Source organism: Ammodytes marinus (assembly GCF_949987685.1).
Source record: "Ammodytes marinus genome assembly, chromosome: 13".
Lineage (NCBI taxonomy): Eukaryota > Metazoa > Chordata > Actinopteri > Uranoscopiformes > Ammodytidae > Ammodytes > Ammodytes marinus.
The window spans coordinates 17160393-17448750 of NC_137217.1; the positions used below are offsets into that span (position 1 = coordinate 17160393).

At 41.1% G+C, this 288358-nt stretch overlaps 18 protein-coding genes and 2 long non-coding RNA genes across 24 annotated transcripts in view; 15 read left to right on the top strand and 5 right to left on the bottom strand.

Annotated features, from left to right (window-relative positions):
• Window positions 1–9340, bottom strand: part of hdac9b (histone deacetylase 9b) — a 22452-nt gene extending 13112 nt beyond the window's left edge. The window contains exons 1-4 of the mRNA XM_080040163.1: window positions 9221–9340; window positions 1747–1988; window positions 1175–1346; window positions 1–8 (exon numbers count right to left, since the gene is read on the bottom strand). The exon at window positions 1–8 is cut by the window's left edge and continues 116 nt beyond it. Of these exons, the coding sequence (XP_079896289.1) occupies window positions 1–8; window positions 1175–1346; window positions 1747–1988; window positions 9221–9329 (531 nt within the window). The 5' untranslated portion in view covers window positions 9330–9340. The remainder of the gene's footprint in view (window positions 9–1174; window positions 1347–1746; window positions 1989–9220) is intronic.
• A 23403-nt stretch (window positions 9341–32743) lies between these two features.
• LOC307259382 lies at window positions 32744–35227 on the top strand. The gene is made up of 3 exons (XR_013845154.1): window positions 32744–33128; window positions 33486–33551; window positions 34068–35227. It is a non-coding gene; the product is annotated as an uncharacterized lncRNA (long non-coding RNA).
• Window positions 35228–36455: 1228 nt separating this feature from the next.
• Window positions 36456–57152, top strand: ankrd28b (ankyrin repeat domain 28b). Its single transcript, XM_080039898.1, has 28 exons — window positions 36456–36605; window positions 44030–44113; window positions 44553–44631; window positions 45243–45313; window positions 45411–45611; window positions 47149–47236; window positions 47382–47524; window positions 47702–47914; window positions 48615–48693; window positions 48829–48943; window positions 49077–49159; window positions 49513–49576; window positions 49700–49768; window positions 49875–50015; window positions 50325–50436; window positions 50544–50570; window positions 50871–50945; window positions 51051–51252; window positions 51534–51621; window positions 51739–51856; window positions 53084–53303; window positions 53613–53700; window positions 53795–53878; window positions 53991–54136; window positions 54250–54332; window positions 54498–54580; window positions 54749–54840; window positions 55498–57152. Exons 1-28 carry the CDS (start codon window positions 36579–36581, stop codon window positions 55797–55799), a joined length of 3177 nt encoding a protein of 1058 aa, XP_079896024.1. The 5' UTR covers window positions 36456–36578; the 3' UTR covers window positions 55800–57152.
• A 649-nt stretch (window positions 57153–57801) lies between these two features.
• On the top strand, window positions 57802–67263 carry hacl1 (2-hydroxyacyl-CoA lyase 1). The gene is made up of 17 exons (XM_080039162.1): window positions 57802–57979; window positions 58363–58467; window positions 58572–58612; window positions 58728–58808; window positions 58921–58993; window positions 59075–59152; window positions 59248–59342; window positions 59478–59590; window positions 59671–59806; window positions 60301–60406; window positions 60612–60695; window positions 60845–60946; window positions 61076–61230; window positions 61901–62059; window positions 62159–62266; window positions 62392–62578; window positions 67095–67263. The coding sequence occupies exons 1-17, from the start codon at window positions 57929–57931 to the stop codon at window positions 67125–67127; spliced, it is 1707 nt and encodes a 568-aa protein (XP_079895288.1). The 5' UTR covers window positions 57802–57928; the 3' UTR covers window positions 67128–67263.
• LOC307259386 lies at window positions 63093–64041 on the top strand. The gene is made up of 2 exons (XR_013845156.1): window positions 63093–63454; window positions 63677–64041. It is a non-coding gene; the product is annotated as an uncharacterized lncRNA (long non-coding RNA).
• Window positions 67264–68036: 773 nt separating the features above from the next.
• Window positions 68037–78995, top strand: colq (collagen-like tail subunit (single strand of homotrimer) of asymmetric acetylcholinesterase; the record flags this gene model as incomplete). Its single annotated transcript, XM_080039163.1, has 17 exons — window positions 68037–68133; window positions 68724–68833; window positions 69344–69451; window positions 70232–70276; window positions 70474–70500; window positions 71327–71398; window positions 71708–71770; window positions 71880–71906; window positions 72005–72049; window positions 72152–72187; window positions 72284–72364; window positions 72712–72808; window positions 73723–73847; window positions 76535–76654; window positions 76760–76901; window positions 77016–77118; window positions 77232–78995. The coding sequence occupies 17 exons, from the start codon at window positions 68037–68039 to the stop codon at window positions 77299–77301; spliced, it is 1368 nt and encodes a 455-aa protein (XP_079895289.1). The 3' UTR covers window positions 77302–78995.
• Window positions 78996–80649: 1654 nt separating this feature from the next.
• Window positions 80650–88730, bottom strand: plekha8 (pleckstrin homology domain containing, family A (phosphoinositide binding specific) member 8). The gene is made up of 13 exons (XM_080039050.1): window positions 88594–88730; window positions 88031–88147; window positions 87747–87902; window positions 87513–87637; window positions 87047–87205; window positions 86880–86920; window positions 86496–86614; window positions 85404–85785; window positions 84498–84583; window positions 83381–83439; window positions 82790–82991; window positions 82616–82677; window positions 80650–82520 (listed from the first exon to the last, which is right to left on the bottom strand). Exons 1-13 carry the CDS (start codon window positions 88631–88633, stop codon window positions 82323–82325), a joined length of 1746 nt encoding a protein of 581 aa, XP_079895176.1. The 5' UTR covers window positions 88634–88730; the 3' UTR covers window positions 80650–82322.
• Window positions 88731–88993: 263 nt separating this feature from the next.
• On the top strand, window positions 88994–90903 carry fkbp14 (FKBP prolyl isomerase 14). The gene is made up of 4 exons (XM_080040232.1): window positions 88994–89330; window positions 89524–89675; window positions 89803–89930; window positions 90116–90903. The coding sequence occupies exons 1-4, from the start codon at window positions 89128–89130 to the stop codon at window positions 90272–90274; spliced, it is 642 nt and encodes a 213-aa protein (XP_079896358.1). The 5' UTR covers window positions 88994–89127; the 3' UTR covers window positions 90275–90903.
• Window positions 90904–96546: 5643 nt separating this feature from the next.
• Window positions 96547–120626, bottom strand: chn2 (chimerin 2). 2 transcript variants are annotated; one of them, XM_080038939.1, is made up of 13 exons: window positions 120023–120626; window positions 112567–112605; window positions 110786–110841; window positions 108527–108558; window positions 108134–108247; window positions 107720–107990; window positions 102682–102765; window positions 101545–101629; window positions 99441–99614; window positions 98825–98902; window positions 98517–98654; window positions 98313–98418; window positions 96547–97817 (listed from the first exon to the last, which is right to left on the bottom strand). In XM_080038939.1, the coding sequence occupies exons 1-13, from the start codon at window positions 120069–120071 to the stop codon at window positions 97646–97648; spliced, it is 1398 nt and encodes a 465-aa protein (XP_079895065.1). In that variant the 5' UTR covers window positions 120072–120626; the 3' UTR covers window positions 96547–97645. The 2 variants fall into 2 exon arrangements, with proteins under 2 accessions (XP_079895065.1, XP_079895066.1); XM_080038940.1 differs by lacking the exon at window positions 110786–110841.
• Window positions 120627–122231: 1605 nt separating this feature from the next.
• On the top strand, window positions 122232–127663 carry cpvl (carboxypeptidase vitellogenic like). Its single transcript, XM_080039859.1, has 13 exons — window positions 122232–122340; window positions 122508–122686; window positions 122790–122911; window positions 123875–123989; window positions 124143–124201; window positions 124327–124406; window positions 124534–124600; window positions 124703–124825; window positions 125059–125190; window positions 125360–125458; window positions 125581–125754; window positions 125939–126121; window positions 126220–127663. The coding sequence occupies exons 1-13, from the start codon at window positions 122336–122338 to the stop codon at window positions 126316–126318; spliced, it is 1437 nt and encodes a 478-aa protein (XP_079895985.1). The 5' UTR covers window positions 122232–122335; the 3' UTR covers window positions 126319–127663.
• Window positions 127664–127801: 138 nt separating this feature from the next.
• creb5b (cAMP responsive element binding protein 5b) lies at window positions 127802–168645 on the bottom strand. Of its 3 annotated transcripts, none has more exons than XM_080039857.1 (11): window positions 168547–168645; window positions 162830–162907; window positions 162277–162370; window positions 160516–160637; window positions 158580–158722; window positions 148101–148227; window positions 146043–146156; window positions 134063–134395; window positions 132541–132747; window positions 132159–132267; window positions 127802–131163 (listed from the first exon to the last, which is right to left on the bottom strand). In XM_080039857.1, exons 1-11 carry the CDS (start codon window positions 168574–168576, stop codon window positions 131012–131014), a joined length of 1509 nt encoding a protein of 502 aa, XP_079895983.1. In that variant the 5' UTR covers window positions 168577–168645; the 3' UTR covers window positions 127802–131011. The 3 variants fall into 3 exon arrangements, with proteins under 3 accessions (XP_079895983.1, XP_079895982.1, XP_079895984.1); XM_080039856.1 differs by having other exon boundaries at window positions 132541–132768; XM_080039858.1 differs by having other exon boundaries at window positions 132541–132768; window positions 168603–168642.
• A 6217-nt stretch (window positions 168646–174862) lies between these two features.
• Window positions 174863–191676, top strand: jazf1b (JAZF zinc finger 1b). The gene is made up of 5 exons (XM_080038899.1): window positions 174863–175046; window positions 187003–187075; window positions 187782–187978; window positions 189063–189232; window positions 189828–191676. Exons 1-5 carry the CDS (start codon window positions 174932–174934, stop codon window positions 190002–190004), a joined length of 732 nt encoding a protein of 243 aa, XP_079895025.1. The 5' UTR covers window positions 174863–174931; the 3' UTR covers window positions 190005–191676.
• A 98-nt stretch (window positions 191677–191774) lies between these two features.
• On the bottom strand, window positions 191775–213046 carry tax1bp1b (Tax1 (human T-cell leukemia virus type I) binding protein 1b). Of its 2 annotated transcripts, none has more exons than XM_080040212.1 (18): window positions 212942–213046; window positions 206740–206933; window positions 203678–203780; window positions 203233–203423; window positions 202901–203059; window positions 201856–202004; window positions 200361–200451; window positions 198411–198596; window positions 197956–198198; window positions 197017–197187; window positions 196497–196569; window positions 196197–196315; window positions 195974–196099; window positions 195319–195405; window positions 194041–194230; window positions 193365–193525; window positions 193117–193205; window positions 191775–192825 (listed from the first exon to the last, which is right to left on the bottom strand). In XM_080040212.1, exons 2-18 carry the CDS (start codon window positions 206914–206916, stop codon window positions 192627–192629), a joined length of 2514 nt encoding a protein of 837 aa, XP_079896338.1. In that variant the 5' UTR covers window positions 206917–206933; window positions 212942–213046; the 3' UTR covers window positions 191775–192626. The 2 variants fall into 2 exon arrangements, with proteins under 2 accessions (XP_079896338.1, XP_079896337.1); XM_080040211.1 differs by having other exon boundaries at window positions 197017–197190.
• Window positions 213047–213630: 584 nt separating this feature from the next.
• hibadhb (3-hydroxyisobutyrate dehydrogenase b) lies at window positions 213631–225875 on the top strand. The gene is made up of 8 exons (XM_080040071.1): window positions 213631–213730; window positions 214685–214845; window positions 214950–215059; window positions 215139–215260; window positions 223131–223264; window positions 223474–223550; window positions 223661–223817; window positions 224298–225875. The coding sequence occupies exons 1-8, from the start codon at window positions 213661–213663 to the stop codon at window positions 224460–224462; spliced, it is 996 nt and encodes a 331-aa protein (XP_079896197.1). The 5' UTR covers window positions 213631–213660; the 3' UTR covers window positions 224463–225875.
• Window positions 225876–228550: 2675 nt separating this feature from the next.
• On the top strand, window positions 228551–230553 carry hoxa13b (homeobox A13b). The gene is made up of 2 exons (XM_080040308.1): window positions 228551–229221; window positions 229444–230553. Exons 1-2 carry the CDS (start codon window positions 228588–228590, stop codon window positions 229680–229682), a joined length of 873 nt encoding a protein of 290 aa, XP_079896434.1. The 5' UTR covers window positions 228551–228587; the 3' UTR covers window positions 229683–230553.
• A 5954-nt stretch (window positions 230554–236507) lies between these two features.
• Window positions 236508–239129, top strand: hoxa11b (homeobox A11b). Its single transcript, XM_080039492.1, has 2 exons — window positions 236508–237250; window positions 238252–239129. Exons 1-2 carry the CDS (start codon window positions 236647–236649, stop codon window positions 238482–238484), a joined length of 837 nt encoding a protein of 278 aa, XP_079895618.1. The 5' UTR covers window positions 236508–236646; the 3' UTR covers window positions 238485–239129.
• A 3872-nt stretch (window positions 239130–243001) lies between these two features.
• Window positions 243002–245389, top strand: hoxa10b (homeobox A10b; the record flags this gene model as incomplete). Its single annotated transcript, XM_080039514.1, has 2 exons — window positions 243002–243779; window positions 244699–245389. 2 exons carry the CDS (start codon window positions 243002–243004, stop codon window positions 244971–244973), a joined length of 1053 nt encoding a protein of 350 aa, XP_079895640.1. The 3' UTR covers window positions 244974–245389.
• Window positions 245390–247444: 2055 nt separating this feature from the next.
• Window positions 247445–248658, top strand: hoxa9b (homeobox A9b; the record flags this gene model as incomplete). Its single annotated transcript, XM_080038936.1, has 2 exons — window positions 247445–247967; window positions 248419–248658. 2 exons carry the CDS (start codon window positions 247445–247447, stop codon window positions 248655–248657), a joined length of 762 nt encoding a protein of 253 aa, XP_079895062.1. The 3' UTR covers window position 248658.
• A 22313-nt stretch (window positions 248659–270971) lies between these two features.
• hoxa2b (homeobox A2b) lies at window positions 270972–272717 on the top strand (the record flags this gene model as incomplete). The annotated part of the gene is made up of 2 exons (XM_080039508.1): window positions 270972–271350; window positions 271992–272717. The coding sequence occupies 2 exons, from the start codon at window positions 270972–270974 to the stop codon at window positions 272714–272716; spliced, it is 1104 nt and encodes a 367-aa protein (XP_079895634.1). The 3' UTR covers window position 272717.
• A 3239-nt stretch (window positions 272718–275956) lies between these two features.
• skap2 (src kinase associated phosphoprotein 2) lies at window positions 275957–287281 on the top strand. Its single transcript, XM_080039495.1, has 13 exons — window positions 275957–276046; window positions 276487–276592; window positions 276741–276766; window positions 277097–277195; window positions 277963–278043; window positions 278445–278528; window positions 278692–278816; window positions 279162–279225; window positions 279422–279538; window positions 280665–280742; window positions 281907–282019; window positions 286854–286957; window positions 287094–287281. The coding sequence occupies exons 1-12, from the start codon at window positions 276007–276009 to the stop codon at window positions 286944–286946; spliced, it is 1026 nt and encodes a 341-aa protein (XP_079895621.1). The 5' UTR covers window positions 275957–276006; the 3' UTR covers window positions 286947–286957; window positions 287094–287281.
• The last annotated feature ends 1077 nt before the right edge of the window (window positions 287282–288358 follow it).

Below are 288358 nucleotides of genomic sequence, written 5' to 3' on the forward strand. Positions count from 1 at the left end.
CACTGCACCTGTGAGACCAACAGACAGAACCAAAGGGATTGGGGTTACCCTACGGCAGTGACTCGATGATATACTATTGCCTAGAAAATATTCCATATCGAACTTAAACCCTATTGTCACTTGCAGGTTTTTTATCACAGATTGTTTAACTACCTGGAATCTTTTTTTTCTTTACTCTCTCTCTTATTTCTTAAAATTAAATTTGAACTATCTTCCAGAGCAGCCACACAACTAATGTAGGAAGATCTCCCCCTAGTGGTCAACGAGTACTATATTAGTTTCAAGCTCTTTCAATTGATACTGCAGAGAGATGTTCTTTCCCATTGGAGGGTTACAGTTGCAGGGCAAAGTTTCGAATTACCTGACCTGACAAAGTCATAAATCTCCACTATTATTAGATGTTTCGTAAAAACAGAAATGAAACACTATATCTGAAGCTATTTTCATCATGCTACAGACGTCTTCTCCTAAATTCTAAGCTTAAATGTCACTGGACACCTTATGTCATCAGTTGGATGTACTGGTTAAGTACCATGTCATCGTCATTATATTGATGGATATTTTTCTTTATCTGATCACTAAAGTCATTTTTCTACTTTGTTATTTGCCTTGTTATTATGCATCCTACAGAACAGTCAGGTCTAACGCTGAGAAATATTTTCTCCAGTAGCCGGAAACATGAAATCAGAACAGTTTGCCCAGCCCAAGAAAATAAATGACATTTTCTCATGCAATCAGAACGATAAACCATTCATGAATTTTTTAACATTATTGCCATACGGTTGAATAAGATCTGACTCAGAGTGCCTTTGGTGCGGGTTGAATACGAGGAGGTGGTCACACTCATGCATTGCTTCATCACACAAAATATTTTTTTTTTGCACCAACTCACAGTACTAGCAAATAGTTCTGGTTTTATATACCCAGCCGTTGAGCTATCTGACATGATCAAATGCAACTTCCATCAAAATATTATCTCTTATTCTTATCACTGTCAACAGCATTTTTCTTAGGCACCAGTCGAGGTAATGCATAAAAAAAAATATTGAAAAAGGGAAGGAGGGGGTTATGATATCAGGCCCCCCATGCTTGCTTTTGGGTTGGGCCCTCAAAACAAACAAAAAACACTAATTTAGAGGAGAAGGGTGATAATGGCTGTGTGTCGAGCTCTTACTCTCCCGGGAGCGCTCCTTGCCCCTGAGGATCAGGCTGGAGACATGCTGCTCTCGTCGATGCCTCTCCTGCTCCTTCTCCTGCTGGCTCTGCTGCTGCTGCTGCTGCTCCAGACGCCGCTCCTTCTCTGCCAGTTCCTGCTGCTGTTTCATGGCCTGGAGCTCCTGCTGAAGCTGAGATATAAAAAAAACACGCAGGCCTCAAAGTCAGCATGAAGACAACAGCACACACCGATACATTTATTTTGAAAAACGACAGCGTACTTCTTTTGCCTCTTTTTCCCTGATGACTATTCAGCACTCGTCTGTAAAAACTGTAAAAACACAAAACCCACTCATGCTGTTCTGTAATGCATTACTCAACAACAATGCTTTGGCTGTGCTAAGTTGTCTCTCCTTTTCTTTTCTTTTTTACCCCCTATAATGTTGTCATGAGCTCTTATAATGCTTTTTCTACTGATAGATGCACTAATGCCACGCTGCGTTTGTTATCTGCCGTCTGGTACACTGTGCTGTGCTGTGCTGTGCTGTGTTTACTGTGTACAACACTGATGCTGCTGCTGCTGCTGCTGACCTTGAGGTGCTCCTGGAGCTGAGCCTGGTGCTGACGGGTCAACTTCTCGTGCTGCTTCTGGAACTCGCTGATCAGGAGCTGCTTCTGGATCTGCTGCTGCTTCTGGATGAGCAGCAGCTCCTGCTGCAGCTGCCTCTCCCACAGACCTGGGTCCGAGCCTGGCCCCAGCATCCTCAGGTCTGTGCGCAGGTCCAACGGGGACAAGGGCTCCACAGTCAATGGCACGTCCTGCTTAATATCCACTGTGGCCCGCGCAGAAGGAAGGGAAAGGGGGAGAGAGAGAATAAAGGGGGGAAACGATATTTGTTAGTCATTTAACATCATCTATACACGTACTGTATATATTAAAATCATGCAAGCAGAGGTGGCTTTGCATAGTAGCTGTAGAACAAAACATTCACCAGCAGCCTCCTACCACCAGAGTAGGAGGCATAAATAAAGATCACTGGGGGAGAGAAATTAGTTCTCCTGTGAGCCTCAGAAACCTCCAATTATAATAGTTTTTATAAACAAACATGGGATCACATCCGTCAGCAACAGAGTCTACTGGGAGCTGCTGTATAACCGACCCAATGGGCATTTGGCACGAAATGTTGGAAGTGGTCATTTAAGGTATTTACATAAATCCTATCTTCCCACCGTTTGTTAAATAAACACACAGAGTCCTTCTCCCCATCTGTTCCAGAACATCATGCACATATCCCTTCTCGACATCAATGATTTAAGCTAAAGTACATTGTGGGACTGGAACCTGCATGTTCCTGTGAATTAATGTTCCTGTGAATGTTTCCATCCATCTGTTCTTGGAGTGTGGACGCTGCAGTACGAACTACCTTTGACAACTACCTCCATTATAAGTAATTGCCAGATACAAAAGTGAGAGGGCATCCCTTTGGTCTCCGAGCTCTATATATAGGTTGTTCCACAGAGAAAATCGATTGCCATTTGAGAACATAGGAGACAAGCCTACCTCATCTTTCTATTCCATAGAGAATGATTAGTGATGGTACAATATTTTCATTGGATTTTTCTACGCTTTGGTTTTCATTCTCACAACTGTATCAATTTGAATCCTCGCTACAGTAAGAAATATTTTTTTGCCAGAGATTTAAAACTTTGAATAATTTTGAGATACTAAATAAAGTATTAACATCTATGTGTTATTATCAGTGAGTAGTACATAAAAATGTCTTAATCTTTGAAAAAATGGAATGGAACAAATGTTAGTTATGCTGATCATGATGTGACATTCAACAAAGGGCACGCATTGTCCAGACTGTAAAAATCTCTCATCCATTTTGAGACGAGAGAAATGTTCAAACCTACTTAAAATTCCAGGGCTAAGGGAGATTTATTGAGGGCATTCATTGCCGTAATCCTCTCAAGGGTCAGATTTGAGGGAACGAATACAAGCAGTGTATGTACATGGCCCGAGAGAAAACAAACGTGTTTCAATTCATGTGTTCACGCAGTCACATCAATAATCTTGTGCTGGTCCTGTTGTGTATGTATCCTAATTAACTATAACAATTAAACCAATCAAAAATTGTTTAAAACCTGCTGTCAGCCTACAGTGGCCATCAATTAAGAAGCAGTGTCGTCCTTTTCACTGATGCTGTGAAGAGCACTGGCGCCCATTTGTTTTTGTCATGTAGCCTGTTTCCCATCGCCACCATTCCATGTGTATGCGGCGCAGCGGTGATGTTTATAAATAGAAACATAAAAGCAAGTGGCGCAATCCTGGTCTGTGACAACCCCCACACCCTAGTATCATCACCACCCTAACTTGCCGCTGCCATGGCAACGCTGGCGACATAATTATGTCTCCCCATCCTGCAGATATGGAGTCTCGCTGCATGTCATCTCCTGCCTACAGTGGCAAATGTGACATGTTGGCTATTATATCAGCCTTTCAGCTCTTATATAAGAAAGGAGTCCCCAGCAGAAGAGAGACAAAGAAAAAGCATTATGAAATTATCCAAACACACACACACACACACACACACACACACACACACACACACACAATGAAGGGATTCAGTGGCTATGTGATCATTTGTCCTAAAATATGTTCAAAGAGTGAAGACAGATAACAGAGGGGACTCCTGCGCTGTAAATTCTTCTGTTTTAAAAACAGCTCCGGAAAGAAAATGAAAGAGGAGGGCAACAGCTCGGCAGGCAGGCACCTGTAGAACAGAGCCGTCTCTCCTGACAGAGAATATTAATCTTAGCTTGTAAAGTCCTTGACAAAGGACTCTTTTGTAGACGGGCGCTGTTTCAGGAGCAGCCGAGAACCTGTGAACCATTGAAGGGGCTCAGAGAGTCAGACAGTCTTAGTGCTACTTTTGCCTAATGGGTCTAAATATAGCCACACACAAAAATAAAACACCTGCTGCGTGCCTGGGAGAATTCACCACTGAGATATCTAATTAATCTCATATTTCATTCTGTATCACCACTGTGACTGGCATTAAGGATCTCCACTTTGATCAGCACATCAAGCTGTGCTTCCAACAGAAAACCTCATAGTGGTAGAACAGGACGGGGAGGGGAAGAGAGGAGGGGGGAGAAGGGGGCTGTGCGAAGGCTTACAGTAAGCCGCCTTTGATAACCAAGACTGTATGAAATGGCTCTTGAGGAAAACCACAACAGCCTCATGCACCCGTTCGGCTCTTGTCCACATTGTTGGCAAAGAATAAACGGTGGATGGAATGACAATGGTGATGGAACATAATAAGTTCCTGAAAGGTAGGTAGCCATTGTTCGAGCTTGCTGAAGCCTCCACCTTATGTATCATTTACATTTTAGATTCCTCATGATTGACATCATTCTCTGTTCTGATTGAAACAGAGAAAAGGTTGGAAAATATAATATGTCTCTGTTTCTGTACTTTACTAAGCCACAGAATACATTTGACTTATACCTTATCTACTGCCACAAATTTACATTTAATATAACAATGTCAAATGCACCCTGAAACTACCACCAGAAACTGAAATCTGCTGTTTCTGTATTACAAGAATAATCCTTAGACAGAAGAGAATAAGGAACCACAAGTAACTAGGGCTAAATATAAATGCATTTCTGAGCAGGGTCTTAATATAAACAACGTGTGAAAGGCTGTCACAGAAGTGAGGACGCCTGCTCAATTTAAACTTGCAAAAATAAAAGCGCAGTGTTGCATTTATGGAACTTTAGGGTCACTTTTTTTTAAAATGATCACTCGCAAAGAATAGCCTGCCACTTCTGGTTCGGTGGTCCGAAAGGCCCATTGGTAGCCATTATGACCCTTTTTTTTTCCATTGCCTCCTGATTGGTGGAAAGTGCACAGAAGTGTCTCCAGGCCGGGTAAACATGAGATTTATGAATGACAGGTCCCAAATTTGTTTTTAGCACAAGGGAGCGACAAGCACCCTGCCCCATGCCCACATTCCTCTACGTGGAGGGCCTGCCAAGAGTGGGGGGGGGGGGGGGGGGGGGATTGGGTGACGCATGGCCTGTGACCACACTCCCACTGCACTGTCACACTGCCAGTGTCCCCAAAGTGTTTATTTCGATAACCGATCTGCCTCTCATTAGCCATGGTGGTGGTTAGAGTGACAATCACAGCCTTAATTTGAGACGTCGGATGGCTGTCTTTTTTTTTTGCCTCAGGCCACATTAGCAGCCTTCCCACCCCGAAGAGAGAATAGACACACATCAGCAGTGACATTACTATTACATGTGAGAAGTCTGAAATACATAAGACACATGTAGTAAACATTATCAATTGAAGTCATTATGAGGGCGGCTCATGTTGGACCTCCATTACCAGTTGAAAAACAAGCGCTTTGACATTTCACTGTAATCTTTTTTAGTCACTGCTGGCGCGCACGCTGACAACTCACGTGAAAGAGGAGTTAGTAATATCGTAAACAGTATCTGCTGAATATAAATGGTGCAGCTATTCTTACACCTAATAAGTCAGTTAGAGCCCTGAAGAGAGATGTATGCCACTGGCTGGGGCTAATCACATTCAGATTTAAAACAAGAAATTAACTTAAATACTACAGTACGAAAATTAAAAAGTTTCACTTCGTGTTAATGGTTTCTTGTGTACAAAAAGAATTGTGTTTACATTCAGTGGAACTCATCAAAATAAAAATTCCTGTATTATTTACATCCAATCTTACTAGCTAGCAAGTCGTCTTCATTCCCTGTCTTTGCCTGTGCATCGCAACATATCTTGACGTTTTACGGTCATGAGATATAAAACAAAATTGGCCAACACATGGAAAAGCATCTGTTAACTGTTACTACAGGTGAAAAACTTTAAAACAGGACCTTTAACATTTATTAGTTTTTATTCAAAACATTAGGCTTGGCTTTTTTATTTTTTTCAATATTTATAATGTCAAAAAAAATTCTGTGAAAGCAAAATGACTGTAAATTCTGAAATATCCAAATCCAAATTATACTAATAGTGATTGATGCTACTGTGGTTACATCTTTAAAATTTTCAAAAACAACACTTGAATAATAAAACATAACCACAATTTAAAGTGGAGTGGACCATAGTAGTGCAGAACCCGTATTGTGGCTCCATTTGTTTTCCGGTCGACACATATAAGTGTGTGTAAAGGATAGGTGTTGAAAAGCATGTTGTATTGCATGCTTTCATTGTGCACTATATAGATGGTTGCTGATCTAAATTCCCTGTCTGAGAGTATAAATAGAAACCAGAGACACAGAAGATGTTTGAGGGCAAAAATAAGTTGATGCTTGGGACTGCAATGTGGCGCTGGATCTCTCATTAAGTGCGTTGTTATTTTGAGCAGCTGGCATGTCTAAAGCAAGAAACAGGTCTTTATTTTTAAGACTCAGGCTTGTCCTTGCAGCTGAGCCAGAGCTGCGGGTTGCAGACTATCTGATAACAAAGAGAGCTGAGCAGAACCACCACAGGGCCTTTTCACTCAAAGGGGAGCCAGGAGTCCAGCCGTCCACTGTCTTCGCCATCATGCCAAACTGTCTCGCAAAACAACAAGAACAACACACAAAATTACATAAACTCTATTTCTCAATAAAGGAGAAAAACCAGGAAACTTACGGTGATAATTCGGCAATTTCCATTGTCAAAACTTTTAAAATCATTTTCCTATCCACTGTGGACAATATTGGCACCGAATCCTACAGTCAATAAAATCACAGATAAATATATCACAATTGTGTCAATTGTCCTAATGCCTTGAGCCATAGCAACAATTCCAACCAGAGGAAAAGCAACCCAGGAACAATTTTTCTGACTTATTAGAAAAAAACTTTCATATTAGAAATGTTTATATATATATATAAATAATAAATCTTTATATATGAGCACTTCTAACACACTAGGTGAGGCAACCTGAATGGATACAGCACACAGACAAGTGGACTTGAAAGGTGCCGCATTGTTGTCGTCTGAAAGGTCCCTTTTGAAGGGAGCTTGCATGATATTTTACATAATATCTTGCACTCATGGGGGAACTAATTAGTTTTCCCTTGTTGGAGGGCTCGTCTGAGGACTGTCTTTTGTCAGAACTTTCATGTTACTGACACTAATCAAAATCAAAATGGGATTTTGCCCTTTATCTTCCACTTGAAATGTAACAGCGGAGAAGCAGAGCATTATACAACATATCAAGAAGTTTGCCTATAAGAAAACAATTCACAAATAACTTATTCATCTACCACAAGGATCATTCACAACACTATTTTTGACAATAGGTTAACATCGTAACAAAACAACAAAAAAACACAGAGCACATAAACCTGACCCCCGGGTCTGTCGTTAAGGGAATGTGTCTGCTCTGCAAGCGACACTTACATGACATCTATTCATGCACCCAACTCATACAAAGGCATCTTGGGGTTGCATGTTTAGCGAGATAATGTTAGGCACTGTCATGTGATTTACTATAAAAAGTAGAAGAAAACTAATTAAAAAGGCAAATGACAGAATTCTCTATAAATATCTGTTCCAAAGCGCTGTTATATCGGGAGCATGCTGAGATGGAATGATAATGCACAGACGCCTAATCTTAGCAGGCTAATGCCATAAGCTGAAAATAACTAACCTAAGAATAGCTGACCCACAGAATAAGCAAGGAGCCCGATTTCAGGCGCTCGGTGTATCTGTTGTTACTAGGCTCACAGGCCACTAAGACAGAAGAAGAAGAAAGCCCTGCTCTGATAGTCAAATAACCTGCTCTATTGACAGAGATGGAATGTGTCATCCTCCTGTCACCCTGCAGTCTTATTTATAAATCTCCTCACGTTCAACCCCCTTGCCTCTGGATGTTTTCAGGCAACCATTTTTAAACGCCCGAAGTAAGACCTAAGGTGTTTTTTACTTTTTTTTTTTTTTTTGGAAGTGAGCGTTTTGGAATCTCACATCAAAAATGTTAGATACATAAAAACAAAATGCACATACAACAGTTTGTTTAAATGTCTCAACAGCATCATTATCCCATCCTGTTGTCGGCTAGTTGTAGATAATGTAGTGACAACTCAAAGGCCATACTTTTTAAGCACTCACGTGAAAGATGATCTGCACTTTCCCATTACACATGCTTCCCAGCAAAGCCCAGATGACAATGTTGTCACAGAGCATATCGCTTCAACTCTGAACCGACCTTTTTCAAATTTGATCAATAAGCACATGCCGAAAAAAGCACCCAAGCAAACAAGGCGTGACTCATCTTAAGTCAATAAAGTGAATAGACGTTAGTCATACTGATGTCAGCCATGTACTCGTCAATTCAATTCTCAGCTACAAAAATAGAACAGTCAATGTCTGTGGTGAATATCCTGACCAAAACCTTTCAGTTGTGCCCTCTGTATTTCTGTCACAGTTTTTTCTGTTCCCCGATAAGTGCACTCTGGCATGGAAGCTCGCAAAACACAACATCCCTTCCATGTTCACAGTGACTCATTTCAGGTGACTATAGAGCATGGGAATGGTGTTAACACAAATCCTCATTTTAGTACAAAACAACAACATTCCATGCATGTTAAATATCTAACAGCACTCTTTAGCTCAGTACAAGAGGTTAAGACAGGTTAAGGATAAACAATGCCACTTGGAAATACAAATCATAAAGCGGCGATTACCATCACACAAGAGCAAAAATACCTTCAATTCAGGAAGAGGTCCCTGATCCTACCACGTTGCTTTTGAGTTCTCTTTTTCGCACAGAATGAGAGACCAGCTGAGCGCAGAGAGTTTAGAGTAGGTGTGTGAGAGAGAGAGAGAGATGGAACAGAGTGAATGTGTGCGAGAGAAGAACGCACAGAAAGATAGCAAGAGAAGGAGGAACAGATTCAGAGATAGAGGGAAAAGACAGAGGAGACCGGAATGCAAAAAGAAAAAGAAAAAAAAGACGGATAATAGTATAAAAAAAAACTGAGATTCCTCAAAGGGGTTGGGAGTAGAAGAAACACCGGGCTGCGTGATCACCTGAGTTGTTCACGTTGTGCATCTTGCTCTGGCCAAGGAGCTGCTGGTGTCCAACGCGCTTCTCTGTTGTGGGGAAACTTGACTCGCCCTCGTAAATCGTCTGCAGCATACTCCACTCAGCGCTCAGGTCTCATTGCAAGCCTTGCGTTTCCTGTCACCAAGAGCCACCCCTCAGCCACTCACAGGGGAGAGAGACCACGACAACAGCAGGCAACAGCCTTTCCTCTCTCTGCCTCCTCCTCTGATAAACCGCCCTTGCTGTGTGTGTGTGTGTGTGTGTGTGTAGCAATCGCAACAAACTAATGCACACTACTGTCTTCGCAAGCGGCTGGCTGCCACTCTCTCATGCTGCCCTGATTCAGTCTACTCCAAAACACTGACCAACACAGTTTTAGGAGAAGATGACAAGTCCAGTTTTGTTTTTCTTATCTTCCTTCTCTCTCTTTCTCTCTTTCTATCCAGTCTGTGGCTTTGTGGATATTTCTCTCCTCAGCAAAGTGTCTTGAGCAGAGACTGAGGAAAAACATGTGAAGCTGAGTTGCTATAGGAAAGCTGTATACTGAGAGCTCGCTGAGGCAGTAATGCAAAGGCAAGGGAGGAGGCGAGCTTCATTTGCATGTGAATCAACAACTGCGTGGCCCACAGGTGACAGAAATAGAACAATGGCCAGCCCTGGCTAAAAATAGGTCAGGCGAGGCGCGGGGATTGGAGCAGCATTGATGCGTTTAAAAATACCACACCAAACACAGCTGTCTTCTTCAGCTCCCTGCCAGAAGGCATGTCTCCTGACTCCCTCTCTGCAGATGGAGGCTTGGTTCCCCTCACTCCCTCTCTCACTCTCTCTCTCTCTTTTATTCTGATTTGTTGAACCAGTGTCTCTCTCTCACTCACTCCGTTTATGTCTTCATTTTGTTCTCTCAGGTTCATGGGTGGAATGATCCATTTCTGAGTCGATGTTCTAAAAGAGGAGAGTGCAAGGTTTATCTGTGGAATATAGCAGCCGCTTGTCTTTTATGTCAGTCACAACAAAATCAAAATAAATGTTTCGCTGCGGATAGTACAAAAAATATTGATGATATATTTCAACCAACGTGATCTAATTCAAATTCAATATGATTCAAGCGAAAAATCTGCATGTGTCAATAAAACCCAACACAATGTGTCAAGTCAAGCGAGACCCCATTTGAACACTGTGTTCATTTAAGACTCAGTGTATGTGTGTGGTTCAGTCAGTGTGTATCCAGGGCAGTACTGCTACTAAGGAAGCATGCTTTCAGCTAGCCAAGGAAGCCAACTGCGAGATGCCATAACAGGCATGATCGCAATTACATAAACCTCTCAAACTGTGTCAAGAACACCTCTCCGGGATTACACCTCCCATTTCCTTGAAACACCCCCCCCCCCCCCTGGATATTGCATAATGAGTAGATTAGTAGATTACAAACAAAGAATTACAGTACACACATACACATCTCAAGAGCTCGAAATGCTGATTTAACTTTTTCAATTAACATTACATTGCATACAGGCAAAGACCCGTAGTTAATAGGATCTGACTCCAGCCCATAAAAGTCAAGTCAAATGTTCTATCTGACCACTGATGCAGGGCTGGGTTTGTGGCCAATGCTGCCTGTGCCTTTAAATTTTTCATCTTCCTTCATAATTTGACCTGTCCCCCAGCCAGGGGCGTGGAGCCAGCACGGCTATTTTTAGGCACTGAGCTCTGACGACTCGGCTGCAGAGACACAGAGAAAGAGTTTTACTGTGTTGTTTCAGCTGGACAAACATTTAACCCCCTCAGCCCTTTTATCACAGCTCAACTAAGAAGCCAAGAAAAAGGAAATGCGCGGCTTGCAGGCTCGCCCTATAGACATAAAAACAACTCGGACGCAAATGCATGCAGTCGTGTTGTGCCATACTTGATTATTCGCAAAGACAACAAGAGGACTGTGCATTCATTCATTGTTATTCCCTATACTACTTCTCTGTAACCTCCAACCTCAGATTGACTTAGTCAATAAAACATTTCTTTTTTTCTTTGTAATAGCTTATTACAAATATATTCATAGATGGTTGTAAATCTAGACATGATTACGCCAACCTCACGTTACAAAATGAAATATTATAGTGTAACAGATTTGGCAAGCCCCTGGTCTTGGTGAATACGTTTTGGCATTCAGGTTGGGAGAAAAGGGGGTGAAAGATAACAAGCCTTCAAGTGCAAGGTAATGATGGCCAAAAGACCCAGAGCTCCAATGTGTCATAGTGTCATAGTCAGAGGCAGGCGAGCTCTGGCCCTGTTGGCTGACCTCGGCACACAGGCTGAGGCATAATTGACCAGAAAAGGAAGTGAGGCTGTCACATGAATGGCAAATCATGACAATGGAATTACTATTTATATGACATGACAATATGATTTGGTCTGAATCCTGCCAAATCACACTGCAGTGTACAGATACACACACATAATTGGCAATGCTCCGGATTCTGTGATTTTCCACTGTTACACAATCAAAATACAATACGCTGCTATGGTTCTGCCATCATCATAATTTGATTCTTCTTATTTTCTCTATTAATTGGTTGTTTAAAGTGAATTATTACTTGCCAGTATGTTGGTCAAACCTTGGACAAACTGCCCTACTGGTCCACAGACAACAACAAAAAAAAGCTGAGACATTTTAGCGGGCATATTAGCGGCGATTAACCTACTCTTTTTATTTATAACTAGCTTCCTGGGGCTGATTAGGGATTGTGGGATTGGAAATAGCTGTCCAATACGCAGGGTCCAGTAAACCTGCAATGTGGCAAGCCCATTATAGCTCCAACTGCGTCACCGGCGGCCTTTGTCTACTTTAGTCCTATTAAAGCATTTAAGTGTGAACGTCAGTGTCCCTGCTGGAGAGCCACTCCACTCTTCTCTCTGGGGCCAGGGCTCGATTGTCTGTCACCTCTCTCGCATCAAACACAAACTGTGTGTGTGTGTGTGTGTGTGTGTGTGTGTGTGTGTGTGTGTGTGTGTGTGTGTGTGTGTGTGTGTGTGTGTGTGTGTGTGTGTGCGCGCATGCGTGTGTGTGTGTGTGTGTGCGTGCGTGTGTGTGTGTGTGTGTTTTGACATCAGAGCACTGACGGAGTGGGGGAATATTAGAGACGAGGGAACAAGTGGGCCAGACCAGTGAAGTGCCCCGAGCCCTTTCCAAATATAAAAGAAAGGCCATTTTTGGAGCAAGAGCAAGAGATGTCAATACACACACACATAAGCATGGATCCACACACACGTCATCATTATGCTATTTACCCAAACTCAGTGAATTTAAATCTATTTTGGCGACAAAGAGATAATATAACAAAGAGATACTTCCCGCCATGGCTTTTCGGCTTCTATTATTTCCGTTCTAATTCAGGAAACTGTGGTCCGTTGTTTTTTTTTCCTTCTCTTACAAAATAGGTTTACTCATATTGCCACAATTACTGTACCAGTTCCACACTAACTCTGGAGTTCTGTGGCTCAATCACCACAGCACGGCTGCCTTGTGACACACTGAGCATGATGAAACCCAGCAGGGAGCCAGATTGGAGAGAAAAAGTGAGCTGAACTTAAGTGTTGTGACACATGTGAAATATGAGGATTGGACAAACAACACTCCTTACAACTAATTTGATCAGGCGAGAAAATGTTTTGTTCCCCTTAATAGCAGATGATCCGTGTGTGTGTGGGAGGGAATGAGTCAGGCATGTCTTGTTTTTCCATGTTCTCTACAAACTTCAAAGCCCTTATGTATCTCAGACGGGGGTTGTCTACTGTAAAATAGACTAATCACAGAGGAACTCTTGCAACCCTCTTACACAATCTTATTTAAAGGTGCAATATGAAGTTTAAGGGTATAGGGCGATTTGTTTACATTCGCAGAGCCTGCACAAAACATATTTTCTATCTCTACATGTAATTCTTAATATGATTGAATAATGATATCATCATAATTCAAAACAAATTAATTTTGGAGGCACCTGGAACCAAATGTAAGACTAGAATATGTTTGTAAACCAAACTGTGGCCTCTGCTGCTGTAAACAACAACAGTGAAACAGTGACTTTTAATGTAGCTTTCTAGCGTCAAACAGTGTCCCAGGGATCCAATTTTCCTGTGAGTAAAGCTTGTTTATTGTGTTATGAAGAGATATACCATAGAAAGATTCACTTCCCTGATGCAACCTAAAGTTGCACGGTGCACCTCTAATAGATATGTTTAAAAATCAGTTTTAATTAAAGTTATGATATGGCTTCCTACCTATTACTCGTCTTCCTTCTTGTGTGGATGCAGAGTTTCATCATGCTACCCTTTAGAGGACTGTGGCGGATGTGATCATCAGGTGCTAAGTTCTCCCAGTCAGAGGGGATGTTCGTCCCAAGAGATGGGCTGCATACTAACAGCAACATCTTACGTAACCGTGCCCCCACTTCCCCCCATTCGTTCCCTGAGTTTCCTCTCTCTTGTGGCCACCCCACAGCTCTTGGGGGCGGCCGTGGTACAGGAGGGAAATTACCTCTCCACACCAATTACCTCAATGGCCGCCATGTTACTTACATCAGCCCTCTTAATGAGTCAACATTGCTAACTGTGCTGTGGAAGAGTTCCCGGAACAATTTAGGTTTTGATGCCATGGCACGTTGCTGCCCTAGTCTTTGCATGTGTGGAGTACAGTGTGCTCTAAATTCGCTAAATGCCATGGGTAAAGTTTATGTCACTTCAAACAACCCATTTTCCCTTTACCTTGCGGTCAGTCTCGTAAAAGCACAAAAGCATTACAACTGTTGATTTGATGGTAAAATCCAATTAGCCTGTACATCTGGATGTGTTATGCGAGCACGTTTCCTCACTAATGATTTGGGCGCTCTTGCTTTTATTGGGTTACTCTGTCTGGCGTCCTGTGGTATTTCCTGTTGGACGTTCAGGGTGATATAGAATGCACTTAACAGGTTGGATCAAATAACAGGAAAAAGCCTTTAAAGGCAGACATGTTTGGTACTTCATCCTAAAACCATTGCCGACAAAGTTTTGCAATGCAGCTAATAGTAGCATGGTCAGATGGAGCTCATACAGCTTTATGTGTTTCTCTGAAGAGAGAGCCTGCCATGGACATAAAACAAAATACAGCGATGATGCTATTCAAAGAGGGATAAATCAAGAAATATCCCTAAAAGTGAAACACTTTGCAGAAATATCTGTTTATTCGCCTGCTGTGAGCATTCTATGGGAGATGTGAGAGACAGGAAGAAGCATAACGGACTTCCATGAAGGCAAAAACACAATTTTAAGGCATCCAGATATTGTGCACTGACCTTGAGGTCAGTTTACTTTCTAACTCTGAATAGGTCCCTGACGCCCTCCCTTGATCCTCTGCCATAGGCATTCTAAAAATACATGTGGAGCACAAAGGCACACTGGAAACAAAGGGCAGCTCTCAGTATTTTTACTGATCAATGTGCTCATCTCTGCTGGAAACCATTGATCCACTGTTTGTATCAAATTGACCATGTTGTTGTTGTAGAACTTCCACCCTGCATTCAAATTATGACAAGCCCACATTGTCCCCCTTTTGCCAAACACCTTCTCTCATAGCAACACAAACGATTGATCTTCAAATGTTATTCTAGCACCAAAAAGGCTTAGCATTGATTAGAGTCTTGAAAGATCATTCTTAAAGTCAGCAGAAATTTTAGTGAGCTATTAATTAATGAACACTGGAACGAGAAAACCTTTCTACCGGAAACCACAATGTGGAGAATCATTCAATCACACTCTCTCTCTCTCTCTCTGAGACCTGCATCATTGAAATGCCCGCAAAAGTCCAATGCCTCATCTGTATCACACAAACACAGCATCCCAAACATACACCTGACTTTGATGGAATTGAGCCAATCTTAGTTTACCTTAGAAAATGCCTGAGGGATTACAATTTTTCTCAAATGATTTGGCACAATTCTCAAATCATAATGCATATTTTTTTATGATCAAAACTGATTAATGTTTGATTATCAGTTGAAATAACCAAAATATGTATACATTATTTAATTATAATTTATGTATCAGCTCCACAAAAGTCCATTCAATTGTCCAAATATGTCAAATGGAGGCATACAGGTCCTTCTCATATAATTAGCATATTGTGATAAAGTTCAATATTTTCTGTAATGTACTGATAAACATTAGACTTTCATATATTTTAGATTCATTACACACAACTGAAGTAGTTCAAGCCTTTTATTGCTTTAATATTGATGATTTTGGCAAAAAAGTAAAGAAAAAACAAAAATCCCTATCTCAAAAAATTAGCATATTTCATCTGACCAATAAAAGAAAAGTGTTTTTAATACAAAAAAGTCAACCTTCAAATAATTATGTTCAGTTATGCACTCAATACTTGGTCGGGAATCCTTTCGCAGAAATGACTGCTTCAATGCGGCATGGCATGGAGGCAATCAGCCTGTGGCACTGCTGAGGTGTTATGGAGGCCCAGGATGCTTCGATAGCGGCCTTAAGCTCATCCACAGTGTTGGGTCTGGTGTCTCTCAACTTCCTCTTCACAATATCCCACAGATTCTCTATGGGGTTCAGGTCAGGAGAGTTGGCAGGCCAATTGAGCACAGTAATACCATGGTCAGTAAACCATTTACCAGTGGTTTTGGCACTGTGAGCAGGTGCCAGGTCTTGTTGAAAAATGAAATCTTCATCTCCATAAAGCTTTTCAGCAGATGGAAGCATGAAGTGCTCAAATCTCCTGATAGCTAGCTGCATTGACCCTGCCTTTGATAAAACACAGTGGACCAACACCAGCAGCTGACATGGCACCCCAGACCATCACTGACTGTGGGTACTTGACACTGGACTTCAGGCATTTTGGCATTTCCTTCTCCCCAGTCTTCCTCCAGACTCTGGCACCTTGATTTCCGAATGACATGCAAAATTTGCTTTCATCCGAAAAAAGTACTTTGGACCACTGAGCAACAGTCCAGTGCTGCTTCTCTGTAGCCCAGGTCAGGCGCTTCTGCCGCTGTTTCTGGTTCAAAAGTGGCTTGACCTGGGGAATGCGGCACCTGTAGCCCATTTCCTGCACACGCCTGTGCACGGTGGCTCTGGATGTTTCTACTCCAGACTCAGTCCACTGCTTCCGCAGGTCCCCCAAGGTCTGGAATCGGCCCTTCTCCACAATCCTCCTCAGGGTCCGGTCACCTCTTCTGGTTGTGCAGCGTTTTCTGCCACACTTTTTTCCTTCCCACAGACTTCCCACTGAGGTGCCTTGATACAGCACTCTGGGAACAGCCTATTCGCTCAGAAATTTCTTTCTGTGTCTTACCCTCTTGCTTGAGGGTGTCAATGATGGCCTTCTGGACAGCAGTCAGGTCGGCAGTCTTACCCATGATTGCGGTTTTGAGTAATGAACCAGGCTGGGAGTTTTTAAAAGCCTCAGGAATCTTTTGCAGGTGTTTAGAGTTAATTAGTTGATTCAGATGATTAGGTTAAGAGCTTGTTTAGAGTACCTTTTCATGATATGCTAATTTTTTGAGATAGGAATTTGGGGTTTTAATGAGCTGTATGCCAAAATCATCAGTATTAAAACAAGAAAAGACCTGAAATATTTCAGTTGGTGTGCAATGAATCAAAAATATATGAAAGTTCAATTATTATCATTACATTATGGAAAATAATAAACTTTATCACAATATGCTAATTATATGAGAAGGACCTGTATATGGAGTTATTCATAATCATATTATAGTATTCCAGCAATACAGCTTAATTAAAGTTTTTAAAAAACTACAGTAAAATTACATACAATAAAAGCCGTAATAAAAGGTCAATGTATTTCTGACTCATGTTGTAGAAAAAACTAAAGGCATACAGTAAAGCACAGGACAGTGCATTAAAGTACAGTGAATGTGCTGTAATCCTATCTATTTGTGAATTCCAAAGTGTAAGACTAGATGTCTACCTTGTACTGATGACAGAAAAGCAGTTTCTAAAGCGCAAGAGCAAGAGATCTCCAACATAGTGGTAGCAAATAATGCTATGACACAGAGAGAGATCAAGAGTGCAACCTTAGAGGACAACGGTGTCTTTAAAAATATCAATTCTCAATAGATTTAGTGTTGAAAAGACATTGGATGACCATGAAATTAATATGCAAGGTGCCATTTGAATATACTGTGACAGGGAGCAGTGGTGTGCACTACACCTAATACAGTATATCGTACAATATTTGGGTTTTCCCTTTATTATTGCCTCTATATACTATAGAAATGCCGAAAGAAGACCCCGCGCATTTTTACCTTGATGTACTTCTATGATTCTATAGTAAAAGTGATGTATTAATTTTGTTGTTCATTGTCTTATTGAGAATAATGGAGCTGGAAGGACGTGGGAGAGATACCTCATGCCTATACAGAGGTTTGCTACTTTTGTAATTGAGAGGGATAATGCAAGCTTCCACCATATTAAAAAGGATGCTGATGGCGACCATTCCACAATTTCTTACTGAATCCAATTGAGGAATTATTTTCTGCATGGAGGTGGAAAGTGTTAATTTGTATCAAGCTCAAATGTCTCTGATTGCTGCAATGCATGCTGCTTTAGACAATTACTCAACATCAAAAGTTAAAAATAATTATAATGTGATGTCAATGAAAGTCTCTAGCCAGACAGACATGACGTCCACTGAGGTGAATCTTTATAGCATATATATATATTGTTGTATTACCATAGCTTTTGAGAAAAACACATTTTATGAGGCTTGTTTGTCCTTGGCAAAACACCAGCATTGTGATTTGAGTCGGAGGAAAAGTACAGGCAGTTTTTAACACAAGTTCCAGATTTTCTTCTTAAGGAACAAATCTCCCTTCAGAGACCTGTATATGGTTTAGCACCATTATCAAGGAATATTCCAACAACGTAAAAAGAATGTACAAAAATAGGTTTGCTTACTGCTTGACTGCTACTGTAGATTTGTCAATGACCTTTAAAGACTCAATAAAAGCCCCATTCATGGATTTTAAAAGGTGCAATCTAAAAAAGTGCAACAGGAAATCAAGTGTTGTATGGGAAGGGTGGGCTGACTCTTTTGTCCAAGCCACTTCCACCTACGCCACCATTTCTTTACTTGACCACAGCACAGTCACAGTACTCTCCCTCTGTGGTGTCTCAAAGGTCTCAGACGCAACAATACCACTGAAAAAATAGCTCTTCCTCTGATTATTAAGTCAGTGCTATGCATATCCGGAAATGTCCCACAGTGCACCCACCACCTCTGTTACAATGTCAATGTCTGGGCTACTCCATATGCATAAGCCTGGAGGGGCTCCAGATGTATTTTTAAACGCCTTGCTAGGATGCCCTTGAGTTTCTGGATCTTATTACTGCATCATAGTAGTACACATTTTTCCACCATAGTTACAGATTCACCCTGACTAGCTTTCATATTATGCGGTGGAAGTAAAGACAATGTTCTACTTTGGCAACTCCTATGAGAGTGCCTCAACAAATCAAACAACTCCTTATTTCCTTACATCGCGAAGAGGCAAAGGCACGGTTTAGGGGTCAAAACTCTGTTGCCATCTTTTTGTCTCCACAATAAGCTCTCGTATTTGTCAGTTTTGTCAGCTTGACTGAGACTGGAAAGCATAGTAAAGTAACTAAGGCTGCAGGACTTGTAATTGCAGGACGCTGTCCAAGCGGGGTAAAGCCCCTGGTGGCTCCTTCAGCAACAGTGCACCCTGCAGGTTGATTAAAACAGGAACAAGACGTGAAAAAAACAAGAACAGCTGGAGATGTAAGAGATATTACTATGAACGTTCCATAGCAAACTCAAAGGACAGAGAAGACAAATACACACAACATACACAAGAAAAGAAAATGTTGCAAATGCACTGACAGTGCAGAGGTCCAAGGAGCAGATACAGCAGCTATACAAATACAAACAAACTCACAAACAAACACATCACAAATATATTGCCATTGAAAACAATATATACCCCACACACATGTGCATACTCAGACAGACAATCGTACACGTTGACACATTCTACATAGAAATGCTACCATGCTGCGCTTGGGAGTGGCGGCAGCAGCGTTCCTGACCTCTGCCTTTCAACTCGTATCCAGTAACCAAACTGACTCTTGGGCCCAGCCCCATCAATAACACAGAGCCTAACAAGCTTTGACTGTCTCTTTTTATGAAGCGTGTAGAAAATACCAGCACAAAAAAAACAAAAATCAACTGTGTGATCTCCTCAAAGCTGTGTGTGAAAAACCAGAGGATGAAATGGATTTGAGAAAACCTTATGTTTCCTTTTGAGCAACAAAGTACAAAGTTCCGACCTGTGAAAAAGCCAAATAGAAGTTATAATTGAATGAAAGGGGAAAGTACTCCAGGCATCCCAAGTGTCTTCATTCTTTTTCTGGTCTGCTCACAGACACAAGATGCCAATCACTGATGTTATTCTGGGCTTTTAAACACATCTAGAGGGCACGATTAAAACTTCCTTTTGCAGATGTGTTCTCTCTGTTCTAAAGATAACATGATGTAGCTTTCAAGCCTCCCTTTTTGGAAAACTTAACTTCAGTCAGCAGCTTTGCCTCTCAAAGCTAAAAGGGAGAATTCAGAGAATGCTCTAATGTTGTCACCTCAAGGGGTGGTTTCTGAAACAGATGGGCCAGTAACCCCTTTCACACCTATCTGGCCACAGAGACCTTTACAAGAACACTGCTCTTAGATATCCAGCCAGTGTGTCCAATCGCTGTGTAATTCCTGGATCCGTTTGTTCTGCACATTTCACGCCAAGTGGGGAGGGGTTACGGCCATGACCTCCTGCAGTCCAATAACTCACAGGATTGGACTGGCAAGTACCCACAGATGAAAGCTAACAACAAAGAGATGTTTGGCATGACGCATGGCAGCACAGTCGGGGGCCCGGAGGATGATGGGATGCCATGGAGTGACAACCAGCAGGCCTGTGAAGTCTGAAGTTTGTCTGTTTCTGCCATCAGGGAAAACTGCCCCACCCTGTGACAGCCAAGTGACAATCTGCCCGTTAGGCTGAGCACGCCAAGAACTCTGGAACACAGCTCATTTATCACCTTAACTGATTTCACCCATGCAGATTTGACAGAACAGGTTCAACAGGGGCACCCTCCGTTGGGGCCTGTCAATGGGCATGCTGACAGACAGATATGCAGATGGGTAAAAACTAGATAGGCAACAACACTTGCATATTTCAGGTAGAAATCAACTGTGAAAATAGCAAGCCCTTAACAGAAAATCTGAATTATAGAATAAAAAAAAGCAAATGGAAGTCTAAATGTTGATTAATCAAAAGACATTGCATACTGATCTATCTTGAATTCTGGAGGCAGGACCGTTAAATCTCCTCATTTTTCATCCACACAAGGGCCTCTCAAAGACATGAATGATTCATCTCTCCGACTGCATGATTTGGACAGGAAAGTGAAAACAAATGGAAGTAGGTCCCCCCAGAGGGCTCAGGTCTACAGTGGGGCTGGATGAACAACACTATGAACACAGACTAAACCCTCCAAACTCTGTATCTCAGCTGCAACAGGAGCCAGATTCCCACCCTGGGCCACATGCTACGCTCCTCCTGCTATCTTTATAGAGAGAGAAAACTGTGCCTCAAACAACAACACACCACTGCCTACTCCTTGATTCACCAATGATGCACTGTGAGAACACATCTGACCTGCAGGAGAGATACATCATCAGGTTGGTTTGAGGATGGATTTGAATGTTCTCTGTGTATGCAATCATGTGACTGCCTCCAACATACAGCAGATGCTTATAATGACCTGTAACAAAAAAATGAAGTAGAAAACAAACAAGTAACACAGAGAGTTTGAGTGAGGGAGAAATTACTGAAGTCAAAAAGATTTTTGTGGCACCCGGCCACATTCAGATTGTCTGCACAATGTCTGCTATAAGGCCACACACTTTTGCTTCAACTGGAGCAGCAGCGGCCAAGAACAGCAAAATAAATGGAGGTGTGTGAACATGACTCTCCATTTCTTTTTCATGACAACACACTGATTAAAAGCCACAGGACTGCACTTAACAGGCTTCTGTTTAATCTCCAAACACTTACAACAGACACAAAAGAGACTTATTAAAAACAGAACTTTGCTTCAATTTATAGTATAACGTTATGTTTCTTACATTACAGAGTAAAAAAAAAGTATCTGCCCGGTAAATTGCTTAAAATAAAGATAAGCTTTAGGTCCATAGCTTCCTAATCAGACAAAGTGATCGTTGACTGAGTTCTAACATCACCTGCAAGACCTACAAGGCCCACCACAACCCATGGCATGGAGTTATACGTATAAACCTAAAAGATTAGAGAATTAGAGATTAGAGAATCTTCTCAAAGCAGAGAAAAACATGCATTATTTTAACCAAACTTACAGATAAATGTAACAAAGCTTTATCCTGCTGGTAACAACTTTTCCTGTCCTTATGTGTACTTTGAGTGGATTGCAGGAAAGATAATCGGTTAGCATAAAAGACCTGACAGCCTTTTATGTAACATACACATTGCTGTATTTCAACACATATAATTGCTAGTTTTATCCTGTCGTTTAAGATCCCTGTACCGATGGAGAGCACATAACAATGAGCTACTGAAGAACAAAGACCAGCACCTTCCTCTGGGCATCAACAACACCCCTCCTCCCACAAAAACCCACTGACCCAAACCCATTTGTTTTTAGTCGAAGAGAAATGTCAAGTCCAGACCTAGAACTCATCTCTTTGAAGGGAACATATCAGCCAAATATAGCCTGCTAGCCTCTACGCCTCCTGACATACATCAGGCTCTATGGGTTCTGCTAACAGTGGTTAATTTTGGCTGACTGCCATGCAGTCACTTACTATTAAACATCATAACTATACAAAGAAAATGATATACAAGCAGTGGAGTGTACACTGTTGCCTGGTAACCTAATGCCATGTTGGGAATTCTACTTGTTATGGAACAGAAAACACTTACAGCCAGAGCCAATAATAGTTCCTGGACCACACAAAAAATTGTTAAAGGGTGTCAACAAGTGTTACAAACACACAGCTGAAAAAGGCATCATGAGAGATTTGTATTGAAGAAACAAATCTCACATCTTTGTGTGGTTTTTTAGGACTTTTGCAAGTGTTCCTACAATCGCAATCACTGGGGGATTTATATCATTATTATGAATCTGTCATTTTTCAAATGAAATGATGGTTAGAGAGGAGAGCTTATTTCCAAGTGTGAAATCCAGCTGAGTAATTCATCATGCTGACTGGCACTAGTTTATGGATACTCATTACCAAAGCTGTTTCTAAGTCGTTTGAATCATATAGACTTACAGAAATTGCATTCACCCTAGAAATATATTTATATAAACTTCAGGAGCATATCCAGATTTTACATGATACTTCCTAACAATATCAGAAAATGTCACAATAGGGTTTACATTATGATGTTGGTATTAGGGATGGGCATTTTAAGAAATTTCAATTAACGATCAATGATGGAGTAATCGTTATCTTTTTACATATTGAAAAATGCAAACAGAACATCCAAAATACAGCGTTTTTACCAGACTGACTGTATACAAGAGGTTTTTACTCAATTACATATTTATTCCAAGATCTTCTAGGCAAACAACAATCTATTAAGACAAGGCAACCTTTAAAAATAAAATAATAATAAAGCTGCACTCTGACGCCTTTACGCTCACACTGCCACCAAACTATATTTCCCTGTTCGCCACTTCTCCAACGGGTACTTCGGCGTGACCGCAGTGATCTACACCGTGTGGAGTCCATTTTTCCATTTCCCTTTCAGTCGGCGACCACTACCGCCTTCATGCACTCAGTAAATGATATTAATTCGGGCGTGTCGATGACTATGTATGGGTAAATATGGGCGGTACGTGAAGCCCGCAAAGGCTGCGCCACATTTAGAGTTGATTGTGATTTATAAAGGGAAACAGGTGCGCACTGTTTTATAAATCCAAATATTTTTGTTCGCAAGTACATCCTACATTTCTTCCGTACGACAGCTTCCACGTGAATCCCACGCAAAGCTTTATAAATGAGGCCCCAGACAACTTGATTTCTTCGGCATCTTGTCATCAATCAAATAATCCCATGCATTGCTTTTCTATCATATGAATGATAATGTAATTTCCTCTATTTAAGTTTTAACATCTTGCTACACTGGCACACCTGAATACAGACATATGTACAGTACCCACATAGACACACAGGCTGATATTTTTATTTGACCAACAATTCCTTTGTTATCATTTAACCCATTGATGACGGCTGCTGCGCGATGCCACATTGGCTCTCCTGCCTGATGCTGCGTCGCGCAGCATTATTACTTTATCTAATTTTCATGGCATTCCCAGCATAGAATGCACTGTCATTGGTTCAAATACACATGAGGTGGGTTTTGTTGATTTTTTTAAGACCACGTGACCACCCAAAAGTTGTGTGGTTTGCCGAAAATCATGTCGATCAAAAAAAATAAAAATAAAAAAATAAAACAAAATAATAAAAAAAATACGCCAGCTATGTCGGCGACAGAACAGTTAGTGGCATTTGGTGCGCAGAATCAAGGTCTACTATAGACTACTGACGAAAATCACACAACACATTGCATCTATTTATTAACAATATTTAATAATTTTCTAATTCATCTCATTTTGACGATTTTTAGAAAAATGTGTTGGTTTGTAAGCGTTAAGGGAGCATGTTTAAATAAAACCTGTGAACCTTAACTTTTAAATGTATTTTATTTCACGTTTTTATGTGCTACACAGGCTTAGATATTAAGGTTTTGGTAGACTTGACAATTCGTACTATTTTTTCAGAAAACCCTCAGGCATTAAGGACATGCATCCTAGATTGCCATAGTCATCAATGGGTTAAGGCAGGAGATTGTCTCAAATCATTTTGTCATGTTATAATTTACGTCAGCCGAAACAAAACACCATGGCATTCTCTTTTTTCTCTATAGGAAGTGCAATTTCTGCTGCGTGACTGACATGAGGACACACTATCACAGTCAGTCAAGGATGGCACACAAACACAGGAACTAAGTTCACAGTGACAAATTAACATGACACAGTTGTGTAAAAAAGGGAAAAAGGCATTGTGTTCTTTTCAGTTCGATAAACAAGCTCACCCTTACTTCTTATATCATCTCAGCTATAGTCGTTGACTCATTTTTCTGTGGATGGCTACCGGGTATTTTTACTGGTACAAATCTGCCAGGCGCAATCTTATGGTTGATAACAACAATCCATATAGTTAACATGCTTTACATAGCAGGGAGGGATGTCATGCAACATGCTGCTTCTGTGAATGCCCAACATGCCAATTTATCAAGTCTGGTGAATAATTCACAGACGCCTGCCAAGATTTGTTCCATCGAATAACATTTGGTCTCATTTACACATTCATTGGTACTATGAAATGATGTGTGAGGTTAAGTATACAGTGCTGTTGAAATGACTTTCTCTCCCTGACACAGTTCAGATGGTACCTGCCCCCTCAAGCCATCTGAGCAGAGCAGACATCTGTGAGCATTAACATGCCAAGAACAAGTCTAATGTAAAAAATATTAAAATTATTCTGAAATGGAAAGACAGCTGAGGGGTCATTTGGAGTGGCTGTAAAGGGCTTTCATGTCAAGAATGAGCAGTGTTTTTCTTGTGTCACTGTCTAAGTGAGAATGTCATTTGTACACAGGAGGGTCTGTGCTTATTATGTTTTCTTACCTTGCTCCGGAGAGATTGAAATGCTGCCACCGAATGACACCTGTTGAAAGAGCACCAGTGTGACCATTTTAAAATGTAACACATCTGCTAAAAGTTTCTGTTGGAGTGGCATGGTGGCCAGAAAAACAACTAAGAATCAGACCACCTTTATAACCATCATTAGTACAGCTGTACTCAGCTGTTAGCTGAATGGTTCTTTTAGCTAACTTCCTGTCAGTTACTGCAGTTAGCAGTCCCCTTGCTCGTCCCTACGTCACCACATTAATGCACTGCGGTCTTCAAGCAGCAAGTTATCTAGCATCATCTCAGATCCATAAGTGTGATAAAACATGATAAAAACCATCAAAACAGACATTGGGAAGGATTTTTACCTGCTCCGCCATTGTAGGTGCATACACATTCACCCATCTGTTGCTCTGGCGTGCACCGGCAGACATGGAGTGTATACTATATATGAGTGAGACGAGTGTCGATTTGTAGCGTTCTTTCTTCTGATTGGATAAAAATTTCGGGATACTCCAATAAGTTTATTTGACGATTACATGCAAAGCAGCTGACTGAGAGATCGGCTTAATGAAACGCGCATATTATGTAATTGATCACTGTATGAATAAAGAGCGATTTTACACTTATATTAACATAAATAAACCGCTTACTTCACCTTTAAGTTACAGGAATGTAAAAAAGATTTAAATAATAATTAGCCCCTTGCTTTTGACTCTACCTCTGCATGTTCATGTCCTCGTCTGCCTGAGTTTGCCGTTTCAGTTCTTTAGTATCTGTAAATACAAAAAGTGAAGTAAGTAGCAATAGATTCAAAGATGTCACCTATATAAGCATACCCAGTACAGTTAAACAATCATCTCTATAGACTGTGCATATTGCAAGTATATGAAGTAGAAACATTTTATAGAGGAAAAAATATGTGGGGGGGGGGGGGGGGGAAATGGTTACACTTTAGAGTATTTTCATTTAATGCTACTGTCCTGCTACACTTCTGACAATGTAGCCTACCTGTTACTCCACTACATTCATTCAATAGCTATGTAGGCCTAGTGAATTTACATCTTTAACATGGAGATATGTTCAATCAGTAGCCTACATAAAATGTGATGCACTGCACTAGATTAAACAATCCAACAATGTATAAAGCAGTTACAATCAGCTCCACCTGATCCAAATACAACCTTAAAGCACTGGTAACATTTATAATATTGATTTATATAAGGATAACACTGAAAGGAACAATTATGCATGAGTAGGCTATACATTTGCTTTTGATAGCCTACATTGTGTGGCTTAATCATAGGGTAGGCTGCTTTTACTTGATTCTTCCACCACTCTATATTATGTAGGCCTAGTGCAGGCTAATGTAAAGCAGCTGTGATAATTATGTAGCCAAAGTAAAGGTTCATAGTTTGCCCAGATCATTCTTATTTTTATTTTATTTTATGGAATTAGTAGGCTACTCATAATATAATGGCCTGCATCACACTGCCAACAATCACACAAGATTGCATTTTCCTATTCAGTTTACCCATTTAATGGCAAAATATAAATCAAATCAATCCAGGTGTAGGCTGTCTGTCTGTGATGCAGACTAGCCTGGTTTATTGAAAATGTTCTGAACGCGGACTATCACCTTCAGCCAGGCTACCTACAACCAGGTTCGGTGAAGTCGTACAAACGTAAGCACGCGCCTAAATAGCAACGATGGTGAGGTCTGTCAGTTGTTTGGCAACACACATTTCATAATATTTTTTTTTTTTTTGCGCCTGAGTTTGGCAAAAGTAGCCTAGCCCTAGCCTAAGTAACTGTTCAATATAGGCAAAATAGACTAAGGCATTCTAGGCTCAATATTAGCTAGCTAGCAGTCATGTTTCCTGAAATATTTCATTAGCGCAAAGCTAACCTACAGTATTTTTTTAAACACGCTGTTGTAGGCCTATGCATGTCTAATGTAGGCTACATCAAGTTTAAGTAGGCTGGTTACTCACATAGCCAAGGCCTTCTTCAACACAGGTAGGCTGAAGTTGCTTTATAGTCTATCTTGAGTGAGTATGGCTACATCATCGCTTGTAGTAGACTGAAGGACATGCCACATGCGTGCGTGATGCGACCTGTGTCTGTATCGGGATGACGACTGAGATATTATTAGTCGAAAGAGGGGACGATAAAAAAAAATCTCCAGACAAGGTAGAAGCAGACTGAGCGCTCTGTCCCCTCACTGTCCATCTCTGTGATGGGGAGACAAGGGCAGCTCCGGCCACTGCCTGTCCTCAACAAACAACAGCAGGTGCACTCTTCTTACAAGATCATCAGTCATTTCCCTTGAGGAAAATAACTGAATCAGACTAATCTGCTGATAAACAGGGATTGTATGCAAATAAGTACAGCCTTTACATCTATTCTTACAGCATTTTCTTTGTTTTAAGGATTTTAAATGTTGTGGTGTAGGTAGGCCTAATTAGGCTACATTGTAGGCTAATATTACGAGATGAAGGCACTGTAATAGGCCAATAGGGGTTAGGGACACTGAAGTAGCTCACTGCTTGCTTGTAAATAGGCTTTTATTTGCTTTTTATCGCATAACAAAACATTTTCAAAATGTGAATGCAACGTCAGCTGCATATTGGCTGAGGACTACAGTTTACAGTGGGGGACATTCTAAAAATAGCACCTGTGGCGCCCACAAGTGCACAACGAGATCATTAAAATGTAAACGGTGCCATCTACTGGTCAGCCTAGTCGTTGTCATCATCAGCATGGGTTACTGGGACTGTGTTTGGCCCATAGACTGATTTGGGTCTTTTCACGAGCTGCTGCTATGCAACAACAATAGCCTGCTATATGAATTACAAAATGTATTGATGAATCCATTTGAATATGCCCAGTGGTTCAGATTGGGGCCGGCTTTTATCAAAAAGCAGAGATGTACAGCAACTGTCTGTCACTGCCCTCCCCCCCCCCAAACACACACACACACAGAGGGAACAATACGCTGTGTGAACCTACCAACTGGGCACTTTCCCACTGTTCTGGTGACATAAATACTCAGTGGCTGGAATTTGGGTAAAAGGAGGAGATGCTTTTATCTCAAGCAGGAGCGAGGCCTGTGTGATTAGCACAGATTATATGCAGATTTGTCATCGTCGTAAATCTACAGCTGTCCAGGGTCTCAAATTTTTATTTGTCACTTCAAAGGATTTTTTTCAGTGCTTCCCCTTTAGTTTACTGTTTCGACGGGAGGAACGAATGTCTTCACTTCATTATAGGGGGAGAAAAAAGTATCTACCTCTCGTACCTCTGTTCACCTGTTTCCCACAGCCCTGCTCATCAAAAAGCACAATGTGTTTTGATGCATTAACATCCTGTTTAACCTTTTTTTTTTACTATAGAGATTAATGCCTCTTGAAATATTTTGAGCCTTATCTTATGTTTTGCTCTCCTTACCATGCCTACTTCATCCTTTTAGACTTTCACGAGACGGTATAAATGACAGGGAGTTTGATTTATCTTCTTATTATATTTTCTCTGGCTCTTAATCGGCCTTCTCCAGGAGCAGTGGTGGGAAACGGTGATCTGAAATCCTCTCTCCTCCTATCTTGCCACTGTCCCGCACAGCAGCTGGGATTGACCCTGTGGCTGACACCACTTTCATCCCGGGGACCCCTACTGTCCAGCTGTTTGCTATCCCTCATCCTGAAGGCAGGACAGACGGAGGCACAACGAAGGCAGCAGCAACCAACCTGTGGCCTGATCTTTGCATGTGTGTCACTGGTGCCGTCTCATCTCTGTGCAGGACCCAACAGCTGGCACCTGGGCGCTATTAAGGACCATGTCATTTTTCAGCACGAATGCCAGCTAAGACTGTCATGAGCTTTGCAGTCTTTATTTATTTTTTGTAATTGTGCATTTGCTCTGGTCTCGTGGGGTATACACTTGAGCAGAACAGCTGTCCTATAAAGGGTTAAAAAAGGTTGATTAAAGTGTATGGATCAATGGTTATTCTCTGTGACACACACAGACCAGGTTGGGGACTGACATTCTCCTTTATCTTTTTAAAACCTGTGCATACTTGGGAGGACAACTCCAAGTGTTTTTCTATAATACAAACTGCTGTTCTGGACTGACTCAGTTGTTGCTTTACGCTGTACAAGAAGCCCTTATTTCTTGTGTAATTAAAGTGAGTAGAGTTAGGAATCCACCTCACAGCCAGAAATGTCAAAAACAGAAGTGGCACTAATAAAAATGTTGCTGTCTTTCTAAATGGTTTTCATAGAAATAGCACTTTCTGCCCCAATAATGACTGTGCATGAAAAAAACGCATAGGTCTTAGGGTGGCCAAAACATCCAGCATTTGATTTTTTAAATGTAGACCTAAATGCTACAAAGACACACTGGTTATATTTTTTTATTAATTAATACATCATTATTAATGGGCATAATTTATTCTGTTTTGGTCAGAGTTGCTTTTATTGTCTAGTAAAAAAATATTTAATATAAAAAATATTTGTCTCTCTCTTTCTCTCCCCCCTCCCACACACACACGCACACACACCTGGTCCTGTAAACAAGAAGGGTGTAAACATAAGGTCAGCGTGCAGTTTTTAAAGAGGGGTGGGGAGGTATGCGGGTATGCATCTGTTTTCTCCATTTATGCATGTAGTCCTTTGTCCCCTGTCCCTCACCACACCACCAGTAGGAAAGTGAAAGTATTATGCTGAGGTTACTGTGGTCTTCGCGGGGGGCTTAGGGACAGATTGAGGAGGATTACCCCACAGGAAAGGTGACCAGCCTATACACCCAAAATCATCAACATTGCTGCGCCAACCTTTTTCTCTCTCCCTTCTCATTGTATCCGATGTCTTGAAATGTGAGACGACCCTGGAAAACTGCCTGGTGGTGAGTATAACCCACATTCCTTTCACAAGACCCCCCCGCTACCTCCCTTGCTCCCGGAACTGTACTACTTTGCCATACTGCTTTTTCATTTCTTAGTGGCACAGATGACACTAGATGGAGAATAATTACATGGAGTCGCAATCTATTTTGAACAAGTTGGTGTAGGGGAAGTGGCATAAATATTAATAATTAACACTAAACGGGACAATTGTCGGTCACACATCTATCTAGTGGTGTGAGCAGAAAGTGAATCTGCTCTGGCGTCATCATGGCTCTTATTTCTTTAATATTGTGGCAGTAAGATATTTGTATTTTGCTGTTGTTCTTGTTTAATTTCTACACTGAACAATTGAAGCTGAATAGCTGTAATGCCAAAATCTGACTGTATAGTACAGTGTAACTTATTTGTAATATATGGCAGCAGATCTTATTGTTCTGAATTTCTACTCTGTGAACTTTTGTAGACTCAATGTAGGCCTACTGCCTGTCTCTGTGATATAACCACTGAGTCACTGAGCGCACCACATACAGACAGTTTTGTGTCCGAGCCTTTTGGCACTCTTCCATAACTTCATCCCCGCCTGTCCTGTCTGTGGTAGGCCTATATATTCACCATACAGAGGAAATTACTGTCCCACATCATCAGCTGTTGTGGCTGTAATATTTCATACACTATTCAACCTTTTCAGGAATAGACACCAGCATTTTCAGGGTTGTTAAATGCATGGATGTTTTAAATAAGATTTTTTTTTTACCAAAAAGAAAAATTGACACTTGAGTTCACAAGGGTTTACATGTTGTATTTGTATTTTCTCGTGTAAGCGTTTATCCAATTTGATGCACATCAGCTACTTCCAAAGCATGCTTGTAGTTAAAGGGTTGGTCACTAGAGGGCCATATTCCACCACATGTTGATGTTAGGTCCGAGCACGGACCTATAGGGTCAGAGGACCCAAAATACACTGACATTATATGACACTAGACTGTCACATTATCTCACAAAAAAACACACAATATGTCAAATATGTATTTATTTATTAGTCAGAATATAGTAGAAGCACATGGTCCAAGAGTTATGCATGTGAAACACAGTCCAATTATTTTGTCAAATCCCATTTTTAACATGTTGGGTTGAAAGAGGAAGGTAGAGGACTTTGGGGAATTTAGAAAACAATATCTGAGAGACCAATAACCCAGGCCAAGAACCTCAAAACAGAAGAGAAGTTCTGGTGATGTGTAGGTTACACTGTTGCAGGCTGTATAGCCTAACTGTAGGCCTATCTGTGCCGCCTTTTGCCTACTTTAGGAGTTTATTCTGTTTAGAAACAGATGACAGTTACCGCTACCCATTTTGTAGTGTAGGAAGATTTAACTTTTTTAGGAATTGACAGCAGGAGTCAGTGTCTTTAAAATAGGCATAGGCTTTTACTTTATCAGCAAGGATAGAATTAGTCATACCTGCAAAAACTCAAAACGTATTGGGTTGTCTTATTAATTATGTGTGCTTTTTGTTTCAGAATGTCTAGCTTGCTGTAGAGTGGGTCAGTGGGCGGACCGTCTGTCCTCCTCTCTCCCAATGGCATTGCCCCCAGGCCCAGTAGACTATCCAGTAAAAAGTTGTTCCGCGGCCAATGGTCGCGTAGTTCTCGTTTTTTATGCAACTTAAAGGGTAACTGCACCCCCTGTTTGAGCTACTGCACGATTTTGAAAAATGCTTTCAGACCATGGATTCTGAATTCCGTTTGAGAACCTTTGTTTTTAAACATTCCGACATCAGCCGGTCGACTTTCGGGAGGGAGGGGGCCGCGCGGTGTCTGTGAAGGAGGGGGCTAGCTGCTAGCTGTCACTCAGGAAGATCTGAATGACATGACTTCATTGAAATATCGAGTGACACAAAGTCTAACGGCACTGTCGCTACACAGTGAGCTCATATGCCACACAGATGGGTCGTCTGAGGTGGAGGACTTTTCTTATTCTAAATTGTTGGCGGGTTTTTCTATCGTAGTGTTAGGAGACCGAGTAGCGCAAGTGAACGAGCGGCAGTGTGTGTGTGTGTGAGCGAGGAGAGCGAGCGGTAGCGTGTGTCAATAAAGTGAAACAATGAACGAGTCCTTGTCTGTGTGTGTGTTCGCGCAAGCGAGATATTGCAGACACACTGTCGGTAGAAGTGAAGGGTGTTAACCCCCGAAATAACATCCTTGGAGGGACAGTATAACAGTAGACGCTTATGGACCAGCCATGGACCTGTGAAGAGCGTGCCTGGCTTTGCTGCGACGTGATGACGTACATGGGGTCAAAAAAGTCCCATGTACGTCATTTTTCGAATCCGAAGGAAAACGTTTTTTTCAAATCTTAGTAAAGTTCTAAAATGATTTACAATACAAAACATTTCTTGAATTGCCGATATTTAACATATTGCAATTTTTTTCAATATTAACACCAGCATATATGTGTTCCTTAACAACATAGTGATTTAATTCAGCTTATATCTCAAAAAACAAGTAAAAGGGTGCAGTTACACTTTAAATATGAGTCACGGTTCGTAAATAGAATAGGCTATGTTACTAAAAATAAAAGATAAAGAAAATAAGCCAAACCAAACAGAGCCATATGACTATATCCTGTTATTCGAAAGAGCAAAGCATAGCTGCGTATAATGCCAATTCATTTTATTCCGGGTATACCATATACTATAGGCTATATTCACCTTATTTTGGAACGCCCCGTTTTCCACTTCCGATTCTAGCGAGTTTATCATGCGACTTCCGGTTCAGCGCTGCAGAGCCGCGAAATAATGTAAACAGCGGCAAACAATGAAGCACAATTGAATCGTAGGGAAGAAATATTTGTTTACAGAAAGGTTCTAAACGTAAAAGTAGTACGTTTAGTAAGTTAAGTACTAAGCCATTTGTCATTTAGTAGTTTGTTTTCGATAAACTAGCTTACATCGCTAACATCTACACACACCGTGGTCGCATCCTCTTATTACGATGCGGCAGTCAGACGCCCGCAACGAGGATGACATGAGAAAGTGGCTAGATTACGGTCATATTTAGCTGTCCCTTGGAGAAGATGGAGCCATGGTGAAAAATGTCAAGAGCACTGAGTCAGTACCTTCAGAGGGGTAAAGCGGGCTGTACTAGGCTACTCCAAGTAAAGCAGCTTCAATTGAGGAAGGTAAGACAATATGTTTTTTTGTTTTAAACCTACAATGATTGTCAATCATACAAGGGCATATTTCTCTATTCTAAAGTGTAATCTCAAATTATATCATCTGATAATCTTTCCCAATATACAATTATGTGATTAAATTAAGTTCAAATGATCAGTTTTCTATGTTTTGTCTAACCAGAAAATAGAAATAACATGAAAAATATCGACTCATGTGAAGTAGCATAATAAATGTTTGCAGCTACTTTAGTTAAAATAGCCTCTGACAACACTAAAACTTTGCGATTACTTATACAATCAATACCACTTCTATTTAAACCTAATCAAATTTAACTTGCTAACATGCTTTTTCGTGTATCACAGCACAACGAGAATAAGAATCGGCAGAATCTGGCAGAGGAAGAAAGTATGTACGTAAATGGATTTGAGGTAAGTGTGTACATCTTCTCTACATAAAAACAAAATATATCCCATTTGAAATGACTCCATACACAAAGACATTATGGCATTGGCAATACACCATGTTTAGTAGTTGCTCGCTCCGTTTAAGTGGAACACTGTGCAAGCAACTATTAAATGAGATGTACTGCCATCTCTGTGCATGGAGTCGTGTTTTACATTTACACAGTTTAATGCAACTCTTTTCCACAAAATTATTTGGAATGAAATAAGATTGACTAAATCTTACATAATCAACACATTTTAATATCAGTTCTGAGACTTATTCAGGATAATCTGTGATATTCAGTCTACTTCTATGTCACAGAAAGTACAAGTCTAATAATAACACTTTGATTCAAAGTAAGTTGTTTATTATAATATTCAGATGTCTGCCATCATTAATCAGAAATATTTAGAACTGCTGTAGGCCTACATGTATATTGATTCAACCACTCGATTGCTGCTTGACAAAAAATATATTTTTTCTTTCTTCTTTTTGCACAGTGGTCAGCAGAGGAGCCATGGCTGTCGGGAAGCCCTGATGGAGTGATGAACACTGAGTACTGTTCCAAGTGTCCAGCCTTGGAGAAATCCTCTGACGTCTCAGGAAGACCACTTCAGTAATAAGATCTCAGATGTGAACATGGGGGGCATTAAAATCACAATCACATGGGCCGCATGACTATTACATGAAGTGGTGGACAGTAAATAAGTTAAATTATTGAGTTCCAACTTTTTGAATGTCTGTACTATACTTGAGTATCTGCTTTTTTGGAAACTTATGACTTTCACTTCACTATTTTTCTAAGACATACATTTTACTTTTGAGACCACTACATTTCTGAGGCTAACAAAGTAAAACTTACTTTCAGTCTAAGAAAAGCTTTGAACTCAGCTGTGGATTGAGAGACAGCGAGATCCTCCCATGAGGCAGTTCTCCCTTTACTCACTGCCAATAAGGGCAGGGACACATTTCCTGGGAAAACCCACTGGTCCGTGTTTGTTGTTACGACAGTCACTCTTCTTTCAGGTGATTGTGCAAAATGTTGTACATTAAAATGTGTAAAGAAGTTGCTGTGTGGATTTTAGATTTTTTTTTAATTGCAATTGGCCAGACGCTCTGTCCCTCACGTAAGGAAACCGATTACAGTTCAGCGGGTACTGTAATCGGTTGCCTTACGTGAGGAACAGAGTGTCTGGCCTCAGCTGGTTTTCACAAAGTATAAGGAGAGTGTTATCAATACTTAGAAAAACAATTAAACTGAAAGAAGCAGAGCAGTGGCGTCTTAACGTGACGGGAGGAGAGTTTACCAACAAGACATATTTTCAATTTCCAGTTGGTGTAACCCCATCCCAGCAGCAATATTGCTGGGTGTAGCTAATGATGCAAATGTCTGTACAGAAATTGTGCCAAGTCTAAAGGCTTTCTATTTTAAATATATGCTACCTCGTATTGCAAATGAAATTCAGGCAGGCAGGTTGTCACTATATGAAATACAAGCAGCTTTGTAAAAACTAGATCTAAAACAGCTGTTCATTTCTCCCATCTTGCCCTAATGTTAAACATTCTGTTAATGTAGTTAAAATGTATTTCAAAGAAGAAAAAGTTTCCGGTAGTATGTTAACAATTGTTTGTTTTCACAAAAGCTGCTTCCAAAATTGCTTAATTAATATAATACATTTGAGGAATTAAAACAAAATATTTCTTTGTTGAATGCTGTTGAAATAAGTATGTTTTTAATAAACTTTGTGGCACTTTACTGTACATTTTGCATGTCTTTTGTAATAAGTACAAATTTAAAATGTTACTGTACATTTTGCATGTGTCTTGTAATAAGTAAACCAATTGACATTTAACTGTACATTTCTTGGGGGAAACATGAACTGTAACTATGGTCACAAAGGGTCCAGTCCTCCTCCCACTGGGTCACAGCATCTCAGTGAGTTTGGCACATCCACATCCATGGCTCGGTGCTGGGTGTTGCATTGTCACCTAGTAAAATAGAAAATTGTATTTCATTAATGCAGCCTACAAACAAAATAATAATTTCCCCACTGTAAACAACTCTTAGATAACATGTGCATTTACTATTTCCATAATCCACAATGATTGCAAATATCTGATCTGTAGGCTACTCAGCCTGATTGTGGTCATCATAGGCCTATTCGGCCCAATCTACATTAGTAGGTAGCCTATATTATTATCTGGTTTAACTGTTAAATAAGCAAAATATGTATGTTTACATAGAATTGAATGCAGAATTAATTAGGTAACACACGTTACATGATACATAATTTTCGTTCCGCCATAGTTTTTGTTGTTAGTAGGCTACAAATTGTTCACAAACTTTTTAATCAAACCAGTAAACAGAGGAGGCTGTTGATAGTTTGACATACCTGGATAGCACCCGGAGTGGTTTCTTCAACGTAGCTTCATAGCCAAGTCACTTCTCCGGGTAGGGATGCTATTCAGTTGGTTTATTTATATATAAAGTGGACGGAACAAACAACGGGGCTCCGCAGGTATGCTATACTAAGATCAAGCTAACCGGAAGTTCGATGACAGGATCAACAACAATGGCGTCTTCCATGGTTACGTTCCAAAATAAGGTGAATATAGCCTACTATATAGTTTACGCGGTCAGTTACAACAATATCTAGGCTACATTTATCGAGAGTGGACAGCAATGCAACACAGTGCGTCTGTCACAGAGCAGATGTTAATAACAACCAACCACTAATTCCGTTACTAGGACGTCCCCGCGCGTCGGACCAATAGAACTGCGTCTTTTTCGGGTGGGGAAGTATGGTGGCGGCAATGTTATGGAGTTTCCGCTACTGCTTCGCTTCCATGCCATCAGGTTAGGAAGCTAGCACGAGAGCTAAGCTAGCGTCACGCAGAGGCCTCCAGAGGACCAGCGGGAGAGCCAGACCCACATGAAACCACACTGCTATTCGGCAGGAGACGAACATACCCGTATGAATCTGCATGAGAACAGTTAAAATCCCAGAAATATGGTGGTTCTCAAAATTCGAGACCAGGTAAGCGTCCATTGTGTCAAAAGCTCACCCAAGTTGAAGCTACTGTGGGCTGGCTAACGTTAGCCTAGCTGCCCCGATTACAACATTCGCCTGCGGAGTATAATTCGAGTTTCTAAAGGTTATTCTCTGAAACCGAAGCATTTCCCTGTGCGTTTCGCGTGAAGCTATGTGAAGAAATAATGAATTCCACGTAAGAAGTGAAAATCAGATACAGTACGGTGTGTTTGGTGAATCACATCATGTCATGTTTTATTTTGGCGATAACAACAGGCATCACATTTACAGGGACACACATGCTCGAGCGGTTGTTGAGCTGGAACCAGCGTTATATCTTTGATATTATCTCCAGCAATTAGCGAGATCCAGCGTGATCATGGGCTTCTCAAATGGGTAGTGATTAGTTAGCATGTTGTGACCAAACAATACAAAACCGGGCTTGGGTCTTCGCTTCCGACTGACACTACGATTTGATATGAGCCACTAAGTATCTCTGTAATGTTGTGCAAAATGAAGACCATACCAGCGAAAGCAATCTGTTGATTGTGTCGTTACTGTGACAACTGGATGAGTGGGCCACCTTTATGTTAGCTTCCTCAGCTGGTGAAGCTTTAATTGTAGCGATAAGATTGGATAACGTGTAAACTCCTAAATAACGCTATCTCACCGCGTTCAACGATTTCCCTAACTAAACGCTTTTGTCTTGTTCGAATGTCACCACTGTGTTGTGGAAGTGGGAATCTGTCACAGGTTTTGTGCCCTGATCAGTTTGGTTATTTCCTTAAGCGGGTTTATAACAGTGTTATAATCAGCCTTCCGTGTTGTCCCCTTGCGGGTGCTGCTAATCATTAAACCATTCCTATTAGCTATGCAGGAAGACGTTGTTTACTTAAATGTAGGCCTATGTATAATGTTTTACTATCTGAATGGTATGCATGCAGATAAACTGCTGTGTAATGGTTATGATAGATATATTAAGCGACTGGTAATCTATCTATAAGCAGAGTCCCCTAATTTAAATAAACACTTGCCACCTACTTGTGAAAACAAGAATAGCTTGTTGTTATCATTTAAGGGCTGTGTGTTTTGGATATCCCTGCTATTCCTGTACCATAGGCCTTCATACATGCATCGTGTACCTGGGCTCAATGGAGTTGCCAAAGAGCTGTCTCCATGGTGATTGTATTAACTAGGCTGGCTTGGAGAGAGGTGGTGCAGTCGTGCAGCCACAGAAGCATAGCAAATCTCCTTCACCAATTGTGCAGGACTGGAGAACTGTAAACAAACCACAAAAAAATGCTCAATTCCTTTTCATGGTGGAGGAATATACAGAAATCATGGAATTGAAACAGTTTAAGAAGCACAAGTGCCTGCTTGTTTCTCTGAATTTATCCCCAGTAACTCTAACCATGCACTATTACACCCTGCAGAAATTCATGGGCGTCATAATAACTGAATGGAAGGATTGTCTTGTGTTTTTAGAAATGCGACTGTAAGCCACTTGGTCCCTAGATGGTAATGGCAGTCTGTGTCTTGCTTATTCTAAATGTCTATTGAGCATCAGTTCGACCACTGAAAAGCATCATGTGGTTCAAATGTGTACAAGGGCATATCTTATCTTTTCCTGTGGGTTTCAGTTAACTTCAAAGGAGATAATGTGCCAGGGTACTGTATGTGTGGCTTATATTTTGATTTAGCCACGGCAAATTGTCCAGAATAGATTTTTCCATCAATAAACTAGGTTTTATGTTTGACCATTGGGTTTGTTTAATCCTGCTGTTTATTGCATAAGGACATGCAGTAAACATGTTTTATTTTCCTTTGGCTTAATGCGAGAAGGCTTGGCTCTCTGCTCCACTTGCATCAAACTTAAAGAGTAACATGTGAGTGACACTGGATCAAAGTGTGGTTGTGAGACATTACAGCATATTTGGGAGCACTACAGAAAGACCAGTTGGAAACAGTCAAAGCTTGTTCTTTATGATATGGTTTGTAAAGTACTATATGCCTGGCTCTAACAACATATTAATAGGCCACACGGAGGTGGATCGTGCCAATGAACAACTTAGGCTATGTGTACAGAGTTCCTCAACCTGCAGAAATTTGACATGCATCACATTAAGGCCATTCCTTATCAATAATATGATGTTATGAATGGATGTAGAGCTGCAACGATTAATCGACGAATCGATAATTAATCGATTATTAAAATAATCGCCAACTATTTTGATAATCGATTAATAGTTTTGAGTACTTTTTTATTAAAAAAATTCCAAATTCTGATTTCAGCTTCTCAAATGTGAATATTTTTTGGTTTCTTTAATCCTATTATGACAGTAAACTGAAATATCTGTGTGTTTTGGACATAACAATACATTTGTTCGAGAAATTAAACGACAGATTAATCGATTATCAAAATAATCGTTAGTTGCAGCCCTAAATGGATGTTGGTCATCTGAGGGATATGGGCTGATGCTCAATAAGAAGTGAACCAAGGAACAGCACTATTCCTTTAGACCTATTAACAATAATTTATATTTGAACCTATGTCTATTAGGCCTTTCACACCGCCGCAAAATCGGCGCTAGTTCTGGGCTTGTTCGGAGTTAGAGCCTGTGTTTTGGTTTCACACCGCCAGAGAGCCTGCTCCGGGCCGTAAAAACCGGGGGAACTCATACCCCAGGATTGAGCAGGGTTTGATAAGAACTGCTTGCGCGAACGGTTGGGGGAGGGATTATCCTGACCAACCAGAGCAACTCAAACCTCATGCCCGCCATATTTAAAAACACCGCTACTACGAGACGTAAACATAACATAATTACCGAACGTAGCGATCAAATTGACCGGCGAGAATACGCTGTATGGGTCCCAGTGGTTGACACTAAGGGTTGCCCGCTTGCCCGGGGCAACTGAAAATAATGTTTGGGCAAGTTGAGATTGCTTCTTGGTTGCCCGGACGGGCAAGTGGATTTTAGAGGGTTTGTCTGTAGTCTAGGCTATGTAGGCTACATGTTTTACAGTCTGCAAAACATTTTTTCTTTCGCTAACTCACACAAAATAGATCGGCTATATTCGCAATTGAGCAGCTGCGCGCGGCAGCCAGCAGCATCACGGTCGCTCTTTCGCACTCGATCTCTCTCTCTCTCTCACACACACACACACACACACACACACACACACACACACACACACACAGCCTGTGTGCGCGCAGTTTCGCTGTCTACGTTCCGAAAGCCGGCTCTATCCTACGGACCTGGTTCCGCTATATTCAAAACCCAGAAATCAATAACGTTTGAGCTTATCGATACCGCTATGGAGTCCAGTAGGCTAGGTCACATATAATTTTAAATATCGAGTCGGGTCATCTTCATCTAATTAGGCCTACTTCAGCGTATTATTCCATCACTGGACCGCATCATGGACTGTAAAAGTGTTCTACCTTCGACTGTCTTGAAGAAACTCCTTCAACCCGCTCCGTCTCCAAAAAAAAACTCTTGTCTGCTGAGCCGCTGCCGCCCATGCTGCAGACGGGCTCGTCTCATCATTCATTCAATGCAGCGGTGATCAACAAACGAGAGACTGTAGCAAGTCCCGCAGTTAAAAAATCGGATAGTTTTTAAATCCATATTAAAATCTGCAGGATAAGACCTAGTTAGCTAAAAAAAATCGCAAACGGTTCAAATGTGATGTGTTCAGGTCGGCTCAGTAAAATGAGTATTAGGCAAAGGTCAATAAAATGACATCATGATGTGTTCAAATGTAACATCAAGAAAATAAGAAATTTGAGTTTTTCGCGGGAAGCTTGAATAATAGCCTACAGTTTGGGTAAAAAACTTGTTTTCCCAGCAATATAAACTAAATAGTAGGCCTAAATATGGAATTATGACCTGCTTAAAGTCCTATCCTGAGCTCTGCTCATCTTATAAGCAATTAAAGCAATAATACCAGTTCTCTTTAAACAAAATAATAGAAAGGTATCGATAAAGATTTGGATTGTGGAATCTTTATAATGGTATCATCAATATGAATAGAAATGAATGATCCCCCTCCTTACTTACAGTATAACTGGGCAATAGCTTTAACATGGTGGACTTTAATAATTTTTTGGCACACGATCACTTTTTGGCACAATGTGACCGTTTTAAATAAGTAAAATTTTTCTGTGGAAGCTAACATTCAGCTTGACTCTGAGCTAGACTGAGTTTTCTGAGCCCCTGGGCAAGGTGCATGGCAAAAAGAGGCCCTTTCACGATGCTGCAGCAGGACCAAGCGCTTGGTGTAGTGTGATGTCATGATATATAGGCTTATATGAATTGTTGTTGGTTGTATGTGGTCAGGATGAGACTAGTAAGCTGTGTTTGCATTTAAGAGATAAGAGATCACTAAAATGTATAATTCAATTAGCCTATACTGTATATATCATTGTTTAACAGTTTTTTGGGCAAGTGAACACAACATTCGGGCAAGTAAAACATTACCTGTACTTGCCCTATGGGCAAGTGCATTTGAAACCTTAGTGTCAACCCCTGGGTCCTGTTTGCTTAAGAAAGCAAAGCGAGAGCCAACAAGTGTAAAAATAAGACGTATTCGCCGCTGTTGTTGTGCTTAAAGCTAGCGGTAGCTTTAGCGTTAGCCACAAGAGCAGCGGCGTCGGGTGACGTACACACACGTTTACAGTGACGTCATGACGTTGCTCTCTTGCCGGCTCCATGGCTGTCTCCGGTCGATGTGAAACCAACCGGTTCATAACTGGGATAAGGCTGTAACCAGTTTTGAACTGACCCCAACACCAGCCTGGAACTGACTCTTGGTTCATTTTGGTGTGAAAGGCCTATTAATGAACTGACAAAATGGCTAAAGCTGAAATTTAATATTTGGTGCACCCTAAATATATGCTGGTGCACCTAGCTGAAAAAGTTAGGCGCACCAGTGCAACCAATGAAGTGTGGAGACCTGCAACTAAACATTAAATAATTAGCTCGCCAGGCAGCCTGGTGGGTAAATGAGGGCTTTAAGTCTTATTGAGCAAATGCACTCTGCGTTCTACATCATTTTAACTGTACTTGGGGAGAAATCCAGCTCATGAAATGTTGTATGCAAAGAGACGGACTGTTCAAATAAAATATTTGGTCAGTGTTGTGTTTCTTCTAAAAAAATTAGGCTTACGCTGATGCTTTACTCTTTGCGGGGTTTCCACCATAGTCGTTTTTAAGGCAGATAAAAGCAGGACAAGATAACAAAGGTAACACTCAAGCAAAACATTTCAGCAGGTGACTTTTAAAACCTGCTGACTCTTGGCACTCTTTTTATAACAGGTCCCCCGTGCTTCCTCATCTTACCTTTTTGTTTTGAATACCCATGGTCAATGCACCCATGTAAATGAAGTGCTTGATAATAGCTATCATGACACACAACATTCAAGTATCGTGACATTTCACAGCTACTAGTTTTGGAGAAAAAACAGCAACGCTTAACTGTGGTTGTAGCTGTGAGCCCACTTGCATTTTTTAATTAAAAAAAAAATAAAAGTCTGGTAAGAGTTAAGCTTATGTGGAAGGCAGAAATGTCCCATCTGGGTATTCCATGGGTAACCAGTTGCAGCCTCTGGAAGGGATCCCCTGCCCTCACTGTTCTCCCCATCCAGTCTTCTCACTACCACAGGAAGTGAGAAAACTGCCCGATCAAAGACTCTGCTGGTGTCAGATCAGATGGAGGGGTACAGCAGTGATTATCTGTCCAACTTGACCCACGAGGGTCCATTTGCTCACATAAGTATACAGTGTGTGCCTGTTGATAGAGGTCATTCGTCTCAGCATCACTTTCCAAATCCATTATGAGTCATAAAGTTATACGCTGTGAGCAGGCAGTTGGTGACATTGTCACAAACAAGCATTTGACTGTAAAATGGCATGAACAGTGACAATCAGCTACTCTGTCAGACCACGCCATGGGTCTGACAGAGTAGCTGTGGAGTATGGTGAACATGATTGGGCTAAAAGGACTCTCTATTGGATTCAAACCGGTCATTTATGGTGCTGCAAAATGATGCTTTTCCAATCAGTGACCTGGTCTTTACTAGTGTAGAGGCATCACAATGACTCGTACTTACAAATAATGCATTCAATCCTGAATATCGGTTTAGTTACATGTTTTCAAGACACTACTCACCTGGGTAATCTTTGACTTTTTTGTGAGGAGTGAAAGTTAATATATGAATATTTTTGCAAACTGGAGATGGGAAAATATCATGTAATATTTTGCTTTTATAGCACAGCTCATGGTTACACAGGAGTACTTTCCCTGTGTATACGCTAGGTTTGCCCTCTTATAATCGACCAAACGTTAGTCAACCAGAAAGGGTAATGGGTCGGACCAGATTTCATTGGTTGCTGATTGTTAAAGAATATCAAATCCTTATATCCAGCTTGTAGACCTGATCGTCCGCAAATGCCAGTAAAAAAAACTAATTGACGACTACTGGTCAGCAAGAAAATGTCTTTGTCGGGGGCATCCCTAGTATACGCCCCTAAGAAAGGCGGAGCCATTTTAACTTATTTTTAAGAAGCAAGGGAAGAAATGGAATAAAGAGTCAGACTTCACAAAAAACTTAAAAGAATTTCTCCCTTACTTGAGTTTTCTTTTTACTTTGGAAACTTGGTTTACCTCATCATCTTTGCCACCTCTTGTCACGTTGTGAACCAGAAAAGCTGTGGACATTATTATCTTTTCTTTCTTCTTTTTATTTTTTATTTTTAACTCCGAAGATGCAGACAGTCACAGGAAGTTAGTTTTGCTATTTAAGTATGTCAGGAGTTAAAGTGAAGATGGACACCAAAACAAAGCCGGACTTGTATTTATTGAAAGTTTGTGATATTTCTATCCATGCCTTGGGATATATGTGGTTGTGTTTGCCAACAGACTGCAAACACCAGAAGGAATGAGAAAGTGGTTGTCGGTATCAATCCTGTCAGTCTCTCTCGAGCGTCCTCCGATTTGTGGAGTCATCATTTTGTGACATGTCGTCCATTTTAATTACAGCACCAGCCTGCTCTAGTATATATTTTTTTCTCTTCCTAAAAATGTAACAAACTTCTCAATGCTTCATTCTGTTCCCTTTTAAAAAAAAGGATTTAAAATAATATTAAAGGGCTTTAGTTTCTAGCAGCCTGATTGTGTAATCCCCAAACAAATGAGTCTTGTCTGTATTGTGTCTCTTGACAACAAGGACCCTGAGGTCTCTAAGGGCTGAATGGTTATTGTTTTGCTCAAAGTTTGACCTATGCTGTTGGTGTTTCCAAGGGTTTCACTCCTTGGGTCTTACATTAAATCTGTAACTCTGTAATAATGAATGCTGAGCTTGGTTTACAAATAAACCACTGAAGCCTTGAAATTAAGTGGATTTTGACACATTCTTGTTCTTTTTGCAGCCTTCTTTGCTGAAAGCGATTTTTAATGTGGACCCAGATGAAGTACGCTCGCTCATATTCAAGAAAGAGGATGTGAATGCACAGGTAATACCAACTCTCACTCATTTCTGCATCCGTTTCCTCATATTATTGCTATATTTAAAAAAAAACATCCCAGCAACACTGGATTTTAAAACCTCAAACGTAGAATTGTCCTTGAACAGCCCCATATAACTCTTTCAGTTTAAAGTTCCTGAGTACAATAAGTGCATAGTTTTTTTTGCAGTTCCCAATGCATGGTCTATTATTGCATTCCTCACCATTTCTGCTTTGGTGGAGGTAAAAAAGGCTGGTTTGTACCGACTTGTTTTTCCGGCTTTTTAAGTTCACTTCATTTTGCCCTGCTCTTGTAATTTTAAAGACAAAGTTACAACCCATCTGCACTATATGAACCACAAAAAAGTAAAGAAGGGAAACAAAATGAAGATGTTAATTTAGTCTCTATATTCAGTCCAAGTAATGTCTTTGTGTTCACTTATTACAGGACAATGAGAAGCGAACTCCTTTGCATGCTGCTTCCTATCTCGGAGACGCAGAAATAATAGAGCTGCTGATTCTTTCAGGTATGTTTTTCTCGTGAGAGGAGTAATAAAAGAGTACAGATGCTGTTGATGTGAAATACAACCATGTGAATTTCTGTAAAACCTACATTAGCCGCTCATTTGTTAAATATGAAGGGGCAGAAATGACTCTACTGCTTTCAAAAATTGACCATTGTCAATCAATATGTGACAACACTGGTCAAAGACATGATATCAATTGGGAAGTATGTTTCTTCATTATGTCAGCATCGATGTAAACCTTTTGAAAATCTCTTTGGAAACATAATCACCTTACTCCTTCTTCGGGGTCCTGACCGTTTTTCTTTCTTGCTATTGAGGGGAATGGTAAATGATTGCAGATGTTAACCTGAGCATAGTGACATATTTCAAATGTGACACAGAATGTTGTCAAGCATGTGTGGCCAAATGCTACATCTTCATCTAATATTTTTTAAATATCTCAACGTGCACTCTTTACAGTGAGTGTGGCCTATTCTAATGCAGATTATTATAAAAATTAGAAAAAAGATTTCAAAGTGGATGTGGTCCTGTTGTTGAAATGTTGCACTAGATGTCATTGTAACTTTATGACCTTTAACAGTCTTAACAGCCAGTGTCCTCTTGACTTGTAGGTGCCAGAGTAAATGCCAAAGATAACAAGTGGCTAACTCCTTTGCATCGGGCTGTGGCCTCCTGTAGTGAGGTATGTGAATGTAAAACACTAGCTGTTGGCACATTGATTTGACCAAACCCAAACGGCGTGGAACCCTAAAGCGCATATATTTCACTCCTCTTTGCAGGAGGCTGTCCAGGTGTTGCTGAAACACTCTGCGGATGTAAACGCCCGAGACAAGAACTGGCAGACGCCGCTTCACATCGCCGCGGCAAACAAGGCGGTCCGCTGCGCCGAGGCCCTCGTCCCACTGCTCAGCAATGTGAATGTGTCTGATAGAGCAGGCCGCACCGCGCTGCACCATGCAGCCTTCAGCGGTCATCTGGAGGTAATATAGAAAGCTGAAAGAATTGTTTGATTCCACTGTTTGAGCCGTGCTTGCTGTAGTTTTAGGATGCCTTATTAATATTTGTTTTGCCCTAACAGACAGAAATGGCATGACTTATGTATAGAATTTGCTTTGAAAAATAGAACTTGTGTTAACTGTGAAGAGGCCGTGCTCACTATGTGGCAGCTACAGTCTGTCCTCCTGACCCTGCTGTGTTTTAAGTAACCACCTCTGCACTGCTCACATTAACAGAGTAAGTGTTATTCTCTCTGGAGAGCATGTACCATGTTCGCCATTTTTGTAATTTATTGGTGAAACCGTCACACTAGGCTTGCTGTGGGGTGTGTTTAGCTGGCAGTAAATGTAAGCTCCTGATCCTGAGCTTCTCTCAATGAAAGGAAGTGTTCCTGCTTGCCTCCATAAATGTATAAACACACAGTGGGCATTGTACCATGTACCACAGAAATAAGTACCAACTGAACAACTCGTTGGAACATTTATGAGGTATGAGGTGACACATTTAACATCCCGCTAAAGTTTGGCTACTACCTACTGTTACTCTCTACCTACTGTAGCCATAATAGCTGTGTCCTATATCATTTCAGACGGATCACTGAACTGACCTTCTGTTGTATTGGTTTATAGTGCAGTTTTGATTGGACGATTGGTTAATGATAATCAGCTTTTTGATCTGGACACCAGGCCAAACTCTCGTATTGGAAAAGCCACAGCTCAACCAAGAGGTCATAGCTTGTTTTTAACTACAATACATTTTCAGTCTACTTTTTCCCCACATGGATACAGTCTGTTATTCATAAATACCAAATACATTGTGGTGCCACGCACAAGGACACTAGGTGCACAGTCTGTGTTTGTCCAATGTCGAGTGCATGCAAATTCATTATTGCAATGACCTACTCTCATGCAAATGACTTATCTTAAAGGAAGGAAACGTCTAATCAAGTGTTTATGCAAATGCATAGTGCATAAAAGCTGACCAGAAACCCTTTTGGTTAAGCAAAAATGTTCCAGTGAAACACGCAACAAATACCAAGCTGAGAACACGCAGCTGTAGCCTATGCTTAACTTAATAACAACCCATACATTTACTTCTACATGGGTTCATTGTGATGATTGACAGTTTCCTTCTTAATGTCTTCTTGTTCTGTTTTGTGTACATGCACTTTGTGTAAGTAAAAGGTCAACATGTTTTTCAACCCACATGTTAAGCAAATTAAGAGGTAATTTAATTTAATTTAAGAATTATTTAATTGAATAATGTATAGGCTTGTGTGGGCTCATCAAATTCATTAGATTAAACTGGAGTAAGCTGTATGTATTAGTGTATGTGATAAGGGCCAGGTGCTGTTAGCCGTCCTTTAGCCCTTGTACTAAGACATTTGAACAACACATACACTGTAGCTAAAGGAGTTGCCCCACTGGTTGAAATAAAGCCGAATTAGAAGTGTTCATGTTGCACTTTCCCCTGACACATTTCCTGATTGCCCTTCTTTTTTTCCCCCGGGGCTGTGTTTAGATGGTGAGGCTTTTGCTCTCCAGAGGAGCAAATATTAATGCCTTTGACAAGAGGGACCGCCGTGCTATCCACTGGGCAGCCTACATGGGTAATAAAGCACATTACTCATATACTATGTCATTCTAAGAGTGATTTAAGGAAGATGGAAGATGTTTGAAAGATAAGCATTTGGTGATCTTTTGATCAATCACATATTGATGATATATCTTTTTTTTTTTTTTTTTTTTCTTCAGGGCACATAGAAGCGGTGAAGCTGCTGGCGTCTCATGGAGCCGAAGTGGCCTGCAAAGATAAGAAATCTTACACCCCCTTACATGCAGCGGCCTCCAGTGGAATGATCAGCGTTGTCAAATACCTCCTGGATTTGGGGGTGGATGTAAGTTTCACTCACAAGCTCATTGTTGTCTGTAGACTAAAAAGACAACTGAAATTGAATAACTCATAGCACATAATTATGTGTGTATATAAAATTTAAAAAAAGTGACAGTATAATAACCAGTTTGTCTCCATTGTAAGAGTTTCATGACTACTCTCTGTTTATCTTGTTGACTAGATCAATGAGTCCAACGCGTACGGCAACACGCCCCTCCACGTGGCCTGCTACAACGGGCAGGACGTGGTGGTGAACGAGCTGATTGAGTGTGGAGCTAACGTCAACCAGGTGAACGAGAAGGGCTTTGCACCTCTCCATTTCACCGCCGCTTCACGCCACGGAGCGCTCTGCCTGGAGCTCCTAGTGTGCAACGGTGCTGATGTCAACATCAAGGTGGGTAAACTCCCGCATGTCGCTTCTCGTTAACTTAACACTGATTACTTGGGGGGTGAAAACATGTCTCGTTGTGGTCTGGGAAAGGTCTTGTGGAATAACTGGAACCACCTGATACATCCAAGTCATTGGGAAAACGCCACACCTATTAAAGGTGTAGTCAGCGATTCTGGAGAATGCTTGTTGTCAAAATCAGTGAATATCTCCTTCAAATGCACTGTGTGCACTGAAAAATTACATAATACACAGCCTATGGCTCTGTAAACTGGTATGTAAACAAAGGCAATGTATACAAAGGGGAACCACTGTAGCTTACAGAGCCTAGGCTGTGTATTTATACATAGCATACAGTACGGACAGGTTGCAGATCATGAGATATTCACTGATTTGGAACTGAAGTGAATTTGACAACAAGCATACTCCAGAATCGCTGACTCCCCCTTAACCAGTCGAAACGAAAACCAAATATTTGTGGTTAAGAGTCTGTGTTTGAACAGTTTCACTTGTTCCTTGTGGGTGAATCCAAGTGTTTATTTGTGTTACTAACATAATTGCACAATAACTTTGCTGTGACCTTTTTCCTGCAGTTGATAGTTGCAGCTTGATGTCTTCTCGTTGTGTTTTGAAGCTTGTTGTTAGGGGGAATACGCTTTTAGTAAAGGACCTACATTGTGACACCATTTAATTTGTTTTACTCCAGAGTAAAGATGGTAAGACTCCCCTCCACATGACAGCCATCCATGGGAGGTTTTCTAGGTCTCAAGCAATCATTCAGAATGGTGAGTTCCTTTTTAAAACTTCTGCTAAACTTAAGTTTACTTCTCACGCTGGATTGTAAAACCAGAACGATTTCCTAGTGTAACACCAGTTATGTGCATATTTTGATTTTATTTTTTGATTTTATTTTCCTGAAGGAGCTGAAATTGACTGTGAAGATAAGAATGGAAATACACCACTGCACATCGCAGCTCGATACGGCCACGAGCTCCTCATCAACACTCTCATCACCAACAGAGCGGACACAGCAAAGTAAGTGAGACTGTCTTCAGAGCTGTATGTTTTAAAGTTTTTCCAAAGCCAAAATGTGATACTGCCTCCCCCTAAGATAGCACCAGTGATATTTGGGTGGCACTGGCTTGATTGTGTATTTTTATTTTTTCAGACGAGGGGTCCATGGTATGTTCCCACTGCATTTGGCTGCTCTCAGTGGATTCTCTGACTGCTGCCGAAAGCTCCTCTCTTCAGGTGAGCAACTATTCTTTCATTTGGTGTGGCTAACCACAGTAGTATTAAAGGTGGAGTCTGCAATTCTGGAGACCGCTTGTTGTCAAAATCACAGTGTTAATACAGAGCCTAGGCTGTGTATTAACAACAGATTAATTTTTTTCAGCGCACACACAGTACGAGATATTCACAGATATTGAAAACAAGCGGACTCCACCTTTAACTACATCTAGCCATTGTATAAAATAACACAAGCCTTGTTTTACATTTTTCCTTTTTTCACTTTGATATTCACTATTTTCAAACTGTTCAATATCTTTTGCTGTATAGCCTCACGTGCAGGATCTTGTTCACAATCCTTTCTTCTGATACAGGGTTTGATATTGATACTCCTGATGACTTTGGAAGGACCTGTTTACATGCTGCAGCTGCTGGAGGGTGTGTACAGCTGAATAGTAAAATATATATTAAAAAAATAATATGTGTTTGGATGTAGTTCATGAGAAAAACATATCAATATATGTGTTAGTTCATCAACCTCTAAATCTCCTCAATCCTCAGAAACCTGGAATGTCTCAACCTCCTCCTCAACACGGGGGCAGACTTCAATAGAAAGGACAGCTTTGGCAGGTTTGTCATTTACTTGTGGATTTGGATCAAGAGGTTTGTTCTCTCCTAGCTTCTTGGTCAAATTTGAGCAGGGAAATGATCTAGGTTTGCTTTTATTCCCCCCCAGGACCCCTCTGCACTATGCTGCTGCCAACTGTAACTACCAGTGCCTGTTTGCTTTGGTGGGCTCTGGGGCCAGTGTCAACGACTTAGACGAGCGGGGCTGCACTCCTCTCCACTACGCCGCTGCCTCTGACACAGATGGAAAGTCAGTAATACTTTTGAAAGTGCACTTTTTCTTAAAGGAGGGGGTGGATGTGCTTGGAGGCGGTTACGCTTGAGTTGCCTTATTGGTTTTGCTGAAGTTAACAGTTCAGTTAACAGTGCTAACTCGTCACCTTTCGGCGAAATTCAATGTTTTGGATAAAAATATGTCATCCATGTGAATCATGTAGATCCGAAGTGTTATGTTTTGTGGGGGAAGGAGCCTCATTCACTAGTTTTAGTGCATATGGCACTGATGACTTAAAAGACGATTTTCTCGGCTTGAATACAGCCTCTTTTTATGTGTCTGCAGGTGCCTGGAATATTTACTGCGAAATGATGCAAATCCAGGGATCCGGGACAATCAGGGCTACAATGCTGTGCACTACGCCTCTGCGTATGGACATCGCCTCTGCTTGGAGCTAGTGAGAACCTTATTTTAAACTCTATAAACTGTCAGCATTTCCATATTTATGTATTGTTACTATATTGTAATGATGAATTAATCGTTTGCCCCCACTCTGTTTTACAGATTGCAAGTGAAACCCCCCTAGATGTGGTGAGTTGAATTTGTACATTCCTTCCTTGTGTGTTTTTGGAGTTTTATATGTAGGAAGAATCGGCCTGAGTGTGGGACATACACATAAAAGAAACGCACTGTATTGCTAGCTTGCTCGTATCTATCTACCCAGCAGAAGAAGAAATATCAGTCTGTCTACTCTCAGACTATAATCTTTTGTCTGACTTTTGCTTTCAGAGTAGGCCACTATGCCATGTAAAACTGTTGAACTAGTATTCACAACTTAAGCAAGTGATACTATCTGCAGTAGGTTCTAAATTGTGTACCTGGTTTGTGCAGCTAATGGAAACCTCAGGGACAGACATCCTGAATGAGTCTGATGTCAGAGCCCCCGTCAGTCCCCTGCACCTTGCTGTGAGTAATGAGAATAACCCATATCCTATTATACTTATAGTGGCATTTCCTCTCTCTACCTCAGTGTATCTATCTTAACACATTCACGGTAAACTAATCTTTCAGGCATACCACGGTCACCACCATGCTATGGAGGTTCTGGTGCAGTCCTTGCTGGATCTGGATGTGAGAAACAGCCAAGGGCGCACACCCCTAGACCTGGCTGCCTTTAAAGGCCACGTAGAGTGTGTGGATGTCCTAATCAACCAAGGAGCTTCCATCATGGTCAAAGACTACACCCTGAAGCGAACCCCCATCCATGCAGCAGGTATGGGCCTAGAGTTTAAGGCTCATAGATTTCCCTACATGTGACCAGTAGACAATCCAATATACTATGATAAACTGGCTATTTGATACTATTTTTTCCACTGTACTGTATGGATTTTCTTTTTGTGGTGCAAAGTTCTTTCTTGTGAAGAAATGTGTATCTTTGTATTGAGAGGTGCCAAATAAATAAAGTGTATTATTATTATTAGTAGTAGTAGTGTTGATGTTAGTAGTAGTAGTAGTATTAAGAATGCTAAAGGGGTGTTTTTTCTTTTCCTGCAGCTACCAATGGTCATTCAGAATGCTTGCGTTTGCTGATTGGAAATGCTGATCTTCAAAGTGCAGTAGACATTCAAGATGGCAATGGACAGTAAGTTAAAAAAAGAATGGTTTTGTTTGTATTCTGTTTTTGTTTCTCTGTTTTTTTATTTGTTTATCCTCTTATGTTTTGAATCATTTCTTGACACTATTGACTGTTATCTTTTAGAACCCCTCTGATGCTGTCGGTCTTGAGTGGACACACAGATTGTGTGTATTCTCTGCTAAATAAAGGATCCAATGTAGAAGCCAAAGATAAGTGGGGCAGGACAGCCCTACATAGAGGGGTAAGAAGATCTTTCATACATACACTTACACATTCTGTACTGTGGGTAAAGTAGTTCTTGTACACTAATTCTGAGTGTTTTGATGTTTTTGTTTTTTTCCTTTTAAATATACATATTAACTGCTGTTGCTGATGTGACAAATATACTAGGGCTTTCAAAATTAACGCGTTAACGCAGGGTGATTAATTTCTGGAATTAACGGCGTTAATTTTTTTAACGCATGCGCAGAATGATCCGCCCCGTATATCCCACCGGCTCTGTACTACAGTCGCTCTAACGTTGTGGCTGACCCAGGATCAGTAGCTGCGCGCAGCCAAACATAGCAGCACGTTAGCCCGTGCCGTGTTTTAAAGTTTTAAACTGCTAACGGTCACTTCTGTGTCGGGGGCATAGATAGTATATAAAATCAACTACCGCGGCTGGCAGTTGATGTCGGGAGCTACAGGAGGAGAAACATTGTCCACTCTGTTCAGAGCCCGCAAGGACACAAACGTCTGCAGTTTTCAGAGGTGTGTGTGATCAAACATCAACATAACGTCGGCTTCCTGGTACACATGAACAGTCCCCTAGGACGTGGTCGCGTCTACAAACGCACGCACGCACAGACACACACACACACACACACCGCGGACTGTAATCAAGTTGTATTTAAGAATGCACAACCTATAGGTTCACCAAATAAATGGCATTCTATAGCCTATCCTATATTTACCCAAAGACAATTGAATTATGGTTTGGTTTAAATTTATTTTCAGTATTAAAACCATAATTTGGATTTTCAATTAATAAACATAGCCTACTAATTTTAAATGTACATATCCACCTTCTGTCATTTATCTTTCCGTTCATACAACAATATACAGAGAAAATTAAATTTTTTCGGGCATATTTCGAATGGTAAAATTAATCGTGATTAATCTACAGAATTCTGTGATTAATCTGATTAAAAATTGTAATCGTTTGACAGCCCTAAAATATACAAATATATATATTTTTTTTTCTCTCCAACGATCACTCAATAAGCGGTTAACTTTTGTTTTAGGCAATGCTGCCCTCCCATTTTGTCTGTTGAATAAAGTCCATTCACAAATAGGAGGGCATAAATAAGGAATACTTTCAAAAAACATTGGTTAGCTCTCCCTAAACTCATTTGAAATTAATGATCTTTTAAGGATATAATCCATCAACAGCTAAAGCACTAACTATCTACTGTATTATGTCGCACAGTCGGTGACCGGCCACGAGGAATGTGTGGAGGCCTTGCTTCAACACAGCGCCAACTTCCTGGTGCGAGACTGTAAAGGGCGCACACCGGTCCACCTGGCGGCAGCGTGTGGACACATTGGAGTACTGGGAGGACTGATGCATGCTGCCCAATCTGTGGAAACACTACCCATCCTAACAGACAACCAAGGCTACACCCCACTGCACTGGGCCTGCTACAATGGTACAAAGATGAGTTTGGAGACCTTTTAATAAAAAAACAATACATTTAGTAATGGAAAATAAACTTAAATTAAATACAGGCAAGTTTCCAAGAAATAAATCAATAATGTATTTGAAATGTGCATAGACAACTTAATTGATACTTGTCTTACTTAGTCTAAATGCAGTTCTTTCATGAAATTCCCTTATGGACCCGAAGGTCTAAATTTCAATAACACACTGGTATGGATAAATGTCTCAAGAGAGCCCTGATAGTGATCGCGTCACAGAGATGAGGGGCTAATGTGGTTGATGCTTTCTTTTCTTGCAGGTCACGATACGTGTGTGGAGGTTTTGCTTGAACAAGAAGTTTTTCACAAGGCCGAAGGCAATTCTTTTACCCCCCTCCACTGTGCTGTGTAAGAATTTGAGTCGTCTTCTGTTCTGGATCAATGCAGAGGACTAGAACCTCCCACAGAAGAAATAATAATGCTCTTCTTCTCTCTCCATTAGGATCCATGACAATGAAGGCGCCGCTGAGATGCTGATAGACACTCTGAGCCCTACCATTGTCAATGCCAAAGACAGTAAAGACAGGTATTTACGCTCGTTAGCGCAACAGGAAAGAAGAGTTTTTGTGACATTAGGTGTGTTGTCTGATGCTAGGCCAACCTGTGTGATCAATTATTCTGTACAATTTCTTTTGCAGGACTCCACTACATGCAGCGGCCTTCACTGATCATGTAGAGTGTCTCCAGCTGCTGCTGAGCCACAACGCTCAGGTCAACAGTGTGGATGCGGCAGGGAAAACCCCGCTAATGATGGCTGCTGAGAATGGGCAAACAAACGCTGTTGGTAAGAATACTTCTCCACTTGAACCACTTCACTGGAAAAATATCAATGTGGCATGTAGCAAACCAGTTCTGTATTTAAAAAATATATATATATTTTTTTTTTCATATTTTTAGAGCTGCTTGTGAGCAGTGCGAAAGCAGATCTCACTCTGCAGGATGCTGTGAAGAACACTGCACTTCATCTCGCCTGCAGTAAGGTTGGTATTGCCATACGGTGGCGCTGTTCTAACATTCCACAGCAGCAAATAAACAGAATGTTACTGAAAACATGTGTTGACATCCTATTAAAAAAGTGTTTCCCTGCACATTTATAACTGTGTGCTGTCGTTTTTTTATATTTATCATATACCTGTTTTCTACAGGGACATGAAACCAGTGCCTTGTTGATATTGGAGAAGATAACAGACAGAAACCTCATAAATGCCACTAACGCCGCCTTACAGACGTATGTATCACTTGTATAACATTACTGTCTTGTCTCTAGCTGCATCTGAGTGATGGAATGGAGTGGTAGTGCCTTACTGTGGGGATTTGAATTATTAATGTAGAAATACAAATAGTAAAATATTGACTTACCTTTCGGCGCAACCATGTCTCATCTTTTCTTTTGAAGGCCTCTACATGTGGCTGCAAGAAATGGGTTAACTGTAGTGGTGCAAGAGCTGCTTGCAAAGGGAGCCAGTGTACTTGCAGTCGATGAAAACGGTAAATTCATTATATTTTTCTTCTATTTACCCTATCCTTTATGTATTTTGGGCTTTTATAATACTTTAGGAATTGCCACCTAAACATTCATTCTCAAATGATTGGTTACCTACAGCAAAAATACCCTTAAAAATGTTTTAATCTTGCACTAAAATCAGTAAAGTATTTCCTAATACTGAAATACAGTTCAGGTAGCAATATTCAGGTCAGAATACTACTGTAAAAGAGGAAATTCAGTCTTGCAACTATTTTCACAAAAACATATTTATTGTTACATTCATCTTGCACAAATACCAATAATAACCTAATTTCTGCTTCTCAAAAGTAAGGGTTAAGAGCTTTTCTTTGCCTTACGTGACGCTAACACAGTATGGGGACTGTTGGACAAAAAAAAATTAACTATTTATTTCACGCATTCATACATTCGTACATTTATAAGACGGACCAAATGATGGATCAATAAAGCTATAAAATAATCTCAATAATTACAGTATTTGTTAGTTGAAGCCCTAATACACACACAGTCACATATCCTGGCCTGTTTAAGATGTGTTTACTGCTAAATCATTCCATAGAAATCATACCAATTGTAGAAACTTTGTAATGCATTTGTTGACAATAGTTTGTCTAACACCGGAGCACTGTCATTGTTTTCAGGTTACACACCCGCCTTGGCTTGTGCCCCCAACAAAGACGTGGCGGACTGCCTCGCCCTAATCCTGGCCACCATGATGCCTGTGTCCCCCTGCACCCCAGCAGCTCCCGCCCTCCCCTTCAACTCCGTCAACCACTACACCACCACCACCACCAGCCCCTCCAAGAGCGTCACCTTGGACAGCCTGCCCGCGCTGCGCAGCGAACACAGCTCCTACTGCAGCTTCAACAACATCAGCCACAACGACGGCAGCGGCTTATACAAAGAGGAGGAGCTCAATGACTCAGATTCAGAGACATACTGAGGGGCAAGTAGGAGCCAAGAAATGCATAAACAGAAACACACACTGTGTCTTAAATATCACCCACCGCCAGCTTGGGAGGGCCAGAGGAACGGGGGGGAAAAGCCCCAAAAGGAGCCTTAAGAGATCACCCAACCCCGACCACTACCAAGAGAGGGAGGAGGCAGCAGGCTGGCCCCACACTCATCCCGACCTCATACAGCACCAGGTGTCCTTCAGCTGATATACTGGACCTCAGTATAACTGCTGCTTTACCAACACTGACTTCTTGAGTGCTTCAAACTGTTGCTTGTTGGGGCCGAAACAGCGACTTTTGTACAGCAATAAAGATGCTGAAGAAGGGGGATGGTAGCACTTCACAGAGAGCTAAACCGACAGGGACCAAAAGACATGGATGCATTTTTAACCCAGTTTTTAACTGTGTACATGAGTTTTTTTCTTGGGTTTATCAGTTAGTAGGCGGTGTGAAAGGAGCCAGTTTTCATTTTCTGAAATTGTCTTGATGAATTAGAGAAAGTTGATCTCTGCGCACACTACATCTGTGAGAATGCACTTGTCCTTCAAGTCATACATGGGAGGAATCATTTATTTTTTTGAGATCAAAATTTTAATATAGCCATGTTCATGTCTTAAAACTCCTTATCCTGTAGAGAAGAAAATCTGATATAATGAACTCGGTAATTTAAAAACATTTGATATGTGAACCAGGCTAGTTTTAAGTTGATCAACCTTACCTTTGTATATTGACCTGTCCAATGCGGTTTAGTCTTTCAAGAATAAATTATTTGTGTACTTTCGGTTCCTATTTATGTGTTCATTTTGTGCCTTCATTAGTTACTGAGAAAAGATGGGGTTTATAGAGGCAGCTTTGAAAGTACAGTGATGTGCACTAGGTAAGTAATAAAACATTTCTAAGAGGCACTGATCCAGTACTGAGGTAACTGAGGCTCCGCTTTGTGAGAAGAAACACTGTAAACCAATGACAAGACAGCGTTTGATTTTCTGTTTGAATGACATTTCTGCTCTTATATTAGTCATGAATGTTGACAGGTTTTGCTTGACTTCACCTTCAAAAAATAACAAAACAAAAAAACCACTTGATCCTACCATGATTCAAAACTACCCTTTTTCTTTCTGTCGGAAATGGACTTTTAACTGGAAAAATGTGTATAATACATTTGCTAGCTTCATTAGAACGGAAATGATTTTTCTTCTTTTCGTTGATTTTTCTTTACGAGGGACGAAACTAGCATGTATATAGAAATTATGACTGTGAATTCAACGCTCCAATGAGTTCTTTCAGTACTGAGATTGCTGTATATTTTATGAGTAATAAAGAAATGAGTTATTTAACAATGAACCTGAGTCTTTTAATGGAGTATTGCTTTCAATTAGTTAAATACGAGCACACACTTTAAGTTTCAGCACACGCTTTTAAGTTTCATTTACAGATTCAGTTTTTGACATGTCACAGGAGGAAAATCACAGATTGAAATAATAAAAGTTACAGCTTACTTCCATGTAGCTGTTTCAGTGTCCCTGTGTTGTGCATGCTGACAAATATGTCACACTAATACACTTCAATAGGACAGACATTAATCATGTTGGGGCATTTAAAATATTCAACAAGGGCATAATTTATTTGTTTTATTCTTGAAGGTTGGTGTTGAATTGCCTTTAAATACCCAATTGTTGCTATAAGCACATAGGCTACTTTTCTACAAATTTAACACTTTATTAGTGTTGCTCCCTGCCCTGCCACCAAAAACATCTCTGAAACAAAAATAAAAACAATAATTTACTTAAATGTTTCATAATAAATTAAAAATTTAGATATTTAACCAACACTGGTTGATATCAGCATAGAGGTTTCTGGGGGGTAAAAATAAAAATGGCAATGTTACTTTTTCTGAGGTCACACGTTTTGGATCCTGTGATTGGCTTGCAACCCGGAAGTGGTAGAAAAAGTTCAGAGCTTCAGAGGCAAGTAGAGGATTGTATGCGACCAAGGTTCAATAACTGGGTCGTGTTGTTGTAAATTGAAAGTTGAAACAGTTTATGTCAGTTTGTCCTACTCTGCAGGCACACAGCAGCATTGTAACAGTTTGGAGCTAACTCCACCTCGCGACAGCATGGAAGAAGTGACGGGGGCTCAGCTGATTGCTGAGTCTCTAAAGACTCAGGTAAGAACGATTAAGAAAAAGTATGATAACATGTAGCCTTAGTCAACATGTGTTGCAATCTAACTGAACAACTGCTGCAAAAAAAGAAAAGAAAAAAAAGTGTGATAAAGTTCAAGCGCCGCTCTGTGAAGCTTAAAGGTGCACTCTACTTTAGCAGAGCCTGCAGATAGTACAAAACATATTTTCTCTAATTCTTAGCATTGAATAATTCTATCATAAATCTAAATTAATTTATTTTGAAGAACCGTAAGACTAGAATATGTTTGCAAACAAAATTGTGGGCCCTGCATGCTGAATGGAACAACAACAAGAGTATTTTAATAAAGTCAAATGGAGATAATAGCTGTGCAGTTTGTCAAAGAGCAATTTCTCTCCCCCTGCAGAATGTGGAGTACATGTTTGGGATAGTTGGTGTTCCTATCATTGAAGTAGCCATGGCTGCTCAGGCTGCAGGGATCAAATATGTGGGAATGCGCAACGAACAAGCGGTAAAACACTTGTGCTGCTACACTGCTGTTAACCTGCTCTCATAATTCATACATAAGCCATTACAATACTATTTTAAGATGCAATCAATTCTGTCACACTTCAGGCATGCTACGCAGCATCTGCAGTTGGCTACCTCACTGGCAGGTAAGATATGATTCAGTGACAGGCAGTGTGCAGAATCATGTGAGCAGCTAAGTCAGGGTCAGTTTAGTATTTAACAGTGCATGTTTTTCTGTCTCTTGTGGTGATTTGTATGCAGACCAGGTGCCTGCCTGGTGGTGTCTGGACCTGGACTCATTCATGCTCTGGGTGGAATGGCTAATGCTAACGTGAACTGCTGGTATGAATATACAAAACTGATGATGCTTTTTTTTTATGTCAGTCAGTGTACAATTTTAACTAGGGGTGCACTAGGTGGAATCATTTATAAAGACTGCATTGCCTTTGCACAGGCCGGTGGTTGTAATCGGGGGCTCCTCGGATCAGAACCAAGAAACAGCAGGGGCCTTTCAGGAGTTTCCTCAGGTACTGCATGCCTCCCTGAAGATGTCTAGCCTGTCCATGCTTCACTATAATGACACTGCTGTTCATTTGTTATTGCTATAGGTGGAAGCGTGTCGCCTTTATAGCAAGTTTTCCGCTAGACCCAGCAGTTTGGAGGCCATCCCTTCAGTGGTAGAGAAGGTAATAATGTACAAGCGTATTGTTACACTGTCTGAATGATGTTATTATGATATAAAACAAAGATGTGAAGTTGTATTGTGTTTCTCTGCTTATAGGCAGTTCGCACAAGCATTTATGGGAGACCAGGTGCTTGTTATGTGGATATTGCTGGGGACATGGTCAATGCCAGAGTGGACAGGAGCAAAGTCAGGTTTGCTGTCATTTTTACCATATTTTTTATTTATTTTAGTTTGTAAAAAAATATATTAATTCTACATAGTATCACCTTTTGGAATTCCATGTGTGTAGACAGACATTCATAGAAATGAGTTGATTTATCCTACAGAATTGTGTCCTGCTGTCCAGCTCCTCCAGTGAGTTTGGCTGACCACAGAGCGATCGCTGAAGCCGTCTCTGTCTTGAAAGTGGCTAAAAGACCTTTAGTCATAATTGGCAAAGGTAACGTCAAAAACATTCCCTACATTGCTGTTGAATCGTTACGTAAGTCATGGTGATATGAGTGTTATTGTGCCCAACAGGGGCAGCCTACGGCCGAGCAGAAACAGCTTTAAGGGAGTTTGTGGAAACAAGCGGTCTGCCGTTTCTGCCCACCCCCATGGGGAAAGGGGTCCTCCCTGATGATCACCTCAACTGTGTGGCTGCTGCCCGCTCCAGGTCACCAGAAAAATATACAATGACTTTAGCCAATATTTTTATTCATACTATATGCAGTATTTGCATGTCTGAAACATCCTGAACATCCATTTCTTACTCATGAATGTATATAAAAATACATCTCGTTACATCATAGATATAAATACTTACCAGGTCTCAAGGAGTGAATGAATGTTTTGTTAGGATTAAAAAACTAAAACATACAACATTCTACAAAGTCTGCACTTTTCCAAAAACCCGGTGTATTCACTCGAGTTTCTAACGTCCATTGCTGTGATGGACATCAGTAGGAAGTCTCGACCTACAATATCTGCTTCAGTGTCAACTTTTTAAATTGCTGCTAGTACACTCAGGCTGAGTGGCAAGGAACGAGAAACATCAAATGTTATAGCAGAAATTTCTGTTACAGTTGATGTGGAAATATATCTAATGCTATTTATTCTATATCTTTTTTTCCTTTTTGTCGTTGCCCCACCTTTGTTCCTTTTACCCAGGGCTCTTCTCCAGGCTGACGTTGTGCTTCTGCTCGGAGCCAGGCTCAATTGGATGCTGCATTTTGGTCTGCCACCTAGATTTGACCCTAATGTTAAGATCATCCAGGTATGTAAATGGCCGTGCAAAGTGTTTAGGTTTTTTGAAAAATCACCATTGCCTTTTGAAAATTTTCTAAATATACTCTCACTAATGCCTCACTGCTATAAAACTAATGATATGTCATTGTCAGGGCAGTCTTTCTCTCCTGAACTGTGTTTCAACGTTGCTGCAAATGTAACACTGTGATAACACGATTGTGCTCTGTGTGCAGGTTGACCTTTGTGCTGAGGAGATGGGGAACAATGTGGGGCCTGCTGTTGCTCTCCTGGGAGACGTGAATGCTATTGTCAGTCAGGTAACCGCAACCCAGGCAGTCGGCATGCAAACTCTCTCCTTGTGGTGCTCTGTGTGCTTCTGTCATAATAACCTGATGTGCATTAAATTGTAAACAGCTCTCGTGTGTGTGTTTGTAGAAAGTCATTACGTCTCCTTTCTTTTTTCCAGCTCCTGGAGTTTGTCCGTAAAGATGGCTGGAAATATCCCTCTGATTCAGAGTGGTGGAGCACACTGAAGGACAAAATTGCTGCTAATGCCAAGATAACGAAGGTGGGTTTCAACTCACATTTGAACAGCAATATTTTACTGCTTTCAAACTGATGTCACTAATTTAATAGAGTTCTGTATTTTTATTATTTTAGATCTGGCATAATTTTCTTTTTTGCCTTTGTCCCTCAGGCGCTATCTGTTCAGTCAACAGTGCCCTTGAACTACTACACAGTGTTTCATCACGTTTCCCAGCTGCTGCCACATGATTGTATCATTGTCAGTGAGGGAGCAAACACTATGGACATTGGACGCACAATGTTGAACAACTACCTTCCTCGACACAGGCAAGGCAGTCTCACCTAAGCAGCACATAAAGGCGTACCGCTCAGTTGTGTCAAGAGTTCAACTCAGTTTTTCTGTTTTGTAACACAACTTTTGCACAGAAATACATATTTTATAGGGAGGTTAGAAAGGAGCACAAGTCCAGGAGCTTTAGTTTAGAGACTGTGATGATTTTGGGCTGGTTGAATAATGACCAAGGCTTCTTCACATATCGGTAGTCAAACTTGGGAAGTATAAATAGTGAAAGAAAACACTGAGCATTTATTATTGATGAAAAAACATCCTTGTTTTTAAAACCGATTCCCAATGCAAACTTAGCCTTGTTAAAACTAAACCAACTAAATGTTCTGTCTCGTCCAGTGCTATCTCCTGCAAAAATAACAACCCTTTCCATAAAATGTGTAAACATTTGTATAGAATTACATCATTTCATTGCCAATGACTGCTGCTGTAATTGTTTTGCATATGACAAAAAACACTCTTGAATCTTGAATCCAGTTAACATTGCACCCCATATTAATCCGCCCCTCCCAATCTCTAACCTGAAATATACATTTTACAATAAAACAAAGTCTACTAAGATCTAATGTTGACACATTCTGGAGCTGCCGTTAATTAAAGTTAGCTTTAAGTGTGAGTAGATTGTTGTAGGCTAATCCTGACGATATGCAGGTTGGATGCTGGAACATTTGGAACAATGGGAGTAGGCCTTGGTTTTGCTATAGCAGCAGCCGCTGTGGAGAGGAGTGGGAACAAAGGCCAAAGGATAGTCTGTGTGGAAGGAGACAGTGCCTTTGGATTTTCTGGCATGGAGGTTGAGACCATGTGCAGGTGGGTTGGTAGCCTTCCTTTCTATACAATATATATTTATATATAACACCATACTGCTACTTAATTACACACAGTCTTTTTTTTTCTTTTTTTTTACAGGTATAATTTACCTGTGGTCATCATTGTGGTCAATAACAACGGTATTTACAGCGGAGTGGATCCTGAGACGTGGAAAGAAATGGCGAAAATGGGAGATCTGACCTCTATGTGAGTTACACATAATTGGGCAAATGATAATGAAATATTCACTATAATAATTGTTTCTCCTACATGTAATCAGCTTTGAATGTAATAAAATATATCTCTCATCATGTCAATGTGTTGCTTGTCAGAGCCCCTCCTGTGACACTCCTGCCTGAGGCGCGCTATGATGAGGTCATGACAGCGTTTGGAGGTCAGGGGTTCCTGGTGAGGACGGTGGAGGAGCTGCGCAGGGCTCTACAGCTCAGCCTGAGTGACTGGGAGAGGCCCAGTCTTCTAAACGTGCTCATTGATCCATCCTCGGACAGAAAACAGCAGGTAACTGGCATCTGTCTGGAAATACATATGAATAGGCTATAATGAACGAATGAATAAAATGCTCAGCATTGATCCTGTGGAAATGCCCCCTGGTGGTCAAGAAATGATCCTGAGAATTGATGATGCTCTAGGCTAGGGCAATGTAGCAGTATGAGTACACTCATTTTTCTCCCAACATTTCCAGTGCCTTAACTTAATTTGGCAAAGGTGAAATTTGAACAGTCAAGTAGGTCTTCAGGTCCTCTTAAAGGATTATTCCCCCGGTAGAAACATGAAGGTGTATTGAACTCTATGCTCCTATATAGTATAAATGTGCAAAAATTTTAGAAATCGGTTCATCCTAGCCTGAGAAAAGGCAAAAAGAGTGTTTTTATGGTCTCTCTGGCTGTCTCTAGCTCTAAAGTCAGAAATCCTACTACTACCACAATGCACTGCGCTCGCAGTCCTCATAGGCCCCGCCCACATTTCCCTTGTAGTCTCGTCTCGTCCAGGTCTCGTCTGACTCTGATGAGAGTTGGTAAACAACAACTTCCAAATACAGTTGTGCGCGATACCTCGACAAATACAGACACTATTTAGATTCCACAATGAATGAATGAATGATTTTTTCTAAGTGGGAGTTTCCGGTTTCACTGTAAAATGGAGTGAAGGAAACGCGCACTCGGCTAAGTTTGCTAGTTTCAAGATAGTTTTTCAAATGCCTGCAGCTAGACCCACAGACAAACAAAACTAGCCTAGCTTCAAACCGGAGGTCTCTGAAACTAAATATGCTGGGCAAGAAGAGGAAACTCTGGACGGGAGGGACGTATGCGGACCGGGACCCTGTCCTACAGAGCTACTAATGCACCACCTCCTGCAGAACGCACTCGCGTACAGGTAAGACTTTCAACCTCTTAGAATACATTTCTGTTCACATAGTATGCAATTATAGCTGCTGTCAGGTGTGTGTGGGGGGGGGGGGGGGGGTTGCTAAACTGTTTCAGAAACAAACTAATGTAACAACCGTTTGTGTGTTTGTAAAGCAACTAAAGAAAAAAGTTTTCATCCGCTATGTTTCACTTATGGTCCTAACTGTTGTATTTTATGGTGAACTTTCAGAATCCGATGTCTACACCCTCCATGTCAGCTTTGATAGTGGGGTTTAAAGTTGATCAATGGCTGTCTCCCACTCAACTGCAACCAGTGCCCACATCAAAGAGGCTGCAGTGAGCTTCACAGAGAGGATAACAGCCCCCTACATCAAATTCAGCAGCAATACTAATACTATGTCCTCACACCTCTAGACCTATTGTAAAATGTTTTGTTCATAGCTCATCCTTTATATCTTATCTTTATCATGTTCGTATATTGGACGTTTTACTTTTAAGAATTGTCTCATTGTGTGTTACCTGGTTTCTATAGCATTGATTTGCCACAAGATTTTGCTTTGTAAACAATAAAATATCTTATGTTGTTGTACCTTACCTTGGGCTCCTGTCTACACCATGGACCTATAAGGTCTACACCCATGTTCACCATAGACTTGCTGGTTGGAGGCTGAACAATAGTAACTGATTTTGATGCACAGATTACTGTATGTCATATTGTTTTTAATCTACAATCTATGAGGTAAATGTTATAAAATCACAAGGATGCAAGGTAGGTTCATCATACTGACAGGATCACAGGAAAAAACACAGATAAACCAGAAAAATAACTAAGCTATCAGTGTTGCTTCCAAAGCTAGCCAGAATATATTAGTAGCTGTGTATCTGTGTATCTGAATCTTATGGCAGTGGGGGCGGGACCCGATAAGCCTTTGGCTTCTCCTGCTTCCCTTCGGACGATAACACAAAGTAATATGTATGAATATGCAATGAGAAAATGATGTATTATGTGTAATTGTCCGGAAGAATAATAATAAAAAAAAAAATATATATATATTAAAATGAAGTACTTCAGGTCACATTTCTATATTGATAGCATAAAAAAACATTTGCTTATTTATTGAATACAGTAGCTCAGCATCTGAAGATTGTCCTCAACCTTTTTCCCCAGTAGAAATTTGTATTTCTCTAATAGTACTCCAGTTGAACAGCATTCTGGTTAGTAGACAAACCACATCAACCAACTTGAGTTCAAAGTTTTAATCGCAAAAATATGAACAACTATTTATAAAAGTAAAATGTGTAGTGTGTTGGTTCTGGTCACAGCTGCTCGATCTTGTTTCTTGATAGCCACGGTACTGCTCATCACGTGCATGGTCAGGTGCTGGGTCTCTCTCTTTGCATGATTCACGCCAGGAAACTGCATGAATCGGCGATATTGTCTATAAAACATTGAGCAAAACATTAGTAAGACAAGCTCATTTTAGCCTGCAGTAGCTCGCATACATGAAAAAGAACTGCAAGGTTACTTCACGTTGGCTTTGCTGCCCATGTTACCAACCACAGGAAAACGCAGTGCCAATAAGACATTTTAGAACATGATTCAAAACTTTAATAATAAGATATAACACTTGTGCTGTGTTTACGCCCGGGTCACATCCTACGTATGTGCAGTGTATCTAGCTCGCATCCCCCCCCCCCCCCCCCCACACGCACACACACACAGTCAGTGTCTCACTGCTGCAGCGCTGCTTTTACCAGCCTGTTACATGAGTTTTTCTTTGATAATTCCCATTAATGAAGCGCTGTGTAGCTGCTCTGATCTGCTAACACAAGCGCCAGGGGAAAAAAGAAAGGCAGGCGCAAATGCAAGATGTGTGGCGGAGAATGAGTAAAAATAAAAACTTACTGTGTTGTGGTTGACGTCCGTCTCTCCCCGCGGCCTGTGGCTCGTGCCTCCAGTTCACCGTGTCAATACTGAAATATGTATCCAGGGTCCCTCTGTCCATAATTGCTGCAAAGCTACGGTGACGTTTCTAACAGTGAACGCAGGGAACACACCAGGCACAGCGGCTGGAGCAGCTGCTAGTGTAGCTACAGCTAGCTTCTCCTCTTCCTCCTTACGACTAACACCTCTCTTCCTCGCTGTAATCCGGTTTATACAGGTAGACACGAATGTCCGTTCACTGCAGTTAACATTAAAAATCCCCTTCAGGCGTTACAAATGGAAAATGTCCTTGTGCCATCATGGTCGGAGTTTCTCGGGAGTCGGCTTCTCTAAGCGGGGGAGAAACATGGCGGACGTTGTGTTTACATCTCGTCCGTGAGCTCCCGCCCCCCTCATTCCTTATTGGTGGGCATAAAAATGTGCGGAACTAAAGGCCTGTAGTCCTCGGGCCCTCTGGCACGCAAACCACGTTCCAATGGATGACGCAAAATACGTCATCCATTGGAGTGTGTGGGGTGTGGAATATCAGGACAGCTGGGCCAAGGGAAGACTGAGTCAAGACAAACCTCTTTCCTTATATTATAATAGCCATTTTATAATGATAGAAAGCAGGTTCTGTATCGGTGAAGTAATCCTTTAAGGAGTCATCGCACTTCCAACTGTTAATCTCAAATTGTACTAAATCAATATTTAAGTGCAAGACAGCTTTAGCTTAACAATAGTAAGTGTTCATGGCTCAATCCGAGTGTTCAGAATGATATGCCCTCGCAGACATGCTAGATTTATGGGCCAATCTGGAGGGCCAAAAGATGCTCTTATCCACCACTAATGCTACTTTTATTGCAGCCTCCCAGAGAGCCAAGCTTAAAGGGTCTAGAACTTTGCACTGGTCATAACAATTTTGATAATACATCTCGTGTCATATCGCATGTTATCTCCCTGCAGCCAACCTTTCACAGACATGACATTATGACAGTTAGCACCTCCCGACACGATGACAGTATACAGTATCTGACCCAAAAGGCTACCAGTCACATTCAGCCATTGTTTCATATTTTACCTAGTGAAGGAGAACAGAAGGGACTTGACTTGAATGACATTGACAGTCGCCACAGTAAAGCCAGGCCTGATTAAAAAGCAGCACATGATTATTAGCTTACAGCAACAAACGGCTTGGTGTTTACTCGACTTGTCATGACGTCTCATTCTTTAGGAGGGGCTATGTGACTGACATGCCTCTCTGAACAGTAATCCGTACACTCCAGGTGCACACAGCAGAACTGATGCACTCCACTCACAATCCCCTCCACCTCACACCAACCTGACCTTTCTATTTCAGAGACCCCATAATTAGAAAGCGTAGCCCTCTGTGTTTATGTTGAATGTATCCACGCAACCCCTTTCACAGACATGTTTGAAGGTTGTATTGAGGCCCTGTTTCCATGGTGCTAAGCGTCATGGTTTGTGCACTATTTGACCAGCAGAAAAACATGTTCCTTTTTATTTTGAGGCGTGCGGCCCCTCATTGTTTGCTTCTTTAATATTATCAGCATTTAGGTGTAAAGTGTAGTCTTTACGTTGAGTAACAATGGATTAGATGAAGAATTTATTTTGTCAAATATAGTGAAGTATTTTTAAATGACTGAATAAAACTAATACTAAAACTACTTCTAATATAATGCTGTGTTGTCTGTGTTTGCAGGAGTTCCCTTGGCTCACACGGTCCAATTTATAGACTGAAAGAGGGATTGAGTTCGTCCTCCGTCCGCTAAATTATCATCACTGATAGTTTTCCTTGGGAAAATGTAAAGCTGTTTTTTTTTTTTTCTTTTTGATTGTTTCCATGAAATAACTTTTTACTGATTCTTACTACACAGATGTATACAAATTAACAAAATAATGAATACAACAATAAACAATTTTAAAATTTTAAATTAATGTCAAGTCACTGTTTTTTGTTATTCTCATGTCATGAATCTAAAAGGTGTCATGGACAACTGGATAGAAGATTGTTTTTCTTCTTTTTTATTTTTTACTCATTCTAAAGCTTTCACATCCCCCAGAGAGCCTCTTTGGAAATGAAGATGCTTAATTTTGTGGGACAGACGGGTCAATAAAACCAATCGGGTCTGGACTTGCATAATGCAATGGGGGGTGGGGTGGATTTACATTGTTCTGCATGCAAAAAGAAAATGTACAAATAAATACAAACAACCAGAAGTACTTATACACTTTTGAGCATTGTATCAGAAGGTATCAATGACACCATCCACAATGATATTTTAATGTCTTGCAGAATAATCGGCCCATAGTGAGCGAGTCATGAGTCAAGTCTGTGTGAGAGGAGTGGAAACAACAAAAGGCACCCCCTGCAGTAGTAGACATCTAATATTGGCACCCGAAGCAGCTGGCTGGCTGTCTCCTGTAATTTTAGCGCACACTGATGCAGAGGAAAGATTTAATGGGCATTGGTTGCCGTACCCTCATCTGAGGGCGTACAGGAGGCAGAGCGAGTAGAGAGAGAGAGAGTGTGTAAGTGTGGAGCAGAGAGAGAGAACAGCCAGGAGAGAGGGAAAGAGAGAAAGGCAGCGCGCAAGGGCTGCTGTGGCTCAGAAATACAAGTGTTGCAACTATCTGGAGCAGCATGACTCCTCTAACCCTCGGACTCTATCTGCCTTTGTGCTTTTGTTATGGCCTGGCAAAATCCTCTTCCCTGGACAGCTTTATTTTATTCCCAGCAGGTAGGAATATTGTGATCGTGTTTGTGTGGGTGTGTACTGTACTTGGCTGTACATACAGTGCTATGCTTGCACTCGTGTTGGGAGAGTTGAGTTGTAAAAGCATGGAACCTAAATGTCTAGTTTTTTAGGATTCATTTGGATTGTATACTTGTAAAATACACTTGAGGTAGACTGGAAATGCCTCTATAAATAGCGAAGATCAGCTCCAGTCCTTCAGTGAGAGGCACAGCCAGGCACTACATTGCCGTGTCCAGTCATGATTTGATAGTTTGCACCTGTTTCCTTGTCGCTTATGCTGCCCTTGCATGTTCTAACCTCTTTAACTTGTCCAGTTTCTACTGTACTAGATATTTCTTTGACACTGTCTCAAATTATATGTTTATTGATTGCTTGTGCATGTTCCTTTTGTCATGAGCTAAGCTTTTTACTCTCCACATTGTGGGTTTCCAGGATTAGGAAGCATGGAGTTATAGGAAGACACACATTAACATGATGTCTACTGACTGTTTTCCTCTACTTGTGACACCTGGCATCATTACCTGTATGTGTGACTGACTGACTGACTGACTGCATGCACACACCTTGCACAGCTCTCAGATCCCAGGAGCAGCCGAAGAGATTCAGCCCATGCTGTTTACTGAGTCCGCCTCCACCCCCACTGTTTCCTCCACCCCCTTCACTTTGGCGCCACCACGCTCATGTGAGTCAAAGTCATGTGACTTTTAGTATTGTAGAATATCTGCTTGTTGACATGTCCTTGGGTGATGTCCAAACGTCCCCACACTCACTGTCGTTTGACCCCTGAATCACACCGTTAAAAATATTCCGATGGTGGAATGCGAGTCTGCAAGAGGAAATGGCTCAACAAGTTCTTCTCTGCAGGGTTGATAATTGTTTATTTTTATTTTTATTTAAGATAATTTTTTGGGGGCATTTTTGCTTTATTAGACAGATTGGTGAGACAGTGTTGAAATGGGGCAAAGAGGAGAGGACATGCAGGGAACTGACCCGGGCAGGATTCAAACCCGGGTCCACTGCGGCCTTGGCGCGGGGCGCCCACCGGGTTGATAATTGTTATGTAAAGAATGGGATGAATTTCAGATGTATTATTAGCCCTAAAGAAGACCCCATCTCATATCCAGCATTTAAGAGCATTTGTAAAAAGTTGTAAAAGAAATGCAGACTTTTATTTTTATTTTCATTTTTACAGAACGAAGATGTTTCAAATCCCGGTGGTGAGTCCGAGCCGGGCGGTGAGGACAAAGGTTCTGCCTGTGTCCAAGGCCCCCGTGGGCCGGCTGGTTCCCCTGGTCTTCAGGTAGGAACCAGACTCTTCCGCTCATAGTTATCACGGCATTAATACAATACTGGAGATTTGGCACACCTTCTCCTAATTTGAATTACACTGGAGTCACTGTCAGTATGCGTAATGTTTCCTCCTGTGGCCTGCATAGTTCCAAGGTGTTAAGAATTAGTACTCCAACACTATAACTTCCATCTCCTCTCCAACTTGAGAGTTCCTGCAGTGCAGGAGATGGGGATTTCTCTGGCCCATGCAACACAGCAGCATCCCATTAACGCTCTACATTTAGCCCGGACACAAATAGCCTTTTTCCATGTGCCACACACATCATTCTCAGAAACTGTCCGAAGAGTTGTCTGCATGGAAAGGCATACTGGGTCGCGTAAATTCCAGAGATTACCGACACAAGCGTGTGTCCCTGTGTTTGTGTACTCCGGTTGATGAAAGATATGAAGACGTTTCAGGTTCAATAGGTGCTTGTAAAAGCTAACCCAAGTCCTCCACCGTTTGCCCAGCGTTTCATATGTGAAAAGCAGTTTTTTCCAAATGACTGATTAAGCTGAACCCAGCTGGGGCTGCAGCAGCGCCAGCCGGACTGCCGCAGGGTTTCAGTAGGCTATATCAAAAGAGACCCTCAGGGCGCTTTTTAAATCAATAGTGGCCACTCAGCCTTTAGCTAATTGAAACTGCCGCTGTGGGCCTCCCGTAGCAGACATGACTGTGGTGGGACGTTGTGGACAATACAATTAATTAAGATAAATATCTCTATGATGATTTGTTTTCTTTCTTCATCAGGGTCTGCCTGGATTACCTGGGATTGGAGGGCCCAAAGGAGAAAAGGTAAGCATTTTACCACCCCATGCTCTAGCCTTATCTCGTTTTATTTTTTATAATTTCTCTGTATACATTTTACAAGCTGCTCATTATTTTGTAAGCTTAAGTGGAGTTGACCTGTTGCATCGACTTGAAAGATGCTTGCTGGAAGCGTGTATATAATAACTACTGTCCTTGTCCCCTCCTCCGCATCCTGTCGTCAGGGAGATATTGGAAGACCTGGGCAAAAGGTGAGAGTCTCCATTAATCACTCCTTATTCACCGCTAAGTGGATTTACTCAAAAATGATATACAGTGCCTCCGCCCCCCACTCGCTCACTAGCTGTAACTCAGAGCGCTGCCAGTTGCCTGGGCTGTGAGTATCAAGAAATTGTGAGCAAGCGCAACCTTGACAGGAGACAGGAAACAGACAAGCTGCCAGGATGCAAGGGATGCAGAAATGCTGAGAGGGGCTTGTTCTAATGGCTAACACGCTGCTAGTCTCCTCTGTTGACCCCTCAAAGACAGCCAGCCCTCCCTCTACTATTAGAAACAGCACACACATCTGTACTGAAATCTCCTGACACGCTGTTTGATGAGGGCAGGCAGAAGAGAAGTGACCTCCCTAAACGATCAAGTCGCTGTGTGGGTTTGAGCAGTGAAAGCGGCCCCCAGTGGGAGAGCTTTCGCTGGCTGGTGGCCTGACTGAGCAGCTTTGCAGCACTGCAGTGCAATTTAGCTTAGTGCTTCAGCCAGGTCATAAATCATTTCATTTCCCACAAGCACGGGGCTCTTGTTCTATATACAGCCCATCATTTAATTTAAGAGAGCAAAGTGACAGGGCTTGTTAAAGTCATTCTTCAGACACTGCTACATGTGCAGCAGCTCTAAACAATGTAGCTAAACAGGCTTGTAAGCTTATGCAGCAAATCTTGCACTTCCGTTTTTTTATTTACTTATAAGGCCAACAGGCATAACGAGGTATTGATATTGAAAGAATATAACTTTTTTTGCGGTCTCTTTTCATTTGTAAATCCGATGTTCATGTGTATGGTTAAAATCTGCGTCTCCTGATAGGGTCGGACAGGTCCTCCTGGGCTTCCTGGGAAACAGGGAGCAGCTGGATGGGCAGGACCAAGTGGGCCCAATGTGAGTAAGTCAGATCTTATAATGCAGATGATATGGGATGTGATTGTAACATGAGAGCAGCATGTGCCAATATAACATAGTGTAGACTAAGTGTTAGCTATTTGTTTTCTGTGCCATTTGTACGATAAAACAATGTGTCAAGTAACATGTCATAACCCCTTTTTTATAAAGATGATTAATTTAAATAGTACACAGGAACCTTCTGAATTGTGCACTCATAATTTCTATTTTGCGGTGGGGTGATATTTTTGGGCATGACGAAAAGAAGCCAATCCACCATCATAGTGCTAATGTTTTCCTCTGTGTCAGGGTGAGAAAGGTGACATGGGGCTGATGGGTTTGCCAGGAGCTAGAGGACCAATCGGGCCACGGGTATGAATGAACTGCATATAAACAAATAACTCTAATCTAGGAGGATCTTGACTTCACACACTACTTTATTTCATCTTGGATATGTTGTACCTTTGATCTTTATTTCTAGGGTTTACCTGGGTATAAAGGGGAAAAGGTACGTGAGTGTTTGAGTAATTATCCTTTGGCAGAAAATGAGACATAGAGAGCAAAATTTTTTATCGTTCTTACACACTGTGCAATGTTCTCCGTCAGGGTTCTCGAGGTGATCGCGGCGAGAACGGAGTGAAAGGCGACAAGGTTGGCAGAGTTTGTTGCGAATGGAAATAAGTCGCCATACAGTGCCTTTGCTGATGTATGTAATCTGAACTGATATTATCATTTACTGTTCTTTATCAACAGGGTGGAATGGGTTTCCCAGGAATGCTCGGACAAAAAGTGAGAAACACAATCCATTGTCCATTTGAAAAGTACAGACTTTTCAATTTGTTCAGGTCAGACCAAATTGTCTATTTGATATGTTCTGTTGCGCAGGGTGAAATGGGTCCAAAGGGAGAACCTGGAATCTCAGGAAACAGAGGCCCCACTGGCAGACCAGGGAAGAGAGGCAAGCAGGTGAGGAGTTCTGTGATATTAATTTGTTTCATCCCTTCATGTCAAATATAAAACAAGTATGCAGACAAACTTGAAAGCACAGGGCAGAAATGTCGAAGTAGTGCCCAAGAGAGAGGAAGATTATTACTGTGCACTGAAGTGGTAAATAGCGCACATTCACGGAATTTATTTAAATCAACATATTTTTGTTGCTCAGATTACATCATCATTTGTGTATTAATAATTTATCTTTTTATATGTACTTACATTTTCTCTTCTTTCAAAATGTTGCTTTTTCACACATGATTGATTATCAGTTATCAGTTCTTAATCTGACCACAATGTGTATTCCTTTGACTGTGTTACAGGGAATGAAAGGAGATCTGGGCGGTAGCGGTCCAATGGGACCTGCAGGCCCTCAGGGACCTGGAGGTCACCCTGGTCCTCCTGGTGCACCTGCCACAGGTGAGAAATTGTACCTATTGTCTTTTTACAACAAAAAGAAACAAAATCTCCACCAGATTTAAAACATTTTTTTGTCAAAAACAATGAATATCAAACCCGTCCTAAGCTCTGTACACGGGCATGTTGCTAGGTGGGCCCTCTTTATTTACATATCCTTTGTTTACATGCGAGTTTACAGAGCCTAGGCTGTGTATGATTTTTTGTTCAGCACACAAACAGTATGGACAGGAAGCAGATCGTGAGGAGATATTCATGGATTTTGACAGAAAAGTGATTTTGACAACAAGCATTCTCCAGAATTGCTGACTCCACCTTTAAAGACACTGAATTCAAAACAAACTTAAATTGCTCAGTCAGGAAATGAATTGACGAGATTGGTCTGTGTGTGGTTCTGCACTGTCTCTGCTCCCTCAGTGTGTCTGAAAAGCTGTTTTTCAAATGTGAGGACAAGCAAACACCCCTGTTGGCAAAAGGAAGCACACTTAAGACGATCTGAATTGTCACATCGGTATAGTCTTATTTAGCACCAGAGAAACTTTATCTCCCGAGTTGAAACAAGATGCTGCTGACATGACATAATGTGGTTAAAAAGTATTCACAGATGGCGAGCCACCCTACAGTTTAACAAGTATTGTGTTGCCAGATAATTAATGTGGCATTTGTTTTCTGGATCCAAGTGAATTAAGTTAATTGGGTCTGCTTCTTGATAGATACATCCCAGATATTACAGTTCACGACAAACATGTATGTCAGCTACTGTAGCCTGTGATCTCAATAACCTTCACTTTTACTCACTGAGCCAGAAAACATGGGCTACTTGGCAACAACCTTGTTGCCAGAGTCATTTGTTTTTTTTATCCTTTTCGTTCTTTTTGACTTTTCATATATTTTATTTCCTCTCTGCCTATTTTTAGGACTTTACATGGTTGGAACAAAGGGTGCACGTGGTCCACCAGGGCCTCCTGGAAAGTGTAGCTGCCCCTCTAGTTCTAATTTTGATGATCATCCTTCCAGAGGAAACTTTCCCAAAGTCCCAGGGGTAAGAAACAAATAGTCTTGTGCAATGCAGTCTGTTATCTACGGTATGTTGTGATGGTCGTAAATCAATTGTGGGCCTTTTACATCCGATACTGAAGGATTTGACACACCCTCTGCCCTTAGACCCTAGGCTCGAGTGAGAAAAAACTCCCGGCCACTTTATTAGGTACACCTGTTCAATTGCTTGTAAAAACAAATAGCTAATCAGCCAATCACATGACATCAACTCAATGCCTTTAGGCATGTAGACGTGGTCAAGACAACGTGCTGAAGTCAAACTGAGCATCAGAATGGGGAAGAAAGGGGGTTTAAGTGACTTTGAAGGAAGCATGGTTGATGGTGCACGGCAGGATGGATCTATGCTTTCATGTTGGTTATGCCAAATTCTGACCCTTCCATTTGAACTTTGTAACTGAAATCGAGACTCATCAGACCAGGCAAGATTTTTCCAATCTTCTATTGTCCAATTTTGGTGAGCCTGTGCAAATTGTAGCCTCAGTTTCCTGTTCATAGCTGACGGAAGTGGCACCCGGCGGGGTCTTCTGCTGCTGTAGCCCATCTTCTTCAAGGTTGGTTGTGTTTTGCGTTACATACCTTGGTTGTAACGAGTGGTTATCTGAGTTACTGTTGCATTTTCCATCATCTCAAACTAGTCGGCCCATCCTACTCTGACCTCTAACATTAACAAGGCATTTTCGTCCTCACTGGATATTTTTCTTTTTCGGGCCATTCTCTGTAAACCCTAGAGATGGTTGTGAGTGAAAATCCCAGTAGATCAGCAGTTTCTCAAATACTCAGACCAGCCGATCTGGCACCCTCAACATTGCCATGTTCAAAGTCGGTTAAACCCCCTTTTTTCTCCATTCTGATGCTTGGTTTGAACTTCAACAAGTTGTCCTGTCCAGGTCTACATGCCTAAATGCATTGAGTTGTTGACATGTGATTTGCTGATAAGTTATACGTGTTAGTATATGTATATATATATATATATATATATATATATATATATATATATATATATATATATATATATATATATATATATATATATATATATATATCAGTGATTCTTGAGAACCGGGACAAAAGGCCATCTTCCATATGTAACTGCTGTTATCTTTAAAAATAAAAACAGTTCAAATTGTAGATGTTATTAGGGATTAAGAATAGAATGTCTGGAGCACAATTATCAATAAAAACTGTTTTTCTTCAATACATTCATGTTTTATATGGTTTCAAAGTGGTGGGACACTTTTTGTCACCACCGTCAGACATTTCATTAAAGTGTAATAAAATCAGGCAATATGAGGGGCAGCTGTCTCCGTGAAGGACCTATTGTCACAAGCTATCTGTGCAGAGTACGTTAGAGTCAGACAGGCTCTGATAAGTGTTGTAGTTTTAAAATATTTTACATTCCAAATCTTGAAAGTCATGCATCACAACCATGATATGTCAACACCGACTTACAATTTCTGAAGAAGTTATTTGAAATGTTTCGATAATTTTATATTCCTGAAGTAGTTCATACTAGCACCAATCATCAACAGAAAAAACAAATGGCTAACTAGATTAATTCAATTTATTTTATTTAAGAAACGTTAAATATGTCAACACCGTCAGATGTCAACTCCGTCAGATTTCCTGTCTGACGGTGGTGACAGGCCAATGACGGAGTTGACATTCAGTGTGATGGCATCATATTTGGGTGGTTTTCAAGTTATTATAATTATATTAAATAAAGAAATGGGGTTTAGTTGTTCTAATACTGTATTTATGGAAACTCTCACAATCTTCTTTGGTCATGGATGATTCTTAAAAAAGTACAGGGTGATATTCAAAATGAGGCGATTTGGTCTGAGTCTTTTAGAGCAAGTCTGACTGAAAGACTGTAATGTGAATCTTGAATTAACGCTCAACCAATGATATGTGTCAGATTTATATTATTATGATAACAATACATAATGATATTTCATAGTTGTTGAGGAATGGTTGGTCATATGTGAAAATCTAACCAGTCACCTAACATGAGAATGTGTTTTGAAATTTGAAACACATCTTGATTGCTGTTAATTTTAAAGTAAACATAGTTCAACTGAAGAACATAGAGGAAAATCGATATAAAATATCTATAGTCATATACATTTTGAAAATATTTTTTGTGGCCTCTGTCAGTCTTGGTGAATACTTGTGATCACAATTCTTCTCATTGGTCTAGCATAAATTGAGGGAAAATTAATTTGTGTTTTTGGTGTCTGACGGTGTTGACACATAATAAGGAATGGCAAGGTAAAAAGCCCATTTTGATTAAAAGGATAAAAGCTGGGAGGTTGTATCAAAGTGTAGCTCAGTAGCTTAGTATATGTTGGATACATACATGTAATTTAATTTGCCTAAACATAGAGTTTGTATTTTTCCAACATTGCACCCTGTTTTGTCCCACTTCTCAAGAATCACTGATATACTGTATATCTTTTGATTTCATTGTTTAAAGTTGAAAAAAGACAATGATATGTCTCCTCGGGAGATGGATAGTGCTTTGAGTCATGGATTGTATGGCAGGTTGGGTTAAATCATTTTGTAAGCTCCATATCTCAAAGTTGCACTCGAGAGCCTCAACTTTCTAACTACAAAAATGCATAGAATACAGAAAGCATGACAGTAAAATTCCTCACTTTGCATTTCATCCAGATATTCATTGTCAGCAATGAGGAAGAGCTGGAGCGCCTTCAAATAGATAACGCTATTGCATTCCGCAAAGACCAGCGATCTCTTTATTTCAAAGACATTGATGGCTGGCTGCCAATCCAGGTATCATTGCATGCAGCAACATCCGATCACTTGATCTTGTTTTATCCTGTTTCACACAATTCTCTTTTTTTCTGTTAAAGTGTTTAGTTTTTAACTCCGTAAAAGACCTTTCCATTCCAGCTGATGCCGTTCCAGTCCATGGAAAACGCCCCTGACGATGAAGGTTACTGTGGCGACGGGATAGTTCAGATTTCCACCGACGAGGAGTGTGATGACAGAAACAGAGTGGTTACAGACGGCTGCGTCAGTAAGTCAAGCATCCATGTCACGCGGTCTATAGTAGGCCTATAGCTCCTTAGTTGTTCTTTGCTGTTCACATGTAACGTGGCCCCTTCACCCATGCTGTGTCCCCTTTGCACAGAGTGTAAACATGCCTACTGTGGAGACGGATACCGCTATGAGGGGGCTGAGGAATGTGATGGGAAGGACTTTGGATACCAGACGTGTAATTCATATCTTCCAGGGTAAGCACGCTGTACGATTAGATGTTGAAACAAAACTATCCTCGCTGTATTGAGTGTAATTCTTTTTGGACGTGTTAGACTGAACGAAAGGTTGTTTCTCCTGTTTCTCGCAGGTCATACGGTCGCCTCAGGTGCACACCATACTGTTCTATTGACTCCACTAACTGCAAGTACTTCACTTGATGAGGAAGCTGGACAGTGCAGCGGGATCCTCTGTGTGTGTTTTTTTTTTGCGTGACACATAACGGGAATATTTTCATGCAAAAAAAGAAATAATAATAATAATGATTATACGGCTCCATGCAAGTGACTCCAAGGCAGCCTATGACTCTATGATGAAAGAAAAAAAAAACTAATATACATATTTAACTCCTCTGTATTGCTGCTGAGATGCCACTTGGCTCCCCAAGAGTGACAGTCGCTCAGTGGAGGTGAAAACATTGCCCACACACAGGAGATGCGCAAGGACAACTGCGCTCCGTCTTAACAAGCAAGACTGGCCTCCTCACCACGCCCTGATTGGACCGGACTCAGCCCTCTGGAGGCAACAGTTGTTGCAGAGACTAAATTAAGTGCCCCTGAAGTGGGAGATGTTGCAGACGAGCAGTAGCCGGGCCAGAGGCGTTTTGATCTTGACCCAGTTACTGTTGAGAGAGAGAGAGAGAGAGAGAGAGAGAGAGAGAGAGAGAGAGAGAGAGAGAGGCAGTAGAACATCCAGAGCCAGGGCCTCAGGTATTCTACTGCACTGTGAGTGACAGTGGGATTACTGTGACCATGACAGCAGCTGTCACTATCCAAGCATGTAACCCGACACTTTACTTATTATTGCCCCAAACGAAGGGTGGAACTGTGTAGGCTCAAAATCACATCCGGAGTTTCACCGGGCATATAGCAAGATCATTATGGGTTAGGGATGGAAGTAAAGGTGGATAGGTCTATAGTGCATAGATCATGCATTTGTAATATATATGTGAGACTGTTATAAACTTCAGAGGCTGACTTGGCTTCATTAGCTCGTAGTGGTACCGTACTTGACAGGGACACTCAGCACGGACAAGGTTTCGTATATCCAAAAATTATTATATTAAAAAAGAAATTCTCAGGAACCAACAGGTATAATGCTCCACACAGCACCTTACACATCCATCCTCCACTACTCTCCTTTTAAATGAAATGGCAGTGACTGTACACAGAAGCACACGGGTAACTCAAACAAGAGCTTTAAAGCATCAATGATGTACAGTCCTCTCAACACCATCTTGTTTTTTTCCCTGTGCTTCAGTGAGAATCACACAAATACCGTATGTGAAGGCTTGAAACTGTTATGATCTTAATTTTTTTTCATAGGAAAGGCTGGAATCGTCTGTCGCTGCTAAACGGGGGAGGAATTTCAATTCTGGTCTGTCACATATGGTCATTACTGTATTTACTCTTAATACCTCTTTATCCAGTCGTTATGTCTTACAGTGTACACAGCAACAGAGAAAGTCAACAGTAAACTTAATGTGTAGATGTAGTCTGCTGTGTGTTTGTTAGGCGCTAATTGCGAAAAATGACGTTTGTCGATATAAGCTGACATTTTCCATAAGCTACTATATGAGTCACTGTGCCAAGGGAGAGCTTTGTCTCAGCCATACTTAGATGTAGTCGGGTGCTGTAAAAGCTGGGACTTACAGCTAAAGACTGTTACTGTGTCAACTCTGCATGCTTGTGATGCCGTGCTAAGCAGTGTGAAACTTCCCTTTCCACTTTGTCCAAAAAAACTTTGTTTTGTAAAACATTGCATCGTCAGCATAGCAGGTGTCTTAAGAAATACCTGTCTTGCTCTCTCCAGAGTGTAGCTGCATACTGTATGTATGACACACCGTATATGATGGTGATGAATTGTGCCATGAACAAACTATGTTCTGTCTGTGGCCTGTGCTACTGTGCCGTATCCTGTACTGTGTATGCACAACAAAGGTGAAACATAACATGCATGTGGTAACGTACCTTAAGGCTTTTAAGAAATGTAATAGCACTGTGAATGGGATAGTGAAAGTTTATTTTGTTTTATTATTCTGATATGATATGATTTATACAGTTAGCTGTGGGTACTTTGAAAGAAAATGAAAATAAACCAGGAATTTAAATCATTAAAAGCTGTTTCACTGTCTCACACACACACACTCACACTCTATTGCACATCTCTAAACCTAAATCTGGTTACTTTTTCGGCAGCTGAGTCCTGTCTGTTGTGAGCAAAGCGGTGACAGTGATTGGCCGCTGTGCAGGAAGCTAAAAGACAGTGATAGAGATGCTATTGATGTTCCCTCAGAGCATTCAGTTAGAGAAGCAGATATTTATCAAGTGGAGAAAGAAAAAGAGGCTGTCAGCAGCTCCCTGCAAAGTGCTGCGTTGGACAAGAGTAAACAGACCATACTGGAAGCCGTCGCTGCTCTCTCAGACATGGCAATGGGTCCTAAGCTTTTCATTCTGTCTCGACAAAACCCCTCGGAACTGAGTCAGTGCCTGGAGATGTGGCACAGCGATACAGGTTGGGCATGGGCAGCCAGCCAGCAGTGCAGCAGAGATGTTTGAGGCCGGGCCCGACCCTGTAACTCTATTAGCAAGCCGTATTTATTTTCCTTTTTTTTTTTTGAACAATCACATCAGGACAATTTGTCTGCTCAGATGCCCCGAGTAAAAGCTTACCTTGTCGTATTTATCCCATCATGTGCATTCCCCTGACCAGGCCAATCAGATTTGTACCACAAATGTCTCAGAGCAGCAATAAAAGTCGGCCTGGAGATGCACTGGCCAACCTGATTCAACTGCCCATGTAATGAAAAGATCTTCAGTTCAGAGAAGAACCCCCTCCCCCCATGTGAAGTTTACTATTTGTGGAGTTTGGGAAACCTTGAACACCGGTCATGGAATGGAACATGCAGGAAACACCGAAGCAGGGTGTATTTTGAGCTCTCGCCGGTATTAAGTCGATGAACTGGACACTTTTTCCAACAAAAGAAAGGTTATTTCAGTGCAGGTTGAGTGGCGTAGCATCACATTACTTGTGTGGCAGAAGGGGCAATGCAAAGGAGCCCATGGGGACAGAAAGCAGGCAGGGACCCAGCTGTTGGCCAAGGCCAAGTGAAAATCCCTGACCTATAGGTAGGAATGGGTGGCATGCAGGATGCGCGGTCCTGGCAGACAAACTTCTGCTGCACATGCAAAACACTTGTTTAACCCAGACCTCAAGGTATGCAACAGTGTTATTCAGGCAGAGCCACTGTTGTTTACAAGAAGCAGACAGACTGCAGATTTATTATTTATTTCTTACTTGTTGATTTGTTTTGGTTAACAAGGGGAATGTAGAGGAGTGAGGGTAAATTCTACACTCAGCTTTGCCAAGGGAGACAGAACCTGGCATAATAAATAGCTAGAAATGGTTATATACCTCTGATACAAAACATAAGACAATGTTTTTGATTACAACAGGACAGGACACACATTAAGACAACTTCATTATTTATTATGTATCAAATAGCATCTTATATACAATCATAGAAAAAGCTCGAATCAAATGTGTACATAGTATTACAATAACACATTTTTAAGATTAACATTGGAATTGATCTGCAACAGGAAAGCAATCTGCTGCCAATGATTTAGTTCAAGAATTGTTAATTTATGTATTTCTCAAAACAAAAACAAAAAAGTCAGAGTAAAGTTAAAAATACTATCTGGTATGTAATGGGTAAACAATAATAATCATCTTAAAAAAAGCCCTATGAGAATGTTCCTTCTTTGTTCAAATGGCTCAGTGGATCTGCAGACAATTGACCTGGAGTTGGCATCTTACATCTCATTTTTACATTGTTGAATTGACATCATTAAGTATTAAGTACGGCTGGTAACAACACTCATGGACAAATGCATGGAGATGGTGAAACAATGTCTGTTGTGTAGACTTGACGAAGGTTGCTGTTCATGATCAGTACAGAGAGGAAGGAGAAGCAATGTATTGTAACTTTCATGATCCATCCCCTTAAGGATTATTTATTTCCTTGGTTAATTCAAGGTTTTGGCCTATATTTAGTGTTCTATTGGCACCTACTTTAAATACATAAAAACATGCAATCAATAAACATGCCCCATGGATACAAATGTCCACAAAAGCTGGACTTAAAAAGTATCCCCATGACATTAATATGAACTTCATAACTTAAGACATAATAAATAGACATTATGAAAATACGTATTATGCATATGTTTGTGCAAAGGGTGTCCACATACATATTCAGCAGTTGCCATTAGCCTACTTATACAGCGAGACTGTTATTTCATTATGTGTGTGTTGCCATACTGTAGTCAGCAAAGTCTAAAGCCATTCACATGACAGTTCCTTTTTGGTCCCATGGGAAGTCTCTAGAGCAATAGCTCATACATGTTAACGATGTTAAACAAAAACAAAAAATACATTGTCAAACTGTAAGATTGATATTAAAATTCAAACAAATATAATATTCTTCCACTTAAGTTACAACAGTCAGTGAAATAAATATTTTTTACTAATCAAATAAAAGCTAGCCCAGTATGCAGTCCCATCACATACTTAAGGCATTACAACAACGTGACATTGTTTCTGTCAAAATAGTGCTTTCTGTAAGTTAGAAAGATTGCCCTGTTTTGTTCATTGAAGGAAACAGGAAAATTGTGATTAAATATGTCTTTGCATTCAAAACAGATCAAAGCGAATCACAAATGTAAGTTACTTCAGGGAAGTTACTAGAGCCCAAATTCCCTGTCGTTATGTACCTCAAAACACCAATAGTACATAGAAAGCCACAATACAGCAAAACAATGCACCAGAAACAAATGTCACCATGAATCGTTAATGGTTTGAGTGTGCATAATAGGACTTAAAGACCTACACTGTCAAAGGTCTTTTAAAAAGGTCTTAGAAACTAAATTGTCAGACCATAATAATGTCTTAATTGTTCATTTTCCGCTTTGCCCCTTCGTGGGGTCTTAAATACAGACAATAATACTGTCTTTACACCAAGACCCTCTACCATCACAGAGTTCAACAACAACAGGAAACACCTCACACTGACACGGGACATCCCACACTATTTTGTACACAGGATGCACTTGATGCATGCGGCACCTTCCTTCATCTGGTTAGCCACCTCTCTCTCAGCTTGGGCTCTCTGTTCAGGGTTTCAAACCACTTCGTCCGACTCCAGGTTGTATTCTTCATAAAGGGCATCTAGGATGGCCAGCTGGTTCTCCATGTCGGGCAGGTACACTCCCAGGTCCCTGTGCACGCCGCTTTTGAAGCCGCTCTTCAGTTCGTCGCCTGCTTTTGTCACCAGGGCGGCGCTGAAACTCTGATAAGACGGGGCAGCTCTCAGCGCCAACTGGGGGAAATAGAGGCATTGCAATTGTCAGACACCAAAAACAAGTGAACCTCATTAGGAAAATAAAATCACTAGTGAGAGTAAGAGATACCTACAGCGAATACGCCTCGCACAACCCATCCGTGGTACTGCCGAAGGGTCTTTCCATAGGCATTGTCTGTGTAAAGAAAATAAACATCACTTGAATAATCCGGAATGTGAACATGCATTATTTTCCCGTGTATTTGTATTTTTTTGCCTGTAGCCTGTCTGGGAATGCTCTGACTCACTTAGTGCTCCCTGGATGTCTTGTTCTCCTGCATTGACTCCCGACAGAAACTCCTTGAGGAACTTTAAACCCCGCCTGAGCCACAGCAGGGCCTCGGTGGCAGAGTTGCGTACCTTGGCCACATCCGTCTGGACTTCATAAAGCACGATGGACTGCAGCGTGGGGAAGCTGTCCGGGTCCGACATCAGCTTCTGCTGGATTTTCTACAGCGGTTATAAGAGATGGGTTGATATAGTGACATGGACAGGAAGGACATCCTGATTCTATTCTGCCATCATTCTTACTCTGATTGGAACTAAATAATGACCCAACTGAAAGGAAGATCTTGTCAGCTCAATACAGTACTTGAATAATCTACATCGACAGAGGCGGAATATTAGGAGTGACAAACCATATGTCTGATTTTGAAGTCAAGCAGTATTGTAAACAGCAATTGTCTCCCTGTGGACACATTTAATTGCAGGTAAGGAATCAATAGTGTGGCTTTAATCCGTTTGTCACCCTACATTTAGTACAAGATTTAGAACCAATTTTGAAGAACAACTATGATATAATTTTTAGTTGAACAGTGAAATCTGTTTTGTGCACTTACCTTGATGTTTCCAACAAAATCCATTTTAACTGGTGCAAACACTGTGGACCCCAGCTTGTCTGAGAAAAGAGAATCCAAGATCATTTCTTTGTTGCTCATTAGAGAAAAGATTTCCCTGTTTAAGTCGTATTTTACTTTACAATGTTGTAGCTATTAAGTCCGTGGTGAACAATTCTGCTACCTTGATTTCCTTTATTTTTACCTTTTGCTGAAGAGTTGGGGATACAATTATGAAGGTTTTTGACAAACTAGAAGACATAAAATCCTGAAAGCATGCTGCATTATGTACAGGATATCAAACACAGAGTTCACTGGCGTCTGGATCTGTGTCAAGATTTGATGGGACTGTTGTCGCTGATGTGGGCTTGATGGGACTTTTGGACAGTAATGTAGAGATTCACAAAGAGTTTAAATGTTGAAGGTTAAAACCGTCTTTTTACAATTACTTCAACCTTTCAACAGATAACTTAATCTATACGTCACCTCACTCTGATGTTGGTTCATATGCAAAATAGGCTAAATATAATAACTGTTGTGTGCAAATCCATTAGACAGTTTTGGAGAGACAGATGGGGCAGAGGGGGATGACATGCAGAGAACGACCATGGGCCGAATTCTAATTCTTGATGACCTACAACCCTTATCCAAATATTGGGCCAGGTTTATCACTTTTTTTTGGCAACTGTCTCACAGTACTGAGAACAAAAAATTTAAAAATCTTGCACTTATCCATAACATCACTGAGTGAATACCTCATATATGTGTAGTGCACTGTGTAGATGTGTACTACTCTGAAGGACACATACAGCCATTAAAAAAAAACATACAAGCAAATGTCATACAAACGACAGTGATACCACAAAGAATAAGAAAATACATAAAAAAAGCACTGAAAGACAAATACAGGTGCAGAAAGAAAGAATGGAGTGCACAAATGAAAAGGGATGATGATGAATGCAATCCTCTTCGTTAGTGACAATGTGAACAACAGAGCATGCACCAATGACGGGAGGAAAAGTAGGAAGAAGTTGGAAGTTTTTCTTCGACATTCATCACATGAGTAAGAGGAAGAAAGTGGCAGATTAAGATGAGGAGAGACTGAAAGTGACCGGCCTACCTAATACAGGCACTATTGCATAGCATGAGTCCAAAAACTCTTGAGTAGGGATACCATTGTCGTCGTCCAGTCTTATATCACTAAATCTAAAAAAAGAACATAAAATAGAACAGATTCAAACGGGAGAATATATTAGAGGTAAGTATGCCATCTCAATTTTTATTTGATCAAATCAAACAGAAAAAAGGAGTACAAACTTCCAAAAAACAAGCCAGAGAATTGATTCACACAGTATCATGCAATTCTATGCCTGGCAATACCTGAGACTATTCTGCTAGCTTGTCTACAATTTAACAGCTTTGTGTTTTTTTAATCTTTTTTCTCTAAAAACTCCAAAATGTGAATCTTGCAGTTCAATATGGGTTAAGCGAGACATGGATTAGCTCCATTATAATAATACTTCATAACAGAATAATATTACATATACGAGAATGAACACTATAGTCAATTTGTTCAGTAACACCCTTCAAAATTTGAAAACAGAAACAAAGGAAAACTAAAAGTACGTTTTATAATACAGATTGAAACAAAAAAGCTTTACAAACCCAAATATGTGATGAGGGCCTCTCTGTCATGTGATCAAGAGAGAACACACTAATATAAAACACGTATCACGACATCTCCAAACGGCTGTAGTTAAAAGTTTCCAAACCAGTCATTATTATTATTATATATTTATTCTATGTAACACGGTAATACAATTCATATATATTTCCATAAACTAAGTAACTGTGTAGTAAAAAGTGCAGTGCCTCAAAGACAAAAATACTACATATATAGCTTAGATTTTGTTAATCCTAACACTGTCATAGTGAAATATCACAAATAATATTTTTATAGTATCTTCAATACAGTAACTATTGTGCCCTCTAAAGGATGTGACCTTCCTGAGTAGCATTTTCATACCTGTGACTCATTGTGCTGAAGAATGTTTCCACCTGCTCTGTGTCTTCTTCTGGCTCCGGTGAATCTCTAGAGGCGTGGCCTTCCCCTTGAGCCTCCTCTTGGTCTGGAAGTGCTTCCTGTTGGTACCGAGGCTGGACAGTGCTCACTTCCTGCTTGTTGTTGTTGTCATGCTCTAGACTTTGGCCCGCTTGGTGCGTGGTCTGCTCTTGTTCCAACGCTGTCTTTTGATCATCATGATCATCACTGGCTTCCTTTTCCTCTCCCCCCTCTGCTGGTTGGTCGTAGTGTTGGATCTCGGGGCTATCTTCCTCCTGGGCAGTGTGTGAAGCGGCTTCTACTTGCTCTTCATGGACTGAGCTGCTGCCGCTGGCTGCATCAATGTCTGTATTAACACAGTGGTCAAACAAGTAGATGAGTGCAGTGTGCATGAGGGGTTTGAACAAGTTAACAAGCATATACAGAATATGGTTCAGTCATCACAGTATATCAGATTTTTCATCAGACTGACTGCGCGTGTATATATATATATATATATATATATATATATATATATATATATATATATATATATATATATATATATATATATATATATATATATATATATATATATATATATATATATATATATATATATATATATATATATATATATATATATATATATATATATATATATATATATATATATATATATATATATATATATATATATATATATATATATATATATTCTATAATAGTACATTATTTTTTTATTATTATTATTTTTTTTAAATAATGAATTGAACAGCTAAGTAGTATATGTATGCATTATACATAACCTAAAACAATAAAGTGGAAAAGACTGGTCTTATTTTCCATCACCGGCATTAGCTTTCCCTGTGTCCCACTGCTAAGGTGAATGCAATAATGTAACTGGGCATCCATCACTGTCTGCTCACTAAAAGGCAATAATCTATCCACATCAGGTCAGATGGTGTACACACAATTACAAGGCTGTACTGTTGTACTGTGTGGTCTTTCCTTTATGAAATGCAGTATTTGCTTTCAGCTCAGGATTGTAAAGAGTGGTTTGGACAGCCGCCTTACCTGACTGGGAAGAAGTGTGTTCTGGTTTATCTGGCTCTTCTGGTCCCTCCGCTCCAGAGTCGAGGCTCTGGTTGTCGTGTGCAATCCCTTCTTCTGAGGTTTCAGCCAAATCTTTCCATCTGGAAGGAATTTTGAAGTGAACCGAGTTATTTACAAAACTTGGGAATGCGTATCTTTTGGGCAAACTGGTGGTTGTGTCTAGTGCTACAGCCAAGCAACATTATTTATATTATTGTATCAACTGAATTGAAAATTAGTTTTCTTTTATGTTTCACTTCGCTCAGTGCTAGTTTGAACATTTACAGTATGTGTCAGTTAATGATAGATGGAGAAGCAGAGTAGGCATAAAAAAAATGATGACCGGGAAAAAAAAAAGCAACCTACTTCTCTCCAAGGTTCTGGTTTAAATGATTGACAGGTTTAATCTGTTGGAGAGAGAAAAAAAAACGACATTAGGGGACATTAAAAAAAGAAGAAAAAGAAGCCATATAGTTTAAACTTTATTTCATTAGGTTATCTGATGATGAGCGACAGAAGTAAGATAAATATACCTTCTGAGGTTTGATGGCTGCTACTGGAGGAGATCCTGGTGGACTATGCATCGCCACATCCGTCCTGAAAGAACGGTTTGCTATCTGCATGCATTCCTCTAGAGTCTTAAGGAAAGTGGTGCATGTAGACTTCACCATGTTCCCAGTGTCTAAGCCGGTCTGGAAAAGCCACACACACACACACACACACACACACACACACATACAGAACACATTGGATAATATACTGCCACAACATCACCCTAGATGAGCCAACAGGTTGTGTTTGGCAGGAGTAAACATGTGCACAAATCTATAAAGCCTAGATTTATGAAATAAAAGTTCTGTGATCAAATGTGCTTCCTGCCTGATCTATTTATAAGCATACAAAAACTGCTAGTTGCAAATGGGCCAGCCGATACTGCAGTTTTACAAAAGCAGCAGCAGCTTCTCTTATTTCATTGGCTCATCCAAACATAAACCTTACCTCCGCTTTGTCGTCTCCTGGGTCATCATTTTCCTTGATCTTGTTTACTTGTTGTAGGAGAAGGTCACAGTACAATCTGAGTTCGGACATCTTAGTCTTCAATGCATCTGTGTTCTCCTGGAGCTCTGTAATAGCGACAACAAATGAGCCAACGTTTGGAAAGAGGTTCACAATATTTAGCAGTAGGATGCTAACTATGAAAATGCATTCCATCATGTCATGGCATCCAAATACCTTTTTCTCTCTTAGTCCGGTTGTCCGTAAGGCAAGCTTTGGCGGTTCCCAGTGCCACCAGCCATTTCTGCCTCTCTGCTGCATTAATGGCTCTGAGGTAAAAGTACTGCTCTCCTGGTATGGTCAGGTCAACCCGTGTGGAATCAGAGGAATTAACTGAAGGGAGAAAAAAAAATCACAGTAGCGTACACAGCGTGAGCTTGTCGTGCAGACATCCAAGAGGCAATATGAAGCTTATTACACTGTGATACATAGCACGCAGGGAGTGAGTGAGCCATACATACCTTGGATTTCACAAACTGAAATTTTAATGCTGCCCTTGCAACCTTTCCAGGCATCTTCCTGGGAGTCATAGTAAGACAAAGTTCCCCCATCGAGCACAAACCAACGAGGCTGCCAACCTGAAATAAAGGAGTTATATTGTTGCATTATTTCTGTAACGTTGCTGTTTAATTGACACGGGTATTTCATTTGTCAATATTAGAACTCACAAATTCAATATTAAATATGTAGCTTTGCCAACTTGGAGAGAGTTAACCGCTCACGTTATATGTTAGCAGGAGCTAAGCACTGAGCAGTTAAATGAGATTACAATTACAGATGGTGGGAACTATGTGAATTAGCTCGCGCTACCAGAAAAGACTTCATGAATAAGATTAACTTCAAATACGGCTCACATGGAATTTAGCAAAGCCAAAAAGAACACGGTTAATTTAGAGTAACGTCAGATAGTTGCTAGCGTTAGCTGTTTTACGAAACTCCATACCAGTGTTAATGCTGTCATGCTAGCTAGCTGCCTTAAAACGAGCACTCAAAACCGGATACGACGGCTGTGTGAAAAGCTTACCACTTATGTAATTGGTCCATTTATACAGCATTCCTTCCATTGTTCGATTATGTGTTTTTGCCGTTCATTACTTGTTTAGGCTATCATAACAAGATATGATGCACAGCTGATCGTAAAGACTCCATCGGGACCCAGAGCACGATTCTTGGAGTAACGTCCTCGGCTAAACATCGCCACTACGTCGACAAAAGTGCGTAAACTTTTCCGTGAATGGAGCCCTGAGCCGAGAGGCTAAAAAGCCCCTCCCATTTACATCAGAGGGATTTAAGTACTGAGGGTGTGGATCGTAGTGATTGACGCAGAGGTCACGCAATAGAATGAGAGATTATGTATAAAGGGCGGGGCTATTGGGTTAAGTCATCCAATTGCAGAAGGAGGTGGGCAGACAGCTGAACAGTGGCTGCGTTCATTGCAGAAGTTTGGCTGCCACGTAGTTGGCATTCCTGCCATGTATTTATTTTGAGAACTGTAGAGGTTTAAATTAGTTTTTTTTTGTACATTCTATGAGTAGGTGAGCCTTTTTAGTCTTACACAATGATTCTTTTTTCCATTTGTTCGATATTGCCCTCACTGCTGCTTATAGTGTTTGTCACTGGGGGAAAACTCCCCGAGCCAGAAGTGAAAATTGAAGTTATACATAAACCCTTCATGTGTTACCGAAAGTCAAAATATGGAGACATGCTTCTCGTTCATTACGACGGATTCCTGGAAAGTAATGGCAACATCTTTCATTCCAGGTAACTTATCGTTAGCCTATGATACAAACTGTTAACTGCATTTTGTTGTGCAAAATGTGTTAATACTTGTAGCCTACACGAATAGCATTCTAACACTTGCTTATATAGCTGTAAATACAATCATAATATATATCTAATGGAAGAATTGGCCCATGGATAAATATGCTGGATGGATGTTTGTGACTCTTGGCAGCCGCAAAGATGGAGATACAAATCCAGTATGGTTCACTCTTGGGATCAAGGAGGTGCTCAAGGGCTGGGATAAAGGTCTGAAGGACATGTGCACAGGAGAGCGCAGGAAACTGACAGTCCCTCCATCTCTGGCATATGGCAAAGAAGGACAAGGTAACACACACAGACATAAAGAAACACGTTCAAGGTGGCCTGTTGCTTCACATGCATATTCTACCCTCTTCCTGTGTTCTGCTGTAGGCTATTCTTTACATGATCCTTATTTATTTTGTATTAACAGGTAAGATCCCCCCAAGCAGTACGCTCATTTTTGACATTGAGCTCATGGACATCCAGAATGGCCCCAGGTCGCATGAGTCATTCCGGGAGATGGATCTTGATGATGACTGGAAGCTCTCCAGGCAGGAGGTGTGAAATTAATTATTTATTTATTTTTCTTTCTTTCTTTCTTTCTTTCTTTCTTTCTTTCTTTCTTTCTTTCTTTCTTTCTTTCTTTCTTTCTTTCTTTCTTTCTTTCTTTCTTTCTTTCTTTCGTCTTAAGAGGGTGAAATGATTGCTTCAGGTGAATGTTTGTTTTTTCATCTGCACTACAGGTGAAAGAGTACCTGAAGAAAGAATTTGAGAAACATGGCTACTCGCCCAATGACACACATCATGAAGTGATGGTAGATGACATCTTCAAAACCGAGGATGAAGATGGAGACGGTTTCATATCTACGAGGGAATTCACCATCCAACACGATGAACTCTAAAAGGATGGACTTCCTAGACTTTATTACACACCGTGTTTGTTTCATGAATTTCCCCATCAATAAGTTACTGAATTATAGGACACACTGGGCTGTTTCACATGAACTTCTTCCGTGTGTTTTTTAAATTGCATTTGAACTGTGTTGTCTAACTTTTTGTTAAACTTAAATGCATCCACTCCATTTCAGTAATTTTATAGAAACTTGGATCCATAATTTATTTCGACGTTCATGCTACATGCACTGATGCTGCCTGCTGCCACAGATTTATTTAGGCGACAGTGTTGAATTTAGTATACTATTTTCTTTTGTAAGGACAAAAATGTTTTGGGAAAAATCTTTTTGGTCAATCGTGTTCATTACCTTTACAATACATGTGCTGAAAACTGAACCTGTGTATGCTGTCAGCCTCGGTGCTGTGCTAGGATGATGGTAGTGTTGTTACGGTGCATGTCTTCTTCATTGATCACTAGAGGGCACTCTTGCCCTAGACTCTTGTGTCAGAAGGACCTACCAATCTAGATTATTCAATCAAATATCCATCTGACATCATGATGTGACCCATGTCAAACCAATAGTTCTGCAGGATTGTAGGTTTGTGAAAATAAAAAGGTCCTATCATTAAAGTTAAAGACAAAACAACTGCAAGGTATCTATTATTCAGGAGATCACATGTTAAATACTGTCTGTCTCATACACTAGACGATATAACAGGCAGAGCAGAAGTGATCTATCAGAAAGCAGTAGTTAGGATGTATCTCACTGTTTCAAATATTAGAGAAGGCATTGAGGAGTGTGATAGCCGCCACGTATTTTTTTTCTTTAAACCATACATCTCTACCTACCTACTTTTTACTTTCTAAAAGCAAAGCAAACAAGTGTGTTGCAAGCATGAGGTGTTTCACAGATAATCTAGATGGAAGAATAGGTCCACGCGCATAGCGTGGCTTTTTTTTTTGCAACCTGTTTTTTTCTAATCCTTGAAGTGTCTATTTATAGATTCTGCCAGGCAACAGGCTGAACTAAAGGGTTTTGTGGTTTATTTTTAACAGTTTATTACACATTTACCAATTTCGAAAATGAAAACAGCAAAATTAAAGAAAGCATAACTTTTGAAGAAAAAAACATACAGAGGCAAATTAACACATTTTTCCATATAATTCTGACTCAGGGAATTCAGTAAAATAGTTATTTTTAACATTCAAGTAAAAAAAACAGCAAAACAAATTTCATTACATCTATATTTTCTTTTTTTATTATTAAATAAACTAATAAATGTAGTACAAATGTAACTATTTAGCAGTACCTAACTATTAAACTAACTAACTAACTAACCTAGAATTTTGATAAGAACTACATATTCCTACACCCTACAGTCCAGGGAATAGGTATATGTAGTTCAAATTTAGAGTCTTGGGCCTGCCATATAGTCCAGCAGATAGGTGCAATATATGAAGGAATTGTGCTTTTGATGATACAAATATGAGCTTTGGCACACTGTTAGCTTTTTGGCTATAGGGCCATCACCAATTTTTCCTATGGCACCAGTGATGGCCGCCGCCGGTTGTTATTTTTACACTTAGGTTCTAGACCAACTAGGATCTTGGTTCTGGTGGCTAATCCTAATTTTTTAAGGATGAGGAAGACAGTGGCACTATGTAAAACATGCTGGAAACTACTGAAGTACATGTACATGGCATTCAGGGAACACAATTATGGTAAAACCATCGAATATTAGCGGAATTTAACATATTTTCCAGAATCAGGCAAGGTAAGTCGCGAGCAGAAACCTTTACTCACATAAAGTTTTAGGTAACACCCCAAATACGTTAGCATAAAAATTAAAAATGGACCTAATCCTACTTTTACAAGAATGAGGAATGCGGAGGTTCTATGGACAATATGCTAATAACTAAATACGAACATATATCTGGCAAACAAGGAATTCAATAACTATAGTAATTGACAGATTTATAATTATTTTTGAAAAAACAGCCCACGTCAGTGGCAGAGGGCATTGCGCTGTCCACTGCACCCCTTTGTGAATCCACAGCAGAGGAGTTCACAACAGGCCTGTATCGATCTGCGGCCCAGTGAAGTTCCCATCCACCTGAGGCTTTCTTGAACTTGCCTGATGCAGTTACCTCTGCTCTCCCATGTGACTTTAGTGACATCTGACAAATATTTCTGGTGGGTTCAGCGTATGGTGGAGTGGTGGTGCTAGAACTAGTACATTGTCCTCAAGTAGCATAGTGCATTGAGGGACCATGGCCAAACTATTCAAGGTGGTGGATCCTAATGAGCAAGAAAGATCAGAATGCCTGGCCAATAACCTGGAACAAATGTGTTCCGTTTCAGGAAGACATAAATTATATGCTGAAATGTCCATCTAATTTTGCATGTGGCACAAACCCCTACTTAACAAACTTTGTAGACCTCTTTGCCCAAGAGGCCAAGTACCAAACTCAGTGTCTTATCTATCTGTACAATAGAGTGAGAGCCAAGAAAGCAAAACAATATAACAGACAATGTTAACCATGGCATTACATTCACTGCACTTGTCTCCTATATTGAGGTGTACATGGAGAATCCCCTGTAGCACCAATGTGCAGGGTTACCAATTAGTGTTTTTGCCTCAACCAGCCCCTCACCCTCTCACATACAACAGTTTGGAAAGCCAGAGGGAGATTTCCAACCAATGTAGGCCTACCATCAGGCACAGCCAAGACCGGGAGACACCATTGCCCATCTACCTGAGCATCATGATCCATACGAGGACCTGCAAACCATCCCTTGTGGACATCCTTTTTGACCTAGTACTGTGTGCATTTCATATGATCCGGTGCTAGACATCTCCACAGAACTTGTAAATGTGGAGCTTGCCAGCAATTCAAGGTGAAGATCACTTAATTGTGATGCTTGCTGGATTTCACATTGAGATGTCAGCACTAAAGGTAATTGGCGACCTCTTGGAGGGTAGCTGGGGGACAGAAGCACATGTACAAGTTGGAGTTGCTACTGCTGGGACAATAGATCTCTTTCTGAAAGCCTCCAAAGTGACACGTACCTGACATGCTCATCAGGTCAGAGCCAGCATCCTATATCTGGAGGAGGGAAACAATCATACATCCCCGGAAGACAGGTGCACTGAAAGAGATGTGATGGACCAGTTTCACTTCTGGTCCATCACCCTGCAGCTGGAAATGGTTGATGAACTATGTTTGATCAATAAGAGAGGCCAACTTCCTACTCAATATTGATGCCCTGACCAAGATTGTGCCTTAGTTCATTGCTTTGGGACACAACCACTCTGTCAGATGGATAACAGTCTATTTGCTTGATATGATTACACTGAAATATACTCATCCAGGTGTCAATGGGCAGTTTCTGAAAGGAAACTTTGCCGCGAAGAAGATGACATGCAGCTTCTCAGCCAATGCCATTGACTAGGCCCACAGCAGAGTATTGCCTCTGTGAAAGGTGCCGGTAGTATTGTAGGCCTGATGGAGAGAGTTTTAGGCCTACACTAAGACGAGAAAGGAGACAGCTGGCACCATGAGCAGACCACACATGCACTGATGCCGTTTGCACGCAATGTTAAAGCACTAACTAGTGCCATAACAGACACGGTCAACCAGCCTATCTAAGATCCCATTTAAAGGAACAACCTCCCTCTATTCGGCCAACCTCCAGTCTGAGAGGAGTCCAGGTCCCAAGTAGCCTGGAAATCCAGACCTGCCGCTGGCAAATTAAATTTGCTGCGCCTGTTGGTCTGGACCCTCTCCATTGAAGCTCATTAAATATGTCAAGAAATCCTGAGCTACCAATCAAATCATTCTTTCTGATATGGGCGGGCCAGAGCCCTATGTATGGTGCTCTGGGGCGCACGTAACCTGATAACGACAGTGCTGTGCATGCGCCACCGAAGCCGTGATAGTAAACATCAGAGATGGCTGTGGATATATTGTTTGAGTTTGAGACGGCTTTGGCTTAAACCCTTTACAATTTGGAAGACAGCACTCAAATCTTTCATTAGCAAGTAAGAGGAATGTTCTGTTTTGCCGACCGACCACGGCAAAAGTTTAATTTAACAGTTAATCCCGTTGTTCCCTAAACGAACAGGGCTTAATAAGTCACCTTGTTCATTGCACTGATAGGTTGTAGTGCTATCCAATTGCATACAGTGACATTTGAAATGCACGAGTAGGAGCCGCACCTTGGGTTGGGAAGGTCTATAAGTGACGGAAGTCTGGATCAGTTCTATGAGCATGAAAACCAGGCATATCCACGGATATCTTCTCGAAAAACATATCAAACCCCACAGTACAGGCCATCATCCATGGAGGGGCTGCTCTTGTTAACATGCTTACTTACAGAAAGTGTTCTCACCATACCGCATGTCTCACTGATTCAACACAGAAAGAGGGCTGCCAGTGCCTACCAAGCTAGCCAAAGCTTGGGAGAGATGATGGTTGCAGCCCCTGATCTCCCATCACCAGTTGACTGGGAGTGGAAGTGGAAGGCCTCAGGTGGATGGGAACTTCACTGGGCCGCACTACCAGGATCGATACAGGCCTGTTGTGAACTCCTCTGCTGTGGATGACGTGGGCTGTTTTTTCAAAAATAATTATAAATCTGTCAATTACTGTATAGTTATTGAATTCCTTGTTTGCCAGATATATGTTCGTATTTAGTTATTAGCATATTGTCCATAGAACCTCCGCATTCCTCATTCTTGTAAAAGTAGGATTAGGTCCATTTTTAATTTTTATGCAAATGTATTCGGGGTGTTACCTAAAACTTTATGTGAGTAAAGGTTTCTGCTCGCGACTTACCTTGCCTGATTCTGGAAAATATGTTAAATTCCGCTAATATTCGATGGTTTTACCATAATTGTGTTCCCTGAATGCCATGTACATGTACTTCAGTAGTTTCCAGCATGTTTTACATAGTGCCACTGTCTTCCTCATCCTTAAAAAATTAGGATTAGCCACCAGAACCAAGATCCTAAGTGGTCTAGAACCTAAGCTACATGTAAAATAACAACCGTCGACTGGTGCCATAGGAAAAATTGGTGATGGCCCTATAGCCAAAAATCTTCCTTAAGGCATGCTCTAACAGTGTGCCAAAGCTCATATTTGTATCATCAAAAGCACAATTCCTTCATATATTGCACCTATCTGCTGGACTATATGGCAGGCCCAAGACTCTAAATTTGAACTACATATACCTATTCCCTGGACTGTAGGGTGTAGGAATATGTAGTTCTTATCAAAATTCTAGGTTAGTTAGTTAGTTTAATAGTTAGGTACGGCTAAACAGTTACATTTTTACTACATTTATTAGTTTATTTAATAATAAAAAAAAGAAAATATAGATGTAATGAATTTCTTTTTGCTGTTTTTCGCTGTTTTTTTTTCAGAAAAACAGGGAAATGTACTTCAATGTTAAAACTAACTATTTTACTGAATTCCCTGAGTCAGAATTATATGGAAAAATTTGTTAATTTGCCTGTGTGTTTTTTTCTTCAAAAGTTATGCTTTCTTTAATTTTGCTGTTTTCATTTTCGAAATTGGTAAATGTGTAATAAACTGTTAAAAATAAACCACAAAACCCTTTAGTTCAGCCTGTTACCTGGCAGAATCTTAAAATAGACACTTCATGGATTAGAAAAAAACAGGTTGCAAAAAAAAAGCCACCCTATGCGTGTGGACCTATTCTTCCATCTAGAATAAGGCCATTATTGTTTTGCAATATCTCCTTGCTAAAATAGCATTCTGATGAAGGCTGGCATGCACCACCAGTGATATTCCTAGGAACCAGAAACAGAGTTTAACTGTGTCAAGCCAGAGTGTGAATAGTACACTGTTGTACACCTACAGTATGTCTTTTCCCACCAGTGAAGTTTATATGTTACCTTGCAATGCCCTGCTGAACAAACTTCCATGTAAAACTAAAGGAGTGGCAAGACAGAGATTGAATATTAGATAAGGCCTTCAGTGTAAAAATACCTGGCAAGTAAAAAAGCAATAGTTGGCACAAGATAAAAAAGAAAAAAGGTTGTCAACCATATTCTTGTGACTAAGCATGCTTCAGGCTATACTAAATCATTGCCAGCTTAGGGCTGGGCCTTTCTTCTGAATAAACCTCTGGCACAGCTAACACACTGTGTTAAGATTATGTGTACTGGAGACCAACACTGTGAGAATCAGGTCACACTACTTAAAACCTTTAATAAATCATCATTTGATAAATTACTTTTTTTAATTGCAACCGTCACAAAAATACATTTTGATAAAAATGAATTTGTTGAAAGGATTTACTCAATCACAACAAACCAAATGTGGAAGAAACATGCTCGGTACAGCTATATTATGGCTATTAACTTATATGGCATGGTGAAGTGAACGGCAGGTAAGGCTGCACCGAGCGATGTCACTGGCATATAAAAAGAAAAGAAAAATGGGCCCAGACAATGTTTTTCACTTGAAAATTTCCCAAACAAACAGAAATATTGCAAAAATGGCAACAACCATATGTCGAAAAGTTTCGCCCACATGGTACACAGTCTGCAAAATGAAATGTGAATTAAAATGACAGATGTTTGACCCCCCCTCCCCAATGTATTTCTCCCAAAACTGATGCATTGAAAATGAAAAGGGAAAATCCATTACCTGTTGATCTTCTGAGTTTTTTTCAGTTTTGTTTTTGGACATCAATTCAACAAACGTCATTCTCAACAGTATATATTATTGTGACAAAGGAACATGATGCAATGTAAAAGACAAAAATAAACATCTTTACAAAATAAATCTTTACACTTGTTGCAAAAAAGTGCTTCATGAGCGCACAATTGTCTCATTTCTCATATTTTAGTAAACACAGTTAATATATTGATCATTAAATGATCAGATTGTAATTAAAATTTTACCAGCGTTCCCATTAAAATCACAATATGCCAACATGTCATGTGGAAATGTCAACTTTGCGGCTGCCTTCAGTGTTTGTCATTCACTGATTGACAGGCAGATTTTACACACGCATTCATCATGACTGAGTCTACACCAGGTAGGTACAGTCTTTAAATTAAAGAGATGAGGGAACAGCACCGTAGGTAGTTAAAAATACTGGACCCTCTCTTGTTATAAAAATGATGGTCATGGCTGACTATGAGAAGCCAAAACGTACAGTAACAAGACATTGTTGACACTAAACCAACTTCAACGAAAACATGCGAGAAAGTAGAGTTTCAAGTTCCATTTGATTACAAACTATTTGGAAACTTCTTTAGAATCGATTCGGCTCTAATTTCCTCTTTGAAAATAATAAATAATCGTCCTTCGTTTCTGTAATAAGGCCTGCATGCCTCAGTCCTTAGAACAAGACGTCTTCATGCTCTATCATAAGCTGAATCACTAGTTTCTGCTGCCTCATGTCATTCAGGGTGGTCAAGGCATTCAGCTCCGGCGGTTGCATAAGTGTTGGACCAAAGACAATCCCCAGGTTCTCAGCATTCATTAAATTGTCCTTTCCGAATTGTGTTACCCTGTAAAACAATAAAAGAAAGAAGATGACTACTCTGGAAGGCAAACTGAATCGGGTGAAAGACAAAAACAAGCAAAAAACGTTTTTAACATATTTGAATGTGGTTTCCATTTTGGGTCATGAGGTGATTCACTTTAGGAAAATTAAATTCAAGAATAAGGGAGGTCATATTCTTTAACTCTTTTATTTTCAAAAAAATCCCATGAGAAAACAAAACTAATAATGTGCTAGCCAATCCCTCAATGCCTTTTGTCTTCTGAACTACATCTTTAACGACTTTTTCTTGTAATCTTTAAAAAGAATGTTACGAATGTAATTTTGTAAATTGTAAGTATTTTCCTGAAACAGTTCTTGCAAACATGCATGCACACGCAATACTCGCAATTAATTGTTCATTGGATTTGTAGCAATTATGAAAAATATAGAATGTTTCAAGCCTTATCCATTAAATTATATTACAGGTCCTTGTATTGACTTGCTGGGTGTATTAACCTACCTCTTTAGGTGAGCCATCAGGTAACGTAGCGTCTCATAGTGAGCTGGGGGGAGCTGCAGTAAACTCTCATGGATGGCCTCCAGACGGGATTCAGCATTTGGAATTTCTACATTACATCAGTAATACGATTAGTATCAGAGCGCCACAGGGTACCAGTAATTCAGCAATGACATGGAAAAAAGAACAGAGAAAAGGAGCACTTACTTGCAGCTTGAATAAATGTTGAGTACAAGTCAAACGTGATGATCGGAATGGGAAGATCTCGTAAGTAGAGCTTCAAAGCACCAGCAATGATATTGATGTCTGCATAGGCACTGGCACTGATGTCGGTCTTTTCACCATCTGATCACACACACAAGGAAATATAGAAATGCAATGTCATTTTTGCAAAGTAATGAACTATACTTTATTTGTGCTACTGCAGCGGATACAAGCACCTTATTTAAAACTATGAACCCGTGAACTAAAAACCTCAGAGGCCTAGATCCTTAAGAAATCTGTTGTCAACAAACCTCGGTCAAAGGAAAGCCTCACGTCCTCTATGTGCTCCGAGAAGCCAGACACTCGGTAGAGACCTTCGGAATTCATACCTGCAACAGAAAATTGAAAAGCTTGTCTCAGTTTTTTTTAAGTTATTTTTTTTTTGGGGGGGGGGGGGGGGGGGGGCATTTTCTTCTGTCCCCTCCTTCCCCTACCTACTCGTCTAAAATGTGGGCCTATGTTCTAACAAAAATGACCAATGAAATTTCTGATCATTGAAATCTACAAACTGCAGACTATTTAAATGTTTGATTTAAAGATGAAGTCAGCAATTCTGGAGAACGCTTTGTTTCCAATTTTAATACACAATTCAAGGCTCTGTAAACGGGCATGTTGCTAGCTATGGTGGGTCCCCATTGTTTACATGTCCCTTTGTTTACACACCCATTTACCTAAGCTGTGTATTAACAGCAGATTTGTTTTTCAAAGCACACAAATATGGACCGATAAGCGGATCATGAACAAGCTTTCTCCAGAAATACTGACTACACCATTAAGCATTCAATTAGCAAACTTTCTTATCCCATTTTCCTTTATCTGATGTGATTGATGGGGTTTGACGTGAAGACTGAAATAACTGAAATCTACCTCTCAGCTCTATCTCTTGAATGCACATGTCCACCACCATTGGTCGTGTGGTGTTGTGGGCTTTGACGAGCGTGGTGAGGTCACAGCTAAACACTTTCTTTATCCTGCGCAGGTCCGGCTGGCAGTCGCTGGGAACCAGTTTGGAGCACTGTTTGTGTACATTCAGCCCACAATCTAGAAGAGCAAAAAGGAGATTAACAGAAAGAGAGAGAGAAAGAGAGAGAAAAAGAGGGATTAGTTTCAGACTGATGATAACAGAACCAATTGCAGCAGGCTCAAGACAGCAGTTTGAAAAGGTTTCCCAGACTCGCTGATAAACAGCACTGTCTGATAGCAAAGCAGCAGCTAAGCTGTCTTGGTGCACTGCCGCAAAGGTACATAACAGCAGACATGGTAGCATGGGTAAGTGGGTAGGTGGGCGGCAGGGGGGTTCTTGTAGTATAAAGTCTCACCGAGTGTGCTTGACTGCCGTTTGTGTGAGAAGTACGCCTGTTTTTGTGGCAGCCGAAATGTTAAAGAGCCGTACTCATGGACAGACTGACTGACTGATATCATTTATCACAAAGACGTTTTTACTGCCTGATTGGCGTCAACGCTGGTTTGTTGAATGGGGTCTTCGCTCTGAGTCATCGCAAGCAGAGGGGGGGGGGACGGGGGGGGGGGGGGAGAGAGAGAGAGAGAGAGAGAGAGAGAGAACAAAGAAGTATCTCCTGTTTGCTATAGCACATGAGGTATCTGATGATACCAGTGTTTGCCTCTGGCTTATCAGCGTGGCAAGTGTCACAACAACAAACGCTCTGTTAAAGCAGAAAGCAGCCAAATCCACTGATGCGAACATCGGTTTCGTCTGTGCAGTCAGTGGATCTTGTGACCATGGAGGACTGGAAAAACATCCCCACTGAACGCCAATATGCCATCAATCACTTAGTTCTGCTGCTATATTTGGTCAACATGGCAGTATACCTGTACTATGCAACCGAAACATACGTGACAAGGCAGTAGCAGCCACAGGTCATACACTACTTGTGTAGCAGGGCTGTACAGTGCGACAGTTTTGATCGCATTTGCTACTGAAATTGATCACGTGCGATGATGAATACGAATCCTATCGCACTCGTGCGACAGGTTGATAATGAGGAGAGGCTGTCTTTGAAACACAGAGGAGAGATGCACAACACTGCTTAGAGGGCTCTACATTAACACTGCGGGTAAATGAGTCTTAGGCAAGTAAGTTATTAAGTCCACCCTCCACTTTGGCTGGTGAAAGATGTGTGCTCGGGATCTGTGCTCGTGCAACGATTCTAGGTATAAAAACTTCACGGCTGCATCTAGACCATATAGGCTTCAACGGCAATTGCCGGAAGGAGACGGCACATTACCGCAGTTAAGTTAGCGCGTGTACAAACAGAACATTTCCTGTGCGCCTTCACATTAAAAGCCTGTTACTAGCCAAACGTGAGTTGACTTTTATTTTGAAGCCGGTAAGAACAGGAAGTTAGCGCTTTTTTCTAGCTTGAAAGTCAACTCCTTCAGCTGCAGAGAACAGTCAACAGTAGCCTAGTTAAACAAAGTTTTAAATAAGCCACTGAAAAGCTACTCCCAACACATTCACAACAACCTATTTAATTTATCCTAAATTGTACCAATGTGTATACTTATTTATTTAATAGGCTATGTTTAATGTTTTAAAGTTTGGTTTTAATTAACAGAAGGACATTATAATAATAATACTGAATCAGCAAAAAATTGCAATTGGCAGGTTAGATTCTTTTTTCTAAATCAGTGCACCCCTATTCATTTTTCTACAATTATTACTGCACACACTAGGATATCATATTAATTGTGAATCTCAAATGAGACCAGGATGACATGCTCAAAGGTAATTAGAGCAAAATGCAAGGGTTAAGGTTATGCAAGTTTTCAATCATAGCCTACTTTGTGTGCTACCAAATTTATTTTTGTGCTACTGAATTTTTTTGCTTGCTAGCACCAGTGCTACCACCTAAAAAAATAAGCGTACAGCCCTGAGGCTTCTGTACTGACTTCTGAGACATTGTCTGTGTAATCTACAATGTGCGATTTTGATGCTGGAGTGTATAGTTACCTGAGCAGCGCACACCCTGGGCGATGAGGCCCCACATGAAATTGGCGCAGTACTCGCACCAGTGTGGCCCTCGAAAGGTGTGTACCTGAGGTTAGACATGACATGGTTAAATATACTATAAATATACACACACACACACACACACACACACACACACACTCCCATCACATGTTGCATGTCGTGGCTACATCCTCTCTAAAATTAAGACCCTCCCTTTTGATGTACTGGATAGAGTTTACACTGCTATCACAAGCTACAGTGGACAGGACCCCTCGCCAAAGAGGGCATTTGTATATACAAGGCAGATTAAAGGATTTACTACAATGTGTCTGGCATCTGCTCCCGGGCAATCGGATACATACAGGCAAGTAAGCATTCAGGTCAAAATAGCAGATGTGCACCCACAGTGCACCCTCAAAACACCTGAGTGCACACACACACACACACACACACACACACACACACACACACACACACACACACACACACACACACACACACACACACACACACACACACACACACACACACACACACACACACACACACACACACACACACACACACACACACACACACACACACACACACACACCGTCATTGGTACTTTGAATAGGTAGTATCCAACTGGTGAGTGAAGAGGGCATAAGGCAGGTGGGGAGTGGACGGTTTTTGTTCTGTTTCAAAAGGGGAGTGCACAAAAAAGCTGGGGGTCACTATAACCCGCCTGTTTACTGAAACCCAAGATGCAATTGCAAGAATGTTGTGGGGCCCAGAGGCAAAGTATCCCTAAATTCTCTTTTGTTTATGTAAAGAACCATATGTCTACTTTTCACAATGTACTAAGCTCTTACACTATCCGACCGAGAGTGGAAGACTCCTGCTATACTTTTCAAATCTATAACTTTTCCATAACAAATTCAGCAAAATCAACAAAGAGGAATATACAAGCTTCAATCAACGCTAATCAATGTAGTGCGCTGTTAATGGGTTGGGGTAAAGTGTGTCCATTAGCTCCCCTCAGTGCACATCGGGGTCAGCTGCACGTGTTCTCACCAAACAGCAAACACACACACACCTAAGAAGCCAAAACCCCCATGCATCTATCTTTTAAGCTCACCAAAAAACCTCGCTCACCTTGAAGTTGTGTATCTTCTCGTAGGAGCACTGCTTCTCCGGCGTGTCTTTCAAGGCACTCCGACGTGCCAGAGGTGAGGAGATCTGTGGACAGGAGGCCAACAGTTTAATAGGCTTCCACAGAAGGGTTCCCTTGCTCCCCAGTTTGACTCCCAGAGCCAGAGCCAGCAGCTGCTCCTGACGCTTCCTCTCCTGCCTTTTAGCCTTGTTGTGGGCCATCAACTTGTTTTCTTGGGCGTCCATGATGCCGGACTGGTCGGGAACTTCCCACAGACACTGCGTCTCCTCTGGGGAGAGATGTGGAGGGGGGACCTGGGTGGTGCTGTGGAGCCCCAGACGTTGCCGACAGCAGCCCAGAGCGGCAGACACGGCAGCCACACTCCACTCCCCTCTGACCCGGGAGGACTGATGATGGCAGCCGGCAAGACCCTGTTGATTTTGCATCTGGTGTGTGTGTGTGAGTCCAGTCAGTGGCAGCAACAGCAACAGCAGCCAGCAAGAGGAACAGGATCGGTAGTGGGCGGCCTGAGGGCAGGAGCGTGCCTCACACACAATGGCCCTCTTTCACACGCCCCAGAAAGGAGGGAGGGAGAGAGAGAGAGAGAGAGAGAGAGAGAACAGGGTCCCTGATAGAGGGGGGGGGGGCAGGAGGTTGAGAGATTGTGAGATTGTGAGGGTGGTCCGGCGCTGTCAGGACCGTTTCACACAGCTCAACAACTTTGTAAAAGCCAGATCAATGGTGCAGACGCTCTCTTTTGTGGCACAGAGCACACACTCCCATTAGCACTGCATGCCTTCCGGGCACACTCCACTTCACTTCACTTAACTGGAGATAATGCTCAACGTGCCAGCAGCTCTCTCTCAGTCAGTTGCTGGTTTCTCCTAAACGGGTCACTCACTCCACTGACTCAAATGAAGAACCCAACCCCAAGATTACTCTGGTCTGACAGAGCATGTGTGTGTGTGACTGTGTGTTCCTCGTAAATTCAGCAGATCTTGACCTTCTTCAGCTATGTCAGTCACCTCATGGGTGGAAATCCCCCCACGCACACACTGCCGTCCAGACTGAAGCTGCTAGACACTCCGATTGCAGACTACTCCCGCCAATCACCCAACATTTGTCTCAAGAAGACCAGCAGAGACAGACCATCAACTGGGATTGGCAAAGGGATTACTGCCATAATCCTTTACACAGGGAGTAATCCCACAGTGGCCAAATCCAAATAAAATCCCATAGAGGGCTTATTTGCAGGTCTGCAGAAATTTAGTTTTTTTTGCCAGTGGGGGGCTGTTGCTACGTTCATGCTGAATTTGTCCCCATTAGCTCTGCTTTTAAACCAGTGAACAGCAGCATCAGGCCCCCGTGCTTTTCTAATTAATCAAGAGGCTCCAGAACCGAGTTACACAAAGCTGACAGCAGGGCAGACTACATGCTAGGTAACAAATATCTGCGGATACAACTATTTTAAAGAACAGCTAAGCCCAAACATGGGCAGACAGACATAATGGAAAAAATAAGATGGAAAAAAAATGTATTGAACACAGGGAGGGAAGGTCAGGAAAAGCCACAAAGCATTTGATTTGTGATGATGAGAAGAGCTGGAGCAAAAGCAGGGTGGTGAAGCGGAGAGCAAAAGACCCCGAAGGGCAACTGCCAAGCTGAGATAAAATTAAAGGGATTGGCAGCTTACAGAGCCAGAGGAAAACTTAGAAGAAAAAAAAATGCGGTTGGCCTTATTGTAAAAGCTATTTTTTAGTCTGTTAGTTTTTCGACTCAGATGATGTAGGGGCAACAGTTGACTGTCCAGTAGCTGCAGGAGTGACAGGACAGGTGAAGAGATTTGTGATTGTGGTTGTGACATTCTTTGAAAAAAAGACCTACACATACCACACCATAATAATTCAGCTCTACAGCTATAAGTCTGAGGGGACAGATGAGTAATAGACCCCTTGGAGATATTTTAGCCTTGCGTGGCGAGACGGGGGGGGGGGGAATGTGGTCTTTGTCTGCAGGCAGATGGCTTCTTGTCTCTTAAAGAAGAGCTTGGAAGAAAAGGACACAAAAGGTGGTAACACAACAAGCTCTGCTTTCTTTTCAGTGGGCCAGGCTCTTTTATTTCTGCAAGGCTTTGTGAGAGCAGCTCAGCTGAGCGGACTCTGTTGTGAGCGAGCACTTGGAATCGCGGGGCAAACAGCACAGTGGGGGCTGACACAGTGAGACGGAGGGATATGACTACTATCCACATCACTGAACAAAACAGCCCTAACAACATCTCCAACAAAACAGAAAAATAGACATACTGTGAGGGGTGCAGCAGTCAAAGATAGCGGCCATTATTCCAAAATAGAAGAGATTGCCACTTTTGTCCTCAACAGCAACAGTGAAAATGTATCTATTTATCTATGTCTGAGGCAGGAAATAAATAGCCACTTCCACAAGTTTGAAAATGTTCACTTCACAATGCTGTGTGAAGGGCATTTTTTTATTTTTTTTACAACATAAATGTAAACGGGTAACAGTTTCTTTGGAAATCTTTCCAGGGCATGCGAAACCTGTCGAGATCAAACCAGCGTGGTTGGGAATATCAGGAGAAATGTGGCAGAGGGGTTTGGCCACTGAGCAAATTCCTGCACATGCAAAGAGGAGGAAACTCAGAAGGGCTGATCTACAAGTCAGAGTCAAGTATCCCCCACTTGCCTTCTAGGAGCATTTTTAATTGCACAAGAATTTGCAGCTACTGCAATAAATATGGCGGTATCAACCTGACACCGAGTAAATACACGTGAATGTTGACTATACAGTGTAGCTACTGTGGCTTCAGTGCCTCAGGGCGTGGCTGTTTTAACATGGTAAACATATAGTTCAAAAGGCAGCCACAGATTAGAGACATCGAGGCCCGGTCTCTGCATGCTGCACACAGATTTTTTTTTACGAGCAAAACGTTTTCTCCCTTCTCACTCTTTTTGAAGTGACTGACAGGTGGTTCTTGGTCTGAAAAAGCCTGCCAACATCACAGCTGTCACTGACTCAGATCCTCATGTACGCAATTTGGCAGGAGGAATATGAACACTGGTTTTGCAACAAACAAAAAAAGTGCAGAGATCACTGACAATTAGACATAAGGCTAGAGACGTGCCCCCAGAATTTCCACGCAAAATTGAGTTGGCGCTCCACAGGATTTCAAACGTCATAGCTGCAAATCAAAGTGCAACAGGGCTCAACACTGTTCAATAAAGCACTGTGTGTTAAGCAAACATAGGTCAGTCTGAATGTCTCAGAGCACTTGTGAGGGCAGCTCTCTCTTCCTACAGGTTGGGAGTGGCATATGTAGCACCAAGCTTATGTGTAATCACTACAAGTCAATGGGCTACTGACTGACCGACGGCCATTAGTAGGCTAGAAAACACTGCACCAATGGCTTGTGTCTCAAGTTACTAAACTAAACTGAAGACTGACATATTCATACTGCAACTGATGCTGCTGACAAGGCTGTCATGTGTCTGCCATTGACAAATCTGTCGAGCTGAAAAAAGCGAAAGGCTGACATCCCCCAAAGCAATAACTCTGGCCTTTAAGATGGCTGAGAAACACATAAAACATGCAGCTCCAAAAGCACACAAACAAAACAATAACAAAAGAGCCATGGAACCATTAATACTGTACATAAAAAGAGCTTGGTTTGAATCCAAGCTAAGTCACCAGGTCAATAAAAAAGGGGGTAATAAGACAAGATTGCCACCTAGTGGAAGGATAGTTACTGTGGGACTATTCTCCATGATACCTCATTGATAAATCATTCACAGACTTTGATCCGACAACGGCTCACGAATGCCAATGGATACAATGTGATATCTGTCCCGCCCAAGATCAGTGTGTCTGATATGCACGATGGGCCTTAACAGCCCCTGTCCCCATGGTCATTATTATTACTACCTTTCAGAGGACGCAGCAAAGCATGGAAGCACTGCCAGGGGCTACGGGGGACTAATTTACGTCTCACTCACAGGACAAAGTGTCCCGTCAGTGGCTCTCTCATCGTATTGGAAATGGACTGGAAGTGTTCAGCAGCATGGAAGTAGATCTAGATTATATACAGTGTCCGTCACAGAGGTGTGGAAAGTGTACCAGATCATTTACATGATGTACTGAGATGATGAAATAACTGAAGGTTTGAATGTTTTGCCTTAGTAAAATGAAGACATCTAATGGTGAAATAATAATGGCGTATAAGGTCTCTCAGGACTGTAGGTATATATGACTACAGATTTAAATTTAAATAGTTTTTAAGGGAAACAGCTTTTAATAACACATGAAAAACAGCTTGGTTTTGGTTGTATATTGATTTTTAAGTATATAAGGAGAACTTCGAAATGGCGACTGTTATTGTTGTAAGTAAAATTTTAGGGGGTAATTTGCATGCTTTGTCTAATAAACAGTCCAAAAACTCAAAGAGAATACATTTAAAGAAATAGTCTTGGAAATACGCCTGATTGTTTCCTAGCAGAGAGTTAAATGAGAGAATCGATATTGATCTGACAGAGATTGCCTGGCAACCTAATGTTGACAAAACTCAAGGAAATCCTAAATTAAGCTGTTTGGCGATAAAAGTATTGATCTACTCATCTAACTCTCTGCAAGAAAATAAATGAGCATGTTTCCCAGTATGTCAAATTAAGCCGACATAAAAACAGACAAGAGCAGCACTTATCTATTTCTTTTTAAAAATGTTGGGCATGTTTACTTTATTAAAGATTTGGAGAGACATAGATGAAATGGGGCAAAGAGGGGAAGACATGCAGAGACATGGATTCGAACCCGAACTACACCATGAGCGCCCCCCAAGAGCAGCACTTTTTGACAATGTTAGCATTCAATTCATTCAAACGTCAACCTGACTTCAGCTCTAGATAGAGAGCAGGTCGGCCGCACATCAGCATCCGTACAAAAAAAAGTACAGCATACTTTAAGTAGACGTTCAACACATGAATGTGTACAAACATGTATGACCATGTATTCCCTAACAGCCCTAAAACTCACCCTGTCGTCTCTCTGAAAGGTGACCCTGCGTGGTTCTGTGCGCCCGCGGCTCAGCCGGTGCACCGTCTTGTCCTTGAGCAGCGAGGTGTAGCCCAGGTGTTCGTAGATGGGGTTAGTGGTCATCTTGGCGATGTACTCCGCAGCCTTGGTCTCAATGTAGAGAGTGATGAGAGCGTCTGTCACCAGGTCGTGAACCGATTCAAACCTCTTCTCCCCAACAAAGTGTTTCCCATCGTAGAACAATCGGTAGTTGAGCGTCTGGTGCCCAAACCTGTTTGTTTGTTGTTCGATACAGAGACAAGGATGTTGGACAGAGGGAGTAAAAGAGGAGCAGAGGTTGAATCAGTTGAGTGGACAAACAGAAAGGGGTTCAATGTGTATGGGCAGAGATTATGTGTGTGTTGGTGTCGGTACCTTAAGGCCAAGGTGTGTGTCCCTGGCTGTCTTTGGCTCTCCCTGATGAGGTAAGCTCCCTCCAATCCCACCAGCAGCTCATCTGCATATTCTCGAGAGATAATGCCATGAAATCTGCAAAAAAAAAAATGCAATAGGTATGAACTCTTCCGCATGTCATTTTATCGTCAAGTAAACAGAGATTGACAATTCAGATGTTAAGCTCAGGCAAAGACGCACGCATGCACTCACGCATGCACACGCAACTCACACTTCTAAAACAAAACTAACTCACCCATCCACTTCAATAATAACCACTTATAAAGAAAGGCAGTAATACAAAATAAATAAAACCATTCTCTGCACAGTAACATTTGAAAAAAAAACAGATGACAGTAATCAAGTCAGACTCACTCTCTGCCGTAGTACTTGGGTCTGCTCTCCATCTGTAAGGCAGAAGGGGGACATATTGGCTGGAGCGATGTGATATGAAAGCTCAATTAAATGGCTCTGTGAATTGTTCTTGCAGCCTATGTGAAAAGATAAAGGACTCCACTCCGCGGGACAGATTACCTCCATATGTGCCCCAAGTCTATTCTCAGCTACCAAAACACATGAAGCCGAATCACACAGTGTGGAGATGGATTTAGAGGCAGAACCAGAAAGAAACGGCTTGTGATGGATGGCCAGCAGCAAATAATTAATATATAGTGTGTCACTGTGTCACACAAGGGTGTGTAGTGTGCCTGCATCACATATCAAAGTTTATGGTTCAAAATAAAAAACTTTACTCCTCTTTGGATATAAACAACGTCAAACATTATTAATAGTTTTAGATCCATTCTTATAACCTGATGTGATTGTTTGACCTTTTATTTTAAATAGGTGTGAACCAATCTGAATGAGCAAGCTCTCTTCCCATTAGCATTGACAGATGACAGGGTAGAATCACTTTGAAAACTCACAGTCACGATCCTATTGGATTGGATAATAAGTCAAGTGTCAATTTGTGCTTTGAATTAATGGGCAGCCACTAATCTCACAAAGCCAGCCTGCAAATTTCACTTTGCCCATCCCAGCGTGGCAAGACTCAAAATTGGACGAGACATGCATCACTTCAGTATGGCTTGACAGTTCTCTCTCGGTAAGAGCGGGTAACAAGTATAGTAGCTTGTTCCATTAGTTGTATTCACATAGCTGAAGGGAATATAGTGCCCGATGTCCATCTAAAGTGTTCCTGTCACTCGCACAGATGCTGTTCTTGCTGTAAACTGTTAGGTCTGTCTTAACACAATGGTCAGGTTGCATTATGAAAACTTAAACAAGGTAGTTCTTGCTTTAATCATGACCTATCTTTATACGTCAAATAAACCTTACTAATATGCTTCCAGTGTAAGAGATGGGGTACAACATCCACACTCATCTTTCTGTAGAAAAGTGTATTAAGCTTAGGCCTATCTGAAGCCAAAAATTAGACTTCAGCCATTCGAGTCAGACTAATTCAAGTGAATATCACCCACGGTTACACTCTTTTTAGCAAAAAATCCCCTCTTTTAAGACATACTTGAAAAGCTTGTGAACCTACCCTAACTTACCCAAGTATTTTAGATGAAAACATGCTATCTACATGACAAATTATTTCTATCTCCTTTATATCCTACACTACATTGTGCATTCAGAATACACCTGACTGAATGCACACACAAACCACTTGCCATGCCAATCAATGCTAAGTGTTCTGATGATGTCACATTTCTCCCAAACTCTCCACTACAACACATTCCTAAAAAAATCAATTGAAGGAAAAGATCAAGCCATGCTGTTGTAGGATCATGATTAATTTTATAAAGTCCACAGTACCACAGGGTTAAACCAGTGAGTCACTGTACCATAGGTTACTAATTGGTCTGGCTTCCAGCTGCCAGGCTCAATCAACCCCAGTGAATGTTACACAGAGTGAAAACTGTGTTTGCGAGATGCAGTGTGTCTGAGGTCTGGACAGTTTTTTTTTCCTAATAAGGGAAAATTGCCTTGGAGAAATGAATGGTGGTCAGCAAGTGGTTCGGTTTGCTAAGGTGCCTAGCCACATGTGGTAATGCTGTTGAACTTAGTATATTCATGTAACATATACGACATTATTACAGGGTGGTGCTCGCTCATTATTTGCACATGACAAGATTAACCCCCGGTTGAGATTTAATCAGAACCTGAGAAGTTCAATGTCACATCACATGACAAAAACTATTTTAATGGTCGTATTTCTTGCATCTGTCTTTTACTGAGCAAGCATTCCTTATCTTATCGTATTGCATGCATACAATATGCAAAAGAAATAAGTTAAATTATCTTTAGATATTTTGTGTGTGTGTTTTCTTTATTTGAACCCTAAACAATCATGTAAATGAAAGAATTAAGTCAATGAATGATGCATTTGATAGAACTAATCAATAGCTGTGTAAATAATCCACCAATTGGTTGATTATTATTTTCAACTGAAAAAACAAATCTGCTGTCTTTTGTAGTAGCCATGTAGTTTTTCTTGGTTGATTCTGGTGACTCTCTGTTGCTTTCTGGCTATTTACTGGCATTGGCTATTATATTCATATCTCACTAACTAAATGGTTAATGCAAAAGTGTAAAACTAATCCTTTGAGCCCAGTACAATGTACTGACCTCCTGAGGACATGTGATCCTCTTTGGTCTCGGGGATTCCTGCTGTAGCTGGTACACTGTTAAGAGAAACACATGCATGTTAATTGATGCACTCTGGCTCCTTCATGTGACCATTCACAGTTCAATTAAAGTTGTTATAACACACATATTGTAGACGTGTTACCAAACACAATAACCCCGAAACACACTTAAGATGAAGGAAGCCAAATGATGATGCTGTGCGACTTTTAGAGACTCTAATGGACATCAAAACAGCATTTAGTACCACTTCTGACTGCGGCTCTCACTCAGAGCAAAGGTAACAAGGTAGAAAAAGGAGCCATTGGTTTATTAATGCAAGGCTAAACAGTCAGTGGAATACATAATGACAGGAGCTAATATAGCTGTGATGCATTTGTGAATTTGTGATGAAGACCTGTCATGCACTCACCTAATGTGCAACTACACACGCTCAATATCCCTTTTGACTGGAAAAAACTAAAACATATCTACACTTATGAATACAAATACATGCAGCAAATCCATGCTTCTCTGCAGTATTGGGCAGATGAGTGATCACCATAAACACATCAGCAGCCTCGCAGAATAAGTACATTACAATTAGTGATCAAACAGTGAGAGAGGCCATCAAAGGCTGCTGCTGTTTCAGCTGTCTCGCGGGACAGAAGTATTTCCACAACAGAAGAATACGTTAATATGTCTAGAGCTAAGGATTCTCTTTTATTTGAAAAACTGGCATATTCCTAAAACAGGAATCTATATAAAAAACTATACTGTTTCATACTGTAATGCATGCGGCTCCAAGGCAGTAATTAACCCTGTGAGATGTGGTATAGGGACTGAAGGCTGTAAGAGTGTCCTCATTTAACAACCGGTGGCACAGCAAAGAAATCGCTGTGTGAGGTTACGTAAAGTCTTCACCGAGACAGATTCTCCAGGCAGGGGAAGGGAGATTCCTGACTGAATTTTCATGTTTTTTTGTCAAGCCGATTTAAGCCAACCTGGAAGATCTGGACTAGGGATGGCCATTTAGAATTTTTTCTTTAACCGGTTAACCACAAGAATTAACGGTTATTAACCGGTTAACCGTTTAATAACATCCCTAATCTGGACATCATCCATTCCTGTGACATACTGGGCTCTAAAAATACCACAGCAGAGGACCAGCGAAAGTCAGGAGAAGATGGACGACTTCAGAAAAAACTGCATTATTTGGGAAAAATTATACAGGAAAAAATGTATATAAAAGGCAAAGCTATAAACCATAATTAGTTCTCTGTAAACACTTTAGGGACGGACCCAGTTTCTTTCCAGCAGTACATTTCTGCTTTAAAACAAATGCATCACAGATATAATCCGCAGAGTCAAGCCATTTTTTTCTCTTCCACATGGCAAAAAAACATTGTATAATGAGGTGGGTGTTCTGAGGCCCCCATTTCAGCTGAGCCTCCTCTGCAGGTAGAAAATCATATTTTCCCCTGTGACGATAACCTATTTTAGTCAGGCATCCGCTGCTTTGCATTTGTGCATGTGTGAATGGGTTGTGTGGGTTGAGTGTGTGTGTCCCTTTTGTGCATGTGTGCATTAGCTTTTTGGAACCGGCAGTGTATCGAATTGTACCATGTAGAGCGAAACCCTACTTCTCCATGGATAGAAAAATGTCCCTTTGTTATTTATAGATCAAGTCAATGCGCTTTTATTTAGAGAAACACACTCAAAAAAAGGCCAAAGTCAGGTTAAAACATAGCTAATAAGCGACAAAAAATTAATTCATTACTCACAGTAGGACTTCCATATGGGTGGTTGGTAATCCTCAGGGTCTGTAACAAACAAACAAACAAACAATAAAGTAGATTTCTGTTAGGAACTGTTAGTAGACTGTTCCCTGTTTTCTCTCATTAAAAACCAAATTTTTGTACTGAGACTGTGAGCCCTTCACCCCAGTTATGTTTATCTCTCTGTTATAACTATGTATATGGCTTCACACTGGGCACCTGCCTCTTGAGATGCACATGTGAATACACTTCCAATCAGTGCATCTGCTTCAAGTGCAATCAATACAGATGTCCACTTTCTGCTAAGCATCGTGTCGGCACACACCTGATCTATATTAAACGCCAGTCACACACACACACACACACACACACACACACACACACACACACACACACACACACACACACACACACACACACACACACACACACACACACACACACACACACACACACACACACACACACACACACACACACACACACACACACACACACACACACACACACACACACACACACACACACACACACACACACACACACACACACACACACACACACACACACACACACACACACACACACACACACACACACACACACACACACACACACACACACACACACACACAATAAATGGAAAAACATAACATTACGACCTTTCGCCACCCACAGGAAGACTTTCCTCTGGGAAATAAGCCGTCTGATTTATGACAATGCGAACATGCTGCTGGAATATATGATGGAGTGTGCCGTTATATTAGCTTGATAAGACTTAAGAGAGGTGATGAAGTTAACGCCTTGCCTAATTTACTGTAGTACCCACAGGATAAAGTAATGACTTGTACTAAAACGTGTCACTAAATGAATCAAGAAATGGGGCACAATTTGCTATTGTAATAAAAAATGTCAGGCCCTCATTATGACATAATGGTGCAGCATATTTTTTACCCATAATGCTATACTGATCCACATCTCCACAACACATCAATTACAAAGAGTTGAGGAAGGCCAAGAGATGTGGTTAAAAGTCTTGCAAACAAATACATTTGAGAATTTCTCATGTCAAGCTACTATTTCTGAGGTCAAGCACAAACCAATAGACCCAAAATACTGACGTCTCTTCTGTATTATGTTAAAACAACCTATAATCACATTCATTTGAAGGTAATGGGAGCCATTACATTGCAATTTTTCCTGTTAACTCGTCAGTTGGCACATGGTACAAACAACTGACCCATTTACAGAAGTAACAGCAATTGCTTCACGCCAGTATCCCTTACGCAGTGATGTGCCAGAAAGACCCGATCACGTCACTCATTGGGGTCTGCGTCCATCACAAAAGCAGATGAGACTGCATGCCAAATGCACAAAGAGGCCGCTGCCTTGCGACAATTAATGATTCATTCCCCCAGTGCAATAACTCTCATTGAACTCTCAGCGCTGATTCTGAAAGACTCTCTATTGACTGTGTGAATAATGAATCATGTTGGTCCAGAAGATACATGTTCTTCATTTCATTCCTCTGCACTCATCAGAGCCACACCTCTCTGGCCAGAGGGAAAGACATACAACACACCTGCATGGGCGTGTAAACCAGTGAGCACTTGTTGGATGTGGGCATTGAGATACTGGCAGCAGAATTGTGAAACTGAAATGGCATCTATGTGAAAAACTGCATCACTAGTTTTCTTTGGAACCGCATAAAGTCCCTGCAAATTATTGTCCTATACAGTATACTCCAATTGTTTGACTGATGACACTTAAATTGTAGGCAATCCAAGTATTTCCTTCATGCTGCTTTTAGGATTTTGACTGGAGTCTGGTTACTCATCATTGCTTTTAATCATAACAGCAAGGTTACTTTTGGGAAAACAACCTAATTAATTACACTGGCAAGACGTGCAAAGAGGTGCATATGATCAAATGCTGAATTTGCTGAATTATGTAAATGATGACGAAGCAGCTCCACTGTGAATTGAAGTGGATGTTTCTGGAAGCGAATGTTGTTGCTTGAGCCCCACAGAATGTCTGCCTCCGAATATAAATATACAGGCTTCAGACTCCCGTTTGCTGCTGTTTGGCCAAGCTGACATGGAAAATGTATTGTGCTGCCGTTGAAGCTTTGTCACTGTATATTGCACTGGCAATATTTTGAAAGATTTATCCCACTGCGGCTTGTTTAAGGAATGTGATTTCTTTTGGTTGGCTGCCAAATATTCTCTTTTCAATCTGATTCTTTTTAATGATGAATGGCATTTTAAGTCTGGAATCCAGAGCAGCAGCTTCAGCTCAGGAAAACACAGCTCTTAAGGGTCGATTCTGCTGCAAACACTGGCACAGACATACACACTTGTGCAAATGCATTAGGCCAAGCTGCACATGCCCACTCTCAGGCAAACACCCAGATATGAGCAAGCGGCCACGTAAACATACATCAAAAAGGTACATCAAAAAGATTGCCTTAGTAGCTCGGAGTTAATGCAGTGTCTGATGATAAGGGAGAATTTAAAATTCTGGAGCAGCCGGTGGGCTCTTTCCCCAAAGAAACAGCTATTAATTGTGTTGCACTCCATTACACAGCCGCCAAAGGCATTCAATAAGATAATTACCGGTGGGTGTTTGCTTTGGTGTCAAAAAGAATAAGTGATGAATAAGGATGCCTAAACTTTTTATCCCCGGAGATAAAGTCTGCTGTGTAGAGTTTGTGCACATGCAAAAAAAATTAAAAAAATAAATCCACTTCAGCTTCAGCACATAAAACAACTTGTGCTGCGGTATAACAATTACATGGCTGACAACAGCCTGACAAGTTTATGATTTGTGCAGAATTGTGTTAGACATCTCTCATTTTAGTTAGAAAAGGAAATGTCACATAAAAAAGGTGCAAATCCAGCTATAGAATATATATCCACCAAAACCACAAAACACCAGCAAGAGTGTAAGTGACTGCTTGGTGTAATGTTACAAGGCTAGTTATTTGTTGCATGTGGATAGTGAGTCTGTAGTATACAGTCGTACTATAGATTGGATCATGCTTCACTTGCCCTTTCCCAAAAACAGAGATTGATTGGTGGTTGTGTATTGTACATTTAAGCAGGGCTGCTTGCTTCCTTTACAGGCCGCCAACAGCCAGGTAAACGTATTGACATAACAGAATACAGATCATCTTCAGGGCTTACTTTTGACTACCTGAAATGCTCAGCACATGATACCATGGATTTCTCTCCCAAGCTGCATTGTGCCAAAGGGAAAGAATATGAAAATGACTGAAACACCAGGATATATTGGACACAGTTAGTGGGCAGATTTTCGTGTAACACTGCAGACAGAAATCTTATCACATAATATACCTTGATACCATAAAAGCCTTGAGTCGTTTTTCTATTTTTCAGCACTTCAAATCTTCAGCGGATACATTTTTTTTGACAATATGTAAGGAAGATCAATACAAGAAAATGTATTCTGGACTTGAGAGAAAGAACATCTATCCTCATCGCTGCTCTCTTTAGTGGTAACCAATTAATATTGGATATGACTTCAAGGTGCGCCTGCAAACACATCAAATGCTTCCTTGCAAGTTGCACAGCTGTCGCTGCATAATCTTCACCTGCGTATTCTATTTACATGCCATTAACATGTCTATCCTAGCAGACATCTCATCCATGCTGGGTTCGTGCTGTATGACTGAGTGGCTTAAGGAGTTTTTGGTTTTGCTTTTGCATTGGTGCATGTCTAATCTTTTTCTCATTTACAGGCAAGATCATTGTCTCTTCCAGTGACATGAGGGTCATTGTTATTGTAACATTAGGAAGCAAAGATGATGATGACCAAGTTGGTATTGCTGATATTTCTTGCTGCCTTTTCGCTGTGTTAATCAAAGGTCACCTATAATGAAAAATGCACTTTTTAGACCCTAGTGGGTCTACACTACAGACTCCCAACATATGAAAAAAACAACCCTCTCTTTTTTCTCCAACTTTCTGAAAACCTGTGTTCAAAAACCCCACTCAGATTTCTCTTCACAACCCCCCATTATCAACCTAATTTAGCAGCACTACCTCTACCTGTGATAAGCACACCCACCCCAGTGCCAATCAGAGCAGCCTGGGCTTTTTGGAAGGTGGGGCTTAAGTGTTTCAGGCTTGGCTGAAAGAGAAGATTCAGCAATGGCACTGTGATTTATAAAAGGGTTTTTTTGACACTACAACATGCAAACTATTTCTAGTAGCAATACAAATTTGAAATTTGAAACAGAAAATTTGCAGAATATGTGACCTTGAATAGTTTTTTTTATGCTCTTCTAGAATTGAACATGTCATAATTTAGAAAAGCTTAAAAATAAAAAGGTCCACAGGCTGCTGTTTAAGTGATTGAACATTGGGTTATATGTAGTGGACTCTACTGAGCTCATTTGTGAAAAGTAATTAGAACCTTGTTGCTGTTATTCCATTTTCCATACTCAGGTTTCCTTGAGAAAGGATTGCTTCCTGCCAAGATCTACCATTCTTTCTTCAAATAAGGTAAGATTTCTGTAATCTTAATTGACTGTTAAATGATATTGTATGAAATCCTAGTTTCAAAACTGTGTTCTACACACACACACACACACACACACACACACACACACACACACACACACACACACACACACACACACACACACACACACACACACACACACACACACACACACACACACACACACACACACACACACACACACACACACACACACACACACACACACACACACACACACACACAGTGTCAGTAGGAAGCAGCAGAACTGCAGCAGGGAGACCATCTGTGTAGTATACTTGTCCAAAACGAGCATGTCAGCACTGCCTTATAGTGCTTACCACATAATATGTGACAGGTAAGAGGGTGGCTCTCTGGACTGTGTTTTGATGCTAACAAGATTTGTACACGAGTTTAATTGAGGTAAAAAGTGAAATCTAGTAATCTCATCCAGAATTACATTTTGGTCTGCCACTGTACAGCTGTAACTACAATACCTGGGGGATGAACTTCTCTATTGTGCCTGTAAAAACATGCAGATAATGACAAAAAAGTTGACACAAATCCAGTCCTACATGACTTACATGGGTAAGGAGGACAAGCAAGAAATTCTGCAGCATCCGCCAGCTACATGTACAGGATCGGGTTGAGCCTTTCTCTAAAATACACCGCTAACTCTGCCTTCCTGACCAATTTCGTAATTTAAAAAGGCCCGGAGCTGAAGGCATACTTGCATGCACCATCCCTGCATTTATTTTCAAAGCTTCATTTCCTGGAGCCAATGGTGTGCTTCTGGTACTGCAGTCCATGCTTACATGCCCGCCTGTGCCAAGAATGTGTAGGAATCTTCCTGTTCAAGTGAGGAATTGTCTTTCTAGGCAAAGGAAGAGATTGCAACATACTGTCTTGTCTGGTGCAATCGTGTTGCAATCCTTTCAGTTTGTCTGTCATCCTATTTTGACTGCCATCGAAAATGTAAAGGTTCATCTGCTAGCTAGTTTTCACCTATGTATTAAAGCTACAGTTACGGATGGTGTGTGTATGTAATGCAGACCACACATCATGGGGCCAGTTGGCAACATTGTTCCTCTACACATCAATCATGTGAATCAATTATCACTATCATGGATCAGTACAAAAGCTGTCATCTGTGACATTCTGATTTGTTCACAACAAGTTGGATGAACTTTATGTACACACTCTCCCCTAACATAACAACCTCCAGGCAAGATAACCAGATAGATAGACTTATCATTGGAAGCAGCTGAAATAACTACACCATGAGCACTTTTCTTTGCAGGCAGAACATGCAGCCTAATTTGGAGCATAAAATTGGGCTGAGAGATTCCTTTTGGAGTCATATGCCTCATAGACAAGACTATTCAAATGTTGTGTCTGACTGCCAAAGAGCCTCGGCATGAAAATAATAATACCCTTGTGACAACCACTCCATCCCTGGCAGCAGCGCAGCTTGTAACCTCTGATAATTATATTGAGAGCCCGGCAGTAATGACAACCCTCCCATGCCACAGAAAGAAGAGACTTTCCTCTTAAAGCAGCAGTGGTCAAACAGTAAATCCACTGCTTTCTGAAACACACACACATGAGATAATGCCTTGTGAAGCATGCGGTTACCGCAGGCTATATCAGCTTGGAAAACGGCAGCCTGTCCCTCCCATTGGGCAATACCTTGGCAAATGTGACTGCTGTGCGGTGGGGATGATGCAGAGAGAGTAAGAAAGTAAAAAAAAAACAGTGTGTTAGGCCTACACCATAGCCCTGTAATAAACCTATACCTTTGCAGTGAGCTCTTTTTTTGAGGAGTAACTCTTTGTGGTACAGTGCTCAATTATTGGTATAACCAGCAGAGCACTCAGCCTGGTTTTGTAAACAGCCTCTCCCTCCCCGTGTCACACATACGCCTCTGGCTGCTGGTGGAGCTTCCACATCAAACAGCAGTGTCTGTGATAGTGGAGTTTGTACTTTACACCCCTGGCAAACACCAGCAATGCGCTTCATCAGCACATGCTGGGAATCTGGGATATACACTGAGACAAGCATGGAGCTGCTACTTCATTCTGGTCTTGTTTGAACAACTGCTGCTGCTGCTAACCCACTTTCTGTTCTGACTCTGCATTAAAAAAAGGAAAGCTTAAATTCAAATTTTCACAAACACATAATAGGAGCTAATCACTGAGCTAGGCCTATACCTCATCATTATACGCAGGCCGGGGGATTTGAGTTGAGTTTTCTGCACACTGTATCCCTGTAACATTTTATATTCTTAGGACCATAGTAGGCTATATTAGGATATATTTTTACAATGTCAGAAAATGTCCTAGGCTTTTGGAAAATGGTTTATTACACAGGCCAAAGATAATCCTTAAAGCCAGCCAAGTGGAAAGTCAGTAAAAGGAATTATGGAGATGATTGGCAAACTAATGATAACATCCAGAAACCTAAGGTCAGACTGACGGCATGTCACATTAAAATCCCTTTGCAGGCAAAACCCGCTCCCTCTCTTTTGTCACCACTGCGTCCAGACATAACAGATGGTGCTGTGATGCTTCTCACCCCACGCTTCTCATTTAATCCTAAATCACAGTAGCCACTGCAATAACATAGGGTTTCATGTTAACACACGTGGGATGCAGATGAAGAAATATAAAGATGTCTAGTAATGTGTTTACAGTGAGCACATGTTATTGATGGCAAATTCATGAAGATAAAGTTTGATATAAGCCTAATTAAAGCATAGCTTATACATTCTTAAAAGCAGACCGTCATGCACAATTAAAAACTCTTCCACAAATGAATTCATATTATTATTATTATTATTATTATTATTATTATTATTATTATTATTATTATTATTATTGATTTTATTTTGAGCGCAATGCTCCAGTGTCTAGTTTGAGTCTGGGTTACGTGAACTCACCAGAGGACAGAGATGAACCTGAAAGGCTTGAGTTACTGGATGCTGCCATCCCAACCCGTTTCACGGCGCGGTCACTCCCGTTTGGCCAAGGTGCGCTCGCAGCAGCTCGTCCCCGGCGGTGCCTCCATTTCACTCACACGCAAATGTAATTCACCTTTGGCGACTCTGCCACAGACTACTTCATCATGTCTCGTCCCCACTCCACCACCACCCGTCTGTCTGTGTGAATCCGCCGATCCTTCCGTTCCTTCGGCTCGCTGTGCTGTGCGCCTTGGTGTGGCGCTCACGCTGCCGCATACGATGAAGGTGCCGCCACAGATTAAAAAAAATTGTCAATACACGCTACAGGAAAATTCACCGCGGATCACTTTCTCCGATTGATTCTTCACACAAAATCTGTAGGAGTCTAGATGTTTGCCATGTGGCGATCATCAATGGTTTTCCATGTGCCACTTTAAGGACTGTTATAAAAACACAGGGCTACACTGCAGCGCATGTAGACGCGCCTTCTTAAAGTGAAAGTTTGGAGCACGGTTGCCAGATGTAAGCAATAGCAATCCCGACTGCAAAGAGAGAGAGAGAGAGAGAGAGAGAGAGAGAGGCCCGGCAGGAACAATCGACTTTCAGTTATGTTTGCATAATCCAAAGCAGACCCGCGGTTATATGAGATTCGTGCAGAGGCCCAACTGGCTAAACCACATTATTCCAGCTTTGGCACTGCATATTTTCACCAGTCATGTTTTGTCATGTTATGAAGAAGGAGCCAGAATGAATGTTAGTGTTTTTTTGCGCCATCTGGTGGGGACGCTGTCCCAATTAAGCCTATCGCTGGGATCATAGACTATAAAAAACATATGGAATAACCATCTTTGTGACAGATAAATGGAGGTTTTGAAGCATATGCCTCCCTGCTTTATTCACTGTGTCTGTTGGGAAAAAGCTTGGTGTGGTAGCTGGCGTCTTTATTTTGCTTGTGGCCAACAGGTTGCTGGAGTGGTAGGATTAATCGGGGCTTTAAGTGAAATAGCAGCACATCCTTCTCTGTCATGACACTGCTGAGATGCCCTAGAGAAAGACACTTAGTCGATAAGTACAAATGTGCAATCAATGGTCATCAGAAGATCACACTGAGTGGTTGTTTACTGGGTAGCTTCCAGATCAGAATGTGTGGAACTAAAATGTAGGCCTAAGCAATTAAGAAAATGAATAACAAGGAATAAGGTAAAAAAAAATGAGCTGATGTATGACAAGTCATCAAAACTGCCTCAAAACACCGTAAATCCTTAGCTTCTAAAAACACCACTTATTGAAATAGAATAAGTGGACCCAGCTGTCTGATGCCTGAGTTGCAGTTTCCGTCTCCTCACCTTTTCACCTGAGCTTTAACGTCAGTTTTCTTCTCAGCTGTAAGGAGGAACGCCTTCATTCCCACTGTATAGGACAAAGGAAGCTGTCAATATATGTATACTTATAGGCAATACTTAGGCTACTCAATAAGTTATTCTATATAGGTTTCAATCATAGACTGTATAAAAAAGGTTTCAATATAGCAGTGTGTGTCAGCTTATTTACAGAGTCTGCCATCTGCCGAGAAAATACAAAAGAAGGCCTGAAAGATGCCAGTATTTATACTTAATGAACTATATTGTTGTGTTGGACATAGCCTACTTTTATAGCTTTTTCTTAAGCATTATGACACCATAGCAGGAGACACATGCAGGTATTCATAATTTATGACTTGACTTCAAGTAACAGGGCCCTGCTGTTGTGCATTCTGGCATAGGCTATTAGTGTTTTTTTTTTGGTGAAAATGATGAGGAGGAATAAAGGCTGAATTCCATTCCACTGCTTCCGGGTCCTGGTATTCTGCATGCTTGTGTCCTGCTTGTGCTACTGTGCTATTATACAAACCTGTGATGATATAACAATAATAGGCTAGCCTACTGCTGTAGCCTACAGTCTATACTTCTGAATTGGAAACATTGTATGCCAAGTTTGTTATTTTCCACGTGTGAGTAATAGGCTCACCAACACCAAGTTAAAGTATTTACTGCTACTACGACTAATGTGGTTTACTTACCCAGTCAGACTACATTGCCCCTGCAAGACCGCGCTGAACGCAAACATACCAACATGCCCATTTGAAATACAATGATCACGTGATCACACCTCCCACGTGACTTCCGCTGAGCTGATCATGTGACTCATCTTTACAGATTCGCACTCGTTCGCACTTTTTCCCAGTCCGTCCACAGCTGACCGGCCTAAACAGGTGTCTCTGGACCTCCCATAGCCACAGAAAGGACGGTGAACATGAGGTGAGAAAATATAAAAAAACATCCAAACTTGCTTTTATTCACTTACATCGCCTGCAACCGGACACGTGCCTTATTGGTCGGTCTGTCTCAGGAATATAAGTGACTTGCCGTGTATTCGGTTCTTCCAGGGCCTGTATTCTGATATGCATTTTGTAAACACTTGGCAGGCTGTGGAGAGAAACTCTGGGCGTCCTGTTACTCTGGTTCTGTGTGGGCTCTGTAAGGTCACGGGGCTGCTCGTCGTTTTTCTGCCGAAAATCCCACCGTGTCAGCTTCCCGAATGGAGTCGACCCCGGCTCCCCTCTCTTCCTCACCCCTTACCTGGAGAAGGGCGCCATAGATGAAGGTACAAGTGCCAAAATGCTGCAGCATTGAAATGTTTATCTTTAATAATTCTGATTATCACGTTTTTTGAGCCATCAATCTGGCGTGTTTTCATTTCGTGGCAGCCAGGAGACTGAGTCTGGTAGGAGAGCTGCCTGGTGCAAACATCAAGAGTTACGCAGGATACCTCACTGTCAACAAAAAATACAACAGCAACCTCTTCTTTTGGTTCTTCCCTGCACTGATGGTAGGTCCAATCTTCTCCTTTTCCAACAGGGTCTTTCCAAAAGCAAAGGGAAAAAAACGAACAAAAACATGTTATTGTATACTGTCAGTTTATTGCTTGTTTATTTGATTGTGGGCCATGTATGTTTTCGAACTGAGCTTTGTCAATGTGCATGTGATAAGAAATTGAACCTGTCAGTCTGTGTATTGATTCAGCAGCAGTACAGGAACGCCAGCTATCATGGTACAAAAAAGTCACTTTTTTCTAGTTATTTTAGGGAACCTGCTTTTTTCTCTTTTTTTAAAGCTATGTGACTAAGTCTAGTTTGTATTTCATACTTCGGGGTAATAATGTCACATGCCAATTGCATGACTGTCACTTCCAGTTCCGCCACAGTAAAGATGGTATGGCAAATGCTACCACTAGCCTGCATACTTATATGCATACTGTATGAGAGTTAATATACAGTATCACCCATATATTAGAAGTTTTTAACACATGTCTGAGACACCTTAGTCCCAGTGGACATTTCTACTGTGATCTTTTGTCAAAAAAAAGGTAAAGTTGTTAAATGTTGGTAAATTATTGTTTTAAAATAATACTTTAGCCAAATCTTCAAACGGTAAGCATTGTCTCCAATTTGTATTTGACTTTAAACTAAAGCTTACATTACATTCCTTATTGTTATCCCCTAAGGCAAATATCTATTTATCCTGATAGTCCAATGTTGATATATTCCTATATCGAGTGATGAAATACATTTGTTGAAATTCTACATTGATTACATGTCACAAACATTTTTAACCTCAACCTGACCACTTTATAGTCTCTATTTGTATCACTTGTGAGGAAGTGGAGTGATAATGTAAGTCTGTCAAAAATAAAGTGTGGTTGAAGTTAATTTTATTTATTTATTTACCATTGTCAACAAACTGAAGTGGCCACTAGGTGGTGCTGACATCTTAACTTTCTGCATCCCCTCAGGCAGGTCAGGATAAAGCTCCAGTCCTGCTTTGGCTGCAGGGCGGCCCTGGTGGCACCTCCATGTTCGGTCTCTTTGTGGAACACGGACCATATGTGGTGTACAAGAATCTGACTGGTAAGAAAGTGATTTGATAATACGCAGCAGCTCATATGAACAGTAATGCTGTGAATCTTTTTTTCATCTGATAAACCAGAGCCCTGTATAGTTTGCATTTAAGAGAACTGTTCAGCTTTTTCTGATCTGCTAATGTTTTTTTTGTTTTTGCAGTTGGTTTCAGGGACTACGCTTGGACATCGAGATATTCAGTTTTGTACGTTGACAATCCAGTATGTATTACATTAATTATCCTCAGACAAAAAAATACAAGCCACAGACTGGTTGCATTAAAAACACCTCTTATTCAGGCTTTTCCAAGCCAATAAGACCAATTGTAAGTTTATTTTTTTTCTAGGTTGGAACAGGTTTCAGCTTCACAGATGACGACAGAGGTTTCGCTCAGGACCAGGATGACGTGGGCAGAGATCTGTACAGGTGAAACGCCGCCATTCAACTCGGAACATTAACATAGTATTCTTGTTCACTTGGGGTCTAAAGAGTTGGATGTTTTCTTGTGACTAACTGTTTTTTAAATATTGTCCATCTCTTCCCCTCTTAATAGTGCCCTAACGCAGTTCTTCCAGCTCTTTCCCGAGTATCAGTCCAATGAGTTCTACGCAACTGGGGAGGTGTGTTTTTCTCTTTTTAAGCTTTTGAAAATGTAATATTAATTACCGCCTTAGAATATCTTCCTCCTAACCCATTTCAATTTTCTCTTGTCCCTGTTGCAGTCTTATGCAGGGAAGTATGTTCCTGCCGTTTCTTACTACATCCATAAAAACAACCCCAGTGCCAAAGTGAAGATAAACTTCATGGGAATGGCTATCGGTGACGGGCTGTGTGATCCAGAGTTGGTGCGTTTCTGACAAAGGGTCAATTTTTTTTCTTTGGACATAACTTTTTAAACTATAGAACATCATTTTCCCCCAGGTCTCCATAGTGTAACTGACATCCAATCTTTCATCTGATAAACACGTTTTGCTCTCTTGGCTCGCACGGTTTAGTTTCAGTATAGTATTCCACAGTACAGTCATGGTCACTGTAGAAATGAGATGACTAAACTTTTGGTTCCTTCTTTCCCTTTCAGATGCTGGGTGGTTATGGGGATTTCATGTACCAAACAGGCATGATAGATGAGCTCCAAAGACAGTATGTCATCAAGCAGACAGACCTGGGGGTTGAACTCATCCACCAGCAGAAGTGGGTGGAGGCTTTTAAGGTCAGAGATGCATTTTGTCGAAGCAAAACTTGGTGTAAATGATCATTTGTCTAGATGTACACTCATTTTTAATTAGGAACGGGTGCCATTTTATGCATTATCATGTCTTTCTAACAACAAACAACATTTACAACATTAAGCTTGATATTTTGTTAACACCTGCCTTCAGGTGTTTGATAGTTTGCTGAACGGGGACATGGACCCCTATCCCTCCTTCTTCCAAAATGCAACAGGCTGCACCAACTACTTCAACTACATGTCATGTCAGGTACTTAAATACACTGGCAAAAACTCAAAGATGCCTGTGTGAATTCTTAGAGCAAAATATTCAAAATGGTTTATACAAAGAAACAGCTACAATTTATTTAATTTTTTTATTGTGCACCACAGGCGCCTGGAGACCAGGAGTACTTCTCCCAGTTTGTGACACTGCCAGCGGTGCGGCGCGCCATCCATGTGGGGAACCTGACATTCCACGACGGCTCAGAGGTGGAGAAGCATCTCGTCCAGGACGTCATGAAGAGCATCAAGCCGTGGCTGGGGGTGCTTATGGATAACTACAGGGTGAGGGGCAAAGGATTAGGGAAAATACAATGTACATTCCAATGGGTCAGTTGATATCTTCAAGCTACTTATAGAAAGTAATGACAGCTTTGGTCTTGTTTTTGCATGTATACAATGCATTGATTTAAAGAAGATAAAGTTGAACAGTCTTCTCCAATCTGGCACCATTTTAACATCCATCCAGGTCTTAATCTACAGTGGTCAGCTGGATGTGATTGTAGCAGCCCCACTGACTGAGAGGTTCCTGCCCACTGTCAACTGGAGCGGGGCTGCAGAGTACAAGACCACCCCTCGCTTCCACTGGAAGATTCAGCCCAGCGACACAGAGGTGTCGGGTTACGTGAGACAAGTGGGAGAGTTTTACCAGGTGAATATACTGTCAACAGCAACAGTAAAAACAACAAAACAACAACTCTGTGGATATCCGTTTTTTGATTCTGCTCTTCCCTCCTACTTGTGACGAAGGTGATAATCCGAGGAGGGGGACACATTCTTCCTTACGACCAACCAGCGAGGTCCTTCGACATGATTGACAGATTCCTTTCAACACGGGGCTTTATATAAAATAATATTTTCACAGTGGATTAATGCACATCCATTTCAGAGAGGTATTGTTGAATATTGACTGTTGATTTCAAGAGACTGTTAATTATCTCAGCCAATGTAAAACAGCACATTGTTGGATTTCAGCATTTGGTTTTCAAATGAAATCATTTCTCTAAGCCTACAGTACCGGACAAAAGTCTTGTCGCTTGGGTACAAGTTGACCTTAAGTGCCCCTCAAATATATGTCTAATCCATTTTTTTTAACAAGAAATGGCTCATTTCAATCCCCACAGCTTTTGAAATAAATGTGTTGGTGCCTAATGAAACTGCTGAAAAGCATTCTAACGTTCATAGCTTGGTAAAGTCCACTGAGTCAGTTTTTGCAAGGACAAAAGTCTTGTCGCCTTGTCACATGATTCACCCAATCCTAGAAAGTTCCTTAAGGCGAAGAAGATCAAGGTGCTCCAGGACTGGCCAGCCCAGTCACCTGACATGAACATCATTGAGCATGTCTGGGGTAGAATGAAAGAGGAAGCATGGAAGACCAAACCAAAGAATCTTGATGAACTTTGTGAGGCATGTAAGACTGCTTTCTTTGCTATTCCTGATGACTTCATCAATAAATTGTATGAATCATTGTCGAACCGCATGGATGCAGTCCTTCAAGCTAATGGAAGTCATACAAGATATTAAATATGGATCTCACAGCAACACTACTTAATTCATTGATGTTATGCAACATATTTTTGTATTTGAAGTAAATTATTTGTTAAATTTTCATAATACTCTCTGTAGGTGACAACTTTTGTCCTGCCAACATCTGACCTTTCTGTGTTCATTAAATGATCAATATTTCCTCAGTAAAGCTAATTTATTTTAGTATATCAAAAATAATTTGGGAGGGTTTTAGCTTTCATATGAGCCATTTCTAAAACCAATGGATTTATTGAAAGTTAGGTTATAAGCTGTTTCTACAAAATGGATAAGCGACAAGACTTTTGTCCGGGACTGTAGATCCAGACCTGTGGCTACATTTCAGTGACTCTTACAATAATAATTCGGTCCAATTACCAGACTTCCGTTCAACTGAAAAATCGTTTCATGATTATTTTTTGTGTGGGAAATACAGTTTATGTTGCACTGAATCACTACATGCTTGAACATGAAATGTAATGAAAGAACCCTGAAACCATAGCAGAATTGTATTGAAATAAAATGTTCTTTTTTTTCTAAATGTTAATCAACAAAGAAGACTGCAATTAATTTTGCAGCCTGACAACCTTTTTCTGAAGGACTTCTGTCCCAGGGTTTTACAGATAATAATGGCACCTGCACCTGTTGATAAATGGTATTTCTACTCTGATTTACTGTTTGGTTCGTCAATTAAATCCACACTGGAATTTCATTGGATACACAGCTAGAAAAGAAAACACAAAACTCATTCTTTGTATTTTGAAACACGCGGTTTATACTATTAGATATCTACAGTAATTATATGAGCTTTGGTGGTTAAAAAAAAAATGAAATTAATATCAAAATCACATTGTAGGGACAACTTTGCATTTTGCAGCAATACATAATGCATGTTAGTGTAATTTAATAATTTTGGGCTTGGTGGCTCTAACATCTACGTATTTGATAGGCTGCATGGTTCTGCAGTGATTTTGCCACAATGCCACAAAGGTGTTTGTATAGACTGAGGTTCCCTGCCATCTTATTTCATCAGGCAACTATCAAGATGTCTAGACATTTCAATAATTAATGAGTATTCTAAACCTTTAAAGCATTTCATTATTTAATGAGCATTTACTTTATGTATGAGAAGGACAACCATCAGGGAAATACCGTTTAAGTATTTGGTTTAAACATTGTTTTTGTTTGAATGGAAATTGTCAAATATTCAATTGATGTCTCTTCAGTTCATGTTTGCACTGTGGTTATCTGTACGGGAAATACCCATGTCACTAGATTTCAGGCAGTTTTGACATCCAATCAAATCAGTTAGTTGTATGTTACAGAACAAGTGCTTTATTTTCATACCGTAATGTAACTGCAGTGATAACTTTAACATCTGTACAAATGGAGATACTGTCTTGACAGACACAAATAAATGTACAAAGTTATGCAGGCAAAAAAATAATAATTGATTCACCAGTTCATTACATATAAACAATGTATTTTAAGCGCTGAAATGAGCCTCGGTGTACAACAAGTGCTATGCAAAGATTATTTACAAACATGTACCACACATTTACTCCCTTCAAAAAGAAAGGTGGTTGCATTACATGTACAGGATTACAGACATTATGACATTATGTACAATATTTATAGTTTTTTAGATTTAAAATAATACACTTAAACATAAACGTGTAGGAATCTCTTTCTCCACCTCTCCAAAATGCACAGAGACACACTCACACTGCTCTTCCTTCTGTCCTGTTCGTCTGCCTCTGCAGGAACAAATGTCTTTTTTTTCTGAAACCTTGATCCACTGTCCAAAGAATCCCAACTACTGTAGAGACTTGCGAATCTCTAACTCTAAAATGGCATCATCCGCCAAACAATTCCAGTTGAGAGTAATTTGAGTTCATCCCCATATTTCCATATACAATAGGTTAGTTTGGAATGATCTCACAACCAAAATATGGTTTTAAAAAACGACCTAAAATAAGGCAAGCTTCAGTTCAAAGGGTTGGCTTTTTTTCTCTGCCTCATCAACACACGTATCAAACTACACACAGGCAGACTCAAAGATTAAGACATGACATAAACAGTGCGAGTGCTTTCAGCAAAACTTACGATGTAGAAGATAAGGACTTGTTAGAAAAAATTCACATGTAAGCTTCCTTCATATTTGACAATACTCGAGCTGGAGTTTTTTTTTTCCAGAATAAAAAGGGGCACTAGTTCCTAATTGAGGCTCATCCCCACACCAGAGCTCTTAAGTCCCCTGATATCTACAGACATGTGAGGCATGCCAGGCACAGCCTCTCCATAAAGCCAAACACAGTTACGTTGCTCGCTGGTGTGTGAACAAAAAAAAAGGGTCTCGCTGAGAATTACACAGACCTTAATATGGCTATTCTACCCTCTGGCTAGACAGAGGACAAAGTGCATAGACTGCTTCTGCGATTGCTCCACCTGTCAGTGGAATGTATTTTATCTGTCCTACTGTAAAAACACAGTGCATTGTGGTCATCATGCTAATGAATCAACATTCCTGCTCATAAGTGAAGAGAGAAAAAAGAGAAGGCATGAAGTTTTCAAGGCTGGAAGGGAGATAAGAAAAAAAATCAAGCCTATATCATTATCCATACATTCGTCGCCAAATCTGAACTGCAGAGGCTGCCTGAGAAAGGGAGGAAGAGAAATTGATGAGGTCGGAGTTCAAATGGAAAATGGCTCCTTGGTCATTTGGTTTTGCCCATAGCACGTCCATGGCAAAGTCAACAATAGAAAACCCATACATACTGGGAATACAAATGATTTTGATTGGTATCGGGAAAAGAGGGGCAGCAACGATTCAGGCACATTGTGACGTTTTGGAAAGCACAGGCATTACACTGTAAAACATTTTGCCAGTTGTGGGATGCCGTCAAAACAAAAACAATCATGCACACAGTCTCTTTCTCACACGCTTTGGGAGGGGGGGGGGGGGGGGGAGGGTTCTTACTTTTCACTCCTGTTGAACTTTGTTCTGCAGTGGAAAGAAGACAAAACACAAAAATAATACACATGCACACTCCATCTAATCAATGTTATCATTGTTTGGGATTTGATTCCAAAAAAACATGAATCCAGATGCTCAAAACGCATAAAAAAGGAGTCCTCAACAATTAAAGGGTAAGTTGGTCCTGGAGAGCGGAGGAGTTTGTTTCACACCCCCGAGCTGCCTGACTGGTATCACAGTGTACAGTTCTGTAGCTGTAACAGCATCGTATGTCCTTGGGAACCGGAGTGGCTTGGCCACGCTGATCAAAGTGTGGACACACAGTAGAAGAGAGGATCAATACTGCGACGTATTGCTTCCATTTGATCATGTTTTCACTGACATGCTGTACTCAAATAACACTCTTTAGGAATACCGCACACAGGGAAAAGGTTAACAGTCATATACGGTTCTAGGAAAGGAAAGGATCATTACACCTTGTTTGCATATTCCTGTCTTCAAGACATCATGGCGACAGTTTGATTTTTTCTAAAAGACAACTTAAAGGCAGCAACATCCCACTCACTTACTCAGAGTTTGTTTCGAACACTCAACACACTGTCCACCAGTGATATATATAGTGAGAATGATCAGTCTCATTTTTCAGTCCATCAGGCAGTTAGAGATGTTAGTTTGCTTGAAGAGATGACAAGTAGGAGGCTTTTGTCTCTTATTCCTATGGCTTAACGACCACCGTGGTCCATTTTGTACCATTACACAACAGGAGAAGTCACTGCATGATATTAGCAACATTTTTGCTAAAAGCACACACAAAAAAAAGTTACAAAAGAGAAGCAACAAATCATAGAACATTTACGCGATAATAGGGTTGGTCTATAAAAATACATAATGTGGCTACTGTATAAAGAACAGCCTCACAGGCCGTTGAGTTTTTCTTGATGGAGGGGGTGGGGGGGGGGGGGGCAGCAAGTGCAGCTGGCAACCCTCAGAGAGCACAGGGCAGTGAAGGGGGGAGGTTGGGGGCTACAGTCTGTCCCGTCCCTAGTGGATAGGGTTAATGTCTGTGCGGTGGTTGGCCTGTCCATGCACACTGCTGCCCCCTATGGTCGTGGTGGAGGTGGTGATGGTGTTGTGCTGGATGACCTGCTGCTGCTGACCTGCTGCTGGACTGCCCGCCGGACTGCTCTCTGGACCTGAGAAGACACATCAGAGACATCAGTGAGGATGGACAACATGTGTGCACCGTGTGTGTGTGTTTGTGTGTGTGTTGGTGTGCATGCGTGCGTGTGTGTGTGTGTTGTGTGTGTGAGCAAGTGAAAATACTGTGATCTTCAAGCTCTACACAGAGGCATCAAAATATAATGTGTTTTAAATAAATAATAATCAAAACAAACACAGACCAAATCTCCTTATTGTATATAAAAATAACAGCTTTATTTACAGATCAATTTAGACTCAGTAAATTCACACCTAAAGTGTCACCTGTCATCCCTAAATAGACCATGAATGGATAACACAAACACGGCTGCTGACTTTTGGACACATTGAAGGTGACATCTGTACATAAGCCATAGACTCATCGATGAAAGTCTCTCCCTGCCCCGTCTGGGAGTTGGCTCTCCTCTGTATAAAAGAACCATTCAGCCAAGGGGGATGTGAGCCTTATTTTCCTGCGCTAAAGCCACACAGGGAGGTGCCTTTATCCTAATTACATGGAAATGTCACTTGTATCCGTATCAAAAGGGTGGGGCTCTGATGTCATGCGCGGCAGAGCCCAGGCCACGGCTCAATAATCAGTGAGATCCTGGGGCATCCACGAAAGTTTGGAAGCCAACGTGCCGACCGTGACGTCTTTCTCACGTCGAGTCTCGGCTGCTTCTGTGCTGTCGGATGGAAAAACAGTTCTCATACGGTATTCAGACTACCAACTCCCAGTCCAGGGCCGGCTACCAGAGTGTGCAACACCCTCATGTGAACGGAAGAGTTCTGCTGCGAGCGTGGGAGCTGGATACCAGCACATAGGAGCGAAGAGTCTTGGCAGTCACTATGTGTCCATCATAGTTCAGACCTTTTCCTCCGGCAAGAACATTAAGAGGCTTTTTCACAGCAGTGCTATCTGCACCGTAGAGCTAGGCATGCAGATGAAAAGTGTGTGTGTGAGTGGGTTTGACTTGATTTAGCTACTCACTGAGGTAACCTTGGGGATCTTTCTGCATAGTGGTGATGGGACAGTCCTTGTGTGTGAGGAGAAGCTGCTTGAGTTGGGTCACCTCGCTCTTTAGCATGGTCACTTCATTCTGCAACGCAGGAAAAACACAAAGACCTATCATGCAGGGAATTCACAAGTAAAGCAGGCTAAGCTATTCTCCTTAAACAGCTGATAACTACTATGAGTGTATTGATAACAAACAGTGCCTTTCTATAATACCTATAATATATTCATATGGTCATCAGGGTCTTGGATTGGGCTTTCACTTTCATGTTTCAAAAAAACGTTTTAAACATTTTAGATAGTGTAGTTTGAAAGAGTAATTGCAGCCGCGTTGAACCCCTTGAAATGAATTGTGTACCTGAAGCTGCATGTTGGTTTGGGTGAGCTCTTCGGCTTTCTTCTCCAATGATACCACCCAGATTTTTCTCTTCTGCCGGCATCTGGTCGCCGCCGCTCGGTTCCGCTCCAGGAACTTCCGCCGGCGTTCGTCCGGGTCCTCGTCCATGACTCTCCTGCGCCGGCCCCCGCTGGCCGGAGGAGACTGCAGCGTCTGGCTGGGCTGCATCTGCTGGGTGGCAGGTGACATCTTAAAGACGGGGGCGAGGAGAAAGGTATATCAGCGTCAATGAGCTCAGGCCATCATCCAAGCACACATCTAACCATTCCGACACACCTGGAGAACAGCCAGCCAGCCACCTGCTGCTGTTATACCGCTCCACTACCCCTCGAAAGCAGCCAAACAAGCATCTATAAATTACCTCCTGCAGCTATTCCATGCCTGGCAACTTCCACCAAAAACAACACCTGGCTGTGCCCCGTGCCCCCATGAGCAAGGGGTTTGGGGAGTGACACAGTGAGTGTGTGACTGAGCTGATTCACCAGCCTGCCCACCTTGTTAAAGAGGTGTCAGGAGGCAGTTTTCCACCGCCCACTTCCACTCAGACTAACACCACCAGACGCAGTCAAAAGACTTGTTTCTAAAACCTGTACATGCACTGACATCTTGACATATACTTGGCAAGGTCAAGTGTTTTTCAGTCTTTAGATCATTACCATTTTTATGAGAACCATGGAAAATACAAGCAGCTTTAATGGCGGCTGTGCATACGGAGAGTGTTGTTTTAATGCCTTAATGATACATTTGGAACATGCTGTGAATTGCATTTTCTTGATGTCGGACTGTCATTCATCCAAGATGCCTGGCAATGCAGGAGGAGGTAGACAATGCAAGGACAAAGTGTCTCGCATCAGGGTATTTTTAAAGCTGTGAGCAATACTTTCAAACTTTTAACTAAATCTAAACCAAATATATTCCTAGTTTAGATATTCCAGGACCTTTGGCCAAAACTGTCCGTTCATCATCGGGACCGGCATTTATAACCCTAGTTCTCCACCTGGAGCATGTTGTGGTCACATAATGGCAGCTTGGCGGTGAAGGACAACATCTTTTTATAACGGCCACCTTGAGGCCTCTCCATGACCCCTTTCCCTCCATGGCGGGCGTCTGACACTGTCCTGTATCTGACCAACCACAAAGGAAAAAGTGACCTTTGAGATTGGTTGCCAGGAAACTACTTGGCATTATGGCTGCAAAGTGGGGGGAAAATGTGTTTGTCCACTGTGAATTTGAAGCATCATTCCAGCTATACCTACCACCACACTAAACCACTAATAGCTGACTTTCAAAACTGCTCAACGGCTACTAAAGCGATGCCTTGTGTTGCTAAATTGCTAATGGTACGCACGGTGTGGCTTCTAGCGAACATGAGAGGTTTTAATGTGCAGTGCAGTTAATGTGTTATTGAAATTATTGTGGCTCTGCATTTGAGCTGTCTAAAAGCTCTGGATTCTCTTGGGGGGTATATGAGATGTTTGCTTACATGTGAAGAAGAGTGCATTGGAGGGTGAGGTGAGGTCTGGTGAGGGTGCCCCGGATGGAGATGGGGATTGTGGGAGTTGTGATGGGGGTTGTGTCCCTGCTGCGGGTGGTGGTGTCCTCCCTGGCCGTGGCCCTGGCTGTGGTGGTGATGTGCGTGGTGCTGGTAGGCGTGTGGAGGGCCTTGCAGGTGCTGGTGCGGGTGCGAGTGCATGTTGTGATGGTGGGTGCCGCCTTGATCCTGCCGCGATGACATCATCTCCATCATGTGGCCCATGGAGTTCATGTTGCCGTTGGCGATGGCACCCGGGTGGTGTGAAAGTGCAGCCTTCAGCCTCTGAGTAGACAAAAAAAGGACACCAAACACAACGTTTTTAACAGGATTTCCTGAGAATATTTCAAAAGAAAAGTTGGTTCAAGCTTTTATCTATCGGTGTGCCGATAGTTACAGTTGCTGAGTGCCGACTTAGGAGATGATGAATGGCACCATAAATCCATATGTCAGGAGAACAAATCAAAGCCACTGTCCTCTGTCTCTCCTTCAGTCTTGTCTTGCTCCCGCTTTCCCTTCTGTGATTGCCATCCAAGCAGTCCCTCCTTTTCATATTCCTAATAGCCTTTCTCTGCTGTATGTACGTGTGCGTGTGCGTGCGTGTGTGTGTGTGTGTGTGTGTGTGTGTGTGTGTGTGTGTGTGTGTGTGTGGGTGTCTGCTCGTGAGTTGAGCAGTGGAGCTTGCAAGGCGCGAGCCTCAGACTGCTCTCGTGCTGTTGACCCAGCAGGGGGTTGTTGCTTTAACCGTGTGGTCTACTTAGCCCTGCCTGAGGTGGTGTCTCTGAGCGGCCTGAGAGAGAGACCAAGAGAGGCTCTCTGAAGGGTCGCCTGTGTTCATCGTGTTTACTGAATGCACCTCTCCTCAAGAGTGTGTTTTTCTAGGAATCACATGAAGACGACTGCAAGACCAGAGTAAATCCTAATGCAAATATGCTAGTGCCAAATTATTTCTTTAAGCCTCCTCTGTTAAACCTAGACGGATAAAAAGAAAATTATGTCTGAATCCTTTCATGACTTGTTCACGTTTGAACTGCTTTAGGATAAACAGGTTGAGAAAGAGAGTGTGTTGAGACTGTTGTACTATGATTAATTCACAGCTTTTTTACCAAGTGCAGTGCTGATGTGTTAACACACATAAATAAATACTCAAATCCAGTATTAGATCATGTCTATAAATCGTCCACTTCTCTCCACCCCACTTTTAGCAAAATGTTAGCAACAAAGTTGAACAATGGCATTCATTTCAAGGCTACTGTTGTGAATTCCTCAAACGTTTTCTATTCTCTTTCCCAGTACTCTCTTTCCACTCTCTTTTCTCCCTTCCCCCATCTCCCAGCTGCTGTCAGTAAGTCCACTCCGTGTCCAGGGCTCCATATCTTTTAACAACCTTCACATTCATGATTCCCAGAGGGAATGGCATCCAGCTGGCCTGGATCACAATGCTATGACACCACCAGAGCACAACATCAGCCCTTCACTCCTTTCTCAGACTGTCTGTGAGTGGAAATCTTTCATTTACTTTTTTTCCCTTCTGTTTACCAGGAAGGGGGAGACACATTCAAATCAATCATTTTAAAAGTGGGACTGTCAAAAAAGGAGCATACCCTTCTGGTGTGTGTTATATACACAAATTACATTTATGTATTTGTGAAAAGATTTACTGGTAGTCTAGCTGTCGTTGTCTGGCTTTCCATACACAGCACATGTTATACAGAGAAACATGCACATGAAACCGGCACAGTGAAATTATGACCTCGCCGAGCCTGTTCTGTGAGTTCAGTTTCTGCTCGTCGAAATCGGGGATTCCTGACATAGTTAAACGGCACTACATTTCTAGAGCTGCATGATTCCGTTTTCATCTGTCGCCTCTCGAAGTGAATGTTATTTTAAATTTGCCTTATGATGTTTATCTCTAGCTGATCACACCCTAACTCCTGCTAACCACCGTCACCACAGCCACACCAGCACACCTCTCAAAGGCCAAAGCCCTTCTTCTTTTTGACAGGGGTTAAAATACCACAGAGACTGCAGGCCTGCAGCTGTCTACAGCATCACAGTCAAACTGACACTCACCGACGGTAACGAGAGGCGGTGAGAAGGCTGTGACTGAGTGTCATATATTGTTACTATCAACAGTATAGGTTACAGAGTGTATATCTATATTGTTCTATCTATTAAAACATGCAGAAACAGCTAATTGGCATGAAACTAAAATAGAAAATAAAAGTTAGGTTACAGATATCAATCATAGTCACCGGTGTTGACGACGTCTTCCGTGAATGAATTCTGACAGCCCTGACTAAACACCTTCCTCTCAGCCTGTCAGTCAGCACCACAGAGGTGAGGCCCACCCCTCTTGTCGAAGAGAAAACCAATAAGGATTTGACAATCTCCTGCCACCTAACCGCATAGCAGGCAATCACCTGAAGGAACGTAAGGCGGAGGAACGAGCTGGCTGCCTCTGTATACTGTGTTTTTTGCCGCCCTAGTAAAGTAGTCTGTTTGTGGGTATAAAGATGCTCAACCGGGGCTGCCTCACACCCCTGCAAACAAGGGGCCAGGGGAGAAGGATGGAGATAGTAGAAGGAAGGAGGTGAAGGGGGACAGTGAGAGAGAGAGAGAGAGACCAGGGGTGGGGGAGATTAGATGGCTTCTAGTGTCTCCTCCCCACACACCATCAGCCCAAGACAGCGGGCGCTCATTTATCAGTGTCTCTGAGAGCTTTCCAGCTGGCAGCGCAGCGCTATCTGTTTATTAATTGAATTAGCCTGCATCCGAAGAGGCCCAAGAGTGTCACAGTGCAGAGGCAGGTCAAAGAGCCAAAAGCCTTAGTGGTGTTGGTTATGTACACAAGAGGGGTTGCTGTGATAAGAGGACTGCACACAGTGAAGCTAATGCCAATTTTCCAAAACAAAATATAGAAGGAACACAGGTTAATATTTATATTATCATATCTGAAACAAACCCTATTCCACGCAACCATCATCTCCACGAGAGATGAAGTGGGAAAAGACAACTGTCTTCTTAAATTAGCAGCACTGATCAAAGTATACTCAAATTAAACTGTAGCGTTTAAAGAAAAGCCACGGTTCACATGGTTTCATAAGAGAAAAAGCCTTACCGTGTCAGAAACCTTATTCCTGGAGCCTATCTCTGCACAAGTGACTGCTACTGCTCCATCTGGAGTTGCGTGACTCCGTCTCAGTTAAACCCCGCTCAGCCAAAACTTAAATCTCTGCATCCAGAACCAGAGTGACGCAAACATGGGACGTTAGCACAGCGATGATGAGCAGGCTGTGATTCCTAAACACCTTCATCAGCTCCCTAATGACTCTTTAACACATGGTTGTTTTTCCTCAGACTGTGCTGAGCGCAAGACCTTTAACCACCACTTGCATTTCACTCTAATAACACACACACACACACACACACACACACACACACACACACACACACACACACACACACACACACACACACACACACACACACACACACACACACACACACACACACACACACATACACACATATACAATTTTCCTGCAGTAACATGGCTGCTATATGGAAAACAGTCATTAAATCAGTGCAGGTGTTAGCCTTTGGCGGTACAGGGCGCTCGCAGATGGGATGGCACTTGAGTCTCTCCAACCACTGTCTGCCCTGCTGATCACGAAAGTAAAAAAAAAAAAACACAGCACAGACATGCAACAAGGATGAGTAGTCCCTGACACCGCAGAGACCTGTCACCAGGATACATCGATAAACTATCAGCCTGTATAAATGTAATCACATGCATTTGACACCACATTTCATGCATTCTGTAAGTGTACTGAGAGTAGTAAGCCTATTGATTTTCCATTGTTAAAGCGCAGTCCCTGAATCAGCCATCTTTTTGCCCAGAGGTCAGCTTTCTCCTCTCAGACCTTTGCCCCCTGACCTCTCCACTTTCACTCCTTTATTTTAGGCCTGTGTCATTTATGTGGTTTCAGGGATACCAGGTGATCGGCCATTAATGATATTTATTAATGGCCGCTTCCTCTCTGACACGGGGCGGCGTTGAGTGATGTCCCTGTGAGTGCTCCGGGCACATCCTGAGAACACACTTGGGTTTCTCCTGGCCGTGATGACTTCATATCTATTAACCCTGGGAGGAGGAGGCAAGAGCACGGAGCAGGTACAAAAGGCAGGAGACCACGCCCGCCTCAGGATGGGTAAATCAAAGCCACTGAGGTCGGGGTGAGCACTTTTATTCCCCTTAAAAGTGGAGCAGTGTACTATCAAGGGGACCTGTGGCCCTCTGGCGCCTCACAGCAGGTTAGAAAGATTCAACCAGTCTGCCGAGTCACATTTAAGTGCAAAAAGATCACAGTTTGAAATGGAGATATGCCGCTTCACCTTAAAGAGTCCGCAGAGAAACATTAAAACCTTCTGTCTGTCTCCATCAGCCTTTGGTTAACGCCACCACACCAGCGCAGTGTAAGACACAGAGTATTTCTGATTGCATAATACTCATCATAGTTGTGATTTTCTTTAGTTTTTTTTAGGGCCTAGGCCCCCCGGCCCCTTAACTAACGCTCTAAACCCGGCATGGGTTCACCATCTGCAGTTTGAAAGCAGGAGTTTGGCTCTGCCGCTTCGCCAAGCACTCAGAGGATCTTATTCCACCCTCCTCATCTCCACCACCACCACCATTACTACCCACGAGGGCCTGTCTGCGAAAAAACCCCACTCTCTGTGCTCTAAAACTCCACACCCACATTAGTTCAATTTTATTAGATTTCCCTCTCGCCCAGAGAGGCAGTAACATCCCCCACCCCTCTTTTCTCTCCTTCTCTCTCTCCTTCTCTCTCCTTCTCTCTCTCTCTCTCTCTCTCTCTCTCTCGCTCTCCTTCTCTCTCTCTCGCACACACACACACACACACACACACACACACACACACACACACACACACACACACACACACACACACACACACACACACACACACACACCTTCCCTGTTCCTCCACCCCCCTCTCCCCTCTGCTTGCCAAGAGCTGGGGACTGTTAAACTGATTTCCTCAGGGAACGTCGAGGCAGACAGTCTGATGGGAGAGTGGAGGCTGTAATGTCGGCCTCCCTCTCTCTTCTTCTCTCCTCTCTCCCGGGGTTTCTGGACCAACGTTGATCAGAGCTGGGGCCGAGCTGAAGCTCCCCGTGTGGTTAGAGACAGACTGGGAGAGAGATGGGACACAGACCGGCTGTTCTGCCAGGGTTTACAGGCGCTGGTGGGGCTCGTATGGGTGCAGCCAGACACACGCCCACCGAGGAGCGTGCTCCAAAAAGCATGCGCTCATACTCTTGGCAGCTTCTCTCCACCCCTGTCAAGTTAATGGATGGGCCTCTGACTCCAAGTCTGTATATCCCTAGTGTTCCCCTCCATTGTAAAGGCCCTGCTCCAGTACAGCCTACTACATGGTTATCACAACACCCACTGCCACAATCTTGAATACAGAGAATGCCTCAGAGAGAGAGAGAGAGAGAGAGAGAGAGAGAGAGAGACAGACAGAGCGTGAATACAATAACAAACACTGACATACGTCTTCATTCGGACTATCAAAAGCAACAGGCACGTTATGTGTCATCGTGGTAATAAAAGTCACTTGAAATGAGATGACTTGAGACAAACATAATTTCAAAAGACGCCTAAAATAACAGTCCTCAAAAGCTTGTGTATTTTGGCTGAAACAAGACCATAACGTCCCTGACCCTCAGTGTTTATGTATAAACTGTGGGAGCTTTCATTCAGACATTGCGTTGATTTTCTTTTAAAGAGAAAAAAGTATCAGTGTATTTATTATTTTTTATATTAAGATATATATATATTTCTTTAAGATATTTCAATTAAGATATGGATAAGGATTTCACATTAGGATCACACATTGTTAAGACACTGGAATGTGCAGTTTATTCTGCTTTAGAAGAGAGGAAATACAAAAAAGAAGAAAGCTGTTAACTTTGATCACCGCGCTGAGGACAAAACAAGGACGCCTAGAAAAACCGAAGTGGGTGTAACCTGTGAGCATTACCGGCCTGTTTGAGGGATCAGGTATTGACCTAACTGCATTGTTAATTTTTTACTACAATTTATCAGACTGAAAATCTGACCCAACAGACTTTTTCTAATCACCTCTCTAGTGTATGAGTATTTTTTGGTGTCCAGTTAGGGCCTCACCCACAGCTTGTGCTCCAAGGGCGAGAGAGAGGGGGGTGGTGGGGGCAGTCTAGTCTGGCCCATGTGTGTGGTGATGGCAGCTGGTTTACCCAAGCTTGGCTCTACCGGAGCCCTGTCCATTCACGGGCCCTGAACCATGATCAAATGGCCTTCACATACACCTCCCATCAGCACAGCTAAAACAACACACAGTCATCCAAAGACAAACAGATGCGACACTCTGCGCCATGACTGCTATACCCTTGTCCATAACGCAACCTACACGCAGTCATACACAGACATGCAGAGGGATAGGCATCGAAGCACACGCCTGCTCACGTGCACACACATACAACATAATATAAACACTCAAATGTAAAATAAAAAAATAAGCGAAAAACAAAGTCCTTAAAATACCTTGTTGCATAATATGGCATTATAGTAGCATTACTATATCAACTGTCATTTGCTTTTAATCAACTTTCAAATGACATAATGTAAGTTACCTGTAGTGCTCTTATTTATTAGGTAAATCAACAACTAATGTCACTAAATGTAAATTGTACTGTAGATTAAATGTGGATATAAATGTGTCATTTGATTAACAACACAGTGCAGATGTCGGGATGAACGGATCATATCAGGTCATTACACCAGGCTTCACACCCATGGTCCTGACATGGGGTTATCTACTTATTTACTTTTTGGTTTCCTTATAATTACAGGTTTTTAAAATAACTATACAGTCGATGATGGCAACCATACATTCTTCAGAGGCTCATAGTTACTTGAACATGATCACAGAGGGCAGGCTGTTGTATTGTCGATAATAATCTCATACATGATATCACACTGTTTACCTTCTGTTGACTGTTATGTAAAAAATAATGAAGCAGTTTTGTCGATTGACATAGCCTGTCAAATGAGAAGCAGAAACACAGCATGTACCTCTGACTTACTATTACTAGTATATACAGTGTGTCTCTGTGGTTCAGACAAACCAAAACACTTTGGCAAGACAGTGGAAGCAGTGAGAGAGGGGCCCCTCTATATGGTCTGTGTCCAGCACTGATAAAGTGGCAGACACACACAATGATCCAGCACTCCATTCTGCTCAAACCTCTCTCCTCCATAGCAGTAAGAGAGAAAGATCACATGTTAATCATTTAAATAACTTTCTTTGCATCCAAGGCACTGATACCGATGACTGTACCTTAGCATATCATGCCGTGTGTGTCTTGTGTCCTTGTTTGACTGCTATGTATCACCCAACCACATGTTTACTTTACTAACCACACATATGTACTGTACATACTAGATCTGTATCAAATACATGGTTTGTTTTAGCCCACAGATGTGTTTTGACTCTGGGGACAGTGATTGCCCGAGAGGGTGCCAATGCATTGAAAGCCAGCCGTTTACACACACACCACCGTGAGCAACATATACAGTTCACACATACACATATTGTAGATCCCAGGGAAGCAGCCTGCACATTCAGCTGTGCTCTTAGCTCACCGTCCCCCTCCAATGACATCATACCCTGACAATGCCGCCATTCATACAGATGTTTCTTACAAAACCTGGAGTTAGACTCCTATTGTGTGGGCTACAACAAGAGGTTTAGCCAGAGGTGCTCCCCTACTATGGTGGAGAAAAATGAATAGAAGACGTAATAGGGTTCCCATGTACGCTAATGGTTTAACTGCTTACAAATGATCTCATACTGATCTAATCGCTCAATCAATCACCGGGAAGCTGTGTTGAAAACTGACACACGTGTGGCTGCGTCACAACTTTTCTTCACTTGGAATTCCTGAACAGAATATAAATGCAACTTTCCCGTTCTTTCAGTTTTTTTCTTTGCTGTTAAACCCATTGATGCCTGATGCTGCGCAACGCAACATGTTTCTCCCGTCTGTCGCACAGCATCAGGCATCAATGGGTTAATGACAACACTTCTCTTTAAGTCCCTTAACGCAAACGCTTGATGCAATTCTGTAACTCTATTGAAACATAGGAGCCACAAAGGTTGTGTCAATTAAATGTAAAAAGCGACAGAAACACTTTGATTATTGGTCCTCTAGTGTCCCATGAAATGTTTCTTTAAGAGACGCACTGTTTTTTTCCCTTCCTCAAGTAAAAAGGAGTACATTTAGGGCATGCCAGGAATTATGTCATCCACCCCATCCAGTGCCAGCTCCACAGCCAAGAGAGCTGCAGTGAAGGAACATATAGTATTGTTTACCTCATAAAAAAACTCAGCACCTAGCCTGATGCCTAGTGACACATTTATTGTCCTTAGTAACAATGTAAACAATAGATAATTGGGAGATAATAAATACCACATTTTTCTTGCGCCCGATCCCTCTGTCTGAAATTAGCAGACAAGCGGAATGTGTGGAAAACATCTAGCTCATTTACAAAGGACACAAAAACAATGCATAATCCCTCTGACATGAGCCGTGTCCATAGTTGGCACTCGCATATGCTGTTTAGAGCCAGCTTGATAAGGGCTTGTTTGGGCTTCCCTTGTTACAGATGAGAATTGATAGTGAACGTCTTTCATCATGCAAACAAAGATATCGAACCATCTGAGCAACAGATGGAGGTTTTCGGAGGAGAAAACAGTGCATGTATCCACATGTGTATTTATATAGAACAGTATGTGCATTTCCAGATCACGGGCGGAAGTAACAAATTAGATTTATTCTTTTGAATATAACAAATTAGTATTTTGTGTACTTTACTATTGAGTAGTTTAAAGACGAGTATTTTTACTTTTACTTGAGTATTTATTATATTCAATGATACAATGGTGAATAGGTGACTTCTGTGATAACCTTAACCTTGACAAGAATCCCTATTAAAGTTGTGTCTTGTGTGTTTGTGGGCCCAGTCAACTTGAGTTTACTGTTATACAGCTATGTGTTGTCTGCCTTGGTAATGTTTTATTCTGCTGTTAATTCTATAAGAAGGTTTCCTTCGACTAAAAATAGTTTAGTACCCTTTCAATCCTCGTTCCAAGTATATGTATGTGTGTGTTATGTGCATGTGTGTACATCTCATTTGTCCCTTGTTTATTTTAGCACCGTACTGTGTGTGTGTGTGTGTGTGTGTGTGTGTGTGTGTGTGTGTGTGTGTGTGTATGTGAGTGTGTGTTTAGGTGTGTGTGTGTGTGTGTGTGTGTGTGTGTGTGTGTGTGTGTGCGCGTGACTGTTCGCGAGGCCCTGTGGAGAACTGGCCCTGAGCGTTGATGTAATACTTTGGCCCGCGCGCTGTGGAACTTGGCCTCCTCTCTGCACCGTTTCCTCTACGCTGCGAGGGTCAACTATCCCACAACCTCCAGCACACAACACGCACCATTCTATTCCCTTGACCACAACAGAGACCAAACACAACCACACCCGACACCCTGAGCACCCAATCCTTCACAAAAAAAAGAATTAAAAAAAAAAAGAAAAGCACTTGAACCAAAAACTAATAAAACACTCCCAGACAACAGGCTTAAAGCAATGAGGGGAAAATAACATACAAGTCGGTTACTACACCAGAGGGCTTTGCTGTACCACTTAAACGATGGCACTTAAGGAGAAAATCAGAGATAGATGGAGGACAAAAACGGCCATTGATGCAGATACAGTCTTTGGCCCGGAGAGCACAAACAAGAGAGCTTATAGAGCGAGATACAAGTCCCCAAGGGGCCACAGCAGTCCTTCGGCTCATTAACTATTTACACCAGAGACAGGCCTCCCTGCTGCTCTGGCCCACCGCAAAATCAATTAGCCGCCATTAGCCGAGGCCCTGGGCCTGCTTTTCTCTGGCAGAGGAGGGTTCATTCTGCTACTGAGGCCTCCAGTTACCACAAAATATCAAACAATCCCGAGCGGTGTGCACATATTGGCAAGCACTCATAAACACAAGCAGAGGGGGCGAAGGATGTTAGGTCCAGTGCAGAAGTTCTTTCATGTCACTGACAAATAATTCTTCCAATTTTCCCCCCTCACTCACTCACTGTTTGGTGTCTCAGAATATCAATAGCTTCTCTCGCCTTTCAACTCCCCCCGCTCACTCGGCCTGTCTATCTATTTCCTTCATGTCTATCAAAGTTCCACTCAATCTACCCTCGCTCTGCGCTTGCAATGTAAACGTCGAGCAGAGAAACGAGTGCATCCATCCAGGTCTGGTGCCTCAAGGGGTGTGGGGTTACAGTGAGGAGATTTCCCATTGGCGGAAAGTCAACATGGTCGGGGTAATGCGATTAGAGCCGGATTGAGAATGTCGCAGGGGACACATGGGCCTGATCATGGCCCGGTTATCCGATAGCGAGGCCGTATTTATCGACCTGGCCCGGGGCGCGGATATTACAGACATTAGAGACCCCGTCTATATGCTTATGAAACCCTCACTGGAGATCGCACCCCGATAACACAATTAGCCTCTCACTTTCTGTCCGCAATCATGGAATTCCATCAGTTGCGTTCAGACATCAGGGATCAGAATCTCAATTGATCCACATTTGGGTCGCCGTGCACCGTGTCTGAGCGGCCAACTAACCAGAAAGTTGCACGATCGAAGGGTTGCCTGTAGCCATTTAGTGAGTGCATATGTTTATGGGAGGCCTAACAGAGCATTTACAATTCAATTACATAGATAGGAGGAGGGGGGAAAAAGAGTAAGATGTGTCTGGATGGTGGCCAGGGGAGAGATAAGCCTAATACACTAATATTGTGTTACTCCAGCGTGTTACCATAGGAACAGTTGAAGAGCATTCAAAAGACGACAAAGACGATCAATCTTGAGAGAGCAGGAGGAAGAGGGAGAATTAAATGCCCTGGGAATGCTCCCGCTCTCCTCTATCAGAGCAATAACTCTTCTAATGACCTCTGCTACCTCTCTCTCTCTCTTTTTTCTCTTTCTCTTTCTCTCTCTCTCTCTCCATGAGATGTTTCTCTCCCACAACCTCCGCTATCAGCTAAACCTCTACAAACACTAAGAGCAGCCAATGCTTTTCATTATGGGTTGTGATGTTTGCGATATCTAATACATGACACTTCTTACACTCATTTAGATGGAGCCTTTTTTCCACTCTCACAGCTCTTTATTTTGAAAACAAAGGTTGGCTGGTGGTCATGTTGCTACAGAATTTATCAGTTCATATCTCAGAGTGTGTAACTGTTCATCCTCTGGGCATTCATCAAAGCTATGCTGTCAGTCATTGGCATCAGTACAAGCTGCGTTAAACATGCACATTTGGACTGAGTGGAAGGTTCCTTCATTTTCAGTTATTTCTGTACTTTTTTTACTTTCAAAAAACCCGTCGCTCTCTCTCCTCTCTCAGCTCTGTCTCATTCCCACTACTCTAACTGCCTGCTTTGTGAAGGATGAGGTCATTTGGCTTTTCCCCCCGCTGTGTTAAACTAGTGCTAACAAGTTGCAGGACCTACAGAACATGTTCTGTACATTAAGATATACATCAGGCAGTCGGTGGGCAGCCCAGCCACAACCACATAAAGGGTCCTTTATTCCAGCCAGAGTCTCTATAGTGCTGCACTGGCAGGTTCAGACACAGCTTTGATTACAACCCAAATGATGAAATCCACACAGGCCTAAGAGCACAGCTTTGCTGGCACAACCCAGTGGAAAACAGCGTATAGCAACATGTTGAGCCAGAGCGTGTGTACTTGTGTGTGCAAAAGTGAGTATGTATCCATGTGAATGCATGCATATACTCACCAGTTTGGCTTCTGAGTGCATGGAGGGAATGTGAGTGGAAGAGCATGAACTGCTGTGGGTGGGTCTTTGCTGCATACCCATCATATTGGAGCCCATGGACATTTGTCTCTCCAGCTGAAGATTACAACACAATAATAACAGTCATACTTAAACGTGTAGGTATAATCACTTTAATATTCCCATACCACACAACTTATTCAGACATTTTTATGTCTTACTGTTTTCACAAATAAGGAGAGACTGCAGGTGAATAGTTTTTTTTTTAAATTTATATACTATATCATCATGAAACTTTTTGAGTTGATTACTTACATTGAACAATCATTTTTGGTATTACAATTTTTTCTGGCACATTTTTAATATATGTGCATCTTAAAAAAAACATTTAAGTCTAGATGTTGGATGAAGCAAGAGTCAGGTCTTAAAATCACCTTTTCAGCATGTTTTTAAGATACAAATGTATCATAAATCAGACAATTAACAAAATATGAACAAATTAATCTGTAATAACCTTTGGAACAGTGCTAAGAATAATTATAGAAAGTTATGTTGAGGCAAGTCCTTTAGAATTACAGATTTTGGGTCAGAATACTGAAAAATACTAATGTTGGTATAATGGCTGCTTAAGATGATTGTATAGAAGAAATATACAGACGCAAACAGACAAGGCTTAGTTACATAAACACCTTGATGTAGCCTACAGTTTTTGATCCTTTATTTATACAAGTATGAAGAAAATGTATGTTATGGAAGCAAAATAGCCAAACATCTCAAAATTGACCAGAGCTTGAAAAAAGAATGTTTTAGACTGCTGTGTAGTAGGCTATGGGGGACGAGATGAGAGAGCATGGGAGCCTGATTTCTCACGACAGGCTGCCCCGTGCACAGCTCTATGTGATGATAACTGGAGCTGACCCAAAACAGGAAGCCAGCATGGAGGGACTTAACACAGGAAGCCCGTGCAACAGGGGTGTGTGTGTGTTTCTGATAATAGTGTGATGAGTGTCAGTCAGAATAACACATCGATACCCTGGCCCCCTCTCTGTGCATTGATGTGTTAATAAGGTGAACAAGCGTGAGTAGTAGCAAGTTAGTTGTATGAATGCATTAGAATCGGCCTATGTGTGTGTGTGTGTGTGTGTGTGTGTGTGTGTGTGTGTGTGTGTGTGTGTGTGTGTGTGTGTGTGTGTGTGTGTGTGTGTGTGTGTGTGTGTGTGTGTGTGTGTGTGTGTGCGTGTGTGTGTGGCTACAGCCTGTAGTGTGGTCCTGTGTCCCAGCTGAGATCTAAACTTGAGGAAATCAGCTGACAGGGGTGAGAGGTCAGCAGGGCTGGCCAACGATGTGAGCAGTGTTCACCCAGTGGTACATGCAGGAAAGAAGAAACCTTTGTGCGAGAGTCCGAGTGCATCCTTGTGTGTGTGTGTGTATGCAGCCCCCCCCCCCCCTTACACCACCCCACCCTCCAGCTGCTGAACTCTGGTTGGTGTGCTGGTCTCCATGGGGAATGGCCCCTCTCCAGCCTGAACCTGACACACAGCCTTAATTGCACTAAGTGTGTTTTGTGTAAAAATATCACCCAAACCTGCACCCCTTTCCTGAACCGTCAATCTTCCCCAAAAATCGCTTAGCTCTTAATTTAATAAACATGGGAGTTTTTTTTTCTTTCCATACCATAAACACAAGCGGTCTTGTGTTACAATGAGAACACATGTTGTATCATTAGAATCCTGATACGAGGAGCTTTTCTCTGGCTGGGTTGTTATCATTGCCCTCTTTCACAACGTGGGTCCTTTAAATATTCTTGGCTTAATTACAATAAAGTCTATATTCTGAACCCAAGGGTAGAGTCCTTCATTATCTACAGGAGATGGCCTCCTTATAAACCGTGCTTATTCATTTTTTAACATTGATAGAAAAATATCCACCACTGCACTGCAAACCTGTGTGTGCTAACTGAATTGATGCTGTCGTCACATGTGAGCGAGTGATTTTGCTCCGGCATGTGTGTGTGTGTGTGTGAGTGCAGCCGTTGCTCTGTGCTCCGTTGTTTGTACTTACAGGCATCAGCACAGCAGAGGAGCCGGGCATGGTCGGGTCTGGCAGAGTTCCAGGCATGGAGGCTGGCAGAGGCTGTCTCTGTCTGTTTCGTAGGTGCAGCAGTGAGGACAGAGAGCCAGGGACAGGCCTGAGGAGACACACAGAGAGAAAAAGACATTCAGAAAAACTCCAGTTGGATGACCCCTGTCACTATTCTTTGTTTTGTAAAATAACAACATCAAACCGAAAAAGCACCATCCCCACCGCATTTGGTGTATAAACACATACGGACTCATTTATAAAGCAGTGTGTCATAGCTTTAATCCTATTCAATGTTATGTCTACACATCAAATATTCCTACATTTCTTAACCAACATGAACAAAGCATTCAGAAATTTTGAAATTTGGTTAAAAAAACGAATGAAAACATTGTTGAGTTTCAAGGTTGCTTCTTGATATCTGGGAGATAAAAATAAAAGATGTTGTAATTCAAGGTACACTTTCTAGGTTTCTTTCAGCACTTTCAGTCACATCAGGCAACCTTTATATAATAATCATAATAAGTAGCCTGATTTTTTAGTAAGGTAAAACAATAAACATACTTAATAAATACTGCACATATTTAATGATTACAATTAGTAAAATAAATGTTACTTTATTTATACATGTTAGATTCTTAAAACAAATATTTGTTAAAAACAAGAAGAAGAAACAAATCTTAACGGAATATGAGGAGGGCCTGAAAAAAGAAAAAAGGTGTTGACTCTGTCTCAGTCCCCTTATGAGTTTTATTGGAAAAAGGAAGAAAGTTGAAAGTTAGTGGGCGCTCCGGTGGCGTAATGGATAGAGCGCGTACCATATTGGCTCCGGCCATCGTTGCAGTGGTCGCGGGTTCGAATATGACCAGTGGACCTTTACTGCTTGTCATCCCCCCTCTCTCTCTGTTTCCCCATTTCAACTCTACACATCTAATAAAGCTTAAAAATGCCAAAAAATAATCTTAAGAAAAAAAAAGTTGAAAGTTAGGGCAGAGAAAGTCGTGACCTTACTGCTTTTAGATATTATCCATTGTGCATATCAACATACTCTACATAAAACATATCGTCATACTGAATTTCACACTGAATTTAATTTGGGATGGACCACCATATCCTAAGAGAGGCTTCACATCATAATAATAAAAAAACCTTTGGACTTGTGCAATTCTACAATGTGAGATCAATAAAGAAACCTTCCCTTGCCTCTTGAAAACAATTTACATTTACTCATTTCACTGTGCTATTTCAGAGAAAATGGTTTCTCCAAACGTCTTTCATTTTTGGTTTCCTCTTGTTTCTGCAGCTACAAAGTAGGAATGGATAAAAAAAAAATCAGTGTGTGGCTGTGTATTCATGCAGCTGTTGAAAGTTAGGAGTTTTTAGATGCCCTTTAAACAAGCACACTTCATGTAGTACATGGAGGGTTAACGATGATGGCAATGATGAATTAACAATATTTGTCATAGCAACCACATGAGCTGTGCATGACGAGAATTACGTTTTAAGAAACTGCAGCAAACTAAGCCCTGTGGGGAAAATTCCCCTTGGTTACCACAAAAGCGCGTTTGGACCAACAGGCCCTTTCCTCACTCATAGCCACACCAATAAATCACATGTACATTTGAGGCCTGGGCTAAGCTTGAACTACTGACAGCAGTTTCAGTCAGAGCTGCAGCCATCCAGACACCCATACCACTCCATCTGCACGCGGTGACATCATTTAAACAACTGCCACCAAATCCCTGCTTGTCAGAACACTATAATTCCATGTTACACCCACACGCATACGGTAACTATTCAGTGCCTACAACAGCAGCGTTCACCACTTGATTCTCCAATAACCTACATCAGGCGAATCAATGATCCCCCAGTCATCAGTGACATCAGGATATATACCAGTCAATAAAGCCCCATTTCCTTCAGCATTTAAATATGAGTGCAAACAAGAAGCATTTAGGTTAGCTGTGTTCAATGGGTTAATATGATAAATTGACCACATCACGGTCTGGATTACCGTAATGGTGAGCAGTGAAAGAGTGACGGCCAAATTAGGGAGGGGGGGGGGGGGTTGTACCAGAGCAAACGGTCCCCCACCTGAATAAATACCTGTATTTTTCCAGACCTAAATATGTGCATTTACGCTCCAGACATTTTAGATTGCTCCACACACACACAGGACCATTACCATCCCGACAGTGTGTCACTCCAGTCTAACATCCCCATTTTTCACAATCACAGTCATTTAACAGCGCGTATGACATCTGAGCAACACTGCGAATCCAAACATTTCCACATGGGAAAAGTCATGAAAGTACAATGAGGTATGCAGTGTAGCTGCGCGCTACATCAACACAGTTTCCCTCGGCGTTCAGACTCTGCCAGCTTCCAAAGGGATGAAAAAACAGTTGCGAGGCGGTGGAAGCGACACGCTGTTGATCTTGTACATAAAAGCTGCTTTTCTGGGTTTTAATTTGGTGTGTGGCTGCCAGATGAGTGTTATTTTGCAGTATACATGTAGAATGTGATTTTCTGGGCAATTTTTTACCCCAAAAGGAAAAGAAACTACGCTGTGAAAACACTATGCTCACATCTCTTGTAACTTACAACTTGAAACTGGGTCATTCAACATATTTCATTTCAAAATGTCTAATTTCATTTTGCATAATAAGGAATATCCAAATACTGAATAACAGTTTTTTCCAGTGCATATTAATAAATAGTTTATTATTCTGTATAATATGCATTAATTTATATTCAAAATGTCTGGGTGGGCAGTGTACAGCATATCGAAAATCTGATGAATGTGTAAATGAAAAAGACAAATTAATAATTGGGTACTGGAAGTGACCCAAATGCTCAAAGTAAGCAATAACCAATCAAATAAATGCTATAGAGGTGCTGATATTTTCATATGGGAAAAGTTTAATCCTACTGCAGCCTAACAACTAACACCTCTAGACAAAGATACTACCATGTGCTACCATAGGTTTGTCTTCATTCAAGAGATGACAATGAAATGCAGAGTCGCTTTTGACAGTCAATAAATAGAAGGACAGGGTACAGGCAGGCTGCTGGTTGATGCAGGTCAGGCTCTCGCTTTCTATAGAAGAAAGGCTCCTTTGAAGCCTCTACATGTCGTGCTGCTGCGCCCATCTGTTAGCAATGCTCACCTGCAGCAGAGCAAGGGGAGAACCAACACAGTGTCCGTCAGCACCAACACCACACACACTAAACACAACCTGCTTGTCCAGTGGGAGGAAAAAACAACACTAACGTCTGACAGCACTTCCTCTGGGGATTAACTGAGCTTTGTGCTGACTCTGCTGATAAAATAAAGACACTCTTAACTGACATTTTCCTTTAATAATACAACTCACTTATGTGTGTTGTGCAATTTTTTTTAAATACGCATATTTTTGTATCAATAGAGCTGTCAGAAAAATTCCTTGGCAACAATTCGGTTAAGCAAAAATACCATTTAGGTTATCCCCCTTGATTAGCAGGTTCCAGCTTCTTCAATGTCACATTTCCTGTGGTGGTTCCCCCCCGCCCCGCTATTGTGATAATGAGAAAGATCCTGTAAGGAACCAGACCTCGTTTTTCAACCAATATTCTTGGATAAATAGAGATTTGAACAAAAACGTTTCTCTGCTACTGAGGAATGCTAGAGGATTTTTTTTCTTTTCATTCTTTAATTTAATTTTTTTGAATCTCTTTCTTACCTCATGTGCTATTAACAGTAAACTTGGCCTTCTCATTTATATTAGGCAGATGAATTATCCAATAGTGAAAATGAGTTAGTTGCAGCCCTTAATACCAACATGCTTTCTTTAAAGGGCATAATGTCAGCTTTAGCTTTTAATGCATAATTTTCCTAAATCAAGATATGTGATTAAAGCATTCTTATTATTCAGGTCTTATAGTTTTCATTAGTTCTCTTCTTCTTTCTGTATTTACATCTGTTCGCCTGTGAATACATTATGCACCAGACTGTACTCAGGATTAGTGGATTTATGTTCACTGTGTTTGTATGTGAATGAGTGCAAGTGCCAGTGTGTGAACGATCATGAAGCTGTGTGTGAAAATGTGTGTGTGTGTGTGTGTGTGTGTGTGTGTGTGTGTGTGTGTGTGTGTGTGTGAATAATGACAGGCTGTGGCTCCACTGAGGGGATTGATAATAGCCCGGGCTGTGGGCCCCAGGGGAGAGCAGGTAGACACTCTGCAGTCCTGACCCCAGCGCTCTCACATTACTGAGTGCCTTGCTCTCAGCCCGGCTCTCCTCCAGAGTCCCCGCCCAAGAACCACCACTGCACCCCACCCTTTCACCAATCTCCCACCCACCTTCAATCCACCATGACATCACTGCTAGACTGCTAGATACTTCCCTCACTGAACCCCTCTTTTTGCTTTTTATCTCTAAGTTCCATAGTCCATTTCTCGAGGTTATCCTGCTATTCCCCTCTGTGATAGAACTGACAGCCGTCCTTTGTCCTGTTAATCCTCTATATAACGCTCTTCTGGAGCCCTTGGGGCTGCCCACACCACACAAGTCCTTCTGGTATACTTGCTGGCTCTAACCTACAAATCCTGCAGTCTGCACACACACTGAGCTTTGCTGTCCCAGGCAGTCCCCACTGTCCCAACTCCAACTTACTGGGGGACTTAAACACAAGGGGCTTGGCTGCCATCCAAGAAGAGCAAGAGAGAGAGGGAGAGGGAGAGAGAGGTGCAGTCGGTCCACTGACTCATATCCTTCCCTCTCTGACTCTGCTCCAGCAATGATGTAATGCTCTTGGCTTTTGGCCCTCCCCCCACCCTGTGCCTGCCCATCCCGAGACTTTGTCCCTCCCTCCTCTCCTCCTCTCGCTTTTCCCTCTCTTTCCCTCCTCGACTGGTCCAACATCGCTGCGCTCACTGCTCGCTGGAGTGAAGTCACTCTGAGCCCTGGGTTAGACACAGCAGCAGCTAAAAACTTTTGAACGTAACCAAAACAGCCTAGGGCCAAGTTCCAGACGTTCGGGAGACGGTGGTGCAGTCACCATGGGAACAGGGGTAAACAGAGAAAGAAACAAGGGCCTCAAACAGCTTGCAGCTGCCTGGCTCTCTGAGTAAACACTACACAGGACCTGCCCCTGATTTACTGCCTTTAATCACTGGTGGGAGGAGAGTGCCATGGGGTTTGGACTGAGGAAATAATACGAATCTGATCAAATAAATCAGCCCTAATGGGTTACGACACAGGCTGACTTTTATTAGCGGGGCTCGAGGAAGAGATGGATGCAGGGAGGGTGCTGCACGGGGATGGATTCTGGGTTGGGGTGTCCTCACATTAGGGAGCCTCAAGTCAAGCCATGCCAAAGCACAGTTGAGAAATGGTGCTGGATGATACTCTGGAGCATATTAGTGCGAAGTGTTGTGGTACGTTTTCACCAAATATGATATTGTTTTGATTCATTAGATGCAATTGGCTGAGAATGGAGGAGATGGATTGTCAGCAACAGTGAAAAGCATGTCTGTACATTCCTAAGAGCGGTGAATCAGGAAAAAAAGTCTTCAGCAACAACTGTGTCATCTTGTTACAAGCTAACCTGGCATCTGTCAGCAGCACCTCAACTGGTGTTGTAACACTTGGCATATGGAGCTGCTTTCGATGATAATTCATACTTCTCCATCAAAGTCTACATAAACTTGACTTTTATTGGCAGGTTTGTCCCTCTTCTACTGCCTCGCATACAGGCACCTGATTCCTGCACTTCAGCATCAGTCTCATCCCTCTGTCTCCCATTCAGTTTTCCATATTTACTTCCCTTTCATAATCTCAGCGCATTTTTTCCCCACACCTTCATTCTTCAAATCCCATTTTGTCCATACTTCCATCCATGATCTATCTTGTATCTGTTCCTTGTGCAGACATGTTTTTTATCCTCTCCTCCTCCCGACTGGCCACCATGGTGGTAGAAAACCCATGTCCTCTTAACATCTGATGCCTCTCTTCCACCCTCCTGATCCTTCATTTCCTCTCCTCCATCCACCTCCTATCCCCCTCGTCCTCCCCTCCATCCACCTCTGATCCCTTTCTTCCTCTCCTCTGTCCACCTCTGATCCCCCCTTTTCCACACTTCCCCGCGTCGTGATCCCCACGCTCCCCAGAGCTGTGAGGCATGTCCCTGTGTGTGTGTGAGTTGCTTGTGCAGGAGCCTGCATGTGTGGTGGCCCTGGGGCAGGGATGACACAGCCCCGCTGGAATGAGAGGGAACAGAGACTGGGCGTTCCTCTACAAACGCACTATTAAACCCACTGCAGTACACAATGAGATCATCTTAATTCAGGTCAGATGTACATCCTGCATTCTGTCTCTTTCTTTTTTCTCTCCTTCCTTTTTTTCTAATTGATTACACTGTAACCCCCTGTTTTTCTGTATCTTTGTTTATTTGCGCTTCTTTCTCTCTCTCACTCATACTCAACGTGCATTGGCCCTATAGAGTTTACACACGGTTGAGACTATTTCCCATATTTGCCGGTGGAGACCGGGCATTTGTCAAGCATGGAGGCACCTCAGGCATTTTGAAGAGGTCAAGCGCTCCTGCACTCAGGACGAACCTCCCTCCTTATCACCATTTTCTGAATGCAATCTAATCATAAACAATAATAAAGGAAGTTTTGTTTAAATTGTGAAGTTCGTGAGGTCAAAGTTTGTCCGTGGAAAGCCCATAACTCTCAGCTCTGCAGAGGTGTGGAGAGACTCTCTGTTCTGGCACTGGCACAATGGGTGTTGAAATCAGCACAGTTGTTTTATCACACACTTGGGGAAGTGTTATGCAATCCATAAAAATGTAATACGCAATGCATGCTGGAATCACAGTCATCTTAACTATCAGCATCGATACGTATCCATCAAATACCTGGGCTGTAACAGCAAACATACTATATGTAAACAAGTAGAGAGCTATATCATCATCAGGATCGTGATAAACTTTAACGTGTTAGAATGTTCAAACAATTACCTAGAAATAATATCTGGCTGAATTGATATGTTGATCGTAATTTACAATACGTTATTAAAAAGTAAATGTGCTTAGGTTAAAAGATTATTTGAAACAGAAAGACTTGCAGTGCTCCTTCATAATCAATCGGCAAATCACCAAATCTTTTTGAGACAACACAGGAAGTTCACATGAAATGTGTCAATTTACACTTGAGCCTTGCAGGAAACCCTGCTGTTAAGAAGGCATCAAGACCCGCAGCTATTTGAGCAACTTCTCTTAAAGGCAAAAACAAGGAGCACATGTAGCTGGTGGCTCTGAGGTGTGAAAATATTGTGTATTTAAAGCAGCATAGGAAACACAACCACAAATTGACTTCCTTCAGTGCTTTGCACTTTGATGTGACAGCTAAAGCTTCAAGTTGCAAACAGTGTGCCCAGGGTGGGATATCGGCGACAACACACATTTAAGTTAAGAGAAAAAATCCACGTAGAAAACTAAAAGCCTTGAAAATGCCAATCTGCAAAATAGTATGTTGAACTACATTGAAGTGATAAAAATGCCCATGTCACATTTGATTTTGATGGTTAGATGATGACAATCCTAAACCTACTTTACATCTACAGTCAGGGGTTATGAACCTTTTAGGCTTACACACAGCCCCTCAAATTCTTGAGAATTACTAATTGAATGAAAGCACCTGCATTTACACACAGTCAAAATTGAGATAAGTATTTAAATACCACATCATCATAAATTGATGATCAGATATTTCACCACATCTGTACTGAAATCACGCACTTAACCCAGTTGCATTCAGGTTGATTGGGCTATGTAATGGAAACAATTGGACTGAACTCCTCTTGTGAGCCAGAATAGAAGAATGTCATATGTAATAACTTGTGCCCACACCCATACCCGCACATCTCCTCTTACGAGTCAAAAGGTTGAGGTTTCCACGCAATGTTGTATCTCACATGGTTGACTAGTGATGTCCAACACATTTAACTCTGACATAAGTCAGCACCAGATGTTTAGAATCCAAAAGCAGAGAGCATTCAAATCTGTTGGATACCGCTTCCCTTTGTATGATAATGATAGCCGTGACATTAAGATCTGCTGGCTGTTTCTTATGCCTGGTTTTAACACTGGTTTGTGTCAGTTCAGCTCCCCAAAGAGGGACTCAGGGCAGAAGGAGAGAGAGGAGCGATAGAGAGAGAGAGAGAGAGAGAGAGAGAGAGAGAGAGAGAGAGAGAGAGAGAACGAGAGAGAGAGGGGTCTTCAGGTTTCACAGCTGCAGGCCCAGCTCAACCCCAAAGTAAATGGACTTGAGGAAAGCCAATCCTAATTGATTCCAAGCCTCAGAGCTCTTTAGTAAACATTGTGGAGCAATGAAAATGACTTGTTATCCAAATTCATTGGATGCTCACGCTGTGCGTTCAGCTGAGCCGAGAATGAAGGAAGCAGATGGAAGCGAGGTTATAACTGATTTTGTATGGTGCTTTCTTCTCAATTTGAAGATAGAGTATATTCACCACAGAGCTCCACAAAGTGTGTCGAGAATAAAAGCTTAATAGGCCTGCAATGATCCCATGCACAAACCTTCCATTATTGACGAGGCTAACCGTTTTTTAATGGTCTTTCCGCTTATTTTGATTAAAACTAAGCATAAACATTGGCAGGGTGAATATCGTATGCGGTGTACGTATGCACTCTTGATTACAAAAAAGGTGTTCATGATTGCTTTTTCTTCAACAAGATATGGGAAATCAAAATATACTGGAGACTTCGGTAGAGGTGGCTTATTGGAACACAGGGTAATTACATCATACATAATAGGGAACCACCGTTCTGACCTTCAGTAGGCTTGTGAAGTGTCCAGCTTGCTCTGTGTGGAGGAAGTTCCTGTGGAGAAACCCTGTGCACAGAGCCTTTGGTTGGCCCTAATGGCTTCCTGTGGAAGCGCTGCTTCTCAGTGGAGGGGTTTCCTCAACCCATTTTCCTGCTGATGTGAACATTTCCAGATAGGTTTTCTGTGGTGTGAACTTACTCATCCTATTCATGTGTTAGGATTCCCAGCAAACAAATGACAACTCTGCATCTTTAGGGCATACGAGCACTGCTAGGGGAATGCCTCGGGAAATGTGCTACAGATAACTGTAACTGAGACTTAAGTGCCATTCTGTGGTTGAGAACCACCACCACATGGCATACCAACTCTGGTTTTTAAGTGATGTGTTTTTGTGTGTGTACAAGCACTAAAACCGCTAGTCTCTCAACCAGCAAAAGATTTGTGATTGTAAAGGACTGTGAAGAGAATTGAGGCTGTGAGTTTGTTGTGCAAACTAGTACTATAGCAAGTTGCTAATGACAGGTAAACTCAGGTGAAGCAGGCCCAGCAGTCTCTCTTACTGGCAGTGATTGCTGCTCCTCCAAGGGGATGAAATTCCAACCCTGTCCTCGACAAAGGGCCTGACGGGGTGTCACTCAGGCTTAGTGACGGGCCTCCCATTCAATATTCACTAGCTCCTCAAGCTATAAATCTACACAGGGCCGACTTCCACACTGGACAGACCTAATACTGAGCCATCTCGATGTCTAACGTGCTTGGAACAAGTCTGGTTTACAGTAAGAAAGCCCTGGCACAAGTTTGAAGGTGGTTGGGGTTGAGGGACAAACAATGATAATCATTAAGTTACTGACATATAAAGACGTAAACTCAGTCAAGGACATGTTGCCCTCAAAGAGCTCATAGCCCTGTGATGGTTAGTAGTGTTTATCAAATCGCACCGCCTCACTACATACGTGGATATGGATCATCTGCACAGGGTCTGATTATTTCTGTAATTCAAAATGATTTAAACTCTGAACCATTCCTTGACCACTAAACACTACAGGCAAATAAAGAAGTAGCACCACAAATGGAATGTTTTTAGTACAATCTCTATATCTGTTGTTATTATACACCTGTAGTATCATGGCAGTGCACTGATATCCGAGGAACAGAGCTCTAAGGCTGCGGGCTGACATTCCCATAGAGTTAATGGAACTATTTTAGAGCATGAAATGCTAAACTGTTGTAAAAGCAGTCACGGCTGAGGCTTCAACAATGACCTCATTTTGTCCTCTGGGACCCTCTTTGGCGTGCTTTGCTGTGGGACAATACTGAATGAACAGCAAAACATGAATCGCTGACCCCCCCAACACACACTGCCTCCAAATGTAATAAAACACTGGCATTACCTCAGTGACAACGTGAGGGTGACAATCGACACAAAAGGACCAGGCTGAGCCTGAGGCTGTCGCTGTAAAGGGGGCACACTTGAGGTGAGAGGATACACTCCGACCGCAGCACTTCTCAGCTCATTTTCAGTCTGTCAGCAGTTCTTAACAGTAATCAGTCACACACGGAATGGAAAAAAACAATTCTTCTGGCTCTTTGTTGTTCCATGTCTAATAATCTGCTTGGCCTACTCACCCTATCTGTCTGTTGGTGGATGGAGCCTGAGTGATGACGGAGCTGGACTGAGGAGAGGGCAGGGCCTGCTGGATCACTATGCTGGTGTCATGGCCGCCCATCCGTGAGTGGGAATGCTGGTGCTGGCCTTGCAGTGAGATGTTCTGTAAGCGAGGAAGAGTAGAGAAAAAGGGCAAGCAGAGAACAAAGGGGTTAGAAAACCTATAACGAGTGTCACATTCTTCCAAAAAGTGGATTTCCAGCACAAATCAAGCAATTACAAGTGTTTGGCCTTGGGCTCCATTCACTCGAATGGTTAATGAGGAACTATGTAAACTATCATCTACAGGATTTTTTCTGAGCTGAGTTGGGGGGAAACATTGAGCGTCTAATGAAGACCAGGTTTACCTATTGTTATTTGTTTTACCCCTTACATGTAAATGCATATACATCCCAAAATAAACCTGATGTACTGTAAGTAATACTATACCTTCAAGCTCAATATATTTTTGAACAGTAAGCAAGTTAAAGGATTTGCATTGAGTGAAATTTGAACTGGAAATGATTAAACATAAAAAGAGGAACAGACAGACTACCCAGGGGGCAAAGTGATTTTATGGACATGGGCTGTTGTAAAAGGTTGTTCACCAGAAATGATATTTAGGACCTTCAAGGATCACAACCTGGGTATACAACCTGGTCAACTACCTGCTGGAAAGCTACAGGGGGGCGGAAATAAAAAAATCCTTAACACGGTTTAATGCGAGGGTAAAATTTTAAAATTTGAACTTATAGATATCATCATGAAACGTTGCCAGTTGATAAATGGCATTAAAACAATGATTTTTTTGTATTGAAGTTCTGTTTTCCAAAAAAAAGGGATTTTGCCCCCTAGCTAGACACACTATTTTAGAAACGTTTAACATACAATAAATCCTGACTCTAACACACACATGTCATAGTTGAGGAATTTTATCAGCAAAGTAAATCACTCACACTTCGATTCGGACCCGAGGGTGTGTGTTTCATATATCTTATTGATATTTGAGGATTGCTGTTTTCCCAAAAGTTTCAAGCTTTCAAGCCTTATCTCTCTGCTTAGTGGGCTATGCACTCCCAGAGAGTCCTGCTCTGACTCGCCTCCTGCTGACTTAGCAGAGCCTCCCATCATAAACCACACAGGCTGGGGAGGCTAGACGCGGCTGACCTGAAAACAGAACAGCTCCGGAGCTCAACCACCCAGACGTCAGCTTAGCTATACAGCATGCACTGCGCATTTTTTTCTCTAGACATTAGATAAGCAGTCGGTATTGTGGTGATTTGACTACTTCCCATGTTTTAGGGGGAAGCTGCCTGAGGGCAAATCTATGCTGCATTAATGACCAGGTCTTTTGTCAAATGGCAAAGCTCTGCAACTTGCAGTGTGAGTTTCTCCTGGGAGAATGTCTGGCCAAGGCTTGTCTCAGGGGTCTGCCTTTACGTCTGGGAAGAAATAGGACTCTCCCCCTCCCTGAGATGGAGCTGAAGAGAGAGCTGTTTGAAGTTACAGTTGGAGAACCCTATACTATCTTCTTTCTCCTCATCTGTGGTTGATGACAAATCTCCACCTGCCAGCCCTGTCTGTCACTGTCAACAAGATGAATGGGGATCGAGGAGTGTGTTGTCTGGTGGAACAACAATGGCTGGATGTACAACAACACATGACTACACCCTGGTTGAACAAGAGAAAATATTGGTAAAAAATATACCTGTGGTTATCAGCGTTTAAACAAGTGAGAAGAGTGCGGTCACATGAGTTGTACATGTTTTGTATCTATAAAAAGTGTGTGGGGGCTGCAGTAAGTGAAGGGACTGATGATAGCGCCAGATAACCATTCACAACCGCATATAGGTGGCTGTGGCTTTGGATTCACTTGGGGTTTTGTTTCAGGCCTTGTTCTCTAATGTGGTGCAGTACCTGTTTACTGTCCTCTTCTTCCTGGGCCTTGCAAAACTCCTGCTCAATGGAGCAGTCCAGTTCACTGAACAATCCCACCTCCTCACAGTTCTTCAAGAAGCGAGTTGGTGTGGGCGTCTGGTCTGGAAATCAAGGAAATTGTTTTCAAGTTCACAAACAGGACACAATGGTACACAGCAGTACATCCCACACCATGTTAGCAAGAAGTACAGTATATGTTACACAAATTGAAAGCTAATATAATTGAATTGATATTACCAAAACATTTTGGTAGTTTGTTTTTCTTTTATTGTAGAAGTTGTAATGAACTTGCTAAATGCATTGCCTTTGTTCTCTGAGCTCTTTGTTTGGTTTGTTTAGCATTTTTATACCCCTCTATTGAAAATTATTTTAATTTAAATTTATTTATGTGGACAACAAGAAAATGTGGTTAAATAGAAGCCAATGGATGTATACATAACAACTAAAGTGTAAGAACAAACATTGTGTGTTGCATATTTGCAAGGATTTTGAGAGAAAGCACCTTCCATTGTGCTGGTGAGGGAGAGATACTATACTTGACAGCTCCCATTACAGCTGATAAAGTACAGATCCCACCTACCGAGTGGGGGTCTCGTTTGTTGAGCTGGGTCAAGTCGTGGTATTCAACTTGACATTGTGGGGGGTGCACAGAGATCAGGTTTCACACAGTTTAAGGTGATTTTAGGATCAGGTTTGTTTCAAAGGCTAGAAGCATACTTCATGCTCTGTTTATCCATTCCGACTAGACTGAGGATTGACTCAAACTTTCATCGTGACCGGTGTACCCAAAATAAAAATTTCCTTTCCAATTTTGGCTAAAAATGTGACAAGCTCTATTAATTACAAGAAAGTGGGAGGCATGTCAATGTTTAGTTGAGGATAGCACCTATAAGTCAGTGACAGAATTAGCAAATAGAGCAGGAGGTTAACATTAGGTCAACACTCATGGTACTAAAAGTTTAAGAGTAGATCATTTTGGTGGCCAGCCGAGGGCATGTTGCCATGTGTGGCTGAGCTAACTTACAGTATCCTGAGTTCAAGGTCTCAGCAAGAGAAATGGTCAGAGCTGTAACTCAGACAGCAGGCGATAAGAACACCCGGCCTAGAAAATCCGATCCCGCTGTCCACTGAGCGTAAATAATAAAGGAGACACAATCTCAGCAGCGTGGCATGAGCAGCTCACACTGAAGTCTGGTGTGGCTTAGACATTTCTAGGAATGGAGATCTATACTTATGGATTGGCCTTGGGTTGACACTTGCAATACATGGACGTACACAATCTATGATTTGATGTTTCTTTGAATAGTAGATTGATGTGACAAAGTCACCTGGGGCTTGTACAAACCACCATCCATAAAACCATGGTAAACCATCTCAGACTGCCTCTATAGTGAGATCAAGCCACCTCTGACGATGGGAAAATGTAATTCCAAAAGACTAAGTCGAGAAAATTTTTGTTTTACATGCCGATTTCCCCAGTCATACCTCAGCGTCTTTGTATCCTCCTTAAGTGGGTGTAAGTGCTATGCACTGAATAGAGCTGAGCTGCCAGATAACATGTGTCGTATGATTTACATTACTGTAAACAACTGGTATAGACACGCCGTTAAGTTTTCTGATGATAGACAAGTACGTCTGAGTGTGAGTCATTGTGGCACACACCTGCAAATGAACCACGCGTTCCCCCATGAACCCTGCTGAGTTAGTGCATGTGTCCGTATATGTGTAGCCACAGCTCACCTGCTAACATGTTGTCGTTCTTTATAGATGGGAACTTCAGTGTCATCTCATGTTTGTGTCGGTGAATCATCAGATGGTCCTCTGTGGGGAATCGCTGTTGAGTTAAAAAAAAGAGTAGGATTGTAAAGATGTGCAATTACAAAAAAAAAATATTTTAGCAGATAACAAACAACTTATTCTGTACTCGTTACGCTTTGTCCCAAATTGACATTCACTGCTATTCTCCATTTACAGAGTGCCGACTAAAGGAACATCAAGCCTGGTGTTGGCTTCAACGAGCGTTGTCTTCTAAAGGTATTTTTTGAACACCTGCAGCGTTATTTACACTTTGTGTTTCACTCAATTCTGTGCTATTCTGTTTCTCCCTTATGCATTAGGCAGTAACCCACTCCTCAGGCCTCCTCAATGTACACATCTTCACATTACAGGCTGACATACACACACACGCACACACACACACACACACACACACACACACACACACACACACACACACACACAGGCATGTATACACAATGTGTCGTGTTGTGTTGTTTTGTCTGGACACACTCACCTGAGAACAGCCAGGAGCGTTGCACACGAACGGCCTTTCCTGGTCCGAGTTCATCACTCTGGTTACCTGCTCATAAAACTAAAAAAAAAATACAGGGAGAAAGTGAATGACTTAGTTTCCCCACCAACGAACAAGAGGAAAAATACACTCATTGTGTAATGTGTAACGCCTGACAAAGAAATTGCCATTGCACCTGAAACAGCTGCATGGTAATTTTCAGTACTGAACATACAGTTTCCTAATACTATGGTATTCTAGTATCCATCAAGGTTTAGGTTATGGGTTTTCAAAGACTGGAAGCTCTGGATTCAATAACTTTAATGTACATAGTCATGAAGACAATTTTAAATAATTAGTATAAGCAGTGAGACAAAGTGAATTTTAAATGGGAGGTATGTGAAGCTCACTTAATGCTTACGATCCATTCTATTTCAAAGTTTTCACTTGTACAAGAATTGTTTCAAGGGCTTCTTAAGATATTCAGTTGGTACAAGTCTCATAGTGAGAACGAAAAAAGGAAGTGTTGGCAGAGCAGCTTTGCACGTTGCACGAGAGGATGGACAAAAGGTGCATTTATTTTTGTGTTAAAAAAAAACACTTTAAAACATATGTTGGTGTGACAGCTTAAAAATGGTATGTTATGGGGGCGCCTTTAGCTCAGTTGGTAAGGCGTCCCCCTCCCGGGCCGGGCCCAGCAGCAGACCCGGGTTCGATTCCCACCCGCGGTCGTTCTCTGCATGTCACTCCCCTCTCTGCCCCATTTCACCTCTGTCTCTCTGCACTATCAATAAAGCATAAAAATGCCCAAAAAATATCTTTAAAAAAAAAAAAATAATAAATAAAAACTGTATGTTATACGGTATGTTTACCTACAACTACTGCCAAATATGTGCTTTGTAAGTAATTGCTCAGTACACCACAGCCATAGTCATGAATCATGTCAAATGTGCAGTGACTCCAGTTATTGTTTTAGATGTTTTAATAATTTAGAGTGAGAGGGAGGACAAACTTTCCCAGAAAAAAAGAAGACGTGCCTCGTACCCTCAAATATAAAATGAAACCAGAGGCGCAGAAGAATGAAAAGCCAACACATTTGTTAAACGTTATCCCGTCCCTCCGTTAACTTACAGAAACTAAATCACGCACACAAAGGATGCATTCTGCATTGAGCTTAAACATGTATTAAAAACAGCCAGACTATATTTATGACAGGATGTCAGCAGGGGAAAAAAACAACAAATATATAAAATAATAAATAGGCCCATTTTAACGGCTTCTCAAGATCAAACCAAGAGCAATGACACTCCATTTAAAGTCATTGATGTGCACTTTAATCAATCATTGTGCTTGATGTCCACGAGATGCCTCACACACATTTAAATATTTAAACCGTAAAGTTTTACAACATCTCACATAATTGCTCCTGCCAAGACTATCTACGGCATTAGTTGTTCTACTATTGTGGGTCAAAAGAAAAAAGTATATACAATAAATTGACATACTTTTTATGAGAAGAATCAAAGCTGCTATAGAAACCTGATACTTTTTCATATGGACTGAAATGTGCCTGTGAAGAGTATTAAAGTTCTCAAGTACCGAAAGATGACACTGAAAGCTTTGTTAGAATACTATATAACTTATTCTTTAATTTTCTGTTTATTTATTTTATTAATAGTGCACATCATTTCTTGTTAGCATGTTTCTCTTGAGAGAACATTGAACACAGATGCAAGATAGTTGATTTATCTTAATGAGAGAAAAAGTTTTTTTGGAAAATAATTTTTTTTTTTCAAATTTAGTAAATAAGATATAGAAATCAGTATTATTTGAGTATTCTTCGGGCTTAACTTAATTTTTGTGTCAGAGTGTATCTCTTTTTTGTAGAAGTCTAATCATTGTCCGATACCATGCAGTGTAAACTATCCCCATCACTGACATCATCTGAGCAGTTACCACATGCCAGTACCACAGCACTTTCTGATGGATGCTTTAAGTGAGTATATGACAAGTGGTAAATTATTCTTTAATTAATCTCCTCATTGGAGCAGCCACAGCACAGCACCCAGTGGCCCAGCTTCAGCTTTGAAAAGGAAGATTTATGAACATGCAGGTATTTTAGTATGTCACATACAAACAGGGAATGTGCATCCAAACCCCATGCATGGAGTAAACAGTTGGCCCCTGTGAGGTTTGAACCAACCCCCACAGAGAGCACGCGATCGTGTGTTCAAATGTACAAAGACTCATTTTGCACTCCTATAAGTGAATTAAGCCTACACACCCAATTTAAATTGGGGGGAAGATGATAGGTGTACAACACTACAGTGCGTCTCTATTCAGAACACAAAGGTAATGCTCAATAATAGAAATTTGGTGGTTAAGAATCACAGTTAACTGTTCCATCGTATGCCATCAAAACAAACGATTCTGCTAGAAGACTCTTTTCTCTATACTTTAATCATCAGCATTGGGTGTTTGGTCTGTTTATAATGTGCATAATGACTGGAACATCTACAATATTTACAGCAGTGAGACTCCACCAGGCAGTTCACATTTATCACACACACACACACACACACACACACACACACACACACACACACACACAAAACAAAACAACAACGTTTATTACTCTTTTATCTGCCGCCATCATCAATTCACAAAAACTAAAATGCATCCCAAAGTCAAGCCAATGCCCTGCGTCACGTGCAGAGCATAAATACCTTCATACACTAAATACATGTGTGTCCTTTTCAAGAGTACAGACTATTTCCTCAAACACAGTCAAAACACTCAAATATTGTGTTATGCTAAGCAGTGCTGTTTTCCTAACAAGCTGTGCTTCATGACCGAGCCTGCAGAACATGGTCTGGACAGGGTCTCTCTGTCAGAGAGCAATGAGCCCTGGTCTCTCTTTCTGTCATCAGTTCACTCCGTCTCTTCTACTGGGCCCCTAAAAACTCACCTGGTTTCCTTTGACACAACAAACACCGCTACACTGCCGATCCCAACACTGAACCTAAACTAGACCTCGGATGATGGCAAGCTCTACCATAGGACCAGTGCTTCAAAAAAGTTAAATGGACGTGCAGCTGATCACTCGTCTCTAGAGTCGACATTTTAAGATGAATTTTGCATCTCAAGCAATGTGGAACTTTCAGCTGTTTGTTCAATTGGCACCACTGTTTTCAGGCTTTCATCGTGAACACAAGTACGACAATGAATTACTTTATTTAAATTATTTTTTTACATGACTGAGCAGAAAGCACCAATACTAAGTCTGTGTGACTATTGAACCGATGCAAAAATATAACTGTTCCCTAGCTTTTTTTAAATGGGACTCCATCATTTCCTCACATTTACCAGGAAATTCAAACCATACGACCCATAAAAACTTTTAACCATTAATTCTGTGAATGCCTCCGCAAATTATTCAATAGCTTTCACACTTTAAATGATCAGTACTCAGAGCCTGTTCTGTGGAAGGGGCACTTGGCTCTCATTTGCTATATATGTTTTAGTTTAGCAGGGGAAATTTGATTACACTTTACATTAACTATATCCTGATGTGTGCGAGGGGCAGGATTAGGGTTCGATTTCAAGAGGAACTGTGGAGGAATTCTCCAGGTAGACCGCATATTAAAATTTGAACAATATGGTGAGGAAAAGAAGGGGTCGGGGTGCAAAGGCATATGGGGTTAAAGCAAGCACAAACATGCACAGCAATTCTGATCTCCAGCTCCCCCCTAGGCCTTTGACAGACCAAGTTCAAGGTAGGATCACGGCGAGCCCTGAAGCAAAGAACGTGGCCCCCTTTTAGACAATGTACCCTGAACTCCTATCTTGGGAGGTGAATGCGTGACAAAAATAGTGTTGTGATGTTAATCTTAGAAAAATGACTCTTCCACAACATGTAAATTAATCTCAAATACAAAAATCCTCCCTCAGAGGGCATACACCGATACCTCTAACCACTTATAAAAGGTATATATATACTATTAGTGCAAAAGAGAGAAAAAGTCTCTCAATATTTTGTAAACTAAAATGTAAAAGTCAAAATTATAAAATATGTGCTATTTTAAGGTGAAATTAAACAAGTGTTGCAAAATTGTTGATTAGACTGTGTGATGGGCGTTATATATTCCTGCTTCCAGTACAATCATTACAAGAGGAATGTTTCACCTTGAACACATGCAACCAGCATCAACAAATAAAGGTCAAATTGAATTACATCAATGAGCCGCTGAACTGCAATCAAGCTGATCATTGTGCAAAATGTGACAAGAATCAATGTAACTACTAACACGAGTAATCCAACAATTTAATTGTAGTCAGTGACTTTACAGTCTTTGCAGTTTTGACGCCTTTTTAATCATATAATTATACATATTTTGATATGATGTGCTTATTTATTTTACTTGACTATTTGCTATTCATATTTGCTTGTTCAACAAAATATTACTGAAAGTACAATGTTTATACAAATTAGTAATTTATTACAATCAGTTAATTATTTCCAAAGGAATTTGCAAGTTACTATTTTCTTTCAACAACAAAAAATATAACTTTGTTTGCCATGGCAAACAGTGGAAAAAGTATAAAAGAGTAGCCTATTCATCTTCCAAACTTTTTTCCAAACTGTTGCGTTCATGAAATGTAACTTTATTTCACCTTGCAATAGGGGCCTAGCATTTAAGAACAGCTTATCTCAGTCTGTATTAAATTATTAGAATTACTAACATAATCAACACACTTAAGTGCCTTATTATCAAGCGTTATTAACACAGCCAGTTAAAAGGGAGACAATAAAGCTGGAAGCCTGCGCATTGATCTGAAGCATCGTGCATAAGTAACTAGTGGTTATTGACAGTGTTGTCACTTAAACACAATGAGTAATTAAATGATTAAAACATCTTTCTTTCCTTCATCCTTTTTAAAGCCGTGTCGCCACAAAGAGCGCCTCGTCAGCACAACCTTCCTGAAAGTAACCCTCAACATCTCAGCGGTTAATCAAATAGCCTATCGACTGGCCTGCAGAATGACGTAATGTTGGTCCCGTTGCTGTACAAGAGAAAACGGGAACGTAAATATCATGACAACGGGCGCATCACTCTTTTGTTTTAAACTGGCATGACAAGGAAAAAACAACGCAAAGCTATAATTTTCCACACGATCGCTGGTGAACCGCAGCACACAGAGAACCCCGGACGAACGCCGGCTCTGAGTATCCCGAGACGGGACAGGCGTGACAATGATGCAGGGATCCAGCTTTGGGGGCTTTAGAACTAACAGAAAACCTGGAAGACATGTCAGGCAAGCAGGTATAAAATGCAATGAAAATCCCCCTTTGCAATGTCCCATTCAGCAGTTTTCAGTCGCGCTCATCGTGGTAAATTCCTGCAGACTCGTCTGTCGCTGCTCAACCTGACAGTGCGAGCAGCAGCGGCACTTGACTCCGCGTTCAACTTCAACAACAGTCCACAGACAGGCCAGCGCACGGACACCGAAGTGAGATGACAACGCACTTACTCCAACAGAACTAACATGCCACTTTGTCTCTGTTAGTGGGACTAATAAATGAGTTAAGAACGAGAACAGAGTGGGTCAAAGCCCGTCTTGAATGGGACTGCTGAGGCGAACTACAAAACAAGCTGTTGCATGAAGAAAAGGATGAGCAAAAAAGTCAAAAAGATCGCTTTTTAACAAACACAACAAACCTGCAGAGGTGCGTGCATGGTCCTCTGCATGGCGGCAGTCCGGGTTTTCAACTTACCAAACAAGTGTAGAAAATGTGAAGCAGTCTCTCAGAAGAAACCACGTTGGACTGAGAAAAGATTACAATACGATCTATTTAGAGAAGCATAACGTCACCTCCCGGTGACGTCACGTGGGATTCCTGAAGTTCTAAATCATTGCGGTCCGCTCGGAGGCGGCGCGAGCGGGGCGGGGTTTTGCAAATGCACGCCCAGAGGCTCGGACGCACGGTGCTGGAACTAGAGTGGGTGTGGCGCAAAGCTGGATCTCCAGCACTGACAGACGGGGCCATGCAAATGAGCCAAACCGTATGATGCGTCTCAGAACTGGTATTATCTCATAATGGTGAACTGAGTGTGGCATGAGAAGAGTCCAGCCATGAGTCCAGCACACACTTCAAAACTTGGGAGACAAAACTGTACCATACCTCAAGTACTATACCTGAAAAACAGACATTTGGATCCGACTAATACAATACAATGCACTTTTTTTCTGAAATCAGCCACAACAAATGCAACAACTTACATTTAATGAAAGCCTTTTTAACAGAAGATCATTTTAAATTATCACTGTAGGAAAAGCTAGCTACTAGGCTATAAGCATCAACTGTACCATACATCAACTGTACCATACCTTGAACAATGGCTCTGTTCATTCAAGAGTCCCAGTGAGGGTGACAACAAGTAATCATGCACAACACAGGGACGATGAAACTGATGCAGCTGAATAGAATTCAACCATCCTTATTTTAATTATTGACGTCTGTGCTTTTCCTTATGTGACATGTCATGCTTGTTGGATTAATTGGAAATAAAAAATGAAGTAGCATTATGTGTATCCACAGGTGGTTGTATTATGCAGCTACAGTAATGGCTGGTTAAACTGCTTCTGAGGTAAGAAAAGAGCTGCTCTGCCACTATTAACCAACCTATTCCTCCTAACCTCTGTGAAAGTTTATTTAAGATGGAATACCACCTGCTCTTAAGATTAACTGTGTGGTAATTTGATTAAACAGCAGTATTTCAAAGTATGAAACATGTAAGCACAAAAAGTAATGTTATTAAAATAAGAATATGTCATCCAGTCTTGGTCTACTATTGGACTTCACTGTTGGGGCCTGAATAGTCAAATTATACTTTTAACTTTTTTAAATTAAACAAAATATATTTTTCACAAAAGGGCTATAACATGACAGACCTCACATGCATCAACATCTCCACTTGCAAATGAACTGAAGGTGCAAAGCCCATACACTAAGTGTAGCTGTCCCACACCTTTCGCCTTTCTAAAATGTGTCTGCTAGCTACAGCACATTATGTGAGATTTAAACAGCCTCTGGGTGCAAAGTGTTTAGGCTGGAGCTCTGTGTGACCTGCTGGTGCCAACTGGCGGTGATTTCTTGGGCCACAGACACTAGTAGTGAAGCCATCCTCGGCTCCAGGGATTAATGACTCCTCGTCCTAGCACATTGAGAAATGTTTACCACTCGCCTGTGACCACTCCACTAGACAGGGGCTCTAAGAGCTCTGTCACTGAAACAATAACGCAGCCTGAAAAGCCGTCATAACTCAGGGCTCCTCCGCCTTTGTCTTTTAACCAGAGCTTTAATCAACGTTTATGACATCCTTTTGTCTCTTTATTGCCAATATATTTCCTAACCAATCCAAACATTATGCTCCCAGAGGAGCAGACTATTAAGGTTGGAAAGAGCCGATACAGTTTTGGGTCAGTGACCCACACTAAAGCAGATTTGATCTATATTATACTACACCTTTTATTATTATGCCTTTGTCCAATGCTTTTTGAGTAAGATCACCTTGGGAAGATTAGCACCAGTGAGGACACTTTGTCGCAGCCCGTGCACAAGGTGAAGGAGGCTTAAGAATAAAATTAATTTTTTACATTTTTGTATAAAATAAAACACTGATTCAGAAAATGTTAAGTTCAATTAAAGATGGAAAGCTGTTGAAAAATGTACAGTAAAACCTTGTCTCCTGCTCTCCGTACCTTAAGAGATGATTGTGCATATGGGGATGGGAATTTTTGGGCTTTGAGTATTATTGCATGTTAGCAAGACAAGTAGTATGGCACTGTAAACAGACTGCACATTCAGGGTCAAGTTGCTAAACTCTGTTGACTTGTTGAGGCATAATAATGTACTTGGACAATGCAAAAATATTCATAGCTGTGACATAGTGATACAGTGGAAAACAACCAAATAACGTCTTCCTGTCCGGTGCTGGGGATCGAACCAACGACCTCATGATGATTACTGACAGTGATTACTATATTCTTTATATCAAAGTCTGGGGTGTGTTGCAAAAGAATATTAATGCACATAAAATTATAATGTTTGGTCATTTGTCATTCTCTGTTTTATGGTGTCAATGACAAAGCATCTATAAAAGTTGCTTCACTACACAGCATAAAATGTGGTTATAACTCTGTATGTTGTTGGAATGTTTTGTAGTTGAACTTCAACATAAGAGTAAGAAGGGAACTCTGCATGTGAATTTGTTTAAAACTATAAACATGACCCTCCCTCATCTTATAACTCTGGGTCTCGCAGCTTAAAGCTTTTAGAAAAGAATGATCAAATGATCAAAGGTTTGAACACCACATGGTGACATGGTTAGTCTTGGGTCATCACTTTAGAGCGTCACGATGGAACCAAGAGCCTTATTCAACAAAACACATGTGCTGGGAGGTTTCCAGTCGATAACCCCGCTGATATTCCTGCATTCAGACACTGAACCTTGTAACATTCACATTAGGTAGTTGAATGGTGCTGCCTTTGTGATGGCTCTTTAGATGTATTACAGTGTAGGATGATGTCCTCTGCGCTCAGCATTTGTGGGATAAGTACATCACTCTCTTGACATCTGGATTGGGCTTCTGTGTGAGCTCAAAGTGGATTATTTAAGGTTATTTGTAAAACCATTTATAAATGTTCTCTGGTTCGGACTTGAAAGGTGTCATATACTAAATGGACACTAATAACAATAACTTTGTGACATTCATTTTTAAGATTTAATTTGTATAACTTATTGCACAGTGTTGTTGTGTGAATAGTATTATGGATTAATTGTAGTTTCTATTACTTCCTTTATAATTTTACTTGGCCGGACACAGCCGTTATTTTATTAATGTCCCACAAAATATGAATTCATAAATAAACACGCTGATGATTTCAGCTTGAAATAAATTCTCTGGGGAGCTTTGGAGCTGGAAAACTTCAGCTCCAGAAACATTCTGCTATGTTTCAAGACATTTTAATGTTACATATAAAATGAGAAATGATATATGGTTTGGATGAGTCTCTATTGGGGGTTGTAGAGGCCAGAGGAATGCAGGTGCCTCTCTTTATGTGGGAGTGCATAACATCGGGGAAATTATCTTGTTGCTCACACTTGTTGGGTTGTTCAGGGCAAAAGGGTTTAGTCACTAAATTACTAAATACAATGTGCAATTTCCTTTATTTTTTTTTCACATTGACCTTAAAAACCTATTTATTCAATGTCAAGTGCAGACACAAAGAGACAGTGTGTGATGCTTTCAAAGTAATATCCCCCAGTGTTCTGAAGCAATACTGGAATAATTTGACCATCACTGTGGTGCCTGATCTAAGAATGCGTTGGGTCCAGTAAAGACCCATTACACCATTATCAGCCATACACTCAACGTGACTGCACAGGTCAAATGAATGTAACAAAATGCACACAAAAAAGTAAGTACGTTTATCTTATAGTGCTGTCATGTTGTATTTTTTAAATTGATAACTGGCCTATTTGCAGAAGACCTGCACCTCTAGAAGGAGATTATACATTTCCATAGGTGCACACAAGATTGTTATTATACCAAGGGTGTATTTTACATGTACATTGTGGAGACTTCCTTTAATGCATTTTTAGTTATTGAAACACTTCTCTTCAGGCTTTAAAACGTTTTTGATTTTGTGAATAACACGACACAATATCTTTCATGTTGTTCTAACAAGCGCTTTCAGTAAAAAAAAATTGGCCCCACAAACATAAAAAACTTATTCCGTGCACAACTGCATTCATACAAAATTGCTAGCTCTTTATGCGTGACTGCACCTGATTTATCAAAATAAGGTGTTCATTTCTTGCTCTTTTTTATCTCCAAAAACAGTAGGGGAGAGTGGCCTAAGTTGTGCAACTTTTCATTCAAAGTGACTTTAAAGTGAGGCCTTGACAGTAAAGTCTCCAACTCAAATATGTACATATATTTCAGGGTGTTGTGCATCCCTGGCAATAAAAACTTTGGATCTGGAATAAACTGTTGAAGAAATATAGCTTTAGGAAAAAAAGTTGTCTTGTTGCACAACTTGCCCCCGGTGTGGTGTAAGTTGTGCAGTTGGAGAGAATACCATGGGGTGAATTGTGCCATTGATATATATCTCATAAACTGTAATGCAAGACAAATCCATTAGACAATCACTTATTTAAGGTGTATTTAAAGTAAATAAAGTAAATAGTTGACAAAGATTGAAGGTACATTTTCTTAAACAAGGCCTAGCAGATCTAGGTGGTTTTACCTGCAAAGCTCACAATGACAAAGTCACCATCATCATCTTTCTGGCCATCTGAACTCTCATCAGTGGTGTCGTTAAGTGGAATTGAGATGTCACTCTCTTCTGAGCTACTGTAAACAATCACTTTCTTTTGGTGACCAGCGTATACAGCCATGCCACTGGCAGAACTCTCAGAAATGTACTTTGCACTAGTTGCTCCGTGCTTGTGGAACCAACTGCCACCTGACAAATGTGATTCCCCCTACATTTCTGCCTTTAAATCAAGGCTCAAAACCCATATGTACACCCTGGCGTTCCCCCCCCCCCCCCCCCCCCCCCCCATTAACTATCTTACCTCTGCACTACTATCTGTGTTTATGTGGATGTATGGGCTTTATGTCTTTTATTTTGGTTATTGTTATTTTACCTTCATTTTTTACCTACTGAATGCACTATACAGCACTTTGGACAGTGCAAACTGTCATAAATGTGCTTTTATAAATACATTTTACTTACTTATATAACTCATCTAGGCCCTTTGGCACAAATCACCCCAACCCCAGACATTTGGATAATAAGCATGATGCAGCAGTTTAGGGCTGACATCGTGCTAACTGTATAGACTCAAAGTGTAGCATACCAAAGCATGTAGCATAATTTTGAGAAAGTTATGGAAGACTCCTTAATTACTGCACAAAGAAAAAACATGACTCCTTTTTATCTACAGACCAACACTGCCACACTGTGGTCATAAGATGTTTCGGCTACTTGTTGATCCAGTGTTGGATTTGGGCCACTACTGTAACATTAGCATCCATGACTGAAAATACAGACTACTAACAAAATATTACTCACTTTTTTAGTTGTTTTTTACATTTCAGTACAGATAGCCTACACATTGAACAAATACAGATTTAGTTAACACACAAACTAGAGTGAAACAACAGACACCATATAGGAAGGAAGCGATGCATGGGAGGCAAATTGAACAAGGAAAGACTCAAGCTGCAAACAAAACAGAGAGTTGGAATGATTCAATAGTAGCCTACGGTAATAGCCAAGTAGCTATAATCCGTCTTTCCCCTACATCCTGCCAACTGTACTAACTACACAAACTATGTCAAGTTAGAGGAAATTAAAATAAGAAGAGCTTCCTCTCAACATTTTACAAATAAAACTTGAACTATTTCAGAGTTATTGTAGTCTATGTGTAAAATAGTTGATCTACTATTGAAGTTGAGAAGCTTGCATTGAAAGTCACTTAATATGTTTATTACATAGCCTACTAGGCTATTAGGCTATTTCTTGGTTGCAGCTTCACAATTTGTGTGCTATAGGCTACTTTATTCCAATCCGTAGTCCTAATTGGTCATTAAGGCTGGTGGCCACAATATAAAAGGTTTCGAAGTCCTTTGGTGTGTTACAACCGATGTAGCCTAGTCCAATAAGCTATTTTGTTTGTTAAGTTTGTTTGTTCGCCACAACTTTAAATCAGCCTAAATATCAAACTAGGCTAGATAAATTCACAAGGTTTAGATAAAATACGCATCAACTAATATTGAATTTGTATAGCCTCATTCAAATTAAGCCTACAACTGTGTATGCTTGTCTAATAAAAGCATAGAATAAAAGCCAAAGTGTCTTACTTCCGGTTTCGTCGTCGCTCTCCAGCTGCTTTGACGCAGCTCGGAGCAGTAACCGAACCGCCCCCGCCGTTCCAGCTGTTCCCACCGCTGTCCGCCTGCTGTTTCCCCGCTGCTCGCCGCCACCTCCGCCGCTGGTTGCCTGGCCCCATTTCCAATGCAGCAGCGACCATGACAGGCATCGCCGCTGCCTCTTTCTTCTCCAATGCTTGCAGGTTCGGAGGCTGCGGACTTCACTTCGACACTCTGGCCGAGCTCATCGTGCACATCGAGGATAACCACATCGGTAAGAGCCGAAAAGCAGCCTAATGAGCACCGAAGCTAGCAATGGCCGATGTTTGCAACCAGCAGGAGTGGTTACGTTAGCAAGCTAGCAAGTTACTTCCTGCGTCCTGACAACCCTGTTGCTAGGTGTGGTGGCTGTTGGTGTTTCTGTGCTGATAATACAGTTCGTGTCGTGTTCACCAGACGCATTTCTGTATCAACGCCAAACTGCGGCAACACCAACCGAGGTGCTCTGATACACCGACAGGAAGATAGAGTTTCTTCATGCTCAGTGGGTTCGCTCCATCGCTCGTGCATCATTATAACAGCGCAAGGCCCTGCAAACCTCGGAAACGTCGTGCCTAAACTTGCAGTGAGCATGAGCCAAAGAAGATGCACTGATTATTATTCTATAGCTCGGTTCAATCCGCATGACAACATCATACAACTTGCTGGAAATAAGGATACACTCGAAAACCAGTTAACTGTTGAATTAATCACTTTATCAAGCGGTTTGTTTCTAATAATAATGTAGTTTAATAATAATGTAGGTAATGGGCTATTGCATTCTATATGTGGCCTAGTTGGCCTATCTTTGCAACTATTGTTGCATATTTCAAAGATCCACAATGTTTCCACCATATAGATAGTAGCCTATATAGCCTAAAAGGTTTCCACATGTATCCTGCCTATTACCGTTTAAAATCAATTTAGGTTAGTTATTTTTCTGATATTATTATTCTTAGGCTACTGTCGTGTTTGACCAGTTATGAAATTAACATTCGCATTTAAAAAAAAAACATAAACATTTATAGCCTATTTTCATATTGATTTTTTTTATTCATTATTCTGATTATTATAGCTATATCATCAGTAGGCTATGGACAATTCACAATTCAGAAGGTATCATACTGTATATTCTTACATTAGTGACATAATAAGTATGGTTTTTATATTATCTTTACTTTTTTTGTCAGAAATGTGTTCAGTTTAACACACATTTTAAATGGCAAAAACATACCATAGCCTTATTCTTTTTTTATTGCCACATATGGAAAAAAAAATACGCATATCCCCATGTGTGTGATATTGTGATCATAAGATGTCATCCGACAAAGATGGGGAAATATCAGATACTATGTAGGTTTCTGAAAAGAAAATAATAAAAGGTTTGAATCATGTTCATGTACAATTGTGCTAAAGGCCAAATCCCATTATTATATAACTTTCTGAAAATGGCAATGTACTACAAGCCAGTATGTATAGAGACTGTGTTGTTTATCATAGCAATGTAGGCTATAGATTTGCACATTGTTGCTTTATGTCCAGAACTGCAACACACAGTCAGAACAATAATAGTTTTATTATGTTTATGTTGTATTGCCTTCAAATAATATCCAATCCCACATGAGTGTTGTTATACAGTACACCTACACCAGGTAATACCATGGTTAGCACTGCCATATGTCCCAACACAATCAACAGCGCCACCTCTGGTTGAGGCAAGACAATAACAAAAGAGCTCCCTATGGGGTTGACTATTCATTACAGGTAAATTTAAATAAAATTAAAAATGTAAATCCTTAATGGTTCACTCTCTGATTTGCAAAATTGAAGATAACTGTTTGAAGAATTTGTGTGACAATGAAAGACCGATTAGAAACGGTGCACATTTTAAGCTGTACTCTGATTCTGCCGTATTTGAATTACGTTGTTGTTTCTAGTGGCTGTACATGTAATTGCAGGTGCTTCTGCACCAGAGTTTTTTTTTTCCCAAACCAAATATTATAAAGTCAGAAGATTGGCAGTTCGCACCTGCACAATGCTTTCTCTGTGTGTTCTATTCCACCATTGTGACCCAGAGGTTATGAGAAGTAAGCTACAGACGGAAAGTTTGTACGCTACAGCAGTCGGCACTCCGCAGTGACAACACTCAGGCATACATACCTGCTGCGTTTGATTGTATATGGGAAATGGGGAACTTCAGACACGGCAGCTCACACATGATGCAGAATGACCTTTTCATCAATTTTGAAAGCGTGGGACCTAGGACCATGTCTTATAAAAACCATAGACTGTATACAAAAGACAAAAACTAATGTACTGAAATGCACACAGGTCGGAACTCAGTACTATTGAGTCTGAAGCTCCCATGTCCCAAGTACAAGGGAATGCACCGCTGCAGCGTGGGAGGGGAGCCACCGACACACTAGTATTACTGGGCAAAGCACCGCTTTCATCAGTGGGTCATATGTTCAATCCCCATTGTTTTAACTCACTATTTGATAGATAGGAACTTAACAGACTTGAACATCTTAAAGAGTATAACTGTAAATGGAGCATCAGTTACTTTAGTTTATTATGAACTAATGTGGCCTAATATTTATTTTATAGTCAAATCACTTTAGTTGCATAGTAAATGTTCCACATGTGTTTAAAAGCTTTGAACCATTTCATGTGTGTAGACAGCCCTTTATATTCTCCCTGTGCAATGTGTGCATAGGTGGAAACTTATTAAAGATTAGATTTAGCATTCATATCTTTTAACAAAGTCTAATCTAGAAACATTGTATTGCCCTCTTTGCAGTGTGTCTCTTTTAGTTCCTACATCTGGTCAACTATATATTTCAGACTCTTATTATTGAAGCTGACAAGGCCAAGCTGTCTCTGTTGCGCTTGTTTGTTGCTTGACTGGCTTTAATACCCTCTGCCCTGTGATTGTGTGCTGTGCATGTGTCCGAGGTGTGAGCCTTAGAGGAAAAAAGACTTCCAAATGACTTATTGGGGAATAATGAGGCAATTAGTTGGCTCCGAGTGGAAAAACTTTGCTGCCACCCCTGCTTTGTCCGCTGGCCTAGGCCCACTCTGAGAAGTGCGAAATCTTGCGCAGTGTGCCAAGCGCCTGTGAAGCATAATTACAGAGAGAGTGCTTGATTTGGCCTGTCTTCCTCCTCATCTGGTGGCCTGCTGCTTGAAGCACATTCTCTTTATAATTAGGCGTCTGGAAAACAAGCGCACATTCTTGTTCCTCCCAGTGTTTCCCTGCCGACCTGCTGGTCAGGTATGTGAACAAGAGGTGGCGCTGCACTGCTGCTGCTTGAGGGAGCTTTCCTTCTTGAGATGGCTGGACTTAACAGTTATGGTGGATATTGTTTGCCAAGACTTACTTCCTCTACTCATTTAACAGTACAGTAGAACACATCATAATCCTTCCAGGGTAGTGTTGTACCTATACATTGCTGTTCTTTGAGGAGATTATTACTTTATTAGCTTTAAAAATATGAGAAACCCCAAAACTTGTTTGGTCATTCTTGATGATGTACAGATTAAATCCCTGTTATAAGATTTTGATTTGAATATACATAGGAACACAAACATTACAATCCCCCCCCCCCACACACACACACACATACAGACACACACTCAACAAATAATAATAATTGAATCTCATGAAACAATTTCCAGCCCATGGGGGATAAAACAAACTCAAATGGATCTACTATATTTTTCCACCCTCATGACACCAGTTGATTGTGTGAGTGCTGGGTGGTCCACTATACTTTAGTCAACAAATTCAGTTAAAGTTAAGAGAGGAGATGCTAATGAGCCCCAAGGTAAGACCAGGGAAAAGTTTAGTCATGTTAGGCTTGAAAGATCTCCTCAATGGTCGGTTTGTTGCCAATTCTCCCTAAAGCCTAATTTAGTAGATTTTGCCCACCCCCCCTCCCAAAAAAAAATCTGCACGGAAGTAATACATTTGGGAAGCAGTAACCAGTTCCCTGATCTGTGCACCTGGTGGGCCTAATTACATTTCCCCATCCCCCGACACCACTGCTCCTGTTCCTGTTCCTGTTCGGGGACTGCGACCGATAAAACATTCCTCATAGGAGATAATGTACCGCCTATGTTGGCATCACAGGACATGCGCGTGTAGTTTCGATGCAGACCATGTGTCATATTTTTTTGTTACATTTATTACTGTATTAATGAGATTTTGCTGTAGTCAAATGCTACAGGTATGAGAGTCCCTCTTTTAGAACAGTGACATACATTAAAGTCTTTAAAAGCCTTATTGAACCTATTAATTTGTGACATTTCATGTATTGTCTTGTCAAATAAATTAAATTAACATTCATCAATAGTCTGAGAATATAATCAGCAGACTCTTTTATATACAGTCTATGTCAGCAGATCGATCCAAATGAAAATAATCATTGCATATCAAAGAAACATATGAGTGTGGGTTTTTGTACATTTCCCTTTATGTTTAGTATGAATGCTTATCATTTATATGTTTTAATTTTTTTCTCTCAGTTCTAAACATATTTATAATAGTTCAACCTCCACAAGTTTTTTTTTTCTTTCAGTAACCAGCAAAGGCAACTTACACATGGATCTTGACTTTAATTTCCTACTCAGAGGTCACATCATAATGAATTACCTGTGCCACTACTTCTGCTAATGTCCCCCGCTGCTCAGAGCCGCCATAAACATGTCACCGTAATGCTCACCACTCTGCTCTAGCCAGACACTGGTGGAAATGAGAGGTGTGTGTGTGTGTGTGTGTGTGTGTGTGTGTGTGTGTGTGTGTGTGTGTGTGTGTGTGTGTGTGTGTGTGTGTGTGTGTGTGTGTGTGTGTGTGTGTGTGTGTGTGTGTGTGTGTGTGTGTGTGTGTGTGTGTGTGTGTGTGTGTGTGTGTGTGTGTGTGTGTGTGGGGGGGGCAGAGGGTAGTGGAGGGCGTAAGGAGAGAGCAGCTGGCGTCACTTCCCCCGTTTGCCTTAGGAAGGCTGTGTGATAGTCCCTTAGTTTCCTGTTGCGGGCCATCATAAGGGCCCTAATGAGAACATGTTACAGTTTTTTCCGATTGCTAAAGCACAGTGGGCACAACTGAAACCACAAGTGCAAAACTCTTAACACAATGTTCATCACTAAAACCCATCAGTGCAATTCAGTTCATTTTGCCTCCAAAAGTCACTCACAGCAACAAAACTCTTCATACATGTCTCAAAACAAGCTCACCGGTGCAAAACACTGGCAACATGTTACAATGAAAAACACACATTGACACACACAACACACAGACTTAAAAAACACTAACAACAAGCAGCAAAACATAAAAGATGAACTTTTGATATTTAAAATCTTTGAGGTATAAATGATCTGAGTGATTTCAAATAAAACACTTTCATTAGAAAATACTGTAAGAGTAACATATTTCCATTTGACCATACCATATTGTTTAGGTAAAACAAGAGTAAATGAAAACAGAGCAATTTGATTCAGTATCTCATGGCCTGAGTGAGTCCAACCTGACTTGCTACACAGTAGCTCCATAACTAGGACATTTGGACTGGACAACAGGCAATATTTTACTACTTGCTAGTCAGAGGATGGCATTGCATGTGATGTGGATAAGGCAATGTGCTTTTTTAAGCTTTTCTATTTTTATTTTCATGTGTCTAGATAAACTTTACAGTAGGCTAGCATATCAATATTTCAAAAAGTCTGTTTAAAAAAGATATAAAATATAGATAAGATATAAAAAGATATTTCTAAATTCAAAAACCTTACAAAGTTCTAAAAACATCTGTGTTTTGCATAAAGCACATCCATGTATACTGTTGCTGCTTTGAAAGAGTAATTCAAATGGTGCATGTGTGTATCATATTGATGCTAAAAACTGTTTTGAAAAGGGAGTGTAAGGTTTGGTTTCAAGAGTTTCCTTTTGTGCAATACATACGAAAAACAAAAAACCAAAATGTAATAGAGTATAATCTCTCATACAGAGTGGGTGAGAACTGTTAGGTTCCTCCCTATCTTCAGCATTGAGCCTCACATTTTACAGTGATAAACATCATATCTTACATGTATTTTCTTTTTTCTCTGTATGGAGGTATGTTTAGGGCAGCAAACCAGTCTGTGATTCATTGGAACGCCACATTACAGTTTTTGCCGATCGCTAAAGCACAGTGGGCACAACTGAAACCACATGTGCAAAACTCTTAACACAGTGTTCATCACTAAAACCCATCTGTGCAATTCAGTTAATTTCGCCTCCAAAAATCACTCACAGCAACAAAACTCTTCATACATGTCTCAAAACAAGCTCACTGGTGCAAACACTGGCAACATGTTACAATGAAAAACACACATTGACACACACAACACACAGACTTAAAAAACACTAACAACGAGCAGCAAAATATAAAAGATGAACTTTTGATATTTAAAGTCAAATCTTTGAAGTTTAAATGATCCGACTGATTTCACATACACATGTAAAACAATATTTCATGAGAAAACAAGATGAAATTTGATGACTGTAGTGTACCATATGACAAGAATGAATGACAAACACAGCAATTTGGTGCTATACAGTATCTTTTATTTTTTACTAAAAAAAAATAAAAGATACTGTATGCAACAAAAACTCCTGAATTGATATCTACAAAGATCTCATCGTCTGCCAGCACTCTCTCTTTAATTTCCCGCAGTTTTATAGCATTGTTGGCAACAACCATGTCAACAATTGCTATTTCCTGCGCATCAGTAAATATTCTGCCTCTTCCTCCAGTGGGAGGCAATCTTTGGATCCTATTGTATATACAGTAATAGAAAAATATCAATATTATAAAACACATTTAGAAAGAACAACTAAAAATGACCCTTTACATAGGCCTAGGCCTAGTTACAGGAATTCAGTTCATCATTTACTGTACTATAGGAATGCAGATCTTACCTGTTGGTTTCCCGGAAAATTCGAACAATTGATGCCACTGTTGATCGTATGATATTTGGTTGGACCCGTAAACCTGCCTCAGTCATTGAGAGACCATGGTGATAATGGTGGCCCTGATCTCATCAGAGACAGCAGCTCTTGCTCTTCCTTGTCCTCTTCCTCTCCCTCTTCCTCTTCCTGGTCCTCCTCGCATCATGACTCTCCCGGGCACCCTTCTCTGAACACCGACCTGTCTTTCTGGATCCATTTTTTCCCAAGAGATCTAAATTGTGAACCTGTCCCTTTTTATAGGTCCAACAGTAACTAGAAATTGTTATCAGCTGTGTATTTTATTTTATATATTGGTACTATTCTACTAAGATTTGCAATACATTTCAATATAGCTAATGCCAGAAGCCATCACTCTGTTTTGAATGTGCTCCTATGAGTTTTGAATACAGTGAGACAAATTCTGCAACATGTGTGTAAGCATTTGGCAAAAACTGTAAAAAAAAAGAATTGTAATAGGCCTACTTTATTTTCAAGTTTTGTGCTTTTAGCTGAAATTCAATAAGCTTTTTTATTTTACATATCGGTAATATTCTTGGTAATATTCTCCTACGATTTCAACACATTTCGATAAGGTAAATGCAGAATCCCATATTTTGTTTTGTATGAGTTCCTAAGAGTTTTGAGCACAGTGTCTTAGCAATTGAACATTTTGCCAGAAATACACAGTGTTTTGCAGGTTGTTGTTTATGAATGGGAGAAGAGTTCTTGAGTTTTGGTCAATGATGTTTCTGAATGCATTTTGCGTGAAATGAATGAAAAATGAAACACAGTTTGGAACCCATGGACTTCTGTAGTGCACACTGTGTTAAGTGTTTTGCACATGAGGTTTTAGTTGTGCCCACTGTGCTTTAGCAATCGGCAAAAACTGTATTGCATCATGTTTTATGCTCTCATACACTGAACCCACTCAGTGTACACTCCCATATACAAGTGTTACCCATAGACAGATAGTAGGTTTGGTGTAAGCTTTCATAAGTTGTATCCTGTTTTCCCTCGACCAAAAGCGAACTGCAATATTGCAATTTCAAGAAAATCGAAACCGTACATGGAAGCATTTTAGAGTATATCTCAGCGAAAAAATTATAGAGCTGTATTATACATTGTATACTTGTTCTGCTTGACTACCTCTCTTTACTTAATCCCACATCTGGCCTTTCCCCTTGTATATTAACCATCACTGAGGCTTAAAGGGACTGATTGTTTGCCTTTTGGGACTGGCGATGGTGGATAAATACCCTTGTATTGTCTCCCAGAAGGCTTCTAATAGTCGGCCACCTAGGTGGACCACCTGTGTAGTTTGATTAGAGGGGTTCCCATCTCTACTTGAGGCGCCTTCATCCTGGTTCTTGACTGCTGGTGGCCCCAAAAGACAAGCAGAGGCTGCGGGAGCTGGCCCCAGCAGGCCACACTCTCCCCAGTCCCCACCTGAGGTGTGTGTGATTTACAGCCTGTGGGAACAGTCTGATCCACTGCTGTTTGAGCCGTCGGTGAGCAGGCTGCCATTCCACCCCTGAAGGCTCATTAGGGATGTTAAGGGGGTATTTTCTGTGCACACACATACCAACACAAAGCGCTCAGAATAGTCTCTGCGCCACCTCCAGCTCTTAGCTGTGGAACAGTGCTGTTGTGAGTGTGTCTTTCCTACTCCGTGTTTTCATGACTTTGGCTAGAGAGTAAAGAGAGGTGTTCTGTCCCTTTTCACTGGGGATACATCCACTGTTAATGAAACACTTGCTTATGACTGAGGCCTTGAGAGAACCCTCCTGAGCCTAAGGCGCTGAATTTTAAGCTGTTCTAATGGTACATTCATGTGGTCCTTGGATGGTCCGAGTTTCCGAGATCTGAAGTCGTTCTTCTGACTTCGGTGTGTTCACTTGCATTTAAGCCGGAAAGTCGAAATGTAAGTTGTAACCAACAACAATGCTACGAAAAGGATGTGTGGACTGTATAAGCCTACTCACCCAGATTAAACTCAATGCTGATAATTTTTCCCAGTATTTTCATGCAAACGAAGAGCAAAGGAAATGATAGGTGAGCTGTGAAATAGGCTATGATTGATTTCAAATACGCAACAAGTTAATAATAAAACCATTAATATTAAAACCGTTAATAAACTAAACAGTAGGCAGAAATCAATTTGTCGACAAAGATTTCTGTTAGACATCTACGATGTGTGTTTCCCCTTGTGCACTTAAATTTGATTTGGGCTGAATTCTCTGGGTACCATCAACTTATCACCTTCATGGCAAAATTGAGTCAGTAGAGAATACTCTCTGTGCTGTGTTTCCTTTAAAGAGTTTGTGTCCATGCTTTCCTTTAACTCGTCCACAAACAAAGAAGTAATCTATACACAACACATAAACACATGTCCTGTTTCTTATTTATTTCTTGAATATGCCAGGGTTTCTAAAGTTTCCTATATTGGTCCCAGTTCTGTCTAGAATAAATATTTTTTGGTCAAAACCATTTACAGCAGGAGGACTGGAACATCATGTTTTTGTGAACGGTACTAAATCAAAGTTAACTTTGCTTAACCATTGTAATATTACCATTATTAATCTAACCAAGTCACGTACAAATACTATACCTCATTGCGATGCATCTGCTGTGGTCCTTCTTCTCAGACGTCATCAGTATTCACTCGCTTCCTAAACAAATGCTCGTGCCGCCAGCACGCGCCCGGGCACTGGTGTCAAAAAACACTACCGCTTTTGTCCAAAGGTGCCGCTAGAATCAACATAAACTATAAGCCTCAGTTAGCTAGTTGAAATTATCAAAGTAAACAAAACTAAATGTGACCAAGCAATCGACGCCAGTCTTCGATACTTGACAGTTACTCATTATTGATCGTGCATATGAATCTTAGTAGTTACTCATACAGTATTGACATTCAATATTCAGCACTAAGCTTGCCCCCTTAGACACACCTTGACAATTTGGAGTCTAATTAAAATATCACCATTAGATCTGTCTATGATGTGAGCAGCACTAACACCTAATACGTTGTTCCTTGGCACAAGGTCTTTGGTCCTGCAGAAAATATACCGCAAATCTGTTTTTAGGTGTTTTGTTCCAAACAAACAGGAATAAAAAGCTTATAATTGACTCTGACTCAGGCTTTTATTACAGCCTTACAAAGGTGTTGCTTGCCCATTTAACCAGGACAACTTTAATTACACTATTTCCATATGTTTTGTATCCATAGCCATGTTATCATTAAATGATATCAACTACGACAGGCCTATTTCTTTTTTTAAACTTGCTAAACAGATTATGTTAAAGCTACACTGTAGTCATTGTTCCTTTCAAAAGCAAACATTTTAATTTAACAAAAAGTAACAAATAGCCTTAGGTGTTAGTGTATAAAAGTGCTTGTGGATGGAAACACGCCATGGTTTTTAACCACATGGGGGTAGCAGCCTTTCACAGCTCTGTCAGAGGCAGACAGGGAGGCTCAGCTAGTAAGTGGTAGACACTGTTGTTTTATGGGGCATCTCTCTTCTCCCACATGGACGCCAGTGGGAAGAGTGTTTGAAGTCAAGCCCACTTCACCTCAGGGTGTGGAGATTGGCTATTGTTGTACATTTAGCACCACTGAGCAAGATGAATGTCTGGAGCACAGCATTGCAAAATGCACTCTGTAAAGTGTGGTCATGTATGAGCAATGTGGTGTCTGCATAGCAGCTTTTCGAAAAGTAAAATGGAATCGAAGTTTCAAACAGAAGGCACTTGCCATGTTGTGTTCTCTTATATTTTAAATAAAACAGTGAAGCTAGGAGATTATGGCTTTTTGCATTGCAATAGGGAAGTAGCCCAATCGTGCAGTAAAGAGCACTTAGGGCAAAATAACTAGTAGGAAAATAGGGACAAAGGACTACAGGAAACATGTTGGGTACACTGAGAAGTTTCTCCAGCAACACCAAACTAAACAGTGACGATAGTCTAGACAGTGGTTTATGACATCATGTTTGAACTAATTCTACTGCACATTGCCCAATATCCTGCATTTTGATTATTTTCACTCAAGAGTTTTTAATAGATGAATTACGATTAGTGAGAGTTGGATCCAAACGCAGACACTGACCAGGAGAGTGGAGTGTAAAAGGTTTATTGGTGGAATAGAAATAGTGGTGAGGACGGTCAGCACAGGCAAGGGAACGTTGGAGTGATGCTGGGAGGGAGAGCTGATTTAAGAAGTTGAGGGTGTGAGGTTTTAAGAAAAAGTAGGTTTAACACATGGAGTTCTTGTACTATACATGTTAATTTGTACTGTACGTGGGACAGATTAGAGATTGCCCATTGTGCACTGGGAGCAGGATGGGAAATCACATAATCTCAAAAGGAATCTAGTTGTCGTCTCTCGAATATAAGACCCCCTGCCTTTGCAAAATATTTTAGTCTGTGACCAAAAACCTGGACGTATGACACATTGTCTTTAGATGTGAGATGGTGTCAGACTTACAGTGAGTCTTTTCAAAGTATTTTCAGAGTCTTCTAGTGTATGGTTGGCATAACGGCCCGGGCTCAGCTGACTTGACTTATATGTCATGACATATAAGTCAAGTCAACTGAGCATGCATTCACATTAATACCTGGGATTTAACCAGTTCAACCACGGATTGCTTCTGTTTGCCACTGAGTGCACTGTTGGGGGGGAACATAGATATGGATTTAAAGAAGCAGAGAGGTTCAGTCACAAGAGCAGATTTCTTTTTTTACAGATGTTAAATGGGCCCGTAGAGATCAGATGATCCACCATTAAGATACAAACTAATTGTTTCCAATGTGTTTCAGTGTTCAATTTTGACAGACTCCATTTGAAAATTTTAAATGTTTTAATATATAAACAATGTTCCACAATGCCTTGGTAGTGCAAAATAAAACTGGGAGACTTTGTAGGTGGGAAGCCAGTGAGGGATCCTTGTCCCTGCACTAGTAACCTGTGGATGCTTGTTTTAAGAGGGGTTGGATCTATGAAGGGACAGTGTACCTCTGTGTATTGCATCCACCCAATGAGACAAAGATTACAGTGCAGGGGAAACTGGCCATCTGTAGAAAAGAATTATCTATTCCAAGTATAGCCTTTTATGACAAGATTTCACTTTCTGTAAAGCTACAGGATGTGCCATTGTTAAGAGTTATATATGGTACCAAATTCTTCCTATCTCTGTCTCTCTGACCTTCTCAGACACAGACCCCCGTCTTCTGGAGAAGCAGGAGCTGCAGCAGCCGACCTATGTTGCTCTCAGCTACATCAACCGGTAAAGAGAAGTAACTATTTTCCAGAAAAAAAACTGCTCAACGTTTAATTTTTTCATTGAAAATGATGAAAAACCTACTTTATAAAGCTGATATATTGACCACATTAATGTGATTAGTCTTTGCCTCCATTAAGAGTTTTTCATTAAGTTTTTCATTAAGTCAGGATTACTACTGTCAGTGCCCTATGAAGTGTTTGCCCCTATGAGGTTCTACCAGCAATCTCACATGTCCTCTGGTGGTGGATTGCTTAGATGAATTTCTTCAGTATTAGTTTTTTATATATATTACTCTAGGTCTATCCCAGTTGTCTTTGATATGGCTTGAATAGGGGCTCCAGTGGCAACTGCCTTCACAAACACATCTTGAAGGGGTTCTCGCTTAATTTGTTAATTCCACTTTTGCTTTAACAACGTCTATGTTAACATTTAAATTGTTATGATACACATTTACCAAATACTTAAATATCCATCATAAACCCTGGTGTTTGTTTTATGGGAACAGAACCAATGATGCCTTTTCCTTCCTGAGCATGTGTTCTACTACAGTAAAGTATAGTATAGTAAAAGCTTCATTAGTAAACTCTGTAAACATCAGGGCGGTCCTACACAAACAAGTCACTGATTGTGCATTGGATGAGATGAACCTCTTCTTGTTAAAGACTGCAAACCCCTGACCGGTCTTATGTCCTCCTACGTTTGGTTCCAGGTTCATGACAGAAGCGGCACGGCGGGAACACGACACCATGAAGAAGAAGGTTCAGCCCAAGTTGTCTCTGTCTCTGACGGGAAACATGTCTCGCATCAGTGTCTCCACCCCCCCACGCCACACCAGCGGAAACCTCACCCCTCCAGTCACGCCGCCCATCACCCCTTCCTCTTCCTTCCGCAGCAGCACTCCCACAGGTATACAACCATCCTTCACACACACTCACACACTCTTGGATTAGATGTCCAGTATTTAGGGACTACTAAGCAAGCAGCAGTGTAGTGATGTTGTAGGGGTTGAGGTGGAGTCAGCGATTATTGAGAAAAGCTTGTTTTCAAAATCGCCTTATGTCAAACACCTTTTGTGTTTTGTGTGCGTGTGCGTGTGTGTGTGTGTGTGCGTGCGCGCGCGGGCGCTGGAAAATAATCTGGTTTTATTACACAGCCTAAACTCTGTAAACAGGTATGTAAACAAAGGGTATGTAAACATAGAGGGGGCCCACAGTTGCTAACAACATGCCCGTTAATAGAGCGTAGGGTGTGTATTAACACTGGATTTGTTTTTTCAGCAAACACAAAGTAAGGACAGGTAGCCGTTCGTGAGGGGATGTTCACTGATTTTGGTAAATATGTATTGTGTCAACAAGTCTTCTCAAGAATCGCTTACTAATAAGCAACTAGGATGTCCATTTTCATGATACCATGCCACAATAATCCGCGTGCTGATGTAAATCGGAGTCTCTGGCAGCATACACAGTGATCTTACCCAGGAAAAGAGTCTGTGTCTTCCTATTCGTGTTTTGCTTTTCAGTAATCACAAGATTAACTTTCCTGTACGTTTTTTACATCAGCAGGAGAGCTTCGGAGACATCTTTTTAATAAAAATTCACATTCAAACTACGGAGAATTAGAAGTAGCTTCCACAGTCCAGCTGATTTGTCTGATTTATAGTGTACATTTGGGATGTTTTCCCATGTACTCATGTACTTATCTTGTGAAGTATGCGGTCTTTAATGCTCTTTCTTGTCTGGTTGGCTCTTGTGGTTTTGTAGCATACAGTATATCTTCTTGCATAACATCTTTAACTTACTAATAAGAACAATTGAAGCTTATTGACCCCAAGACTTCAATAAAATGCTTAAATTCTTTCCCACCATTGGCATGTTTCAGTCTTCCCAGAAAACGAAGGCTCAGAGGACAAGATTGCCACATCAGATTTGAGTCATGAAGTAGAGAAGAAAAGAAAACAGTTTGTATGAATGTCAGTTACTGTTTCCCACAGGTAGCGAGTGTGATGAGGAGGAGGTGGACTTTGAGGAATCCGATAGTGACGAGTCGTGGACCACAGAGAGCGCCATCAGCTCAGAGTCCATCCTCAGTTCTATGTGCATGAACGGAGGGGACGAGAAGCCTTTTGCTTGCCCCGTGCCAGGCTGTAAAAAGAGATACAAGGTAGGTTTCATTAAGCATATCTTCTTAGTATACACACCGTATTTGTATTACACAAACATTGAGGTATGTGATGTTACTTGCTCATGGAAAGGAGAATGTAAAAAAATCAAGATGGGGTCTTCGCTGTTAACGGTTGAAAATTAATCCTCAGTTGAGCATTAAAGCATGTCAACATCGATGCATGCATCGAGTTGTCTTCAGGAATGTGGAATTTTACAGGATTTCCCATCCACGTGTGGTGTGTCTGGTTGGGATAAATGGTGTGCAGCTTGAGAAAATGACATTGCCTACATGAATAACAGAGTTATGGGTGATGACTTATTCTGAAGCAGCAATAGGCATCTGTTTAAGGGCAGAACAAGATAGATTTGATATGAGAACATATTGTATTTATCCATATACTGTATAGCCTAATGTCACCAGACACCCATTATATACTGAATATAATGTATATACAGTATACATACAGTGTGTGTGTTTGTGTAAGAGATAGTTGTAGGAAGCTTAGGTTCTTATTATTGTACCGTTTATGTAAGAAGTAGATTTGGGAACATCAGCCAAAGGTTAAGTGTCATGTTTCTCTGTGTCATCACAGAATGTCAACGGGATCAAGTATCATGCCAAGAATGGCCATCGAACCCAGATAAGGGTGCGCAAACCCTTCAAGTGCCGGTGTGGGAAGAGCTACAAAACGTCTCAGGGCCTCCGCCACCACACCATCAACTTCCACCCACCCATCTCTACTGACATCATCCGCAAGATGCAGCAGTAGAGGCTGAGCCAGTGACCAGCACTCTCCTTCAGGTTTAATTCCCGAACCATCTGAACACCACCATCACCAGCATTCGCTGTTTCTCAACCCGTTACTCTCATCCTTCTCTCTCTCCCTCTCTTATCCCACTTTGTTATGACACTATGTTTGACTGCATGGTATAAATGTGGTAATAATCAACCTTAATTTTTCAGAATGTCAAATCTTTATGTAGTTCACAGTTTTGTATTTTGCACATTTATCATTTATCTAATAGACTATGTTTGTTTTTTTGTTTAGTTTTTTACACATGATGCTCGTTGGCTGTAAAGGCAGAGCAAGTCTGAGAAAACTGAGGAAAGATTTGGTTGTTTAACCGCCATCTCATTTGACCCTAAAAAGTGGGTGGAGGCAAAAGCAAAAAAAAAAAAATCTAAATTGTGTGCGGTGAGAAATCCAACCTGTAAACGGTTGTACATATTTCATTCTCTGTCAGATTTCATGTTGATAATCAGTTGTAAGACCTCCATTACTTTTCTTTCCATATCACAAGTATTCCAAAACCTCTTTGCATCTGCTTCCCTGCAAACAAGCTGTGTGTGTGTGTGTGTGTGTGTGTGTGTGTGTGTGTGTGTGTGTGTGTGTGTGTGTGTGTGTGTGTGTGTGTGTGTGTGTGTGTGTGTGTGTGTGTGTGTGTGTGTGTGTGTGTGTGTGTGTGTGTGTGTGTGTGTGTGTGCCAAAGGATGATCTCAGGTGACGTTTGCAAGCATTTCAGCACCACAATCCTGCCAAAGTGATCTGACAACTATGTGTGTCATGGTGACTTAATGTTCCTAGTCACTTCCCTGATGACTAAAGCAGTTTTCCTTGCTATTTTGAGGGTGGGATTAAAGCACTTTTTGTAACAAGTTGCCAACAAAACAGCATTTTTTTTTCTTCTTCTTTTGCCAAAATCTCGTTTCTGGTTCAGTAGCTACCAAAACGAGGCAAAAGGCCTTCGGTGCAGACGTTTGAAACGCTCCTCGGGAAGATGTTCACCAAACCTCCTGTGTATCAAGTATTCTGAGATTTCTGTATCTGTACAGTAGTTGCCTTGAATTGCAAACCATTCCAATCATACAGATCTTTGTATGGTTTCGTTTTGACATTAAGGACAAATTCAGTTGAAGAAATTCCACGGACAGCTCAGTTCAGACTGTGTTTGCTGTTCAAACATTGAGATTGTCCTCGTCGTTGATAGAATGAAAGGGGGCCAACATTAGCCTTGCATTTAGCACATGTTCACTCTCACAGACGTGCTGTTTGGGCTGTGAGAGAAACACATGCGGCCAACACCTTGTGCCATAATAATATAATGCCAGGTCATGTAGAACACTATTTAATCCCTGAAATAAATCAACCCCCCTGATGATTTATCAGCATTGAGCAATTAGGTTAACATCTACACTGCATGGATGTTGGTGTTAAGAAACTACAGTCCAATTAAGAACTGTAACAGTATTGTACTGCCTGTATGGAAGAACGTCTTTGATATATTGTATAGTGAATGTATTATGTGTTAAGTGCATTAAATTATATTTTCATATGTTTCTGGAGTTGTAAAAACAAAGTATAATTTGTATGTAAAAGGCTAAATAAGAGGTCATTTGGAGAAATGTACTATGGGGATGTACTGTATTTCTTTAAAAAAAAAGCTGCTTCATGTAAAACTTGTTACATTTAGAATAAAAGTTCCTCTTATGTGTGCCCAAAGACTCCTGTGTTATTGACTGCGTTTGGACACGATTCGGTTTCAAACAGACTTTATTTAGTTTATTATTTAGATACATGAAATTCACTTCACAAATGAAACGCTCTATGAATGAAATAACTTAATGTAAAAGAGAAGAACAAAGGAACGAAGTTTAACAGAAGCCAGAAGCTCAGCATGCACCGATAAGCTGATGATACAAAGGTTATTCAGGTGTTCTGACACAAAAACCACAATTAAAAAATCCAAAGGAAAACAAAGGAATCCTAACATTACACAAATCTATATCATACAGAAAGAATCAAGGCTCTCACAATGTCATTGGCTTTAATTATTCTAAAATAGATGATTTGATGATATACTATATAATTATATCTCAATGTAGATCACTGAAGATTTCTGCCTGACTGCATATAATGCACCACGGCTGCTTTCTATAAATAAATGAGCAAATGACTTGCACATGGATGTTTCATTGGTGGGAACCATTTGGTTGGATGTCTTTGATGTAAGTTTGGTAAACACTTATCTCTTTCCCTGATTTGTTACATCTTGTTGTCTGAACAGAGTCAATTAAAAGTCATTATATCTACGTACAACAGTCTTATCCCCCTAAAATGATTCTCCTAATCCAAATGAAGGGCCTTCTTTAACCCATAGAAAAACGTTCTGATTAGCAAACAGATTCAGTAGCCCTCGCCATAATTTCAAAAGTGTCTCATCACCTCAAAGTGTTTCTCTAAATTGAAGTAACAAAGCGAAAGTCAGTATAGACAGTCCTAAAGATTGGATCTTCACACCATTACATGCAGAAAATAGTGCAGTGATCTATTTCAGTGGCGACAGGAAGTAGGCAGACTGTATGTTTTTTTTTCCTGGATTTTTCTGTTTCTCTAGTCGAAGGTGAGCGTGTGGCCGTCAAAGTGAGTGAGCACGTGATTCTCAAACACCTTCTGGTCGCAGTCGAGTGGGAACTGCTCGCTGCACATGGGGCAGATTTTCCAGTGGCTCTCCACGTGCTCCTCGAACTTGCTCTGGTCATAGTTGGGCGGGAAGATGACCTCACACAGCGGACACCTCTTCATATCCATACTGCAAACACACGGGGAAGAGGCCAACGGAGAAGGTGCACAGGGGGGGGGAGAAAAGTTCTAGTTAATAAGCAAGTCAAGTGATGATGTGGGCAAAAAGCAGGAGCGCAGGCTAATAAACAGCATCTGTCTGATGTGACGACGTGGGTGGCCTGCTGCTTGACTAATACCAACAAAAGGGGTTTTGTGCAGCAGAACAAATACTTTACACATGTTGCAATGCACAGGTTTTTAGAAAAGCGTAGGGCGCAGCAAACATTTACGAGAGCGGGGGCATGCGAGGCTGTGTTACCTGGGATCAAAGCAGAAGGCAGTTTGTCCATCGTTCACAAACGGGCTGTGAGTTTCAGTCGCTGCGGGCTGTTGCTCATTGGTATTAGCCTGAGAAAGAAACAAAAAAACAGCATTTTTATACGTAAACCCACTCACATTTTTGGATATTTAACACAAAAGGTAAAAAAAGAGTAAATTCCTTAGTATTACACTGCATACTGCTCATGGGAGAGAACAGAGGCGACATGCACGCTCTGAGAGGCTTACATTGTTGTTGTTTTGCTTCTCCTCTGGGGATTCCTCGGGGCCCTCTGGCCGGCTGTGGTTGCGGGTGGGTTGGATACAAACCACGTTACTGTCCCAGGAGGGCGGGCCCACAGGGGGCAGCCTAAGCAGCTGGTCATCTGAGAACTCCTCATCTCCTTCATCTGTGGGGAAGGGAATACAAGGGACAATGTCTACTGTAAATAGGTAAGAGATAATGTATAGCAGACGGGTCACTCTGGAGAAATAAAGACCCGACAAGGTGAACAGGAGCACAACAACTATACATTATCCCGCTTATTACACAGTCTTTTCAGAGATTAACCATGACCCCAAAGTTCCCTGTTCTCCACATACATTCTAAAGTAATTAATCAATTGTTTTTTTTAAGGAGTAGTAGGCCTATGTAACTGTTTATAGACGTTTATCAGCGGATTGATGACAGGAAGTGATCCATCCAAACAATGTCCATAGTTCCATAGCATTGGGAAATGATCCTTTACAGAAGGCATTATCGAGAAATAACGGACCATGGAATGCAGTGATTGACCAATCCGACCACAGCATTTATCAGTCCTCTGTAATAATAGTAGGCCTACGTTATTTTGCAGTTGTTACTGGAATATTAGCATGTGTGGGAAAAGGTTAGTTAGGTACTTTCTGAAATGGGAAAACACACCTTTTGAGTCTGAAACGGAGTAAGGGTTCCCAAAATGCAGCTTGCTGGGGCTCTGAGAGACCAGCAGGGGGGTGGGGGCATCCTGTGTGTAAGGGACAGGGTACTGCAGGAACAAGGGCACACTGGATTGGTTACTCTCCAACTCACTGGGGACCTGGTCTCCCTTCCTGCTGCTGCCCTTCTGTAGGTCCTGGGGAGGAAATTAGTTCATTAATTCAAACAATATTTCACAACAAATTCAAAATAAAAATGCCACGGAGACCGACCGGCCACAGCGGGAGATGATTGTTCACATAATTCCTATGCTTATCTTTTTGTCATTTAGGTACATTTCTTTACTTTTATTTTATGAGAGACTGTTAGTCTGTATTTAGCCATGGCTGGCATGGAATTGGAGATAGTTTGTTGTAGCCTTTTTTCAGCTGGTTATTGTTGTGGGAGCTAGTCATCTTACATGCGTTTGGTGGTTCTGAGGCTTAGAGGGACGCTCGTGCTATAGTAGTTATGTTAGCACTCGGCGGGTGGGTAGGGAACTGTTCATGGGTGGGTTGAAGTGCGTTGTTCTACCACAGAGTCTATGGTTTGTATCCGTTTTTTTCATTGTTATTATTATAACTATTATTATTTGTTATTTTGTTTGGAAGGCAGGATGTTTTCATCTCAGACCGTCAGTGTCAGTTTCTAGTGGCAGTACACACAGCAGTGGCACTGATTTTAAGCTTGTCTTATGGAACATGACGTATCCCCGCCATGTAATTAAAAGAGGTTCAGTTTAATTAAAAATAAAATGCCACCATTGGCATTTTATGGCATGGCATCTGAGGAGCCCAAATCTATCCCTGCCAGTCTGTCAAGGCCAGTCCCGTCTTGCGTTTCTCTCTCCGTCTCTCTCTCGCTCACAACGGTTTGAATAGTGCCTTTGTTAAAAGAGAAACCCTTATCCTTTTCAAAGGGAATGGGCATGCTGTGTTTTTAACTGATGTTAGTTGCAGACGCCAATTTAATTTACAGTCTAAACCTCAAATTGGGTCATTCTGCCCCTCTTAGTTGTAACAGCATTACCTCCAAGCAATATGTTAAGCCAGTGAGGAGGACCTTGCTGTGGTCCAATGTAATGGAATGGAAAATAAGAACTCATTTACTTTGCTCTTTCAATAACAGGCGTATTAAACACCGACCAAATTGGGAGAGAAAATGGCAGAGGAGGAAAGGCTCTTTTCAGGGCATTTTTTAGAGTGGAAGAAGTCTATAAAAGGGAAAATGAAAGCTGTCACTAACCCCCTCCAGTTTTTCCTTCTCCTTAACGACATGTGCTAGTGTGTCCTTCAGATCCCTAAGCTCCCGTCCTTTCTCAGCAACCTGGCTCTGAAGTAAACAAAAGACACAAAAAGAGACATTTTCAATTCTCAAACATTTGACATACCGATGATTAAAAACTGCACCATGGAAATGCTCTCAAACCTCAGTGCGTGACATTAATTGATCTCAGCCATAACAGGCTTATCCTTTTGCAGCGGACTGATTTATGTACAATACGGCTCAAAGCAAAACAACCTGTTTGAAATCCTCTGAGACTCTAAAGCAAATATCTGCCTGACCTGAGCCAAGCGCAGCATTAGCCAGGCAACTGGAGAAGACTCCTCAGAGCCATTCTTCACTTGTCTCCAGAGAGCCTGACATAAACAGCAGTAAAATGTCGTCTCACAGATAGGCCTGCTCATAAACAATACTGTCAGAACCACTGTGTTCAAGGAGAGAGATAGCATCAAAGGCTCCATCCCCTGAGCTAGACCAGCCATACCCAGCAGTGGTATAAAGCAAAAGAAAACACAGTAAGTGTCCAGAGACAGACTTGTTTCGAAAAGCAGCGAAGCATCACTGGCAGCGCAGTGTTAAGTGTCTGTATTCTGAACTGTCTGTAGGATGAACTGACCTTGTAGCGATCTTCCTCCACCGCCAACTGCAGTTTCAGGTTGTCATTGGTCTTCAGCTGTTCCTTCAATTTCACCTCCATTTTGGCCAGCTCGTCAGCAAACATGCAGCTACGCTCCTTCTCCTCCTAAAGTTAGACAATAACAAATTCTCTTTGCTCTATTTTACAATACAGACAACACGGTTTTGAAGATTGGTATTTCATTTGCGGACATGTGTCGTACCAGCAGCAGCTGCTTGCACTTTCTGTACTTGTCATTCCTGTCAGACGCCTCTCTGCTGATGCCTTTGAGCTTCTCCTGGATGATGGCTTCCAGCATGGGATCAGCAGAACCTGGACTCCCTGCGAAGGCAAGTCAGACAGTTTTCACAGGCAAAAGGCTATATTGTCATCAGTTTATTTGAATTAGCAAAATGACAAATTAAAATCCAATGACACACATAAATGTATATCAAGGTAAAGCATATCAAGGGGCAGAGCAAAAAATAAAACTTAACTAATGCCAACTTTACACTACTCATACCTGGCACTGATGTGTCTGGACTCACTGATGCAGGGAATAATGTGGCCTCCTGTGTTGAGCTTCTCTTCGGCTCCTACGGACAGGACAAAAAGTGATGAAAATTTGCAACTGGAAATACAGAAACAACTAGGCAGGCAATGACCTGGATACACACAAACAGGATCAGTACAAAACCAAACCTTAAGTATGAAAACAATCACAACATGACACAATGTTACATCAAATTGCTGTTAATTAAGTGTATTAAATGTTGATTTGTTAATGATCTAAATAAGTGCATTGAATACTGATAAAGATACATATATCTCATGTCAGTGTGTTTTGAAAAAAAGGAGCAACATGGACTGAGGATATGATCTTTTTTTTCTTTTTCTTTTTTTTTTACCTCTAAGGGCATTTAGAGTGAGATGATAGGCAGGCACAGCGTTACAGAAATATATCCCAATGCAAGCTCTGTTTTTTTCACTTGTCTGAAAAAAATCCGGCAGTATGTGGGACTATAGTATCTGGTGGGACCTACCCCTTGCTGCTCGGAGAGTCTAAGCACTTGTTTTTGCAGTCGCTGACATTCCTTGTATTTCTCCTTGTAGTGTTCTGCCGCCATGTGCAGCCGCAGCTTCAGGTCCTCCACCTCTCTCTGCAGCTCTGCCACAACAGCTGGGTCTGCAGCCGCTTCCTCTTCTGCTTTGGCCTGCTGACCATAAAAAAAAACATTAAAACAAAACAAGGTCAGACACCCAACCAACACAGTAAATAGGCCAACTGCAAGGATCCCAATGTAGTTGAAGAGATATCAAAAGATCGCCCAGTATTAAAAGTAACTTTATGATTGTAGGTTGTCAATCTACAATAACCGTTAGCCTTTTTATTATAAAAGTGTGCAATCAAATAATTCTTCAGTATTCGTTGGCCTTGTTCAGTTTTTTGGGATCTGACCAGGCTTGAACAAGAATTACAGCCTCCTTCAATGGAAAAACCAACCGGTAAATAATTGTTTTTTTTTTAAATGTGAGAGAGACTTAATTTCTTCTTTCCGTTTCCATTATTTTGCTTTTCTTTCTTAATGGCAAAACACAAAACGTGAGTGTGTGTGTGTGTGTAGAATATGGTTTGACCAAATATACAGTACTATCTTAATTAAACATCTTTTAGTATATTTTCCCTGTGGTTAAATAAATACAAACTGTTTCTGTGATACACATTTTGTATCTAAATATGATAACACAAAAAAAGTTGTGATGAAATGTTGTTCTACTATTTAGGATATTTATACATTTGAGATTTTTTTCCAATCACTTTTATTGAAACTTTTTTTTTTTTTAAACAATTGCTCGCACATCATCAACCCCCCTCCCCCTGCCATTATCATTAAAGACGTTTACTAATAGATGTGATGTTACATTCGAAGCTAATCAAATCAAATCAAGCAGGAAAGTAGCAGGCCGATTATCGTTCTTACAGCTTCCTGCTTGGCCTCTGCCTTCCTCTGCTCCAGCAGGCGAGCGCAGGCGGCCTGGGCCTCAGCCTTGTCCTGGCGGAGGGCGTCTGCCTCCAGCTTGACACGATAGAGCTCAGACATGGTGCGGTCGCGGGCGCTAGACGAGTCCCTCAACTCAGCTGCTAGCAACGAGGACTGCTGCTGATTGGCGTGGAGCTGCTCCTCCTTCTGCCGCAGTTGCTCCTTCAATGCCTTCATATCTCCCTAACAGAGGGGGGAAAAACATGCTTTAAGATCAAGGTTGTTCTTTTCTGTAAGGGGTTAATACATACTATTGCTTTTCTTATTGTTGTTAAAACTAGTATTCAAATTATTATATGACATATAATAAATGATCCATTTAAAATAATATGCTATGACAAATCTACCTAGATTTTTTATTTATTTTTTTAACTGTGATGGAAAATTGTTTTTACCAGGGGGGGAACTTTGGCCAGAATCTCTCTGTACTGTTTCTCCTTCTCGGCGAGGCACGCTTGCAGGCGTCCCACTTCCTCTTTAAACTGGGCCATTGTGTTTTCCTTGTTCACGTCCACTGACTTGAGCATCTGCAGCTCCGCACTCAGCTTAGTGTTCTCCAGCTCCCGGTTTTTCAGGTGAATCTGGAGTACACACACACATGCAGACACACACACACAAACAAGCACGCACACACACACACACACACACACACACACACACACACACACACACACACACACACACACACACACACACACACACACACACACACACACACACACACACACACACACACACACACACACACACACACACACACACACACACACACACACACACACACACACACACACACACACACACACACACACACACAAACATGCACAAACACGAAGAGAAGTTATAAAACATTATGTCGTTGGCTTTTGCCTCGTTTACACCCATGAAAATAATGTACCAAAGAGCATGTGAATGTTAAAATAAATGCTGCATGTCCTCAATTACAAAACAGAGATTGAGATAGGCCAATAAAGTTTGCCGTGTGCGACGGCACCAGTATGATGGTGCAAGTTAAATTAGGTATGGGTTTATTTGGCCCCATTTCCGTGGGGCGACAGTGCAGTGTGTGGCCCTCCCACTTCCTGTGCAGTGCCCACCACAACAGAGACACGGAAACACCAGAGGAAGACAGAATAAGACATGCCCTGTTTAGACTAAACGTTTGGGTGAGAGTATACAGAATAATCCCAGAAGTAGAATGTACAAAAAACAGAAACAGGAAACAAACTGGTCCTTGAATTGTGGGGATCTAATATAATTAGAACTGTTAACTGTACAGACCGTAAAACAGTGATAACACAGTAATCAACTGAAGCACTGCCAGGCCAACACCACTGACATAAATGATCATGTGAAATTAGAGAACCTAGCTGCAGCCTATACATTAAACACAACATTCTCTAAAAGATTCATCCGTTAGAAGCGTTATCAGAATGCAACTGTTTTGGGGAAATAAATAATAGAAAAGTATTAATACTAGGGGTGTGCACGTGTACACGTGTAACCGTTTAGTAAATCATAACCGTTTAGGAAAAATCAATGAACGAAAACCGTTTTTTAAAAAAAATCTTCAAATTTAAAATTTTCTTTTTTTCAAAGTTTTTAAATATGTTCTGGAGACACACATTTATTGATTTTACATCACTAGTAGGCCTAAACTAATTGGGGATGATAAAAGCTAGTCTGCCGAATCGGTCTGTCCCTCGGCGAGTGTGTGAGTGTGTGTATCGGCGCACACACACACACACACACACACACACACACACACACACACACACACACACACACACACACACACACACACACACACACACACACACACACACACACACACACACACACACACACACACACACACACACACACACACACACACACACACACACACACACACACACACACACACACGGGGAGTCGCCGTGCCGGTGCTCGACTCACAGCCACGGAAGAGTGATGAAAGATAACCTAAAGATTAAAGTTACTCGGTTGACGTGAACTAAGCTCGTAAGTAGACCGAACTTTATAACACCTGTTCAAGGCTATATTAATCAGGAAATGAATGAAGCGCGATAATGACGGCGCACATGTCAGGCGAACGTATGTGTGTTTGTGTTTGTGCCATGGACCTATTATATGAGGTGTGTAAACAAGCGTAGTTCATTTCAACTGTGTGTTTACAGGCGAACAAATGCGTGTGTGTGTGTGTGTGCGCGCGCGCGCCTACAGGACGGCGGGCGCGCGAAGACAATGACGTCACGGTTAACCGTGTACACGAAAAAAAATCCGTCGTGTACACGGTTAGACATTTTTGTAAACGTTCACACCCCTAATTAATACTACATTACCTTGTAGAGTTCCTTCTCATCTTTTTCATTTTTGAGATGAGATTCAAGGGACTCCTTCTCTGCTGTAAGCTTCTTCACTCTATCCTTGAGACTAAAGAAAAAGGTCATACATATTTTGTTAGTCACAAACTTTATCACCCATTAGAGTGCACATGTTAAATTTCAGGGTTTTTAAATAACTGATTAGAGACCATATATTATGATCTTTAAATGTTTACGCTTGTTTCATGCACCACACATAGATAGATGATGCTGCTGACAAAAAATAATAATAGACGATAGACGTGATGCTTACAGAAGCGAGCCCTTGCTCCAAAGTTGATAACACAGCTAAACATACTTTTAGGTTAATATGTAAATGCAGTGCACTATCACAACTATCTAAAGACTGATCATAATAACATTTAAAAAATATCACTGTGAGTTTAAAGTGGTTATTTCATGTTTTAACCCATTGATGACTATGGCAGTCTAAGATGCATGTCCTTAATGCCTGAGGGTTTTCTGAAAAAAATAGTACGAATTGTCAACGTCTACCAAAACCTTAATATCTAAGCCTATGTAGCACATAGAAACATGAAATAAAATACATTTAAAAAGGTAAGGTTCACAGGTTTTATTTAAACATGCTCCCTTAGCGCTTACAAACCAACACATTTTTCAAAAAAATCGGCAAAATTAGATGGGGGAGAAAAATAAAATAAAAATAATATAAAATATTTAGAAATAATGTGCTAAATGAGGTTACAATCCTGCTTCCTTTTAGCATGGATAGTAGTGACTGAGTGTGCAGTGGAGAGATAAAGATAGACAGATATAGGAAGGAAGAGATAGCTTTATTTTATCATTTAGTTCAATTATCACTGGCACCATAAATCCGACTTCCCAGTACAGCTGGAACACAGACTGACTCCTGCTGTCGGAAACCGATCAGCTGGTCCAAACGGCTGTATACCACGGAGATGAAAACGAAACTGAAACTTAACTATCGCCTGGCTGGGCTGAATTTGAGTTGGAGCAGCAAAATATAGCCTAAATTCATAAATATTATTAATAAATAGATGAAATGTGTTGTGTGATTTTCGTCAGTAGTCTATAGTAGACCTAGATTCTGTGCTCCGAACGCCACTAACTGTTCTGTAATACACTATAGCGGACACAGCCGGCATATTTTTTTTTACTATTATTTTTTTTTACATTTTTTTATTGATGTGATTTTCGGCAAACCACACAACTTTTGGGTGGTCACGTGGTCTTAAAAAATCAACAAAACCCACCTCGTGTATTTGAACCAATGATGGTGCATTCTATGCTGCGCGCACCATGAAAATGAGATAAAGTAACAATGCTGCGCTACGCAGCATCAGGCAGGAGATACAATGTGGCATTGCGCAGCAGCCGTCATCAATGGGTTATGAGTATTCGAGGAAAAAGGTAGAAAAATTACAACCCTCTGTGCATGTAACCAAAACCAGTGAATCTTCAACAAACTCACCTGTCGAGCTCTGTTTCTTTTTGCAGGCCCTTCTGGGTGACTCCAATCAGATCCTCCTCCAACTGTATGACTCGAGCTGTTGCCTCCTCCAGCCTCCTCTTTACCTCCTCTTTCTCCTCTTGAAGGGCATGGGAAGAACTCTGCACCTCCTGAGAGACAATCAAATATAATGTAGTATGGAAAACAGGTGGAATAAAACTCAAAAAAGACTGAAGAAGACCAAATAAAACAGGTTAGAAATAAGCGTAACTTTGGTAATATGAATGATCTAATAAATAAGTTATCTAATGTGTGCTGCATTCTACATAAATCTCCACGGGGGGTTCAACTCTGACATGGCAAAAATAATGGACGCTGCCTTTTACTTTATAACTTTCCATCTCCGTCTTTGACTCTAAGCATAGTGAAAACGTTCCCATAATACATAAAAAGTTTATTGGCTTTGAAACACGAGTCTAAATCCGAATGACCGATATAAAGCCTTGATGCGGAGTTTTAAAACTGACATCAAAAAAAGCAAAAGGAAATGATTTTTTACAGTTTGTTTATAGACAGAAATTTGGATTTTTTCCTTTTTATATATTCACACCACATAAAAAAAGCATATAAAAAGTATAGTCATAAAATTAACAGCCACAAAATCTGTAATCATCTTTTCATCATTTTACCATCAGATTTATGGTAGAGGAACAGCAGTATGAATTATTACTCGCATTGCTTTTAAGACTTAATGTTATGCTATAAAAAAAGGCTGAATTACAACTTTGATAATAGAGACCTTCATATCTGTCAGAGTGTGATTTATATTTTGAGTGGATGCAGCCTGTCGCTAGGGGGTGCTAAAAGACTGTATGGGGGGAAAGGTAAAAAAAAAAAAAATCCGCACATCAACATGAAAGAACAACTATACTATACTTTACTATACACCTAGAAAGGAAATAAGGCCTTTGCTTCACTGACAGCAACAATCACTTTTAATTTTTCTTCCTTCCATACTGCAATCAATCCTATCTCTCTTTTCAAACAAAGGCTGTGGTGAGCTTACTTGGTTGTCTCTCCTCAGCTGGGCACAGCTTTCTTTCTCCTGTTCACACTCCTTCTGCAGGCTCTCCTTCTCCTCTTCCAAATGCTCCTTCTCCTGCTGCAGGAGGGCCATGTTTTTGACCAGCTCCTCTTTCTCCCTATGGGCTTCCTCCAACTTTTGCTGCACAGAAAGACGGATGGATCAATATGTTTAGCCTATTGACATAATAACTCACTTTGCTAACAAAGTACACCATTTAGGCTCAAATAAAGTATACAATATGTTGTTTAAACTATCAAACTAGTGTGAACTCAAGACTTGAGTTAGTGTTACCCAAAGGGGCATACTGTTACCTCAAGGAAGCTAGCCTTGGTGGTGACCACCAGGATGTCAGAGTTGCATTCATCCTCTACAGTCAGCAGTTCGTCCTCTGAAGGGCTGTTGGCTCGAAACTGGAAGGGGATGCTGGCTCCCCTGATCTCCCCTTTGTGGGTCACGTAACAGAACTGGTAAAACTCTGCGTCGTCGTTGGGCACATAATATCCTGGGGGAGAATAACGTTCAGTCAGTGGAAGTTGGAGACAGAAAGCAAAAGAGGTTCCTCCACAGCCCTAAGCTTAACTTACCCCAGTTCTTAGTTTATTTGACACTGCACAATTATTCTGAAGTTACAACAAGTTACTCATTTAACTCTAGATACTGATTTGGTATTGGAAGTGTTTAACTATGCTCTGAACAGCCCTCCGATGTGTTAATAAAAGGTGTCAATAGATCTATAAAACACTGCTACGATCTTACCCTGAAAGACAACTGTTCTGTTGACTGCAGTGCCCTCAGCATAGTTATCGGGGAGAGGCGACCACAAGAATGTGTAATAGTCCCTCGCTGTGCTCCATCCAACCTGTGAGACATTGTGGGGATTAGTTTTTCTAGCAGACATTCTCATTAAAATCTCTTTTACAAGAGAGACATGGCCAAGATGGACAGCGGTACAACATAACACACAAGACAAAATACATGTTCAATACTTAAGTGCAATTGTGAAAATACATTACAATTATCGATTAAAGTATTTTCACAATCAGTGTGTAGGATAACAACAATGGGGGATTAACAGGGAGATTGAGTGATTACATTATGTCACTTCCATAATATCTCAAACTAGTTTATTGAAGTAAGTATTTTTTTTTGCTTAACAAAAATTATAATTTCCACAATTTCTGCAAGTAACACAAATTCCTGGTCACCATGTGGATGTGGTTTAGACCATGTCATGTACAAGCTTAACTGGAAATCTAAAACAGGAAACCAGGATAATAGGTGAAAATTGTATACATAGGTGACATGAAAATGAAAACCAAAATGTAAGTATATGTATTTTATGTTTTGTTAACTGATGGCTGATGGGGGGGGGGGTACAGAAAAGACATCCATTACTTCAGCCCGGTGCCATAAAACTGTCAGACAAAATCAGAGTCACATTGAGCTGGCTGGCTCTCGGTGCGCACACTCAAGCACATACATGCATCCAAAACAGTCTTTCCCCAGTCAAACCAGTCTGTTACACCAGGCCCTGCCACAGAACAAAGATTAAATCGTGTCAAGTTTTGTCAAAATTGTATTTTTAAATAGTCGTACAGACATAATGTGCTGTTGCTACTTGTGCTTTTGATGTGCACGGGCTCTTTTTTCACTTTCTTGGTAGTTTATTTTCTCAAGTGTGTACAAACAGCCTGCGGCTACAATACTGCAAGTGTTCATCAGAGCCAGAGATACAAGGCTTTGGTGCTCCAAAACCCCCAATTGTTACCAGTGCAGTTCCAGCCTCCAGTAGTAAAGAACAGGAAGCAATTAAAACATGCACCTACTTAGTGAGTGTCATTACTGAAAGGCTAGCCCTTACCAGTCCACTCATTAGAGCGGCGGTGGGTGAAAACTATGAGAGGAACTCTTTCACTTATAACAGACTACTCTGTGCAATGTGTATGTGAGGAGAGGAGGTACTAGCGACTATGCAGTGCTGCAATAAAAAAAAAGCTGCTCTGGTGACTGAAGCGAGAAAAGGCAACAATGCAAGAGTTCAAAAAAATAAACAAGGAATCACAAAACGTGCTCATGGAGTCGAACAGTTGGGTATTTTAGTTGAGACCAGACATTTCTCCAGCATTCCAGAAAAAGTCATACTTTAACGTACAGGAAGAGCTGACGAAAGCCCTGCCTGTGGCGATACTGTTGCAGGAGGTAACATGAAGCCTATGTGCCAGTCTGACGGTATTGAAATCAGAGGAGTGCGTTGTACATTAATCAGGGAGAGGTTGTGCTCGGAGACAGGTAAATTATAAGGGTGTCGTTCTTTCTTTCCTCGGCCACTCTGACAACCTGTCCTAACAACATTCCGCCATGAAGCTGAGGACATCTTGCATCACGGAGCATGGTAAATGTTCAAACATCAAAGGGCCAAAGGCTTCTTTTGTCCATGTGCAAACAAGAACCTGCCTCCCATCTATATATCTCCAACAGTATATCATGTTTTTGTTTGACTTGGCAAGTTAAAGTGTATAATTTAAACATTTTGAATAATTTAAACCTACATTATGTTGGGTTGACATGTGAAAGCGCAAATTAACAAATATGAGATTAATTCATTTTAATCAGAATTATTTCAAACTCCTAATTCTTTCAGACAACTTCCTGACAGAGACCATAACCCTAACCGCATGAATGGGGGGAAACAGGAAAATGTAACCTGCATCACTTACCAACACTCGTGTTGAAAATGGACTGCAATCAGACCAAAAGTGCACCAAATAAAAGGAAGTCAAGAAAAGTGGTAGCACTCCAAACAATCAAAAGCAGAATTTGCCCGGCTTGACCAGAAGCCAATAGCAGCTAAATATGTGTAAAGGAGCAAAATCAGCAAATACACCGATCCAGGTATCTCTATGCATACAAAAGCAACAACTTGGCACCAAACGTCTAAACTGTCAGCACTGGCAGGAACATTTGGACGATTTACGATCCTGCACTCGGCTCCGCTCTGTGCTTTCGAGGCTCAAGAAATGAGGGATTGTAGGATCTACGCTGCAAGTCGTTGCCAACCTGGAGGCTAGAAACAATGTGGTGTGGCATCCAGCTCCAACAGAGTGCTGAATTCTGTATTCAAACAGCCTCCAGACATTACCTGATCCATATACAGTAACTGCAAGACTGTCTTAACTTAACACTAGAAGCACATTCAAAAAAAGAATGCCATGCCAAGAGGTTAGATTTTTCAGATCTGGTTGAGTTTAAATCCTAGCTCGCATCTCATCTCTGGTTGATAAAAAAAACACTTTGTCTGTAAGAGCCTGAAGCCATGTGCTTCTGTCTACATCCTCGATTCAACACAGATGAGGCGAAAATAAATGACTTCCACTGTATTGGATTGAATGTGCTCCTATAATAACATCCATGTGTGTGATGTGGGTCAAATTCTCCATTCCCTCTGACAAGCTCATTTTTAAACTAAACATGATAATGGCTGCATTCACAAGGTTTTTGTTTTTGTCAACAGAAAACAATTAATTTGTTCCTTCTTTTTCAGTAAAATCTCTGTACTGTAATTTCAACAACATAGCTAGTGTTCAATGCAACAGATTTACTATCGATTTCAAATACTGCTTAGCTAGCTAAAGTGTAAATAGTATTCAGTAGATTACAGATTCAACCACCAATGCATCATAGAAAATATGCTGTACTAGTTATTAGAATGCACTCTTTAATACTTCTTCTACTAGACGAATACTAATAGTAATACTATTTACTTAGACCTTGAGCTTCCTTCAAAACGTTTTTATAATACACTGAAGAGGGTTATTCACCTTGAATATGCCAACCCAGTCTTTTGGATTAGGCTTGATGAACTGTGTCAGGGTGTAGTGACACTCCAGTGCAGCATGGGGCAGGTAACTCTTCCCCACGTTCTGAAAGATCACGTGGGCAAAGTTGGATGTGTCCATGTTGTTCCCTAATAAAGTCCTGTCCAGGAACAGTGCCATAAATCATTCAGCAGTGGCTACACAGGGAGAGACCAAATATAGAATATTAGAATCAATCAAGAACCACAGAATCAATTTAAATACTGTTCTTTAAAGTACGGGTTGAGAAACAAGCCAGTTCTATACAAAAAATCCTATAAATGCCACACATACATTATCATTGAATAAAATGTAATGTAACCGGAATTATCTGAAATTGGTTTATAGAGTAAAGACAATCTTGCAAAGTGATATAAATCATACGTATGACATTGAAAATAACAAACATTTTAGAGGAGAAATTATCAGCAACTGTTTTTCAATTTAGACCCATATTAAAATGTTTACTCCTACACCAACCAAATCTGCTTTTGTTTCTCATTATACTCAGACACGGGCATATCAGGAAATCATTTAGGCATTCCAGGAATGTCAACCAGTGCATGGACATTCCCTATCTCAAATTATGAGTCAACTGGTGTTTGTGCACTGAATACACAATGCTGTCTCCTGTTCAAGCTAAAAACTGTAAACAATTGCAACTTTTTAAAGTTTGATGAAAGGTTATTTGCTCAATCTGCAAAAAGAGGTAAGATGCCATGTGTTCCACTTAATAATATTTCTGATTGGAAGCAACTAAACTAAATTTGACTACGACAGCTGACTAGACCACTGCACTAATGGACATGCACTTTCTCACGGACTGTTTGGAAGTCCTTGTAAAAATTTAAAATAAAAGTAGCCTTTAAAATACCAGCAAATGATAATCTTTCAGGAAGGGTAATGACCTTTCACTTCCTACACATGATGTACTGTATATGCAACAGCCAGGCGAACAGCATTGTAGGAATATCCATACAACTTTTATTTAGGAGTAATAGTGGAGCCCGTCTTACGGCCTCTGCACACATCCTACCTCTACTGCGCGTCTACCTTGCGTCTGCGTCTGACTTTTTGTCACTGACCGTGTAATCAACCTAGAGCGGGCACACATCCAACCTCAGACGCACTGCTTATGCGCGTCGGAGGCACGTCTGCAGCGACGCTCCCCTTTACCTCAGGAGGCTCGCCTATTTTTTTCTGAGAGCCGCGCGTCTCTCTCGGGTCTCTCTGCTTTAACTGAAAGAGAAATACTCTGCTGAGAGTCATATTGACTTCATACCGGCAGCTTTCGCTGTAGTTTTACCATTTCCTGGTGTGTCCCTTTCAAAATAAAACTTCCAACAAGGGAAAATGTGGCAAAAAATAAAAAATAAAAAAGGCAATGGGACGCACGGATTACTGTCCAGACTCAATATTAGACTCAATATAAATCATATGCATCATAAATGACACGAAATAACTTCATTTTTAATGGGAATTATCTATGAAAACTTTGTGTAGAAAGATAGGGCTTTTAGAAGCAGCGCTGCAGCAGCAGCAGCTGCTGAGACGTTCCATGTGTGTCCGAGAAAAGTCTGAGAGACGCAGAAGTAAGGTAAGGCGACGCGCTCCAGAGGTAGACGCAGGATGTGTGCAGAGGCCGTTAAGCTCACTACACCTTTTAGTACCTTTTCATCTGTTTAATTGATCCAGCTACTGTGCAGTATTTACCAATGAATGAGGACTGCATGAATATTAGGCTACATATATACACAACAAGGTCATGTAATATCTCACCATTTTAACTGTGAATGTTGACTGATGAAAGTTAACAGGTAACACTTTACAAAAAGGTACACAAAATTGTAGTACCTACTACATAGATATGTGTTACCTACTACATAGGTTTTTTTTGTGTGTTACCTACTACATAGGGTTTTTTTTGTGCTACCTAACACATAGGGTTTTTTTTGTGCTACCTAACACATAGGGTTTTTTTGTGCTACCTAACACATAGGTTTTTTTTTGGTGTGTTACCTACTACAAAAGTTTTTTTTTGTGCTACCTAACAAATGGGTTTTTTTTGTGCTACCTAACACAGGTTTTTATTGTTGTGCTACCTAACACATAGGTTTTGTGCTACCTAACACATAGGTTTTGTGCTACCTAACACAGTTTTTTTTTGGTGTGTTACCTACTACATAAGTTTTTTTTTTTTTGTGCAAACGTTTTCCCCCCCATGAAATATAGCATCTGCTATGGGGATATTTAGGATTCGGGTACGGTGACGTTGAAGAGATAGAAGTGTTTAAAACTTGGAAACGTATAGTCACGTGGCGACCGGTGGCCGCACACACCCAGTCTATCAACACATGAGACATCGCAGAGAAAAGTCAAATTATTGCATGAGAGTGAAGGGCCAAGCACGTTAAGTTTAAAGACACTGCTACTGTCTTTGCACTATGGAGGAATGCATTTATTTTCATGGGGGGGGAAAACGTTTTTTTTTATTACATTTTTTTAAACCATAATTTTTAAAACAGTATGCCTATAGGCTACTAGCCTACACACGTTATTTTATATATTTTCAATGATTCTTAATATGTGCATGTTTTAAATTGAGATATATGGGTTTCAAAACCTGTAAAGTAACGTTTAAAGTAACTTGTAATCTAATTTAGTTACTTTTAACATCAAGCAATCAGTAAAGTAACTAAGTTACTATTTTAAGGAGTAACTAGTAATCAGTAATCGGATTACTTTTTCAAAGTAACTGTGGCAACACTGCCTACTACATAGGTTTTTTTTGTGTGCTACCCAACATAAGATTCACCATCCTGACTTATCTTAACGGGGTCTAAGGGGCACTTTACACTGTGAAAACGTGACAGTTTTCCAGTTTTTGGTTTAAAAAAAAAAAACCCGTTCAGACACAATTTATCTGACATCTTCACCCGTACACAAGTTTTCAGAGGAAACGGGACGAAATCGCTGTAGCAGCAGTGCCAAGCCAATAGTCAGCGGTGACACAGCCTAGTAGATAGCTCTTCCGGTACAATTTGATGCATAAAACCTTACTGTAACCGAAAATTAATGCCACTAACGTTCATAAAGCGGTTGGTGTAAGCTTGGGCTTACAAATATTGTAAAAGACAAGCTTTCTGTCCTCTTATTTCACCGCATTGAACTCGTAAAAACAGAAGACTTGCTGATAGTGAAGGGGCTTCGTGAGCGGATACCTTCCTGTTAGGCGTACTTCAAAATAAAAGTCAACTCACGTGTGTCCAGTGAAATGCTATTAATGTTTAGCCAGTGAAATGCTTTTACTTTGAAGCCGTAGCCTTAATGCTCCTTTTGTTGAACAGTAGCCGCTAGCTTAACCGCTGCACGCTGATAGTGTTTTTAATGTAGAGAGAGCCGTGTCCCTGGCATATAGAAGTGACACACGTTTATTTAGCTAGAAAAACAGGCAGAGCACAAATTTTTCCCCAGCCAAAGTGGCGGGTGGTCTCAATAACTTACTGCGGTAATCGCTTGGACTAAATTGGCGAGTGTTAGCCTATATTTTAGCGCTGCACGACACTCTCCGCTGATCACAGTGATGGTGCCGTGGAGACACCGTTCATGTTGTCTTCTAACTTTATAACTCGCTTGTGGGTATTTTGACAGCAAATGTTATAGACTACGCATGTGTGAGGGTGGAGCCGTGACGTCAGCGTTATCAGGGGAAATGGTTTCGGTGTTTACAGGAAACCAAAACCGTTAAGTTTTCCAAAAAATCCTCCCTGGGAGGTGATCTCAAAAACCTGCGGTTTCATGCCTGCGTTTGCTGTTTTCCTGTAAATGATATAGTGCAACCGCGGGAATTTTTCCGCGTTTGCACCGTTTCGTGTTGTCGTGTAAAGTGCCCCTAAGACCCCGTTTCCACTTGGCATTAACATCTGACTTTTGTAATCGGATCACATGAATAAAGCTTTAACTACAGGTGAAAACACTCTCAAGACGCATTGAGATCGGATCACAAAAACCACATTCGGAGGTGGTTTACGTCGCTTGTGTCCGATGTGTCCGCATTTAAATGGTAGTGGAAACACCTATGTGACTCTTGTCCACTTTAGGGACCTCCTACTCAACTGCTGCCCCCTGCCTGAGCGGAAATACGTTAAAAGTGCATCACTGGCGTTCATGCAGCTTTTATAGAAGCCTCATGAACGTTAGTTGCATCCGCCAGTATTGCAAATGACAATTGCTTTCTGTCCTCTGGTTTCATTTCACTGCGTAAATTTGAAAACACGGAGAGCTGCAAGGCAACGACTTCCTGTTCTTATCCGCTTAAAAATAAAAGTCAACTCGCGTTTGGCTAGTAACAGGCTTTTAATGTGAAGGCGCACAGGAAATATTCTGTTCGCACGTAAAGTAACTTAACTGCATAAAGCCGTGTACTGGTGGTGGTGACAAGAGTGTAGCAGACGTTAGAAAAGCCGCCCGGCAAACACACATCTTTCACCAGCCAAAGAGGCGTAATAACTTACTCGCCTAAGAGTTTTTACTTTTATATACTATCTATGATATTTCCCGCATTTGGCGAGTGTTAATGTAGAGCCCTCTAAGCAGTATTGTGCATCGCTCCTCCTTGTCTAAATGAGACAGTAGCCTATCTCTTCAACCTAAACTTGTAATTATCTTCGCATGTAATGCATTTTAATAGCAAATGCGATTAGAACTGTGGCACTGTACAGCCCTGTATGTTTACTTGTTTGAACCCCACCGGTTAAAAACAGCAATGCAAACGGAAATGATGTAGGCCTACGTGTTGATTTAAATACAGCGCGGGTAAATGGAATCGGATCACAAGTAGACAAAGAAGTCACATTTGAAAATACAAGTGGGAACACACGGATTGAGAGCTGGCCACTTGTAACCAGATTCAAAAAGTCAGATGTTAATCCCAGGTGGAAACAGGGTCTTAGGCTGCAGTTTAGAGAATGAACCTATGTGTTAGGTAGCACGACAACAACAACTTATGTAGTAGGTAACACACCAAAAAAAAAAAAACCCCTATGTGTTAGGTAGCACAAAAAAAAACCTATGTGTTAGGTAGCACACCAAAAAAAAACCTGTTAGGTAGCACAACAAAAAAAAATGATGTAGTAGGTAACACACCAAAAAAAACCTATGTGTTAGGTAGCACAACAAAAACAACGCTATGTAGTAGGTAACACAAAAAAAAACCTATGTAGTAGGTAACACATATCTTTGTAGTAGGTACTACAAATTTGTGTACCCTATTGTAAAGTGTTACCAGTTAACACATTAACAATGATAACACTGACATGTCATAAGGATACATAAACAATTTTATTTTGTAAACAGTAACTTTTATTTGATTTTGTAGACATTGTATCTATTAATGTAATAGGGAAATTACTTACTAACAATGATGATGCAGCACTTAAGTTTTATAGTGATGCTGTAAAGTGTGCATCAGTATCATGGTTGAAAAACCTAATACTTTTATTCAGATGATAATGGATTGATTTTAATAAGAGTAATTGTTTGGGAGGAAAACCCTTTAAACACGGTCACATGATTAAAGTCGGTTAAAGATTTTACTTTTGGGCCTCGTCTGGTATAATTTTGTTCGACGTAATTGGGCCTGTGAGAGTGGAAAAATGGGTGATGATCGGAAACTCTTTAGAGTGTTGTCATCTAAAGCTACCACCGAAGTTCTCAACCCGATGTATAATGCTATATAAAATCAAGGCAAGATTCAACGTTAAGGGCTGTGAATAACAACTGACTACATAACAAGATACTGATCACTGGTGTGTAGCTAGGTTAGCGCTGCAGCTAGCCAGCTAATTGTAGATACACACATTACTGAACGCGCTCTAATCGCCAGGCTGAGGAACATCTGTTGCAAGAAAATGTATAAAATACCGGACAAAATATTAACTGTAAGTAGTACAACACACAGCGTTAGGTTAGTAACGTTACAACGCCCTTAACCAAACAGCTAACTAGAGAGCAGTGCTATCGACTGGAGGACAAGGTTAGCTAACGTATACATTTAGCAGCGCTGTCTCCCGAGCCGAGGTAGTCCCTAAAAACACACGCTAAATGGTGGAAATATACGCAATCGCTGTATTGCAGGTTGAATACATAAGAAAAGCCTTAAACATACCCAGGTGACATGTTGAAAAGCAGCTGAAATCCAAATGTATCATAAAAAACAGACTAAAACAATTGTTGACGCAGTTCAGTGCTTCCCCGTGCCCTCTTCCTGGAATAATAACAACATTACGTCATATCCGGAAAAAGACCTGCTTGGGAATCCCACCCGTCTGAAACATTGTAACAATGCAATAAACTAGTAGTAGGCTACACTTCAAAACAATAGAATATATATATATATATATATATATATATATATATATATATATATATATATATATATATATATATATAGCGCCTAAAGCTTCTGCCATTCAAAAGATTATATTATGGTCTGTTTTTAACATTTTTAATCTTTAGGCCTACTGTAGGCTATCTCAGTGTACATGCAAATTTAGTAGGTTATTTGTGTATATCTTAAATAGCAAGATCATTTCAACTGAATGAAATAATAACATAAATATAATATTAAATGATAACCATAAGCGTTACATGTTTTTGAAAATATATACATGTATTTAAATGCTAAAAGATGCAGTTTTACTTTTGATATCAAACGAATGTAACAAATCTATCGTTTAAACAGCTCTGCGTCACTTGGCCCTCCCCTTCAGCTCATTGGTTGGATTTGGGGGGACGTGCTGCGCAGGTCTACTATTTGATTGGATGGACAAGCTGCCATTCATTTACGTGCTATTACGTCACATGTAAGGTCAAGACGAAACAAGCATGGCCGCTGTGTTGAGAGGGTCTCGGTACCTAGTTGGAGGGTGTTTTAAGCATGTTGACTTTGCTTTTGGTAAGGAGAACAAACCGACACCGTATATGCAATGTGCACGTCGCTGCGCCCACCTTAAAAGCTCAAGTTGTTATTTGAAAGCGTCGTTGGGACGTGGAAACATTACTTAAGCATGAAGTGTTTGAAGAGAAGTTTGAGTTCCTTAAGGCTACCTGCTCATTCAGTAGCTTCAGCTCACTACTGATTAAAGGAGCGTTTCTGTTCAATGTATGTCTTGTTTGCGTGCCGGGTTATTTGCTTGAACGACGTATAGACTAACAGCCAATAGTTCTCGATTGCAACATTTCAAATGGCTGAGGGGGGAAAGTAGTTAGCACGTAGGCTACTTTTGTCACCCCCGCATACCATGACTTTTTATTCAAGGCACATTATGTAATGTAGGTCACCGTGCACCTTTATAAATCTCTTTGCACTAAGATGGAGTTGGCTCTTTGTAGTTTGTCAGCATAATGGTCGTTTTACTTTAACAATAAATAAAGCATCTTAACCGTGTGCTGTTTCAATTTGCCCTTTTTGTGTTATTGAAAAAAAGGGAAACAACTCCAGGATTAGAATTAATTACGAAATTACAATAAAATAGTTTGTTTTAGTTGAAAGAATGGCCTCTTATCAATGAATAGCTAAGTAAATATTGAAAGGGGCTTGGGTGTCATTCAATCAGGTGACTTGTGGACTTAAGGGCAGTCAATACATGCATGGTTCGGTTTCACTGGAAATCCATACCTGAATTATTATTAAATGTGAAAAGCTTGGACATTTTTATGATTTCACAGCAGAACACAGAAATTACTTGGATCAGAGAACAATGTTTAATTTTAATATCCAAGATATTAGATAACAATGTTGGGTAAAAATGAGGCACCTTGTCTTATGACGAGCAGATCAGCATTTTTCTCTTTGAATGTGTAACAAAGATAATGTGCCTTTTTGATTCAGTCAGCCATTTTGTTCTAGTCTCCACAAGGTCTATGGCCTCACATACACCAGTTGGGTTTGTCGGTCTGGGCAATATGGGAAACCCGATGGCGATGAACTTGCTGAAGCACGGTTACCCAGTCATTGCTACAGATGTCTTCCCAGAGTCCTGCAAGGAATTGCAAGAGCTGGGAGCTCAGGTAGGGGTGTGAAATGTACACAATAATTTTTAAATTTCAAATGTCTGCTTGCTGGTTACCGTCTCACCCTGTTATTGTGTTTGTTTGTGTTTTTCCCCCCTCAGATTGTAGATAATCCTGCTGAGGTAGCAGACAAGGCAGACCGCATTATCACCATGCTCCCCTCTAGTCCAAATGTCATAGATGTGTACACTGGACCCAATGGCATTCTCAAGTAAACGTTCTCTTTCAATATGTACAAAATGACATCATGGGTTATGTCTGCTTCTAATATTGTTCACTTTTATCAACAGGAAGGTAAAGAAAGGCGCCCTACTCATTGACTCCAGCACCATTGACCCCTCTGTTTCAAAAGACATGTCGGCTGCTTCTGATAAGATGGGGGCTGTTTTTATGGATGCACCTGTATCAGGAGGTACGTTTTTACTGACAAAGTTGTATTATACAGTATCTAACAGTTGACTTTCTAATCTTGACATACTTGCACTCGGATGTATAATGTCTCCTTTTTAGTTTTAACTGTTTTGGAAAGGTCTTTATTTTGTATTTATGGTCCTTTTGAAGCCATTGAACTGAGAGGTGGTACTATTATTAAGTGAAATAACTGGGCGAGTAAAAAGTGAGGATATTTATTCTGTTGTTATTCAGAAAGTTGTAATTCCAGGCAAACAAGCAATTCCTTTAATTGGTAACAGTTTACAATAAGGGAACATTAAATAACTGTCAGTTAATGTTGATTAAGCATGAACTAACTGTTCATGCTTGGTTATTATTGGTTGGTTAATGCTAGCTAAAGCATTATTTATGCTTAGTTAACTGATGCTTGCTTTAGCATAAACTAAGCATAACTGTTAGTTAATTAGTAAACTCTTATTATAAAGTGTTACCCTTTTTAGTTCTACAATAAAATAAGTACACTAGTAATCATGAATAGTGTATATATTATGTGTTTAGAATGCAGGGAATGGACTTACTTACTCACAAAGTAACAAGGGCTGTCAAATTAATGCAAATTGTCGCGCTTCATTAGTGCCCTTTGACCCGGTACAAAAGGGGTGCGATGATAGCTGAGCTGCACCTTTAGTTTGCTACCGGGCTGCACATGATTAAAGAAAGAAATCAGGGGAAAGGGCCAAGGGCGCTATGGATGCGTTTTGGGATGCTTCAGGCATATAGGCATGAAGGTAGGAAGACATCTTATGTTATTCTCCGCTTTGTCTGTGCATTATTGATTTAGTGACTGAATATTTTTGGCTACGAGTAGGAGTTTGGTGAATTAGTCGGCACAGACTATGCGCACCTGTGGAAGTGCTGTCTGTTGTGGGAGATAGATAATCGTAAAATAAATAAGTTACGAGAGAGAGAAACCAATGGTAGGCTATACCACTGTTTATAAACATGCATAAAAGTCTCATATAGGTATGTGATTAATTTAGATTAATTAATCACAGAGCCTGTAATTAATTTGATTAATTTTTTTTTATCGCTGGACAGCCCTAAAAGTAACATTATTTAAATTCATCACAGGCCTTCACTTTACACAATGTTTTGATACAGTGTATCTGCATATATATTTCCGATGGTGCTAAGGCCCTAGCTGTAAACCCTGTGCTCTCTGACTTTCTTGGGGGACCACACAGAAACAACTTGGCCTGGTCAACGTCAGCACCGGCACTTTTTTAAAATGGATTTTGGTCCATTTTACAGCCTGGCCTTTAAGATTACTAATGATTTATATGCTACCGTCCTGTGGTAGTGCCAGATAAGTGAACTGCAGTGCCATCCTACAACCCAGGAGGATTATATTTGGGAGCTCTCTGATATGGACTGAAAATGCAACTTTCTAGAAAAACCTTCCTAAATTCAACCTCAAATTTATTTTTCATCTACTGTATGTTACGTCACCACATGAACAAGTCAATCAATCTCAGTTTTATGCAGATAACTTGTCAAGTGTCTTTAAATCAGTGGTTCTCAAAGTGCGGCCCGCGGAAGCATATCTGGCGGCCCGCATTGAATTATGAATTATTAAAAACAAAACAAAAACAAAAAAAATTATCATATTTTTTATTTTTTTATTTTTATTGAAACGCACGGAGGGGATGCGTCCCCCGTAACAGTAAAAACAGTACAGGGGTCAAAACACTTAAATATCCCTCCTAATTGTTTGTATTCATTCCCCACTTATTAAACTTGCGAAGTTCGGCTGGCCTCTGCCTCTCGTTGCAGACGGCTGGTCAGCCTCCCGCAGTGCAGCAGGCAGTGTAGTGGTCCCAATGTAAGTTGTTAGATAGTGAGCTTGTCAAGCCCAATACGATGCACTTTCTCACATTCAAGGTGAATTAGATTAGGTCAAGTGTCTAAGGATGGATGCTAACATTATCTGGTTTCTAACTCTTTTGCCTAAAGTTTAGCTAACAAACTAACGTTAGCTAGCTGCTGATAGCCATGGAACTATCTGCCTAGTTGACTGCTGATAGCCCACCCTGTTTATTTCCAATGTATAGTGTCATAATAGTTAACACTGCTGCTGCATCATGAGTAGTGAGTCCTACAAAAAAACACTCCAAAAGGTGATACGTTTTCAATGTGTAGAAAGTTTTGAACAATAAAGTAGAATAAATATTAGAATGCCTCAGTGCCTTGATTTATATTCCATTAGATGTGTGTCAATGGGAGCGAGTTGTCTTTTCCTTAACATTTCCACCATAAATAAATACAGAAGACACAAATTACTGCATAAAAATTAACCAAAATGCACAAAATGAAGTGTTTGAACCTCAAATTTTTCTGGGGGACAACCCCCAGACCCCCGCTTTTAATGTGTGTTCCCCAATGTTGAAATGAGACCTAGCCCTTCATTTATTACTTTAAATGTGTTAATTACACAGTATTGGATGCTGACCAATACATGTAAACTGTAAAGACGCAAAGACGCTGGCCATTGAAATTATTTCAGTTTTATAATTTTTTTTCCTTCGGCGGCCCTCGGTCCAATGTTGGGTTCCTAAATTGGCCCTCAGCTATCAAAAGTTTGAGAACCCCTGCTTTAAATTCTCCAAGACTAAGGGCGCACTCACACAAGGCCATTTGTACTGTGCCCGAGTATGTTTGCCCCTTAAAGACTCGTTAGTTTGACCAGTGTGAGTGCTCCGGTCGGATGAAAATATTTTTAATGAATCTTACAGGCCTACAGCGCTCAAAATTCTGAAAACCTGCGCGCATAAAGGCCTATAGATGTGGTGACGTATGGCAAGAAGCAATCGTGCCTAGGCCCAGATCTTTAGAAGCAGTGTGAGTGCAGGGGAAGGGGTCAATTGTGCTTAGGCACGGTACGTTGCAACTGGGCCTAGTGTGAGTGCGCCCTAAATGTCTGAACTTCCAGTATGACTAAGTCAGAAGTTAAAGATATTAGTTGCAACCAAGCTACTGATCGTATAGTATTTAAAAAAATATTGTTACTGTATGAATGGCAGAAATCTCACTTTTGATATTATTAGAAATATTTCTGCTATACTAATTCCATTACCAATGCTTTTGTTATTTCTCAGTTTGACTGTTGTAGCGCCCACCTGTCTCTCAAGCTGTTCTAATTTCCAGTTTGTACAAAATGCTGCTGACAGTCTGCTGAGAACAAGGAAGGGGGAAGCCCGTTACACCCATTTTGGCTTCCCACCTTTGGTTTCCTGTAAACTTTAGTATTAATTACAAGGCTATGTTGGTTAATTTCTTGGCACCCATATATTTTGCACCTGGTTATGATATATCACTGAGCATCTAACCCCATGTGAACCTGATGTACAAATGGATCCTGGGACACCTGCAAGGAATTTTTTCAACAGTGTCTGACTGAACAGGCGATAAATTATAATGCTCGACTAAAAAGGCATTCTTTCACAGACTTGCTTATAATTGTTCATTATGTATTATAGCTTTTCGGAATTTGCATTTTCTTAATGTTGTTCTTTTGTTTAAACTACTTGCAATACTTTTTTTATCGTACATTTTTGCATGAGTGTGTGTAATTCGGTTTTCATAACTGCTACTTGTTAAAGGTGGAGTCAGCAATTCTGGAGAATGTTTGTTGTCAATCACTTTGACAACATCAGTGAATATCTTTTCTCGATCTGCTACCTGTCCGTACAATGTGTGCGCTGAAATTCGGACACTGAGCTGAGGAAATGAGGGGAAAGATATGCTTATTGCATGTTGCTTACAATCCCTACACCTATTTTCTCTCTCCAGACATTTAAACATACAGTATCTCACAAAAGTGAGTACACCGCTCACATTTCTTCAACTATTTCATTATATCTTTCCATGGGACAACACTGAATAAATTACACTTTGATACAATGTAAAGTAGTCAGTGTACAGCTTGTATAACGGTGTAAATTTACTGTCCCCTCAAAATAACTCGACACACAGCCATTAGTGTGTTGGCAACAAAAGTGAGTACACCCCTAAGTGAAAACGTCCAAATTGGTCCCAAGTGTCAATATTTTGTGTTGCCACCATTATTTTCCAGCACTGCCTTAACCCTCTTGGGCATGGAGTTCACCTGAGCTTCACAGGTTGCCAATGGAATCTTTTTCCACTCATTCATGACGACATCACGGAGCTAGTGGATATTGGAGAACTTGCATTCCTCCACCTTCTGTTTGAGGATGCCCCACAGATGCTCAATAGGGTTTAGGTCTGGAGACATGCTTGGCCAGTCCATCACCTTTACCCTCAGCTACTGTAGCAAGGCAGTGGTCGTCTTGGAGGTGTGTTTGGGGTCGTTATCATGTTGCAATACTGCCCTGCGTCCCAGTTTACGAAGGTTGAGTGCATGTGCTCGGCGTCATACCCAGAGGTTGGCTTTGGAAAATGGACGTATGAGTGCTGCAAGCATTGCTGCAGGTCTTGAAGGGGTGGGGGGTTAGCCTGTCAGTGCTCAGACCATACGCAGCACTCTGCATCATACTGGTCTGCATGGCTGTCGTCCCAGAAGGAAACCTATTCTAAAGATGATGCACAAAAAAACCCACAAAAAGTTTGCTGAAGACAAGCAGACTACGGACATGGATTACTGCAACCATGTCCTGTGGTTTGATGAGACCAAGATACATTTATTTGGTTCAGATGGTGTTAAGAGTGTGGGGCGGCAACCAGGTGAGGAGTACAAAGACAAGTGTGTCTTGCCTACAGTCAAGCATGGTGGTTGGAGTGTCATGGTCTGGGGCTGCATGAGTGTTGCCAGCACTGGGGAGCTATAGTTCATTAAATGCCAACATGTACTGTGACATACTGAAGCAGAGCATGATCCCCTCCCTTCGGGAACTGGGCCGCAGGGCAGTATTGCAACATGATGATGACCCCAAACACACCTCCAAGATGACCGCTGCCTTGCTAAAGAAGCTGAGAGTAAAGGTGATGGACTGGCCAAGCATGTTTTCAGCCTAAACCCTATTGAGCATCTTTGGGGCATCCTCAAACGGGAGATGGAGGAGCGCAAGGTCTCTAGTATCCACCAGATCCCTGAAGTCGTCATGAATGAGTGGAAGAGGATTCCAGTGGCAACCTGTGAAGCTCTGGTGAACTCCATGCCCAAGAGGGTTAAGGCAGTGGTGGAAAATAATGATGGCAACACAAAATATTGACACTTTGGGACCAATTTGGACATTTTCACTTAGGGGTGAACTCACTTTTGTTGCCAGCACTTAAGACATTAATGGCTGTGTCGAGTTATTTTGAGGGGACAGTACATTTACACTGTTATACAAGCGGTACACTGACTACTTTACATTGTATCAAAGTGTCATTTCTTCGGTGTTGTCCCATGAAAAGATTAAATAAAATATTTGAAGAAATGTGAGGGGTGTACTCACTTTTGTGAGATACTGTATATACATTGAATTATCTCCCTCACACTTAAAAAGAATGTGATGGTGCTGCGCCTTGATGTTCCAAAGAAAGCTTTGTCTATTGAAGAGAATGGAGTGTAATAGGATTGCATACAGTGCTGCTTGAAACTATGTGAAACTCTTGAGCCTTTTGGAATTGTATTTAGTTTAACCATTATGAATAATTTATCAATACCAATATTTTTTATATTAAATAACAGGTGTGTGTTTATCAATTCCACATACTTTTAAACTGGAAATCAACTGTCTAGTCAAGTGACACAAATATAACAAATGATTTGCCAACTTTTGTATGTGCAAAAGTAAATTAATCCTGAGCTGCATTGCTTGAATTGAGCAGGTATACACAATCAGGTGGGACAAATTGAGTGATGGAACTGATCAATGAAATGAGATCTTTGGGGAGGACATTGGGCATCACTAGATAAAACAGATCGAACTAGGTCAGTTTAGGCTCATTAAAATGAACCCATACAGGTCAGACATGCCAAGAGGAAAGGAAATATCAGGGGATCTCAGGAAGAGAGTTGTGACAGCGCATTTGTCTGGGGACGGTCATAAATAAATCTCAAAAAAGTGTGAGCTCCATCAGTCCACCAAGAGGCAAATCATCTACAAATGGAGAGCACTAAGTGTGACTGGAAATCTGCCTAGAACTGGACGGTCTTCAAAAATATCCACAAGAGCCCCAAGAAAGGTGATAATTCAGGTTAAAGCCAACCTAAACATTACATCTAGTGATTTGCAGACCTCTCTTGCTGCATATAGGAAACGTAAATGGTTCTACGTGTGCTTGCATGGGAGGGTTGCTAGGAAGAAGTCTCTGCTCTCAGAACAGGAACAAAACTGCCCATCACAAGGAAACCTGGAGAAACCTGAACTTTTCAGGAAGTCTTTTCTGCACCAGATTAGTCCAAAATTTAACCGTTTGGCCATACCCAAAACTGCCACGTTTGGGCGAAAATGCAACACTGCTTTCCACCAAACAAACCTTCTTCCAACACCACGGTGGTGGCAACCTTAAGATCTGGTCCTGATTTTCTTCCTCAGTACCTGGACAACTCAACATAGTCCAGACTCCAGAGAATCATGAATTCTGTTATAATCCTGGAACAAAACCTCAAGCCTTCAGTTATGAAGTTAAACCTTGGCCAGGAATGGGTAACATGTTAACGATCCGAAGCATTCCAGCAAAAAAGAACAAGGAATGGTTGAGGAAAAAGACGTGTTCTGGATTGTTCCAGTCAAAGTCCAGATCTGAATCAAATTGAAATGCTGTGGCTGGACCTGAAGCGGGCAGTTCATGACAGACACCCATCCAACCTCACTCAACTGGCTGCATTCTGCAAGGAGGATTGAGCAATATTCCCCCAAACAGATGTGAGAGACTCATTAGTCGTTACAGAAACCATTTGGTTGAGGTTATTGCAGGGAAAGGAGGTGAAATATCCTATTAACTGAAGGGGTTCCCATACTTCTGCAGCCATGGAATTTAACTTTTTGTATTTTGAAGGAAAATATCTCTTTAGTGCTCACAAACGTTCGAGCAGCACTGTATACAGTCCCATATAGCTGTTGTCGGGCAACAAAACACACTGAGTTTTTTCAGAGTTTGGACCGAGGAGGACCTATGATACTTTTCGACTTTTATGACCTATAAACGTTGTTATAATGATTTATAGTCATGTTTAACCATACTAGAGTATCAAATAATTACGTACATGCATTTCGACGTATTCCCTGCTGACCGTCTGGGGTGGCTATGTAGAGCACTAAACACTATGGCAGCCGGTCGAGAAACAACTTGTTCAAATTTCCGGGTAGTTTCTGTCATGTTTCCATGTATGGTAATGCTGCTCAGGCAAGCTCCGGCTGCATGCCCCCACCTTCCTGAAAATCTCCCGCTGCTGGAAGGAAGGTAACCAATCACAACGGAGTGGGGTTTGCAGCAGGGGGTGGGGGGGCGGAGAAGCTCAAAGCAGTGTGTAGAGAGAGACTGCTGTGCTCGCTAGGGTAAGAGGAAGAGTGTCCAGAAAATCTACATAGTTTTTTGTGATGTGATTCGTGTCAGGTTGCTCTATAGCAGTTTTTAACAAGAAATTAAGACCAGAAAAGTAGTATAATAGGATCTCTTTAAATACTACCTGACCAAAATCCACACAATGCCAAAAATGTAGCATACAGGACAGTAGCTGCAGAGAAGGCTGTTGTGTTTTACTGTGATAATAGTTAAGCTAATTCATACAATTGCCATTAATTTGCCTTGTGTTCACTGCATTTTAATCTATAGAAATCAAGAAAGAATTGCAATAAACCAACCATCTCTGCATGCTTAGCCATTCTTCATTGTATATTAACATGATTTCCATTTCCCAGGAGTGGGTGCTGCCAGTTCAGGTAAACTGACTTTTATGGTTGGAGGAGCAGAGGAGGAATTTACTGCAGCCAAAGAACTCCTCACCTGCATGGGAGCCAATGTGGTGTACTGCGGTCAGGTTGGAACTGGACAGGTTTGTGAGATTTGTCAAATTTGAGAAACTGTTGCAATGCATTCCACATTTAGAGAAGAATGTTTTCATAAGTTGCATGAGTTTAGATAGTATTTCAAGTGTGTTTGTGTACTTGTAAGTAAATTGTTAAATACAATTTTTTTTAAACATACAAAATTAGTAATTGAACTTGTGTTGACGAATGCTATTATTCTGCTCTCTTGTTACAGGCTGCAAAAATATGTAACAACATGCTTTTAGCCATTGGAATGATCGGCACTTCCGAGACAATGAACTTGGGAATCAGGTGAACGCTCTATGGTCAAAGATAACATGTAGTAATTTCACATTTTGATGATGGAAGCATGTGTGTAATATGCTTTGTGTCCGTAACATGGAATTTGTCTTTCCTCATAGACTTGGTCTTGATCCTAAACTTTTGGCCAAGATTCTGAACATGAGTTCGGGTCGTTGCTGGTCCAGCGACACCTATAACCCGGTTCCTGGAGTCATGGAGGGAGTCCCCTCTGGGAATAACTACCAGGGAGGATTCGGCACCCAGCTGATGGCTAAGGTTTGATTACTTTTTAGACTGTACTGTGGTTCCTGAGCCTCTTTAAAGCATTAGCATTTCCAAAACACACTATTAGATCTTGGGGTTGAACGCATTGCCCGGGTCAGAGGAAAGAAAGCATATTTTATGGCCATAAAAACTGTTGTTCTTCTAATCTTGTAGATGTTATTCATTTATTAACTGTATATTTTTGTATTTGATTGATCATTTTTCAGTCTGGGACTCATTTCGGTGTCATTTGTCGTGCATGTGACACTGACAGTGCTAAAAAAATAAATATAAATATATATATACACTCACTTACAACGATACGACTATTCAGCAGTAGTGTAAATCCATCCTGAAAGGGAAGCAAAGCCATATTATTCCAACATAAGGGAACCAAATTCTCTGCTGTGTGGGAACTAGTGGTTTTGGACTTTGTGGTTAATTTCCAGCTCTGTTGGTTTTTGCTCATGTATGTTTGCTTTTCTTGTTCAGGATCTAGGCCTGGCACAGAACACAGCCACCAACACAAAGACTCCTTGCCCTCTCGGCTCCTCAGCCCATCAGATCTACCGTATTATGTGCGCTCGCGGTTACGCCAATAAAGATTTCTCCTCCGTATTCCAGTTCCTGCGTGAGGAGGAGGAGGGGGGCCAGTAATGTCAGCCTCCAACCTGTCCACAGCCTTGCCAGGCCTGGCCCTGCACGGACCTAACATAGCATAGTAAGGGTGCATTTCGCCCTAACGACTTGTTTTTTTTTCCTTCAAAGACCTGAGGCCAACAGATCTTTATCACAGTGTGCACTTCTTTCCTATAGGAATTCATGTTTCCTGTGTGATCTAGCCCTTTTACAAAATGTAACACTCCTTTCAGTTTTAGAAGTAAGTGAACTGTCAGATATGCATTGGATCCAAAAGATTAGACTGCTGAGCAGTGTCAGCTCTGCAAGTTTTAATCCTTTAAAAGCAAAGTTTGTTACAAGACAACTCATCAGCCCTGTTTGTCAAGGCAAAACAGCTGCAAACAGTTTCGCCTCCACATATTTATCTGTTTGTGATCATTTATTTGTTTATTCCTTATTGGGTTTTTGTTCTCGAAATTGGAAATGTTACTTTGTGACAAGTGTCATATCCACTTAGGAAATAAAAGATACATCATGAAGTCAACTAATGTGACAATTTACTACCTTTTTTTAATTGGTTCCATTTCTATGTATATACATTTCTGAATGTAGTTGTTAACCTGAACTTGCCATGCCATAAGCTCTTAAACTGTCTTCGATTGAAATGGAAGAGCTTTGAACACGCTTGAAATAACTGAATGCAGTCCACAAACGTGCATGCAAATACAGCCAAACATCTGACAGACAAAGAAGGAAAGGTCTTATTATTCTCAAAATAAAATTTGCAATTTAAAAAAGTAAGTGTCTTGTAGGCCTACTTCGACACGTAAAATACATTTCCCTCCATGTATTTGATCGCAAGTATTTATAGCCCGCAAATGTTAAATATTTCAGTTCTACGCTGATTCCGTAATCACGATAAAACATTCGGCAAACTGCCTTGAGAGCTTGGCTGCAGAGCACCAGTAGCGGGGTGCGGTCAGAAACTGCTCCTGGTTTCAAACGAAATGTACCCCAACTTTTTCACCTAGAACTATACGTCATCCATCGCATCTTATCCCGATGAAAAATAAAAATCCTCAAACGATAGGATTCGTTTTCTCATAGCCTGTTCGAGCTGAGCCCGTCTACTCCACAACTTTGGTGCAAAGATGAAGCGTCACGACGCCGGTCCTGCTTCAGTAATTCTTGGATGTGGACCTCTTCTCTCCCAGTTATGCCAAACCAGAAGGGCGGCTTGTTACTGATCTAGTTTGCTAAGAGGGGCCAAGGGTGCCATAGGTCATGCGATCACAAGACAAAGCCATAAAAAGTCCATTAAGCACTGTAGGCAGAGAGCTGTGGTGTCATCTACTCGATAGGTATTGCAAACAAAGCTGCACTTAGGTCTCAGGCCTCCAGCAGACTGACGCACACCACGGCCTGACATCATCTGCTGCTCCGCTGCACGTCACCGCTCCTGCTCAGCGTAAAGCCTACACTTTTTAATGGGCTTTGCATTTATCAATATCTTAGTGTGTTTAACGTTAAACCGGAGATGGTGCATATTACTATGTGCATTTCTGCATATTGTATAATGTTGCGTCGACGGGTTATGCGTCAGACAAAAGGTTCGGGCCTTTAAGCCGAATCCTGATTACTTCCCATAAATTATTTTTTTTTTTTTATTTCAACTGGTTCCTTATCCATAATGTAGCCAAATGCAACAAGCCAAAGTTTTCTTTAAAATTTTCATTTGAGGAAATTCCAATCTCGTTTCAATTGAGGCCTTTACCAGTGTGACGCTTATGCTATGGCCTAGTCTGGGTATGCTATATTGTAAAACAATTTAAAAAACATCCTGCCTCTTTAAATAGGCCCGCACACTCTGCCAACAAAGCAAAGTAAGCCTATCGCAAATTGAAACATTCTCAAAATAGCCTGTAAAATTCATGAATTGTAATACCCCCGTGTAAACATCGGAGAGTATAGGCTAGCCTATACCTCCAGAGGTAAGCCTTATATATTTACCAAACGCAATGCTCTCTTTCATATATAGCCTACTTGTTGTATATTTCATGATTCATAGAGCCTACAGGAAGTGGTATTGTTTTTTTTAATACTATTTATTTATGGTTTTAAGCTTTTCGAGTCGCACTGAAAGATTGCCACGCAGATTGTTTGCGTGTGATAATTGAATTAAGGTTGAGATCAGGCCTACCTACCACATGATTTATTTTCCCTCCATCTTTGCCTGTAGTTAGAAAATAAAACCATCTCGGTTATCGTGTCATTTTTTACAAATCAACACAAAGTATGCATATCTTTGCAGTGTGTCTTTTGCGCATTCGTGTGTGCTGATAATACCTGCTTGTGTGTGTGTTTCGACGACATATTGAAATAAAATTATAAAATGCTTTATCTCTTTGTCCAGACGTATGCAGTGTGGAAATGGATCAAATGTTCCGTTTAACTAGCAGTTCCAATGGCAGCAGCTATGTAGAAAGCCGCCCTCTAATGTGAGAACAACTTGACTGACGGGATTCCTGTCCACCCAACATTCACTATTTCTTAAACTGTTTTAATAGAAATGTTAGAGTGGGCCCTTTTCTTACCGTGCACTATAGTATTACAAAACTATCGGATAACTTTCAAGCCGGTTATCAATGCAATAAAAACCACTACATAAATATCACACATTAACCTATTCAGTAACATAGCCTACAACATTATGATTGTCTCCTCAAACGTGGGCCACTAGGCCTACTCACGCTTGCCTACTATGAACTTTGCCCATAAATATGTACAGCCTCAAACGGTGGGAAAACCTATTATGAATAATAACTGTTTTTGCTTTGACACTAATATTAAGCCTTGCGTCCATACCTTTTTAGTCTGTCACGTAAGGCTACAGCTGAATGTTTTGGTGCCAAATATTGGCTGAAGCGTCAGCAACATTTAATTTGTATTCTTGCTCATAGGAGTTGTTCACATATGTGGCCCCATGCAGGACTGTTTTTAGCTCTGTGTAGTAAAACAGGTCCTCTTATGGAGGCCTTTGTGTAGAATACAAGCTACAAAATAGGCATGGTGAAGAACGATGTATTACCCATAGGTTACCAAAATGTGAATCAAGTAGATGGATAAAGTGGTCTTTTCGAGCTTTGATTTTGACCATTTGACGCCAGTAAATGTCGTTTCTAATCGCCAAAGTCTGATAGGTTCTGGATAGGATTTAGTGAACAATTAATGTACTTTTTCTTTAAAAACTTAGAACGTGGGTTTCCTGGCGTGAGGTTGTTATTTGGCTAGACTGCCACTTTCAACTTGACCTTGGCCTCCAGCCGCTTCCAACCCGTACTTACAGGAGTGAAGCCAAATGTTGCTTGCTGTAGGCTACGTATTTTGTGGACAGCCTTTCCACTTTGCAGTGCCAAAAAAAAGTGGATCAGTGTATGCATTCATCTAACTATGATATGCGTTTTAAATCTATCCATAACACATTGATCGGAGTTTATGTTCTATTTATTAATCTGCCTGCGTAATCATGATGCTTAATGTCGGAGTCTGAGCCAATCAGTCAGTTCCCATCATTTAGAATCATGATGGTATATTTTGTAAAAGCCTGCACCTTTTGACTGAAATCGTAAATATCATACCTTTATATTTAACAGCGACCTGATTTGAATCCACATTCTGAATCGTATTTGTTATTTCCCAAGCGTTTGCGCAGTAGTGGAACCGAGATGGCACATGTGATAGGCAGCGCATAACTGCCGCCTTAAAATATGTCCATATCATATGATTTTTTCTCACGCCATGTATTACACAATCAATCCATCAAGGACAATGTGATGGTAGGCTACTACACGAGAATCAAAATAGTCTCTACTTCACAGAATCCAATATCAGTGTTAAAAAAAGCAAGTCTTTATTGCATTAAAGATGGATAGACTGATGTAACAGTAGCCTATATTTTCACAAACATGCAGCTTGGTCTGCATTATCTGATGTCTGGACTTTTCTCTTCTCCTTTGCATATCACGTGTTTGGCCCTGGCCAATAACCTTGCGATCTTTATGTACTCAGGCGTGTTGGTATCGTTACTCTGCCCGAGTCCCTGTCTCTGCTCAGTCGAGGGGATTTTGAAAAAGAGTTGGTCGTCTCGATGTAGGGCATGCTATGACCGCCTCATTACTACTCCACTCGCACTGGATTGACCCGGTGATGTTTCTCTACGATAACGCTTTGGATGAAAGAAGCAAGAACATGGAGGGATTTACTGGAGGCAATTTTGCCGCAAATCAGTGCAGGAATTTGTTATCGCATCCAACCTCACTGGCTCCGAGCACCACCTACACCGCGAGTGAGGTGCCAGTCTCTGGCATGGGTGAGCCTGGCAAACAGTGTAGCCCCTGCTCGGCCACTCAGAGCTCGCCCAGTGCATCCTTACCCTACGGATATTTTGGCAGCAGTTATTACCCGTGTAGGATGTCACACGGCGGCGTCAAGGCTTGCGCGCAGACCTCTGGTTATGGCGATAAATACATGGACTCGCCGGTCTCTGGTGAGGAGTACTCAAACAGAGCCAAGGAATTTGCGTTTTATCAGGGCTATTCCTCGGGTCCCTATCAGCCCAGCTACTTGGATGTCCCTGTCGTACCTGCACTGAGCGCTCCACCTGAGCCAAGACACGAGTCTCTGTTGCCCATTGAGCCCTACCAGCCATGGGCCATCACAAATGGTTGGAGTGGTCAAGTTTACTGCACCAAGGAGCAGCCACAATCAAATCCTATATGGAAATCCTCTATTCAAGGTATTTTATATGCCTTTTTATGTGAAGCACTTTGAATTGCCTTAGTGTACGAAATGTGCTATACAAATGTGCTTGCTTATTTTATTACCACAGAAATGCGCAGTTAATCTTGCAGAAATATATTGTCTATGTCTAAAATGCTGTTTATGTAAATATTTAGAAAATACAATGTATGTTTAGAAAAAATGCATTATAATGCATTTTCTTTTCTTTACTCAACAGACACTATATCCGGGGGAGACAGTTCTGTACGCCGTGGGAGAAAGAAGCGCGTGCCATACACCAAGGTGCAACTCAAGGAACTGGAAAGGGAGTACGGAGCCAATAAATTCATTACCAAAGACAAACGGAGGAGGATATCCGCGCAGACAAATCTGACAGAGAGACAAGTGACAATCTGGTTTCAGAACCGGCGCGTAAAGGAGAAGAAAGTCGTCCATAAATTCAAGGGCTCCAGTTAGCTATGGGATACTGAGACGGGAGATGAAGGGCGGACATGCATCACCCCAAACTGTGCGATAATTTATTACATTATATGAACGGTGTCTTCGTCGCCAGAGCGGCTCTGTTTTGACCTGCGCATTTCCTTCCTCACATTTTAATTGGAACCAGTCGATATGGCCTGTCGGCAGGGGACATGGAATGGTTTGCAATATGTTGACCAGTGCGAGTCTACGAAGGATGCATGGTCTCCTTCAAATAATCACCAAACTAAAAGACATTCTCCCTTGAAGGCACGAGACAGCCCGAGTTTTTATTTCACTACATCCAATCCAGGAATAAATGCTGAAGCCCCTGGAATCGGTAACAGTTTATCTTTTAGACGGGGATGTTAACATGAGGTTGCTCAACTGTCAGGGCAAAGCTCAACAAGTAATGAAAAGCAGAAATTTAAACTAGAAAATTGAATTTTCAACCAAAGGAAAACAGTGATTTTTCTCTCCATAGCCTACTTTGTCTTTGAACCTCAACACTGTTTGTGTGGATATAGGCCTACTTTTCCGGCGTTTGAAAAACAGAATTTAATCATTTACAATTTTAAAATCACCATTTAAAATATTATCTATATTCCTTAAGCAGAAGCTTTATCAAACGTGAAACCGTCCTGATCATCAATAGGTTTGCCTACACCTCTCCAGGTCGCTGTCTTTTCTTTTCCTTTTTTTTCAAATCACAGGCTTTTGCTCAGAATAACTCGCCTGTCAACCGACTGATCTGTGCAATTCTGCTTGTCACCAATTGTGCAGAATAATACTGAAAACGAAGGCATATTTAAACATGTAAACAGTAACCTGACTGCCACTGTCTATTCTCCCTTTTCTGACTGCAATAGCCAACGTTTTTGATAATAAATGTTTGAGAGTTGCAATGTGTCAATTTCATTCGTTTTTTTTTTCTTCGATAAAACAAAACGAAAAGACAACATGGATGTTTGGATAGATGAGAATCTTTTTTACAAAACCTTTTTGTATTGGCTACTACAGCATATACCCAGACTGATGTGTATTTAGGCCAAAGGCCCGGGCCTGCAGGAGACAACCCTCGTTAAGTTCAAAACCTCTGAGGGTTTCAGCCATTGAGTTTATTTTGCCATCTAGTGGCGAAGATCTGTCAACACAGGGTCTGCCCATCGACTCGGGTATATGCATTTGCCTGTTGACGTATAGGCTATGCTGTGTGTGTGTGTGTGTGTGTGTGTGTGTGTGTGTGTGTGTGTGTGTGTGTGTGTGTGTGTGTGTGTGTGTGTGTGTGTGTGTGTGTGTGTGTGTGTGTGTGTGTGTGTGTGTGTGTGTGTGTGTGTGTGTGTGTGTGTGAGAGAGAGAGAGAGAGAGAGAGTGAACATGTAATATTTATGCTGATTATAGGCTATTGCTTAATGAACGTGTCATATGCCAACTTGGCAATCAAGGTACAAAAACAACAAACGCATTCCTGCAGTTACACTTTTTTGGGACAAAAATGTACTAAGAACAATAACATGTACATAAATGACAGATTTGACAAACATGACAGATGAGGCATTTTTTATGGCACAGAGCAAAAACTATCTCAATGTTGATTGATTGTATTATTATAAGCTGTATTTACATTAAGAAATTAGGACTTTTGGTGACAATATTTAATTTGTTTGCCTTTTTGATTATAAAACAAAAGTTTGATTGATAAGACAAAAAACCCGTCGATTCATTCAGTTTCCATTCATGCGTAATCTAAAGCGCATACAAGCGCAGACTTTAGGCTTCTCTTGTGCTATATTTGCCTATTGCAAGTACATTTTTCGTTTCTAAAATGCCTGTTAAAATGTCATAAAAGATTGTCCACTTTTTTATGTATTGATACTCAATCGTAAAACAAAATATAGCAGGTGCAGCAGACTGTTGTGTGTAAATTCATCAAGTCCCAACGTGCCCTGTTTTCACTTTGTGTAAAAAAACAAAACAATCAGTCCGAACAATTAATTTAGAAACAAACACTTGAAAATCATAAAGAAACTGTATACTTTTATAATCGGAGGTAAACATTTTTTATATGCTGAAAACAATGGCGAGTGAGAGCTGGCGTGGAGGCCTGTTATTCCGCCGCCCGAACAAACACTCAACCATTACGCACAACTATTTTCTTCTAAATATTTCACATTTGGCCTTCTTACTTTTTAACGAATCACTGCATCTCTATTGTATAATGGCGTTAACCCAGTCCATATCATCATATCTAAACCTTCATTCACTTAGCCTATTTGTCGGAACCAAAAAATAAACCCCCAAACAAATAATGTAAACTATTCCTCATTATTCTATCAAATTAAAGTATTGAATGCTAGAGCAAGGTCGTGGCACTGACCTCCAAACAGTCCCACTCCTCGTTCCAAACTACTGGTGCCAGGTTGCCAGTTATTTTATCCTGACCGTTCGGACTGGAATTTACAGAACGAGTGTGTACAACTAAAAGAAGCATTTGTTGCAGTAACGAGGCAGCACCCTCCTCGGTTGAGTGTGCCTACCCCTCAGTCTCACATGTACAAAAAGGGTCATTTAACTAACAATAGCCGTCAAAGTATGTCATCTTGCTCAAGAGCCCTTAAATGAGGGCCAGGTTGCTACTGGGCTTTAGAACACACGTTTTAATCAAGGAAGATTTAAATGGTTTTCCTGAGAATTTGGACAATTTAACACTGATTGTTTTGGGATGATTTAGGAGGTTGAAGAACATGTGCACAACACTACACATGCCTTTCCACCTTGTTGTGATGGAGACCCTTAAACCTTCCTTGGCATCTACTCTGCACGGTGTCCCCTCTGTTGTTCAGTCTCATTGCTCCCTCTAACAGCCACACTGGTTAGTGCACCTCACTTCGAAAAAGACCCGTATGCAGGCCTAACGCCTACTATACTACTGGATGAATCCACTAGTATCTATGGATGAATCATGTGACAGGAGGAGGAGACTATCCGCGCGTAATGGCCAATTAACTGTCCTATTAAATGACCAAATAATGAGAAATAAAATGCTTATTTTATAGCCTACTGAAAACGAATTGAAACGCATATATTCACCTAAAGAGGAAACTGGAGCCAGTGAAGTGACAAACAGTGACAAACTCTTACCACTCGTTATAATATTTCAAAAGGAGCCGCTTAACTCATTCAACTATGTATATGATCGGTATTAATCCCTGTGTCCTCCATAGTTTTCAGTGCCATGTGTGCGTGCTTTTGTTTTGGTGGGTGGGTGGTGTTGAACGTTGTGCAATGAACTTCAGACCACAACGAAAACAATTATTTGTCAAATGCAGCAAGGGGAAAACGTAATTATGGAAAAACCGAATATTCCCCAAATAAACAGATAGTATAGCCTACATGAGAATATTATTGAGAAGATTTTGGCATAAACAGAATGTCTGCATCATGAAAAACGGCACAATCAAATAGGCCTACATGAATATATTCAAACCTGAAAATGTTCTGCTCATTTACATTTATTCCTGGCAATAATATTTGTTTATTTTTTTAACGCACGTTTTTTGCATCACATCACGAATTGCAACCGATTTCGGCTATTTTATTTCACTTTTACATATATCGCAGCCCTATTATACTGTATTTCCCAATATAACAGCGTTGAAGGGAGAACAGTTGGACAGGTAGTCTATTGGTGACTGGTTTGTCTTTAATTTGAGCCCACTTGACCTATCAATGTTTACCTTGTTTACCTGCTTCACAGACACAGCCTACATTCGTGGAAGAGTGCAGGGCAATGATGTTTTGAACTTGTTTTGTTTAGTTCCCTGGGGTCTGTTATTGTGGTCAAATTGAATAGTTTTCTTTCATCAGGGTTTATAACTTCTTTCTTCGTATTTTTTTCTACAGTTCACTTCTACTATCATCACTCATAATATGAAGCCTTTTGTGGTAAGCAGATTCGTTTAGGCTGCAGAGTTTTATTTGATAGCATGGATCGTCACCCTGCGTTTTAGCCACTTTCCAATTAATCTGGTTTCTTCATTCTTAATTCATCTTGCACATGTGGCAGTTTGAATACGTTGAAGTCATTTCACAGAAAAAGGAAAAAATACTTTGTTTTGGGTAATACATCGATTTGCAGTATGACCCCTCTTTACAAACACTTTGAAATCATCTGAACTATTTAGGATTTGGAAATATAGTTTTGTTCTTTGATTTCCCATTTATTATTTTATTTCAAAGACATCACCCTTGATCCAAATGTAAACCCAGTGTCCCTCCAACCGCAATGCAAAACACAACATTGGAACCTGCTGTCCCATTCTTGTTTATTCAAAACCTCTTGAAAATGCTTTCAAACAGTGATGTAAATTAGGTTTATTTCTATGAACACAAAATAATGTTCACATGTTTTAGCAAACTATACAATTGTATACATCTCCGTTCATTTAACGCATTTAATATAAAGCAAATGTCCCCTTGTTAAATGAACCGGGAAGAGCATACTATCTGGCAGTTAAGTTCAACCACATTCCACCAAAAGTGTGGAAGTGAAATTAGGAGAGACCAAAAAAAATAGCCTTATTTTTCAACTGCGAGAACGACCGTTGCGTTTTTGGAATACATCATACATTTAGTTTTCCTTTGATCTTTTGCTGCAGGAAGCTGCAGGGGTTTGTTTATTTAATTTTGTCCTGTAACTTTATTGCACCTGAAGCTCCCAAGGCGACTCAAAAACGGTCAACCTTGACTTTCATGATATTGTCTAAGAAATATCCAGAAATGACACCCACAAAATGTTTAATTAACATATTTACGCACAGCAATGAGGCATATTTCAGGCTGATTTTATGTATAATTGTTTTTGTTACATTAATAATTTGGCTCTGATAGGCCAACGTGGACCTAAATTAAAAATGTAGATCTTTTTTTTTCTCATAATGGTAACCGTCTAGAGGTCAAGGTTTACCTAAACCATCTTTATGTTTACCCACAGCCTTCATGCTCAAAAGCTGCTCGACCCTAAAGAAAACTGTCCCTCTTTGTATTGATGGATTAATGCACATTTACTGGCCCAGGTTAAACCGTGTAACCCAATATGTCAGTGGTTACTATTGGAAAACCTTTTGCTTTGAGACGAATAGGGGCAGGGCGTTGAATGGGACAAACTCATGCTGCATCGGCCTAAACGCTGACACCTCGAATATTTCACAACAGGGTAGAAAGAGACTGAGAGTACTTTATAATTCAAGACCGTCTTTAACGTCAATGGAATAAAGGTATCATTACGCACCGTTGAATGAGGCGCAATCCGTTGAAGTCAAACAGCAAACCACCTGGGCGGACTGACATATTACTCAGACCTCTGTAATGCTTCCCTGCACATGACACATGCACATACTTTGATGTATGAAAAGCCAGTTTGGTCTAAATTCTATAAATTGGCTGCTGTAACAGGATTAGTGATATGTGACACATGTGCTTTGCACAACCGTGATGACAAATAAAAATGGATTGGATTGTGGAAAGTAGCCTCTGTAAGGAGGTTTGTATTGGGTGCTGCAAGCAGAGAGCTGGCGAGTCAAAAGACTAGAGCCCCCTTGGCAAATACCTATTTAATATTCATAGCCAATAAACAACAAGTTCACTCTAAACGTTAAAAGCACAAACATGGCAGCATAAACATATATCAGTAGGTCGTGTGAACTTAATTTTTTGCTGCTTTTCTTCCTTTTTCTAGGTTTTATCCCAACATTTATTTTTTACAGATCCTGCCATTAGTCTTTAAAGCATACCATGTGCGAGCTTCGATTCAGTGCCAGCTCATGTGGCCATAATGAAGAAGTTTTAAAACGGAGGCAGAATCAACTTTTACGCGTATGAACAGACAAAGCCAACATGCAATTACACATGCATTTTGGGCACAATTAAGCCTTCGACTTGGGTCGAGCATTGCGGGTAGACAAAAAACAAAGAGCAACAATACGAGGAGAGAGAGAGAGAGAGAGAGAGAGAGAGAGAGAGAGAGAGAGAGAGAGAGAGAGAGAGAGAGAACACTAAGCCTGTCTCTTTACAGGTCATTGTCTTTTTGTCCCCGCGTGACAAACTGGACTGATGGAAAAGTGCAACATGACTCTCATTGCTCCTCCACTTGTCGACTAGATTAGTCTATATATAGCCAGAAGACTTATGGTAAATTCACATAGGGGGTCGACAGATTCATATGCCGGACTTCCATGCCACATGGCTCAATAGTGAAACCATTTAGCATAGATGTAAATAATCAAAACAGCATGATGCACGTGCGACAGACTACAGGCCCATACTTTCTCTATTAACACCTGTCATATTACACCTAACAAGTTGTCTTTTTGTAACCTTCTTTGTTATAGGCCTTACATACATAATGAAGTCTAAGTCGTGTCGTTTCTGTTATACACATTTGATATAAAATGTTTCACACGCCTTCGCAGAGGTCAAGGTAGAATTAGGTTTAAAACGGGTAAAAAAAAGTCAGCTAAAGCAGCTTGGGGTGAAATTGGATGTATTTTCCCCCCTATACCCTGTAATGTGGCGATTTACCGACGTTAGTCTACAGCCCAAAGAAGGATCCAAAATAAAATAAAAACCCCATGATTGAAATATTTCGCTCTTTCAAATCAACCCAATTTGAGTCGGAGTATATAACCCCCTCACAGTATTTTTCCTTTCCTATGCAGCCAAAGGTCTACTCATTGACTCATATAGCCCTAGCCTACACGCTGAGGCGTAGGCTAGCTGTCATTTTGTGCCAGTGGTCACATGGCTTTGGCCCTCAGGAATGGATAGAGATGGATCCCCACGTCAGCCTGTACGTCTAAGGATTTCTGCTCCACCAGTCTGGCTTTAAAGTGACTGGAGCGCAGCGCCGCGGAGGAACTATGCGAGGATTATTCTAAGGACTGTTTTCCCCCAACAGCAGATTATGGATTTTGATGAGCGGATCCCTGGCTCTAATATGTATCTACCGAGCTGCACTTACTACGTCTCAGGACCCGACTTCACGGGTCTCCCCCATTATTTAACCCAGAGCCAGCCCTCCTGCCCCATGGCATACCCATACCACCAGTCCTCAGCCCTGCCACAGGTCCCGTCCGTGAGAGATGTGGCTTTCAGAGACTATGGGATTGACACTTCTTCCAGTAAGTGGCACCACAGCAGGGGCGGGCTGTCGCACTGCTACACCGAGGACATGGGGCACAGGGACGGCTGGACGAGTCCGACCTCCCGGGGGGGAGAGATCTTGGTGAAAGGCGGCTCCAGCGCCTCCTCCAACCCGACACCCGGCTTCTATGGCAGCATGGGCAGGAACGGCGTCCTGCCACAGGCGTTCGACCAGTTCTTCGACACTGCCTACGGGAGCACAGAGAACAGCAGCAGCACAACACCGACAGCACAAGCGGCAGACACGGACAGACACGTCGCCAGAACGAGCCCGGATCCGGCTAACCTAGGCTCGGACACCGCGGAGAGCCTCAGCCCCAAGTCTTCCTCCGGCAACAGCGAGGACAAGCAGAGCAAAAGCAGCAGTGAGTAGCCTATAGCCCCGCTGAATGAAAGAAGTGGGGGGGGGGGGGGGGGGGGGAATTATTCTGCGTTGCTCTTAAAAGCGTTTATATGCTGTTTTATAAGCACGTAAGGTTTATGGAGGGCCTGCAGATTTCCCCTATAACACAACTATGTTATTAAACGACAAGATCACGTGTTTGGGATTGAAATTGGCCGTGAAGACTTTGGCTTTAAGCTTGTCTTCCATGATTTCCAACCAGATCTCCACTTTTTTCTCTCCCCATGTGTGCTTAAATAGCTCTGTATAACTAGCCTATAAACTCCATTAATATGGCAAATAATTTTTTTTAAATCATGGTTACAGTACAACTGTAAACATTTTAAGCTGCACCCTAAAAGTCACACATTTGCATGTTATTAGAATTGACTTGTTTTATATGTATTTTCACGTGTATTGTTTTCAATTTATGATATGGTTTATTCTGGGTATGAGTGAATTGGGCGGCTGTGGCATTTTAATTTGACTTTGGACCAGATTTAGGCTTAAACTCTGCTCCTTTATACCAAGGTAAATATTTATAAATCAGCTGGATCAGCAAGGATTTAATTCAACAACATGTTTTCCCTGAAATGAGTCTCACCGTGAATAAACTTCAGCTTTTTACCCACAGTGAAATAAACAACGGACAATACAGGCATGTTAGATACATGATACCCGTGACTGTTTGGTTTAGGCCCACGCCTTCCCTCTTTAAAAACAGCCAGTATGATTATACAGATATCAATACATCTTCACAACTTCCGACATGCAATCCTTCATGCCCAACATGTCCCACTATCAAGTCCAGTCTTTGTTTACACATGTGTTTTGTAGGCCTGGGAGGAGGGAAACACTTGAACTCCAACTGGACCACCGCTGCTACTTCAAAGAAGGACTAATTGTAATGACCTAATGTTATTTTCGTTTGTTTGTTTTCACCTTGCTTTTTTAATAACGTTGCTTCATTTCTTCATCTTTCAGGTGGCCAGAGGACGCGCAAGAAGAGGTGTCCGTACACTAAGTATCAGATCAGGGAACTGGAGAGGGAATTCTTTTTCAGCGTTTACATCAACAAAGAGAAACGTCTGCAGCTCTCGCGGATGCTCAATCTGTCAGATCGCCAGGTTAAAATCTGGTTTCAGAACAGGAGGATGAAGGAGAAGAAACTGAGCAGAGACCGTTTACAGTACTACACTACCAACCCCCTGCTATAAAAGCTGAACAAAGACTGTCACTGGCATGGCACCCCTCCCCCCTTCTCAATCCAGACTACACATTCACATTTTACCTGCGCAGGATGCCGATTTTTTTAAATGTGCCACATCATAAAGAATTCTATTTATACAGTATTTTTGTCATTAAACACAGTTGGCTCTATTATGATGATGATGATGATGATGATGATGATGATGATGATGATGATTCTTCTTCTTCTTCTTCTTCTTCTTCTTCTTCTTCTATTATTATTATTATTATTATTATTATTATTATTATTATTATTATTATTATTATTATTATTATTATTATTATTATTATTATTATTATTATTATTATTATTATTATTATTATTACCATCATAATCATATAGGCATGTTCATCTATTTGCCAGACCAATGAACAATTTATTTTCAAAATGTGATAGTTCCGTGGTTGAATGCATGGTGTACTCACGAGCGGAAACCAGATGTGCCTAAATCCCCCTTTATGTTATTTAATGTTACACACGGAGAGGATTGTAAACTACTACACAATTAAGTAATAATCTTAATTTTTCCTCGGCATTTTGAATTGTTTTCCCCAAATTTACGCTCGAGCTCGTGTTTCCCTCGCTCCCATTATCTTCTAACTTTGATGCACAAATACAAATACAAATACAAATACAACTCTGTCTCTGGAAAACTGTTATGTATGTCTGTGTGTGTGTGTGTGTGTGTGTGTGTGTGTGTGTGTGTGTGTGTGTGTGTGTGTGTGTGTGTGTGTGTGTGTGTGTGTGTGTGTGTGTGTGTGTGTGTGTGTGTGTGTGTGTGTGTGTGTGTGTGTGTGCGTGCGTGTGTGTTCGTATTTTAGAATTACAAACAGCCCTCACCTGATACGTCGATCACCTACCTCCAAAATTCAAACCAGTCTTTCATTGATAAAGAATGATGGAAAAAAATAATCTGATACCGCAGTTCATTCATTTCATACATTGTATCCAGTGATACTTACCATCTGCACCTGATCGGCAGTATAAGGGCTTTGTTGAACTCTTGGCCGTAAAGTTGGATTATTGAGGCAGACCGCTTGTGAAAAAAAGAAGAAAGAAAGAAAACCCCAAGTGAAACATAATTCCATCTTTTGTTTTATGTGACAGCACGTGGATTATATCAGGTTCATGAAGGAAGGGCTGATGCTTTTTATTTCCTCATGGCTAGAAATGGGATCCGCTGCAGTTATCATTTCATATCCATTACAAAGGGGTTCTTTCATTTTGGGGAAGCAATGTGGATGTGCTGATTTCTGACCTAATATGCCTGTTAGGCCTACTGAAACAATATTGACACTTGTTTGATTGCTTCGCCGCCACTTTGCAAAGAATGTGGATCTATTTGTGCGAATATGCTCCGATCAGAGTAATTGTTGAAGGACGATATTAATTTCCTTCCAACGAAAGTCAGCATGTTTTGACCCAATAGGCGGTGACACTGGGGTAAACTAAGAGGTGGAACAACTCCAGAGCACAATTGCAATGATCACTGACTGTATGGTCATATATTTAAAATATGAGTTGGTTTAATCAAAGATCAGAACAGCAGTGTGATACTGCTATGAATTTAGACTATTGAGAATTCATGTCAACCTGCAAATAGGCTATAGGTAAATTGAAGCGTTTGCAAAAAATTAAAAAAGATAGGTATGAAATTGGGGTTCAGGTGGCTTTAAATCCAACTTGAATGGCCCGTCATTTGCTAATAAGGGCTCTGATGCCTCCCTTACACCCTGCATCCTGTGAGACTCCCAGGAATTCCGCTTTGATTGCTGCACATCCTCCCAGTTGCTCCAGTAACTTGGCCATAAAACGCGGATTCGTCTGGAGCATTTGGAGTGTGGTGCAATAAAGCGTCTGAGACCAAGGTTATTAACTGTGACTAAGGGGCTGAAAAACAACGGTTGCGAGCATTGAAAGCTTGTGTCCAAGCACCGTTCCAGCGTCATTCTTTGCAGCATCTTACCGCGATAGGAATATTCTGTCAGTGTTCCTGTTGTTTTGTCGCATGTAAAGCCTGACATCGTGTTCGCCCACTGGGTGGCGCTCCTCAGATCAATGTCATTGCCGTGAATTGAGATATAAAATAAGTTTTACTCGACGCTCGGGTGCTTGGAAAAATAGTCGCCACCTCAGGATTTCATTGTTAAGGTAGGCAAGGAAATATTACAGTACATTTTTATAACCACACACACCGGTGATGTGATTTAGGGGAAGTGGGTCTAGTTTATTCCAGTCCTTCGCCACGTGAGAACTGAAGACGCTGTTTTTCATTCTGTGAGCTGATGTTATGATGTGATGAAAGCATATAAGGCAAAAAATAACCAGAAGTAAACAGTCCATGAAGATATGTGTGTGTCTTTGAGTATCACATTGAATGCAATTTCTAAGGTTGTACGTCTGCAGATGTTATGGGCCTTGAGTGACTAATGCCCATTAAGAAAAAAACATCCCAATGGCCTGTATTCCAAACAGTGTAAGGCTCCGTAACTTTAATGATCCCTATACAATTTAATAATTTAAATGAAGCCTTATTTTATGCATTGTAATTGTGATGTTTGGTAGTTGTTTAAACAATGTAAACACTTCTAAACGAAAAAGATTTCGGTCCCTGAGACCATTTGTTTAGACGCAGTTTTTTTAATCGTGTGTGTTATGTGCTATGACACCTAACATTTAGTATTGTATTTAAAAATAAATTACTTTTCAAACACTTATTTACGAAATGAATTCAATTAATTAGAATACAAGATGTGGGAATAATATAACAGCTCACCCGCAGTGCACACTGAAATGTAGCAGGAAATTATCCAATAAGGTTAATGATTATTATCATTCATTGAAGCTAGACTGCAGCAGGTTTGACGCCATATAAATTGGCTGTACATAACTCTGATTTCTAGACTTAATGGCTCCAGACTTGTAGGAACATGGACGTGGCCGGTGTTGTATTTCAGGGTAAAACCGCCTTTGGAGACATTTTAATTAATGCTGACCTAAATCTATAGGTCTGTGTTGTGACCTCCTAATCCTTCTGACGGTATATTCTAAGGAAGTATGATGCGTTTCTAATGTATTTATGTCTTAAAAAAACAAATGCATAAAAATAAAAGGTTGCTGCAGTGTGGGTTACCGATGTCTGTGTTATAATGACCAATATGCCATTCTGCGCCCCGGAATTGTATATAAAAAAAGATCCATGTAAGATTATTGCTTTTGTTTATTTTCTTATTGAGACTAAATTGCTAAACAGCAATCTACCTTAAGTCATGGAGGTATACACTTTTGTCCTTTGAATGCTATATACGAGCAAATTTAATTATTATTATTTTGATTGGTTTATGGCTGAATGACGTTTAGCTTTCAAATTTCTCCCATTACTTCCAACACAGTATGATTTCATTAGATGGAAAAAAGAATGTAAAGAGAGAAACGGTGAGGATCATGCACATGCTACATTATTATTATTTTTACACAACTTGAAAATGGGCATTGGTCATTTTATCTTTGTCAGAAAGAGGATAATAGGAGGTGTACGTTTCAGAAAGGTTACAGTTAATTAAGTTGAAAAGAATTGAGATTGTGTGTGTGAGTATATGCTTTGGTGTGTGTGTGTGTGTGTGTGTGTGTGTGTGTGTGTGTGTGTGTGTGTGTTTCAATAATATATAGTGAGTAAATACGTGGTAAAAAAATCATACAAATTCCCAGTTGTTCTTCAAGGAGAAAAAAAGCATAACATGTTCTACTGTTATCTATTTAGAGATGAACTCCATTGCTCGTAGTGTTGCAAGGCCATTATTGGCCTGGAGCAACATTTTCAGCGTGCCTTCGTGTCATCTTTAAATGTTCAATCGTTCACACAATCATGCCACTTGCACCTACAATTTTCACACTAAACTTCAGATTCGCTCGAGGTCTCCGAAGGAAGTTGCACTGGTTTGACACTGTCTGCACTGTTTCTGGACAGTCCATCAGGAATTTTAAAAGCTGGTAATAATAAGCAGCAGAGCAGCACAAGAAGGGTTAAGACTCCCTCGACTAAAGAGTCACACAGGACCCTTTACATTTTTGATGCACCCTCTGCTTCTGAGACGCCTCCAGAACCCTTCATGTTTACAGTGCTGTAAAACTAGCCATAAAGCTATGCATTGTACATAATTGTTAGGGACAGCTTTCAACAACTGAGTTGTCAAATAGGCGTTGTTGTTAAATTTGGAAAGGCAGCCCGAGGCTTATTAGGTGGTGATCGAGGCTCAAAATGTGAGAATCAAAGGAGATTTAAAGATGTTCCCTAAAGCCCCTCTGATGCACCTCTTTCCCTCCACACAGTTTTCTCTTTTCTTAGTCTAAAACAAAATATATGACACAGTGGAGCAGCCTGGTCGGACTGGGAGGAGTCTATAGTCGCCTGGTGTTTTAATTGGCTGCAGGCTACAGTGAGAAGCGTGAGTATCAGTAATTATTCAGCAATGTTTTGCACAAGAAATGTCAGCCAGAAAGGGCTATCTTCATCCTCCGTCAAATTATACCTCAACGATGACATGCCCCAACAACCAAGCTGGAAATTCGTTTTTCGTGGACTCCTTGATCAACGTGAGAACCGACAGTGGTTCATATTACCAAAGTAACGGGGTGTATTTGCCACCGGCGTCGGAATACTCGTATGGACTCTCCGGTGGCTCATGTTTCCCGGGGATTGGTAAGCGCAACGAGCCAAGCACCCAAAGCGTGATCCCTTCTTCTGCTTCGTATGTGCAAGGGATGGAAACGTGGCTGGAAACCTCGAGGTCCTGCCGAGTGGATCAGCCCAGCGGCCAGCAGCATATGCCCCAGTGTTCCTTCTCGCCTAGTATAAAAGAGGAGAGCGCATATTGCCTTTATGAGTCTGACAAATGTCCTAAAGGAGCAACAGTCGATGACATTTCCTACTCCACTGCATCATGCCCGGTCACCGGCAGCACCTTGCCGGTCCCCGGTTACTTCCGCCTGTCGCAGTCATACACATCCTCCAGGCTTTACCATGATGCCCAACCAAACATGACCCATTTTACTCTGCAACGACCCGCACGCTTGGGCAGCCATTCGTCACAGACGCAGGCTGCCTCTGCCGAGCCGGATCGCATAGAGAACCGCGTGGAGGCGCCTGTCCCTGTGTCCTGTGCCCCGGCCAGGGACGAAGATAGCCGCCTCTCCTCGGAAACCGCATCATCCCCCGAGCCCGCCGAGACCTGCAGTTTGGAGTGTCCAGAAAAGCCCATCAAAGGTGAAGACTCGGCGTGCATTTTAGAAATATGTTGCAGCAATAACAGACGGCATGATGAGGGCACATCATTTTTTGTCTTCCATTATTTTTTGGAATTATTTCTGATCGGTAATCTCTTACCAAAGAGAAATGCATGATTTTCTGTAAGGGTATTACTATTTATGTCACCAGCCAGACAATCACAGGTGCGCGTTTATTGGGTATTTACCGGTTTCTTGGTCATAAGGCGAAATTGAACGTGACTTAACCAATCAGAGTTGAGGATCAGATACATTGTGCTTTATTAGTTGTTATTTAAATCACAAATAGGCTGATTTAGTTTTGCTTTATTACAAAATGCCTATTGGATTAATTTGAACAGGCAACTAGATGAATATTATCAGGGTGTAATTATTATCTAATTCTAGGCAACAACAAGGGCAGGATATTGATGTTAATTGTCCCCTCATCAAAGCCACAGGCCTTACTATAATATCAGCAGACTGTGTAGGGGATGTTTTATGTCTAAATGAAGGTGCAGGTGGCCACAGATTGCTGTTGTTGTTAAAGCTGCTTAACGGTGCAAGTGGCCATTTCTGGTAAAATGCTGAATTGCAGCTTCATGGGATATTCACGTTGATATGTGGCTGTGCGTAAAATGTTAATGCGAATCACATAAGACAGAAAGCAGTCGTTACGCGTATATTTATACTGTATTTTTGAGTAGTTTGTGGCATTTCAAACACTAGAATGTATATATCAATCGGTATAGTAAGTAGTTTATAGTAAAACACAATTGAATTCATTGGGCATGTCAGGATTTTAAATGTTGAATTGTATGCGCCTAGCATTTCCAACATAGATATGAGACTTCCCTCCAGGTGATGTTTATTTTTTTGTTGCACCTGTTGCCTAACATCCTCTCTCATTTTCATCATAGGAAATGGAAAAATGGAAAGTACGGCCAACTGGCTCACAGCAAAGAGTGGTCGAAAGAAGCGCTGCCCCTACACCAAGCACCAGACTCTGGAGCTGGAGAAGGAGTTTCTATTCAACATGTACTTGACTAGGGAGCGCCGTCTGGAGATCAGCCGCAGTGTGCACCTCACTGACAGGCAAGTCAAAATCTGGTTCCAAAACAGGAGGATGAAACTGAAAAAAATGAGCCGGGAGAATAGGATCCGAGAGATCTCCAGCAACTTCAGTTTCTCATGAGACTGCCTGCGTCTTTGGCGCCCTCCTCCATACGTGGCAAGGGCGCCTGTGCAAAGCCCCCCCTCAACCCAATGTGAGAATGTGGACAATAAGACCCTACTGCTAACTTATTGATTGTTGTTCTTTAATTATTTTTACGTCTGTTTTATTTGTATTTGTCGTGGATATGTATTTATAAATGGCTACATTTGTAACGTTAAATCCATTGTGTTTTACAATGTTCAGATGAATGTGACCGCAATGTTTCAGAGCTTCAAGCTTGTACATATTGTATATTCAAACTGAGGGGAACCATTGGAATTTGCATGCTGGACGAACCCTTGGGCTACTTGTGTTAGTTACACGCAGGCCTTCATGTGACAGCTAATTAACCCAAGAGGTCTGATGAATATTTGCACATTTTGCTGGTCAAATTAATAAAATCATCCCTGCAACTGCATACTTTTTATTTAATTCAGAATTCACACAGACTGGGAGCTGAGCCGTGTTTAAATCTTTAAGCCAATTCATGGAGCTGATGCCTTTTGTGCAGAAAAAAATATTATTACAGCAGTATACATGGTGATGTCCTTCATAGTTTAGGCCTGTGGTAGTCGTCTGGCGGCATTGCACACTTCGTTGATGTTGTCCTTGATGTCAGACTGAAATGTAAACCAAACAGTGAAAGGGGAAGCCGTGATTTTTTCATTATGTCTATTTATTAAAATGATAAATAAGCGGGTCCTTGTTGCAAAAAGTAATATGTTTTATTTAGGCCTATATTATTTTCAAATGGTAAAATGCTCAATTCAGTGACGACGCACCTGGGCTGTCTGCATTGAAACAGTATGAGAATTTCTGCATATTGGTCACCGGCGCATTTACAGATTTCTAAAATTGTTACAGCTAGACCGGTTTCACTACACAATTTTCACACCTTGAAAACACAAGAAACATATTGTAGCAGATGTTCCTGAGAGGAAAGCGGGCTGTTGAGTGATTTAGGTAGTCTCATGTTGTTGGGCTATAATAGTTCTCCCACAACACGAAACTGCCTTGATTGCCTCAGTAAAACTCGTCGCATCGTGAAAAGTGACTCACCATTCATTTATTACTGGTCGAATTTATTCATATCGCCGCAGACTGCTGCACGTAAAATATTACTATTCCCAAAAAATAAAGTGCAATTAAAAGTGTTTTTGTTGTGCGTAAAATGAGTTATTAATTTAATTGTTTTGTCTTTCTGTGGGATTTGCATTATGAATATATGTCTCTGGACATGGTTCCATTGAGATACAAAGTTTTCATCATGTCTGTGATTCAAGAGTACCTCTGCAAGAAAAGAAAAAACAATAATTGGAGAGCTTCTTGGAATTAGTCTTTGTGAAACTAAGACGGTGCTTTTTAGTGAGGGGCATTTTGATGTTCACTACCTCTGCAAGAGAGTTAGGGCGTTTCTGCGTGATCAAAACAGCAGGAAGTGAAGCAGCAGGCTGGGAAAATGAAAGAATTGGGGCTTGTATATGTCCAGCAGAGGAGGAAAGGACAGGCAAGGCCTCGGTTATGATCATTGCAGTCTGCCAGTTGCCTCGCCGTAGGAAATGCCGGATGCGTCTGCCTGCGCCAGTGAATGGACACAAAGGCTGAGCTTTATTGGTGATATTTAGCTGAGACTGCCAGGTTGTAACCTTAAGAAAAACAACCCAATTGCCCATGATAAAAAGGACCGTTATATAGCACCCAAATAACCTCACCCCACTTTCAGTTATAGATTGCATTCAAAGTAGAGCCACAACCCTGCAGACGTAGCAGTGTGCATCTTGGAAACGGTCCCTTATATATTTTGATACTGTAAAACTGCAATGATGCTTTAAAAACATATATTGCTCGTTATGTCGTATAAAACAAATCAAAAATATATATTTTTTAAATGTTTTATGTAACGGCCACTAACAAGAACCAGAATTTATTTCCCAAAGTAGCCTACGAGGTTTATATATTGAGTTCATTAACGTCCCTGCTTTTGGGGAGAATAAATAATCCCAATTCGTTCTCCTTTTTTTGTTGTAAAAAAGGTTGTTCCGTGATTTTACAAATGGAGGCTTTAAAGTCGTACTTCCCCCTGCCCCTTCTTTCACAACTATGTTCGATTACACCAACATACGATCTCTTGGCGAAAATCAGAAGGTTTATTGCTTATAAAACGTAATATTCCCCAATAAAGGCGCGGGGATCTCCTATTAAAATATGGTGGGGAAAATGGTGGCCATTTACTTGAGCAGCAGGCTGATTTATTATTTATTGTTCTGTCCCACGGTCACGTGTTTGGGGCGCCCTATCCAGTCTTGGGCAAGGTTCAACTTGCTGGACGCATTGAGCCTCTCGCTGGTGCAGGAAAGCAGCGATTTTGATGCAATGAATGTGTTTTTTCTCGACATTGCAGGACTGTAACGAGCGAAAAAAAATTTTTTTTGGCTTTTGCATTTTTTGCAATGTCGACGTTGGGAACGAGTTATTACATTGACTCGACCGTTCTTCCCGAGCACGAAGATATGGCACCGAGGTACTCATCAGCTGCAGGGGTGGAGCAGGCGATGCTCACCGAATATGGCGGACAGGAGTCTTGCCCTCTGCAGTCGAAATCGTCTATTTTTGGTGGATCTTGGAATCCAATGTCGGCAAACCCTCCGAACACAGCCACTCCGACCTATATACATCACCATTACACGGGCGGGGAATGCGATGGCATGTTCACGCGCTCCTGGGCGTTGGATCCGGTCTCCGCGTCCCTGTGCTTGACGGGATTACCATCGACAGCCATGCATTATGAGATCAAACCCGAGCCGCTCATTGGGAGCGTTGAATGTACAACTTTGGAGACGCACACACCTCTTTTGTCTGAGATAGGGAATGAAGCGCCCTTTGCAGAGATTCCCTGCGAAACCACGTCCACGTCTAAAGCCCCCGAAGAGAGCCCGTCAGCACAAGAGGACAAGAGGAGGGAGATAGAAGCAAGTAAGCAATGCAGGGTTTTCATTTACAGCTGATCTCCATAGGACTCCTTTAGATTAATGAAAATGGCTGTGATGATTTGAGGATGAGGATGTGTTGAAGGTTTGGCTTTGGGTGTAAAATGATTATAGCAAAAAAAAAATAGCAGGATCAGAGAGATGCATCGGCCTTATAGCTCAACGACATACAAATAAGATATGCATATTCCACAAGGTAATTGGCACACATTATTTTCAAATGATACACATCTCTTAAAGGAATTAGCTATATCTTATAGCCTCAAATTGCGCAGTGCAGAGGACAATACATTGCAAATGTATTTTTTTAAATAGTCACTCTCTTGCCAGGTTGTAGTAACATGTCCCTCTCAAACTGCACCATGTTGTTTTTGAATCCTATTCTGAGAGAAGTAACTCTCCTGTCTCATGGTTTTGACCCCCATCCCTGTTTCCAGATAACCCATCAAGCAACTGGCTTCACGCAAAGCCCAGCAGAAAAAAACGGTGCCCGTACACAAAGCACCAAATCCTCGAACTGGAAAAGGAGTTTCTATTTAACATGTACCTCCCCCGGGATCGTAGATACGAAGTAGCGAGGGTCCTGAGTTTGACCGAGAGACAGGTGAAAATCTGGTTTCAGAACCGCAGGATGAAGATGAAGAGAGAAAACAAAGACCGGCGGAGAGACAGTTAACTTTTTGGACCGATGGTGGATTAGGGCCTGAGGGGGGAGAAGGGGGAGGGTGGGAGGGGGTCTCTACATAATATTCCTGACCTGTTACATATGTTGTTGTAAAGTTTGTGTTTGTCAAAACAATGCTGGATGTTTTTTAGTTTTTTTTCGATCATATCCAGCGTGTAATGTTTGTGAGAGTACTCGTCGGAAGAGAGTTGTGTTGTTTCTGGGCGCACTGAAAAAAAAGTTAACAATTTGTTATTTGCATGAAATGATCCTCGACTACCTGAATGTCTTTCTGCTACCTATTTGCATTGTTTAACTTATTGTTTTGCAAGCTAGATGTTTTTTTGTCTTCCTAACCGTTAGGTTTTGATCCATTTGTGAAAACACTGTGCACATTTAAAAAAAATACCTCATCGTTCCTGGTTTCATCCAAAATAAAGAGTTGTTTGTATATAGCACTTGAGCAAATAATTATGTCTTACTAATTTGTTATCATTTAGCTCCATATAAAACCACCCCGCGCGTATTTGAACAAAGTTTAACCAAATATAAACTAATACATCGTAAAACTCACTTAATATATTAGGCAACTCTTTAAAAATACTAAACTATTTCCAAAAAAACTACATTTTCTTTTTACTTCTGTTGAATTATAAAAACGTAAAAATCTCTCATGATTTCATGAATTAAAATACGTTTTACTACATCTTCTGGTTTGTAACCATTGCGCTTTATCGAGCAAACAAACCACAAAAAAAGAAGGCAAAAAAACTTACCAAGGCCTGTCCCAGATTTATTTTTCTTTCAGAAATTATTTTCTATGTGAAGTAGCTTTTTTTTAGATAAAATAACCTTATATATTGCGATAATTTTTTGTGGAAATGAGAGTCACGTCTATATGTTGTTGTAATATGGTAATACACTTACTTTCTATTGTTTTTATTTTTTTTCTCCAATAATTGCATATAAAGATTGAAAAAAAATGTCCCCAGTATTTTAATAATCTTTGAATATTCTTGCATCCCTCTTTAAAAACGTTTTTACATAAACAAAATCCGCACTATGTACTGCCAAACAACAATCAACGTTGTAACAATTTTAAACACAATGTCACGAAAAATCGAGAACAAATTAGGCCTACAGCAACAGCGAAACAGTGCTCATGAATGATTTTGCACTTAATTATAGTCTTAATCGCAGCGTGTGTGTGTATGTGCATCACTTTGCAGAACATTTTAGACCTCTGCAAGCTAGACTAGATGCAATAAACCACAATCACAGCTTCAACTGTTTATAAGGTGCGAAAACAGCAAACACGCAGAGGCTCTGTGACAGCAGTAAACCAGGGTTTCAAATATGGGCTCGGGCAAACAGTCAAATATGTGATATAGTCGTAAAATAGGCCCCAAGCACTGGGGGCAACACACACACGCACGCACACACACACACGCACACACACACACACACACACACACACACACACACACACACACACACACACACACACACACACACTGGGAGGTGAAGGGTCTGGCAGGACTGCAGATGGGTCTGTCCTAAAACGTCAAATTACTTTACCACCGTCTAGCAACAATTAGACTGTCTCGGTGCAGAAACATCCGTTTGTTGTTTTGTGGCAGCAGATTTCTCAGGATAACAGTGAGAAGACGCTAAAATAAAAACGTCAAAGTTTGTTGTTAACAAGTACAACATCAATTACAGAGCTGGAAATAAAACATTGCTGAAAATTAAAAAGAGAAAATAAAAATAAACATAACTCAGCACAAACACTGATATCCTGCTGATGATTTCGGAGATCCGTGCTGCTACTCTCTGGCCGCCAGCAGGTGGAGGCAGCGGCTTGTCTGTAGAACAATGTTCAACTGTGTCTGGATGAGGCGTTCACGGCACACCAAATCCACTGACCCTACATCACTGGATTTGCACCCGGTGCGCGGTCCTCGCCTCGTAGTACATCACGTAATCCCACGGCATGTCCTGTTTCATTTTATCGTCATCTGTGGAGAACACTGCTCTTCCTATTTAATTAAAGCGGGGCTCTGTTAGACCAGGGTTCCCTTTATTTTTTTACCACCGCTTCTGAGAAAAATAAGTGAGTAGCCTACATCAAATGTTCCCACCTTGTGCTTTTGAATCGATTTGAAGGAATATGCAGCTATGATATTCGAACATGTTGTAATGCATAGCCCACTAAAAAACTGATATATGTATAATGCATACGCTTTATGATGCAAATATATCATTTAAAAGGTCTATCTGGGACCCAATAAATAAGCGATAACATGATATGTATGGTGAGAACAAAAAGGCTCTGATGACCGTGTTCCAGGTAAGATTAATCTTTTAATATGGCTGCAAAAAGGTTCAGGCCTGTCTACTACACACACACACACACACACACACACACACACACACACACACACACACACACACACACACACACACACACACACACACACACACACACACACACACACACTATTCTTGTACTTCTATCTTAGTAAGGAGCACACTTGTGAGGGAATTTTGGGTCTTTAGTTGTAATATTAATGGGAAAAATTGAGAGGTCATATATGCCTATCTTGTGTGTCTGTCTCTCAGACTCTAGGTCAGCCTTGGAGCCTGTTAGGAGACACTTAGGTCAGTTGTATAGATAAAGTCTCATCTCCTAAGACTCCAGAATGTTATGGTTCACTGTGTTCAGCTCTGAACCAAAACATTGGTACGCTTGGTGCCCGAGCCGGGGAGGTGATAGAGATAGCGCGAGGTTAAAACACAGCTCTAAGCATGAGTTTGTGAGAATTGAAGTGCAAGTCACGAGAGTTGCAGTCCGGTTCTCCTTGGCCAAGTCTGTAATAAATATTGCTTCATAATTCATCCAAGTCTCCTGAAATATTCTTCCACCTGAGTTGACCTCTAACCTTAAACAGAACTTCCATCACAACACTCATTGACATATTGCATTCCCTAACCAGCCCTTAACCCTAACATTACCCATCAGAACTAAATGCATAGGCCTACCACCAAACATTACACTTACCTAAACCTATTTGTAACATGAACCTTAAAACCAAGTCGTTACCCTAAAATAGGCGGGGCCAAAATGTCCTCACTTTCCAAAAAATGTCCTCAATCCGATGTTTAAAAGCTTAAATTGGTCCTCACAGAGTTGCCTGTACAAGTATACACACGCGCGCACACACACACACACACACACACACACTATTTGTGTACTTCTATCTTAGTGAAAAGGACACTCATTTACATATTGCATTCCCTAACCCTAACCCTAACATTACCCATCAGAACTAAATGCCTACCACCAACCCCCACTATTTGTAATATGAACCAAGTCCTTATCCTAAAATAGGCAGGGCAAAATGTCCTCACTTTCCAAAAATGTCCTCAATCCGATGTTTAAAAACTTAAATTGGTCCGTACAAGTACACACACACTGTATATGTGATGATATGACTCAGTCTCTCTTTCCACCCTGAAGCACTGCGCTGACCATGCTGTCTCCTGTATTCACGGAGATCTTTAACACCTCACTGGAGACATGTCATGTGCCAGCCGGCTTTAAAGTCTCCACCATCATCAGGACTAAGGGGCACTTTACACGGCCACGCAAAACGGTGCATACGCAGAAAAATTTCTGCGGTTGCACTATATCATTTACAGGAAAACAGCAAACGCAAACGCAAACGCAGGCATGAACCGCAGATTTTTGAGATCACCTCCGAGGGAGGATTTTTTGGAAAACTTAACGGTTTTGGTTTCCTGTAAACACCGAAACCATTTCCCCTGATAACGCTGACGTCACGGCTCCACCCTCACACATGCGCATTGCGTTTGGATATAAATAGGCATGCGCCGTCTTTGTAGGTCCACGTGCGCCAGTTGGAAAACAACAACAACAATGGCGGATCACCGAGCTGTATTCGTTGTGCTCATGGACGTTGTGCTGTTGCTGATGCATTTGTTATCGTACCACCAATCGCTCCTACAAGCAAATAGGGAAAGAGTTGTGCTCTGCCTGTTTTTCTAGCTAAATAAACGTGTGTCACTTCTATATGCCAGGGACACGGCTCTACATTAAAAAAACACTATCAGCGTGCAGCGGTTAAGTTAGGCTACTGTTCAACAAAAGGAGCATTAAGGCTACGGCTTCACAGTAAAAGCATTTCACTGGCTAAACATTCATAGCATTTCGCTGGACACACGTGAGTTGACTTTTATTTTGAAGTACGCCTAACAGGAAAATATCCGCTCATGAAGCCCCTTCACTATCAGCAAGTCTGCTGTTTTTCCGAGTTCAATGCGGTGAAATAAGAGGACAGAAAGCTTGTCTTTTACAATATTTGTAACCCCAAGCTTACACCAACCGCTTTATGAACGTTAGTGGCATTAATTTTCGGTTACAGTAAGGTTTTATGCATCAAATTGTACCGGAAGAGCTATCTACTAGGCTGTGTCACCGCTGACTATTGGCTTGGCATGGCTGCTACTTCAGCGATTTCGGCCCGTTTCCTCTGAAAACTTTGTGTACGGGTGAAGATGTCAGATAAATTGTGTCTGAACGGGTTTTTTTTTTTTAAACCAAAAACGGGAAAACTCACGTTTTCACCGTGTAAAGTGCCCCTAAGGGCCCACTCACACTAGGGCCGTTTTCCTGTTCCGTGCTGCAGGAATATTCAGCACGATTCCCCCCTCCCCCCGCTGGCCCGTGGTCACACTGCTCGTGGCCTGGGCACGTTTGCACCTTGCCTACGTCACCGTGCGCGTTTAGGATTTGGAGCGTAGTCTACTAGTAGGCTATACGACTGTTTGTGAATATTTTCATCCGGCCAAATTTGCATCATATATTCCACTTCCACATTAGAGCAACGAGAATCCTTAAGCTATTGTTTTTTTAAAATGTAGCCTTGACATAATAGGTTGTGGTGGACAGTCTCATATTTGTGCAGCACGCTGTTTATTATTAATATAACGGCCCGTCATCAGACCATACGTACGTACCGGATGGTTTTATACACATCGATCGCTCTATCAAGTAATCCAAGTCAGAACTTTTTGTATGGGCAGAGATCGTTATTTTAAGTGTCTTTATAAAGTAGCTACTGTTTCCTTATCACCGGGCCATGTGTTGTGTTGGGTTCGTCTCAACCGCCATGCGTAAAGGAAGTAATATGACAGCTGCGGGAGGAAAAATAAAAAAATCATCTGACGAACGTGAGTAAACACGAAAACCTTTTTTCTTTGCTTTCTGCGCTCACCTATTTAGCTCTCTCCCTCTTTTATTAGCCCACACCTAGGCCTACACACACGTTAATTCTCACACATTTTATGTAGCTACAAGTCCAAGTGGTGGGCAATTCCAAGAGTACCTATTTGCAGACCCATGGGGGTGTAGGTACCAGATCGACTCGGGCTGCAAGATTGACTCGGGGGGAGTCTGCGCAAGATGGCGACCAAGGCAGACGCTTGTCTACGAGGCTAAGCAAAATTACAAGCTCTATCTCTTAACAACGACTTTTTGCTTCCCCCATTATGTTCTAAAAGTCTCGTGAACTACAACGTTCCATCTCCCGGCCTTTTAACACTGTAATTCACCCTTTTGAAGTAAGTTTGTAGCGTATTTGCCACCAAAGCTACTACAGCATCATTGCTAATCCAGCATTAGCTAAATTGCCCACGAGTGAGGAGCCTGCACTATCACAAGCAACATGGAGCCTTCTGATAAAGGAACAAAGCGGAAGGAGAAAGAATCATCGCGCCCTACTGATGGTATGATTTTTGGTGTACCTATTAACTCTCCCAAGACACATGCTAGCTATGCAGCTGCAGCCTCGACTGCAGCTATCCCCGACCACGGCTATGCTCTCACCCCTGTCCGCAGCCGCGAACAGAGCCCAGATGCTATGCAGTTGCCAGATTCTGACCACAATACACCAGTCAAGCCAAAAGGAAAAAAGCAGAGAGCAGAAATGTCTCTGCATGAGTTACAGAACAACATCGTCGGGATAATCTCAACAAAAATTAATGAGCGGGCAGATAACCTGGAAAGCATGATTAACCATAACACAGTGAGCATTGACGCCCTGAAGAAGTCTATTGACTTTGCATTCGCGGAGGTTGATTCTTTGAAGACCGACATGAAGGTGGTTAAAACTACTACTGAAAAAAATGAGCAGAAAATGTCAGAGTTAGAACTCAAACTCAATGACGCTGAAAGATACCAACGGAGATGGAACCTCAGGCTACATGGAGTCCCGGAGGAGAAACAGGAGGACATCAAGGCCAAAGTCATCAACATCTGCTGCTCCATGGTGCCTGATGCCTATGCAAAGATCAAAGAGGACATCGACATCGTTCACCGGCTTGGCAGGTACCAGGAAAATGTGAGAAGATCCAGGACGACCATCATCCGCTTCACAAACAGATCCACGCGGGACCTCCTGTGGAAGAAGGCGAAGACCTGCGAATACCTTACAAAGAATAAGTTGAGGTTTGCCGAGGATCTGACTTCTGCGGACAAAACCTTACGAGACAAACTGTGGCCCATAATCGAAGCTGCGAAGAAGGAAGGGAAAAAAGCACACTTTGCAGGTGTTCGTGTGATAATCGATGGAAAGGAGGTACGTCCATCTTTGCCCCCAAAATAAACACGTCCGGACGGTCTGAAATGGACACATCCTCCTAAGATGATGCTTACCTTGAACTAACTACACCACTCCTCCTGTTTTCACTTAAGTGCTGAGCATTTATTACCTTTTTGTGGGTAAAACGTTTTTTTTTTTTTTTTTTTTCTTTCTTACTGTTAAAAGGTTCGGGAGATTGTTTAACACTGTTACTTAGAATATATTTTCTATTATTAAGGGATAGAGATTGTTCGCTGTAATTTCATAGCACCTTTCATTGTTATACTGTCTTTTTCTGTTTTTTCTCTTAATGCCAGGGGGTTGAGACAGAATGTTAAACGAAAGGCTTTATTTTTATTTGCAAAGCAGCAAAAAACTGACTTTTCTTTTTTCCAGGAAACGCATTCAGTTATAGATGATGCATCTTTATGGAAAGCACAATGGGGTAATGACATTTGGTTCTCGAATGGTACAGAAAGAGCAGCTGGTGCTGCTACTTTGAAGAACAGTTTCGATGGGAATATTTTGCACTCTAAGGGTGACCCTAATGGTCATTACTTTATTTTGATTGTCGACATAAATGATACTATAATTTTACTTGTCAATGTTTATGGGTATAATTCAAAACAAGAGAATGACATTTTATTTGATGATTTGGAAATTCACATTTTAAATTGGCTGTCGAAATATCCAAATTTATTAATATTAATGGGAGGTGACTTTAACATAGCATTAGATAGTTTATTAGATAGATATCCTCCTCGAACTAATAATTCTATGTCCTTAAACTTGACGCACTTTATGCAGAAATTCAACTTGAAAGATATATGGAGAGAAAAGAATCCTGGAATGAGTTCATATACTTGGAGTAATAAGGCATGTACTAGTTTATCACGCATAGATTTCTGGCTGATTTCCGATTGTTTAGACAAAAATGACATTAAGGTCAATATTCTTACAACACCCCTAACTGATCACAGAGCTATCTCAATAAATATCTCATTGAACAGTAACAACAATATTTCGCAGAGAATGGGTTCATATTGGAAATTAAATAGCTCTATCCTGACGCACGAGATTGTGATCAAAACGGTTCAGTCTTTAATTGAACGCTTTTTGCATAAAGCTTTAATTGATAAAAGATTTAGTAGTAGTTGGGAACTTTTTAAATTTGAGGTGTCAAAATATTTAAGAGCATACGGAAGTTCTATATTTAAAGCTAAAAGAGCTGAGGAGGAAAAAATAATATCAGAGATAACACAGATTACACAAAAAACACCAGAAAATTTAACTGAAAGTGAAATTGAGTCTTTAATTATTCAGCAAAATAAATTGGATGAATTATATAGAGGAAAGGCGGAAGGGGCCTTTGTAAGAAGTAGAAGGAAATGGCTTGAGGAAGGGGAGCAGAATAGTGCTTACTTCTTTCGACTGGAAAAATCCCGTGCAAAAAACAACTCAATACAGGAATTGAATATTGATGATGTTGTTACAGATGACCCTAAAAGAATAGCTATGTATTGTTCTAATTTCTATAGCACTTTATATCAATCAAATTACAGTGAGGAGTCCACCCGCCAATTCTTAGATTCTCTCACTGAAACAAAAACAATTGATAACGACCAATCAGACTTCTGTGACAGACCTATAACACTAGGGGAAGTTAAACTTGCCATTGGACATCTCAAACTCAATAAGTCCCCTGGAACAGACGGTATCACCTCTGAATTTTACAAAGCATTCTCTGACCAACTTGCTCCCTTCCTCCTCGGGCTCTTTTTAGAATGTATAGATAATGAAACCCTCCCACCCACGTTAACTCAAGGCCTCATAACTCTTATCCCAAAACCTAGGAAAGATAAACTCCTTATTGATAACTGGCGTCCAATCTGCCTTCTTAATAACGATTATAAAGTGTTTGCGCAGATATTTGCAAAAAGGATTAAAACTGTTTTGGATCATATTATTGATGAGTGCCAGTCAGGTTTTATGAGACACAGACACATTTCCAATAATGTCAGACTAGTTCTTGACTTAATTGACTATTCAGATTTCTGTTTAGATGAAAGTTTTATTCTTTTCTTAGATTTTCAAAAGGCTTTCGATACAATTGAACATAACTTTATCTTCCATGCCTTAGAGAAATTTGGATTTGGTTCATACTTTAACAACGCAATCAAAACTATGTACAAAAAAGGAAACTGTTCAATTAAATTACATGCTGGTACTTCCCCTAGATTCTTTTTAAATCGTGGTGTTAGACAAGGGTGTCCTATTTCCCCCTACCTCTTCTTACTTTGTACTCAACTACTCACTGAATCCATAAAGCTTAGTCCACTTAAAGGTATCTCAATAGCCGATGGTGAGGTCATCATCAGTCAGCTGGCTGATGATACAACACTCTTTTTAAGAGATGCCTCTCAGATACCTATAACCATTGATTTAATTAAAACTTTCTCCATTGCTTCCGGGCTAAATTTAAACCTTAAAAAATGTGAATTGCTTGCTCTTAAGAATTGCGATGTACCATCTATATGTAATATTCCTGTAAAGGACTCTATAACCTATCTAGGAGTTGTTATTACCAAAGATAGAGATTCCAGATGTGGTTTGAACTTCAACCCTATTATTGACAAAACTAAAAAAAGGTTAAATCAATGGTTACAGCGAGACTTGTCAGTCAGAGGTAGAATCCTTCTAACCAAGGCTGAGGGCATCTCCCGGCTCACTTATGCAGCTTTATCCTTGGATGTAAACAAAAAGACTTCTAAACAAATTGACAAAATGTTATTTAATTTTATTTGGAGGAATAAAAGCCACTATATTAAAAATGCTGTGATAATGAACACGTATGATAAGGGTGGCCTTAACTTCCTTGATTTTTCAACCTTAAATTACACTTTCAAAATTAACTGGCTAAAACAATTTATAAAGAATCCATATTCAATTTGGAATTTCATTCCTAACTTTATCTTCTCCAAATTAGGGGGCCTGCATTTTGTTTTATTTTGTAATTATAATATTGAGAAAATCCCTACAAAATTGTCCAACTTTCACAAGCAGATGCTTCTCTCATGGTCTATGATTTATAAACATAATTTCTCTCCTCAAAGATGTTATATATGGAATAACAGAGACATATTGTACAAGAACAAATCTTTATTTTTTGAGAACTGGTTTGCACATGGTTTACACCTGGTCAGCCAACTGCTCGACTGTAATGGTTTTTTAATGTCATATCAGGAATTTTTGATGGAGTATGGTATTCCAATTCCTCCAAGGGAATTCGCTATTGTCATGGATGCAATCCCTACAGGAGTTTTGATGCTACTAAGAAGTACAGCAGGGGTTAAGCCAACCTTACTACCTCTTGACCCTACCGAGTCTGCAGTTGGTAAGGTTTGTTTCTCCCCTGGAACACGTAACAATAATTGTGGAATACGATCATTGTTCCAAAATGATATAGTCTCTGTCCCGTATGTAGTTGCCTACTGGAATAATTGTGTATCTGACCTTAATTGGAAAAAAATCTGGACTTTACCATCAAAATTTTTGATCACTAACAAAATGAAAGAGGTATCTTTTAAAATTATACACCGTTACTATCCCTCTAAAATATTTTTGCAAAGATTTAAATTAGATATAGATGTCAATTGCTCATTTTGTAATATGTACCCTGAAGATGTAACTCATTTATTTTGGAACTGTTCCCACTCAAATCTTTTATGGAAAAATATTTGCACTTTTATCATTCGTTTCATTGATCCCAATTTTTCCCTTTGTGTTGAACATATATTGTTTGGTTTCTTTAATCACACCCCTAGTCAAACAAACCAATTTTTTATTATAAACCTTATTATTTTATTAGCTAAATGGCATATTCATAAATGTAAGTACTCTAATCAGAAACCTCTATTTATTGTGTTTGAAAAAGAAACCAGGCAATATATGAAAAATATTATATACTCTAAAAATAAGAAAGCTATCCAAACACTTTATGTATGTCATTTATATAATGTTTTTATTTAATGTAATGCTGTTTTTTATTTTTGTATCTGTTTTTTTATATAGGCCTATCGGCCAGTTCTGTAAGCTACCCCCTGGCGGCTGTTGTATTGCTTATTGTCAATAAAAAAAAAAAAAAAAAAAAAAAAAAAAAAAAAAAAAAAAAAAAAAGATTGACTCGGGGTCCTAGATGCGCGATTATGACGCACTTCCTGTAAACTTTGTCTTTTAAATGCGCATGCGCTATGGTTATGCGCATGCGCTCTGTTTATCCCACTTGGTTATCCCGCTATCTCGGTAAGTATTAAGGTTAACGATCTCTAATGATTTTCTAATTTAAGACTATGAATAATAATCTAATGTACAAAGATAAACCTTAGTCATACGCTTATCAAATTACTGAAATTAAACATACATTGTATAACATGACCGTTTGCTTTGATAAGATAATATTTTTGGCTTTAGATTGATAGCTAACGTGAGCTAATAAACATTAGCGGGGGGGGGGGCGTTAGCTTTGATAAGATGATATGTGGCTTTAGATTGATAGCTAACGTGAGCTAATAAACGGTAGCAGGGGGGGGGGGGGGGGGGCTTTCATCAATACAGGATTAGTTTTGTAGGTGTTAATTACCGGGCAGAGCAGCTGCATTACAACCCTGGGTCAGTCACTTATCCATTGGCTTACTTTTTTCTTCTACCATTAATCATCTGTTAGTCTTTATTAACGTTGCATGTCCTTAATCCAGAACCTTAAACTTCGAAAAAATAAATGTTACTATTTGCTGATAGTTATAGCAGCACTAACAGGACAGTATATTTACATATTTTACTTTAACATGGTGTATATTCATAATGGGGACAAACTCAATGTTTTTCTAACGGCCTATATGTTAGGGAAGTATGGGGATTGGAACGTGAACATCTCTTTAACACTTTGTTTCCTGTCTGTTATCAGGACCCCATCGTGCAGCCCATCCTGGACCCCATCAATCATGAAAATAAATAATAAAAAGAATTGATGAAAATTAAGATTCAACACTGGCTTTATTCAACATCTAGATGTTTCAAACAAAAGTTGTTATACAAAAATGTATTGTTTTAATATTATCAACTAGCAGAGCTTCATGATATCTATTATTCCAAAAGTGTACCCTATTCACCTGCTGTGTCACACATTAAGTGAACTATTCCCATTGAGAAATGTTCTGCAGAGACTCACTGTAAATAGTAGGCTGTTTGGACAGTCGATGGCATTGCTGCAAGACACTACAAAAGGTGGTATATGTGGTTGAATAAGTAAAATACAAATCAGATTAAACAAAATCTGATGTACTTTTTTATTTTATTTAATGAAGGTTGAATGAATGAATCTATTTATCAGTGATGCAAGACACTACAAATGCTCCAGGGGCTGGAAATTATACATCTGAGCCACACCTTTACATTTTTTAACTGATAAATATCATTATGAAACTCTCATTATACACATTGTTTTTCAGTGTGATGTAAAATAACAGTGAACCCAGGGGAAAGTTGTTCTTTTAATAAAATAGTATTTCTTAAAATACATGCTAGAGTACATTAAACTAAAATACTCATTCAATGTTTAAAGTATTATTAAATAAATGTTTAATTTAGCACTCAAACAGGGTTAAAACCGGGGGTTAAACCTTGCTAAACTATAAATTCGTATAAAATAAAATGTAATTTAACCTTAATAATGAGAGATGACTACTATAAGCCAAACGTAACAACTAATTTTAAACCTTGCAGAACAATAAATAAATCGATCTATCTATGGAGCCTACTGGCTAAGCTATCAGCTAGCGCGATCTTTTACATGTTGTTTGAGTTTCGCACCATCAGCTATCGCGATCTTTTCAAATGTTGTGTATGTCCACAATGCTTTGCAGTAGCGTAGCAGTATCTATGGTGACAACGTCAAGTGTCGATACGTCTTGCCGTTGCGTAGCAGTATCTATGGTGACAACGTCAAGTGTTGATACGTCATCAGTAGGCGCAGGACCCCGAGTCAATCTTGCAGCCCGAGTCGATCTGGTACCTACAGGGGAAACCATTGAAAACGGAGCTCCACCGGAAATAGGATGGGGCCACGCCCGGAACTAATTTCATTGGTCAGAATTGTACGCCCCAAACTCAGTTCATTCGTTCATTGGTCAAAAGCGTTGTCCCTCCCCGAACGTCATTTCATTGGTGGAAAACCATGAACTCTCAATTTCATTGGTTTAGAAGACGATTTGTAAATTTGACAGCTATAAGTGCCGGTACATTTGACAGCTTCATTCAATGATTGTACTGTAAAGTACAAGTATCAGAATGGCTTTCTGTCCTCAACCAGGAAAAGACACACACTCAGACCATGACTCAGACAAGCAGCTTTTGGAAGTCAGGATAATTATATATTTGTTACACAGATATGCCAAATTGTTTGTTAGACAGATAGGCCTACTAGAAATAGACCTAATTGTGATAGTTTTTGCACTTTTTAAAATGAGTTATTTATTTTAATGTGGTGGCACTTTTTGTGTTTCATTTACAAGAGTTTATATTTGTATGTGATTGACCTACTCGTGATAATTGTGAATTAAACAGACGGATTTCGGAAGATGTACACAAAGCTTCGTTGCTTCATTCTTCTTCTACCTCAACATCTACTTTTTACCACCGTCCTGGCCACTTGGGACCCTTAACAAACTGACGTATTTTACTGTGTACTAGCACCATAACCGGTGGAAACTGTGTATTATTATTCACCGCTAGGTGAACTCCGGCAGTAAAACAAAAAGAAGAAAACAAATTCAGAGTAGGTTACAATTCTGACCAATGAAATTAGTTCGGGGCGTGGCTTCCGGTGGAGCTCCACTTTCCCCATGGGTCTGCAAATAGGTGCCTCTCGGCAATTCTGGTGCAGACTAGTAAAGCAGCGGACGTTAACGGACTATGCAAGGCCAGGACACACCGGCCCGATAATCGCCGTCGTATTAATGTGTTTGTTTGTTTCGTTCAGCGAGTACTCACATGCATCAACCCTTGTTGACTGCTCGACACCATGCTTGACACTCTCTGCTAAAAATGGTGCTCTTTATGGTCCATAAATATAAATACGTATTTCTATCTAGATTATGGTCTAGAGAGCCGTCCCATCATTTCCGGCTTCCGTATTTTTTCGGGCCACAATACAGATTAGCGCCGCCTGCTGTTATGGAGACATTACGTCTCTTTGCACTTTTTCGGCCGCGACGGGAAGACTGGAGCTCCCTGAATCGGCAGTCTCCATTTTCGGGTAGTCGGACTGGTGTGTCCTGGCCTTAATAAATTCACGTCAGGAACGTCGCCTGTGCGCTTGCTTGTGCGCGTGTCATCTCATTAGCATCTGTACTTTGGCCACGGCACACCTCTCCCAAGTGTGCCGTGGCCAAGGGGCTGTTCCGTGCTGGAATACGGATGGCGTGGTCACACTAGCCAAACGTTCTAGACTTTAGTATGCAAATGAGCTTGGGCACGGGGCCGCGGCCCTAGTGTGAGTGGCCCCTAAATGACTACAGACCCGTTGCACTGACCTCTGTGGTCATGAAGTCTTTTGAGCGCCTTGTACTGTCCCACCTCAAATCCTTCACCAACCCACTCCTGGACCCACTGCAGTTTGCCTACAGAGCCAACAGGTCTGTAGACCATGCAGTAAACATGGCTGTGCACTACACCCTCCAGCATCTGGATTCCCCAGGAACATATGCCAGAATCCTGTTTGTGGACTTCAGCTCTGCATTTAATACTATCCTCTCAGCTCTGCTTCAGGACAGGCTGTCCCAGCTCCACGTGCCTGACTCCATCTGCAGGTGGATCACAGACTTCCTGTCTGACAGGAAGCAGCGTGTGAGGCTGGGGAAGCACTTCTCTGAATCCCAGACCGTCAGCACTGGATCCCCCCAAGGCTGTGTTCTTTCCCCTCTGCTCTTCTCCCTGTACACAAACAGCTGCACCTCCAGTCACCAGTCCGTCAAGCTCCTGAAGTTCGCGGACGAGACCACGCTCATCGGGATCATCTCTGGCAGGGATGAGTCCGCCTACAGGTGGGAGATTGACCATCTAGTGACCTGGTGCAGCCAGAACAACCTGGAGCTTAACGCTTTAAAAACAGTGGAGATAATTGTGGATTACAGGAAGAACCCGGCCCCACCCGTCCCCATCATCCTGTCTGGCTCCCCAGTCGACTCTGTGGAGTCCTGCCGCTTCCTGGGCACCATCATCAGCCAGGACCTAAAATGGGAGCTGAACATCAGGTCCCTCACCAAAAAAGGCCAGCAGAGGATGTTCTTCCTGCGCCAGCTGAAGAAATACAACCTGCCAAAGACTATGATGGTGCACTTCTACACTGCCATCATTGAGTCTATCCTCACCTCATCCATCACTGTCTGGTACACTGCAGCTACGGCTAAGGACAGGAGCAGACTGCAGCACATCATACGCTCTGCTGAGAAGGTGATTGGCTGCCACCTTCCATCCCTCCAGGACCTGCACAGCTCCAGGGCTCTGAGGCGGGCAGGCAGGATTATGGCCGACCCGTTCCATCCTGGTCACAGACTTTATGAGTCTCTCCCCTCGGGCAGGAGGCTGCGGTCCATCAGGACCAAAACCTCCCGCCACTTGAACAGTTTCTTCCCCTCTTCAGTGGGGATCCTTAACAGGTCCAGAGACCGCCTCCCCCACTGACTGACACTGACACTGACTCAATTCGTAAATGTTTACACATTTTAAGTATCTTTACCTTAGTTTTATTCTATTTTATACTATTTTAACTTATCACTTGTTTATATATTGTGCATATTTGATATATTACAGTCACTGTTCGTTCATTGTTTATTGTCTAACTGTATGCACCTTATTCACCAAGACAAATTCCTTGTTGGTGTAAAACCCTTCTTGGCAATAAAATCCTTTCTGATTCTGATTCTGATACCCCAAACCTTCACTCCCTTCCTGGTTCCACTCAACCACCCCCACCCCGAAAGGTCACCCACGTGCAGCCCATTAAGTCTCTTATTCCATTTTTTGGGGGGAGACTATAAAGATAGCCTATAGAGAATATAATAATACAGTGACATTCCACCGTAACCTTCGAGTCTGTTCAGTACTAAGCTGAGATGGCATTCCTGTCCGATCCCCGTGAACGTTTGCATGGATATCAGTCTCCTCTGCACAAGGCCTTCGGAGGAGCCATGCTGCAGAAAAACAGAAAGTTGCGGGGATGTTGCTTGCCTTGCTGTGACCTCTAGTGACCCCTATACATCAAACCTCATGACACCACCGGTGATGGAGGAGGCAAGGAGTAAACTCTGGAGGCGTAGAATCATGTGCATATGGGTATGTGTGTGTGTGTGTGTGTGAGTGTACTTTAGTCAGGCCTGGGCATCCTTTGCAGCCATATTGAAGAAAGAACCTCAAGTAGTACCAGTTTTGACTATGAGTTTTGAGTGAGTTTTTTTCTTGCATTATTATTATATATTTTTTTAAATCAACCTAACGTCAATTGGAAAATATGCTATTTCCCTCTGTCCCGACCGAAAACCATGTTCAATTAAATGTTTTCCTTTAACTAACGGGCAAGTGAGCGATGACTCTTGAATCCTGCACCGGCAGACAGGCGTGTTGCCTCTCAAAAAGGTAGGTTGTGTAGGTGGGTATATATGTTGGATTTATTCCTGTATTCCTCTACTATATTCCCACACTCGCCATTATCATGTCTTCTTTGATTTTCAGAGAAGCATAAAAAGGCCCCAGAATGACCCCGCCAGAGATTTTCTTTTTCTTTTTTTCATGTTTCCCCGCACATGGCGGCGTGCAAAACAATTTGATTTGCGGCCCTTTAACGCGCCCGGAGTATCTGTCAAATGTTCTCATGAATCCAGGGGGCTCGATAAATAAAAATGTAATGTGAGCACTGCTTTGTTTCCAGGACACACACACACACACACACACACACACACACACACACACACACACACACACACACACACACACACGCGGCTCTACCCTAAATCTGTTTTCCAGGAACCTTGAATGTATCCTTGTGTTTTTTCCCTCTTCTATTTCACCCCACAGGCCAAATATGAAGTGATGCGTGATAAAATGCAGCTTTAATCACGGAAACAACAAATGCATAATGTACGTATAATTGCAATTAAATACATTTCACTTTGAAGAAGACTTTCACACACTGAAAAACAAACAAAAACACATTTGGTAAAAGTTAAATTGGTAACACTTTACAATAAGGTACACAAAATTGTAGTACCTACTACATAGGTATGTGTTACCTACTACATAGGTTTTTTGTGTTACCTACTACATAGGTTTTTTTTGTGCTACCTAACACATAGGGTTTTTTTGTGATACCTACATAGGTTTTTTGTGTGCTACCTAACACAGGTTTTTGTTACCTACTACATAGGTATGCACTACCTAACACATATTTTTTTTTAGTATTACATAGGTATATGTTACCTACTACATAGTTTTTTGTTTGTGTTACCTACTCAGTAGCGGCCTTACCTATGTTTCACCCGTTTCAATTGAAACGGGCCCCGCCCTCCGGGGGGCACCCGACTCAATTAATAATGCTTGTGCATGCTACCAGGCAGGGGCGGCCTTAACGATCTGGGGGCCCGTTTCAAGACCTAGAATGGGGCCCCCCACTTTTTTTATTTTTTTTATAAATAATGCTGGTGCATGCTCGCCACAAAAATAGATAAGATTGTGGAATCCAGTTGGTTCATAGACGGATTATGACATAATGGGCCCCTCCACTCCTCCCTATCCAGTCAGGTACACTGACTTTTACGCACAGACACATACAATTATAGTAGCGGCCTTACCTATGTTTCACCAGTTTCAATTGAAACGGACCCCGCCCTTCGGGGGGCCCCCGGCTATTTATTTATTTATTTATTTTTGGCATTTTAAAGCTTTATTTGATAGTAAATAGTTGAAATGGGGAGACAGAGAGAGAGGGGGGATGACCTGCAGTAAAGGTCCACGGGTCGGATTTGAATCCGCGACCACTGCAACGAAGGCCGGAGCCAAAATGGTACACGCTCTATCCACTACGCCACCGGAGCGCCCCGGCTATTTTTTTATAAATAATGCTTGTGCATGGTACCAGGCCCAGGGGCCCTAAGCCAGAGATACTGATAGTAACTTTACATGTTGCATTGTCAAAGAGCTCAATCATGTAAATAACAGGGTCCAAAAAGGAAAAGCCTAAATATAAGTAAAGTAATCATCATGGGCCCCTCAACTAGTAGAGGAGAAATACAAAAGCAAGTCCAAAACAACAGCATTATTAGCTCTGTCTTATGGGCTTCTAAGGCCCCCCACACACATACAGGAATAAGCTTTCTATGTGTACATTTTATACTGTTCATAAAAAGTAGCTATCCACCCTTTATTTGTTTAAATGGGCCCCTCCATCATTAATGTTCCTTCTGCAGCTCAAGATTTGATTTAACCTTTACATTTTCCTCTCAAAGTCCACCAGATTGATGCATTTTACTTTAAAAGGTACACATTTTCTCCCAGGGGCCATGCCCCCGGACCACCCAATAAGGACCAGGGTCCCTCCCAAAGTATCCCAAGATCCTGTGAGAAACACTGACTTCCTTAATATGTTTTGCCAGTAATTATATGTATCTGTGTGGAAAAGGCAGTGACCCTGACTTGATAGGGAGGAGTGTGTGTGTGTGTGTGTGTGTGTGTGTGTGGGAGGGTGGGGGGGGGCTTTAAGAGCCTGGGCCCAGGGGCCAATTATCTCATAATCCGTCTATGAACCAACTGGATTCCACAGTCTTAAGCTGAGAACACACCGGGCGCGTTGGCGCTTTGGGCCAAAGCGACCAACGCGCCCGATCTGGCGCTTGGTCATTTTGTGTCAAAAAGTGGTTCAACGCGTCCCTCCAACGCTTCGCAGCTAGTCTCCCCCCCATATATTTATTCCCCTAATCAACCATGGCTGCGATCAGAACCGACCCGACACAACAGCGATCATGTCCGCACAAAAACAACAACAACACGGCCAACAATTGTGCCAAAAGACAAATAAACAGCAACTGAACGGAACAAATAGCCTTAAAACAGATTCACGCCACTCGGAAATGAACACAAACAGCAAGGCAGCACCATACCAAACACATTTACAGCAGCATTGTGTGCAGGGCAGTAGAAAATAAAGGCAACTAGCCTACATTACCCTACCTGGCTGTGACAGGGGACCGTGGCTGGCGTAGATATAGGCATAAACACCGGTGCTTCACTGTACTCTTTGTGAAAGTTCCCCGGACTAAGCCGTTATGTTTGGCTTCATTATATGGAGGTGGTGGCCGCACACAACCGGGTGAGTTAACTAATGCTATCCGACCGGCGCTAACTTGGTTTATCGGCTAATGCACAGCCGCACATATTCACTGAATTAACCAGGAAGCCCATTCTCCTGATTCACTTTCCCTTCTTGTAATCCCGAGCGGCTTCATACAGCACCAGGCAGCCAGCCGTAAATACATTTCCTACTCGGTGTTTGCCTCTGTGTTGTCACGGTCTCGCAAACACAGGGGTGATTATTTGCTCCTCCATTTTGTCTGAGATTTGTCTGTCCTCCGGCTCTCTGCCAGTGACGACGGGTCAAGCTCACCGCTGATTGGCCAACGCGGCTAAACGTCACGCGCTGGAGCGTTGAAAGTTCAATTTTTTCATCTTTTTTTGACGCTTTGCTGGCGCGTTGACGCTTTGGTAACGCGCCCAAAGCGTCTAAAGCGACGCTTTGCCGCGGCCAACGGATCCTCGCGCCTAAACCAATGGTTCCCTATGCAAAAATAGGATTTTTCAACGCGCCCACCACACCCAAAGCGCCCGGTGTGTTCTCACCTTTATCTATTTTCGCAGCGAGCATGCATGTGTTAGGTAGCAGAAAAAAACCTATGTAGTAGGTAACACATAGCCTACCTATGTAGTAGGAACTACAATTTTGTGTACCTTATTGTAAAGTGTTATCGTTAAATTATATAGTTTGTTGTGGTTAAACGTCTTACATTATCACCTACAATATAAATATTTCCACAGTACAGATAAGGTTATAGCATGGTAATTGAAATATTTGACTGCTAGCAGGTTTTGCCTGCTTGCTTCCCAGATGTCTCTTGTTGTCTCAGAAACAGACGGCGAACGTGTCTCTCCTGCTCACAGCTCACCCCGACAACGTCTTGCGTCTGCATTCGTTCAAAACAAGCAGCCAAATGTGGCTTTATGTCCGTACAGCTGAGAGACATAAATCATTATGTAGTTGCAGTAAAAAAAACATTTATTTATTATTTTTTAAATATTGGAGTCCCGAGTCACAGCATCAGTCTTCAGTTTCTATTTAATCAAATATTGAACATGGTTCGTTTGTTTTTCTTTTCTCTCTTTGTGTCATTGTTCTGTGCGCATTTTAATCTTTGCTTTGTTTATTTCTATACCATAACGTATTTGCAATTCCTGTTGTTTTCCTGAGGACCCCCTCGAAAACGAGATGCTGCATATCCAATAACATTTTGAAATTAAATTAAAATGTTTATTAATAATAATAATAATAATAATAATAATAATAATAATAATAATAATAATAATAATAATAATAATAATAATAATAATAATAATAATAATGCGGTGACTTCGGTCATTTGAATAAATAACCATCCTGGGAATGAGCTATGCTGGAATTTGGTTGCACTTATATTAAATTAAATTAATTTCTAAGGCCGTTATTTTTCAGTTATTTTATTTTTAAGGATAACATGACGCTACAGGCTACTAGGATGTTGTTCTCTCACGTAGTATGTCCTCTATTCAGATGGCATCTTTACAAATTAAACTTGGTTAAAATGCACAGGTAAACGCAGTCAAATAATTAAAAGAAAAATAAAACAATGTGATGATAGTGAATTATTATAGACACCAACCCTGCCAGAGAAAGACTTGTTCACGCGGTAGGTTGCAGTCAGAAAGAAAGGTATGACACTGAATAGGATTTCTGCTGAATGGCACACCCACTCACCTCAGCAAACAATTAATCCTATGTAAAAAGCTTCTCCATTCTTTTCTTAACCCCTTACCAAGTCCATTCCTCTTCTCTGTTCTTTTCTTTGCGAGTAAAATCCATTTTTGCACATAAAAAAGTAACAGCATTTCGTCTTTGGATTGATGTCTGATTTATTATCGAATAAGTGGGCCAAATACAGCTTTGTGGCCGTGCGTTTCATCAGTGCTCCCAAAATAAATCTCCCAAATTTCCAAATTAAACAGAATATTCTCCTATACAGCCCATACCATAGAGAGTAGTGGCTGTCCTCTTCCCTGCAATGTATGATCTAAGGGAGTGTTAGATGGTTTAAATGTGTTCTTAGGGCAGGGAGCTGTCAGACCTTTTGGCGAGAAAGATTGATCACACGCAGGCTACCAAGGCTCTTTGTTTAGAGCCTGAGCAATAAACAGGCATCAGCTCCCCACCTTTCCTCTGCTTCGCACTGCTGTGGCAAATCATTTCTCCTCTCTGCTACGTTATAACCAATAATGCTGAGGTGTATGGATAATGGCTTAGGTCCACATAAACCCTGTAGGTGAAATAAAATAAATGAAATGGGATGTGGGGCAGGGAGCTATAGACAGTAACATGGTGACCGTTAAATAACCAAAATGCTTGAATATTGTTTAGTTTTTTCCAGATGTCATAATAATATATAGCCTATGTATTAATATAATGATTTAGTCTGGTTAAGTAGATATCAAAATACACCAACATTTGATGAACGCAAAATAAACTAATAAACAACCCTCGTTTGTGTGTGTGTGTGTGTGTGTGTGTGTGTGTGTGTGTGTGTGTGTGTGTGTGTGTGTGTGTGTGTGTGTGTGTGTGTGTGTGTGTGTGTGTGTGTGTGTGTGTGTGTGTGTGTGTGTGTGTGTGTGTGTGTGTGGTGGGGGAGGGTTGGACATGTTGACATGTTGTAGGATGTCTGCTTCCCTCTCTCTCCCAGCAAACCTCGAAGAGAGTATCCTCAAGATTAACGCCTTGGCACCTTTATACTATCTATGCTTGGCACTGATAACGACAGTGGGCGTCACGAGCAATCCAAATATGACTGCTGAAACGGCTCGTGGAGTGCCACGCTGGGAAAAAAACGCACATACACCCGCGTACACCCGCACGGCAGCCAGACGCGGACGCGCAAAGTAAGGCAAGGCGTTTTAGGTGCATTTTCGGGGGGTGTTGAACGAACTGCCCCCAACCCCCCCCACACCTAAAAAGAAAAGTGTTAATAAACCAAGCCCTGCCCCCGGAATGAGGCGTTACCCCTCAGACTTTCTCGATCAATCACAGGGGACAGTGGCTTCTTTTGATAAAAAACCCAAATTGTCATTGGGCAGATGCAATCATGTGACAAGCAGCACGGGCTATTTCCAACCAGGTCCTCGTGAAAGCAATAGTTTATGGCAAAGACGTCTCCATACGACTATATCCAGTTTAGGATAGTGTATGGAAATAAACTGTTTATTAATCTGACTTGACAAAAAAAAAATCAGCGAGTGTTTTTCCCCAGACAAGAAGAAGGAGATGAATTACGAATTTGGGCAAGAAAGTGGTTTTATCAACAGCCAGCCGTCGCTCGCTGAGTGTCTTACATCTCTCACTAACCCTGGCGGTGATGCATTTCAAAGTTCATCAATCAAGAGCTCGGCGCTTTCACAGTCGACACTGATTCCTCCTCCCTTTGAGCAGATCATCCCCGGCCTGCACCCGGGCATCCACCCACGCCACCACCGCTCAAAGCAGACGCTGAAAGGCTGTAGCAGCAGCAACCCGCTGCAGGCTGCGTCCCTACCCCCGGAGTACCCGTGGATGAAGGAGAAGAAAAGCATTAAGAGACACCAGACCTCCGCTTCTGCTGCTGCGACAACGACTGACTCCTCACCACTCTACTTCTCCCCCCAAGGCAAGGCACTGATGATTAATAACCACCACGCAAAAACGGCTCCTCATTGTCTGAGGATTCTCCCCTCTGCAAGTAGAGCATGCATGCCCGGGCCTTGTACAACGTCGTGGGCGTCCCTATACACCTTAGAATAGGATTTTGATTTAAGAATGCCTAATCTCATCAAGTAACGCACTGACTTGTGATGCAGTGTAAGAGTGTTAACGTTTGACAGTAATGGAGAGTGATAGATTATTCTTACACGGGCCGGCAGCTGGCACGTTCATTAATCTTCACCCTCCGTCCAGTCCTGTCCGCAGACCCATCATATTCTGCCTGCGGCCCATAAATCTTCCCAGTGCCGCTTACTTGGAAAGGCACAAGTTTCACCCCGAGAGCTTGTTTGTCTCCAAACACACACACACACACACACACACACACACACACACACACACACACACACACACACACACACACACACACACACACACACACACACACACACACACACACACACACACACACACACACACACACACACACACACACACACACACACACACACACACACACACACACACACACACACACACGACTATGGTTCCGTTTTGTTTTCGATCGTGATTCAAAACTAATATTTCATTTGATTTGATTTTTCTCAGGTTCACCAGAGGTACCCGAAGGAATTGTTCTTGTTGTTAGTGGTGGTGGTGCATCCCGGAGGTTGAGGACGGCGTACACCAACACCCAACTTCTGGAGCTGGAGAAGGAGTTCCACTTCAACAAATACCTGTGCAGACCGAGGCGCGTGGAGATCGCCACTCTGCTGGATTTAAGCGAGAAGCAGGTGAAAGTGTGGTTTCAGAACCGGAGAATGAAGCACAAGAGGCAGACCCACTGCAAGGAGAACCGGGACAGCGATGGCAAATACGCCCCGTGCCTAGACGACGGGCCGGAGAACGAGTTCGAGCAAGAGGAAGAGGCAGGGGAGGAAGAGGAGGAAGAGGAGGAGGACATAGCAGGCGAGAGGTATTCCCCCCAAAATACCTTGACTTCACAACAGTGTCAGAACGCGAACAATGGGGACAACCAAAGCCCGACCGTTACGCCTTTGAGCAGCGATGAGAAACATCTGACACATTTTCCAAACGCGGCACCCTGCACTGTTCCCATCGGCGTGTCAACAATAGGCCCGGACAATGATCATTCCCCGGGCCTGGAGGTCTCTTTGCAGGATTTCCATCTTTTCTCATCCTCCTACTACTCGTCTTTCTCGCCCAGTTTTTCAGATAACACACAAAGTCCCCTGCCTTTAATGGCGTCGGAAACTTTCGAACTCTTCTCAGAAACACTCACAACTATCGACCTCCAAAACTTGAGCTACTGAAATATGTTTTATTTTTTTATCCAGACACGTTTGTTGAGTTAAAATATCGAAAAAATAAGGTAAGTTAAAGCAGGAACAACAAACCTATAGTAGGCTATATTCAGGCTGCGCCAGTACACAGTTTATTCTTTTATGGATTTTGACTACGGGCAGCAGAATATTTTTTATTGAAATAAAACTTGACATTGATTGGAATAGCAGCGCTATATTGTCCTATTTCTCTGTAAGAATGTTTGGAGTGCTAATTGATTTTATTTAGGCCCATACATTCAAATATAGAAATCCATTTCAGAGCATTGGCCATGGAGAAATGAATGATGCCCATGCATTATTCATAATGCTGAACGGTTTCTTACTGTGCTCAAATAAGGAGTAACTGTTTGATTTAAAATAGAAGCGATATTTTGTAACTTATAGCATAGTATTACCCTCCTGTAGACAAATGAAGACACGTTGAATTTATTATTTCATACTTCCCTAAAAGCAATCAGCAATAACGTTGCCAACACAACGCATATGGAATACAAATACTGTCATTCAAATGTAAAATTGTATGTAGTTGCATCCCAATTTATTTTACTTTTTATTTATTGTATTTATTTTCAACATGGTCCTCAGTAATTACCTGACCAGAAAAAAAGAAAAGGAAAGAAAAAAGGAGATGCATTGCTCCCGCATGTTCAAACATGGAAAAAGAAAAAGTTGAGAGAGTTGCCTAGTCCCAGGCCAAAACCTATGACTTTTCTTGGCTCTCTAATTACATTTTATTGCCTATAAAACTCACAGCACTGAGGGTGCTTCTTTATAGCCTGATCCGCAATGTAATAGGCTACAATCTTTTTGAATTATGCATTACGCCTAAAGCCATTGTGGTTATTCCAAAACTTTTTTTAAATGATTTTATAATTGTTTAAGGTTTATAAACACTATTTGATGTTGCCTAATTTATTATTTAAAATGATTTTGAAAATGCACAAAATAAAAATAAAACAAAGACCCTGGACTAGTCAAATATTATAATGTATTTATTCTATTTATTTATTTATAGTAAATATCTTACACTACTAGTGAGGTTAAAAGTATGTTAAATTTGGACCTAACAGATTTCGTCCCTGATTTAACAACGCATTAAGGAATTCTCTCCAGACCGACCAGTGGCACGAAGGCGCAGGCTAGAAGCGTTTGCAACAATGTTGCTTAACGGCCATTGTAGACGAATGTTTTTTCTTCTTTTCTTTTTTTAGGCTACTGTTATGAAATGTTGAGAAAAAAAATAATCGCAAGGTACGACCCTCATACTGAGATGGTATTAAGTGATGGCAACACATGTGTTTATGTCTGAAAACAAGAAGTAGGCTAAATGTATTAAAAGCAGAGAGGCTGTAAGATCTGGTTTGATGCTAAAGCCACTGAGTTCATTTACATATTTAGAACACACTGTGTCAAACGCACCACAAATCTTTCTCCTAATGGGTTTTCCCCTCGTTGCTAATCATACCCTGCTAGTTCATTTTAATGAGCAAAAAACAAAACAACCCGTGTTTTTTTTACAATTTTTTGTCCTAAACGCAAAGGTTCCACCAGGACTACTGCATTATGCACAATTTAATCATAAGGAAATTACTATTTTAAGGCATTTCATGAGATAATGTCTTCATCAAGTATGTTAATATGAAAGAGTGAGGGCAACACAGCTTTGTTCAGCATGCAGAGTAGTTTACAAACATGTAGAGGGGGAAGGAGCCAATCACAGGGAGAGTTTGTGTGATGACAGACAAGTAGATAGGAGCTTTATGGGGAAACAACCTTGTGTCAGCAGAACCCTCCCTCCCCCCCACACAAACACACACGCACGCACGCACGCGCGCGCGCGCGCACACACACACACACACACACACACACACACACACACACACACACACACACACACACACACACAGGTCAAAGATCAAGCTGGCTTTCCACTTCAATCTGGGAGGAACTACTGCCAGGTCAGGAGGGGGTCAGGTTTTGAATGACCAGAGTTTTGAGGCTCATGAGGAATGTATTGGCTAGTCAAACACCTTTGGGCAGGAAGTGACATAAGAAAAGGTGTTCAGAAATAACAGTGGGTAGGTAGAATATTTCATACAGTTTAATTTTGCAAGAAGAAGCAAAAATGGGATTGTGATACTGCATGACGATCAAGAGTTTTCTCTGTATGAATCTGTAACATATTTTCCTATCTGCTTGATAACAACACCAACATAATAAATATTATGATGTTATGTTAACCTCTCCAAAGGGCTGAAACTGAGAGAAATATACATTTTTGGAGAAGAATCTGCCAAACCACCACCTGCGGCTATATAGTCAAAGCTCTGAAGGTCTTCACACATGTCTGTACTTTCTCCCCTACAACAGGATATACAGTTCAAAGGATGGGTCTCTTCTGCTGTGGCTGCTTGTCAGAAGATGACTAATGAATGACTGACACCTTTATAAACAATATGACAACTGGCTGCTTTCACTGAATACACCAGGAGGCACGGCTTTCACTTGATGTAAGGTTTTTGTTTTTGGTAACTCTTGCTGCTGGTGCTGTGTTTGTCACCGATTGTATTATATTACATGTATGTAAACTGTTGAAATAGTGTCAACAGATGAGATTCAAATTATTCTTAAATTAGAAATGTATACAGCCAGACAGTGCAGTTGAAAGAGCACATCCACAGACTCCTTTACACCTGACTCCAGAATAGGTTGACATAATTGCCTTTCCAACTGTTAATGATCCCTCTTAAGATTTACATTGTTGACATATTCATAAACGCAAAGTGTTTTGCATCAATGTTAAAAAAAGGAGAATCATTTTTAAAAAGACATTCCGAATGTGTCCAGTGAGTCAGTCACAGCAAAGAGAATAAAGTGCGAGAGAAATATTATCTGGAATCAATCAAAGATATGATCGTGCTTTATGCCGTTGACTTTAATAGCCTGTAAAGACCCGTGGCTCCATTAAAGCATCAAGTCCCGTCATCAGTAGCAGTCAAAAATAGTTGGCCTGCTGCAATATGAACGCACACATACAGAAGCATGCAGGCACACTCACCATCTGATAGGCCTATAAACGTCTGTGCCGCTGTTGAACAACAGGCGGAATGTGAGAACTTTGTGGTCAGTGATAAATAATTTTCATATTAACTTCCGTGTGTGTGAGCCCGCGGCTACTGCTGCTTCCGTGTCATGTGAAGTTCCCCCTCCGTCGGACCGTCCATCGCTGCCACTGCCAGGAACAAACTCTCATAACAATGCGTGCGATTACCGAGGAGCTAACGACGCTCATTTCAGGTAATAGTAATATTTCATAGGCTAAATGAATGAAGACCTATAAACATATACATGCGGGTTGTTTCTGTGCTTTTGCGTGGCTTTTGTTGCACGGAGTCCACTTCTAGAACAGACCGTTTTTGAGAAAGAGGAAGCACAGACTCAATATTCAATGCTACATGTTGTCAACGCTTCTCACTCCTGCTTTTAAGTAGCAAACAATGCGTCATTTGATGTCCATTCTGCAAACAGTGTGTGTGTGTGTGTGTGTGTGTGTGTGTGTGTGTGTGTGTGTGTGTGTGTGTGTGTGTGTGTGTGTGTGTGTGTGTGTGTGTGTGTGTGTGTGTGTGTGTGTGCGTGCGTGCGTGCGTGCGTGTGTGTGTGTGTGTGTACTGAGCCATTTAACCGTATATGAAAGCACCACAATCACAATTGTGTGACTTGGTTTTTTGTTGGTTCAGATCTTGAGCATTTCCTCTGCAATGGACTAAAAGGGGAAAGTCTAAGCAAGAAGGTGAAAGAGAAGAGGGAAGCCTTCATCAAACGGATTAAAGAGGTCAAATTGGGGTACGTTTTGTTTTGGTTGTATTGGATCAATATGTCATTTGTTTTGGTTATAAAATGTGTCACTCAAGCTAGTATTCAAAGAGTCTTGTGCAAAATGCGAAAAATAAAAACATTGATAACAAACATTAACTTTTTCCCCCACCAACAGTTTCCCACATGAATTCAAGGACAAAAGTGAGTGGTCGTATTCATAATTATCCAGAGGTTTATTTTCCAACCGGTGGTTTCCAACCTGCACCCACACACAAGTTCACGAGATGAGTCAATCAAGTATGTAAGGAGACAACTTCAGGTGTATCATCTCGTTCTAAAAAATTAAGATTATCAACATGCTTTTTTATTCTGTTGAAAATGCTGCATCGATTTATCTCCTCCAGCTTTTGACACTCTTGAAAACTCTTCAAATTAACTGCTCACGACTCACAGATACACACAACAGGTTGGGAACCACTGTGTTACACCATAACATCCACCATTACCACACAGCACCGTTTCCTCTTCTAGGTGGGTATGACTCGGACGAGGAGGAGGATGTTGACAGCAACAACGATGGAGGGTCGCTGCAGTCAGAGCGCACAGACAAGGACGAAGAGGCTTGCGAAGGTAAGCCACAGGCCACTTAGTGGACGTCCAAAGTTGACTCACTAACTGCTAACAGGCTGTGGCTTAAAGTCTAGGAGATTGCACCCTGGCATGAAAATATACAGACAGATCTACGAGTGATCTCTTCGGAGAAAGTGGCTTTGAGTGACACTATGAGAGAGACATTCCAACTGTAACTTGGCAACATACTAGGGAAGCAATTTAGTGGCACAACTGCGACTCCCACCACCTCCTTCACCCCCACCCCTTTGACAGCTAGAGCATGCTTTATTGCTCTCAGCCACAGGCTAGGGACTGCAAATTACTGCCATGGCTTTAGTCTGAGAAACAACATCACTCATACCTTTAGCTTTTACACTCCACTATGGCAATCTATGCAATATTTTGTATTTGCTTTTCGAAAAAGAGTATCAGGGAAATCCTTGTGAAATGGTGATTAGGGGTCTGGGGTTTATGGGCTGTAAGCAGCTGCCAGCTTTATGGCTGCTTCTCACACAAAGCAACTATGACACAACATTTGCATTGAAGTGGCACACTGCAAGAGGAATCTCCTCCAGTGAGAAGCAAAACATTCCTAAGTGGAGTCAGTGTCCATGCTCCGTCCTTATTATTTTAAAGTTCCGACAAATACATAACAAAGTTAGCTAGAAAACCATCTGTTTATGTTTTAATATTTTAAAAGCAGATGTAATCTAACTTGGAAAAGACGATGGGTTTAGAGAGAACACTAAAGCCTCGTTGTGGGGTTTCCTCAACTCTTTCTCCAGGTGCCAATCAGTCGCCTCCGGTGGCAGCTCAGGACCTGACGTCTGTCTTTAAGGCGGGAAATCTGGAGAAGCGCAGAAAGGGTGGGTGCTATGCCAATAAGATGCATAAGACAGTGTTGTTGTTGTTTTCCAAGGAGAGGCTTTCCCATACATCTAAATTGTGATTCCTATGAAATGTATTAATGTTATATCTCGACTGACAAGGTCCTCCTCAGGCAAAAAAACAACCTATCCATGTGAGCAAAAAAGCAGGCTATTTAAAATAAATTACATCGTAGTATGCAATTAGGCTACCACATGTGACCAAATAACAACCAAAACAATTTACTATACATTTTAAAGACACATTAACAAAACATCTTCATTAATTTTTTTTCTGCATTTTTCACAGTTATTTTGTAATTGCACATACCATGCACGGATCAAATTGCCCTGCGAAAATGAATAATTTTATAATATTGCTGTTGGTTTCCCCTTCACAGATCACAGCTTTTTTGGCAACGAGTGGCAGAAGAGATGGTGCGCTCTAAGCAATCACACGTTCTATTATTATGGCAGTGAAAAAGGTGCTTTGATTTGTTTCTCTTTCATCCCAGTTTTCCACAGGAAAAAAATCACGTAATTGTCACATACTTTAAATGTGTGGATATTTGGTGTTCTACTTTTGTTCCCCATTGCACTTGTTGTGTCTCAATCGTTAATTATGATGTCTTCATTTCTTGTAACCAGACAAGCAGCAAAAGGGGGAGTTCAGTATCGATGGGTATACTGTCAAAATGAACAGCGCCTTACGGAAAGACGCAAAGAAAGACTATTGCTTTGAAATTTCGGCTCCAGACAAGCGAGTCTATCAGGTGCGCTTGTCTCTTGGTGACAGTTGATGCATTGCCGTTCTGAATGTACCTCCTGAATTGAAAAACAAATGTGGACTTGAGATGTGCCGTGCTTAACCTTGGAAGTGCGTGTACACATGCTTCAATCATTTATTTTATTTTGAAACCTATTCATTTCTTTGACACTGCTACCTTTTGCAATGGCTCAACATGACACGCATGTTTGAAAAGTCTAAATGAGTGGCTTTCCCATGTGGAACATTTTACTATGCATAGATGCAGTATTATTTGTTTATGTTAATTAATATATGTAGAAATGCATATTGCACTGACTGCAGTTCTCATTTCTCTCCTCTTTCATCGCAGTTTTGTGCGTCATCAGCGAAAGAGGCGGCGGAGTGGGTCAAACAGATTGACTTTGTTTTGAAAGGTGCAAACTGTCGAGCATGGAAAGACTCTTAATCAAGCTCTTACAATGTCAGAATAAATGGAAACCCCAAACAAACATAATTATCTTTAATATTGCCAAATACCCTGCTCGTGTGTGCAAATCAAGAGATTCTGTGTGCATGCCTAAGACAAACTACAGTGTTTGTTTGTCCCCTTGTTTGTCCCCTTGTTTGCAGATATGTCGGGCATCATCCCTGAAGATGAAGAGGAGGAACAGGAAGTGTACGATGATGTTGGACCTATAGGAGATGAGTCTGAGCCGATCGACGAAGACATCTATGAAGAGCTGCCAGGTTCCACCAAGTGTTCAAGCCCATACAGCACAACATGCATACCTATCTTTTAATATTCTTTTTTTAATTCAAATGATTTATTGTTTGCCATTGTATATTTCCCTGTACACTAGTTAGACCAGGGGTGTCAATCTAATTTTTACAAAGGGCCCCTCTAGGAAATGAGAATCACACTAAGGGCCAGATGTAGTTTACTGACATGCCTTTAATTTAATCCAAAAAGTAAAAAACACATATCATATGTAGTATATAACCTGCCTACATACAAGGGCATAGGCTAGGATTCGTTTCAACATTGTGAGGGACTAATTAGAGGCGGTGGCCCTGGGAGTGTCCCCCCTGAATTTTTTTAGCGTAAAACACTTAATTTCCCGCATTCTGGTTAATTTTTATCCATCAATTTGTGCCTTTTCTGCATCAATGTATAGTGGAAATGTATTTTTCTCTGAAAAAAGACAACATTCAGGTTTCTGCTGACGCATATAATGGAATATTATGCTGTAAGGCTCTCAGGCAATCATTGCTTTTCAATATTTATTCTCCTGGATTGTTAAAAACGTTCTGCATCTTCAGAACATATCACATGTTTTGGGTAGTTTTCTTTTTAGGAATCATGACTCACTGCTCATGACGCAGCACCAGTGTTAACTATTTATGACACTTTACATTGGTAATGAAATGCCAAGCAGCCACCATTGGCAATGAAAAGGGTGGGCTATCAGCAGCTAGCTAACATTAGTTAGTTAGCTAGCTTAAGTGTATCTTAAGGCAAAAGTTAGAAACCAGATAATGTTAGCATTCATCCTTAGACACAATCATCAATATTGGCATGTTATTTAGCCACATAGATTGGCCTTTTTACAGCCCTTAGAAAACTGAAATATTTTCTTAGATGCCAGTTCATCAACTCATGGCTTGAAATCCCGAGCCGTGCAATCTCAACCGTTGGGAGCATGCGTCACTTGCATGCAGAAATGCTTTTTTATAGTACCTAAAATGATATGCGGGCCAAAGATCGAGAGGGGCCTGATTTAGCCCACGGGCCTTGAGTTTGACACATGTGACAGAGAATATTAACCACTAATAGATCGCACTTTTCCATTGATGTTTTTCCTTGTTTCTCCAGAGGAGGACATCCCCATGCCAGCAAAGTCTCCTCCAAAGGTGGAGCCAGTGAGCAAACCTGCTCCTCCGGCTGCTGCAGGTACACCAAATAGAAACTTGCATCAGGTTTGAAGAGTGCTGGATATTTTGTTTGTGGATTAGAGTTTAGTATCCTTCACTACACATACACACACACACGCACACACACACACACACACGCACACACACACACGGACCATTCTGACACACTCTTTTTGTTTGTGGTTGTGAGCAAACTCAACCCTCTAAGCCACAGTTGAGAAGAAACTAAATTGGGGGCACTCGTCGCGTAGTGGTTAGAGTGCCCCCCTGATCAGGCTCAGTCATCTTCACAGCAGACCCGGGTTCGAATCCGGCCGGGTCGTTCTCTGCATGACATTCCCCTCTCTGCCCCATTTCATCTCTTTCGCTCCTAAACTGCAATAAAGGAACAATGCCCAAATGAATCTATAAAAAAAAGAAGAAACTAAATCTAAAGGGGAAGTTTCTGTTAACGAGCGCAACTGAAAGTTTATGCAATGCAGGAAATAACTTTCAGCCAAATTAGTAACTTCCTTTTTGTCATACTAAAGTTCTGTATAAAACAAACATAACCATACTTTACCATTTTCTTCTAGCAAATATTACATGCATACAATACATAGTTTGTTCAAATGCAAACGAACAATGGCTTTACAATATTATAGATTATTTCAATGTAATCGATTTATTTGAATATATATTTTTCATTAATCATTTAGTCTACAAAATGTGAGTAACTTCCCAGAATCAAAGATGATGTCCTCAGATGTCTTATAGAGACACATTGGAGAAGTTAGTGTCCATCAAATAAATGTACCAATTGTATACTTAAACTGAAAATTAAATTGAACAGAGATATAGCTAGGTCCTGTTTTTTAGTTTTGTTTTCTGAGTTGTTCCTAGAGCTGTTTCACCTTCATCCACAATTTGTTTTATTTTGTCCCAGGGGTGAGCCTCTCCTCCATCTATTTAGATCAATGCATTGTGGAAGTGTGAACATTCCACAAACTCAAAACCTGCTTAGGATTGTTATTTAGTATGAACTTGGCTCACAGCTACTGTCTGCTTCCAATTCGATTTTTGGCTCTACACTGCCTCCTGTTGGTTTTGCTGCACTCAGACAGTTGCTGCGGTGTCAGACCTGTGTAATTAAAATGGATAAAGAAAGCACACATCTTCATACTTGATCCTCTTCCCCATCCAGTTGATAAGAGCACAGACTACCCCAACTACTACCAGGGCTTATGGGACTGTGTAGGAGACCGCCCAGATGAGTTGTCCTTCAGACGAGGAGATGCCATCTACATCCTGAGCAAGGTATGGTTAAGGGAGACCTGCTTGTCAGAGGTAAAATGGTGATGTGTCCCTTGATGCATGGATTAGCTCAAATTAACTGCGATGCAAAAGTGGGCACATGAGGTATGTATTCAGAGGGGTTCTGCTGGTCTCTTGCTAGACCACCTAAAGTGAGTTATTTCTAGGCCCTCAGAGGGAACTGACTGTTCACATCCTTTACTGGCAGCATTTGGCCCATGGCCGGGAGGTGGACAGGGCTCTTTTTTCTCTCTGGCACTGTGAATGGGATTAGTTGTGTCACAACGGAAACTGTTTTTAGTGCTGCTGGCGGAGGCTGGGCTTAGCTGGCACACGGGGCCATTCCATCACTTCCATCTGGACTGTTTCAGCAGGCTGCCTCTGCTGCCATGCCAGGCGGTGAGCGGCCCACACACCTCTCAGGCGTCTCTCTCACCTCGACAAATAGGAATGTGTGTTCTCAGGAAGCCCAGGTTCAGTCCGCCACTGCATTCAGAGCAGGTGAGGACGTGTAGTGAACGCACAATTTCCGAGGCTTGTCGCCGGGGTGTGGGTGCCAGGTATTGAGGGCTGAGGGGCCGTTCTTTACCTTAAACTAGAAAGGAGCTATTTTGTGCTTAACTGGTTCGTATGAACTGGAATTGTATTTTGTTATGATGCATTTAAAAAGTTTGTTTTCAACAGTTTCCAGGAAATAAGTCAGGGAGTTTTATACTTTTACAGATGCATGTTGAACCTGTCGTTTGTGTATTAAAATAAATCCATTAATACAATTGTGTGTTGAAAGGTGCAGAGAGCATAGTAAGGTGAAACATATTGTTGTTAACCACCCGGGTCAGTTTCCAGATTCAAGTCTGCCATCTAGTGGCACATTAAAGACATGAAGACTTAAGGTGCTTTCACACCTAATAGTCCAGACATAGGTCCGAACCAAGGTTAATTTTTTGGTCCACTGTCCAAGGTCCGCCTGTTTAGTCCTTGAATGCCCCCTTAAAAGGTGACTGATTAGCTCCACAAGATTATAGATTATTATATAATTAATTTTCATAAATAATAAGTTAGTCAAATATGTAATGCTTAGTCTATATATGTCATACAATAGTGAGAAATGCCCATTGTTTTTTTTGATAGGGTGAAAATGATGGATAATCAAGATAGTCTATTTTCTGTTGACCAGCTAATTAATGAATTGATCCAGCACTAATGGAAGGAAATAAAGCACCAAGCAGCCAGGCCCATCTCTGCTCAATGGCCAAATGCCTGTTTATTACTCCCTGCTCATGTGGGGAAAAGGACCAAGAATCAAGTTGCCCTTTCATTCAGACTGGGAGCTGCCATTAGCTGAAACCTTGGTGTTGGGGGTTGTGGCCTGCTGCGAGGGGCAATGACCATAAAACCTGTCTGGACTGCAGCAGCCAGCTGCAGCTAAAGGGACAGTCAGATCTTTCCTCCTCCCCCATCCTCTCCTTTCTCCCTCCTCCCCTGCCGTCCCTCCCCCATTCCACGGGCCAGAAATAGCTATAGTGTTACAGCTGCAAGACCCCCCAGTCAGGATTGATTATAGGGCCTGACTAGGAGTGAGGGAGAGTGTTGTCCGGATATAGTGCTAACCCTAACCCCCCCCCCCCCCCCCCCAGTTCAAGTCACAGCACATAAAACTAATCGAGAGATGTAACATCTCACTTAACTTAAGTGGCTCGATGGGTTGATAAAATGCGAACACGGCCCAAACAAGATGCTGCGGCTGCTGCCGTCGTCCTGCAGATCTTTTTAACTCATCACTCGTTGTACAATGATGCTTGTGAAGCGATGCAACAGCTGTGGAAGTAATCCTACACTATTAATGATCAGTTTAGGGTGTTTTGTATCAATGTGTATGTTGTGTGTCGCAGTGTGTGGTGCCTTCCACTACACTGCGTATGTTCTCTCGTGTTGTGTCCCACACTCAGTCAAGCATGACTGATTTGTCAGCCAGAAGTGCAGAATGAGGTGTTGCTGTTTTCAAACGCTGGCTGCAGGAAGTCATAATGCACACACACACTCGCACGCACGCACGCACGCACGCACGCACGCACGCACACACACACACACACACACTTTTTGTAAGTTTCTTGCGATATTTAATTTGCTGTTAATGACTTACTTAATACAATTCACAGCACAAACATAACACACACACATACATACAAACATACATGAAAGTATGTAATCTTTACAGAAATCATATATTTACCCAAATTATTATTATTATTCATATTAAATAATTCATCATAGTGCAGGACATAAAATATTTACAAAAAGGAGTCAGTCTTTACTCATGAAGTCGAAGACAATCACAACTCAGTATCCCATATCTTTCTAGTTGCCATAGTTCCCCATGATTATATCAAATATTTTAGCTCTACCTTTTTTAAATCATTCTCTCCTGTAATTAATAATGTCTAATAAAATAAATAAATTAACTCGGAATCAATGTCTTTGGGGAAAAAAAGGTTTTTGACAATTCAATCAAAACAACAGTATTAAGCAATGGGCTGCGATGTTGAAAGCCCAAAATTATATTAAATGGTGATAAATGTAAACATATATCTTCCACCTCCTCAGCACAAAATCTACCGACATCATTATCAGCTATTTTCCATATTTTCAGTATTTTTTTTCCTGTGGGCAACATCTTGTAAAACGATTGGAGTTGGAAAACCCAAAGATAAGTAGAATAAGATGGCTGGTAAATAAACCTAAACATCTTCTACCAGGGGAGAGGAAAATCCAAAACATTTTCCCAATATATTTTTAAAGGACAACAATAAATGATACATATCAGAATTAATTTTACATTTCCCCAACCATTTAAAACTTCTAATAGACGGGCAACAAATTCCTACCTTATTTTGTGATTTGTTGATCATAGTTTTCCATAATACTAGGAACGAGCAATCGAGCACTTTTTATCTGACACAGCGAGCAGCCCATCAGTAGACAACTGCCAATGGTATACGGTCATGCCTGAAAAGATTCATACCCCCGGCAAATTTTGACTTAAACTTACTTTTATTCAACAAGCAGGTTTTTTTTTTAATTGGAAATGACACAGGATTCTCCCAGAAGATAATACGACAATGTACAAGAGGCATCATTGTAAAAAAATAAAATAAAAATTTGCTTTTATTTACATTTGAACAAAAAGTGACATGTCCAAAATTATTCATATACCCTTCTCAATAATCAATAGAAAAAGTATTTATTGGCTATTACATCAATCGAACACTTCCTCTAATTGCTGGACAGCTTTTTGTATGTCTCCCCTAGTATTTTTGCCCATTCATCTTTAGCAATGAGCTCAAACTCTTTCAGTTTGGAGGGTCTCACTGCCATCACCCTGATCTTTAGCTCCCTCCACAGATTCTGAATTGAAGTCAGGACTCTGGCTGGGCCACTGTAAAACGTTTATGTAAACAGCATTTCGTTGTTTTGGTACAATGACAAATAAATCATCTTGAATCTTGAATGTGTTTGTCCTCTAACCATTTATTTTACCACTTTTCAAAAATACCAGTGGAGACATGCAAAAAGCTGGCCAGCAAGTGTTTGATTGATGTAATAGCCAATAAGGGCTTTTCTATTGATTATTGAGAAGGGTATGAATAATTTTGGACATGCCACTTTTTGTTCAAATGTAAATAAAAGCTGATTTTATTTTTTTTTCTACAATGATGCCTCTTGTACTTCGTCTTATTATCTTCTGGGAGAGGCCTGTGTCATTTCCAATTAAGAAAAAACTTGCTGGTTGAATAAAAGTAAAATAAAAAATAAAAGTTTTTAAGTCAATTTGCCAGGGGTATGAATAATTTCGGGCTTGACTGTATATGCATCACCATTGTTACTGTACCCGTCTTGGATTTAATGCTACCATATGATTACTCTCCTCCATTGCTCTCTCCTGGGAATAACTGGACACAGATGTGCCCCCCCCCCCACCCCCCCCCACCCAGTACCTGAGTTTCAGAGTGGATTTTAATACATTATGCAGGTTCCTATTGCTTGTCAGAACGGAATCTCCAGTGTTAATTCATGGCCTGGGAAGTCTTTGATGTGAGGTCAGGCTCTTGGCCAAATAGAGAGAGAGGGGTATTCTCCTCTCGTCTCAGATCACTTCTCACAGTGTCCCTTCTCAAATCTCAGCAGGCTGACAGCCATTTGGAGCTATCACTTGGCAGGCTGTGACAGATTTATGTGTGATGTCCTCTATGCGCACAGAGTGCAGGGAAGTGTGTGTGTGTGTGTGTGTGTGTGTGTGTGTGTGTGTGTGTGTGTGTGTGTGTGTGTGTGTGCGCGCAGTCTCAAAAAAGGACAGCGGGTAAAGATGCAGGACAGGTAACAGTGGAATGTGAAATTGCCAATGGGATGTAGGTTGTTTTTGTTGTGGGATTTGAAATACAATTTTAGGGCAGTGTAATGCTTTTATTAGAGAACCAGTGGTGGTGAGGTGACAGGAAATGAGGGAGGGAGACATGACATGCAACAAAGGTCCCCGACCAGACACAAAGCGGAGATGTTGTGGTTTGTGGTTGGCGTCCCAAACCTATGCCACCAGGGTGCCATATCCTTGCTTATTATGACTTTATCTGTTTGGCTCAAGGTCTCCAGAACAAAGGTTTTGTTTTCTCATAAACATTGCTGCTCTCTGGGCCTACGGAGCGTTCCCATCAGACAACATTTAGAAAATGTTAAGATAAACTTTGTAAGGAATTGAAGGTGACATTTAAAAGTTTGCTGCTACATGAATCAAAAACGCATCCCATCACGTCACCTTCTCACCGTCTCCACTTTTTTCCAGGAGTACCAGAGCTTTGGCTGGTGGGTCGGCGAGAAGAACGGGTTGATAGGAATCGTCCCCAAAGAGTACCTGTTGGAGCTTTATGCCCTATAAATACACGCCATGTAAGTAGCCAAGACCTTAACATTACACTGAGTTTACTGTGTTAACATGGCGTAGTTTTACACTTGCTCATAACAAAACCAGAGGATAAAAATGTAGACCTTGACTTAATCCACTATTTTAACTTGTCCTTTTCAGGCTCATTCCCTCCCATATCCACTGTAAGAAGCTGATGATTTCATATGACTGAAAACTATATTTAGGAGAATTATTGTTTTTACAGCATCTGCACTTAGCACTGCTTGTTTGTATTTATTTTCTATCCAAAATACGTTTTTTTCCTCACCATTTCATGCTCTGATATTAGCACATTTGGCAATTGTAAATGGCAAGATTAATAAAGATTTAAACACATCTGTTTATAAGAGCTTTTTTCAACCTGCAGGTTAAGCCACAAGGTGGCAATAGAGTCACTTTAGAGGTCATATATCACCTCATTAACTGAGATGCTCAAGGCCAAAATACCAATTTGTTCGCAATGGGACACACATTTTGATATGATAATTACAGACTGGGATGAGAAAGGAGAAAGAAAGTTAATAGCAGATATTATTTTTTTAAGAACTGACTGAAAGGTTAGTCGAAATATTTTCTGGGGGAAATAAATCAACAACATGCATGCATTCCTGGACATAAAGAAGAAGTGGGTGTAATCATTCAGCCCACTGAATCACATAACTTGCCCTCTGTGACGCTGTGCAGTTGACATCAGGCCACTGTCAATATCAAATCATGAATGCCCACCAAATATATGTACACAACCTCTCGGATGAATGAAACTTATGTGTTTATTTATTTTTTAGAATGGGTTTATTAGTCTGGTCAGCACTTTTATTTCCAAGCTTCAAAGGGACACTGGGTTATTTTTATGGCACCTGGGAGACTTTGCTGGGCAGAGGATCACAGCGTAGCAGATGGTTGGCTGAGCTGCGTGCCTGAGTGAAATGGCTGAGGTGCACAAATAAGACAGCCAGCCACACCGATAGCAGGGATGCTTATCACCCTCTGAGGGGCTGTTTGACAGCAGGCGAGGTGGAGTCAGTTGGGCACATCCCGCTGAGGTTACACACATACTGTACATATCTTTTTACAGTCTCCTCGCTGAAATTCCTTCTACAGGGATTTTATCTTGGAGGGCAATGTGCTTCTTTTTGGTCCGCTGCAGACAAAAGAGTGTGTGGGAGCGGGGAGCTTGTCAACGTTTTCTCAAGGTTGCGAGAAAATAGGAAAGCGGATGTGTTCATTAACCAATAACTCACTATCTTTTTCCCCTTCTTCCCTTTATTTTTTCCCTCACTCCTGTCTCTCTGTTTTGTTCCCGCTGAGAGATGAGCAAGTCCACTGTCCTCTGGGTGACATTCAAAGCCAACATAAATCCTGCTCTTTACGGTATGGTGCAGCGA

Bases quoted from the DNA above. Each gene is read 5' to 3' on its own strand.
- cpvl (XM_080039859.1), top strand. The intron at 122,687-122,789 runs GTACAAGTGCCA...ATTTCGTGGCAG, and splicing joins GAAGGGCGCCATAGATGAAG to CCAGGAGACTGAGTCTGGTA. The intron at 125,755-125,938 runs GTGAGGGGCAAA...ACATCCATCCAG, and splicing joins TGCTTATGGATAACTACAGG to GTCTTAATCTACAGTGGTCA.
- fkbp14 (XM_080040232.1), top strand. From the start codon at position 89,128: ATGATTCTTTTTTCCATTTGTTCGATATTGCCCTCACTGCTGCTTATA. The intron at 89,676-89,802 runs GTAACACACACA...TTGTATTAACAG, and splicing joins ATATGGCAAAGAAGGACAAG to GTAAGATCCCCCCAAGCAGT. The intron at 89,931-90,115 runs GTGTGAAATTAA...TCTGCACTACAG, and splicing joins GGAAGCTCTCCAGGCAGGAG to GTGAAAGAGTACCTGAAGAA.
- creb5b (XM_080039856.1), bottom strand. From the start codon at position 168,576: ATGCAGAGGACCATGCACGCACCTCTGCAG. The intron at 162,908-168,546 runs GTTTGTTGTGTT...TTTTTTTTTTAG, and splicing joins CCATGCACGCACCTCTGCAG to TTTTATGAGCAGGTAACCAG. The intron at 134,396-146,042 runs GTGAGTATATGC...TTGTCTACTCAG, and splicing joins TGCACTCAGAAGCCAAACTG to AGGCTGAAGGCTGCACTTTC.
- tax1bp1b (XM_080040211.1), bottom strand. From the start codon at position 206,916: ATGGCACTGTTCCTGGACAGGACTTTATTAGGGAACAACATGGACACA. The intron at 196,316-196,496 runs GTATGAGTAGTG...TTGCCTTCGCAG, and splicing joins TCCAGACACATCAGTGCCAG to GGAGTCCAGGTTCTGCTGAT. The intron at 196,100-196,196 runs GTACGACACATG...GTCTAACTTTAG, and splicing joins AGTGCAAGCAGCTGCTGCTG to GAGGAGAAGGAGCGTAGCTG.
- plekha8 (XM_080039050.1), bottom strand. From the start codon at position 88,633: ATGGAAGGAATGCTGTATAAATGGACCAATTACATAAGTG. The intron at 88,148-88,593 runs GTAAGCTTTTCA...CCTTTATTTCAG, and splicing joins ATGGACCAATTACATAAGTG to GTTGGCAGCCTCGTTGGTTT. The intron at 83,440-84,497 runs GTAGGCCGGTCA...CTCTTTTCTCAG, and splicing joins TGCAATAGTGCCTGTATTAG to ACAAGCTGGGGTCCACAGTG.
- hacl1 (XM_080039162.1), top strand. From the start codon at position 57,929: ATGGAAGAAGTGACGGGGGCTCAGCTGATTGCTGAGTCTCTAAAGACT. The intron at 59,807-60,300 runs GTCACCAGAAAA...CCTTTTACCCAG, and splicing joins GTGGCTGCTGCCCGCTCCAG to GGCTCTTCTCCAGGCTGACG. The intron at 62,060-62,158 runs GTGGGTTGGTAG...TTTTTTTTACAG, and splicing joins GAGGTTGAGACCATGTGCAG to GTATAATTTACCTGTGGTCA.
- skap2 (XM_080039495.1), top strand. From the start codon at position 276,007: ATGCGTGCGATTACCGAGGAGCTAACGACGCTCATTTCAG. The intron at 276,767-277,096 runs GTGAGTGGTCGT...TTCCTCTTCTAG, and splicing joins ACATGAATTCAAGGACAAAA to GTGGGTATGACTCGGACGAG. The intron at 280,743-281,906 runs GTACACCAAATA...TTCCCCATCCAG, and splicing joins TGCTCCTCCGGCTGCTGCAG to TTGATAAGAGCACAGACTAC.
- chn2 (XM_080038939.1), bottom strand. From the start codon at position 120,071: ATGGCAGCATCCAGTAACTCAAGCCTTTCAGGTTCATCTCTGTCCTCT. The intron at 108,559-110,785 runs GTCAGTACATTG...TCTGCCTTACAG, and splicing joins GGATCACATGTCCTCAGGAG to ATGGAGAGCAGACCCAAGTA. The intron at 97,818-98,312 runs GTAGGTTAATAC...ATTGTTTTACAG, and splicing joins CTGATGGCTCACCTAAAGAG to GGTAACACAATTCGGAAAGG.
- hoxa13b (XM_080040308.1), top strand. From the start codon at position 228,588: ATGACCGCCTCATTACTACTCCACTCGCACTGGATTGACCCGGTGATG. The intron at 229,222-229,443 runs GTATTTTATATG...TTTACTCAACAG, and splicing joins ATGGAAATCCTCTATTCAAG to ACACTATATCCGGGGGAGAC.
- ankrd28b (XM_080039898.1), top strand. From the start codon at position 36,579: ATGGTGGTTCTCAAAATTCGAGACCAG. The intron at 44,114-44,552 runs GTAATACCAACT...CACTTATTACAG, and splicing joins AAGAGGATGTGAATGCACAG to GACAATGAGAAGCGAACTCC. The intron at 51,622-51,738 runs GTAAGTTAAAAA...GTTATCTTTTAG, and splicing joins ATTCAAGATGGCAATGGACA to AACCCCTCTGATGCTGTCGG.
- hibadhb (XM_080040071.1), top strand. From the start codon at position 213,661: ATGGCCGCTGTGTTGAGAGGGTCTCGGTACCTAGTTGGAGGGTGTTTT. The intron at 213,731-214,684 runs GTAAGGAGAACA...ATTTTGTTCTAG, and splicing joins GCATGTTGACTTTGCTTTTG to TCTCCACAAGGTCTATGGCC. The intron at 215,261-223,130 runs GTACGTTTTTAC...TCCATTTCCCAG, and splicing joins GGATGCACCTGTATCAGGAG to GAGTGGGTGCTGCCAGTTCA.
- jazf1b (XM_080038899.1), top strand. From the start codon at position 174,932: ATGACAGGCATCGCCGCTGCCTCTTTCTTCTCCAATGCTTGCAGGTTC. The intron at 175,047-187,002 runs GTAAGAGCCGAA...TGACCTTCTCAG, and splicing joins CATCGAGGATAACCACATCG to ACACAGACCCCCGTCTTCTG. The intron at 187,979-189,062 runs GTATACAACCAT...TGTTTCCCACAG, and splicing joins CCGCAGCAGCACTCCCACAG to GTAGCGAGTGTGATGAGGAG.
- hoxa11b (XM_080039492.1), top strand. From the start codon at position 236,647: ATGGATTTTGATGAGCGGATCCCTGGCTCTAATATGTATCTACCGAGC. The intron at 237,251-238,251 runs GTGAGTAGCCTA...TTCATCTTTCAG, and splicing joins CAAGCAGAGCAAAAGCAGCA to GTGGCCAGAGGACGCGCAAG.